Source organism: Neolamprologus brichardi, chromosome 17 (assembly GCF_056152115.1).
Source record: "Neolamprologus brichardi isolate AB-2024 chromosome 17, ASM5615211v1, whole genome shotgun sequence".
NCBI classification, from domain to species: Eukaryota; Metazoa; Chordata; class Actinopteri; order Cichliformes; family Cichlidae; genus Neolamprologus; species Neolamprologus brichardi.
This window is the reverse complement of record NC_142120.1, coordinates 17,465,746-17,715,512: the sequence shown is the minus strand read 5'-3', so window position 1 is coordinate 17,715,512 and position 249,767 is coordinate 17,465,746. Positions and strand designations below refer to the sequence as shown.

At 41.1% G+C, this 249,767-nt stretch overlaps 13 protein-coding genes across 18 annotated transcripts; 3 read left to right on the top strand and 10 right to left on the bottom strand.

The window, feature by feature from the left end:
• Positions 1-8,278: 8,278 nt before the first annotated feature.
• Positions 8,279-44,938, bottom strand: creb3l2 (cAMP responsive element binding protein 3-like 2). The gene is made up of 12 exons (XM_006780905.3): positions 44,377-44,938; positions 19,413-19,656; positions 18,605-18,807; positions 18,421-18,499; positions 18,004-18,209; positions 17,539-17,685; positions 17,282-17,340; positions 16,907-16,975; positions 13,174-13,273; positions 12,831-12,960; positions 11,546-11,780; positions 8,279-10,328 (listed from the first exon to the last, which is right to left on the bottom strand). Exons 1-12 carry the CDS (start codon positions 44,473-44,475, stop codon positions 10,253-10,255), a joined length of 1,647 nt encoding a protein of 548 aa, XP_006780968.1. The 5' UTR covers positions 44,476-44,938; the 3' UTR covers positions 8,279-10,252.
• A 2,842-nt stretch (positions 44,939-47,780) lies between these two features.
• Positions 47,781-53,749, bottom strand: ssbp1 (single-stranded DNA binding protein 1). Of its 2 annotated transcripts, none has more exons than XM_035907252.2 (7): positions 53,658-53,749; positions 52,008-52,083; positions 51,762-51,819; positions 51,398-51,541; positions 49,491-49,578; positions 48,606-48,694; positions 47,781-48,288 (listed from the first exon to the last, which is right to left on the bottom strand). In XM_035907252.2, exons 2-7 carry the CDS (start codon positions 52,029-52,031, stop codon positions 48,245-48,247), a joined length of 447 nt encoding a protein of 148 aa, XP_035763145.1. In that variant the 5' UTR covers positions 52,032-52,083; positions 53,658-53,749; the 3' UTR covers positions 47,781-48,244. The 2 variants fall into 2 exon arrangements, with proteins under 2 accessions (XP_035763145.1, XP_006780967.1); XM_006780904.3 differs by having other exon boundaries at positions 51,401-51,541.
• Positions 53,750-54,794: 1,045 nt separating this feature from the next.
• Positions 54,795-86,934, top strand: lamb1b (laminin, beta 1b). Its single transcript, XM_087830328.1, has 33 exons — positions 54,795-54,899; positions 55,251-55,426; positions 59,661-59,793; positions 61,485-61,558; positions 62,501-62,689; positions 62,779-62,842; positions 65,083-65,285; positions 66,861-66,981; positions 67,529-67,717; positions 68,164-68,340; positions 68,980-69,092; positions 69,178-69,257; positions 69,908-70,043; positions 70,116-70,274; positions 71,188-71,321; positions 71,395-71,515; positions 71,751-71,937; positions 72,032-72,175; positions 72,259-72,490; positions 73,779-73,942; positions 74,176-74,400; positions 76,192-76,409; positions 77,255-77,351; positions 82,099-82,468; positions 82,546-82,730; positions 82,879-83,120; positions 83,193-83,396; positions 83,488-83,632; positions 83,735-83,942; positions 84,326-84,467; positions 85,675-85,851; positions 85,931-86,090; positions 86,418-86,934. The coding sequence occupies exons 1-33, from the start codon at positions 54,866-54,868 to the stop codon at positions 86,552-86,554; spliced, it is 5,340 nt and encodes a 1,779-aa protein (XP_087686454.1). The 5' UTR covers positions 54,795-54,865; the 3' UTR covers positions 86,555-86,934.
• An 867-nt stretch (positions 86,935-87,801) lies between these two features.
• Positions 87,802-91,421, bottom strand: eri1 (exoribonuclease 1). Its single transcript, XM_006780903.2, has 7 exons — positions 91,068-91,421; positions 89,947-90,128; positions 89,640-89,856; positions 89,471-89,554; positions 89,288-89,397; positions 89,086-89,200; positions 87,802-88,592 (listed from the first exon to the last, which is right to left on the bottom strand). The coding sequence occupies exons 1-7, from the start codon at positions 91,140-91,142 to the stop codon at positions 88,350-88,352; spliced, it is 1,026 nt and encodes a 341-aa protein (XP_006780966.1). The 5' UTR covers positions 91,143-91,421; the 3' UTR covers positions 87,802-88,349.
• Positions 91,422-92,995: 1,574 nt separating this feature from the next.
• Positions 92,996-167,242, bottom strand: tmcc3 (transmembrane and coiled-coil domain family 3). 2 transcript variants are annotated; one of them, XM_035907263.2, is made up of 5 exons: positions 166,852-167,242; positions 101,009-101,173; positions 99,193-99,974; positions 96,681-96,816; positions 92,996-96,291 (listed from the first exon to the last, which is right to left on the bottom strand). In XM_035907263.2, the coding sequence occupies exons 1-5, from the start codon at positions 166,894-166,896 to the stop codon at positions 95,986-95,988; spliced, it is 1,434 nt and encodes a 477-aa protein (XP_035763156.1). In that variant the 5' UTR covers positions 166,897-167,242; the 3' UTR covers positions 92,996-95,985. The 2 variants fall into 2 exon arrangements, with proteins under 2 accessions (XP_035763156.1, XP_006780965.1); XM_006780902.3 differs by lacking the exon at positions 166,852-167,242 and adding an exon at positions 131,162-131,470.
• On the bottom strand, positions 140,444-142,519 carry LOC148097906 (uncharacterized). The gene has a single exon (XM_087830655.1). The coding sequence runs from the start codon at positions 142,384-142,386 to the stop codon at positions 140,818-140,820; it is 1,569 nt and encodes a 522-aa protein (XP_087686781.1). The 5' UTR covers positions 142,387-142,519; the 3' UTR covers positions 140,444-140,817.
• Positions 144,724-146,918, bottom strand: LOC148097905 (uncharacterized). The gene has a single exon (XM_087830643.1). It carries the CDS (start codon positions 146,688-146,690, stop codon positions 145,122-145,124), a length of 1,569 nt encoding a protein of 522 aa, XP_087686769.1. The 5' UTR covers positions 146,691-146,918; the 3' UTR covers positions 144,724-145,121.
• LOC148097904 (uncharacterized) lies at positions 149,028-151,319 on the bottom strand. Its single transcript, XM_087830602.1, has one exon. The coding sequence runs from the start codon at positions 150,904-150,906 to the stop codon at positions 149,425-149,427; it is 1,482 nt and encodes a 493-aa protein (XP_087686728.1). The 5' UTR covers positions 150,907-151,319; the 3' UTR covers positions 149,028-149,424.
• A 6,635-nt stretch (positions 167,243-173,877) lies between the features above and the next one.
• On the bottom strand, positions 173,878-176,876 carry ndufa12 (NADH:ubiquinone oxidoreductase subunit A12). Its single transcript, XM_006780901.3, has 4 exons — positions 176,747-176,876; positions 176,339-176,424; positions 174,425-174,512; positions 173,878-174,132 (listed from the first exon to the last, which is right to left on the bottom strand). The coding sequence occupies exons 1-4, from the start codon at positions 176,833-176,835 to the stop codon at positions 173,952-173,954; spliced, it is 444 nt and encodes a 147-aa protein (XP_006780964.1). The 5' UTR covers positions 176,836-176,876; the 3' UTR covers positions 173,878-173,951.
• A 2,470-nt stretch (positions 176,877-179,346) lies between these two features.
• On the bottom strand, positions 179,347-209,372 carry fgd6 (FYVE, RhoGEF and PH domain containing 6). Its single transcript, XM_087830688.1, has 21 exons — positions 209,116-209,372; positions 205,378-207,427; positions 196,946-197,057; positions 193,458-193,525; positions 193,349-193,379; positions 188,484-188,635; positions 185,960-186,116; positions 185,648-185,735; positions 185,119-185,169; positions 184,970-185,028; positions 184,813-184,884; positions 184,243-184,311; positions 184,074-184,157; positions 182,636-182,715; positions 182,451-182,553; positions 182,220-182,363; positions 182,031-182,133; positions 181,673-181,767; positions 181,459-181,587; positions 181,230-181,378; positions 179,347-180,700 (listed from the first exon to the last, which is right to left on the bottom strand). Exons 1-21 carry the CDS (start codon positions 209,123-209,125, stop codon positions 180,658-180,660), a joined length of 3,849 nt encoding a protein of 1,282 aa, XP_087686814.1. The 5' UTR covers positions 209,126-209,372; the 3' UTR covers positions 179,347-180,657.
• Positions 209,373-209,651: 279 nt separating this feature from the next.
• Positions 209,652-223,992, top strand: vezt (vezatin, adherens junctions transmembrane protein). Of its 4 annotated transcripts, none has more exons than XM_006780898.2 (12): positions 209,652-209,918; positions 210,911-211,048; positions 215,802-215,885; positions 215,998-216,182; positions 216,991-217,275; positions 218,539-218,685; positions 219,088-219,235; positions 219,710-220,068; positions 220,207-220,400; positions 220,669-220,775; positions 220,939-221,146; positions 221,369-223,992. In XM_006780898.2, the coding sequence occupies exons 1-12, from the start codon at positions 209,883-209,885 to the stop codon at positions 221,929-221,931; spliced, it is 2,454 nt and encodes an 817-aa protein (XP_006780961.2). In that variant the 5' UTR covers positions 209,652-209,882; the 3' UTR covers positions 221,932-223,992. The 4 variants fall into 4 exon arrangements, with proteins under 4 accessions (XP_006780961.2, XP_006780960.2, XP_006780962.2 ...); XM_006780897.2 differs by having other exon boundaries at positions 218,527-218,685; XM_006780899.3 differs by lacking the exon at positions 209,652-209,918 and adding an exon at positions 209,966-210,317 and having other exon boundaries at positions 218,527-218,685.
• Positions 223,993-227,111: 3,119 nt separating this feature from the next.
• LOC102784010 (methionine aminopeptidase 2-like) lies at positions 227,112-233,782 on the top strand. Its single transcript, XM_006780896.3, has 11 exons — positions 227,112-227,293; positions 229,485-229,586; positions 229,694-229,756; positions 229,863-229,965; positions 230,732-230,893; positions 230,995-231,176; positions 231,271-231,365; positions 231,449-231,545; positions 232,443-232,546; positions 232,708-232,823; positions 232,906-233,782. Exons 1-11 carry the CDS (start codon positions 227,137-227,139, stop codon positions 233,156-233,158), a joined length of 1,434 nt encoding a protein of 477 aa, XP_006780959.1. The 5' UTR covers positions 227,112-227,136; the 3' UTR covers positions 233,159-233,782.
• Positions 233,783-234,894: 1,112 nt separating this feature from the next.
• On the bottom strand, positions 234,895-246,477 carry usp44 (ubiquitin specific peptidase 44). Its single transcript, XM_006780895.3, has 6 exons — positions 246,386-246,477; positions 241,273-242,985; positions 239,774-239,972; positions 238,298-238,406; positions 237,845-238,104; positions 234,895-236,995 (listed from the first exon to the last, which is right to left on the bottom strand). Exons 2-6 carry the CDS (start codon positions 242,830-242,832, stop codon positions 236,871-236,873), a joined length of 2,253 nt encoding a protein of 750 aa, XP_006780958.1. The 5' UTR covers positions 242,833-242,985; positions 246,386-246,477; the 3' UTR covers positions 234,895-236,870.
• Between the last annotated feature and the right edge of the window lie 3,290 nt (positions 246,478-249,767).

Below are 249,767 nucleotides of genomic sequence, written 5' to 3'. Positions count from 1 at the left end.
AGAAAAAAAAATCTGTCACTGTATATAACCCTGATCTCTCCGGTTCATACTGTTATAGTGTTCGCTTAGTGCATGATAGGCTGTCTTTGTCAACCTAAGGAAGAGACAAGAAAATGAAAGATCAATGAACACTACACGAAAACTAATAGCACTATTAACCACAGGTGGCACAGACCAGTAATTGATATGCAAGCCACATGACTGTACAGCTAAACTAATGACTACAGGTAAAAAGCTTCATTAACATTAGTCTAATCATATAAGAGTTACTAATTTTATCTACAATACTGCAGCCATACTGTCCAAAAAGCCTTACAAAAATTAAAAAGAACAAATAACTGCTTAATGGTAACCCAAAAAATAACCAATGATGGGCACAAATGGGCAAACTGAATTATGCTGAAACTTAAACACACTAGTATTAGTTAAGATTTACATAAATCTTGGGGTGATTGTGGTTCAGGGGGTTGGGAGCTTAGCTTGTAACCGGAAGGTTGCCGATTCGATCCCCAGCTCTGTCCGTCTTGGTTGTTGTGTCCTTGGGCAATACACTTCAGAGGGGCCGATGGCTGCGATATGGCAGCCTCGCCTTCTGTCAGTCTGCCCCAGGTGTGGCTACAACTGTAGCTTGCCTCCACCAGTGTGTGAATAAATAGTGGAATTGTAAGTCAATATATAAACTTTGACCTGCCAAATTGCATTTACTAGCTATTTTATATTTTCTTTAAAAAAAACAACACAAACATATAAGCAATTGCTTTTCCCTGAACCCTTTTCTGTCTGAAATATAGCGGGGTTATTTTTTATTTATTTTATTTATCTATTAGTATTTTTCATTGTTTTTGGAAAATACTGCTTGTTTTGCTATGATCAGACAGAAATAAAATTAATGAAATGAATTCACTAGAGAAAATGTCAAAAACAGTTCCACAGACTCTGTCATATTGGATAAAAGGTCTCCTGAACTTTGATACCAAGTACCAAAAGTACCAAGTTTGAGATCAGGTTGAAATCACTTCTAACCATTCACTTTATCAGATGAAACAGCGAGACTTGAGCGCCAGCTATCATGACTCAACCAGCCAGTACTTGTTCAGTTAGTCTTATACCCGGTTTCTGAGGTGGCCAGAAATCTCATTTCATGGAAGAATCTCTGTGTGAGCAGATTTTTTTAAACTTTATAATGTCTACAAAATACCAGAGTGCAGACTAATAACAAAAGAAAATATCCCTCACAAATCCAGTATATATGTGTAAGACTTCTAGTTTTAAATACTCATATCGAGACCTTTGAGCGGTGTTCTCAGTACCTCCAGCTTTTTGGCTGGAGATATGTCTTTCAAACAAAGCCCTCAGTTGATAAATGAGAAACTACAAAAGTGGCTTGTTTACCGATCGAGTTCAGTCAGCAGTGAGTCTGCTTCTCTGGACTGTGTCTGTCTGATTTCCAAGAAAATCCTTAGAAATGAATGCTGCTGTGTGAAACACATAAATCAGTGCTGCACTAAACTTTAAAGAAAACAGAAGAAGCTAAATCCAGCCAGGACGGTCAGGTTTGTGGGGTGTCTCATTTTCAGCAACAGAAACTGTCAGTCTGCAGTTCTAGAGCCGGAAATTGCCTCCATCAAAACTATATCACAACATGAGTCAGCATATTCACATACTTTTACTATTTTAACATGCATGACATCACTGTGATTCAGTAACTGTACATTTTGACCTGTGCACAAGCACCAATTACTGCATCTCCTCAAATGAGGCTCTCCTAAAGTGAGTCAATCCCCAATCTCCTCCATAAAAACAGTTCAGTGGGTGAGTTTGATTGGCATGTGTCATGGGCAGCTGTAGCATAATGGTGGTGTTGGTGCTTGTTACTAAGCAACAATTATTATGTAGGTCTGTCGGTGTTGCGCTCTGAAAGTAGTTATAAAACTTACATTTTCTGAATTGTTGGGAAAATCTTTAAAGACTATTCTTATTTAATTGTGTTTTATTTTTGGACACATTTCTAGTTAATTTTTGTAGTTTACTGGCTCCAGGAGGTCAGAGTTCAGATGTGTGATGTCATCAGTAAGCGCAGGAAAAAAAAACAGTGTCTGAGACGTGAGGAAGCGATGTTTTGCTGATGATACGCTATGCTGCCTGTAAACTCCAAACTGAACTGAGGAGAATAAAGTTGCAAGAAAAAGGAGAATGGAGTCATGTCTCTCTGAGGGTGCAACATCTGCCTGTTGCAAACATACAGTTTATGAATGAAGCTTGCTAACAAAGTTTGCAGAATTTAGCCAATAACTTAGCATTCCATGCTCTCCACCTTGAGTTCAAAATATTTACACTGGAACTAATAAAGTGCTAGTTTCAAATTCAATGAGTGATGTCACAGTAGCTATTTCCATTTTTTGCATACAGAGATTGAAAATGTGACGTCATTCAAGGGTAAAACCGCAAAGAATTCTGGGAACTCGTGGCAAGAGGTACTATCGCACGCAGGCTTTCAATTGAAATCAGTTACACAGCGATAAAAAGAAACACAAAAAACTGTCAAGAAGCGGTTGTATTATTAACTGCAATAGCCGGTCGCATGACAGCCACGGGAAGCCGACGGGTAAAGAGATCGTTTTTTTATCGGATTACGTCGTTGAAGAGAAATTATTCGAGCCATGTTTCTGAAGTAAAAAGAGGCGACGAATGGCCTGGATTGCAGCCATTCAAAGACCAAATATAACGTCCCAGAACACTCCAGCTCACATGTCTGTGTCTGCTCCAAACATTTCCACAAAGGTCAGTGTTTTGTAGTAGTTAATATGTCATTTTTCATAACATTATTGGTGATATAGGTTACAAGCAAGTCTGGCGCTGAACAGAAATTGTCACGCTATGCTCCTTTGTTTATTGTGCATAAATAGTGAATTGTCCTGACACAATATTGCGTTTCGCTTCATTTATTACCATGGTACATTGACAAAAACGTATACTTTTATTCACAGGATAAAACAGTTTTTTTTGTATCACTAATTGCCCAGTACGATTACAGGATACAATATTATTGTCACTGCTACATTTCTGTAATGCCTACCAGAAATGATTTCCACTACTAATTAATTACCGTTGAGCTCAAAGGTCCTATTAATAAACGGTTAACGAATGTGTATTTATGAAGACGATTTGTGAGACTGGTAAACTTATGATACGTACGATGGTCTTTCGTTCTACACGGTGCATTTCATGGTCCTGTACCCATCCGTCGGTAAAATGTACTTGGGCTTGTTGCAGTGACCTGAAGTTACTAAACTTCATGAGTGTATGCACTCACTCCAAGAACCGTATAATTATAAATATGAGCATGGTGAAAGTTGGGCAGCACTCTAACGTATTTTGTCCACTCTGTGTGCTTGTAAGGGTGTAAACCTTTCACTCCTTTGATTTTTTCTATCTTTTCTTTGACTTTTCATCAAGTCTGTCTTTGTACGGTCTGGCATTGTTCTCCTTCGTTTTGTACATAACTTTTTTGGGGGGCAAAGAAAAAGCAAGAAGGTATTGGAACCGGAGAATGAACGTTTTGCGGTGCTGCAAATGCTTGCATTTGATGTGGTACCTGGATTGTTTTGCCACGAGTTACCGGCATGCAATGCGCGAAAGTCACGTGGTCTGTCAATCAGTTGATTCTGTGAGCGTCATTCATCTAGTTACACAAACTTCATACATGACTCTGGTGCGTGGATGCATAATGGAAAAGCCTGGGACTGATCCACCAACGTTCCCATACCTGTACCTCGTGAAACCATGCTGCTTAAAATGAATGGCCTGATCAGACAGGTGATGACAATAACAAACAAAACCTCCATCCATCCATTTTCGTCCGCTTATCCGGGGGCCAGGTCGCGGGGGCAGCAGCACAAGCAGAGAAGCCCAGACCTCCCTCTCCCCAGCCACCTCCTCCAACTTATCTGAGGGAACACCAAGGCGTTCCCAGGCCAGCCGAAAGATATAATCTCTCCAGTGTGTCCTGGGTCTGCCCTGGGGCCTCCTCCCGGTGGGACATGCCCGGAAAACCTCACCCAGGAGGCGCCCAGGAGGCACCCTTATCAGATGCCACCTCAGCTGGCTCCTTTCGATGTGGAGGAGCAGCGGCTCTACTCTGAGCCCCTCCCAAATGGCTGAACTTCTCACCCTATCTCTAAGGGAGAGGCCAGCCACCCTTCGGAGGAAACCCATTTCTGCCGCTTGTATCTGCAATCTTGTTCTTTCGGTCACTACCCACAGCTCATGACCATAGGTAAGGGTAGGGGCGTAGATCAACCGGTAAATTGAGAGCTTCGCTTTTACGCTCAGCTCTCTCTTCACCACAACAGACCGGTACAGTGTCCGCATCACTGCAGCCGCTGCACCAATCCGTCTGTCGATCTCCCGCTCCTTTCTCCCATCACTTGTGAACAAGACCCCGAGATACTTAAACTCCTCCACTTGGGGCAGCGTCTCGTCCCTGACCCAGAATGGGCACTCCACCCTTTTCCGGCTGAGGACCATGGCCTCACATTTGGAGGTACTGATTCTCATTCCCACCGTCGGGCACAGCCCGAAAAAGGGACATGGGCCCATCTTCCTGCAGGCCCAGCACCTGCAGGAGGCACCGTAGGGGTCGGGTGCATCGTGAGTCGGGTGCCAGCCAGGTCTGCCAGGAGCGGAGGTCCTGGCAGGCCGATTCCCGGCTACCAAGACAAGACAAAAAAACCCCTTCAAAGTCAAATGAGAATTAACCGAGGGAGTCGTGATACAGATGTATATGTTCCTAATACCTCACAGGAAGTAAGAAACAGTAAATGGTCTAGCACCTTTCTACTTCAAGTTTCATTTCCACGCAGTGCTTTTATCCATGCTTGAGTGGTTTCTAACAGTCATACAGATTCATCACCTAGCAGAAGGATGTCTCAGTACATGGGCTGAGGAGTCAAGAATCGAGTCAGGAACCTTCTAATTTGTTGATGATAACTCTACCACCTGAGCCACAGCCACTTGTGAGACAAGGAGATAAGTATGAGACGAGTAAAGATGAGAGAGGGGGAAACACTGAAGGAACTAAACACACAAGAAATAAACTCAAATAGAAACTGAAGTTAAATAAAGGTCAAAGAAACAAGCATTAGAATAGAAAACCATCCAAACAGGCTCCAAACTCCATAAATGTAATAATAAAAAGCAGAGCTTAAAGAAACATGACCAAATGTATCAATAAATGCTGATTTACATAGTATCTGATAATTAAGACTCAGAGTTTTGACATACTAATCTGCATATTAAAAGAACCTGCCTATTATTGTGAAGGCCTGGACATGGAAATCCGGGCGTGTCTTGAGGCACAGTAACAACAGATCCTTTGGTTCAGACGGGTCGTGGAGTTTGTTCCACTGCATCCTGTAAATGCTCAGTTGGATTGGTATCTGGGGAGTTTGAGTCGAGATGAATGCCCTGAGAGGTTTTGGGGTTTAGTGCACTGTCCTCCTGGGGGAATGCCGCTGCTATGTATAGGTGTGCTTTGTGTGCAACAATGCCAAGGTGGGTGGGTACGTATCAAATTAACCTCAGCATTAATGTCAGGGCCTAAGGTATCCCAACAGATGACCGGTGTTACTGAGAGCTGCTATCATTGTCAGTGGTCAGTGGTTGTAATGTTGATCACTTGTTTGGGGGGTTTTCCCCGCCGTGCAGGGTTTGGCTTTCACGCAACGCTCCAGGAGTGAAATTCACTCTTAAACTTGATGAGCATTCTCCCATCAGGACTTGAAGGCGAAAACAATGCAGCAGCTTTCTCTGTGAGCCCTGATGAAAGGATTTTTCATCCATAATTAACGAGTAGAGCGGCTGGAAACTTCTGCAATACTGAATCAAAGTGTGAAATCAGACCGCAGCTCCTTGTAGTTTGCACTAACTCTCTGCCACTAGCGTTTCATCAGATACCGTATTTCTGAGTCTGCTCTGATGTTTATATTGGTTTTATGGTAGCATGATTCACCGTTGGTGGAGTGTTTAGTGGGATTCATTGTGGCTGCGTTGCTGTGAGACTAGAATGGAATGAGGCTGTGGGACTGCGTATTGTCTTGGGACTGTCAGAGCAATTCGCACTACTCATTATGAGACACTGCCGCTAATCTATTTCAGGATCTTTGTCATGATGGAGAAGATAAAATCTCCCCTATTGGCCAGCGTGTTAACCACGAGGCTCATTTGTGTCCTAATAGAGTTTGTGTCTAACGTAAATCAAAACACACTTTGAAGCTTTGACATTAGCAAGAAATTATGGTCACCAGCTTAGTTTTAATGTCTTTAATGTACTTATTGATATTACATAACCTACAGTTTATGCTGTTTGTTTAAAATACAAACAAATGACCGCAAAAGATTAATGGAAACAAACAAACAAAACAACAAAAGCTCATTTGTGCAGTCATAGCTGTGACAGTTTGGGTTTTATTAGCACTGCATCTTTACTGAGAAAATAATTCACAGGAATTACCAAACATAAAAATTAAAATTTAAAAATTAAAGGCTGTTTTAAGCTTTAGCATTAAATGAATGTCTTTTCCCGCAGACCTTCATGGATCTGTGTTGATCAAGTTTATTTTAAACGAATGACCTTTACTTAATAGAGTAAAGCCCTTGATTTTATGCATTTAAAATTCTGGATTTATACTTTTTAAAAATATTTGTGGGGGGGTTTCCAGACAGTGCCAAACTGATATAGACTTTTTGAGACTTTTTGAGAGTGAAATATCCATATTGGTACATAAGCCAGAATTCTTCATGTAGTTGGCTACAGAGGTTTTAGGACAAGGCTAAATTGACCTGCAGACAAGCTGCTGCTTGTTTGTGGGCCTTCAGCCTTCAGTTTTATCTTCACTAACTGAAAAGCTGCTCTGCTGGTTTGAGGTCAGGTCACTAATTTGTCAGTTGAAGAATATCTCATTTCTTTGCCCCGAGAAACTCTTGGGTTGTTTTTGCAGTTTGCTTCAGGTCATTGTCCATTTGCACTGTGAAACTGCAGCCAATCGGTTTGCAGGGTTTGACTGAATTTGAGCAGCGAGTACAGCCCTGTACACCCCACAGTTCAAGATGTTGCTGCTATCAGCTATCGCATCATCAATAAACTCTAACAACCTATCTTCACTGGCATCCATACACACTTCGCCATGTTTGACAGATGATGTGCTTCAGATCATGAGCTTTTCTCCACCCATCATTCTGGTACACGTTCATCTTAGCTTCATCTGTTCAAAGGATGTTTTTATTGGGTTTTTTCCAGCTCTTGTAGATGGTTTCTTTTAAAGTCTGACCTTCTTGTTCTTGAGTCTAACCAGTGGTTTGCACCTTGTTGTAAACGCTCACACCTACCTCCTTGAGCGTGTTTCTGACTTGGTTATATTGATTTGTAAAGTTAGTTTCCTTAACCATAAATATTTCTTGCATCGTGCACTCTAGTTTTCTTCTGTTGTCTTTTGCTGTTGCTGAGATGCCCAGTTGTTTTTTAAGAATAAACCAGATTGCTGCTTGATTGTTTGGCTACACCTTCAGCCTCCTTCATGTGCACTGACATCTTGTTGGACCTCATGTTTAAAACATAACAATCAAAAGCCATAAAATGCAAATGCAACACTTTGAAATAGCTTCAGATGGAACAAATCTTTCATTTGTCATGAAATAACAGGGGGACAGGCCTCACCTGGTCATGAAACTGCTTGACAGTCAACTGTTCAATGATTTTTCAGCGTTTGATATGACTATGTATAAAAATGATTGTCATTCCTAAATGTCTGCACTTTATTCAAATCTTGATTATTTAATTGAAAATTCCTGGTGGTGGACAGAAAAAACTTACTAAAACTGTATCTTTGTGCAACTTACTATGGACCTAAATAAGCGATGATACCTTTTCTTAATTACCCCATCCATTCATTACGTTGTGTTTTATAAGTCAACTCCATTAAATCAGTAAATATTGTACAGCATACAGTAAATACTGAGTAAGTTACTGGCAATAGCCCAGAATTAGCATCAGCATCAGTCAACCAATATGTTAGTCTGGTTCTAGATTCGGTAATACGGCTGTGATCAAACTGGTCGAGGTGGTACAGAATATTTATACCATGCAAACACTTATCACAGCACACTTTCTGCAAGAGAGGTAAAACACAATGACTCTTGACTTAAAGGAATGACACCGTCGACATCAGAGACTGAAAAAGAACGAACAAATGAACACACAAACTCGTGAATATTATGCTTTTACTAAGGAAAATACTTTATTTGTTTGAAAGCATAAAGACAGAAAGGCTGGTTTTACACAGAAGCAGAGAGGAAATTCAATTTTATTTGGAAAAAAGTTTTCTGGCGTAACAAAAGGGCAGCGTGCTCATCTCGAGTCTCTGATGATCTTTCTGTTCTGGCAGTGAGAAATGTAAAGCTCGTCATTGAAAGCTGACAAATCCATTTCTTGATATTGACAAAGCTTCAAATACATATTTTGGCTTTACAGTCTGTAGATTTGGTCAAAAACTGTTGTTTTTAATCCTGAGCTGTAAATTACCACGGGTTCTGGGGTTAACTTTAATTTAAAAAGCTTCTGTTACTGATTGGTATCATACAGCTGACGGCAGCAAAGCTCAGACATTTAAAACCTATGTGTAACACACTTGAGGTGGACAGTTAAGACATTTTAAAGTCACTGTGATCTGGAATTAAGCTAAACAGAAAGTCAGGACAAAGCCTGCGGCTAAGACGTCTTACGTTCATAATTTATCAACAGCACAGAGCCCAAAATAGAGTCAGAATGAATAATGGATTGGTTCACAAACTACAGATCCCAGACACATTTAGACGTTCTCATTTATTAACAACTCATATTTACAAAAATAGAAACTTTTTTTCTCATTTCTCGAAAGAAATATTTTTGGCAAATGCTGTAAAATAGCTGTAAAAGACTCCTGGAGCTGACAGCTGAAGTGTGCAAGGCAAAAGTGTTGCAGGATTTAAGATAAAAACAAAAAAACACGATACAGAAACTGAATCCGTGGTTTCAACATACTTTTAAATGTCCAATCACATGCTGTTGTTTTTTTCTATTCCAATCTGATTTTACACCAAGAGTCTGATGAGATCGATACCATTCATAGCCACTTTCAGATGAGCTAAACTTTTCAAAGTATGCTAAAACCTCACTAGACAATGCTCAGCGCCAGAATGAGGCCAGCAGTGTCTAAACAGTAAATAAGAAGCAGTTAGCTTAGCTCAAGCTCAATATTAATCATGCAGGTATAACAGTGGTATCAATCATCTCAGTTAGCTCTTTGCATTTTGTGGTCAAATGGGCAAACATGACCTATAAAGGAACAAAAATAAAATAATTTTGCAGGAAACCACGTCTCAAATATCAGCTTCTGACTGGCACACGGTGACTGTCGTACAAAAAGAACCGAAGACCAGCTAACGGGGTCCCCACGTGCCAAATATGAACGAGAATAACCCACTTCAGGTTGGGTTTGAACATTTCAGTCAGTATTTCCTTGAGGAAATAGAAAGATGTGAGTGCAGATTGAATATATTGTTTTAACCCAGTTAAAAATGTTACACGAGTGCAGGAACCCCAAGCTAGGCCCTCGAAAAGAAAAAAAAAAAGAATATATAAAAAGAGTACAATAAAAATAAAAAGACAAAACACAGTATGAACACAAACAAGTATAAAAATGGGCTGTACGCATTACTGGAATGAAATAAAAACATTTAATAGCAATAAAGAGCAATACATTTTGAAAAAAAAAAAACATCAACAAAAGTGTCTATAAATATAAACGGTTCTCATCAGTGTCCTGTAAAAAGCCTCACATGTCATATTTTAATATAATTACGCCTCGAATAAATGCCACACTCTCTTTGAAATTCTCTAAGTGTGATTTTTAAACACAGTGTCTCGAGCCGGATCAATTAAAACAACTACAACTGGTAAGTTGACTCGTGAAAAACTATTCAGTGCAACTTTAGTTCAGAAATTAAGGCAACCAGTGCCCCTCTACTCTTTTATTATTCCTACCATTACAGTGTATCTGATTAAGCAGAGATGGCATTAAAAAGAATGACCTTAAAATATCAGCAGTGGAAGCTTCTATATGAGGTTTGCTCCAGGACACTGAACCATGCTCCAGAGAGGGGTCAAAGGTCATCGTGGGGAGTAAAGGAGGATTTTTTTTTGGCGTGAATTTAAATCTCAGGAAGTCTCGTTGACTGTTCTCTCCAGCTCTATCACTTTACTTCTGCTCTCGTTCGTCCTCTGCTCCAGAGACCTGAGAGACACAGCACAACTGGATGAGATTCAGTTCACTACAATAAAGTCTTCTCTGTGTCAGGCTCAAAGGAAGCCAACATATAAGACGCCAAAACTCTGCTGCACCTCAGCAAACGCTTAACCATCCAAATATACAAAGATGGACTATAACTAAGCCGCAACAACAAACAAAAATGTCAATTTTAACTTATATAGCACATTTCATTATACTAAACTCAATGTGCTTAACAGAAAATACAAACACAAAAACCTGTGTAGGTTTTCAATGCCTTAAAGCAGTGAAAGCAGCACAATAATACATGAAAACACACACACAGGTATTGAGCAGAAAGGCTCTGAGTCTGTTTTTGAATGTCAGCACAGATGTAATTGATCTCAGGTCAGCAGGCAGCTTGTTCCAAAGAACAGGACCACAGTCACTGAAGGCCCGCTCAGCACATTTGGGTCTGATTCTAGGAACGCTGAAAAGATCTGCACCTGATGACCTGAGGTGTCTGACTGGGTTATAAACAGCGCGGAGACGAAGGCCACACAACACAACCACACCGCTGGATTCAGACTTCTCCACTAAACTAAGATTAGTAAACAAAATAATAACATTTAATGAACCAAAACTGGGTTAGCAGCTGAGGACTAATGACCTGGCTTTATGTCAGACTGTTGAATAATGGTGGGCGGATCGATGTTTGGCTGCGGAGTGCTAACCTGCCTGGATAAAGAGGCTGATGTCAATTTTAACTTATATAGCACTTTCATTCTACCTAAGCTCAATGTGCTTAGGGCAGGGATAGCTCAGTAGGTAGAGTGGTTGCCCCATGATCGGAAGGTTGGGGGTTCAACTCCACTGAACAGCTACCCTGAGGTACTCCTGAGCAAGGTACCGTCCCTACACACTGCTCCTCGGGCGCTGTATTAGTGGCTGCCCACTGCTTCACTGGGTGAATGGGTTAAATGCAGAGGAGTAAGATTTGTGATTAAAACAAGACTCCCAGTGTACTCAGAGGAGGTAGTGTTAGTTATTACAGGTCATGGTTATCTGCGTTTACACAAGCATCATAATTAAAATTGTATCTATGGTAAATCTGTGAGAAAAGTGAGGTTTTAATCTTATCAAGAAAGTTAAAGTGGGTGAACTCTTTCTTTTGATCGAGTTCAGGTATTCTGTTTACTCCCATCGTCATCATCCGAGTACTCCTCATCGTGCTGTGTGTTTACCTGTGCAGGTCAAGGAGCAGGTTTTTTGACGTCTGTGTGTCGTTGCTTTTATTCCTGAAAGGTGGGTGTGTTTCCATCCTGGTGGGCTCAACCCCGAGTTTCTGCTGCTCTGAGCGACGCCACGCTGCCATCACGACGGCTGGCGTGTCCTCCCATTGGTCGGGATATTCACCACCCAGGCCGAGGAGGTGCGGCTGTTCGTCTTCGAAAGTCGATAACAGACTCCTCGACTTAACTAAAAGTTGGGGATAAGTGCTTATTAGTGCCTAATTTTTGTGAGGAGAAAGTATGACTGTGTGGTGTCAGGAAAATCATTTTTAGTTCCACACTCACTCACACACCAGCCCACACACACTTTATAACTGTGTAGCACCACATGTTATTGTCTGCCTGGTGAAAAGACTGTGCAGCCTGTGGGTTTGTTTGTGTGTGTGAGTGTGTGTGTGTGTGTGTGTGTGCGTGTGGGCAGGATGGGAGAGGAAACTGAAATTGATTGTTAAGAAAATTATATCTGGTTTCTCTTACAAAAGAAAAAGTGCGTGCATGTGGGAGGAAGCAGAGAGGATGCAGTGAAAGGTCAACGCCACTAATCAGTCTCTGTGGCTGTAGGAGGCATCTGATTAGCAGCAATGTTATAATGGACCACCAAAGTTTAATAGCTGGGAACTAATGATTCATTACAATGGAAACAGCAGGGCAGGTCACTTAAGCTGAAATCTCCAGGAACGGTGACTCGAACTGTGGGTGTGTGTCCACTCGTCTCAGCTCCACACGCATGAATATACGGCTTCATATGGAAAATATAAAGATTTCTGTGTAATCAAAGTATCAGTGTAACCATGGTAATAGTCTCTAATTGAGAGGCGTTGGACAAATGTACAATTGTATGTTTTTGATGGAAGCAGGAAAAAGTCGGGAACACAAAATGCCATCAACTTTTCTAAAGTTCATCTAAGTTCATCTCTCTGCCCTGCCAGCAAAAAGCTGTTTAGCAAACATCTTTGAAAAACATCTGGGGTATTTATTTGTGTTCATATTTTGCTGTTTTGTTCAGTTTTATTTTGTTTTCATGGAGAAAACCCGACTATGTCAAGTACAATATATTCATACTTTCCTCTCTTATTTACATTAATATTTAACCGTCCCAGCAATACTATATTTTTGCATTTACTTTAGGCATGATTAAAGCAAAGCTGTTCATCTGTTTTGCTAAATCACGCTGTAACTACGCTGAGTAAGGTGTATTAAACATGTGTATAGAGTGCGGGTTGGTGAGTGTGACTACCTGTAGCTGTGTAGGACTCTTTGACATCCAGCTGTTTGGAAGCGAGGCCCGTTTCAGTGATGGTTGAGCGTGGTGTAAAGCTGCTGGGATAAAAACTCCCCAAAAACAGCGTGAAACACAACACAACCACCTACAGAGAGACAAACACAAAGAGAAGAAGAAGGAGAAGGGTGGAGAGAGGGGAGGGAGGGAGAGGCAAATAAATTATGAATCACACATAATGCTGCGCTGCTAATGAATGATGGGAGCAGATGTTTCTAATTCAATATTTTAATCAATGTTTCATCAGCACAATCTCTGTTAATACACAAACACACACACACACACACAAACACACACGTACCATTAAGCATGATGATGTCTGGGTGCCAACCATCCTGCAGGACTTGGAAACTTTTCCTGCCACGGCTGCCTGGAGAGACTGCAGCTGCTGCAGGAGAGACCTGAGGAGAAATACACACACACACACACACACACAGGTTACACACACACACCTGAGTGCATCGTGTATGCTTTTTTCACCATATAGACAATCTGCATTTAACGTATCGTGTAAAGAGAGTGCAAACCATTACAGCTTAGCACAATAAAACACCTGCCTCACTTTACATTTCCTCCGACTCATTTTTGAACTCGGTGACCACAAAACACACCGACTCCTGGCTTAGAGTTGTTTGTGGGTCTGTGTGTCAACGCTGAAGACTACCTCGAACATTTTCTCAGTTTTGTCAAAGTGCTGGAAACGGCGTTCGCACCACGGGACACCAAAGTATGAGCCCAGTTTCTAAAGCCTCTCTTTACAAAGTGCTAAGAGGGTTAGCCATACAAAAAAAAACAACTACACAATGTGTCTAAGCTAGAACTCGTGACCAGAAACCAACAATAGAGCTAAAAACACACAACATAATACCTGACACGGCTAACCCAGTTAACCTCGATCCTTTAAATCTGTTGGTTTTCTATGATTATTTTTAAATTTCCTACCTTGATGTTTTTTGTCAGCTGTTTCTGTCTCTACACTCAGTGTAAGTGTAACTGAATGTAAGTGTGAAATGAAAGCAAACAGCTTAGAACGCACTGACATGACACGATCCATGAGATATTTTTAAAAGAAAGCTTAAAATTTTATTTCTCAGGGGAGAAAGGATCAGCTTATCATTTCAGACATACAATGTCTATTCATTGAACAACCTCTCCATATTTTTTTTTACTTTTGTTTCTTTATTAATTTTTTAACATGCAAAGACATTGTTAGTTGTTATGTGTGTGCTGATTTGTTCTGTTTTGTTTAGAAAAACAAAAAAACATTGTTGTAATATGTACTGCCATCTCCAGGACTGAAAAATTAAGCCACTGTGGAAGCATCAGAAAGCTGCAGTTCCTCATCTGGCCACTTGAGGCCGACTTCCTAAGTGAGTCAGATCCCATAGACTTCCACGTTAAAATGTAAATTTTTACAGTAGTAATAAGCATGTTTTACACTTTGGGGTTTGATTGACAGTCTCCCACCCCCACCCCCATTCCCATTCATTACCCCCACCATAAGTGCATGGTGGGGTTTTTATTTTATAAATATTATTTATCCAGATATTGGCTGCTGTGATTGACAGATGGGGGAGCTGTAGTTGTGTACCGGGTAGTGATGGGTCGTTCGCAAACGAGATGGCTCTTAGAGCCGGTTCTTCGACGTGAACGACGCGAGCCGGCTCCTTATCGCGAGCCGTCACGTGTTTTTTTTGTTGTTTTATTTTCTTTCTCTCAGCCTCTCTCTCGCACTTTTTTTCTGCTTCACTCAGCACGCGAGCCTTGTGCTTTACGCTGGGCAGAGGGGGGAGGGGCGGTAGTTACACTCAGTAGCACAGGAACAGAGCCAGAAGGAGAGAAAGAGAGGCAGGGACAACAACATCACATTAGAAAGGTATAGTAATCATCCACAACTATTTTCAGTTGCGGATGATAAAGGATTCAGAAAGTTTATTCATGCAGGTCCATATGACAGAGAATATGCATGTTCTTTTTGTTTTCATATTATAATTTATATTTAATTGTGTTGTGGTTTGCAGTGGTTTGTGTTGTTTCACTTTAAATTTGTAAAAGGAAAAAGCTGAAAATTTAAATAGTTAAAAGTTGAAATGTGAATAGTTGATTTTTGTATTATATGATTTAGTTATTACATTTTATGTGGAGTGAATAAATAAAAGTATATTTACGGTGGCCCCTACAGACAAAGCACATACAAACTTCAAATCACGTACGAACTCTGAAGCACGTACAAACCCTGAAGCACGTACAAACTCCAAAACACGTAAAAACACATAAAAACACGTACAAACTCCAAAACACGTACAAAAGACAACAGAAGTGCTCCAGGATGCTAGGTGTTTGGATTTGGTGTGGTGTAGTAACAGGTAAATGAACATTGTTTTTAAATTATTTGAATATATATGAGTGTCTGTGTATAATAATAATATAATTTTGTCTCTAGGGGCCACCGCATATATTTATATATAAACATATATAAATAAAACCACTTTTTTTACGTTAGTAATTCCTTTTGTGCATAATTTTATATTATTGTTAATAATAAATTAATTAAAGCAACAAAACAACCTGAAGAGCCGGTTCGGAGCCGAAAGAGCCGGCTCTTTTTAGTGAGCCGAACCGAAAGAGCCGGTTCTCTAAAAAGAGCCGGAAATCCCATCACTAGTACCGGGCCTTGTATTTGCTAATCGGAGTTGCTTAACTGTACCATTCTTCTTTGTTTGTGTTGTTTGAGCTTTTTTGAAGGAATTGCCTTAATGGCACTAAAAACAACAAGGTGGCAAGCTTCAAAATAGAGTACAAACCCACTGGGTGACTTCATGGTGGCTTCCATCTTTTATATACAGTCTATAAAAGTTATGCAAACTGATTGAATTGTGCGTCCACACATTCTGCATGTTAATGTGAATGATATCGCAGTAAATTACATCAGCATCCTTATTATAAAATCCAGAATTTGCACTTTAGTGAAGAATCTGCTGTTTATTTTTGCACAAGTCAAACATTTTTCTGAAATTTTGCTTTCTCGTTTGCTTCATTAAATAAGGAACTAAGCTTAACGACAACATAAGCTGGCTGTCCAGGTGTCCCAGAATAAAAAACACACACTCACACCACGCATGCAACTGGTTCATTAAGTTTTTGACACTGACAGCAAAGCCCACTTTAACCACTGAGTGCAAAACAAGCCCCAGAACAGCTGTGTTCCAGGCAGCTATACTTAACACAGTGCACTCAGTGGGTGCACGCACGGTTCATCCATGCATAACGAGAGCAAACAGCGCTGTCTATCCGATGCAGGGTGAGCTTTTCACATTAAAATAGCCTCATGATTATGCATGGATGCAAAATTGCAGCTGAACACATCCACGGGGAGCTTTTGATTCAGCTCTATTTGCAAATAATAAAAGCGAGTCAGTGTTTCCCCACTCATTCTCTGTGCTTTTCTCAGCTGCACTGCGTGAAATAAAAACAGATGCCTTTAGAGATTCACAAAGACAGAGGGAGAGGGAAAAAAAGCCAAATCCCCAAGGATGTGTTAAATCCAGCACGCGCCCAGGGAGGGACATTTTTAGGTGTGAACCCGTCCTCCCTCGTGACTTTCCTGGTGTTTTGATTGTCACCATCCCAGAGTCTTTATGACACACTTGTCATCGCCCCTGTCGCTCACTCATCTGTGTCGCCACTGACAAGCTGAATCTATAAAGAGCCCAAATAACTGGACTACCACCTCATTTATCCTTTTGTTTTTGTGCTCGCGTTCTCTAATTCAGAAAAATTCCTCGTTGGAACTGCTGGAAGTGCTTCTGAAGACAGTTTACTTACCTACCTTAGGCCAAAAGAGGAGGGAGAATTTGATGTTTGACCAATAGGGGCAATTTAAAAGCATCTTGCAGGAAATAATTAACTTCTATGTGGTAATTTTATATTTTTATGTAGTTTCAGAAGTTAAGGGTCTAAAATGGGTCCGTTACTGTGCAATAAATCAATCCTATACGAGGTTAAGACTGTGAGTCCGTGTGTGCTGCTCTTACTTGTTTGTACACTCCAGAGTCTCCACTTTCCTGCGCAGCTCGCTGTTTTCGTTGGAGCAGGTCTCCACCCTGTGGTCAGACAGCAGTACTGCAGGGTCAGTGACTGAACGCCGTTCATTCATCAGCACCACTTTCTCCCTGTTCTGACTCTAGCATGATTTATTTGTAGTTTAAGAACAGCTGCTTTCACTCTGCACACCTCGGTAATGCCGAGATTCACCCTGATGATGTTTGAATGTGGATACTTTAGATGACCTAACATTTTTTCTAAAAGGGGACACTAAAGTTTATGCAGCATTAATAGCTGTTTGTTATTTGTAGTGATCCTGACATTGTTTTTCACATGATAAGAAGAAAGAGGAAAAAAGGACTTACTTCTTCTCCAGAGCATCCATGTACTCCTTCTTCTTCCTGCGACTCTCTTGAGCTGAAATCTGAGAGATGGTGAAGGAAACAGAATCAGAAAAAGTAGAAAAATCTGAAATTCGCCTGACATGACAAATATTTTCTTGTTTTTTTTTAAACTATTTTGTTCTAACTTGCACTAAACATATTCCTAGTCTTTTAGACTCTTGTGATCATGGACGCTTGCTCAGATCATCCAAAACACAAACTGTGCTCTACATCGGCACCTTGTTCTTGATCTTCCTGCGGATCTTCTTAAGTGCCTTCTCCTCAGCTTTGGTGAGCGGGAGTTTGGTGGGAACAGGGTAACCTTCAGCCACCAGCGTGCGGCGCTCTTCCTCGGTCAGGATCAGTGGCCCAGAACCCTGCAGTTTCTACAGGAAACAACAGATAATCAATATTAACATTGTTTACAACTTTGTAAAGAGGGAGGATGTCTAAAAATATGCTTGTAAATTTTACACTATAACTTCTTTTTTGGCACGAGAGTCTGTACGTATACATTAGGTTGTAGAAGGGATATGAAAGGAGTGGAAAAGGTGGAACGTCCAGTAATATTCATGGATTGCAGAGCAAAAACAGCAGGAAAATTATGCAAAAAAACCCCAGTTATTTTAATTACATCAGCTGGAAACACGTTACTCTGCTATTCTGCTCTCTTTGAGGTTTGATGGGCTTTTCTTTAATCTTACATGAGGAGCAGTGAGCAGAGGCGAGTTGGAGAGGGAGGACGAAGCACCTCGTGGTGACACCTTCAGGCCAGCCTGGGATGGAGGGGGGCTGGTGGGGGATGTGGGGCAGGAGAGGCCAGGCGGGGCGTGAACGGGGCTTTGGCTGCCCTCTGAGTCACTGCTGTGGGAACTCGGGGGAGTGGGAGGCATCTGCAGAGACTCCAGATCTAAAACACAGCGGCTGGATTGTTAGCTATGCATTAAGTCTCAGAGAAAACAGAGAAAAATTATAAAAGTTAAAATCTAGAAAGCATTTTTGATGCTCAGGGGTTTTCAAACTCAGATGTGAGGTATTTAAACAAATCACCAGCAGGGGTCCTCGTAGCACACCATTACAGAAGTGCAACAGGTGGAAAGAGAGGAGAGGAAAGAACTGACCTTTTGGTGAGAGATTGAGGAACTGGTCCACTTCATGAGGCTCCAGTTTAATTTTAGGGCTGATTTTCTCCTCCTTTATCTTCAAACAGAGGAAAAGAGAAACAGGAGGTGTTAAAATGTTACAAACACTAAAAAAAAGAAGAAGAAAAGAGCACAAATATCTGATTTAACCATCGTTTCTCACCTTGATGGCTTTGCTCTGGTTCACTGTGACCTGAACCGAGGTGGCAGCAGGGGCCAGGGCCGAACCCTCTGAGGTTTGGGGCCCCTCACCGGTGGCCAGAGAGAGGGAGAGCGTGGGGAGCAGGGAGGGAGTCTCACACAGGAGGCTCTCAATGGCTTCCTCCTGCTCCATAGGCCACTCGGCTGAATCGCCATCGGACTCAGCTGCAGAGGAGGCAAAGCGTGCTCCTGTTAGTGCTCTTTACCAATGAGATTAGATTAGATTAAGGTTTATCTACCACTGCACACAATAATACCAACACTTACCAACAACAGTAGTAGAGCAGCTCCATAAATATTACAGTAACGGGTAACAAATACTGGTTTATAGAGCATTAATGCTTCATTAGCAATCTTAACTTTTGAGTTTTAACTTTTGTTTAAAGTCCTTTCACAATAAAAGCTATAAAAGCCTTGATAAAGCAGATTTAGTGGTAAGATGCTGTTTGACTGTTTTCTGTCTTTTATTCTTTCTTCTTCTGATTCTGGTCTGATTCTCAGTGTGATGACGTGAGAATCAAAGCAGGGATTTTACATCACGAGCCACATATTTTGAGTTTAAGTGGGCCAGACCAGTGAGACTCCACTTTCTCCCAGTGAAGTTCATTTTAACTACACTTTTAATCCCAGCGATATGATTTGTATCAAAAAATAAAAAGTCTTTAAAACCAACAGCTGTGATTAATAATCACTGTGAGCTTGAGGACAAGCACCCCGGTGCTTTTGATTGGTTGTCCTTTAAAGCCACAATCTTTGTGTTGGCATCTCACCTGCTTCGCTGCCGTGCTCTCCGGTCAGGTGTGACAGGGGTGACTGGGGTCGGCTGTCGCCGCACAGCGAGTAGCTGTGCTCAGCGGTGATGTGGGGCGGAAGAGGGGAAGACGGGGACAGGTCGGCGTCATCGTCTCCCTCCATGGACTCCACCGAGTCTCTCCCCCCGGACAGGAAGGGGTCGCTGAGCAGCTGACCCAGCAAAGCATCCTGCGAGAGGTCGTCCAGCAGCTCGGAGAAGTGCTGCAGGGAGGAGAAATAAAGCACTATGAATTTTCAGAGGATGTTTAATTTGAACTCCTGTCACAGACATGCAGGAGGAATCAGACAGATAATTACATAAAGCCACATCGTCGGGAGCCTACGGCCGTCAGTCTGTAATTACAGACTATTAAACTCTTTATTGGCACCTTGCCTTGAGGTTTCCCTCAGCTCTCCCTCAGAGAAGACTAAAGCAGCCAATCAAATACTCAAACCTCTCCCCCACTAATCACAGCTTCTCTTTAAGTGTGTGTTTGATTCTCAGTGTGGTGACACATTTACCAAACACATACAGAAGTTTGCAGACAAGCCCTCTTCCTCCCAGCCTTTGATCCCCCATCATCACATTCCTTATCTCCTAGGCAGGTGAGCATGTGTAGATCTCCCCCCTGTGATTGGCTGTTATGACTTTAATAAACAAAAGGCAGCCAAAGCAAAGTATGCTGGAGATTAGGCCTTCCTCTGCTCCTCTCAGCATGCAGAAAACATGCAGACTAGACCACCAAGTTTTGGTCCCCAAGACAAAGGAAAACAGAACATTGATGTCTTATCCTATCAGATAAACCCAAACAAACTCAGTTTAAAGCAATAAACAGTGGATAAAACCATGAAGTCCTCACTTCGCAGTCGCTATTATACAACAAATGTTGTATAATGTTTCTAGAAAAACCACCAGCCAGTTTATATCCGGTCTGTCCAGAAACACTACATGTACATGTATGAAGGGATAATTGAAGCAATTTAACAGAAATGGAAGTGTACACGGGTTCAAATATGGACGTCGATGCCAAGAAGCCACAAACTTTAAAAGGTGGATATCAAACATTAGTGTCACCGATTCAAAAGTGAAATAGAATCACAATGTTCTGTTCTGAAGTTATTATACCATGTAGTTAAAGTGTTTTTGCAGAACATTTGCAGAACGTTATGACATCGTTCGTTTCTGAGTCGGTGCCAGGATTCAGAAAACATCATTCCTCCTGCTACAGCAGTCGCCGGCATGGAGGCAGTTATCGTTTCAGCCAAACTAAACTGTGAAATAAGATAAAACTGCATTACTTTCATTCAATATAAAATAAAGTAACTGGTAATAAAGTTACTGTAAGTCTGTTTGAATATAGTCTACCCTTGGTGCCTCTGTTTTGTTCCGCACTGAGCTCGGCTGGAAAAGCTCCCTCCTCCCCTCAGTTCTGCAGCACACTTACAGTGATAGTCATCCACGCTCTACCCTTACTCACTCACTCATAAATAAAAGCTATTTAAAGCAGTTTAATCTGGAAATAATCTTGTGTTTTTAAGGTCTCCCATCCCCTGTCACAGTTATCGAGCTGGGCTATGAAAGTAGGCAGGCCTGATTTATATATGTTAGCAAAACACTTATTCAATGCATAAAAATTGCTAAGAGGAAATTAAGATTACAAAGATTATGAAAAAATACAGGCCATTACTTTTATCATGTGTGCAGTTTTTCGTCCTTTTTAGATTTATTTATTAACTCGTCATATTCAGTTTGGGGAAAAAACTGGCAAAAAACACAAGTACCCGAGTAGGTGGGTAACTCTTTTCCTCTTGTGTTGCCTCCCGTGGGTAACGCTTGTTTCTCTTTTCTTTTCTGGAATTGGCACTAGGAGTACACCGGCATGTACAAACATGTGATTTATTTTGACAAACACGCCTTTTTCTTACTTTTAAATCCTAAATCTTCTGCAGTTTTGTCACTGATGAACTTCCGTACATTGTTTATCTCCTTTTGGTGTTACTGTCTGCTACGCTTTCTATTTGAGATGTTTTATCGCGCTTATATATTATCATATCATTCTTTTAAGAAACAGAAATGATGTACAGTTACCCTGAGGGATCGCATACATTTCAAACTCAAAGCTAAACTTTTCCAGCCCTGTCCTCACTTGAACTCGCTGCTTCAAAAACATTTGTGATGCAACTTCAAGTTCTGCTGGGACACAAAATAAGAAGCAGGTTTCCAATTGCAGTTTCAGCTACATGGGACTCGGCCAGTGTGAGAGAAGAAAACCATTTAAATTAGAGACACGTGAAGAGCAAGACGAGGAAAACAACCTATAACGACACCGATGGTTTGGACAAACTGTTATAAAACAACAACAAAACAGACAACAAAAAAAGATGTGTGCATGAATGAGAAGAGGGATAAAGAGAGAGTGAAATCAAAATGCAGGAAACGAGGAAAGAGGAGGAAGGTGGACGACCAAATGCCAAGCATGCGGCTTCGATTACAGTCTGAGAAAGAGAGAGCTTAACTTGTGTGTGTGTGTGTGTGTGTGTGTGTGTGTGTGTGTGTAATGCAAACAGCGACAGCACACCGTGAATCTATTCAAGAGGGAAGACAAATATTTACACATTTTTACACCCGTGGGTTCTATTTTAACCTCCAGAACAGCGCATATAAGTGGAAACAACCCATTATATTAACATATATTACTGTGTATGTGTATGTGTGTGTGTGTGTGTGTGTGTGTGTGTGTGTGTGTGTGAGTGAGTGTGAGAGAGAGAGAGAGAGAGAGAACGTGAACAACCAAGCACACTGTAGACAAACATTTACAGCTTTACCCTCATTCCAGCATCTCCTGGCAGCAGCAGCATTACCGAGAGGCATCTTATTACTTTAAACCATTTTAAACAAGTAAACACATAAAACACTGACAGATCTGGGTGTTAATTACAGTAATAATAATCATTTTAAATATAAATAATAATGATAACGCTACAGTTCAAAGACTATCCTCATTTCTATTTACAGCGATTTATATTTGGCGGTATGACTTTGTTCTGGGACCTCCCTGTCCTTGTATACCACGAGCAAAAAAGCAGGCATCGCTGACGATGACTTTGATAGAGTCAGAAAAAACATGAAAAGAAAGATCTGGGGTTGAAGGTGGGTTGAAAAGTGACTTGCAGATGCACAGCAACTGTAGTGAGGCTATATCTGCTGAACCAAGATTCCTAAAACATAGAAATTAGACTGTATTTTTGTACTTTCACACAAATTTTAGATTTGTATAGATTTTAGGATTATCATACTAAGAATTTCGACGATACGAGGTTCATTACCTTAAACATAACCACATCTAACATAGTAGCTTAAGCCATGTGACTGCGTTTATTTAAGCATAATGTTAGCATATTGCTTCCGGGGGGGGGACGACGACGACAAAGCATTAAAATCACAATAAGGCCGGAAAAAAACAAAACCTAAAAAAACAGTGGGTGTGTTTTTTTAGCTTTCAGGGAGGAGGAGTAATTACATACGGTGCAAATCCATGTTTACAAGAGAAGGTCTGGTTTATGGGACATCTGAAACCACCCCAGTGTCACAATGACACTGAAACAAACTAAAAAAAAAAAAAAAAAATAATCAGCTTTTATTACCTTAACTTTAGTTTAAAAAATGTCAATAAACAAACATGGAGGCTCAGAAACAAATATATCCTCCTCTTTCTGGAGAACAGGAAATGGGAGAGGTCCAACTCCGCCTGCTTGAAAACAGAACCACACCAAAGGCACACAGTGAGGCTTTATGAGCTCCCTGTCATTTCTGCTGTGGGAGTTTGTGGTGATGGTTGTGTGTGAGACTGGGCTGCAGCATAGGTCACTGGCCGGGTGTAGCTCATCACGCACAACAGAAACCTCTTTGTCCCCTGCATCCCAACAGAGAGGTGTAATTTAGGGCTGGCTGTAACCCGACGCTCTCCAGCTGGGAAAAAACCACGAGAGCTGAAGCCAAAATGGGAAAATTGGGAGATTACACTAGAACTAGAGCAAGAATCAGCAGGTTACTGACTCATCTGAGGGAGCAGGGGTGATAATAAAGAGGCTGCCCTCATATTTTTCATAATAATGTTTTTAATGTAACACACAGAAACAAGCAGAGGACTCAGCTGACGGCGCAGATCGCAATCTTTTAATTGAAGTCGCGATGAAATCTGTCAGTGGAGGCGGAAATGAAGACAGATAATGTCTCGAGCTGTGATGAGACATCCGTGCCGTCCGCAGAAATCCCCTGTCATCCAAAGAGAGAGACAACACAGCCAGCAGCCGAACAATATTTTTCATATATCAGGATCACATCAAAGGAAACGGGATGAAGACAAAGCACCAAACTGGGACACACGAGCTAGATAAACACTTTGGAGTTTGAGCTGTTTCAAATTGACCGTGACTGTGTTAGATTAATGCCAACAAGCTAAAGAGTTTCTTCACTTTACACCAGAAGTGGCACACAGACAGCACCGTGGAGACAGACCATAACACTAATATCTTTACAGCTGTTTACTTCACATATGGCTAGAGACCAGTCAGCAAACCCTCTGGCAACCACCTGTTGCTAAGGGAAAATGTGTACTTCTCTACCAGTTGGCAACATGTTGGTAGAATTTGCGGATATTGCTAGTTTGCTTGGAGGATGGCGACTTGTCTGCAAATGGTCACCAACTGCTTACAGAATGAAACTGAGAAAAGTTTACCTTCAAAATAAAAGTTGTGCCTTACCGCTGCAACCAGAATCTTTCAAAGGGCGCAACTTTTACTTTGAAGGCAGAGATTCTGCGTCTTGAGTTGCACTTTTTCAAGATTTGGCAAATAGCTGGCAAGTGTTTACAGAAATCTGCATCTTCAGCGCAAACTACAGGAGATTGTAGCTTGTTGGTGACTATAACAATCACAAGGAAGTTTTTGACCCAGCTCCATCTTTGTCAGCAACCATTTTCCAACCATCAGGGGAAAGCACATTTCCCCTGATGTACTAAATATGTACTAAATAGGCATTCACTCATACGAAATTTGGCTCAGTTATGTGCTTTTGGTTTGAGTTACCTCAGTAGCAACTGCTAGCATGAGTAGCAACTGCTAGCATGAGTAGCAACTGCTAGCATGAGAGCTAACAGAGCACAAAGAAAGCTAAACAGCAAAGCAGTTTGGCTTTTTAGAAACGTAAGAAAGTTTAAATCAAGCCTAAAACAATAATCCCAGCATCTTCATCACAATGAGGAATATATCTTATTAATTTAATACTGAGTACCAGTAATGGCTGATACATGACTCCACGACCAACTGAAAATGAGCCACAGCAACCCTACATCTAAATGCTAGAAAATAAAATAAAACCAGTGGGATTTAAGAAATATCCAGTCCACTGCACACTAGCCAGTTGCCAGGCAGAACAGCGAGTGGTAAGCCTCGACATCTGTGTTGATCACCGGTTAGCAGCTAATTTAACAGAGGGAGGAGAGGAATGTCCTTCCAGGTCTGTAATTCTTCTGTAAAGTACGATGTGCATCTGTTTTAACCCTTAATGAGCAGATCCTAAAGCTCGAGGAAAGTTTGATGATGTCCCCTCCTCCCCTTAAAGCCCAAACCAGATGCCTACAAACTATAAATTACACTAAAACCACACAGGCCCCACCGTCCCCCTCCTCTAGTGTGTGTCCAGCTGACTGAGTGTGTGTGTGTGTGTGTGTGTGTGTGTGTGTGTGTGTGTGTGTGTGTGTGTGTGTGTGTGTGTGTTTGTGTGTGTACCTTGCCCTGGACTCAGCTGTGTGTACTTTTGCTGATGACAGCCTAATAAAGTACACGCGTCTGTGTATCAGCACCAACTGAATGACTCAATAGTTTGATGTGGATCCCGATTATCTGTCCCAGTCGCTTTACTGTCACTAATAACCAACACGTGTCCAATTATCAACCGATAACCAGTGCAAAAGGTTGAATGAAGACCTGAACTTTCATCTACAGGAATCTTCTATCTGACTAACGCATCATTTTGTTATCGTGTCCTGCTATGCAGTCATTAAGAGATAGAGAAGCGAGGCTTTCTCCTCTAACTTCACTTTCCCCACTTGCTCTCAAATTCTCTTAAAATCTGGTTCCCCCACCCTCTAGTTTGATCCTCCTAATGTGGGCCCTCTGGTGAAATTCCCAAAACACTTTGAATATTTGGATATTTGGTCCTCAGCCGCTGTGGTAACTGCACTTTAGCAATGAGTGAAACTCCCCCCTGGAATGATAACAATGCGTACAAGCAGTTTTAACACTTAGCTAAAGTGTGCACACGTGCACAGCATTTATCAGCCAAAGAACAGAGATTGCTCTCCACTAAGTACAACCTTTAAACACTCATCGATGACCTCAGAGGCAGTCTGTCACACATGACACCGATAATGATGTGAATAATATTTGTGCACGTCTGCCATTTTTAATCTAAAAAAAATCCAACTGTCCCCTACAAATTTTTTTATTTTTTACATTATTTTATAAAAGAAAACGTTGTTTTTGGCTTAAAAGGCTTATTATGTTTTAAAGTTTACACTTGTAATCTGTCTTTCATGCACACGTTTGACCAAAGACAAATGTAGAAAGTGTTCAAGCTCTGATGAGTATGAACTATGTGCTTTATTGTGTTTCATTTCTCTTACGATGTCCAGTGAGTAAAGCATGGTAACCACTGTTAACCCTCGTTCATCACCCAAAAAAACTGAGCTTATAAACCTTTCTCCAACCCCAGTTCCAAAAAAGGTGGGAAACTTCCTAAAACTAGAAAATAGAAAAAAATAGAATGAAATCATCTTCTGTCCTAGTAAACCCAAATATTATTCACTGTTAAACACAGAAAACATTAAACTGGGAAAAATTTATAATTTCAAGAGACATGTGTCAAAAAAAAGCTGAGACTTGGGAACAAAAGGCCAGAAATGTAAAAAGTACTATAAAGAGCAGACGTGCACCAATCTGCAAAAACTGTGTCTACAAACTGTGGAACAATTTCAAAATAATGCTCCTCAATTATTTCATTATCTACATTACACAATATCATCAAAGGATTCAGAGAATCTGGAGAGCTGGAGGTTTCTTCCTGTTAACAGGGAGTTTTTTCTTTATGCTTGCTATGGTAACTGAAACGCACATAAGATCACCTGGAAGTGTTGCATAAAGACAAAACAACAGCATTATTATCAAGGTACCTTACATTCTCCTTCTGGAGAGATTACGGTAAATAGTTGTGGCTAGTCCTCTTAGTTTATCATGAATCTTTCAGAGCTAATCAGCTCAAATTTGTTTGGTTAAGGTAGTTTAATCTGCAGTGAAATAAACTATTAACAACTGAAAATGTGAATCACAGCAGTCACACCTGACTAGCCTGGGAAGATCTCATTTAAAAAAAGGGAATGAGACAGGGAATGATTCTCTGCAGTTACATTTTAGTGAGTCACCAAACACAACTAGATGTCTGAAGACTGAGATAAATCCCTGCATGCTATTATAAAACCAAAAAACAAACTGCACTGGATCAGGCCAACACAAATGTCTTTCAGAACAGATAAATTAGTTTAATTAGATACACGTGATGGTTAGCAGGATCATAAATCAGTCTGGAACCACTTTAAACCTGTCTCTGCAGCACTGGGCTTGATCCTGGTATGCTGTCCGCGCTGTGGCATTGATACTCTCTGTGTTAGCACAACAGGACAAATCACAGACCTTGGAGAGGTTCGGCTATCTGGATCTTATCTGAGGGGGGAGGTGGCAGTAGGAGGTGAGCCCAGCACTGAGTCCACATGTCCAGACAGCCGGGAGGACTCACAGGATGCAGCTTCCATCACTTTTAACAAACTGTTTGACGTAAAACAAGCGATACAGTTCACAGAGATCCACCTGTTTAAGCTTCATCCGCAGGCACACAAACACACAGCCGTCTCACCACAGCCACGAGGGAATTTGAAGAGATGTGAAGCTCGGCCAGAAACGACCTTGTTTGACAAAAACCTCTTCATTCCAAGAGAAACACAATCCGGTTCTCACACCGATAAGGACATAGAGACACTCCCTGGCCCAGATTCCCGACATCGATCCCACCTTGATTCGCTAACCCCCCCTTTTTGGTAATCAAAGGTGCAGCGAGTGCACCAGGGGATAAGAGAGGATAATAACAGAGGAAGGCAGAAAACCAGCAGCTGTCAAGGATGCCTGGATGATTAGAAGCACAAATAATGACTATTTTCATTCAAATTCAAACTTTTTCAGCTTTTCTAAGCAGTCATGGGTACTTAGAACTGAAAAAAATGTTACAGGATGCCAAAACCTCTAACACATTAAATTTATTATCATTTAAAACAAAGAATTAGATGTTATCATTTTTAAAACTTTATCAATTTAATCCTCCCTCAAACACAAAACCTTTTGGTTCATTTGGGGTTTTTGGCCTCTAACCTCACAGTTTCCATGCTTACTGCTCTAATCAGCTTATTTCCATTCACAGGGGGCTGTTATCAATTACAAAGCTTTTAAAATCTGACGAACTGCCCAGCACTGAGCAGCACAGCCTTTTTTATAGTTCTTCTGACTGCTGAAAGAAGCACTTTTTGTATGTCTGCACTGCAGGAACTGCCACTTAAAGCTTTTGGGCCTTTTTTGCTTCCAGCCTCGGGTTAGGGCCTGAGCCTCTGAAGCAGGACTGTCCCAAACATGATGGTAATTTATAGGATAGCACAAGTTTTTAAAAGCCTCTGTAAACACTGGATTTTTTAAGCATGTAAACAAAAGCTTTTAACCATTCTCCCCACAAAAACAACATCTGACAACCTCAACTCTACCCTTAATGACACGTTTTGACACCTCAGTATGAATCAATAACGACATGGTTTGTCGACCATTAGAATAGTTTCCGGGTTTTTACGAGGGTAGGAGGGGGCAGAGATCCCCCTGGCTAACTGATCCAAACCCACTCACTCTGTCTTGGAAGCAGGCTGGAAATATGAGCTTCAGGGATTACTCCTCGTAGGCTTTCAAGAGGTAAAGAGTTAACATTAGCCTTGCAGAATGTGAAACAAAGCACTAAGAGGTGGACTAACAGTGAAATCCCTTATTGAGACTATATAAAACAGATTAAAAAACAACCAGTCGGCAGTGAGGACAGAAAAAAAATATCAGCCAATCACATGAGAGCAACTCAGTGACTTTGAATGTTTTGGAATTGTTGTCAGGCAGGCTGGTCTGGAGGGTCTAGTGGGGTTTTCCCACATGAACATCGCTAGGGATTCCTGAAAATGGTCAAAAAAGTAGAAAATATCCAGTGAGCGGAAGTTCTCTGTGTGAAAACGCCAGAGGTCAGAGGAGAATGACCAGATTGGTCCTTCCCTTTATGACAGTGCATCGATCTTCCAGTGGCTGCTTCCAGCAAGGTAACACAACACGAACCACAGACCATCTCAAACTGGCTTCTCGAACACTAAGTTCTTTGAAGTCAAATGGCCTCCACAGTCACCAGATCTCAGAGCACTTTTGGGATGTGGCGGAACGGGAGATTCACATCATGGATGTGCAGCTACTGTGTGATGCTCTCATGTCAACATGGACCAAAATCTCTGAGGATTGTCTCCAGCACATTGTTGAATCCCTGCCACAAATAATTAAAGCAGCTCTGAAGGTAAAAGGGGTCTGACTTGGTACTACAAAGGTGTAGTAAGGGGTAAATGCTCATTCAATTCTTCTGATCAAATAATTGTTTAAACCTAAAAATAACTAACAGCTTCTGAAAAGAGAGGATTTACTCTACTTTTTATTCTATTTTTGTGTGTGATGAGCACTTTTAACATTTTACAGGCTACATAACCAAACAATTGGTTTACGATATAGTTGACTGAGTAATTTATGGTAAAAAGATTTATTAAATGCAGCTTTTGAGCAATCCTAAAGCAGATTTTATGCTCTGCACTTGCTCAGAGGTCACAAAGACTAATCAGATACTGTGGGTGAATCTGAAGGAAGACTCTGTGCCCTAAATTAGAGAAACTGTTCCAGCACACAAAACATTCTGCATTAGCATCAGCAGTGATATTATCACATATCAGACTTTGTTCTTTTTACACATAATGGTAGGGCGGAGAGACGGTTAACGGATGTAAACAGCAGGATGTGAGAGAGAATAACAGCAGGCATGAAGTCCAGAAAGGCTGTTTACCCTCCACCCACGTATGAACAAACACAAAGACAAAAAACATCTGAACTTTGCAAAAGTTGCAGCGGATCCATTTCAAAATAAAGGTTTCCAGAGGTTAACATCCATTTCCTGTCTAACACAGCGGCCTCAGACCTCATTAATGTTTCAGGCTGAATTATTTAAAAAAAAAAAAAAAAAAGCCTTAATGTCAGCAGTTAAATGGAGACGCGACAGGAAATGTGTTCAAAATGGGAATCTCTGAGGTCCCGGAATGGAAAACATCCCGAGTCAAAGTTCAGAGCTGTGAGTCAGCTGCTCTCTGAAGCATGCAGTGATGGTACTGGAAATGCGTGTGTGCAGCACGGAGGCGGCACAAACAGACCCACAAGAAGACAAATGGAAAAACCGTTTCAGGGTCTCCTGACGAGTAAAACCCAACCCATCCCCTCCCCCCGCCAACCCCTCTGCCTGTCTCTAACAGCTTCCCAAAAAGTTCCAACTTCAACCCCCACAAACACAGACTGACACACACTTTCCACTCTTTCCCTGTCATACTGACCTATCATCTGTGCAACCCCCACTCTTCCCCCACCGACCGTCCAGATGTTACACAATGACTTCAGCGGAGAGCAGGCAATGATATCAGCCTGTATTTATTTAGCCTGTTTTTACAGTGGAACCTATGAGAACAACAAATGTCATAAACAGACCAAGAGTGAACCGATTCTGCCTGATAATCTGCATCTTATTCTTCTCTCATGAAGCTCTGCTGTTGCCCAAAACCCTGTCTTTGCTGAAGCAAACACTAGGTATTAATCCACAGCTGAAAACAGTCCCCGACAAATGCTTTATATCTTCCACACAGACTATTTTTTACTAAAAGCTTCTTATTAATAATAAAAAATATACTGCTTTTCAAGAAAACAGCAACAAACTGCAGTAAAAATACAAGACTTTTTGTTTTTGTGAAAACAGTTAATACTGTAAAGCTCCGATGCTTTTGAGGAAAAACCTATTAGCAGCAAGCTGTACTTTACATTTTTAAACCATAATACAGCATAATAATAACAACTTTGGACTCATGAGATAGTCAGAGTTTAAACGTTAAAGTAATGGACCAAAAATTGTGACTTTCACTGTTGTGGTTACGCCTCAGAGCGGTGTTTAGGTTTAGCTAGCAAAAGTACATTATAACGAAAAGTCTTAGTGATCAATCGCATGCTGTCATTGTTCGCTTCCACGTTAGTTATAAAAAATTTGCAAAAATTAAAAACTCAGCAAAACAACAAGTGGCTCAGTGTTCCAACATTTGGAAGAAGGGACTGCTCTCACAGCTTGTCCCCCTGACCAGGACAACAGGTCAGGGGGGAGATATCATCACCCCCACCCGACATTGGGTACCAAGCCCCAAGAAAAAAAAAATATATATATATATATATATTTTTTTTTTCCACAGGTCAAAATATTGGTACGATAATAAAATCATTGTGTGGTCTGTCTGTAGTCAGACGCAGCAGGGAGGCAGTGTTTCTGTTAAACACAAGCACAGCTGGCCCTCATCTTGTGTGCATTTCCTTCTTAAAAACTGGGTCAGCACGCTCCTAACTTTTTCCATCTCTGCACTGCTAACACTGACCATTACACTCACACCTCTCCATCTGAACTCCTTCACCCTTACTCACACATACTTTGAGTTCTTCCAGCTCTCTCTCGAGCCTCTGATTTTCTCCCAACAACACAAACTTCTTCAACACTGTGTTGATGTGCGAAGATTTAGGGATTCATTTGAAGATAATCTCTCCTAAAGCTCTATTTATCCGGTTTGTTGCTGGATTCGGGGTAAAATCTGGGCCGGCGCTGGTCTTGCTGTGCACCCTATAGTGAACCGTCCTGGGCGCGTTGCTGATCTTGATTCCCCTGTTAGCAAAGTTTTCCTGGGGTGGATGCTTTCCAAGCAGACGCATGCTTCAGTGAAAAGTCATGCAGGCTGACGCACACTTGCACACATGTGGTGAACTCTGCATGGATGACTGGGCCTGTTAGCGTCTCGTGTGATTGAAAGATTCAGGTTATAAAAGGGTGTGCTCTGTCAGAAGAGCAGAACATCTGGTTTAAAAAGGATGCTAAAATCTAATATTTGGGTAATGAAAACACAACAAGGATGAAATTTTCTCAATGTCATACATAAACGGAGTCTGTGGATCCCGACAGATATACGGATCTTCAGTAGTTTTTGATACTTTCTCCTCAGTCTCTCCACACTTGCACTGAGTAATGTGCTAAAACTAAAAATGGACTAAATATTTAGCTTATGTTCCACTTTCAAAACGAGCACAAACCGGGCTGCTTGGTGCAGTTTGCACACACCCTAAAGTGAAGCCACATCTGGCGTCCTCACACTCACATGCAGTAACTTTCTGTGTCGCTAACATCTGCTGCAGCTCACCAAGAATGACTGAAGTAAAACAAAAACAATTGTGTGTTTAAGGCCTAAAGACAACACGGGGATGGATGCAAGGGCAAAGTGTGTGGCAAGTGTTGCTAGAGTGAAACTGGTTACAAAGACGTACAGGATGCTGCTTAAAACCTTCTTGCGATTGCTTTGGTTACTAGCAAGATGCTGCGATCACAAGCAGTTTGCATGAAAAATGCCAACTTGTCTGCAAACACTCGCCAACCCTTTGTCGAGCTGTAGTGAAAGCAAAAAGAGTGCAACACAAATCAGAAACAGAGAACTTTGGGCCTTCAAAGCAAAGGTTTTATCTTCTGAAACACGCTGGTAAGTAAAAGTACCACAACTTTTACTTTGAAGGTGAAAGCTCTCCCTTTCCAGTTTGAGACAACTGTTTTCAAGTTTCAGTGCAGCTCGACAAGCAGTTAGCAAGTGTTTATGTGGGTGACTTTAATGTAAACTACAGCATCGTGCTAGCATCCAAAGTGATCACAATGAGAATTTTGGTGCTGCACCCTCAACAGCTTCAGCTCCCCGGTAACCGGTCATTGAATACTCCATTTTTCCCAAGTGACCAGGAGGTCGTAGGGGGTACCCAAGCAGTCCTCATTAGTAGTTTACATTATGGCTGGGAGTCAATGAGTGGGAATGCCAAAAAATGTGGGAAATATGGGATAAAACATCAGATCCAGCAATGTAGAATATATTCAATTTGAAAGAATTAGGGATTCGAAATGATTACAACAGAAAATACAAACTGATTTCAGAGGTGGAAAAAGCTAAAATGCATTTGAATTTGTCTTTTTGCTTTTGCAGACTCATGTTGTATAACCGACAACTGTTCGTTTGGTAATACTTTATAATGTCTAAAAGAAAACCTCAACGATTTGGCATGTTGCAGAGTGCTTTTCTGTGGAAATTTTGCAGAAGTTTGTGTTGAACGCTTCGTTCAACACAAACGTTCTGCAGAAAAAGAATCTGCATCTTGAGTCAGATTACAGCGATACTGCTAAACATAATAGTCCATTTAGAGGGGATTCATGAAAAATTATGAGAAAACGCATTAATATGTGAAAGAATGAAAGGTTAGGAAACAAATCAGACTGATTAAGTCACTTTACATACAGAAAGACGAGTCAGGAACAGCTGCAGAGATGTTTCTGGCATTTCCAACAGGAGCTGACTCGTCTAGCAGGAGTGACGGGGGGAGGAGGAGGAAGGTGGTGGATAATGGGTAGAAAGAGGAGTGAAATGCTAACTCGACAGCAGATGGACAGATTAGCATCTTAAACAGGTCTGGATTGGACTTTTGTTGAGTCACAAGGCAGGTTACCAGCTACTAAAAAAACAAAAACATCAAAGCTGAGCGTTTCTTGGTGCTCACACTGTTTAATACCCAGTTTACAGGCTTTACAGGCTTTGATGTTTAATACATGAAATAGTGGAGCTCATGCAAAAACCCCAAAGTCTCACTACAAGCTGCTAAAGCCACTGAAGTTCTGTTTATTCAGCGAATTTAAAGTTTCTAACATGGACAAAATCCTGTAGAGCAGCTCTGGAAACTCGCCTGAAACTCTTACGTTTAAAGAATTTAAAAAAAAAAAACAAACATGCTTCTAAAGAGTAAAGAACCAGAGGTCAGTTATCTGTATTTCACCAACAGCGGCTTTGACATAAAACCGCCTCAAGGCTCATTTAAGGGCTGGGTGTATAAAGTACTCAGAGGGACATTGAACCCACACCCTGCTAACCACACACTGCCATTTAAAACATTTTATGGTGCCTAAAGCTGAGGGGAGAGGGGGCAGAGAGATAGAGGATGGAGCGAGAAAAAAGAGAGAGAAAGGTAGAAGGAGACAGAAATACAGACAGAGGGATAAATTTAGCTTTGCCTCAAAGAACGAAGGCTCCTGTGGATTTTCCATAATGATCCCTCCCCACGCTGATTACTACCTTCGCTTTGCTCTCAAATGGCTGCACGCCTGCAGCAAGCTCAAGTCTGAGTCCACTTTCAAAGTCAAAAGAAAAGTTGCATCAGATTTGACAAAGGAAAAAAAATTTTTTTGCTCATCCTCTGTGTGTGTGCACCATCTGCAGACCACTGACACTTTTAAAGGCCAAAACAGTGACATGATTAACGAGATGCAGGAGAGAGAAAAGTCAGAGAGTTTATTCTCAGTGTAGAAGCATTCAAACCTAAAAGTTCAGTTGGATTCTTTAAAAACTTTTCAGTGAGTGCAGTCCAGCTTCGGCATGAAATAAATGTGCATTTAAATATTTTAAAGCAGGAAACTTTGAATCACTCTGCAGCCATGCTTGTCTGTCAGTTCGGGGTGACAAACATACGGTCTAGGGACAAGAATCGGCCCACCAGGGTTCAATCCTACTCCCTGGATGGATTTGAAAAATGCAAAGAAGGAACAAATAAACTTTGGATTTTTCAACCATCCTACTCACAAAAGGCTGCCGTGGTCACCTTTAGCTGGTACGGAAGATGCTGACTTGTCTCTCCTGTTTTTACAGCAGGTCCACAGTAACAAGGCCAGTTTACTTAGTAAGTTAAGACTGAGTTTAGATTTGGATTTAAACCTGAAGAGCTGCACTGACTGGCCTAACTGACTTACCACAAAAGCATTTCTTTATAATTGCATTGCTGAAATTGCGCATACTTTGTCTTTGTCTCGTTCCTGTTTCTATCATTTAAGAAACATATCTAAACTACGACATATGGTTTCCTCAGCTGAATTGGAAAAACTCATTCATGCTTTTGTGTCATCACGCTAAGACTACTGTAATTCCCTGTTTACTAGCTTGGATAAATCATCTCTTTCTCGCCTCCAAGCTATACAAAACGCAGCAGCCAGACTACTAACTCGCTCTACCAAGCGTGTTCACATTACTCCCATCTTATATTCTTTACATTGGCTCCCAATAGAGTTTAGAATTCACTTTAAAATTCTTGTTTTAACATACAGAGCACTAAATGGCCAGGCTCCAGATTACTTATCCAAGCTTCTTATAAAATACACTGCTGCTCGTCATCTCCGCTCACAGACTCAGAGTCTCTTAGTTGTTCCCCGTACACGACTGAAGACAAAAGGGGACAGAGCCTTTCAGTCTGTTGCACCAAGGCTGTGGAACAGTTTACCACTACAATTACGTTTGCTTGACTCTGTGGATTCTTTTAAAAAACAGTTAAAAACTCTTCTGTTCAAACAAGCCTTTTGTTGATCTACATATTTTATATTTTTACATTATTTACATTTGATCTTTTACATTGTTTATAATGTTTATTGATTTTACTGTTTATTTTAATATTTGTGTACAGCGCTTTGTGATTGTCTGTCTGTGAAAAGCGCTTAATAAATAAAGTTTACTTACTTACTTACTTTATTACAGAGATCTCAGGCTGCTTGTCATCAGTCGTATAAATATGATAGGTTGGTGGGTTGAGTCATGAACTAACGTGGGTTTGGTCTGTATACTTTTGGTGCGATTGTTCCGCTTGACTTGTGGTGCTCAAACAACCAATAAAAAAGGTCCTTTTCATGAATTTTGACCTGGTTGCTTAGAAAATACTTCCTTAATGAAAATGCTTACATCGAGGTCTGTGGCTTCTCTTTTTTTCTCCCTCTACTGTCTCCCAAAGCAGCTCTTCAGCAGGTCAGCTGAAGAGGGATACTATATGTAAATAAATATATGCATCCTATCAGACAGTCCTGAGCCTTAGATGTATTTCAGTAGCAGGAGAACAGATCCAAAAAGAAACTGAGGCTATGTGGCGTTAACAGGGTCATGACCTTTGAGAAGGCAACCATCTCCAAAACTGGGACACTTACAGTAAAACTACACAGCTGGATAAGCAGCAGCGTGGGCCAGAAAACTCTAAAGAGTTGATTTTTCAGATGAACTCACTCGCTAAAGTAAAATGTTCTTTATTCAGACAGTTGTCTTCTAATCACTGAGTGAAATCTGACTGTGGTAACTTATCATGTTATTGTGGAGATTCAGGAAGTGCGACAGACTCAAAACAAAGTCAAAGGAAGCAATAAAACCCACATTCAGCCTTCCAAATACACATTTACAGAAATCCATATCAAACACATCCATTTCATCCCCGTTTACCTGCTAGTATTAGTCCTACTTGTCTCAACCTGTGGCTCAGTGGTACTCGAAGTCATTGGCCAGTTTAGCTATTCAGAGTCAAAGTCAGGCTCAGACTAAGAGTAAACACAGAATTTGGCCCCTTCAATCTGCTATTTTATTTAATTGTCGGGATTTACCTGACTCTGAGGAAGCGTGTGGGTTTAAGTTTAGGCAGGAACCAGAATTCAGGACCAGACGGTAAAAACTGAACCCGAGAGAGGATTGCAGAGGTTCTGTACAGCTGCTGCTATGTCACTTACCAGTTTTCTTAAATATTAGCGAAACCCAGGCCCAAAAGTTCAAGTAACTCCTAATTTATCAGAGCTGCAGTCATTTTCTTTTTAGAAATGATGAATTGTTTTAATCATTTTAAGTAACAGTGAAAATGTTGCTCCAGTTTCAGCTTCTCTGATGTGACGATGTGCTGTTTTCCTTTTCCTTAAATGACAGTAAACTGAATATGTTCAGGTTTTTAAAACTAGGGTCATGTCTGGTTCCTTTGATAAGAAATTAATTGATTATTAAAAACCTGTGCAGATTAACTATTAACAAAAAGATTTTACAAACTTTCTCCGCTGTCAAGCATCTACAGTTTAAATTTATTGCACTCGTTTGCATATTTATCTAAACTTACGACTTCCATTCATAATCCGGAACCGGATTGTCAAACACGCTTCATTGCCCGGGTCTGAGTTTGTAAATAAATCAGACTGCGTCACTGGATCTTTGCGTCATCATTTTGTTCCTGTGCGAAAGTCACAGTCGCCTCTGCGAACAACCTGAAGATCCGGCACCACGCCTGCGCTAATAACAGCTTCTTTGAGCTTTGTTCTCACACTCAGGTATGCTCCTTCAGCACAGACTTGAGTTACAGGTGAACAAATCTGAAGAGGTGTGCCTGGTTGTGACACGCAACGTGAACAATTCGAGCTTAAATCTGAATCCTTGTATTGTAAAGTTACCCTTCGGTGATTCTAAGAATAAAATACTGCTGTGAATGTGTGTGTGTGTGTGTGTGTGTGCGCACTTTTGTTTGTGCATTTGTGTGTGTCCCTATGCCCTGAATGAGCATCTCTCTCCGCGCTCTGACACTCATGTTACAGCACACACTCGGACCATTCAGAGAGAGACGGAGCGAGGCCACCGGCGAGCAGGATGCCCTGCCCTGACGGAGAACAGGCTCTGCAGTGTGAGCACACGGGTCAAGCTGTTCCCCCTCTGCTGGAATAAAACACCTCTGTCCCAAAAGTGTGCCGAGCCGCCACCAGCCCATCACATGTGTTCATAAAAGTGCTGGGTTACAGCTGGAGTTACGCTCATGGATAGCGCCCAGAGATTATCTGTAGGTATGTTGAGTGTTATGTAAGGAAAGCTGTAGCGCGTGTGTGGAGCAAACGCACACTTTCCCCCTGCATGTCAGTCTCTTGTGCTCACTGCAAGGGCAGCGAGTTCAGCATGTGCTCGGCTTCCTGCCAGACTCTGAAATTCTTCCTGACTCCTTTTCCTGAAGCCTCTGACAAAAATATGATCTTACCGTCACTTTCTGTCTCTTCTCCACTTGCTGCAGGTCTTAGCTACAGGTGTATGTGTGAAGAGTGATTTGTTTTTCCTTCTTTGTTTAAGAGGGTCTAACGTGTTTTTCCTTATTTTCTGTCGTATTTGTACTGTTGTTTTGGCTTCAAACCACTCTAAACACCTTCTTTTGTCCACTCTTGACTCTAGCACGATATCAGTGAGAGTGCATATCCCTGATATGACCTCGGCAGTCGATCAGAAGAAAACTGGCTTAAATGGATGTGTGACGGTGGCGGCACTAAGATAAATGCTTATTCGTGAACATGAATCAAGCAAAAATACTCAAGTACACAAAATACAGAACTGAAAATAAAAGAACAGACCCCATCACTCCTGCACACAAGCAGCACTCACAGGCAAACAGACACACAAAGTGAGTCTTTGGATCCATTTTTCTGTTTCTCTTTGCTGTCTTGGGTTTTTTTTGTGTGTGTTTGCAGTGGTTTTCTATCTCTTGGTGGTTGTTCCATCTGACTACTGTGGTCAGTGTGCATTTCTTTCTGCTTTCCTCCCATGAGTTTCTGACTCTGTGAACATGCTGATGCTCTACAAATACTTTGCATTATTTTGTAGCTGCTTTCACATCAAACTCTGGACAATGTCCCTAAACTCACAAGACTGTTACCTGCTCTTTTTAAACATCAGCTTAATCAGATGTTTCAGGATCTTTGTATTAGAGAGCTGGCAGGTCAAAGGGCATTTAACGTCTGACCAGATACGCAAACTCTAGTCCAGGCCACCCTGACACTTGGGCCTGTGCCCAGCAGTCCCAGTGTGTGATTCATTCATGTCTCCACATGCAAAAACATCTGGTATTTCACAAGAAAAAGGAGCAGAGATAAGATAAAAATGAGACAGAAAACAAGTCTAACACAAGTAATGATCCCACAACACTCAGAGTCATTAAATGATCATTAAGGAGGTTAGAGCAGGACAGATTAGCGTCACTAACGTCTCTTTCTGGTGTAAATCTACTGAATATTCTGTGAAATATTCTGTGAAATGACTCCAAACTATATGTTTTAGCTAGATCTTACTCAAGCACGCAAACACTTCCAACTTCTTTTATCATAAGGTTTTGTCATTCATGTGTCGCTTTGAGTCTCTTTCAACAACAAATAAATACGTAAATGAAAACCCACAATTTCCCTTAATACCAAGGAGACAGACAAAGACACAAGTTCAGACAGAATTTAGCAACTAACCAGAAACATTTGGTAGTGACCAAAAATTGAGCTAAAAAAGGACGATTATTGGACTATTTGAAGACTAAGGTGAAGCAAAACTGGATCTCTTTTCCACACCTGGCAGTAAAAGGCGTCAAGTGGATTGTCATGACGAAAAAATGGTACCACAGGTACAAAAGTCACCCGTCTCTTCAAAAACTAAATTTTTAAAGAGTAAAAATATGAATACACAAGATTTTAAAATGTTTCAATAACTAAATAATTTACACTGGTTTAAATTCTTTCAGAAAACTGCACAAGACTTGAATGACGTCTTGAAACAGACAGACAGACAAGCCTAAAATATGTATTGTTACTCTACTACAGTGTCACTAAAGGAATTTCACGGGTGAGTGGAAATAAAAGGCTAAAAAGAAAGAGGGAAAAAAAAATAGCGCCTCCACCTTTAAACCAAGCAGGTGTTATCGTTCAAAAACCTGAGAAACCTGAACACGATAAAAGCTTTCAAACAGCGACGGGATGACATGGGAGGAAACGACACGTGCTACCGACGGAGAAGCTTTACACTGTCGAGAGGAATTCTAGCGAATGGCAAAAAACCTCCCTCCCCAGGGGTGGAGGGGGGAGAAAGTGCGAGAGAGACCCGACCCACGACCTGAAGAGAGGAACAAAGACTCCAGTCTGCTTCTCAAGCTGCCGGAGATTCAAACACTGCAGGCTTGTTGGTTTCTGCAATCATGCATCCCCCACTGCCACACACACACATGCTATTCATGCCTTACTAAATATAGTGTCCAGTGACCTAACAGGAGCACCTTGCCTCTTAACACAACCTGGGCTGTGTGTGTGTGTGTTGGTGAAGTTTCATCACAAAGAAACTAAAGTGAAAAGTGTGTTTAGTTTAAAGATTAAGCGATTTGTAAGGCTGATTCTGCTAAAAGTCACAAAACATAAAAAATTAGTTCTTTTAATTTTTATTCTAGATTTTAGAAACAGGTTTAAGGAGATTTGGAGGGAGCACATTTTGCTGATTTGTTGTCTGAATGAACATCAAAAAGGTTTCAGACTTTTGCTCAGCTGTCTTCAGTCTGAGAAGTTCAACCAACTTTAGCCACAAAGTGGGAGATTACAAAGTTTCTGCCAATCAGCAGGCGGTGGTGCAAAAAAAAGGGGGCTGCACGAGTATATCACCATGCAGTGGCTGGTTTATGTACTTGTTGCTGTAGCAAAACAAAGTATAATTAGCCACACCTTATAATCTGTGAATTCAGGTGTGTTCAGTCCCATCGGAACAGGTACGACATCAAAATTAAGCAACAAGTCAGTTTGGGAGGTTCCTCGATATTCCACGATCAACTCCAGGTGTTTTTATTACAAAGGTTTCAGGAATACCAGCAACTCCAGCGCGAAGCGTCAGACCACGTAAAGTCACAGAGTGCGGTCGTCACCAACGCTCTGCTGACTCAGTAACTGCAGGGCTCCAAACCTCCTCTGACGTTAACATCAGCACAGAAGCTGAAGGCTGGGAGCTTCACGGCCTCCATGGCTGAGCAGCTCCTGGAGGTGTAACGTGGAGGTGTCCCAGTACTTCTATATATAGTTTAGGTAAGCGCAATGTGACCTATGGCCAGCAGGGGGCAATGCCGTAGGTTGGAAAAAAGAAAAAGATTTCTTTAACAGCTAGCTAGGTGATGTCATGTTAGCAAAATACTTATTTTACACCACCTGTGGAGGGCACTCTGAAATGAGCTGTGTAGAAGAAGTATGAACCTTATTAACAAACTTTTAAAGCACTTTATAATCAGATCTAACTGATTATGTACATGAAGTTTGAATAAATTTCCATGCGGCTGCAGAAATAACTGCCCAGGCATGTTGCCAAGATGGCTGTCAAGTGGCAAGACTTGCCTCTGGAACAAATTGCCTGCATTTTCCAGTGATCTGCAGTATATAAATCAGTAGATATAACATATGCAAAATAGAAATACATCAGAAATGCTTACATGCAAATGGAATGGAACCAATATTTCCATTAAGTTGGAAATGATATGCATCTCTCTCTAAAGATTTAGCTCATACGCAAAGCCGCTAACGGCGGGAAAAAGCTGCAAGCGCATCGTGAAGTGGTGGTGGTGAATGATTCAGCAAAACAATGGCTGTTTTTACACATCCAGTGGTGGGTTGTTACCAACGCTGACTTTCACTTAACTTTTGCTCCATTTTTGGCCTCCCTCTGACCGGCTGCTTCTTTTGGTAAATGTTTTTGCTCACAGAAATGCAAATGGCTGCATTATTTACTGCATTTTTCTGTATTTTCATTTTTCAAAGATCACAGCTACAGCTCTCGGGTCTGCAGGTATATGAGAGGAACTGTAGCCTCGGGTCGTGTTTAAAGGCCCTTCATTCACAGCATGAATGCTCTCTGAAGCTTTAACACAAGTCTTTACCTGTCTGCGGGAGGCTGTCTGCGTTTGTGTGAGCCTGCTTTACTCACTCAAATCTCATCACACAGCCACAACATAGAGCAGGAACACCACTTCTTTCACTTTTGGGGGGGAGGGGGGCGGGCAAGTCAGCATGACGCTTAAAGTTGGGGGGAAAAGGGCTCAGAGAAGTTAATATTAAGTCAATGCAATGTCCTCAGAAAGGATGGAAACAAAAGTCAGGCTCATTAGGCGCCTGTGGTGTCTGATTCCCGTCCTGTAAGTGAGCTGGATTTCTCCCTGCAAATGCAGACGCTCCCCCCTTCCTTCTCCACACACACACACATATATGCAGATTTGACAGACAAACACCTTTCAGTCTCGCTTTCTCCATCTCACTCGCTCGCCTCTTGGCCCACAGTGTTCCCCGAGAAGTCACACAGCTGGGAGACACCCTTCAAGTTACATAACTGCAGGCCTCATCTTACTGAGGCCAGACGCAGCACTCATGTTTCTCTCTTTTTTCTACTTTAGTCTGCTGCTCTTTTCTCTGCACTGCAACGCCGTTGTTTGTGACTAACACCTTCTGTGGGCACATAAAAGCAGAAGCTTGTGTTTAAGCAAATAACGTGGTAGAACTGAAGCCGATGTAATGTTGACTGCGCGTGAATAAATTCTTTAAATATCCCCACTTTGCATGGATGTCTTTTGTAAATCAGATACCTGACCAATATAATAACAGCAGCTATAACGAGTTCATGGTCCGACTCCAGGTTTTGTCATCTACAGGACATGAAGCAGCAGCTCACTTTAACACACTTTATAAATATTTAAAGCAGTAGCGGTTTTAGATACGGGCGACACGGGCGGTTGCCCGGGGCGGCATCGTGGTGGGGGGCGGCATCACCGGCATCGGCAAAAAAAAAATGCTCGTACTCATGCTGCCCCGACGTCAGCCAGCGCATATTGGGAATATCGGTCTTCTATCGCCCATTTGCTGGGAGTAAGGGCGCCCTTCGTTTGCTAGGTGCGCCTGCAGCACAGGGAGGAGAGGGCGGGGCGGCGGGGGATTTTCTGACCGGCTGGAGCAGCGTCTAATAACCAACTCGCAAAGTAAAACAAAATAAAAACAAACCAACAAACACGAAAACACGAAAACACCAGACATTACATTAATACAGACGTATAATTTGCACCGATGTTTTTTTCGAAATTCTGTACACGAAAAGTGAGCATGAGAGCCCTCGGTGCGCCTGCTCGCTGCTGAAGTCAAAGTAAACTTTATTGTCATCTCCGCTACAGTCCAGTATATAGAGAGACGAGACAACGAGGCTCCAGTTACAGCAGTGCAAGTAAACAAATAATACATATAAAAAGAGTAAGAAAATAAATATACACTTTAGGACTCGGGGTAAAGGGATCAATAACAATTTAAAATTTACAGTTTGATGATTTAAAGTTTCACACACAACCCGTCGAAAGGGGAGGGGGCCGACTGCTTCCAAATAGAGCACATTTCATTCATAATATTGTAAATCCAAGCCCATTATATATTCATGATTTGAATCCTGGGTTGTGTGAAATCTCAGAAATAAACCCTAGACAAAGTGAATCTGTGAACTAAGGTGTTGGTCTATTAGATCATGTTGTGGTGATCCTCGGGTTGAGGGATGGGTGTTCATACTGGAGTGCAAAATTAAAACCAATGTAAGATGGACAAGAAAAGTTCAAAGCCATCAGGTCCTCAGTTTAGAAAAAAAGAGAAAAGAAGAGGAGGAGAAACGAGCAAAAGATGCAGGTAAGCAGGTGTGTGATTGGATAATGGCAGGTCATCCTGAACCAATCAGAATCAGAATACTTTATTAATCCCTAAGGAAATTATGTGGGTTACAGTTGCTCCAAGAAGAAATGGTAAAAATAGCAACAGTAACAGACTAAACTCCAAACAATACATTATGTTACAGATTTTAATATTAATTAGTCATTGTTAATTGTTGATTTGTCCCGTTCTCATAGTATGACGAATTATGATGGCTGTTTGGTAGCCGTTTGCATACTATGCATATTCTCTCTCTCTTCATATGTGTGTGTACAACAGTTTTATGTTAATGTACAATCCTTAATATGTTTTGTGTGTGTGTGTGTGGGGGGGGGGGGGGGGGGGGGGGGCGCCAGAGGGAGTGTTCGCCCAGGGCACCAAACAGGCTAGGACCGCCACTGATTTAAAGGATACTGTTAGGTAGAGAGCCAGCTCCAAAAAAATCCAGCATTAGTAAAGCACTAAAACTAAAGTTATTACTCATTTAAATCTACTTGTTGCAGGGATGGTGGCTTGATGCTCGGCGTCTCCAGATGCTGAAGGATTCTTGACAATAGCACGGGTAGCTCCAAAGCCACTGGTGTACGAATGTGGTTGTCTGAATGAGAAAAGTACTAAAAATATCTGCGTGCGCATCTATACTAAAGAAAGAAATACTACATAAATAAGGACCTGGAAGTATATATATATTTTTAAAAGCAATTGCTTTGATTTGATTGGAAAAATAATGATTTTCAGGAAAGCAGCTTATAAATAAAACCACCAGATACCTGTAATGAGGTCTACGTTATTAATCTCTGAAGTATGAACGAGTAGAAGCACACAGTAGTGTAAATATACTTGTGTAGAGTGCTTTAAATTGTGCGTCTTAGTGAGTCATCTGAGTAAAACCTTGCAGACTGATTTGTTTGAAAAATGTAAAAATGAGTCAGAGGAGCATCCTGGACCCCAAGGCTCAACATCTGAACGGAGAGCAGGGTACACACACACACACACACACACACCCTCCCCCCTCCTCTCTACTAATACCTCATCTAAGTGAGATAAGGGTGATCATCCCCCGCTGAGCAGCTGCAGAGCCTATCACCAGACCCCTGATCGATCATTTACACCCCAGCTAATCGATCACTTACTGTGGTGTTGAGCACACAGTCGATTTCTCCGGCCTCGGACAGCTCGCTGAGGTTCCTGTCCCAGTGAAGAAACGACTCACTGCTGTCCAGGATCTCCATGATTTCCTCCACACAGACTCTCTGTGGCCTTGTTGTTTTTTCCCCTCCTCCTCCAGCAGCAGCAACAGCAGCACAAACACAGCGGGGCTCTGTTGCAGTGCAGACAGTCAGGCTGGAAACCTCAAACTCCACCGGAAAGTTCTCCACAACTTTTTGGAGTGAAGGCAAAGAAATAAAAACACAGTCGAAACGCGTCCAGTCGGTTCAGATACAGAGAGATAAATGTGAGAGAGGGCTGAAGCAGACGCATTCAAGCTGAGAGCTGTTGTTGTTGTTGTTGTTTATCATCTCTCCTCTCTGGATCAGGGTCCACAGAGTGTTTCCACCAGGCTCCCCTTCCTTTTCTTACCTCCTCCTCTCAGACACAGGAATGTGTGGGAGGAGTCACACACAGTGAGACGGAGGAGCAATAGAGAAAAAACAAAAACAAAAAACAAACTCAAGTCTTAATCTCAGCCTTTAGTACGACTGATAACACAGCATTAAACATCACAACATATTAAAAAACAGAACATGTAAAAGCTCCGTCATTAATTTTTGACACTAGTTTGAAAATACTCAGGTTAACTAAGCGGAGCTTCCGGTCTCTAATTTCAAAATAAAAAACCTAATAGTGATTGCAGAGCTTTTTTTTCTTGTTGTTGGCAAAGAAAAAATGTCAGTAATTTAACAACAACGACAGCAACAATATTGTTTTAATAATGATGATAATAATGATAACACATGCAAAGATATTGATTGCATACAAAATATTTGCTTTTGTTAGTTGTGATGTAAAAAAAATACTACTACTAGTACCATGTTGTAACAATAATAATAATAAATTAATAATAATAATAATAATAATAATAGTCAAGTTTAGACATTTGTATAATTATTATCTAAAGCTTATTTAGAGTTTCTTTAAAAAACAAAAAAACGTATTATTATAGCATCAAAGCCTTTACATTGTATAATCAACTTATCCAGCCACCACCACAACAACAAAAAAGGTTAAGTCTTCAGCTTAGATTTAAAGATTGCATGGTTACCTCAGCAATTTGCCTACATTTAAATATAAAACCAACAACGTCTTGTCAAAGGGCTTTCGGGGTTTTGGAAAAACTTTAGTTAAATTCTGTTTCCCAAAAGTTGTTTCTGTTCATCAGGCCGTAGCGTTTTCAGTGGGAGAAACGTTCTCTCCTGAGAACATTTTGGAGATTTACTTACCTGGATAATTGAGCATGCATCAAGAAATTTTTTGCACACATACATTTCATTGGAACATTTTCAAAGATTATATGTATGTATCTGAAACTACTGCTGTACAATTGTTGCTGTTACAATTGTGAAGGGTGTCTCCTCTAATCCAGTATATTTCTTAGACATTGTACAAACTATTAACTCTGAATGTTTTTTATGTAGTGTGGCCATTCCAGCATGCAAATATTACCCAGTGTTTAGATGATTGTAAATTTAAACGCAAATTAATTTATCCCTAGGCTATCTCTTAAAAATGTAACAAAAATAAAATAAAAAATGTTTTAATTATAATATTATAAATAATTAGAGTAGTGTGATTGCTTTAAAGATTGGTGTTGCTTGAGATCTAATGGTTAAGTATGATGCATTTTTTTTCTAACTTCTTGCATGAAAATGAATATTATAGTGTTTTTCTTATTAAAAGAAAAAATATAAATTGTATATTTCTAGTCCGTGAGTTATGAAGGAAAATGAAACTAAGCAAAGTTACAAACTAAAGTCAATCTTGTCTTTCAAAAAATCTTTTATTTTTTTAAATAACCCGAAGCTACTTCCGGTATCACTGTGGGTGATTGGCCTTGAATCCACAGGGTTCTCCCGTAACTCAACCGCCCGCCCACATTCGTCTGCCTGACCAATCAGAGCTCTTTTGTATTTAAAGCTCCTCAGAGCCTTTCACTGACAACCTGCGCAGCCAATCAGGAACTTCAAAAACTCGTGCGACCAATTACTTTAGGCCAAGACTACCTTCTCGTTTTAATCCCACCCCGGCTGCTACTGAAACAGCCAATCGCATTATTCTGGTTAAAACAAAAACAAAAACACGGGTTTAAAGAGTTCATTTTAAAACAATATTTGAAAAAAAAATATACCTTAACTATAAAAATTACATTTTCAGCTTATTTCAAACGTTTTCTCTCATTTTTTTTGTATATTTACCCAAGATAAAGTAATTTTTAAGTGCATTTAATAAATATTTTAAACATAAATTTTGTTTATTGTATCTTTAGGAACATATATGTATTAAAAAAAACAAACAAACAAACATCTAGTATGTCCTTTCTGAACAGTTCAGTCACCGTGCAGGAAGGAAATGAAGATAAACAGATAAGTACAACTGACAAAAGAGTGACAGAGCAGAAAATGTCAAATTCCCCACATAGTAATGTGGCTATAGCTATAGATGACTCATGCAGTTAATAATGAAAACAGCAGAAATTAAAACCAGTCTTAAGGTGTCGAAATTTGCGAGACGTGAACCTTGACCTCCAGTGAAACCGCTTTTATTTAGGAGCAGAGCTGGAAGAAAAATGGTGAAAATACTTTATATTTTGAGAGGCCATTAGTATTTATAAATAAATACTAATAAATACTAATAATTTTTTCTTTAAAGTAAGAAAAAAAAGTTAACATGGGGTCAAATGGGACAAAACTGTTACCACATCAGAGATGTATCTTCTTTTGCAGAAGCGTCCACTCCTGAGGCTGATCGTGTAGCAAGACAAAAATGTGCAAACTGCACGCAGATTGCAACACTTGAGATGACTTTGCTTCCAACACAGCAGCTTTCTGCTTGAAGAAGAGACAGGAAGCAGTTTAATCAAACTCTGAGAAAAAAGACCTCCCTTTGAAGCCGTTTAGTTTCAGAGACAGGCACAGAGATTCGATTACCTGCCATAAATCTGATTTTAAGACCATCTGCAACACATCAACATTTCACGCGCATGGAGAAACAAACCTGTTTTCAGCTTTGTGGTGATGCATTTTACACATAATCCAGTGACTTTCTGAAAGCTTTACTTAATTTAAGAAGCGGGAGATCACGTTAGGCCATAAAAGACGACCTAACCTGTGAGTTAACCTCGGCAGCAGCTACATGAAATGGAGATTATTGTTTCATCTTTTCTAGAAAACTCAACGATTTCAAGCATAAAGCGTGACGGAGATGCGATGAGGGAAAATAACTTGCAGGCAGAATTTAATTTAAATTTCGAAACAGGTTTGTGGGCGTCCCTGTGAAACTGGCTCACAGGGTAAATTTGTCTTACTCACCATGAAACAACTTCAGCTTATAAAGACAGTATGTCTTTACTGGCACAAGGAAACAAAATCTATAACATTACAAGTCACAGTAAGTGAGAGCAGAGTGAGAGCTGCTCTTAACAGAGCTACTACCTTTCAAAGAGTCCCCAAACTCAGAGTTATGATTCAGGAGAAGCGTTTAGAGCAACTTGGATGGATTAAACAACATTAAAGTTATCTGTAACGTCTAAGTCATAATCAGTAGGTGTACATTTACTACAGCTGAGCTGTTTCTGCTCCTCCTGAAGCCTCTAAGACTTCATGTGCACCAGCAGGTGGTGCCGCAACCAAAGATGGTCATAGCTTATCCTGTCCGTCCTCCCGGCTTCTTGTGAAAACAGTTCCTTTACTTCACATCCTTGAGTCTTATTTTGGTATAAAGAAGAAAATACAAAAAGAAGTCGCCTTGGTGTTTGGTGGAGACGAAGACGGAGAGGAAGGTCCTTCAGGTTCTGTCTCGCACGTTATCGCTCAGGAAAATGATGTTGTCTGCAGAGAATCAAAAAGAATCAGAGAGGAGAACATCAGGGTGACATGTTGACAGAGTAGATGTGCGTCACTGGATTTAGGCTTCAGCTGGAAATCTACGCTTTAACTGAAAAAACAAACAAACAAACAAAACCCCTGAATCCTGTGCAAAAGTCCCAGCATTTTATGTCTTTCTATTGGCTGCTACTGCATATGAAACACAGAGACACCACCACACAGTAATAAACAAGTAATAAATGCCGGCAGTGCCGACGCAAAGAGTATCCAGTGAAGTGTAAATCAGGCCCGAGTGTGTTTGTGTGGGTGTTTGACCTGACCTGCGATGATGGTGGTGGCCTGACGTCTGACTTGGTTCTTGTCCACGTATTCGCCGTAGTCCAGCTTCCCCTCTACTAGAATCCTCGACCTGAAAATGACAATGGCTCATTCGCACAATGTTCTTTTATTCTGAAACTCCTAATGTGATGAACAGATTCTAGAGCTTTAAAAGACCATAAAAGCATATTTTTATATCTGAAAACAGAAGTCATAGGAGTTACTGAGTGTAGAACTCTTACTCAAAATACCAAAGAGCATCCCCCCCCCAAACCGAGGAGTGTTTTTACTCTGCAATACTAATAAAATGCTGCATGTCTTTATAAGGTAAAGAAGCACTACAACTGATTTTACATCAGGTTGTGTTTACTTGTCACAGAGGCTGTGAGAACAACCTGTTCCTGCCTGGCAGCTCCAACGTCAGCATCTTTGACTTGATATAGCTACTCTCCCTCCTCTGCACATGTCGAAACCATCTCAGCCTCGCCTCCATCTCTAACTCTGTCATATGTACACTGTCACAAAGGTGGATGCTGATTCTTACAGTAACTACTGCAAGCTCTAAATCTACAATGCCAGACAAGTCACTGGGAGTGGGTATTCTTCATATGGCCACCTCACATAATTCCCAGTCACATACCGGTCAAACCTTCTGTTTATGAGGGGCAGCCAATCAGAAGAAAGCCAGCTCATGTCTGACAGTGGATAAACACAGATAGGATTACTCTGATTACTCTGTGATTGGCTTGGGTTTGGGAACATTTAGAGAGCTGGTAAAAATAGTCATGCAGCTTTATTCCCCTTTTCCCATCCACAGCAGAGCAGTAAATCTACACACATATTCACAGCTAAGTCTTCTGCCTGTACAGGAAACATGCAGGTCCTACCCTTTTTTGACGTACTGGTACGCCACGTCTCTCAGACCAGGTTTGAATATAGACACACGATGCCACGTCGTCTTCTGGCTGATGTCACCTGGAATTAGAAAACAGCAGCAGGCGAATCAGATTAATTGGTATTCAGACTCTCCAAAGAAACAAGAGCGCTTGAAATACCTTTAAAAAACCAAGCTAAGCCCAAGAGAACATGAGAAAAACAGTCAATCTTCTTATTTGGAGTGTTATTCATTCTAATATTTAAACACTTTAAAGGCTGCCTGCACGGCTTTTCTATCACAGTGAGCTATGAAACACGTCTCATCAGTTGTATTTATAATTTCTAATGACGATCATGAATGAACCATAAAGGCTGGAGTGTCTGATGATGACTGAGCCCAGTGCAGAGGCACATGAAGAGCAGCTGTCTAGACTCAAAACCTTGAAATCCAGCAGTAGTGATGAATAACAATCTGTTAACGTTCGCCGACGCCCTCTAGTGGCAAATGCAAGCAGTTGCATTCAACTTTGACTGATAAAACAGTGATGTCACAACAACATGAATATCCCACCTTCAATAGAAGCTCCACAGTTAATCGTTTATTTTGTTAAAGTCTATTAGTTTCCTAAATAATTTCCTCCTTGTTACTGAAACATCATCCAGATAGTTTATTATATCTCCTTTATTTGCACCCTCTCATCAGCTCACTCAGCTTTATCAGTGCATTTTTAACATATTTATTTTAGCATTTAAACTTTTAAAAGAACACTTGACCTTTTATTTCATTCTACCTTCAAAATTTAAGCTAGAATGCAGAGAATGCGTCTGCTACTCAGTGACTAACACAGAAACACTGAAATGCTCGTGTTTAATTCAGGGATGCAGGCAAAGAAAAATGAGACCTTGAAGTGCAAGCAGCCCTCACCCTGCAGAAAATGCATGATATGAAAAACATCTAGCAGCAAAAACAGCAGGTAATATCAGTTCATGTTGATCTGCAGATACGGATCAAAATCATGCAGTGCGGTAGGTAAATATGACTGAGCAACAGCAAAATGAAACAAAGCTGACCAAATCATCACAAACCCTGTTGAATGTTGGTGCTTTCAATGTGTAAAACCAGACTGAACCAAATCAGAATAAAAAGAGGGGTGTTGGTTACTTTAGTAAATCTGAGCTGAAAGATCAAGAAATGTCACATTTCAGAGGAGGATGTTTCAGTTTATTCACAATTAAAATACAATAATATATCCCAAGATTACCCTAAAGATCCTAACATATAAACAGCACTAATCCAACACATCGACATCAAGGATGTCAAAGTCATATTACAATGTGGGACACAAACAGCCCACTTTGATCTTAAGTGAAAATGCCCTTCTCTCTCAAATTTAACTATTTAATCCATGAGATATATTAATATAAGATAAATAGGTCAGTGTCAACAGTATGTTCTAGTTTTTCTACATGATAAAGAAATGCTGCTGTAGTAACTGATGAAAAAAAATCTGCCCACATGGGTTTTTGGAAGTAAATCGTAAGAAACAAATGTGTAAAATTAGAGAAAAATTTCTGGTAGATCACTGCTCAGACTGAAAGTTTCTGTTAATTTATAGGAATTTTTTAGTGGATCACTTTGTTTTTTATCTATTGCTTAGTTACTTTGGTGTAGGATGAATGGCAGTTAATGCAGGACAAGCTGTGAAAGGTCTCAAAACGCAGTAAAAAACCTAAACTTTTGCCCTGGTTCACATTTCCTTAAGATGTGCAGTGGGTCTGATTGGAGTCTTTCTTGGGCCAATTCTGGCCTCCTGGCCTTAATTTTTACACATGAGAATAACAGTATGAACATCAGTTGGAGGTGTATTGTAAGTTTTTAGTAGATCTTTTGTTGGGTCTAAAGACTACATTACACTGCTACCTGATGAGCTCATTTCTCCCTCTCCAGAGCGCCACATCTCATTGGTCGCTAATGAGAAGATGGTAACCGGGTTTCGGCCCTCCACCTGTCTCATCACCGGGTCCTGGCCGACCCGACCTAACAGCTGCACCCGGTTTATCGCTGAAACAGATACAGACAGCATATTTATTACAGTTAGCCCAGCGTTTATGAAAATCCCCTTTGAATTAATGTGTAATAACTAGACACAGCCCCGGTCCTCCATGATGAGAAAACACTGCAGCAACCTGATGTTCTGATGTCAACCCATCTGAACATCTGTAAAAAGATTCGAAACCCCTCAAAGCAGAGAGAAGAGAAGCTGGAGAAGAAATTCACTTACATCTCTCCAGGATGAGGCTGGCGTCTGTACTCCTGTACCTCACCGCCTGCCGGATGATCTGAGAAGGAACAGCCAAATAGTTAAAATACTTCAAAATGTTGGCAACAAGATTTTTTAAAAAAAAAATATATTTACAATTTCTACTTTTCCCCCCATTCCATCTGTTATTAATTACAATACCAATATCTAATACTGATTTTATCTGGTACGGTTTTTATGGTCCAGCGATGACCATTTCCTCCTCACCTGTGCTGATGCACTTCTAAGCATCTTTCTTCTGACTGAAGACAAACACAGCAGCTGAGACTGATACAGTGCAGATCTGAAAAACACAATAGAAATAATGTGCTGACTGCAAATATCTTCCTTAAGCTTGAAAGAAAAAAAAAGATTATAGTTAACATAAATATGTTATCATTGCACTAAAATATCTCCCAAAGTAGCATTTCCTTCCATCCATCCATCTTCTGCTGCTTATCCATGTCTGGGTCGAGAGGGCAGCGATCTAAGCAGAAGCTCAGACATTCCTCTTCATTTCTTCTGGTGCGACACTGAGGCGTTCCCAAAGCAGCCAACTGGACCACCTGGACTTGTCCGAAACACCTCAGCTGGTTCATCTTGATGTGGAGGAGCAACAGCTCTACTCTGAGCCCACACACCTTCAGACGAAGCTCATTTCATCCATTTGTACATCTAACTTCCGCTATCATAATATCAAAACATATTATACACCGAAGTCATGGCAATATGTGAATATGAGAAAAACTACTGTGTTTCTCCAATTTTCTCTGGCTCAATGGACATGTTTATTGAGACTCTGGAAGTCTACAAGACTGTGAGTCATAACTAAAAAGACTAAAACTAATACTGATACTAAAAGCTAAAATGAAGTGAGAAAATCAACTCTAGTAACCAGCAAAATAAACAGAATTAAAAACAAAAAGCCAAAAGGAAATAAAAATAAAAAATAATTAGAAAACAAAAAACTATAATACCTCTGAAGTGAGCCAGACCAGTGAAACACTGAAAAATCTGTAAGATTAGCAACAACTAAAAAAGTCCTGGTAGTTCCAGACTGTCCTGTAATTGTAGAACATAAAAATTTTTGTTACCTCATATCGTCTGTTTATTTTTATTTATTTTTTTATTAACACTGTGTACTCGGTATATTACACAAATACAGTTTGTAGCTTTCACTTAATTACTTTAATGTAGTACCACTGGCCAAGTCTTTAAAAGTAGAATAACAGCTAAACTTACATACAGTTAATAGTCTAAAATGTTTACCCGGATTGTGTTTGCCGGGCCGATTTTAGACACCATGCCTTATGTTTTACACCTTTGCTTTGTAGTAACTCCTCAACGTGACCTGGTGCATTTCAAGATAGCTATAGGCTTGCTTTTACAAGGCTCGAAGTCAAAAATGTAAAAAAAAAAAACTAAATAAATAAAAAAAATAATTAAAAAGATTTATTCAGAAGCAAACTGCTATTACTTTATTTTGAAGAAACAAATATATAAGTAATTTTATAACAACCCACATCCCTTTAATGCTAGTTTATTAATAATGCTACTTTGTTTCGATGGTTTAGAGAGAGTTTTACTAGTAAGTTCATATTTTATGTGCAACAATGAGAGTTCAGAGTTAAGCTAGCAGAGAAATTAGCCCAGTTTATGTAGCACCGACCACCAAAGTCAGAGCTCCAGGTTCTCAGAGGAGCATCGAGGCTTGAGAGCTCTCCCGCCATAGGATGCAGACTCGAAACAAACCCCCAGTAATCAACGATTTTCTCCCTAAGACCGGATTTACAGCGGGGGGCACCTGGAGAGGAACCCGTGTCACAAAACTGTAAAAAAGCACCTCAGTGGCCACTAAAGAGCCGCTTATAAACTTACCAGGTGCAACACTTCACAAGAATCTTCTGTAACCTCACGCTACTTCCGGTCCGTCTCCAACAAGAGTCCGACGTTCCACGTGTCGTTAAGCGTGCCGCTTTAAGGGCCTTCTTTATTTTTCGGCTGCTCCCTGTAGGGGTTGCCACTGCCTCCATCTCACTCGCTCTCCTTTCTGAATCTTCCTCTTTTCCTCTTCATCTTCATCCTTTGTCCCTATTCATGTTGGTCACTCCCTATAAAAAATGTTATCCAGAAAATAATTACTAACAATTCAAACACAAATTACTTTTTACAAACACATAGTGACAAATATTCATCTTATTGAGCTCTGGGTTATGGAAGCTTGTTTCCACCTCTGAAAAAATATTAACTTGGAGTTAAACTATGTGTTTATGCCATAGTTCTAAATACAATGAACTATTTTCTGATATTTTAGTCTTTAAGAAGAAATACATAATGCTTTTTATTCCTCTTGGTTCTTGAAACCTGTAAGCTGGGGATAGGGTGAGTCAAAAACAAAACATGGTGAATCTAGCTGCCCTGCAGTGTAGCAGTGTATAAACCAGAATTATCCCAGCTGATTTCCAAATTTGCATTAATAATAATTCAACATAAATAGGAGATGATCTTGATAAAGGCCAGTCTGCAAATATACCATTCTGGTATGTTTTTAAACTTAAGTAGTTGTTTTTGGTCTTGTGACGCTCACATGATGCTTTATTTTTACCCCAAACATTGAATATTTCCACTGACACTGAATTTATTTAAAAATTAGTTTTGAAATGGTCAGTGATCGAGTTGATAAAGTACAAGGAAATTTAGAAATAAGCTTTACTAGTTTCCAAAACGAAAACCAAAACAAATTTACAAAAATTCAAACAATAGTTCTGGCACTTAAAGAGGACAATTAAACAGAATTAAATCGAGCTTTTATAATGAAGTAATAAACTATGAGCAGAGAACTGCGAATATTAACGTGTAGAAAAATTCTTTAGGCCTTCCAGCAGAGGGTGCGCTTGTTTTCCAGATCTCTCGGTGGCGCGCAGCTGACAGCGGGGTGGAGTTGTTGTTTGGTGGGATGCGGACTTTCTACAAGACAACACCCTCGCCTCTGACTTCACACTTCACACACACACACACATCAGCACACACTCTCTGCGGTAGGACCGTGAACATCACGATAAGCTGTCAGTGCACGGGTCCGGGCCATGTTGCTCATAATCCACCTTTTAACCACTTTGGGTGAGTTGAAGTTTTAATTTGAACAACTTTATTTGGCTAAAATTGATCTGCTGGGACATGTTCGCTCCCATCACATGTAATGAGAGGCATCTGTAAACGATTATCCACCGTTTTCCTGTTCCAAAACAAATGCTGGAGGAGAGTTTAAGAGCTAAATAAAACTTTCAGTAGAGCACTTTCCCACAGCTGCGCATTTAATTCTCATCTGAAGAGTGAATTCATGTGATTCTAATTGAAATAAACTGATCGCAAGCCTGCTCTGTTTCTGGCTTTTATCATTAAAACCAAAAGAAGAACGAGGGCAGTGCTTTGTGCTGACATCTCACTGACACCAGTCTCTCCTCCCTGCAGCCCTGTGGGCTCCTGTCAGGGCACAGCAGGTTCCGCAGTTCCCAGATATTTGCACCGAGGGCAGCTGCTACCCAGCCACAGGTGACCTGCTGATCGGCAGGGCGCACAAACTCACCGCCTCCTCCACCTGCGGACTGAATGAGGCCGAGCGCTTTTGCATCGTGGGACACCTGGAGGTAAGAAAGGATCTTTTTTAGAGCACAGGTAGCAGAGAAGGCTCAATGGAAGGCTTCCTGTTTTGTGTTTAACATCTGCTTTACAAAGTGCCAAAAGAAGATAGCCTTTTATATAGACTTTTTAAGCCTCACTTGACCACTCTGTTTTTATAATTAAATGAGCCTTTGTTTTTTCTAATGGCTCATTTTCTTTTTCCTATATTCATGACTAATATTCCTTTGCTTTTTTGTTTTGTTCTGTTTTTCTCCATTATCTACAGTTACAAAAATAAGAAAAGAAAAGAAAAAACAACCCACAGAACAAAATATTGGGGCAATGATAAATATTTTCTGAGATCAGTAAGGAAATAGGGTTATCTCTAATCTTTACATAAAGTCAATTTATTCCGATTTTGGTCAAAGATACTTGCCTTAAACTTTAGATGATAACTCCAGTGTGTTTTAATGTCATTAATTATGATATTAAATACTTTTATTCAGAAGAATGTAGGGTTAGCGTCAGGGCTTCTGCAGCAGTAAATCTAGCTACGTTATGTTTTTTGGCCATGTTTTACTCCAGAACGTCACAGTGAGTAAGAGCGAGTCCTGTGACAGCTACAGTCTCAATTTCCGCTGCATTGTTTGGATGGCAGGGTTGTTGATGGCAACAACATGAGCGCATGGATCCATCCTGCCTTATATCACCAGCTCAGGCGGGTGGTGTTTGTGCTGAAAAGCTGTGGGGGATATTTTCTTGGCACACTTTTGCTCCTTTAGTGGACAGGTGGATTACTGCATTTTTAACTACTGCACATCTGTTTATTGGATCATAATTACAGTCATATGCATGCAAAAATATACATAGTAAGGTTTAAAAACGTACTATGCTTCATCTCACCACTTGTGAATACTTATCCTCGATTGTTCTCTCATCCAGTGGTTAGACTCGAGTAGTTTTTCTTTCTCTTTGATTTGAAACCACGGTTTGTAAAAACAAAGCGTAAACTCAAAGCTGTGATTGCCTGCAGAGCAGATTTTTCCCATTGGGATGATTCTGAATATAATCAGAAAGAAAATATATTGACTGTAATTATATGTGACAGTTCATATATGTCATACGTCATTTAAGTGCAACATTTAAAGGATGTCAGTAGAAAAAGCAAACATCACTGATATATAAGAGTGCCATTCACAACATGAGCAGTTTCCTTACAGCACAACACTCATGAACTCAGGCCCACAGTTCAACCATGTGAAGCAATTCTAAGTCTCAGTGGACTTCGTGAACCGTCTCTGTAAACAGAGTTGTGGAAAGAGACGTTTAGCCAACTGAATTATTCCATCTTGGTGTTTCCTGCCACTACGGTATTTCTGTAACAGATGGCTCAAAGGCCTGTTGGATTATTGGATTTCTGTAGCTGACATCAATTTTCAGAGCTTTATTTCTGAAATTTTGAATATTTCTAGCTTCATATTTTTCTAGATGCTGCTAGGGAAGCTTTGCATTATTAATAGTCTATTTATTATTTGTATTTTACTTATACCTTGGCCTCAGTGTAGCTCCTCTGACTGAAATAGCTGGAAAGCTTGCCTCCACCAGTGTGTGAATGTGAGAGTGAATGAATAGTGGAATTGTAAAGCGCTTTGAGGGTCTCGAAAAGCGCTATATAAATGCAATCCATTATCATTAAAGCTGTTTTAGCTTCTCACAAACATAAGGTTTTAACAGCTAGTGGGTCGGTCTTCTAGGCTCACAGTTAGATCTGTGTGCCTAGAAGACCATATTTTCACAGGCACACAGAATGGCATCATACAGAGCCAAAAGCAGAAAAAACTGCCAGAAACAGAGCGTCTGAAGATTGAGGTTTTGTCTTGGTCACACACAGATCTCACTATTTGAAACTTTGGCCATGTTTAATTCACCAATGTAACAAATATCTATATCTATATCTATATATATCTATATATAGATATATATAGATATATATATAACCGGAAAAGTATTAAAGGTTCACTTTAACTTTGTAGAATTGTATTTGAAAAACTGACCATACTAACACGGGGAGTTTTACATTTTAAATGATTTCACCCTAAATAAAGTTGTTAAACACTTTACTTAAATATTTTTCTTTCCTTATTGCCTCCCTGGCCGGCGATCATTTCTGCGTCATTGTCCAACATGAAACACAACTTTCAACAATCACAGCATGCCACTTCTGAACACATTTGTGTGTCAGCTTAACTCACTTTAACAAGCTAATGCAGTTCTCCTGCTCCCCTCAAAAGCACTTTCATATCTTCACGACTTTGATAAATTTGATTAGATGATTACGTTTTTGAGAAGTCCCTCGTAGCTGCAGACAAAGTCCCTGCAAATGGTAGAAAGTGGGTCAGGTGTAAATTGAAGATTTCTATGACTTATCGCTTTTGAATTCTTTCAACATACATTGGTGATATCAGTCCTTTTGAGACAGCGCAGCTACTGAATGAATGAAACCTTAGTAAATGTAGTGATGAAGAGGCCCTTCAGTGAATATAACCCATGTTACTCTAGCTACAATTTACAGATGAATCATTGCAGGCTATCATTAAGTGACTGTTTTGGAAAAGGGGCAGTTATGAGGTTATATTCACTGAATATGTGTGTGTGATGTTCAAAACCTGACTGTGCAATTGTGGGATACAGCGTCTTTATAAACTACTCTTCCAAAACAACATGGCCAAATTAAAATTAAACAAAAATCTTCTAGCTGCTTTTGTCAGAAGCAGTTTTTGACCATCAAAACTGGTTAGAAGTTTATTTTAAGCCTTGGTTTTAGGATTAAATTTAGAATTAAGCTTAGCTTAGGGTCTGCTTAGTTTTGATGGTTAACTTGAGGGGTAACTTGGGATTGTATAAATGTACTCCCAAACAAGCATGTTTGCCCCTCACCCTAAGCACAGAGTGGTGCAAGCAACAGTTACTGTAGGTAATATTTCAGCATCAAATAAGAGAACGGGTGATCCAAATGACCTCAAACTTAGCATCACATCAAATTGTTACCCAAGCAACACACATGCCAAGTTTGAAGCAGATCACGTGTACAGTTGTAGAGATAAGAGAAGAGCAAATAGACGTGGAGATTTCTCCAACTGTTCTCAAACATGTGATGGTGTTCAGCACACAGCAACTTTATTTTACTCTGTTTCTCTGATTATGATTATGATTGTGTGTGTGTGTGCGTGTGTGTGAGGATGCGCATGTACATAATGTCGAGTGGGAGTTCAGACATTCCCCTCCACAATAAAAGCGCTGTGCGCCTCACAAAGCCTTCCCTGTGTGGATGCGGGCCGGGGGCGACGAAGGGGATACTCTGTCTTTATCAAACAGCCTTTAGCGAGTCCTGTGTGTGAATGGTGTTTTTTATGAAAGCACAGGCTCGCTGTGAGGCCATCTGAGATTTCTGAGGATGAGCACAATCCTAAAATATGAGCTGCAGATGAAGTGGAGGGAAAGAAGTCTGACTCAAGCAGCTGACTTTCTTTTCCTTTTTTCCTACTAAGTGGAGCCTCTTATTCAGAATCTACTCCCATTTCAGCGCAGACATAGTTGGCTCAGAGCTTGGTGAAATTGAGAAACTCATTTTGTTTATTCACACGCGGAAATATTGTGACATTTAAGTGTGTGTGTGTGTGTTTAGCTTGCGTACATGCCAAACCATCTGGCGTGCAGATCCCAGAGGCAGTGGAGGGGATTATTAAACAGACACGGCACAGAGAAGTGCAGCAGCAGTATCATATACACTGTACATCATTACTGACTTCATCTCTTCCAGCTCATCAGTTAAACCACTGCATGGCTAAAAGTATGTGGACACTTCAATCTCCATTACCTCCATAGATCATTGTTGAATAGTTCATTCTAAAACTGTGGATGCTTTTTGTAAAGTCTGCTCCCCTCTGTGGGAATATACAACACTCCCATTTAGGTACACTGTAAAACTAGCACTCACATTAAAACACTCACATTATAGCAGCTGGATTGCATTAAAAAACATATTTACTGTCGCATAAAATATAAAAACAAAAAAAACAGTATTTAAAATTTGCCTAAACGTTGCACGACATTTGAACCACATTCTATGCAAGAAACAGTCCCTAAGAAAACTGTCCGATGTCCTTTAATGTTAACGAATCAGCTGCTATTTCTGTTTGGTGTCTGCGTGGCACATCAAGAGTATGGCGAACTGACGCTTTCGCACTTCCTGTCCATCAGGAGGCAAAATGTTTTGTGTGCGACTCCAGGGAGATGTACGACGAGGAGAGCAACGACATCAGCCACACCATCGAGAACGTGGTCACCACCTTCGCCCCAAACCGCCTCAAGACCTGGTGGCAGTCGGAGAACGGTGAGAGACACAAACACACTAGAGAAACAAGATGAGGGGTGTTTCCTGTTTACTTTGGAGGGAGAATAGCGTGTGAGCTCTCACAGAGGCCGATCTCATGAGTACTGAGGTCAGTAATGAGTAGACAGGAGATCACAGAGCCTCTCATAGCAGCAGTCCTTATGGGCGGGGCTTACAGGTGTGCTGAGAAGAACAGGTGTGCAGGTAAGAAACAGATGTGTGTCAACACTTGACTTTAAAGTGGAAAAAATGGGAAGTGTGACATGAGACAGGAGAGCTTTAAGAGCTTCACGGAGAGACAGTTTATAACTGAGAGGCTTTCTAACCTGTAATCACCTGTTTCATTGTTATCCACTGGTACAGGGAGGAGCTTCACAGTGAAGCTTAAAACGACCAAATCCTTCCCAAATGTGAGGATTGTGGTTGTAATTTTTACGATTCCACTCATGACAAACCCAGATTCATTAATATGAGACTTTTCTATGAAACCTTATTAATATCACCCAGTTGTGCAAATGTTGTGCATCATTTAAACAAATTTTACTTATTTGGTATGTTTGGTTAATTTTATTGGTAATTGGGCAAATTGGTCAATTATTGCAGTTTGAAATAAAGTTTGATGGATTTGAACAACTCAAGTTTTTGGGGTTACATGGGAAATGTATTCAGTGCACACAAAACGTCTTCCTGCACCTAAAGCTTTATTTAAAGTTTGTGTGGATAAAATAAGTTCCCATAGGAGGAAGAAAGTAAGCACAGGTCAAATTTTGATGAATTTAATTCTGATATAATCTAAAATATACACATCGCATACAATAACACGAGAACAAACATATCGTATAATAAGTCATTAAAGTTTTCTATTTTATGTTCTTAAATTTTCTTAAATTTGACATTTTTGTTTGACTTTCGTTTGGTTTTATGAATTCATTTTGCTCTCATGGCAGCTCTAGTTTTACCATGAAAGTTTTCTGTGACTTTTCTCAAGAGATGCTTGTGTGAAAACTGGCGAGCCAAGTTCAACATCACTTGTTTGACTCATTCCTCAGTCAGCAACTTACATCACTTCTGGAAGTCATGAATCCTAACCTGTGTCTCAACCACAGAAACAAACGTCTTCTCCAACATACACAAACATCAGTGCACCTGATACGCTGCAGTCAGGTTGTTTAAATATACCAACTTGTGTGTAGTTTGGTTTATTCCAAACAAGCTGGAGAACAGTTATATGCAATTCTCTGTGAAATTAAGTCCATGAATCCGCATCATAAAACCTTTAGCTGGATCCTTCATGGTGATCCCAGTGCAGCTGGTTCCCATGCAGTTGTTCCTGCAGAGTGGTGGGAATCTGTCAGAGGTGTGAGTCGCGGCAGATCGGCGGCCAGCAGTGCAGATGGTTCTCAAACAGCAGGAAGCTGCAGGAGCCACTTGGGATTTCCTAATTCCCCCACAGGAATCTTCTAAGTCCTCCGAGCTGCTGTTTTTAAATTCAAACTGTGCTTTGAATGTTTTTACATATAAAGTTTTGCATGCAAGTAAATTTATGATGTTACTGTTGGCTGAGTAACTGCAGCGTAAGAAAGCGAGCTGACTGTGTTAGCGTAAAAGAGTCGAACGCATGTTAATGCATGTGAAGGAATCAGTCTGTGAAAAACTTGAAATGTGTATTTCCTGTTTCCTGTCTGCTGCAGGTGTGGAGAACGTGATCATCCAGCTTGACCTGGAGGCGGAGTTTCATTTCACACACCTTATCATGACCTTCAAGGTGCCTGGTTTCCCTCACACACACACACACACACACACACACACACACACACACACACACACACACACACACACACACACACACACATCATACAACTGCTGCCATACCCAGGGCAGGCAGAAAAACACAGTGTTGAACAGCTGTGGTGGGGAAACACTGAAAATCAGTCTGGTCTCCTGAGAACGGTGGGAAGAGGAGGAGGAGGAGGAAGAGGAGGGAGAGGGCAAGTAAAAGAATGCAGCTCGCCTCTCGTGGCTGCTCGGCTTTGATGGTGGCCAGCTGGAGCTGCCTCTCATCAACTCAGCAGCTCTACGTCAGAGTCCAAACACTCTCAGAGACACAATGCACATCCGGCCCATCCAAGACAGGGAAGATCAGCTAATTTAGTTTATTTTAGCTTATTATGTATAAATTATAATTTATTTAAACAGAGAACTATTACAGAAAATGTGCATGTAGGCTATATTTTATTAAAATATTGGTTAAATGCCACTATGGTGTCAAAATCTTACGAAAAAATATTCCACATAATATGAAATAAGGTGGGTATCTGTTTTTCACCGTCACATGCATCATATAAAAAAAGTTTTAGAGTGACATTTTTATATTAAACATAAGGCACACAAACATGTCACTATAAATACCAGATTAAGTAAAGATGCTTAAAAAATATGGAGATTAACACATCCTATCTGTCCTCTGAAGAATCACTCTTACGTGTTAAATTGTTTTTATTTCAACCTTTTTATGTAATAAAAACCAAACGCTAGAAAAAATGTTCCCTTATTATGGCTTAATGTAGACGTCAGTAGATTTCGGCCCAGTCTTCAGGCAGAATATTATTTTATTTATTTTTCATATGTGAGTGCTGCAGTGGCCATAAAAGAAACAGTCGTATCAGTTACAGTAATAAGATGCCTGTTGGTCTTTATCTGCCTGCAGACGTTTCGGCCGGCTGCCATGATGATCGAGCGCTCCATGGACAATGGAAAATCGTGGCAGGTTTATCGTTACTTTGCCTACGACTGCAATTCGGCCTTCCCTGGCATTTCCACCGGGCCCATGGTCAGAGTGGACGACATCATCTGCGACTCCCGCTACTCTGACATCGAACCATCCTCTGAGGGAGAGGCTAGTTTGTGTTTGCATTTTTTCCCTCCCTCTGAAAACAAACTTTTCCATATTTTTAGTTCTTACCTATCCCCCCTCGTGTCTCTTAGGTGATTTTTCGGGTGCTGGACCCCGCGTTTGACATTGACGACCCCTACAGCACAAGGATACAGAGTGAGCTGCTTCTGGATTTAGAAACTCAAACATTTAATCTTGTGACCCTTTAAGATAAAGCTTTCTCTTTTAAAATCTGAAATGGATTTATATGAGTAAATAGATGATTCATGCCAAGTTTGAGGGGAAAAAATCAAATCAATGCAGGTAATTTTACCATTCAGAAGGTTAAAAAAAACCTGGCAGAAACCAGGCTGTAAATATGCTTACACTGACATCATGACTATTGAGAGGTGAAGTGATCATCTCTTCATCACAGCACCTGTTAGCAGGTGGGATAAATTAGGGGCAAGTGAACATTTTGCCCTCAAAGTCAATGTTTTAGAAGCAGGAAATGTGGGAAAGTGTAAGGATTTGAGCGAGTTTGACAAGTGATGGCTAGATGATTGTGTCACAGCATCTCTGACTAATAAAACTGGTTAATCCGAAATTACTTAATTGAATGCAGCCACTCTTTTATATCAAATTAGTACCAGATTACAGGAAACTTATATAAAACCAATATGAAACTGATGAAAGATTTAACCTGAGTGAGACTCTGAACGTACCACAGAAGGATACCAGAATGATTTCTTTTAGTCAGCAGTTGTTGAGCTACCTGTAGCAGATCTGCAGGCGTCAGAGATCAGACAGGACCAGCACTGGAAAGAATTTCTCATGTGGAAGCAACTTGGACTTTGTAACCTCACACAGTGCCTCTGTTCCTTGATCGCACACACATGCAGTTGGCTCATGTTAAGTACATGGTAACCGCTGTGGGTGTGTAAGGAACTGCGGCGGTATCCTCACGCTCAGAAACTCTGAAATCAGTGAGAAGAAATAAAACCAAAATACTGACTCCTTCATGGACTCTGGCACAGTTTCAGCAGGTCCTCTATTAGTACTTTAAGCTGATGGAATCAGCATTTTTTTTTAATTAAAAATAAATAAAAAAAAAAATATTACTGTTAATTTTGAGTAAAAGAAAAGTAGAAATGTGGAGATTAAAACAGTTTCGAGTCAAACAACTGCTGCGGTCTGGGACCATTTAGTTTGCATTTTCACTTTCTTCATGGCTGTGAAACTTGAGCATTTTATCTGTAAATCTTTCCGCCTCCTGTCTTATGGAGGGAAGGGAAAAAGTGGAAATATTTCTGTCCAACTTTCAGAATTGAGCATAACTTCAATTAAATAACTAAAGCACATTCAATTTGTCCCCTGAAACCTTGTGTTTAATGTCACAGTGATATAAACTGTACTGTGTTGTCAAGGAGACTTGTGTGTGTATTAAGGGCTCAAAATGCCCTTGTGCACTTAACACAGCAGGACATCACTGAGCCTTTATGGACAGGAATGAGACTCACAGTTTGAGATTTTAAGGGTTGTGATGAAGAATCTCTTCTGAGTATGTTGCAGGCAAGACAGTCAGCATTAACCTAACACAGTGGGGGAAACTGGAGCTCTTGGAGTAAATTCATGCAGGAGAAGAGTCAAACTCCAAGAGAAGGGTCAGTCCTAGTTCAGACTCTCTTGGTGGGAGGCTGGAGCGCTATACTTGGGGCCAATGTGTCATAGTTTGCAGGAATTTGGACTCACAAGCAAGACTCTACAGGGAGACGGGTTAAACAGAAAGCGCACCTTTAATGGTGGAAAAAAACAACCATTCAAAAATCCAAGAAAGAAATCCAGAATTTTAGAACACATATTGAAAAACAACAGGGAAGTAAACTGAGGAATGTCAAAATAAAACAGGAAATCACCTACTGATACTGATACTACAACCTGAAAACACAAAGACTTTAAATAATAAACAAAAATTCCCACAAAGTTTAAAACTGTGGCGCTCAAGGGCCAGTTCTGTTTGTGCATCCCATTAGTAACCTTACGTTGGGTGCACCAACTGGCTAGCTTTAGCCAGTCTGCAGTTTCTGCTGCCTCTGCAAGCCTTTTGCAACCCACTTAAAATATAGTTGCTCTTTTTCTTATTGTTTCTGTGTTCATTTTTATCCCACATAATACTGTTCAATGCAGATGCAATAATGCTAATAATAATAAGAAGAATAATAATAAGAATAATAATAATAGTAATATTCTCAATGTGATGAAAGTGATCCTGACTGAAACATAGATGCTTTGGATTTAATGAAACACTTTCACAGATGTCTGCGGGCGAGATACTAAAGTGAATTTCCCAGTGTGTGTGTGTGTGTGTGTGTGTGTGTGTGTAACCATTTTAATAATACATTCCTGTGTGTACACAGACATGCTGAAGATCACGAACCTCAGGGTGAAGTTCATGAAGCTCCACACTCTGGGTGACAACCTGCTCGACTCCAGCGACGAGGTGAAGGATAAGTACTACTACGCCCTCTATGACATGGTCGTCCGGGGAAATTGCTTCTGCTATGGGCACGCCTCCGAGTGTGCCCCAATTGATGGAGCGCCGACAAGTGCAGAGGGCATGGTACGTCACACAGGCATATAAAGAAAAGGCGAGAAACACCATTTTTGCCATTTTTAAATCTAATTTAAACTTATTCTGCTGAGGCAGACCATGACACAAAGTAATAACCTAAAATAATTGGGTCTGGTTTGTAATTTAATGATGAAACAAGCATGCAATAAGTCTAATAAATTGGATCTCATGGTGTTTATCAGTGAGTTACGGAAGAGGATTAGGGCCACGGGAAAATAAAAAAGTGGGCATGTCTTTTTTTCTTGCTTTCCAGAATTCTGAGAAAAAAGTCAGAATTCTGAGATTAAAGTCAGAAACGGTGGAATCAGAATTCTGACTTTTTTGGCAGAATTCTGTGGGAAAAGTCAGAATTCTTTTTTTGTCAGAATTCTGACTTTTTTGTCAGAATTCTAACTTTAATATTAGAATTCTGACTTTTTCTCAGAATTCTGACTTTAATCTCAGAATTCTGACAAAAATAAGAATTCTATTTTCTCAGAATTCTGACTTTATTCTGAGAATTCTGAGATTAAAGTCAGAATTCCTGACAAAAAGAATTCTGAGAAAAAAGTCAGACTTCTAAGATTAAATTCAGAATTCTGAGAAAAAGTCGGAATTCTGAGATTACATTCAGAATTCTGAGATTAAAGTCAGAATTCTGAGAAAAAAGACAGAATTCTTAAAAAACAATTCTGAGAAAAAAAGTCAGAATTCTAAGATTGAAGTCAGAATTCTGACAAAAAAGTCAGAATTCTGACAAAAAAAGAATTCCGACTTTTTTCTCAGAATTCCAACTTTTTCTCAGAATTCTTGTTTGTCAGAATTCTTCAGCAGAATTCAGAGAAAAAAGTCAGAATTTGAGGAAAAAATGAATTAATTTTTTTCGTCAGAATTCCAACTTTTTTCTCAGAATTCCGACTTTAATCTCAGAATTCTGAATGTAATTTCAGAATTCTGACTTTTTCTTAGAATTATTTTTTGTCAGAATTCCGACTTTTTCTCATAATTCTGAGATTAAAGTCAGAATTTTGAGATTAAAGTCAGAATTCTGACTTTAACCTCAGATTTCTTTTTCCTCAGAATTCTGAAAATGAATTTTTTTTCTGTGGCCCTAATCCTCTTCTATAGTGAGTGGAGCTATGGAAGAAGCAGAAAGTTGTCATGTTTGACCGTAGATTAAAAAAACTGACTTACCACTGGGGATGAGATAATGCGAGGAAGGTGTGTGAATTCAATTCAGTTCTTTTAAGCACAACAACAGGCACTTTATATTGTGTGCTAAAGACCATACAATAAGGCTTGGAAAACAGAGTAAACCCGAGCAATTAGATGAGCCCCTACAAGCAAGTGCTTTGACAACAGTGGGAAAGAAAAACTCCCTTTTAGGAGGAAGAAACCTCCAGTAGAACCAGGCTATAATAATTTTGTCAAGCCTGAAATGTTAAAAAAGCACTTCAGTGCTGAAGAAACCTGATTCAGCTTCATATATTTTAATAAAGTGATATCAACAAATATATTTGGCTATCAGACATTTGTGGTGGTTAAAGTGGTTGCATGTGTGTGTGTGTGCGTGTGTGTGTGTAGGTCCATGGCCGGTGCATGTGCAATCACAACACTGAGGGACTGAACTGCGAGCGCTGCCAAGACTTTTATCATGATTTGCCTTGGAGGCCTGCTGAGGGACGAAACACCCACGCCTGCAAGAGTAAGAACACAAACATGGAAAAGTCTGTCTACAACTCTCAGCTCTTTAAACTCAGAGGAAGATCTCCACAAACATGATAACAGTACTGACAGCAAACAGGGAGACTGACAGTCAAAGAACGCTTAATTGATATGTGTAATGTTTTAACCACAAAGGAAGCAGTGAAACTTTCAGGGGTAAAAAATGGTTTGCGTATTTTAATTGAATGTAAACTTTTTAATTAAATTAATAATAAAAGCCTTTTGAAAGTGCAAAAGTTGGTGACCATTAAAATTTGTGTCAACAGAAGCCTCAAAGTAACCATATTTTATTCACTGGTCTGACATATCATAGACCAGTAAATAAAATATACTAACATTTTTTAACATTTCATACTGTGAACTGTGTGCACATTAAAAGCAAATAAGTGATGATGATGATGATGATGATGATGATAATTACACGCTGGTAGTAAAGTTATGAAAACACTGAAAATGTGAACAGGAAATGTGCTCTTCTGTTTTCAAAGGAAACTCAAAGTCTACATTTCACTTTCCTTCTTTCTCAGAGTGTGAGTGTAACCAGCACTCCACGTCGTGCCACTTTGACCTGGCTGTGTACGTGGCGTCCGGCAACGTGAGCGGAGGCGTGTGTGACGACTGTCAGCACAACACGCTGGGCCGACAGTGCGAGCAGTGCGCGGCGTTCTTCTACCAGCACCCCAGCAGAAACCTGAGGGACCCAAACGTCTGTGAACGTAGGTCACTGCTACGCAACTGTAGTTCAGTCTATTAATTAGACTGCGTGCTAAATGCATGCAGGTGTCCTTAGTAGAGCTGAAGCCTTTGTGGTGGAGAAGCAGAAAGTAGCTCTTGCAGCAGGATTTTACCTGCTAAGGTCATGATCATATTTTTCAAGTGAATAAACTCTATTATGATCATGAGAGAAAACATGAAAACATCTGTTATAATATCAGAGTAAAGAATTTGTAAGTTTGGAATAAGCTGCAAAAAATCTACTAAATTGTCCTTAGTGATATCAGAAGTGATGCTACAAACTACATCCTGCTACATATGATATATTTTTGATATCTTTGGCATATTGAGCCTTATACTGTGTATTAAGGCGCTGAATGTTTTCCTGGTGCACTAACTGGTGTCCATTCCTTTTTTAATCTCTTTAATGTCTTTTTCTTCTCTCTAGCCTGTAACTGTGAGCCTGCCGGTTCTCTGGAGGGCGGCCTGTGTGACCCGAGGACAGATGTGATTGCCGGGCTGATCTCAGGTCAGTGTCGGTGCAAAGCCAATGTGGAAGGAGAGCGCTGCGACCACTGCAGACAAGGACACTACGGGCTGGGACAAGGGCCACATGGCTGCCTGCGTAAGTCAGATTATACTGAACTCACGATGTATTCTTCTATTTGTTAATATTAAAATACGCTTTCTTATGAAATCTTATTAAAGCAAAGGTTAACACAAGGAGATGGAAACAAAATGCTACAAAATAAAGTAAGTTAATTCGTAATTAAACGCTGAAAAACCGAGCAAACCTGGTTAAGGTTAAGGTTGTTGGTATGTTGGTGAAAACTCTAAATATGTCGATGGTCCCAGATCCAGATGAATGGGAGGTTAGATCAGGAAGGGCATCCTGTGCAAAATCAGCCAAATCACACATGTGAATCCATCCTCTGTGGCGACCACTCAGCAAATAATAATGCAGCACAAAGTTCTTACTTCCTGTATAATCTATAGAGAAGTCCCTCTACATTTTAAAATTCAAATAGATCATAGTATATTAAATATACCCTAATTTCGGCATGTTAATAAGTACATTTGTGGAATTTTAGGGTAAAAAAATCGAAGTGATTTGGTTCGACAATAATAATAAAATATCATAATAATACCACAGAACTTCAAATGAAAATAGACACAAACATACTCAGTATAGATAAACATACAGTAACTACAGTCAGACAGGCTGATGCAGTTTATCTTGTTGCTTCGTTTTGTGTTTTGGCAGCTTGTACCTGTAATCCGCTGGGAATGCTGCCAGGAGGAAACCCGTGTGATTCAGACACAGGACGCTGCTTCTGCAAACGCCTCGTCGAAGGACACAACTGTGATCAGTGTCGGGTACGGATCCACGCTCACTCTGGATACCTTCCTCTCTGCCTTATTGCGCTTATTACTCATAAACATCTGCTTTCTGCTTTTACAGCCACAGCATTGGGGTCTGTCCAATGACATGGATGGCTGCAGACCATGTGACTGTGACCAGGGCGGGGCTGTCAACAATGAGTAGGTGTAATTAATGATTTTAAAAACATCTGCATTTAGCTTTAGTAATATGACAGGTGGGTCATTTCATTCCAGCTGACCAAATGTTTCCTTCATCGCAAAAATGTTTTGAGCATAAAATGACCCTTAATTTTTGGAAAAATGTCCAATAAAGCAGTTTTCATATAAGTCTGCAAACAGGCTTTTTCACTGCTGCAAATTAAAGCGTTTTAACATTTGTGTCTTTAGGGATTGGCTTGTTTTTTAAGACAGCCTCAAGTGGCCAGGTTAGGAACTGCAGTTTATGGTTGCATATTTTCACCTCCAGAAGTTTCTGTTTGCATGTGACTCAGGCCACTTCTTAACCAAAGTAAAGGTCTATGCTAGACAGATGCATGTTTCTATATTAGTTTTTTTTATTTTTTATTAAAATACATTTTACAATTGTACATGGAGGCAAGAAGAGACCATTGACCATTAAATAGAACAGCTCCTGCAGAAAGATGTGCAGCTGTTTTGCCTCTAAAGAAGAAAGATGTCTAACAGGAAGCAATAAAATTAATGGAAGATCTCACCATTTTCATTAAATTATAAACAAGGGAAAAAATAGTTTATGCATGTTGATGTGTAAAACTTTGTCTTTCTTTTTCCGACCTGCCATCTCTCCACAGCTGCGATCCTCACACAGGACAGTGTGTGTGCAGGGAGCACATGTTCGGGCGCCGCTGCGATCAGGTCGAGTCCGGCTACTACTTCATGGCTCTGGATCACTACACATACGAGGCAGAGGACGCCAAGCACGGCCCTGTGAGTGTGTTCACATCGGCTTGTGGTGCTTTTTTTCCCCTCCAGATTTGTGAACGTTTGTTTCCCCATCAGGGCGTGACGCTGGTACCTCGGCCCTATCCTGAAGGTCGGAGTCCTACGTGGACTGGTATGGGCTTCGTTAATGTGCCAGAAGGAACCTATCTAGAGTTCAGCATCGACAATATCCCCGAGTCCATGGACTATGACATCCTTATACGCTATGAGCCACAGGTAACACAAATGATTTGCATATTTCAGAGTCAGTTATTGCTCCATGGCATTTTGAAAGAACCTTTGTCACTAACTTTTTATGGTTTCTTTCTTTACTGAACATTTTCCTAAAGTTTGGTCGAATATTTTTGCGTAATCTTTTGAGCAGGCAGACAAACAGGCAGAAAACTCGTGCAAACGTCAATGAGATCTCCTGTCCTTTCAGTCATTAATTAAATGAAAATATTCTCTACATAAACCCTGAGTTATATAGTTCATCAATAAGTGGTGATAAATATGAAGTATGCCACAGCTGTTTGCCAACTGGAATACCATTGTTTAGAGAAATATCTAATCAGCCAATCACATGGCAGCAACTCAGTGCATTCAGGCTTGTGCTCGAGATGACCTGCTGAAGCTCAAATTTAAGTTACTTTCAACATGACATGATTGTTGGTGCCAGACGAGCTTCTTAGAGTATTTCACAAACTGCCGATCTACTGAGATCAGCAGTACACCGCACAGCCATCTCTAGAGTTTACAGAGAACGGTCCGAGTAAGAGGAAACATCCAGTGAGCGGCAGTTCTCAGAGGAGCATTGCCAGACTGTTTCAAGTCGAAGGCAACAGTAACTTAAAAAAAAAATCGTTACAACCAAAGTATGCAGAAGAGCATGTCTGAATACTCCAGCAGCAGAAGACCACACTGGGTACCTCTCCTGTTAGCTAAGAACAAGAAACTAGGGCAATAATTCATTCACCAAAGTTGGACAGAAGATTGGGATAAACTTTGCCTGAATGCCAACTATCTCTTTTTCATGAAACATGTGACACGGGGTTGCCTATGGACAGTTTATTTGAATAAATACACTCAAACAGAAACAAAGATGGAGAAACGATGAAGGAATACCACATGTATGTTTGTTTGTCGACAGCTACCGGAGCAATGGGAGGAGGTGAACATCCAAGTGCAGCGCCCCGTCTTCAACTCTCCAAACTACTCCAGTCACTGCAGTAACTCCTTCCAGAGCAGAGACCAGCAGTCGATCTCTTTTCCACCTGGATCCAGGTAAAACATTCATTTACTGTACACTGAACATGCTCACACAGACACATAAACTAACTCTGTGTGTGTGTTTCAGACATGTGTTGCTGGTGAGGCCGGTGTGTTTTGAGAAAGGGCTGAACTACACGATCCAACTCAATCTGCCTCTCTACTCGTCAGTCAGCACCGTCCAGAACCCATACACACTCATCGATTCGGTATGTGGCTTTGCACACAAACACACCTGTTCAGACAGGTCCTGCATGTACTCCAGGACCTGTCCTGCTCAGATCGTACGACTCTCTTGAAATGTAAAAACTTAAGACAACGGACACTCATTTTCTAAAGCAGTTGCTTTAGGAACATTTCATGTCCTTCCAAGCCAGTCAAAACTCCAACTGTTGGTCCATAGTGGCCCTCAGTAGCTCCTTACGCTCTTCTCTGTTTTTAAAGTTGGTGCTGATGCCCCGTGTCAGAGAGCTAGAAATGTTCCACGGAGACGTGGGAGAGCAAGCATGGGATACGTTCCAGCGCTATCGATGTCTGGAGAACAGCCAGAGCATCATAAAGAGCCCCATGACCGACATCTGTAAACAGTACATCTTCAGTGCCTCTGCCTTGCTGCACAAAGGAGCTATGGGTGTGTAGTTCATCTTCATCTTCAGTCTGAAGATGTTAAAAATTGTTCCTGCTTCCACTCTCATCACCTTTCCCCCCCCAATCTCATCCCTCAGCTTGCCAGTGTGACCCTCAGGGTTCACTCAGCTCCCTGTGTGACCCTAGTGGCGGTCAGTGCCAGTGCCGACACAACATCGCAGGCAGGAACTGCGACCGTTGCGCCCCGGCTACCTTCCTGTTCGGCCCCGCCGGCTGCAGACGTGAGTGCAGCTGAAGTTCAATGCCAACGTGTTCATCTTCAGTTTAAATGATTTCTTTAATCCTAATCCCTTCACCCCCACAGCTTGTAACTGTGACCCTCTGGGCTCTGTCAGCCCCTTGTGCCACGAGGCCACCGGCCACTGCGAGTGTGTCCCAGGGGCCACGGGTCGCCAGTGTTCACACTGCCTGCCAGGCTTCTGGGGCTTCCCTCATTGCCGACCGTGCCAGTGTAACGGCCACAGCGAGTACTGCCACCCTCAGACTGGAGAGTGTCAGGGCTGCAGAGACTTCACCACCGGACACCACTGCGAGAGGTGAGGATGTGAATGTAGATGCAGTGGTGGTAGCTTAAATCTGCTAATACTAGTGAGGTAGAGACAGATATTATAGAGATTCAACATAAAAGAATTAGTATAATAGCTTTTCAAGGGCCTCAAAGCTCATTTCCTTGGTCAAGGAAAAAAGGAGATTTAACCACTAAACCCCAATGTGTGGAAAAGAGTGTAGATGTCTAAAAAAAAAGGCGGCAACATATAGGGACAGCAGAAGATAGCATTTCTTAGCCCACAGTATTTGTCAAATTTGAATTAAAGATGAGAACAATAAGCACAAGCATCAGTTACAAAAAGAACAGGACAAAAAACCTGACTTCCTCAGTTAATTCAGTTTTATGTCATTTATCCCTGTAAACCCTGAACCATTAAAGAATTACTAGAAAATTCAATTTGACAGTGTTTATGGGTTATAAACACTGTTATTAGTGAGTGTTTATCGAACCTTCTTACAGAGACTTTTTTATAGAAATTAAATTTATATATTCTTTTTCTATATAGTGCAGTTTCATTGCTTAGAAAAGTTATTTGAGCATATTATTCAGGTTTTTATTAGGGAAAAAACACTCCAATCATGCAGAAATCTTAAAAAACTCTTAAAATCTTATGTATCAAATATGACACACTTGGCATTACAGGGTTGAAAATAAAAGAATAAACGTTTCATTTGTTTTTTTTTCTTGCGTAACACTGCTAGCGATGAAGACACTTCAAATAAAACTTTCATTTCCTTTTTTGCCATTCATAATTTAAAATTTCAGGTTGTTATCTCAAGAATTTGGCCTATTAACTCAAACTTCTGAGAAAATAACCTGAAAATAAAGAAATCCTGAAATTTCTAGTTAATAAATCAAAATTTTCAGTCATGGATGGCAACATTTTTGTTTTATGTTATTTATTTAGTTTTTTGCAGTGGAAAGAGGCTTATAAAGATTATTATTATTATTATTATTATTATTATTATTATTATAGTTATATATTAATTATATAGCAGAAGTTGTCTGAGGAAAACTGCACAGTTCTGGAGTTGTGGATCTGCAAGCCGCTTTGCAACCCATCCAAACCCAGCTCCTTCTCTCCTGTGTTGAACTGAGTCTACCCGATGTAATTTTAAGGCAAAATTATATGAATGCAGCTATATGGGACGTTGCAGTTTGGGCAGACATTTCTTCAGTACTCAGGTGTCTCTCAGAAACCGCTGATTTTTACTAACCTTTTCCTTCCAGATCTAAACTGAAGGATCCATTAACACCTTTTCTTCTGCTACCAGGTGTTTGAGCGGTTACCATGGTGACCCAGAGCTGGGTTCAGGCGGATACTGTCGCCCTTGTATGTGTCCTGATGGGCCAAGCAGCAGACGCCAGTTTGCGGACAGCTGTTACCTTCTGCCTAATACCAATCAGCTGGTGTGTGTGTGCAGCCCTGGATACAAAGGCATGTAAACACAACATTTCACAGATTTGTTTTTATGTAAGCGGGGCTCAGGTGCAGTTTTTGTCAACATGTCTTCACGTCACACGCTCATCACAAGTACAAACACACTTCAGTAGTCTGTAATTAGCGTGCCAGACCTCAATCTTTAGATTCAAGAGGAAAAGAAAAGCAACAAACTTGAGGTCTCATGTACGATACCATACCAGCTGACTTGTCTCCTGCATCCCTTCCAGGTGTCAGGTGTGACGAGTGTGCCCCGGGTTACTTTGGGAATCCTCTGGTGCCCGGTGGGCGCTGCATGCCCTGCCAGTGCAATAACAACATCGACATGCACGACCTGGACTCCTGCGATGCTCGCACCGGCGCCTGTCTCAAATGTCTGCACCACACCCAGGGCGACGGGTGCCAGCGCTGCAAACTGGGTTACTATGGCAATGCTGCCACACAGAGCTGCAGGAGTGAGTACAGCTGAACATGATTTATCATATTTATTGTTATCCAAAAATATATTTGTTAGTGGATCCTGTGTGTAATGTCGGTTTCACTTTCCTGCTAAATAATTGTAGCCACAGCCAGAAGGAGGCCAGTACACATCCTCCCAGTCTTGGTGCATGTGATTACAGTGACCTCTGACTTTTGTAGTAGTTTGTATCAGTAAATTGGCAAGATGTCGTCCTAATTTGGGTACCATATGGCCATTAGCTTTTACTTTATCTAAGTCAGTCTGACCATTTGGGACAAAAAAATGTTGTCCCCCACTTCATGTAAGCTCAGCGCAAGCTATAGACCAGGGGTGTCGAACTCCAGGCCTCAAAGACTGGTGCCCTGCAGGTTTTAGATATCACCCTGGGTCAGCACACCTGAATCAAATGATTAGTTCATGACCAGGCTTCTGGAGAACTTCGAGACATGTTGAGGAGGTAATTTAGCCATTTAAATCAGCTGTGTTGGATCAAGGACACATCTAAAACCGGCAGGACACCGGCCCTTGAGGCTTGGAGTTTGACACCTGTGCTATAGACTGTATTTAAAAGATAGACACAGTCAAAGTAGTGTCTGTCATTGGATTGTGGACAACCTTTTTTCTGAGTTTAGCATTTGGATTGTTGCCATCTTGTTTTTGTGTATCCAAAAGTGATCTTCATGAATACATTTGGACCTAATGGTAGAGTGGTTAACATATTTACTTGGTAACGAGAAGGTTGCTGATTTGATTCTAGCCAGAACCTCAAATCCCCTTTGTGGTTGGGTCAGGTAGCAACCCCCTGTGACAAGGGAGCAGTCAAAAGCAGCTAAACTGGACCCAGACTGTTGGAATAGTTAAATCCGCAGAAGTTCAATTTACCAGTGAATTTATGTCAAAATGTAAAGGTGGACGTTTTAAAATTGGAGTCTGTTGTGGTTTCTTGTGTGACATATTGCGAGCATTGCTTGAGAATTCGTCATATCCAAAATAGCGAATTGGATATTGGATATGATACAACCACCTGTTGCAAGGTAACCATGTGTATTTCGTGAGTAGTTGCTGGAGGTTGCTAACTGTTGCTAGGTTAAGTCAGTCACAAAGAAGGTGCTGCACCAAATCCTCCTCATGATTGCTTTGGTCACTTGTAATTTTAAAGTTGGCAACTTGACTGCAAACACTTGCTGATTTCTTGCCGTAAAAGCAGCTAGTAAAGCTGAAGCGTGATGCAAACCAGAAATGGAGAACATTTGGCTATAAAATAAAGGTTGTACCTCACAGTCAACTTGTTTGAAAAAGCTGGCACAACTTTTACTTTGAAGGCAAACAGTCTGTACTGTCAGCTGTTTGTACACAAGTCTGTGTATTCTATGCAAACTATGGGAAACTGTGCCAATCTGCTCGCAACCCAAACAATGAGATTTTTGCCAACCAGTTGGGGGACATCCTTTTTTCCAGGGTGACTAGTGGTCATCAAGGGGTTTGCTGACCGCTCTTTAGGCTGCGTGATTGGAACTTTAGAAGTCAAATTCTAAGGGAGTTGTTGGTGTCATTTTTAGTTGTGGCTGCTGCTGGATTTGTGGATATTCATCATTGCATTAAGGCAATTAATGTAAAGTCTGCATTTAAATTAGTGGTGTATAGTGTGGAAGTGGTTATGATCACACAGTCTGAATAGAATCTGTCTATGTTAACAAACATAGACAGATCTCAAATATCCATCTAGCCAGTAAATTTCCCATAATTCTGCGGTGCATCTTTCTTGTTACATGTCTTCACTCCGCAGAGTGCACGTGTTATTCAGTAGGGACGATTCCTTATGCCTGTTCGTCCCCCGATGACTGTCAGTGTGACCCGCGCAGTGGCCAGTGTCCCTGCCAGCCCAACGTGGTCGGTCAGCACTGCGACCGCTGCGCTCCAGATACGTGGAACCTCGCCAGCAGGACGGGCTGCCAGCGCTGCGACTGCGATCCTGTCCACTCGTTCAAATCCTCCTGCAATGAGGTGAGGCAGACTGTGTTTATAACCATATTTTGTCCTTTAACACTATCATGCAGTAATTTTTGGGTAAGCCTTTTAACTTTTAGAGACATTTTAGGTGATGAAATCTAAAACTTGTGCTCAGTTGCTTGGTGTGAGCCACCTGGAGCACAAATACCACCAATTATCCATACCAAGCAGGCTAATGCCAGATGAATGGTTTCCCTGCTCAGATTTTTCCTGTATCTGCCAGGCTGGATGTATGTATAAAGATATAGGAATGGGTATTTATAGTAACAGTTGGGAAAAGAACCGGAGCAAACAGTGTGGACGGAAACATGTGGATATGTATCCAAGGACAGTATTGACATTTCAGGAGAACAAGAAATCTAAACTCCAGTTAATTAAGTAATGAAACCCCCGCACCATCGTCTCAGCAGCTGCTCCAGTTAACTCTCTCTGAACACGATCTGAAATAAACCACAAAATCCTGTCAATCTATGAGCTGCTGTTTCCAAACTTTCTCTTACATAGTGTTGGGGATTGGTTTTCCCAAACCCCCACACTGTAGGGTGTGACCATCCCAACAACTTCAAGTAGTTTTTGATATATGGACTCCAGCTGTTTAGGACCTGCTTCTCTCCTCTCACATGTAAAGAACTGATGACACGAAACATTCAGCTTTTCTGTGTTTACTGGCTTCACTCCATCGGAGGAAGGAAGTCTCGGAATGACACAGGAATTTTCTTTTCTGGGGGGAACAAATCCTGCCAAACTACAAAGCTTTATTGTGTCTGCATCGGAGAGAAGAGCTTTGAAGTTTATTGAACGCTCTGACCTGATCGCTGTGTTTTTTGCGCTGCCTGCAGGTTACAGGACAATGCATGTGCAAGCCCGGTTTTGGTGGCCGGACGTGCCGGGAGTGCAAAGAGCTCTTCTGGGGGAATCCAGAGGTGAAATGTTATGGTAAGATATCACCACTACCCAAATGCAGGACCAGAGAGTCAAACATTTGAAGGTCAGCCAGTCTGCCAGGGAGTATACAAGAAAGAACTTGGTGAACTACTTTAAACATGACAGAAAAATGCAAACAAGAAACCATCAGGAACTCTGGGAAATGCCTGGAAAGTTTCATGTCAGTGAGAACAAGACTATCTGGCAGCTGGCTGTGGGAAACAGGGGGGTGGATGCATATAGCAAGAATACCAACAGGGTAACAGGTGAGACAAACTGAGCACAGGAGAAATTAATTACTACTAAAATAATCCCAGTTACTTAGTGAGTCTGACCCACCAACATATTTCTTTACTCAGAATTTTATACAAACATAAAGAGCCCATTGTAAAATGTAAAAGGATATTTCAGTAAATTACAGGGAAAATGTAGAAAATATGTCTCGTTTTTTAAAAGAAAAACTTGACTGTATTAACTAAAATTTAGTGTAAAAGTCTTTTGACTGCTGGTGGACACTGACATGTTCAAAGTAATGCTCAGGTGTTGAGTAGCTTGCTGGTGGTTGGTTTTTAGTTGTTTAAGATGGACAGCGACACTATTAGAAATATGATCAGGAACAATAAAGACACATTTTATCAGTTGTAAGAAATTGGAAGTCCTCTTGTTTTTAATGGCAACGTGGGAAGAATGGAGAGGCTCTGTTTTTATGTGCTTTTCTGAAGGAGACATTTAACAGGCATAATATCAACTAACAACAGATAGAAACTAAACAAGTCCAAGAACCGAGCCCTGTGGGACTCCACATCTTATTAGATCAGCTGATGAAATAAAATTGACCGCAGTGACTCTGAATACTCTATAGGTGAAGTAGAAGTAGGATGAGACCCATTTGAGTGCCTTTCTACTTTGGTTAGCCTCATTCCTAAGTCTCTTGAGGGAAATGCTACGTTCAACTATCAAATGCTGTAGTCAGGCCTAGTAAAAGCTTTATCCTCCTGTTTCTCCTCCTCCTTACTTTAGAGGTCACCATGGTGGATCACCTTCCTCCATCTCACCCTGTTTCTACCATCTCCTTCTGTCACACCAACCTTTACCACATTCATGAATCTCCTCTGAGGCTCATTTTCTCCTCCCTGGCAGCACCAATATGTCCACTATCCCTCCTCTGCACATGTCCGAACCATGTCAGTCTTTCCTCTCTGACTTCACCAGTTAAAATAAGAACAGTAAGATTACCTGAAATTGAAGCCAAAGTAAAGCGGTTTCTGTACTGCCAGAGAGGTTGTTGTCTTTCATTACCTCTACGAGCTGCTTTATAACCACTTTCTCAAGAATTCTTGGAAGTGGGGGTAATTTGGAGACAGGATTGTAGATATGGGGCTGTGTTGGTTGGGTAAAATAGCCTGGGACATGGACAGATCAAAGGACTCCAACTTCAAAAACCTGCCTGTGCAACTTGTGTCAAAAACGTTTGTTTCTAAAGCCCATTAAAAAGAAAAACACCCTCAGTGGACCAAAGTGCTGTAGGGATTATACAAAATATATATATCATATACATAACAGTCACTAAATCAACAATGAATATACGTTAAGATCAAATAAAAACAAAGTGAGTAAGATAAACGGCAGGCTACCCTGCTCAATTGGACGTGAAAGCAAGCGGGAAAAATCATTTTTTAAAAGTGGTTTAATGTGTTAAGACTGAGCTCAAGACTGAGCTGTGAAAAAACAGATTCTTCCAAAGATTCTGGAGCTTGTTTCAAGTAAACCTGTGTGGGACACAAAGACAAAGTCGAAGTGCAGTAAAAAACTACCCAATGAACGCAATGAAGTATTTCACGGTGAAGCAGACAAATATTCGGAGGTTAGCGGCGCCCTGAAGCAGCGTCTAGTCTAGAAACTACTCCGAAATTCATCATATCAGCTTGTTTTTGCCGCCCCCGGGTGGTACGTACGGTCTAATGGTACGGTACTTATTTTTCCTTTGTCTTTTGTGAAGTTTTTGTTGCTCTAAAACATCTCACAAGCTTATATAACTTTCTAGCAGCTTTTTTGCCTTCTGCGCCACAGAAAGGGAAACTTAACGAGGCTCCAGCCCCTCTGAGACCCTGAATAGGGAAGGAGTTAAGAAGGACATGCCACTGTGGCCTTGTTTTTATTTTTATCAGTATTGTCTTCACACTGCAGACCTTCAGTCTTACGCTGAGCACCAACAATACCCTCACTTCTATTTCAGCATGTTGGAGCTAAACCATCACTATTCTAATACTTCCTGATGTGTCCTTGTGGTTGGATCTTAGTATTCATGTTCTCACAGGATGTTATTCTTGTGACTCAGTGGGAGACCAACAGCGATAGCTTTGAAATGGTTTCCAGATGATTCGTCTTACTCCGACAGCAGTTACGTGTCGGCAGCACTCAGTCAGCCGGGTTGGCGCTCAGCTTTGTTTTTGGATCCTGAAAAGTTTTATTGTCTGCGAAACAAACTGCTGAAGAGTCCATCTGCAATAAAGTGTCCCACAGTAGCTGGCTCACCCTCAGAGAAAGAGAGAGCAGCAGGGGCAGCTGGATCTGGGAATGACCTCTTCTCATGAGAAACAGATGTTCTCCAGAATTCCCAGGCTTCCCATTTTCGTCACGGACAAACACACAGAGGAAACAGGAATATGAAATATTCCCACTGAATTCTCTGATGGTCTTTTAAGCCTTGGAACCAGCTGGACTTCACCTCCTTTCTGCACAGATGATGAAATAATGCACCAATTTACAGGAACGCTGTGGCCTCCTCAGTGAGGAGTGTGTGGGAGCGTATATGTTGTATGCAGATAAAAAAACCGCCTCAGATTTACACTTGTCAGCGGTTAAAATGTCTTTTTAATATAATAGTAATGTAGCTTTTCTCAGTTAGTAACCAATAATCACCATTTACATTCATCCATGACTGTGTTTCTGCAGAAAGATGTAACAATTCAACCTCATTAAACCAGAGCCTCACCTTCTGTTGCATAAATCACACAAATATAACCCCAAAAAGTTTGGACGCTCACTGCATAAAATGAAAATAAAAACAGAATGCAGTGATTTGCAAATCTCATGTTATACACAGTAGAATATTGAAAAACATACCACATGTTTAAACTGAAAAAATGCACAATTTCAAAGCATCCCCTCTTCTTTTTACAACCGTCCACAAACATCTGGGAACTGAGCAAACCAGCAGTTCTTATGTGAGGGAGGATTCCAGCTGCTCAGCAGTCCTCAATCTTCTTCTTAGTTTTTTTTTTCTTGATTACAAATTCCAGATTTCAAACTGAGCATTGATAACAAGCTGTATGATCCCTCTCCTCTTTAGTCTAGAGGATGCGGGGTCCATGTTTTCCAAGAAAGAATTTCAAATTTCAGTTCGTCTGACCTCAGCTTTCCAGTTTTACTCAGAGAAGACAGCGGTGTTTCTAGATCATGCTCACATGTGGCTTCTTCTTTGCATCACAGAGGTTGGGCACATGGCACAGAGAACTGTGCTCATGCAGGGATCTCAGTAATGACAGAATCATGTCTGTTTTTTAATGCAGTGCTGTCTGAGGGCCTGAACACCACAAATCCAGTGATTTTTGGTCTTGTCTCTTGCGCACAGAGATTTCTCCAGATTTTCTGAATCTTCGGATGTTGTTATGACATATACTGTAGATGACAAGATATTCAAAGTCGTCATGATTTTACCTTGAGGAATGTTATTGTAAAATTGTTGGACAATTTGTAGACAGTTTTTTTGCAGATTGGTGAACCTCTGTCTGTCTCTAGGATGTTCTTTTTTCTCAGCGTTAATCTCATTAAAATTATGTTAACGCCATAACCGCATTAACGCGGCAAATCTCTGTTAGCAAGTTAGCGCGGATCGCCTCGTGCGTGGGGCTGCACGGCAAGATTAAGGAGATTAACGCTGACAGCACTAGTTCTTTTTAAAGTGAATTGGTTGCAAAAATGCTCCTCAAGCATTTTTTTGCCCCCTTTTTCTCTGAGACATCCTGCCATCAAATGTTTCATGAAATAGTCAAATGTCTCAGTTTAGACATTTGATATAAGTACAGGAACACTGATGGTGAAAATCTATCAGACTTTCCTTCTTTCTGACTCCATTTTTTTCCCCATGGAGCGACCGAAACCTGACCTTCAAGGTCATATTCATGTCCAAGTTTATTTACTGAAAGCATTTGAGGTTAAATAAACTTTAAGTGACTTACTTCCCAGGGAGACAAAAACTTGAAGATGTTTTTTTTGGATTATGAGGGCTGCGCGTAACTTACATGTTTATTGTTCTGACATTATAAAACTTGAAGTTGAAGGTTAGTTCTGAACACTCATCAAGAAGGTCCTGGGAAGGTCGCGTCCTCCTCGTGTCTGCATGGGTTTCTCTATGTAAGGTTAACTGTCATTGGTTAACCGCAACAGATTGGTGACATGATTGGAGTCTGCCCTGCCTCTCGCCCTTTAACAGCAGCAGGAACAGTGCAGAAAGAAACACTGCTATGTTTTTACCTTTATTTAAGTCCCTATCGCATTAAATCTGCTTCAGTACTGCATTAAAACTACAACAAATACAGAATATAAAACTTGATATACAAACACAGACAACAAAAAACTGTTATTAATTAAAAAATTTGGGTTGTTTCACCCTTAGTACATGGTATTTCTTCTGTAGCAATATTCCTGGGAGTCGTTTTTTTAGTTGGCATCTCCACCTTCCTGTGTGTGTCTCTAGCTTGTGACTGCGACCACCGGGGGATCTCCAGTGAGCAGTGTCATCGTGCCACAGGGCAGTGTACCTGTGTGGAGGGCGCGGCTGGCCCCCGGTGCAACGAGTGTGCTAGGGGTTACCACGGTGAGTTCCCTGACTGCAAACCCTGCCACAAGTGCTTTGCGGCTTGGGACACCGTGGTCGAGGAGCTGACCAACCAAACTCGCCGGCTGGAGGCCAAAGTGAACGAGCTGCAGACTGTCGGAGTGACGGCGCCGTACAAAGAGTTGATTAGAAGTCTCGAGAGAAACTCCAAGGCTGTCAGAGACATCTTGGAGAGCAACCCCGCCACGGTGAAGCTGGAGCAGATACAGGAGCTGATGCATCAGATAACGTATGCACACCACCAAACAGAGGCTTACTCGGGGTTGTAGTAAGCAACTGGTGTTTATTGTTTCACTGTGCTCTTAGTGGTGTGATGTCCTATCTCAATGGAAAGCTCAACACAACCGAGGAAGCCTTGGAACTTCTTCAGAGTGATGCAAATGCCACCGACGCAGACTTAGACGTGCTGTCTGTTGAGGCAAACCAGTTGGAGATGAGCGTCCAGAGGCTGAGACAGCAGGTGGACGACGCCAAGAACGCCAACATACATGGTGAGAAATCAAGTGCTTCAGCCTAAAGCTTCACTCTTAGACCTTTACAGCTAAGCCAAGACAGAAAGTCGGCACGTTTTAATCGGTACATCAGTACTACATTTCCGTCCAGCCCTGTTTCACTGTTCCCTAACTTTACTGTTTCCAGGTGCCCTGGAGACTATTACTGCTGCGCACATACAGTCTAGGATGGCAGAGCAGCGCACCAATGCCTCTACGAGCGACCCTGGCAATACAGTCAAGCAGTCAGTTGCAGTACGGGAAGCCACGGAGGACAAACTGAGCAGCAGGAAGAAGGAATTTGACCGAAAACAACTGAGAAACATGCAGAAGCTGGACAAGCTGTCCAAAGAGCTCGATAAATTTAACCTGTCTTCACTAAGTGACAAGGTGAGAACACTGGAAGATCGCATCTGTCTATCACACGTTCACCTCTGTTGGTAATTCCGTCTTTCTCTGTAGATTTGTGGTGGAGCCTCTGAAGGTGATGATGGCTGCTCCACCTGTGGCGGGCTGGACTGCACCAACGAGGATGGAGCGCCCCGCTGTGGAGGAGAAGAGTGTGGAGGTGCTGTCACAACCGCTCAGACGTCTCTCAATTCAGCCAATGAGCTGGAACAGGCGATCCTAGAAGCTATGCAGGAGGTAGACAAGCTCTCCAGGATGGTAAGTGAACATGGTCGTCGTGTTATGATGTGGAACACCTGCAGGTGGATGTGAGACAGGTAACCTGGACCTGTGTGGACACTCTGCTCAGGTGTGGGAAGCGAACAGCCGAGCAAACGAAGCCAAAGCGAACGCTCTGGAGGTGCTGATCAAATCCAACCAGAGCAAAGAGAGAGTGGAGCAGAGCAACGAGCAGCTCCGCAACCTCATCAGGGAGATTCGAGATCTTCTCATGAGTGAGTTTCTCCTGTACACGTCTAGTCTTCACAATGTGTAAAAATTTATGCACGTTTCTTAAAATAAAATGGTTCATTTATGTTTGGTCTGCGTTTATCCAGATGAGAAAGCAGACGCGTCCGTTATTGAGGCCTTGGCAAACGAGGTTTTGGCTCTGGAGATGCCGACGTCGGCCGAGAAGCTTCAGGAGCTGACGGACGAGATCAGGGAGAAGGTCACCACTCTGACCAGCGTGGAGACGATCCTCAGTCAGAGCGCGGAGGATGTCATTGTGGCCGAGTCGCTGCTGAAGGAGGCTAAGGCTGCAAGGTAACACATGACGACTGACAGGATGGAAAACAGGAGGAACGGGGTAAAAAAATTCAACATGAAAAAACTTTTTTGCAGTATTTTTGCAATATTTTTGTTTTCTTCTGTAATTGTTGTAAACATTTTCTTGGACTACGAGCCAAATGCAGGACATCAGAGGCAGGTGATTGGTCAAAATCTAAATCCTTGTTACCAGTTTGAGCTCAAACACAGGAGGTCAGTCAGTGAAGCGGGTAGCGAGCAGACGAGAAGCCAACTGCAAATTTAAAATGTGAAAAACAAGCTGTTTTAGCTCCTCCCCCTTTGAACTGACATTCTTCTGATTGGCTGCCTCTGACAGAAATGTGTAAATAAACCCATCTTTCTTTCTCCCTGTCCGTCAGCGAGAAGGCGTCAAACATGAAGGACACCGCAGAAGTAGTTAAGGCTGCCCTGGACGAGACCGACCGCGCTCAGAGCATCGCCATGGACGCCATTGAATTGGCCCAGAACAACACCAAGGGCACCATGGACCTGCTGAACGCTGTACGGCTGACCTCAGTGATGATGTGGTTTGATTCAGTGACTCCATTTACTGTTTTGGGATGACAAAAACAGCACAAAGTTCAAAAAATGGAGTCGTACGTTGTTGCCATTTTAGAAAGGTCTGCCTTGTTTTCAGTAACAACTGACTTTAAAAACAATATTGCAGTCAGGAAACGCTCAGCTTTGATTTAGTTTAATCACAGTGATATAAAAATGTTTTATTGCTGTCGGGTGTTCGGACGTAATATTTTTATTTTAAAAAGCATTTTTAGTCTATTACAAATAAACGTGAAAAAAATAACTGAAATGAAATTAGAAACTTTGAAAAAATAAAAATAATATAACAAACAAAAGCTGAATGTACGTAAAGGAAACTGACTTGCTAATGCCTGACAACGCCACCCACAAAATAATTTATAAAGACACAAGTTTTCAAGTTTAACTAAAATTAAACTAAACTTGAAAGATTGAATGAGCTCCAAAAACTTCCTGAAACTAAACTGGATTCAGAAAAAATATTTACAACTAAAATAACCCAGTTTGGGTCCTTTTAAGACAGAAAAACAAAACATTCTTTCTCACAGTTTTACAATTTGAGCAATAGATAGTTCTTCAACCGTACTTTCACTGACTCCTTTGTCTTACCTTTGATGAGACGACTCAAAGGTAGCCGTGTCTTCGCTTTCATATGAAAGAAATTCCGGGATAATCAACAGATTTTGGCTTATCTGGGTTACTTCAGGGTTTTGGTACTATAAATATCAAATCTCTGGAAAATAGCCTCACAGGTCCTGGACCATCCCTCAGACCTGTGGATCACAGGAGGGTCCAAAGATTTTTAATAGCATCTGAAGTCTTTAGCTTTCCCCGATGATCATCAGTAATAAATATATATGTTTAAAGATAACTTATTATTCTATATGAGTTCTGTGACCTTATATCTTATGTCAATGCTATAGTTGGGTTTCCTTCCTGGCATTGAACAGGCTAAACTTTAGCCTGTTTTTTTAGCTGTGGTTGGTCAGAAGCTGCCAGCACCGCTCCTTTCATGTGAACACACAGGAGTAACTCTGGCTTAATAGGGATGAGATGCAGGTGAAATTAATGATGGTGGGATTAGCAGAAAGAGTATGAGGCAAACCCTGAACAGTTAAAAAGAAGAAGTGAAAAAGAAAGGACAAGATAAATCTGTGCATTTGTGCGTCAGGTGGAGTCGGAGACGGCCAAGTCGGAGCTGAAGCTCAGTAACACCACGGGCCGCCTGCTGCAGCTGGAGAGGGAGGTCGGCCTGCTGAGGCAGAACAACCTGGAGATGAAGGAGATAATGGTGTCGACCGAGCAGACGACGCAGCAGGCCAAACAGGACGCCGACGAGGCAGAGCAGGTCTCACAAACGCGCGCATCCGTGTTGGTTTGCATGTGAATCCACTCCTGCTGCAGTGCGGTTTTTTTTGTGTGTGCAGGAGTTCAATGAGAGGCTGAAGGATAAATTCGCTGAGGTGGAGGACCAGATGGAGGTTAAAGGGGAGTCAGTGCAGCAGGCGAAGAGGAGGGCAGACGAACTGCAGCAGGAGGCCATAGAGCTGCTCAATCAGAGCAGCAGAAAGCTGGAGAGACTCAAAGGTGAACACTGTTCAGATAAATTTATAATAACTCTGTAGTTTTGTCTTCTGTTCTTTTAAATTAATGCATTTCTAACAAACAAGAAGGGAGTTTGCTCTCTTCCTGTTTGTTTAGATCGGTTTCTTTTTACATGATTGGATCCTCTCCTGTTAAAAAATACACAGAAGCACATAAAATAATCTGCTACGAACCAGCCGACCGATCTCGAGTCAGTTTCTGAAGTACGATCAGATATATAAAAATTAAGAAAAAAATATTCCACTTGTGCAAGAAATTTAATTTAAACCGTTAAAAAAAGACAGTTTTGTTTTTGTCTGCCGTTTTCAGAGTTAGAGGTCTCCTACGTGGACAACCAGCGCATCCTGGAGGTCAAAGCTAAAGAGCTGGCCGAGCTGGAGCAAGCCGCCCGCAACATGCTGGAGGAGATGAGCCGCAAAGTAGCGCTGTACAGCACCTGTTTGTGATGAAACCATCACCGCCTTTGACCTTATTGACAGTGCCAAAGTGTCTGACGTACTGCTCCTACATGCCTGCTCCTTTTACGGCTGTTAAATAAACAGTAATATATTTGACGTTGCCAAAGAATGTTTTAACGACAGAAAAAAAAAGCTTTAAAGCTGCCAAAGACCGTTAGATTATTAAAGTAAGGAGTCCAGAAGGAAAGAAGCCATCATGACCTCGAAGCCAATATACCTGTATACGTTACTACAATCTGTGTTTAATTGTAACTAAATGTCTATATTAAAAGGATTAACATTTCACATGTACTTAATAATCCAAAGATATCACTTGGACATGGTGCCTTAACAACCAGCCAATAATAAACCTGACTACAAGAAAAACACATGTCAGCTGGTCTTGTTTAATCTTTTGTGTTCTGGTAAAAAAAACAACTTTTTTTCCTATTATAAATAAATAAAGACCAGAGAAATGTGCTGCACAGCCAAAAAGCCTGGAAGACTTGATGATAGAAGGAGCTGAATTACAAAGAAATCTTGAGGGAAAGCTGTGTCTGCACTTCTTTTGATGATCATAGTACAGACAGTTGGGTCTGCAAACATACACATAAGTGTTAGATTAAAACTAGTGTGTTCAGTTTACACCCAGGTTTCCAAAGTATCACTACTGGAAGCATGAGGTGATACCAGGACCCTACAGAGGTCACACAGTTAGTTCATATATATGTTCAGATGTCAGAAGGTTTGCTGCATCTCGCAGCACAGTCTTAAGAGCAGGGAGGAAATTCCAGGAGACATTCAGGCACTCTAGAGTTACTCTACAGCCTTCCAAGAGGCCGCAGAAAGCCCCAAACCTGTCAGCAAGCCCGTTATCTGCTCCTTTGTGCAAAGAGGAACAGGATGAGCACAGCCAGAGCTACAAAATGACCTCCAGCAGGACAGTGGTGTGAAAGTCTCTGATCAGCGAGTCGGAAACAGGCTTCATGATGGTGCCATAAAAGTGTGACGCCCTCTAGTGGGCCCTGCGCTTGCTGCCCAGCACTGTGGAGCCTGATTAATATTTGCCATAGAATACCACCCCTGATGCCCTGAGAGCAGGTTTAGCCTGTCAACGCTTGCCTGCTGTAAGGCACCTGTGCAGAGCTTCTAAAGTGACTCGACTGCTTCTCTTGTCCCTTCAAAATTTGCTGAATCTAAAGCATGCATCACACAGAGTGAAGAAGATGAAAAACTGCAAACAAAAAGACATTTAATATGCATTACTTATCAGATCTCCAGAGACATTTCAGTTGAAACAAATCCTCATTAATGAAATAAACATTAAATCAAGACATCTGTACACGTGACGACAGTACAACACAGGCTGAACTCCTTAATTACAGCTTTTCTTTAAGAGGTCCATTTATGGAGCTGTCCGAGTCCACGGGACCACCAACCCTCGACTCTCTGCGAGGAAAGCGGTGAGCAGTGTCATCGTGCAGCACCTTAAACAGCACAGCAGCATTTATGTGTTTTATTAGCACAGTAGTTTAAATTGTTGATATGTGTGTTCATGTGAAGCTGCAGATTAGGCTTTATTATGCTGTCAAGGGTAAAAACTGAATTCTCTCCACCACAAGACAACTGAAAGATATTTCTGTGATACTGTTGAGAAACAGCAGCGCGGTAAGGCGTGGCGAGGCAGACTTTTCCAGCCAGAAAATGAAGGAATGATCCACTTTTAAAGATCTGGTGTAAAAGGAGACTTTGAGCTCCAGTATAAGTATTTTCAGTGGTAAAGAGTCACCCGGAGGTCATGACTCTAGTCCCTGCTGCGGGGGTTGTGTGGAGGCGGAGCTCCTTCCACAGGCGCCGAGCTGGGAACTGAGAGCAGCTGACCACCGTGCATGCGCTCGTTGACGCGCAGCTGGCAGCCATCCTGCAGCATGCGGACAGCTATCCTCGCTATGTTGCGTGAGTCGTCGAGCCCGGAGTGAGGACGACCTTCGTACGTCAGGCCGAGTTTCTCCAGCATGGTGCTCAGCTTCGTCTGAGTACGCGGCACCTGGAGGAAGAAGAAGAAAATATGGCTGGTTAGCAGTGGAGACCTTTTATCATAGAAGACATTAGGACATGTGAGAAATAGCCAAATCTGTGAGGAGGTTCATGGACGTGACATAGGAAGGCATGCAGAGGGTTTAATGACTAAAATGAGCTGGAACAGTACGAATACAGTGCTGTGAAACAGTATTTGTTCCCTTTTTGCTTTTTTTTTTGGTTTCTTTGGGCTTTGATGTGTTGCTATTTGAGATATTTTAGCCTGCTTCACTTTGCCAGACAGGTTCTATTTGTGATTTCTTGATTCAACAGGTCTTGCAGTAATTAGAGCTGGGTGTGATTAATGAAATAAGGGTGCAGTTACTTTTTTTTACACAGAGCCAGGTAGCTTTGGATAACTTTTTTCCCCTAAATAAATGAAATCATCTTTGACTAATATTAAAATTAGTTTTAAAAATCTAAAACATGTAAGCGTGTCTGTACAAAGCTGTAAAATGTACCTTGTAGAAGTTTCCGTATGACTTTCTTATGTTTATCCACTTCTTTGCAAACGGAGGATATTTGATTCGGCTGACCCGACACTGGATGTTGAGGAACTTGCTCATATCCCACGACCTGTGGACGATGTTAAAGAAACAGCGCTGTAAACCAAGTGAGGAGAAGAAAGTAAACATCCTGCAGAAGCTTTGACGTGAAACCCACCCGTCCGTCAGGATGGCGTATTTGTATTTTGTTCCGAGTTCCCTTTCCTGAAGCCACGACACAACTCGCTGCAGGACTACTGGGAACGGGTCTGCTTCTTCGACCATTTTCTACCAACACAACACAGAAAAATGAGTAAATGACCCACACGTGTAATGTGACAGTGATGTGAACTCAACCGACCTGCGTTATTCCCGTCAGCTTCACACAGAAGTCTGAGAGCTGTGGGTTAAGCTCGGGCTTCACGTACTCCTGAAAGGTGTCCACCTGTGCAGAACGTTAGAGGAACATCATTATTAACAACGACAACAACAAAAGACAACTCCTGATTTAAGTCACAATCTTTACTAACAATCTCCAAGGTGTGCGTGTTGATGAGAACCATAGGGAACTCAATGATTTCGTGGAGGAAGTCTGAAGGATTGTCCTCTTCACATGTGGCTTCAAAGTCCACCACACAGATGTAGTCATAGTACGTGTCGGTGGGGCCTCCCTCTGCCGCCGTCTGCATCAGCTTCTGTTTCTTATAGTGGCTCTTCAATCTCTTCTTCATCACATCCTTCACTCCTCTGCACACACCAAGAGAAAAACTGTTTGGTAGAACACTTCTAAGAGACAAGCACGAGTGTTTGGTCCTCAAATATTTATTAAAAACTCACCGTGTGTCGAGCTTTAACTCCGCTAACTTGATCCGAAGCTCCTCCTTTGTCATGCGGTTGATGTGGCCATTGGCCAAAGCAATCTCTTTGTACACCGGATGGCTGAAGTCACCCTTCGACTGAGACGGGGACACCTGAGGAGCAGATTCTCCCGCAGGACACAACCTGCTGCTAGGCTTCTCCTGAGGAGGAGACGTGTGGGTCGTTATGTGTCAGAAAATGATGTAACTCTACAAATTTGGCCATCAAAAACACAGAGAGCATGGATCAATGGTTTGTTTGGAGGAACAGGTCATTTTAGAGTGAAGTCCAACAACACATCAGATAAGATTATCTGCAAAAGAAAGTAGATAGCAGTTTCTGAAATACTCAGACCTATCTACTGGGATTTTCCCAAAAAACTATCTCTAGGAGGTAAAAGGAAAATAGGCAGACTGTTCAAACTTAATGCAACCATGCAGAAGAGTAGGAAGGTGAACTGTACAGAAGAGCTTGAAGCAGGAGACGACCACACTGGGTGCCTCTGCTGTCCTCTAACAGGAAACTAGTTCCTTGACCATGACAGTGAGTTCACCGACCTCACATGGCCTGCACAGTCACCAGATCTCAATCCAACAGAGCTCCTTTAGGAGGTGGTGGAGCAGAAGAGTCACATCATGGATGAGCACCCACTGTGCGATGCTATCCTGACAACTAGGAGCAAACTTCTTGTTGAATATGTGCCTTTAAGAAGTAACACTGAAGGAAAACGGGGTCTAACCCGAGAATAGCGATCTCTTTAGCTTAAAACAAGAATAGCTCAGTCAATTAAAATACAACACGACAAGATGAAGTACACAGAGCAAAAGAGAATCGGGGTCGATTTGCAGGGCTCACATTAACAAAACACTGATGTAGCTCCCGTCTACTTCAAATATTTTAGCATTAATTACTCCAATACAAGAGTAACTAAAAGTAACGCGGTTTCTAGTCATTTTCATCAAGTCGGCGCCTTACCAAAGAACCCAACGGGACATATCTCTCACCGGCCTGTCTTTGGTGTCAATGAACGCACCAGCCAGTCAGTTTACTTCAACGCAAACAGCGTTTACACGGAGCAGTGATTCTGCTAGCTCACCCACCTTCTCCTGCTCCTTTACGCTGGACGTCTTCACATTGTCTTCCTGGCCGTGAATGTTCTCCTTGTGTTCGTCCATTTAAAGCTGAGGTTAGTCCAAAAGTTGCTCAGATCATTTAAAAACAACATAAATTCAAGGCTAAATCAGGTGCTGCTGCTCCCGCTAGCCTCAACACATTAATGGCTGAAGCAGCTACCGCTAACCAGCGCTGACACGTTCAGTTAACGTCAGATATTTCACATAAATCAACCACGGGAGGTTTTTTTCAGAAAGTAAATAATAAGGTGCCTTTGCTAAACCCACATAACAGCACTGAACTTTTCTTTTTCATGAGGGGGACAGTTATGACAGCTTCCGCTTTGCGCCAAAACAGCAGCAACAGCGCTCACTATCGCCACCTGCTGCTGCGGATGAATGCAGCAACAGGTGTTTTTTGTTTTTGTTTTTTTCACCCAGGGCAGGTGAACTTAACTTTAATGTCAGAATTTCTGAGAATAAATTTAAGAGAAATACTAGGATTTGAAAATCATAAATTTGCACATTTTAATCTTTAATTTTTGTAGCTTGAATTGAAGTCCTTTTCATGTTTTCAGCACTCGGTTAGTAAAAAAGGTAATTTACTCTATTGGGAATACAGTGTAGCTAGATTTGTAAATAGATGCAGTAACTTTATGTACTAATAATGTAGCTGTTATCTATTACAAATCACCTGTGAACCTACATCGCTAGTATTATAAAAATGTGTGCAATTATTTAGCCAGACCTAACCAGCTGCACATTTTGTTTGTATTCCACTAGAGCAGCTTTGCATGATTCAGACTTCTAAATAATCCTTATTTATGTTTATTGCAGCCCAACACTTCATCCTCTGTCCAAAACAAGCTCCCTTAGTACCGTTTAAGCAAACTTTCCTCTGATTGCATGTTAAACAGATTGTTTAAAAGTGGTTGGGGATATATGCCAAATATGACCATATTAGGAATATCCACTTTATTTCACATCATGCAGAGCCAAGAAAAAAAAAACTGACACCAGACATTTGAAGCGGTCTGAAGCCTGAGCTGCTGGCTCACAGGGATTACTGATGTATACACTGACCTCATTATCAGACCTGCTTATTATGAGCATCCATCACTGGAACAGTGCAAATAAAGTGCTATGAAAAATAATTATGTCCCTTCCTTAGTTTTTTGCGTATTTATCAGAATTCATGGTTCCAGCAGTAAGAAAGGCAGGGTACTATCTAACTGAATAGTAAATTTCTAATTATTTTAATATAGTTGCCGTATATAATTAAAAAAAATATTTGAAGCAGATATATGTAATAAAACTAATTAGAGATATTTGGAGGCAGTGCTCCTGTTTGGCCGCTAGTTGTCACTCTATCTCTATTTAAAGCCACAAACCATTGATGTTTTCACTGTACACATCTATACAGTATGAACCCTTTGTAAGCCTTTGTAAGGGGAAAACACTTCACCAAATATCATCGCCAGAGGTCAGCAAAACCAGAAAACTGGAAATTCTGGCGCTGTGCAGCTAATGATAACTGTAAATCCTGGGTGGGGCTGCTGCTGCTTTGATTTGATGTTCATCTCTCAGAGACAACAGAATGAAAATGTCTGTCTTAATGAAAAGCAATAAAGGACACCTGGCGTTCAATTTAAGATCCATCTGTGCCTGCAAATCCTAAATTACTTCCCTTTGTTCGCCTGCACTTGAGTTTTGCAGAAGATTCTAATGGATTTTTAAGCATCCATGAATTTAAACTGAAGGCAGCAGTGAAATTGAATGCAGTTAAATCAATGTCGTTTCTAAAAGCTTATCCAGCTGCTTTAAGTCGAAGTGATTTACACCCTGGTTTATGCATGTATTCCTTATGAAGCTTGAGGGGCAGTATGATCTTCACAGTTGGATTACATCTTCCATAATCAATAAGAAGCTCAGAATTTATTTATTATTATTATTTTTTTTAAAAAGGCACCTTGATAGAAAAACAATGATTTATTTTATCATCTGAAAATATAATAATAATAATAATACAGTTATAGAAAACCCATAACCAGAAACTAATGCACAGAAATTAGAAAAGAAAAAGACAAAGAAAACACACACACACACACACACCATGAACTCAGAGCTTTGGAGAGGAGGTGCACGTCTCTCCTAACAGAGATAGTGTTTGAACCAGTTTGCAAAAAACATCAAAGATGAGCTTAGGTTTCAAAAAAAACCTCCATATTTGGCTTTTTTCTTCTTCTTAGAATAGAGAAAAACAGAAAAAGGACACACAGAAGAAGAAAAAACAGGCTGCACTGAAAAGGCATCAGTCCTATTTTTTAACCCCCTCATCATCATCTTCATCACAGTGAAATGGGGTCGGGGAGCTACATTTTTCACTTCCCTCTGTCCAGTCTGCGATGCTGCATTCAAGTCACGTGCGGGAAAGCGGCTATCGCTGCTGGGAAACATGCTGCTTTAATGTTTGAACAGACGCTTATTTCAAGTAAAAAGAGAAAAATCTTCAGCCTCTCAAATCTTCTAAATCTCAGAACAGAGCGTCTGAATGCTGCCATGTTTTTTTCCCCTGGACATGAACGCAGCACAGCATCAAAGGCTTCACACACACATACATTGTAATTTGTTCTGATCACCTCTCCAGAAAAGGCCATCTAATGTGATCACGTGTCAACTTTAAACAATTTCAAATTGGCATAATTTCACCTTATTTCCCTCCACGTGCACCAAACTGCATCACGCGTCAGTGTTCTCTCTACATGTGTCGTGTGAGAAAACAGGCTCTGCTTCTCAGCTATCTCCTGATGTTAGTACAAGGTTTCCCTTCTCACTGTTAGAGGCTTTAAAAAGCTTTCAGAAGCAACGGTTACCTGAAAACACAAACATCATAACAAAATAACCACAAAAACACCAAATTAACAAGAGATGAGGCAGTTAAGCAGCTTTCACTTCAAAACAGGCAGCCTGACATTTTGGGAAATAGTCACTTTTTTTTTTGTTTTTTTGTTTTGGTCTATTCAGTGTGAAGTTAGAGCCAGAGGACGGAGATGTTGGCCAACTATAAGACAAGTAACCAGTCCCTGGTGTTTTTGAACACATCAATCAAATCAGACGTGGTGACCAGTAGGGGAGTGCGACAAACAGGTAAAAGAAACTTGGCGGTAACCAGCAGGGAGGTAAACCGGCTTGTTTCAGACAGAATGAAGCAATGCAGAGACGCTGTCTATCTCTATGTCCCGCCCCCGGCTTTAACCGTTTCCATCTTGGATGCCTGTTAGGAGTAACTCTTGATTCTTTTACCTGAACTGAGGAGTTTCTGTCATATTTCAGGCTACTTCAGACTAAAATGACTGTGTATCTATCAGAAGTTAATGAAGTGGTCTCTGGCTGCACAGGAACGTATTGTCTAACAGCCTCTTTATTGATTACAGATGTGTCAAAACTTGTCATTAGAGGAAATGTGGAGATCGTTGAATGTCATCTTAATGGGGAAAGAGTTAGAGAGGCCATCATTTTGTTGCCCAGTAAATGACAGGTGTATCTGATCATTATCTTGGTAAAGATGAAGCTGTGTGCACATTTTAAACAATTTTTCTTGTTTTACTGCATTTGTAACAAGAACTGTGAGGAAATCCATTCAGTGCTCTGGCAGGAAACGCTGATTGGGCAGGGTCGGAGCTCTGGACCAAAACACCAATAAAAACATAACTTGCAGGAATGTGAGCATTTTAAGCTCATTTTGGACAAAACTCGACTGGTAGGTTTAAAGAAGGGCTTTGAAATAACTGCATGAAGTCGTTTCCTGAGCAGCAGCTGCTGCTTCTCGAAGCACCGTGACCAAGGGGCCGCATCGAGGATCGACTTTGAGATAAATAAGGATTATTGTGAGGATTCAAAGATACACCAGAAGACAATAATAATTATGGATCAGGGAAAAAAAAAGATCAAGCAGTTGAGGTGAGCAGAATCATGAAGCTAATTCATTAAATTAACGCATAATTAGGAGTATTTTTTCAAATTTATAATCATTTAGTTACTGTGAGTCACTGTGAGAGGTCAGATTTGGAGGGCGATAAAAGCAGGTTTGGGCATCACTTTTCACTGCAGCTGTAGCTTAAAGGTTTTAATTTCTTACAGCAGATTTCTTTCACAGCATGTCCATTAATGATCTCTCCCGGCTCTAGCTGCACATCTACCATCCAGACCTGAGCCTATTTTCCAAAATGTTTAACTGTTCCTTGAAGAAACACAGTACAGAAACACACGAGTAAGTGCACAACGCACACGAATACACAGATTTACACACTGATAGAAAACAGCTTAAAACAATGTGCAATCCCAGACTTCAAACTGTCGCTTTGAAGAAGATGCTGAAATTAAAAAAACCTCACATAAATACAGAACAGCAGCGAGAGAGAGAGAGGCGCGGTGCGAATGAACCTTCAGGTGGATGTGTGTTTGTGTTTGTCACAGCGAGCTTGGTGTGCACATTCAAATCAGGTCCACTGGACTCATAACTGACAGTTTGTGTGGAGGTGGTGCTCTAACAGCAACACATCCCTTTAAAGGACAGGAAAAAAATAACGTGTTATTCCATGCCCTGATGTAATCCCGCTCATTTATATTTAGACTTCAGTGTGTGTGTGATGCCGGTGCCACCAGAGTGTCCTGGTGACCAGATGAAAGCAGCTGAGACGATTTATCTTTTGTTGGCCCTGCAGATCTGCAGCAGAGCAGCCACGTTTTCATGTGTGCACCTTCAGAGAGTTCCGGTTCAGCTCTTGAGCATTTATGTCCGTTTACGTGTTCTTGGTGAGGCTCAGAGCCTTAAACCGAGTCACCGTGGAGCCCAGAATCATCGGCTCGTGTAAGGCTACATGTTGATTTCCTCCCCACACCGGTCTCAGTGCGGGAGGAGCAATCGTTCCAAAGCGCACTGCAAATGTTCCCAGTTCTTCCACAGCAGCGCTAGCAGGGACACGCCCACGCAGGTGAGCGCCAAGTGGAGGCGACTGCGCAGCAGCGGTGCGGTGAACTTGGCCGCAGTGGACACGCACACCAGGATGACGGTGACGATGGCCAGCATGATGTTGATGCACTTGCCCAGCAGCACTTTGGCGTCCGTGTTTTCCAGCTGGATGGTTTGCTGCTGCTGCTGCTGCTGGAGCTCAAGCTTCGACACGCGAGTCTGGCACGACTCCAGTACCTCCTACGACACATGCGCACGCACACACACACACACACACAGAAAAATGGTTAGAGATCAGGGAAACTCTGGAGAGCAGTGAGTCACAGCGAAAGGGCAGCAAAACTGGATCATGTATGAACTTCAGCTGCATTAGAAACAAGCGCAAGAATGCCCGATTAGAAATAGGAAGCAATGGAGGGACTGCTGTGGCTTCAGTGTGACCTTTCCCACTAAGGGGTCAAACTTGTCTAAACTGAACACTGTAAATAAGGCAATAATACATTAGGCCTTTCAATTAAACTTACAATTTGAGTAAGACATTGGTTACTCAAAGGGTTAATCCTAAACTCTAATCTTAATCAGCCGTGTGCTGTGGCAGTGGTGGGGGTTTATGCCCAAACATAAGTCACCTGTATGTCCCTGGCCCTCTCATAGGCCTGGTAGGCCACCTTCTCCTCAATGCTGGCCAGCTCCTGCTTCAGATTGCTGGTCTCGTGCTGGTGCAGCTCCGTCAGGTCATTCAGCTGGTCCTCCAACCGCTCATACCTGACAGACAGAAACACCCACAAACATGCAGAGTAGGTGGAGGCGGAGAGAGCCAAGGAGAGAGAAACAATGCATTATTGAGAGTGTGTGGGCACGTAACAGTACAGCAGTGTATCTGCTGCAGCCGAGCTGCTCAGAGCATTTGCCCTTGGTTGGGGGGTTTACGTGTAAGCTCTGCCGGCTATTTTTAGGCTTTTAATGATGGACTCCTAAACTGTCAAAAGCTCTCTAAAGTTCAACAGCTCATGTAATGACAACGTTAGCTCTGTTAGGAGAGAAATGCTACCATTACTGAGGCACCGAAGTGTAAAAACATCTTCATCCAACAATTATTCCACAATTTTACTTGATACAGATCAGTGATCCTCAAACCTTTTGCCTTCTGAGCAAAAAACCTCTGCTAGCATCCCCCGGTTAGCTTCAAAGCAATGTGCAAACCGCTTTTTATTTTGTATTTCGTGTTTATAGTCGTACAAATCGTTGTGCAAATATTCTTGTGACATGACTGCAGCACACATATTCTGACAGTAAAGGATATAAGGGAAAAAGACCCTTCCACAAAACAAAAACAGCATAATTTGTTGAGCAGAAATATTTTACACAGTATAATATTTCTCTTATCTTTCTCAGTTCGGTGTTTTATTGGATTTTCTGATTTAATTCAGAACTCAATAATACAAACAAGTGATTTTACAAGTCATAGTTAATATAGTGGTGATAGCTTCGCAGAGACTCCAAAGACAGCAGTTAAACATTTTAATGTCAGCTCCAGAGATAAATTTATGATTTGTAATATTAGGCTACATAAAATTAACATTTTTATGTTGGCTCTGTGAAGTTTTGTCCAGCCTGAAAAATGCGTCGTAGTCAGGGATTCATTAAGTGAAGGGGAGGATTCACAGTTTGTGTAAGTGAGGCAGGAAACTGCATATTTCATCCTCTACTGATTAAATTTCAATTGTGATTTGTTCCCCCTCTATCTCTCCAATTTATGGTGTTGAAATAAATTTTAGATATTAAGAATTGAAATGGGTTTTTAATTACTTGTTTCAGGGGCGTTTAAGGTGTTAACACTGAACTGTTGCTCACTCAAAGCCCGAGGGGCTGACTTTATACTAATGGGTATATTTAAGAAAGAAACATGTGAGTCTGTGCCCTATTACCTGTAAAATGTTCATGGAAGAGTATTTAACCATCATGTGTGGGTAACAATATTCTCCTCTCCCAGAACTACACAAAATATTCTGTTTTGATCTGTGACGCAAAAAAGAAACACTAAAAAAAAAAGCAACACACTCAGACAAAAACTGGTTCACCCGAAAGACAAAACGCCAAAACACAGACTTAACAATGTGGTGTATGCCGTACAGTGCAGCGAGGAATGCCCAGACCTCTACATTGGAGAGACCAAACAGCCACTTCACAAGCGCATGGCACAACACAGAAGAGCGACCTCCACAGGACAAGACTCAGCAGTCCATCTGCATCTTAAGGATAAAGGACACTCTTTCGAGGATGCCAATGTTCACATTTTGGACAGAGAGGACAGATGGTTTGAAAGAGGAGTGAAAGAAGCCATCTATGTCCACTGTGAGCGACCATCTTTGAACAGAGGCGGTGGTTTACGACACCAACTCTCTGCCATCTATAATCCAGTTTTGAGATCCCTTCCCAGACGCCTTAACGCCCACTCACACCCTGGGCCACCTGACCTCAGGAAGTCGCATGATAAGGTGGGGCCAGGTTTCACAATGAACTCACCCGAAACTCTGGCTGATTGGGACCCACACCCAGTTCCACACCTTGGCTCAGGCGATTAGAGGATCATCAGGGGGTCCTTTTGTCCCTCTGTGGGGGGACACTCCCACTAGGGTTATATCTGGGACTCCCCACCATTTGACCTTAGAACTGAAGAAGCCTCTCGGATGAGAGGTGAAACGTCTTCAAGTAACTTAAAGAAGTCCAGACGCTTTTCTTTGCAAGCTCCTTTGACTACGATGACCTGGATGACTGAGAACCTTCACAGACACTAAAAAAAAATCTTTCCACAGTGAGAAACAATCTGTCCTCAGTACCAGGGAAGAAAAACAAAAAACAAATCCTCTAAAGCTCCTTATAAGCAACCAAATGTCATTTTATTTTTCTTGCACCTTAGTTTAGGAGATTTTTCTTTTCTTCAAATACTATATTTTTGGCATTTCTCATTTTAATGCTGGTGTCAGTGGAGATGTGAAGCATTTAAAAATAGTACTGGAGCACACAAGCTTTCCCCCCTAAAACCTCCCTAGAAATCACGAAAAAAAGAGCAGAAAACAGAAAAAAGATTTTTTTTTTCTGGGAGAAAAGCTTTCCTTAGACTCGTGATGCTGTGCTCACCTGTATCGCTCCTCCTGCATCACCTGCGTGAAGTAGTTGTAGTCTCGTTTAAACTGTGTGTTCAGAGTCTCCATGTCCTCTGCCAGCTGCGCTTGAGCATCCCTGATGTCCCGCACCATGTCCAGCACCTCCACTAGGCGCCCGCTGGAGTCTGACCTCCCTGGCCCCCCTGACCCCGCCCCCGATCCTCCTGCCGGGTTCCCGTTGGAGTCAGCGGATGCAGACGTCCCGGTGGAACACTCATCGTCGCTCTGGTACTTGGTCGCCTTGGCTACTGTGGTAGCGCTGCCACTCAGACCCCTCGCGCCACCCTCCACCTGCAGCCCTGACCCTGTTTCCATAGAGCTTTTCAGGTGAGCGATGTTGTCAGCGCTGCCAAACTTGTTCCTGATGAGGTTAGCGAACTCCCGCGGTTTACTGAAGAAAAATGGAGGTGAGAGCGACACGCCGGGCCCGATCGTCTTCACCTTATCCAGTGCCTGGTGGCGCCCGGTGGTGCTGACGTCCCGCAGACTGCCCTCCTTGCTGTGAGTCCCGGACTCCTTGCTGCCGCTGTCTTTCTGGTTGTGCTTCCCATTGGTCTCGCTGTCCTTCATGCGGCGGTGGTACTGCTCCAGCTTCCTCTGCAGCCGACCGATGGTCTGCGCAGACTTCTGGTTCTTCTTTTCAAACACCTGCCGTATCCGCGACACCTGCTGCTTGTCAGCATTGTTCATAAGCTTCAGGTACTCGGCCACGTTCTGGTCCCGAGCCGTCTGCTCCACCTTAATCTGCTCCGTCACCTGAAGGCAGAGCCAAAGGACAGATGTGAAAACAGCTGCTGAAGATTTAAAATCATTTAAGCATGCATGATACCAGCGCTTCTGATTCTTACCGACACCCCGATTTGTTCTATGAGTTTGCTCATCTTTCACACGGGTATGTTAGAATAACATAATGCTGCATGAATACTGACAGCAGCCCTGTTTGTCTTTGAGCTCACTGATACTAATTTAATTTTGCCCCCCACTTCTGATCGCTAATGATAATTATCCACGAGAGGAGACGTTAACACCTGCTTTTCTTTGTTTGCTTGTAAAGAAGTTATCCTGTGTAAACAGAGCTGGTCTTAAAGGCATCTCTAAACCTCCTCACACGGGCGTTTCCTCAGAACAAAACAAAGTTCCTCCAAGATTTTTTAGCCTCCTGTTGCTAAACGGTAGCAGTCAATGTGCCCCTCAGTCATGTGATCGAGTTTATTCCAACCATGGAAAGTTTAAAAATTACCATCTGATACTGATGCTACAGATCAAACTGTTTTCTCTGGTCTGCTTTCATTCACTGTATTTGTTTCTTTGTGTATATTCCTGACTGTGAGCAGCAGTTCATCACATTGTAATAATAATTTCACTGTTAGGTTATTGTTGAAGTCTCAAAATACTTTTGCTTGGATAAACCAGTGAATATACAGCACACAGCACGAGTTCAGCTTAGTCTCTACAGTTGTAAAAAGTTGATATTAAAGTGCAGGATAAGCCTCTACTGTGAAAAACACAGACAGGACTGAGACGAACCTGAGTCGATTTTTTCTTTCCCCGTCATATCAGAACTGACATTTAAAAGACATTTAGTCCATTGCTGGATAAAAACAGCTGCTTCTGTTGCTTCATGTGTCACCAAACAGAGCTAAGGAGATATTTTAGTTTGTCTTTTACTCAAGTGTGGTGCTTGAGTTCTGAGTGCCAACGTGTCACATGTGTACCCACAGCTTTTCAAATTAAACACGATAAATTTACAGACACACACTGAAGCAGGTGTGCGATGTTTTCCTTCTTACCTTGAGGATCTTCTGCTGCAGGCTGTCAATTCCCAGCGCTCCTTTGGTGAAATCCAGACCCACGCCATCGTGCCCAACACCGTCAACCACGTCTAGGTTGGACTCTGAGCCACCGCGGCGAATGGGCACCGGGATGCTGAGGACATCGCAGCCGCTGCGCTCCGCCTGCAGACATAATGATCTGATGAGTGTATATGTTTTTATTTTTTGTGTTGGTCTGTACAATATAAACACAATAACGTGTCAAAAACCACTGTGCTAATTTGTCTTTCATATGACCGACTGGGCCATTCATGGCTTGAAACCCAGAGGCAGACAACAAACTGCCATTACTGATGCCACAAATACTCCCACTGTTGATAATATCCGACTGAGACCAACATTTACTGAGAGTTGGATAATGCTGCATTCAGACAGCATTTCTCAAGTGGAAGTGATGTTAAAAGAAGCTGATGAGACACAGATCTTTACATATTTTATACCCAATACTCATACTGAGCAGGTATATTAATCTCCATGGTTACCACCTTAGTTTGTAATGATATCTGTGGGACTGCAGTAAACCAAAAAATCGAAATTTTGACCGTCACAACTAGAACAGAGAACTCAAACTCGGCTTCGTTAGGAGCAAACATGCCAAGATTGTTGAGGTATAGAAAATGAAATGGTTCAGTTTAACAGAAAAAGAAATGTTCTTGTTGCATTGCACATAAACTGTTTCACAAAAAGCTCTGAAAATGGCAACAAAAAACAAAAGTGCAAAAACTACTAGCAAAAATTTGGCTAAAAAAATAAAAAGATCTTAGCCCGTGTAGGCCCATACAACCCATCCTCCTAGCATGAAATTGGCTGCACATAAAAACCTAAAATTGCAAATTAACTAAATTGCACTCAGTGACCACCTTGATTTAGCCATTTCCTCAACTATCATTAAACTCGCCTCTGCTGCTCCATTACATTGAAATTTAGCTTGAAGGAACCTATTCTGATCTAGCTGCACGCCTCTTTTTCTGGGGCTTTAACTCCTCTGTGGCTCCATCTCTCTGCTGGTGTGTGATATCAAAATGAGGCAAATTCTATTATCTGAAACACACACTCTTTACACATTGTAAAGCAGTACTCAGAATACAGGCTGACCTGTAATTGCCTGCCCTCAGCATCAGCTTTCCTTTTTATATGCCATTTCCTGCTAACTAGCTTGTATGCTTGCAGCTGCAAAGGAGGTTCGCCAGTTTGGCCACAATTTATTAAGAAACCGAAATGTGCATATCTGCGGGCTTGATTAAAATGAGTGGCCTGCGGGTCTTGAGTTTAACACATGAGTACACTTGAGTGACCAAAGTTATTTAATTAAATCACAAGTTAACTGGTTCAAAATCTCTGTACAACTAAATGTGTAACAGGTAACCCGCTTACAATCCCCATCATCCTCGAATTGAATCGCCTCATTATGTGATTACAAGCACACACATGTTAAGAGTTCACCAGTTACTATTCTCCAACAAGATGCTTGAATTCTACCTGGTGTGTGTGTGTGTGTGTGTGTGTGTAAGAGTGATTATATGAACATCGTTTTGTGCCTGATGAAGGTCAGTTGAACTGAAACGTTGCGATCCAGTAAAGCACTATTCACAGCTGAGAGACACTCTTTCCGGCTTGTCCTGAGTCTGCCTCCATGTCTCCTCCCAGTTCGACATGCCTGAAACACCTCGCCTTGGAGCCCCAAACCACCTCAGCTGGCTCCTTTTGATGCAGAAGAATAGCGGCTCTACTATGAGCTCCTCGTTCTTTCTCCAAGGCTGAGCCCACACACCATTCAGAGGAAGCTCATTTCCTCTAAATTCTTTCGGTCTCTACCCACAGCTCGTGACCATGGGTGAGGGAAAGCATGTAGATCAATGGTTAAATCGACAACTTTGCCTTTGCATTTGGCTCGCTCTTTACACCAACAAACCAGCACAGTCTGCATCACTGCAGATGCTGCGTGATGACCTCGAGAGACACTGGAACTTGTGCCGAACCCAAAGCAGCAATCCAGCTTTTTCCTCCAAGTCCGAATCCACCTAATTAACCCTGGGAGGTCCAGCCAGAACAGGCCGAATGGGTCGATGCTACTGTGAGGCCACAGCGTGGAAGTCAAAAGTGGAGACTTTGGTGGTCCTATACAGGGTACTCAAGTTGACTCATCTCAGCAGTTGAGATATTTCAGTGTGAACAAAAGTGGTGGGTTAAATGACCAACAAATTGACAGCATGCCCCGCAGAGCTGGTGCGCCGGCGTGCCTAAAATTGCTGTTGAAAAGTACAAAATTGCCTCATTCAAGAGACCAAATGAAAACTCTCATAAGGCACAAATGCACTCTGGAGAAAACGGCAGACATTGTTCAGACCCTGCAGACAACTCAGGCTTTGAGGCAAAACTCTGCAATAAAAAAAGAAAGAAAACCCGCCGACTGTCGTACACCACTGATTTAAAATGGCAGGTGGACTTATACGATCTCAAGAAAGAAAGAAAACAGATTCCTTTCATATTCTGTCTGCCTTGTGTTTAGTGAGCACATCCTACCATGTTGGCAAAATAAGAAGATCCTTATAGAGGTGCGTACTCAGTATGTAAGAGGCTTTGTGTAGTCAGACTGGAGGGCAGGAAGGCAGGTGATGGGACATTAAAGCACTCGTAAGACCTCACAGTGGTCAGTTATGGGAGCAGCGAGAGCTCCAAACAAGCAGCCCCCGGTGCCTGAAAATCTACTCTCTGCATTGACAAAAGCAGACGATTATGTAAGGCAACCTAAAATATTAGTATGTGGTAACTCTAGTTGCCACGGCAGCAAAGCGCACACACTGTCAGACTTGGCTCTGAAGCACACACACACAAACTGCTGACATACCCCGAGGGCGGGTTTTGTGCCTTTATTCCTGTTGTCTTTGTGTTACGCATGCACAAGCAGAAGACATGACACTGTAATTGTGTCCTGTGGCCTGTAGCCGTGCGGCCAAGTCAGCAATCATTAGCCCGAGCAGTGAAAAACAGTCCTACGGTATGAAACAGCAACGATTACCATCATTCATGTTATTGAATCGATCTTAATGAAGCTATTCTTTGTGCTACTCCTGAGTACAGATGGCAAACGCCCTCAGAACATCACACATCCAATCAGAGGGGAAAAAATACAGCCAGAACAAAGTTGTGTTGTAAATAAACTGATTTAATTGACACAGAATAAAGAAAAAAGTGCCACTAGTAACCACAGCCTTTGTGAAGAGGGGCATTCTAACACCGGCAGGGGGTAACTCCCGTGGTTGCAAAAAGAAGCCTGGATGTATAGCAGTCTACGAGTTAACTACCTTTGATCTGTGACCTCACTAAAAAATTTCCTGGAGCCAGATTCAATAAGGCGGATTTCCATAGACTTCCATGATGTTTTTAACCTGGTCTCCTCTGTTTTTTAGGGAAATTTAGTGCTTTATTGAATGGAAACTAGGGAGAGAGCAAGAGGGAATAACATGACAATGAAATGGTCTGGGGCAGAGTCGAACTGATATTTTAAGACCAAAACAGCACCTTCCTGTTTACTAATCTCTCGGGTACGGTCGGAAGAAGCTGCCTTGAGATGAGCGTGCAGGAATAGACTAGTCCAGCACTTGTAAAGTTGAGTTTCTACCAAAATAATAATAATAATTTCACACACCGCTGGTCTCCTGCTGGTTAGAGGAACTTTGTTTTTTAAAAAAAGGTTGTGATTGCTTTGGTTGCCATATTCACCTGTAGTTTGCATAGAAGAGGCCGACTTGTCCGCAAACACCAGCTACTTGCTGAGAGGTAGTAAAACTTTGTCAAGTGCAACACAAACGTTCACCTTCAAAGCAAAAGTTGTGCGTCATCAGTGTAGCCAAAAGGAGAAAAATGGTCTCTGTTTTCAGTCTCACTTTTGACAGTTTCACTAATACCCGCTGAGCAGTGAGTGTCTGAAAAGAAAAAAACGATATCGTCTGCGAAAACTACTGACAACCAAAGCAATCACATGGAGGTTTTTGGGGCCATTCATCTCTTTGCAACCAATTTCACAGCAATTATCATCAACCTCCAACGACCACTTGCCAACCAGTAGGAGAGTACACATTTTTCCGTAGCAACCTATTGTTACTGGGGTTGTGTCACTGACTGTGATTGGATATTTAGTAACCAGTTTCACAGTAACTTCAATCAAACTCCAGCAACAACTCACCAACCAGGTAATGGCCATGGCTGCCAACTGGTTTCTAGGTCGGTGTGACTGGGGCCTTATGGGGTAAACAGCAGAAAAAAACATTTAAAGTTTCTAACAGTGGATTTGAAAAGTTAATGACTCAGATTTATTTACCCAGGATTTACTGATGTGACTTACAAAAAGGCTACCAGCAACCATTGGACAACTTCCAACAAAGGTTCACTGAGGTAAATTCAGAAAGTTTCTTCTTATCTTTGGATGTTTTGGTCAATCAATTTGACTAGTCGATGTCCAAACCTAAGACTGGTCTAACTCTACCGAAAACACTAAAGCTGCAGACACACTGGAAGAGTTTAGCAGCGACATGGCGACCAGAGACAACGGACAGCGAATGAGATTTCACAACTTCAATTTATGGATTTTTCCAACTTTCAGATGAAGTGACTACCAATCAGAGTGGAAAATTCAGTTTATTGACATGTGACCTGTAAATACATTAGTGGGTTACCTAGGCAACCTGAAATCTCCACGAGTGACAAGCCATTAGCTTCAAAGCAACGAGCAACAAGTAAATCAATTCCAGCTTCAGAATCTTTATAAAACCAGCCCCTGATGAGCTTCTAGGCTTAGGCTTTAGATTCAAGTCTTATTAAATACAACATGCTGTTCATTTTCTATATCATGGCCACCATAAATTAAAAAACTATGGCAATACAGGATATAATAATAATAATAATAATAATAATAATAATAATAATAATGTATACTTTATTGATCCCCGTGGGGAAATTCCTCTCTGCATTTAACCCATTCCCTCAGTGAAGCAGTGGGGAGCCATTGGGCGCCCGGGGAGCAGTGTACCTACCTACCTACTGAGCTATCCCTGCCCCTAATATATACTTCAGGGTGGTGAGTCTCAAACATACAAGTGTGCAGCATCATTCAGTTTCCCAGTCAGATCAACCACTCGCTAATCATATCTAGTATCAAAGATGAAGCAAGATGGCTACGGTGAAAATGATCAGCTCAAGGCTTTACTAACTTATGTTACGCTGCCCTAAATCATGACAAAATCAAAGTACCACAGGGTTGAAAAGTGAGTAGTTGAGCTGCATTGTGTAAATGTAGGCGGAAGATTTTGTAAGGAAACAAGAAAACAACAATTATCTGCAGCAAACTGCAGCCAAAAACATCAGAGAGCATCTAATGATCAGTACATGTAGAAGGAACAAGATAAAGGGCAACATGTTTTTGTAGATTTTCTTCCCTGCTTCAGTGCAACACACACACACACGCACACGCACACGCACACGCACGCACACACTTACAAACCCTGCTCATATATCAGCTGGGACGCAGTAGATTCGAGTGTGTAAATCTGCCTGAGCCTCCCGCTCAGCAGTCAACACACGTATCGGACTTCCACTGGAAAAGTAGGTCTGAAGGCGAGAGCTGAGAATTATTAACATGTGAACACACACAAACACACAGAGGGACAGAGAGGGAGGCCATGTGTCTGTTTTACAGAGCCGATGTCTGGTCACTGCTCGCCTCGTGACCCGGGTCTGCACTCGGGCCATTTAGATTATTATACAGATGGGTGAACTCAGAGCCAAAACACAGACAGCACATCAGGGTGTTTGTCCACGGGGAAATAAAAGGAGGATATCCACATATTGACTTGCCCAAACTAGGCAGTTCAATTTGTATCCGAGTAATAAAAAATAAACGGATGAATGTGAATGCAGAGATAATGAGTCTCCCATCGTTCTCCCTGAAGAGAACCACAATTTCAAAAAAAGCTAAAAATCAGATGTTGTGAAGAAGCAAAACAAAAACGTACTAATTTACATAAAATCTGTAGCTTCCTGCGGTGAAGACTGTAAGTCTCCAAGCTTTGAATTAGACAAACAACTATCTGTACGCACAGAAGCCCCAAAAAACACATCTTTTAGTTTACAGCTTAAAGCGGAGACGATGAGTGACGGCCTGGGTAACTGTTTAATTCAGGGCTGTCAATAAAATCCACTGCTGTTCCTGGTGTGGCTCAAGTCTTACTGTGCAGGATCAGAAAAAGACTGACGAGTTGCTTGAAATATCCCATACATGGAGGTTTTGTGTCTTTATAGATCCGCTGTGATCTGCAAGTTCTCCTTAATGTGAAACTGTAAAAGTTTTTAATCATTTGCTTTGTAAAGGCCTGACTCACTGAAAATAAATGTTTGCAGATGCACTTCTTTATACTAAAACAAAGGAAAATGATGCTTATTTTGAAAGATTACTGTGTACTGCTCTGTATGTGGCCTGTGAACTCAAATTAGTTTAAAAGCCCTCATTTAAATCTATCATTATGGACCAATCAGCATCTCAAATGTTCAATTCCATCTTTTTCATCACTGTAAAATGAATAACATACAAAAAAACCTGCTAATTACAATTAAGCAGAAAAGAACAGATTAGGGTTGTGTGATTGGACAAATGAATCAGCCATCGACTACTGAGATGTTATTGTTTATTTTGCTTCCTTGCTCATTTCTAAAAATTGAACTTAGGCGTTCTGTCTTGCACCTGTAAAGTTGTACAGTGCAGATCATGGATCATTTTTGGGGCATTATTTCCCGAGTGGGTGCGCTTCTCTGCAGACAATCATCGGCTGTTAAACTGATGGGAATGTCAGTTTCATGACTAACTGGTCCAAAACGAAATTACTCAACAAATCAAGAGCCGGGTGACATGAAATATTAATGAAATTGAAAGTGGAATAAAAGCTTTTCTGACAAGTGTTGGACTGAGTATAACAAGAGAGAGGGAGCAGGAGTGAAAAGACTATTTACTCCCTTGATGTTGCTTAAAAAGTCTGGACCAAAGCATAGTGCTGACAGACTGAGCCGTGAATTTTTTAAATGCACAAAACTGATCAAATACCCAATTATATCCACAGATTCAAAGTCAGCAATGACTTTATTTATTACAATTCATCCACAGCATGCAACAATACACCAGCCACACATCAGCTGTACAGGCAGCCGGTGGCTTAGCTGCAAACACCAAACTCACAGATGTCGGCAGGAGACATTAATCTGCTGCTTCCACTGGATGAATGTTCACAAACAGTATTTAAAGATTTTAAAATCATTCAATTATCTTTTTCAGTGAAGATTTCTTCATTTCCTTGGCAACACAGGACAACAAAAATAAGCAAAGAGAAAGAAAATTGTAGCAGCTATTAACCCAACTGTTATTTTGAACATCTGTATGGGCCCAAATATTACATTTCATGGTGATGATTTAATCTGCTGGACTCGTCCATTGAGCACTGTGACAGTATGCTCTGAATTTCATGCCAATCCATCCATTAGTTGTTGATTCAAGTTTAAAACGCTGAAATAAGGCTAATTTGTCATCGGATTAGAGAGGACTGTTTTCATCCAACACATGTTTGACAGAAATCAGACTACAAATGTATACCTGCATATGCGTCTTCATGTGCAGGTATCATTTACAGAGATAAGTAGAAGGCTAACTATAAAAAACTCAACGCCTGTGTGTGAACTCAGGTAATCAAAATGAAAGATTAGGAACTAGAGTCAAAGCTCGTAGTGTGCACTTTATATAAAAAAAGGAGAGAGAGCGGGGCGGCAAGTGCTTCTCCACCACCCACAGCTCATCTGATGGAGGGACCTTGCCATGGGGAGACGGCAGCCTGGCACAAACACAGGAAATTGCCAAGGGAAACCTTTTCTTCTGCTGCTCCCTCTGCAGAGTAACAAGTTATTTATTTCATGCCTCCGATCCATCAATTTATTTTCCACTAACATGAGCCAGAGGTAGTCCAAAACGAGTGAACTATAAACACTCTGTCCCCCGTGAACGATGAAATCCTCCCCTCAGCTCGTCAGTGTGACAACTGAAGTGCAGAGGTAAGACTCATCATTTTGTCAAAAACCAATCAGCGGCCGCAGATCGATCCAGCGCTAATCAATCAACTCAAGGCTGTTTGCAGGAAATGTGAAAGCCCCTTTAACCAGTAAAGATAAGCACTGCACATACATGTTATTAGTCAATGTCAGCAGGGACACAGGAAGCCACTGAGCAATAATGACATCTCACCCTGACAATAAAGATTAATGAGCTGATAACACGTTCTGCTCATACAGTAAATGTTTGGAAACTGAGCCGTGGAATCGAGTTGAATTAATCAACAAATTGAAACAGCAACCATTCTGGTTCAGAATCAGAATAAAGTATGATCAAGCATGAGTTTGGCGATCTGCTCCACAGTGTGATCCGTTTGGCTTTAACATTCACACAATTAAGGTAGCACTATCCTGTGAGGCAAAGTGTCTCAAACCCACCAACACTAATGAGCAGTCTGTATTTTCACATGAATATACCTGTAAAGGTTCTAAGTGAAACCAGCTGTGCTCATAGCTTGAATGTGATGTTTTTAGCCGATCCCACAGAAAGACCTAAATAAAAGCTGTCTGCATGCAAATAAACTGCTTGTTTAATTTGCCACATACTATCAGCAGCTATCCCCTGCCCTTTCTTTTTCTAGCAGCAATACCTACAGCATGCCTTGAGATAATATTAAAAGTTGTAAGATCTCTGAGATTACGGTGCTGGGCATAACCCTAATCAAGATAAACTCAGTGTGGTGGTCCCAAAACTGACTGTGGGAAATGATTAAGAAAAGAAAAAGATTTTCTGGGATTCTTTTAAGCAAAATATAAAAAGTAATCACATTAATAAATGACAATAGCTGTTAGCTGCAGTCCCAATGTTCAGCTAACACAGACATTCCCAAAGTGTGGGGCCCGCCCCCTAGGGGGGGCACAGAACCATTGCAGGGGGGGCGTGGCATGAAAAGGGAAAAAAACAACAAAAAAAACCAACGCCTGGACACTGCTAGCACGGGGCGCCTCCACAAACGCAAAGCAGGAGATGAAGCATCGCTGAATATGTTTCCAAACCAACTTCATTCTAAGCTAAAGACTAGAAAATATGGTGAAGCATATCTTCCCTTTGGTTTCACCTGCACAAGTGCCGAGGTAGGTTTCCCCTGCAGAATTGGTCTTTCCTTTTTCGGGAGCATGGACTGGGCTCTTCAAATCACAGACAAACAATATCCCACATTCTTGATTTTTAGTTCAAAAACACTTGTTGTAATGACTAAACTACTCCTGACATTTTGGAGATGTTAGCTCTTTATACAGTAACGTTACAGTGGGATACAAATAATATCAGGCTGATCCTGCCACGAGTTGTTCCCCCTGTCTAAATCACGGACAAACAGTATCCCACAGTTGTTTATGTTTTTAAACCCATTTTGCACAGAGAGGCATTTTTTTTTTTAAATTTATTGATAGCAATGTTGAATATTATTACACAGGAAAAAAACAACTACATGTAAAAGAATTAAACCGTGACGCCTCTGCCTTTCTAAATAGGGGGACAGTAACTGCGTGTTTATATGTAAGAGTGTAAAACCTGAAGATAGAGACAAAATACTGTTTATCTGCCATTCTGCAATTCCTCTCCTGTAAGCAATAACGTGGCGCACAGCTGACGTGAAAAAAGGCACATACCTTTGACGTTGTGATTAACTCTGTATTCCTCGTCCACACTTAAACACAAAAAAATGAGTTTTAAAAAATCTCAGTTTTCGGTGATTCGAAACGCCGTTTACGTGTGGACGACACAGCTGCGTTTTCAAAAATACCCGTGTAGGTGTGGACGCAGCATAAAAGAGTTAGTAGTTTATTTTATTACTACCTGCAGATTACTTGTATTTGCTTAATTGTTTACTGAGGTGTGAAATAAACCGCAATTGAGCAAAATATGTGTGTGTGTGGTTGGAGGATGTGTGCGCGAGGGAGGGCACGAACATTTTTCTGTAAAACAAAGGGGGGCCCAGCGAAAAAAGTTTGGGAACCACTGAGCTAACGCATAGCGACTCAAAGATATACTGGCTTCATTGGACTTAAGCATACCTGTTGTTTTTCGCTTACCAGAAAACATCTGGTGAGCAAATTTAACAGACAAGGCTAAATACTGTGAAACAGTTAATCACCAATTAATATACTGAATGAAAGTACATCCTGAAGGAAACTATTTAATTAGTATCTTGTTTGTTCTCAGAAGAGGATTGTGAGAAGGCCAACACAAATAATTATTTTGGCACTTGTGACTCTCCTTAATAAATCAGTGCTAACAGCAGTGAAGGGTAACACATTATGGCACATTAGTCATCTATTACTCGGCTCCAACCCAGCATGGGGCCGCACAGTGTCTGAACCCGAACACCAGATTAATGTTGGCGTTGAACTGGTAAGAGTTTGAGTGCTGGGAAGGAAATAATTGGATTGTGAGAATCCGGATAAAGAGATTTAGTGGAGGGAGGCGTTTAAAACAGGTTTCTAAAGACAACCGCAGGGAGGTACAACACATTAACCTCACAATAAAGCAAAATTATCAAATCATCAATACAGCGATGACAGAAAAACTCAGAAAATCTTCCATCCATCCATTTCCTCACCTCTTATCCAGATCACATTCACAGCTACAGCAAATTTGGAATCTGAGTACCCAGAAAAGCCAATCAAGTACAGGGAGAGCATGCAAACTGAACAAAGAACGCCCCCAGCCTGTGGGTTCAAACCCAGTACCTCCTTGCTGTGAAGCCACAAAGCTAACCACTGCACCACTGCCAAATCTCAGCAAATCTTGCTTTGAACCACACAGTTTTCACCTACCACACAAAGAAGCCACGACTGCAGCCCTAACATGTACATTAGTGGAACCATAACCTCACTGTTAGGTATGATAGCATGTCAAAGGGAATATTCTGCTTATTTCCACTTCCATTTTGCTTTTATTGGACTTGACTAAAGTAGCTTTCTATGTTATTTATTCAATACTGGGCTTTGGTGCAGCTCCTCAACCATGAAATGTGCCCTCCACTTCCCTTTAAGCAAGCTTTCTTCTGATTCCCTGCCCCTCATGGACGAAAGGTTTGAGCAGCAGGTCCATTGGTACATTTCTTAATAAGTTGGAAGTCAAAATTTTTTTGTTTAGTCCCTGATGAACTTAGAAGGTCAGAGTAGACCACCATGCCCTGAGTTAACAATCCAAGAAGGTGGCTGAATGTAGTAAAAATTTAACTTTTAATCTGTACTGCCAGCGTCACCAGATACATGCCACCACATCACCGAACTCTTTGTTAGGGGGTAAATACCCATGTTCCATTCCATTGAGAAAACGAGATAATTATATTTTGGACACTCTGGTGTTGCCGTAGATGGAAGTCTAACAGGAATTTTTAGATTTTAATCTGTCTGGTAACTGTTGAAAAAAAGTGAGTCTATCCAGCCAACAGACTAACTGTGCTATCCATATTTACTCACGGTCAGCTTAACCAAACAGATGATGACAACTTTTGCATAAAGTCTGTTTTCTGTCTTTGGTATTTGGCCATGACGTAAGCGTGACACTCTAAAATAACCCTCAAAAATCAAGAACCGGGATCTGTCCATTACACTGACCTACACCTACACTCAGCACAGCACAGAAAGAAAATCAGCAGCTATTTCGATAAACATGGAGATGATGTCAGAAAAAAAACCCTGTCACTCTGTTACAACAGGCTTGAGAACAACACTGATGAGCTTTCCTGGTTATTTATGACTCCACTTCCTGAGGGCTTCCAGAAAAGCTCGCACACCAGGCCCTAATGCATCATGCTGCCACAGGATGAGGCACAGCTTACACAAACCAGTGCACCTGTGATTGAATTCAAATCCATTCAGCTCTGAAACGCTAAAAAGCAAGGGGAGCTTTTGTGCTGACGAATGACTAAAATCCAATTCGGTACAAATCAAACAGAAATGGGCACAAAGTATTGTTTGCTCTGTATGAATAATAAATTAAACATTCTCACACTGAGTTTCTGCCACTGCTGTGCATCATTTCCATTACCTGGAGGGCTTTTAGAACACTGTATTGTACTTTATAATTTTCACATCATTCTCATGTTTTTAGAAAAACAGCACTCCAACTCCAACTTTCATTTAATTATGCTAATTTGCATAATTAATCAGAGGAAGTCACTATATTGAAGTAAGGAACCAAAGGAACATTGTTTTTAATCTGTAAAATTATCACAGCAATATAATGATGAACTTTATTGCCACAAAGCTTTTTGTGCATTAGTTTTGGTAACTGAACATCCTCTGGGTGTGCTAACTCAGCTACTGCCATTTAAACTGCATTCAGACCACGTAGGGCAGGGGTGTCAAACTCAAATACACAGTGGGCCAAAATTCAAAACTGGAACAAAGTCGCGGGCTAACGTTAATATTTATTGAAAAAAAAATCTTCCTCCAGATATAAGAATGAATCTTTTCTCATGGACTCAAATATGTTTTGCTGAAAAACTGAATATGGAACAAGCAAAGCTTAATACTAAACAATATATATATTAGCTGTATAATACCATTAGGCCAGCTCTAATAATAATTTAGTATTGGCTTCGCGGGCCAAATGTAGTTAGGCTGCGGGCCAAATTTGGCCCACGGGCCAGAGTTTGACACCTATGACGTAGGGCAATGGAAAAGAAGTTCACCTATGACAAGAAAAAGAGGACAGTTTTAGGCGAAATGAGACCGGGTTGAATATGAATGGGACCGCTGAGCCTTCTGTCTGGAGGGGCTCACCCGTGACTCTGTGACAAGAGAGAGGAGCCTCCTGTGGGGAAGAGGAGCTGGCAGACAGACACACCTCCCCGTGGGGGTCCAGAGATTCAACAGAGAATCACCCTGGGATTAAATGAAGAGCACAACAGTCAGAGACCGGATGAGAAAATGAGAAGTGGGGCTGAATACAAACCCAGGGAAGTGATGGAAACAGGGAAACTTAACCTCTCAGGTAAAAACCTTTTAGGAAAACTAAAATACAAATAAAAGTGACTTTTAAGTCAAAAATTATGATTCAAAACAATAAATCTGCATTTCACGTCTATTTTATCATCTGTGGTGTGATGTGAGTTTTGCATATGTTTGTCACACTGTGACCAGAAACTGGAGATTTCCAGCTCCATATTTTTAGTAGCTTTCAATTATTATCTTACTTCCCTGATATTGAGCCTCAGCACAGCTGGTTTAACTCCTTTCCATTAAAGACAACTTTGTCTTTATCGCCTGTGGCGAGATTTGGGGGCATTTTCACACCTACAGTTCGTTTCCTCTGGTCAGAAACAGCTTCAAGATATTTCTGTAGTTGGTTGGTTGGTTTCTTTCTGCACATATAAAACTCAAAGAAATCCAAAATCACTACAAACCCACATGAGAAAATTTAGTCTGGTCATCTGACTGACCAGATGTTCTCAGGCTAAATCCCAGAATGCAAAGCATTCAGCTCAAACTGGCTGCATACACATGATAACTTGGTCGGATCGAGGTCAGATCACCGCGAAACGAACCATGAACTGGAGTTCGTTTGGAACCGGACTGAGACAGCTTTCTCTAAAGGATCCTGGCAGTTTGTTTTGGTCTGCATCTAATTGTGATTATAATATCCACATGTGCACAAAGGAACCACACCGACAGGAAAAACGATCCAGAGTTCGATTTATACTAAACGGCATATGTGTGTGAAAACATCCTGAGAAGCAGGTGGATGGGAATGACAATAAAACTTTTATATTTTTACCTAAATATATATTATTAATTTTACAGTTTGTGCATTTATTTTACACACTACTGCAACACTGATACTGCTACTAATGCACTTGTACCCTTTTATCACAGTGATACTTCAGTAGTTAATATTTTATCCTTTTAGAGCCATTGCCTTCTGTTTCAAATGTCTTGCACCATCTTTTCAACAATGAGAAAGGTGTGTACGAACAGCCGGAGCTGTGCGCCTCAGATGATCATATTAGGCATATCTGCTGTCAATGACATCACACAGGGCTGAGAGTAGAAAAAACATGAAAACAGTGTTTAGAGCTGTGTGAAGCCTGAGCTTTTGGTAGAATAATCCTCTAGACAGGCAAAGCTGAGATGATTTGGACGTGTGCAGAGGAGGCATAGTGGATGCTCTTCCTGTGAAAAAGACCTCAGAGAGGATTCATGGATGTAGTGAAGGAGGAGATGCAGAGGGCTGGTGTGACAGAGGAGGATCCTGGGATAGGGTGAGATGGAAGTAGATGATCTGCTGTGTTAATCCTAGAGGGAGCAGCCAGAAGGACTACAGAAGAAGACTACAGCTTCTTTCTGTAGTCTGAATTTTTTTTATTTTCTATTTTTTTATTTATAAAATATCACAAAGTAGAGAAAATGTTGCCCTTAATCTTATAAAACCCACCCAGCAGAAATCCATATAGATTTGTTTTATAACTGATCTAATATTCACGTTTGAGATAACTTTATACTAATTTCCACCACACTGCAGAAAAACTTGGTATATTGGAGCTGTAATTGGGCCTGCTGCTCTGAAACTGCAAAAGTTCATCATGTTCCCTCGTTTGCGCGTGACCTCCTCTGAATCAAGAGTGTGTGAATATATAAAGTGCATGAATGTACATATGCTTAGATAAGTAAGATTTATTAGTTATTAGTAAAGTTTTATTATCAGCGATGTGTAATATACATAAACGTTTTACTTTCTGTTTAATGTGTCGGTGACTCAGACTGAAACAGAGGTCCAACCTTTGCTCTCCACTTTGTTCCAACCTTCAGGTAATCACGCGCGCACACACACACACGTATTTAGGTCAGACTTAAGGTGGGGCTGAGGGCAAGTAAACAGTTTGCCTCAATAAAACGCAGCAGTAACTGAAGCCTGACTTCAAGTCCTAACAGGCTACTCTCTGCATCACCAACAAACGCACGGCGCTCGTGGCAGGCAGAACAGGACACGTCCAGGTTACATTAGCTCCACGGTATTTGAGAAATATGAAACATCCATAACATGTTATCACATTATACCATCGCCTTGACTGATCACTTCCTGAACCATCTTCCTCACTTCATTTGTGATTGACTACAATTGCTCATTTCTCTTACAGCTTTTATATCAAACTTAATTCTGCTTTTTTGATTCAACAGCACTTTAATGGAGTGCTGTGCCATCCCCGTCTCAACCTCTTTTGAACGGAAAATCCATGCACTTGAAAGAAATCAGTGAGACTGTGATGAAGGGAATCAGTGGAAAGCACCCTCACCCACTTGTGGTAGCAGTGCAATTGATTTTTGAGTACACGTATCAGGATGAATGCACGTGTGATGGATGGATGTGACATCTGATTGACACACTGAGAGAAGGGCAACGGCAATCAAAAACAAGCACTGACTGAAAGATTATTTGGCCTCTGTTTTGTTTTATATTCCCTCTAAAGCTAGTGCTTGCAGCTTATGGCAGATAATTTTCTTATGTAATCTAGATAAACATGCGACAACAGTGGGTGTGAGTCCTGACTGACCAGAGGTCTGACAGTAACAAAAAGATTTCTAAAGTTAACTTTAGTTCACAGCTCTCTGAATACTTCTGCTGCAAGTTAAAGCAAGCTGGCTCCTAACAGAGCAGTTTCTCAGACTTGGATGTCCATACAGTGCCACGGCCCTGCAATAGCCTCAAGAGACTAATTAAGAAATCACAGATGGGGGGGACAGAGCACAGAGGGCACATCTGAATGAGTCAGAGTGGCCGAGACGTCCTGCTCTCATCCTCTCCTTATTTATTCCCCTTTACGCTCTGCGCAAATTTAAACCATGATCATCTGAGATGATCCCAAGGGAAAGGTTGCTGTAGATAGGTTTGACTGCATGTAGTAAGCCTATTTAAGCAATGGAAAGCAGTTCTTCAGGGGTCATATGCTCAGGATAAACAACAATAAATACGACTAAGAGAACGGAGCAAGCCCATGAAGCCTAATGCTTTACTTTCATTTTCAATTAGAAACTGAGCAGTGAAGCCACAAGATTTTAGTCAACTAGCTAATAACACCCTGCTTTTGAGCTCTACTTCTCTAACAGTCTGTTTCAGTGTTTTAAAATCAGCCAATAGAAGCGCTACAACACCTTCACCTGCTGACACATCAGTATTTTAAACATACACGAATGCATCAGATTTTTATCTGATGTTACAGAATCAGGATTTCAGAGCTGAGTGCAAAGCGATGCGTTTATTTTGATACATTTATCTTCTAATCAGTCTTTGAGCTGTTTTTCTAGAAATTCTGTTGACATGCCAAAAGTCTGTGTTTAACCTCTAAACATCTGTGAGATCACAGCTGCCAGGGTTAGGTAAGTGAAAATACCTCCCTGACTCTCCCAGTTTCAGTCAACTGACCTGAAACTGTTTCAAGGTGAGAGTCAGCACATGTCACTGGGCCTGAAAGGACAGAAAACAGAAGATCCAGATGAAACTTGAGTAGAGATCCACTCCAGGTTCTGTAAGTTAAAGTCAGAGCGCTCCCAGGATACTAGAGGGACACATAACCTCCAGAAAGATCGGTCCAGCATCCACACAAACTGCTGATCCGTCTGGGACCTGCTCTAATTTTCCTCACACTTGTTAACGACAAACAACCCTAACACTAAAACTCCTCCACTTACTGATCCCCGACCTGCACAGAACACTTCACCCATCCCAGCAGAAAACCATGACATACCATTAATAGAAATGGGAATCACCAGACACTGACAATACAGTATTATCACAATACTTGACTCACAATACCATATTATTGCGATTTTTAACATTCTGCAGTACAATATATTGCAATTTATCCCCGTTCTTCAACTGCAAACGATGACAAGTCAAACTATATCCATTACGATAATGTTTTCTCACTTCGTTTTTTTCTGCAAAATGAGATTGTAAAGCATATTAACACTGTCACTGCAATCACACTGCAATCAGTCTGTTATTAAATGAGGTCAAGTTGTTAATTGTGCCGTTTGTCTCTAAAAAAGCAGCAATTACCTGTGATATATTGTCAAAAATTACGTATCTTTTGCTATCTACATAGACATAAATTTACATTTAACTATTACATTTGTGCTCAGCAGCCTTCCTGTTCTATAGGAATATGATCAGAATACAACCAGCCTGTATCGTGCCTTTCAAATTGATTTTGAATCATTGAACAATAAACAGGATGCTACAGATGGTGTGTGCATTGTCTTTGGTTCACATTTCCCACATTCCAGTCCTCAGGCAAGGTGGGGTGACCTGCCGAGTTAGCCTTTCTCACACTACCCTTAAATCCAGAGAGGTGATCTGGTCACTGCTACGGGATGTTGATAGGTAGGAGGCTAAGCATTCTCATAAACTCCAGACACAAAGCAGAGCCAAGTCTAAAGGAATAAGCTTTGCTGATGTTGATACTGGATGATCACGTGCCTGATCATGGCACTAAAGCAAAGATTATCCTCTTGACAATCTGCCGAATTATCGAGGAGAATTCTAAAAACTCAAAAATCTCACCTGCTTGTAGCATTAGATGTCAGGCTGATCACCATTAAAAATAAAGAATTCATGAATAAATTGTGAAAAATGTCACGCTGACTGAGCGACCGACCTCGCCCTCACTGCAGAAGCTGAACCACTCACATGTCTAAAAAACATGTTCCACTTTCCGTTCCGGTATGTGCTTTTAAACATTCAGGCCACATTCTGCAAAAACCTTTTTGCCTCCACATGCTAAGAGGATGCTTCTACTTGTCTGCAGCCTGAGATGGATAAGAGCCCACGGCAGCCTTTCATAACACAATCTGTGCATTTTAGAGCATGAAGATGAAAATGTCTCAGCAGAAGAGCACACATGGCTTACTCTGAAGTCACACTGGATAGTGGGACTCTTTTCAGCAATTTGGTGTTAAGTGTTTGAAGCAATTACACTAATGTCTGTGCTAATGATATGTGATGATGATGTGCTATATTTAGGGAGGCACACTGAAGTTCACTTTACTTTATTTGCATTTCATTTGGATCATTTCCCACAATTCAAGGGAACATTAAGCCTCAGCTGGCAGTTCACTGTCGTTCAAGCTGTGATAAACTTCTGAGAGGTGATGATGTGTTCCCTCTGAGAGGATGTAGTCCAACACTGATCTGCTAAAAAGCTAAGGAAATAAAGTGAATCAATAAATCACACCCGCAGATTGAAAATGAGAGTAACTGGATGGATTTTTGAGCTACAAATCAATAAACAGTTGGCAACTTGTTTACTATCACGGGGGCTCGGCATTCGCTAATGATTCGGTAACACTACATTTATAGCAACAACCCACATAAGTAAATCTTCATCTTAGAACAAAAAATGACCTACTGTATCTGAGAAAACTGGTTTATGGGTGAGTGGGAAAGCCTCAGCACAGCCTGATCCATGTATATGTTTGTATACAACCTGCTCTACCCATCCACTTGAGACTCAATGGGTGGAAAAAGAGGTGAAAAAAGAACTTGTAATCCCCCCTCCTGTTCTCTCTCCTGTCCTCTTGTAATCTGAGATTTTAATCTGCTTTCCATAGTAAAGATTATCCAGCAGCTCCCGTTTAGACGGCGGCCTCACACGCTCCGCAGAAAACAGAGCTGGGTGAGGACACAGATGTGCAAGGCTATAATCCTGAGAAAAAGACAAAAATAGTTTGTTTCTTTTTTTTGAAAAAAGGACAGATTTAAAGGGCGAGGAAGAGGAAGTGATGAAGACAGAAAGTGGCAGACGAGGAATCAGTGAGAAGGAGAGAGAAACCCTTTCTGCCGAAACAAGCTGAGGTCAGTGTTTGAACTCCACAGGTGGACCATCGGAATCAGATTAGGGCTTCAAAAGAGTACTCACAAGTTAAGGTCAGAGTATATCATGCGGCCTTTAAGGGAACATCGGCCCATTTTTAAATTTTAATCGCACTGCACAGGTTGCAAAGGTGACCTGTACTCACAAAATGATCAGCCACAGCAGCCGAGTTAACCATAACCAGGCTTGGTCAAATTCAGACCCTTCATGAATAAATCATATAAATAGTGCACGGCTTGTCCTGCATGGAGACATTTTAGTAACACACTGTAATAAAATAAAACATTTAAACCAGTCTTCTTAACAGCTTTAATTTGATAGAGTCAGAAATAACAGAGTTATAGAAAGCTTGTGCCTTAAATGTATGAGAATCAAACAAAAGACAAAGTATGAATTCAACCTTTCCATCATATTTTTATCCTTCTCAATAATAAGGCAGGAAAATACCCAGAAACTGCAAAAACATGGGTGAAAATGTATTCCATTTAAAGATCAGATTCTAACCGATTATGGAGTTTTAAGGTTATTCATGTCTAGTAGATGAAAGGAAAAGGTAATGTTGGTAATAAATTGCCACACCGAGGATCCTCAGTCATTCTTTCTGAAGGCATCAGAGCAGCTAACACATTTCTAACATACTGAAAATCCAACCACCAAACTAAAACAGAAGCCAGGTGTTTTCTTCCAAGGCAAAAAGTTATGGATTATGGATTAGCAGGGTCCGGGCTCATAAGTCTGGTTCTTTCAGGCTTTATGTTATGGTCAAGAAGCAAACATCTTATTTCGTTATTTTCCTCTCAAGCTTTCCTGTCCAGCAGGCCATCCACCACCTAGCTGAAACGGCAAATTTCCTCCTTCACATATTGCAATTAAGTTGCACAATCACGGCACATACCGCCAACTACAGCTGTTAAAAGCCACATTACTAAAAGAACAAGACAGGCCAGTTTAAAACTGTACATGTGGGTTTGTAGATCCAGATGAACTCCTTAACTGTTCCTTTTCTCAGGCTTCCTCCTCCCAGTTTTCTCTGCAGGAGAATCTCCAAATCTCACATGAGTGACGTTTATATCACACTCATTAAAACTAGTTTGTCATCTTTGGTGCTTTGAAACTCTGTGGCATCTTTCCAGTTATTTTAAAAGGGCAAATAATAGAAAGACCAGGACCTCAAAGTTGTACCAAGTTCAATCAGTTTAATGTCAAAGTGCTCAAAGACTTTCTTAGTTTTAACTTAATGAGTAAATATGGGAATGTCAGTGTGCAGCAGACTAAAAACAGCCATTTATACTCTGACGCTGCCCGTTTCAGTCAGTGACGCACACAGTGCCAGTTTGGCTGATTATTTTTTCATGACACTCTACAGCTCACCTCAGACAGTGTATGTTAAGAACAGCTTAAAGTCTGCTTTAGCATCTAAAAACGAGAGAAAGAACAATGTTTTTGCACTGCAGCCAGACAGCAGCATTGCCACTAGCTGTGATGATGAAGCTCATCGTTAATGCCAACAAGAACAAGTGCTGCTGTGAGACGTCACTTAAATCTGTTAAGCTTTGTTGGGCCAAGTATAAATTCAAACCAAAGGGCGACTGGAGAAAGTCTTTATCTGGAAAATAATAGAAGCAAAACCCAGAAAAGAACAGGAAATCAATATCTTTATTTATTTATAATCCACTAGGGTTAAAAAAAAAATGAATCCAGTGCTGAAGTACCAAAACCAACAGATGCTATCCCGGCTCCAAACTATACAAATTATTGTGTATTCAAATACCAACCATATCAAGGAAAGAGTTCAGTTACAGTCCACTCATCCAAAGGCCAATGCTCCATTTCTGGATGCCTCATTAAGAATGCTCTTCTGCATTTTAAACTCACATGCAGCAAAGTCTCTAACATACTTAAAAGAGCCGAGTACACCAAGATGTTGGCAGCAGTTCAAACCAGAGCCGTGGTGATACAACTCATCCTGCATAGTAGCCTTCAAAGGTGTCCACGCATCCTGAATGTGTTGGCACACAACAACATGCAAACACCCCCCGCCCGTAAATTACATAAGAACTGGCAGGTGAGTGGGGCAGAGACTCCACTGAAATAACTATGACTTTATTTACACACTGCGGAGCGTGTTTCACCAAGGCAGCAGGTGACACTTTGTTTTCATTGTGGCTTGTTCCAAATGCAATCAGCATTTTAACGCTAAAAACAATAGCATTTATACTTATTCATCTGAATCAACTAATCCATTTTTTAAAAATAATATATTTTCAAGTTGATGTTGTTAAATAAACTTTGATGTGATCAGATTTCCTCAGTGCAGCATTTCAGGAGACTATAGCTTGCAGAATTATTAATCGTCACTTACTGGTTACCACAGAGAACAGGGCAGCCACACATCTTTACAACTTGCAAGACCACCTGAATTCTGATGTAAACCACCCCCTGTGAGCGTTTCTATACTTCAGACCAATATTCTGTTCATTTCTTCATACAGACTAGATACTTTCAAATCATTTGCGTACAGCTCAGCTTACTGACCATCACGTGACTCTAGACACAAGCAAATATAATAAAAACAAATGCCAGAGGCAGACTTTGAGGCCACTTATGTTGCAGAGCTAGGTTGGATTCTTTCAGCACCTTTGCAATAGAAATTGAGACACCTTACATAACCATCACAACAACACCAACATGAACAGATGTAGATGATGTCTTCAAATTGCTTGGATTGTCAGTCCAAAATGAAAAAAATAATGAAATTGGAATAATCTATAAGAAAAATAACCCATAAACCTGGAAGCTTTGCCTAAATAAATACTGATTTTTTCTCTTGTATATATGACAGTGTGGCAGAGTGCTGAACAAATACTCCACAACTTCTGAGCAGAAACCAGGCCACACAGGACCACATTAATGCAAGACTACACCAAATAATGATTTTTATTATCAATGAATCTGCTGATTAATTGGTGATGTTCAACTCACCTCAGAACAGTAACAATTTTCTGCCAAGAAAAAACATTGTATCACGCTAGTGGAAAATGAAGTTATATTTCAAATGTAGATGGAGAGCTGAAATTGTTATTCAAAAATATCAGCAGAATCCAACAACAGCAATCATCACAATGTGCACAATTATTTCTTCACAGTAGAAACATATAGCTACGCCATGTAGTGTTACATTACTGCAGGACTACAACGGGCACAAAGGCAAACAGCTACTTTGATTCATCTCTTAATAATCACACAATTGACCAGAACCCGTGAAGCTGCAAGTGTTCCTGACCACATGCAGTTTTTAGAAAATGGCACAGCTGTTGTAATTTTCCCTCTGTACACCAACACAGTGGGTTTTAAATCAAACAATCCAGAAGTGATTGAAGTGCCGACTGTCAGCTTTAATTTAAGAGGAATGTTACGATAATAGTTTACAAATTACATTTAGGTTTTTTCAGAGTAACTGGAATCATTTTAAACATCAGGATAGTTTTTAAGTGTTGCATGGAAATCATTTTAATTTTGACGTTTTATTGATAATTCAGATATTTAAAAATAACAGGAACATTGTGGGGAAAGAAAAATCACACTTTTTTTTTTTTGCTTTTTTACAGTGTAGGACCAGTGAACATGTACTCACTGTCCACATATTTATGGATCTCACTCTATTTCGGACTGAGCTATCACCACAGCCCACTGTAATGAGGCAGGCAGCATGCTGTCCTCACTTGAAGAGATTGAAAACTAAAATGTTGGACAGGCTGAGCCAAATTTAAGTAGACAGCTAAATGCATGTTCTAACAGAGTGGAAAACCTGGCAGTGAATCGGCTTCATGTGATATGATTAATGAGGGAAAAGCTGTGTGCGTGTGTGTGAAACCAACACAGGACCTCTTTGATGGGTGCTGCATTTGTGTGTTAGCTAATCCACACCGTGTTACTCACACACCCGGCATCACTGCTGGTGTGTGTGTGTCTATTCACTGTCGGCTTAGCCCACTCAATCCCTAATCCAGCAGCACAGAGAGGGAGAGACGAAGGCAGGGAGATAGATCTGTGTACCTACATGTGAAAAGTCTTGATAATTTTCTCTCTTCTTATCAACTTTAAGCGCCATTTATTCATTCATACAGCAAAAAGACGGAAGCAGATTCCACCAGTTGCCCTGACAACAGACGCAACCGATTATAGCCGGCCTCGCACCTCGCCAGTGAAGCGAGTCAAAGGCGAAAACCATCATTCAGCTCTCATTCAGCAACACTCACCCCTCCCATTTTCTTCTCTATCGCTCTCAATGGCCAAACAATGGCCTGGGCTCAGCACGGATCATCAATGCAATTTATGGTGCTAACGGGGCACTTTGTGTGTCTGCTGGTCATAAAAGCAGGCTTTCAGAAAAAATCCCCCCCCCCCCAAAAAAAAAACACAGGTCTCCGAGCTAGAGCAACAAAAATACAAGGTCTGGTCAGAGCTTTTGCATTAAATCAGGTGCTATGACGAGCAGGGAAAAATCCATAAACACTCAAGAACAACAACTCATACCCTCTATTTTCTATTTCAGAGAATAAGATTACATCTGTCGCAGTAGTTGAAGCAGGAACAATCTTGCAGACAAAGAAAAGGTGCCACCATATTACAGGATCACCTAAGCATGTGGGATAAACAAACGTTATAACATCTGCTGCTTTTCCTGGTAAAGGATGGAAATAAAATCCCTGTTGTTTATCTCTCTCTCTAGATACCCGCTGTGTATGCAGAGATGTACCTGGGCCAACACACCTCTGCTATTCCCTCAGTGCAATTAATGTTACAGCAGACCGAGAGACCACTGTGCTGAAACTGGAGAAGGAGCTAAATATCTTTGACGACACCTGTAACTGCTACCAGATCAGACACGTCAGCGTGAAAGTATGAATAAAAGTAAAAGGAGGAAAAAAAATTGCAGTGAGCGCTCAACACTACAGAGATGGCTCACATTTTTTATTATTAAAGCGGGGGCAACAGTCTGTCACACACTCAGGGAGTTCTTTTTATGGTTTAATAAAGAGAAACAAGTGAGAAGACAATAATAATGTATGGATTCAATCACTCAGGCTGGAGAATAAATATAATATAATATAATATATATTTTGTTCTGTTATGTGTCAGCCAGCAGATATTGAGCTAAATCCCCAGAGATGGATTTAACGAATGCCACGCTCGTTACAGCTGACTGATTTATGGAATCTTTTTCTATTAATCAATTTTTAAAAAAATGCAGAAGGCTGCTGCTACAGGTTGGTGTAGAATCAGCAGTAATGTGGCTACTTGACCAGACTGTTGAGGTGAAAGCATTCGATTTAAAGGTTCATCTACATTCCAGGCCTCTCCTACGGTTATGAGCTGTGGGCAGTGACCGAAAGAATGAGATTGCTTGGCTCTGTGATAAGGTGAAGAGTTTAGTCATCCACAGGGAGCTTGGACTGGAGCCATTGCTCCCTAGCATCAGAATAAATCAGCTGAGGTGCTTCGGCCATCTGATCAGGATGCCCCCAGAGTGATTTCCTTTGGAGGTTTCTGAGGCACATCCACCTGGGAGAAGACCCCAGAGCAGACCCAGAACTGGGACAAGGGTTAATATATCTTACTCAGGAAGAACTGGGAAAATTAATATCCTGCCTATGCTGATTTAACCATGATCCCACTGCGATAAGTGGAAGATGAATGGATGTAGTCCTAAAGCCAAAGATAGTATAGCCAAGTAAAAAAAGAAAATGCTTGCTAGGTGTCTGTGATAAACGACGCAACCATTAGCTGATTAATTGGTTAGTTGGTCCCTGGAGAATAAATTTTGATTAAACTGATTAAATAAAAGTTACTTTTTTATTAAAATGGCCCATTTCAGTCACTAAATAATCATATTTTCCTCATTCCTTCAACTATTAGAAAATATGATTGACTTATTGTATTCTATAAACCATTTCCTGCTATCTTTTTTAGGTCAAACCAACAAATTATAGGCTACAATAGTAAATATTAAACGTAAACATTGGTTGCCCCCTTCAACTCATTTCTGTCCATCAGATTTAAGGCTTAAACAAAGGTTGAAATAAAAAAAACAACCCTGTACTCCAAGGAATATGTACAAGTCTTGAGAATGACTGGAAACATTTAAATGAAGAAAAAACTGCATGTTAAAAAGGATATATTTATCATTAAATCTGGCGTAAACTATCTTTTCTTTGGTGTGCAGTCATCCAGCACTCAAGGGAAAGGTCTACACATGACGCCTTTCCAAACCAAAATAAACCAAATGCATGAACAAACTTGATTTAACTGTTGGCAGACCTGTCATATTTTTAGCAATGGTAAATAAATACCTGCTGTGCCTGTGCCAAAAAATGTGGCGTTAAACCTTGCGGAAGACAATCCCCTTCTCTTTGCAGACACGAGAAAAAGAAGACTTGTAAACAAACGCTGCCTACAGGGAATACTGTCAGGAGCTCAGAGAAGGAAACACACCTTATCCCCTTCCTCTGGATCAAAGACACAAACATCCAACCTGAAGAGGAAGAAATATCTCCCTTTGAAAGTGATCTTGTGAGGAAAAGCTACTTGATGCAATAATCATAAACCTCTGTGCTTTTTCTTCTTGCTGTATTACAGTTAGATGTGAACCTGTGAAAAGATAAATCCAAAAATTTAAGTCAAGTGACCAAAGAATAAAGAAATATTTAAATCTAAAAAACAAAAAGTTGAAAAGACAAAATTATCTGTGCAAATACTAGTGACGCAGGCGGGGAAAGAAAGGTGTTACTGAGGGAAATGGTGCAGGCTTCAGTGTTCAGACACTATACTCTTCAGCTACTAAGTGGAAAAATGTGCTTGAGGAAAGTGAATGAATATAACCTGTTAAGGAGCCTTAGGAAAAGGCTGTAAACTATGTCTGCGCCAGGCTGGATGTGAGGCATCGCTGGAAAGATGCTCAGTCGACCACAAGTATCCCCTGAGTGTTGTCAAATATAGGATAACAAGCGAGGATGTGGCGGTTTGCCTCCAGTCACTGAACAGCTCACGAAAGGTGTCATGGGCTGAAAAATGCCTCGGTGTACCTGTGTACCACAGAGACGAGCTCCACAGTTGTGTATATGGGTGTCAGCTGGCCCCCAAAAAAGAAAAAAAAATGGTGTTACCATTTTTTAGCTCTTTAACCAATCAAATTAAACCAAACTGAATAAGAAAACGGTGTCGCCTCTACACCTGTGAAAGTCATGGCTGTATAAAAGGCGAAGAAACTCTTTTTATGTTAACAAGTGGCAACTTTGTGGGGCCGAAAAACAAAGCAAGGCAATCACCAAACACTCAGATTTTACAATGTTTAACTTTAGAGCAGGACAAAACATGTTTACAGCCCTCTACAAAAAAATTTAGCTTTAAACTGTATGCATTGAGCCCTCCTTCATAACTACTCTACTGTGAGTGAATTTTTTTAATCCATTCTCATCCATTTGGATACTAGCAAGGTTGTATCAGCAGAGCAAGCCATAGCCAACCAGCATCTGCAGGAGAGTGATCTCACAAAAAACTCTTCTGTGAGGTACAAGTCACCAAGAAGCCTGAGCTTCAGTTTTGGTGAGTACTCAGTCATCTTGTTAGACTGTCTACCAAAAATACTCACTACACAAATTCTACTCACACTACATTTAAATTAAACCCATCTGCCACATTCGAGCAGACCTGCAAGGTGTATTTACTTTCTGCACAGACAACCAGACCAGTTAAATGCTCGGCAAATGATCTTGCTCTCTTAGCTGTTGTTCAGTCGAGCCATTTGTGCCGCTTCTTCAATGTGTATGGAAATCATTTGGCAAAGTTGGAAAAATATTTATAAATCTGATCTTCCCAAATCCTAACTCATAAGCAAAACATCTTAAAACAAACCCTTCTTTCAGACTGTGCTAAACCCAAACACAAGCTATGAAATGGTACGAAGGTATTCGGTTGCATTCAAACCACACATCTAAATATTGTTAATAACATGGCGGCAACCAAGACAATGACTTTGAGGCTTCAAATGCAGGGTGGGTGTAGTCATTGTGGCCACAACCAGCTTTCACATACAATCTATGGCTGTCACACAGATCTTAACATACATGTCAGCTTGATGTTTTTGTAAAGGACTTCACAAACTGAATCATGGAGGAATGTTTTTTCATGTCATAACATGTAGTCACAGGTTAAGGATTAGGAGGATTAGCACTGCAATCAAGTCAGCGCGGCATGTAGATAGCACTGTATGGTCATTCTACCCTCCCTCTGACAGGATGCCCCTGTCATTGAGGAATTTAAATGCACTTCCGAACAACAATAATTTCCATTTAGGTTCTTATCTACACCACGAGATTTGTATATAATGGCAACATGTAATGACTTTACCTGAAATCAGTAAAACTGCAGACAGACCTGACAAACCTGCTCCACCACTAACTTCGTCTGGGCATGTATACTCTATCCTATTCCTTTAAAAACTGTCAACATTATGTGTCCAGATAATAAAACAATGCTGAAAGGATTTAAAACAGGGGTGTCGAACCCACAGTTTGGAGGCTAGAATTGAGCTGCCGAAGGGTTCGTGCAGCCACTTTAATATTTAAAGAAAAATGCACTAATTTCCTGCAAAAGGATGGAAAATTAAAAGTATTTTTACATCTCAGACAAGCTGCTTGAATAATAAAGATTTAAAATACTATAAGTGAAGATTCTGTGACTTTTTACTGTGCACTAATAATTGCCACGACCATGTAATTACAGCCGACTCAATGAATGCATATTAGTGAGAGAGATTGATGACATCTCAGGTAGTTCTACCCAAGGCTTGCTCATTTCCTTTAATAGGGAATATTACCTTCTGTTGCTCCGACTTTGCTGCTAGTCCAATTTTAATTTCAGTAAGGTTTCCAGTAACTATTGAAACAAGACTAGCCTGATTAAAAACAGTTACAGTTCAATCATTCTCTCACTTTTGCCTTTCGGCCTCCAGGTTGCGGAAAACAGAAATCAACCTAACTGAACAGATACGTTTCTTCTTCTTTTCCAAAGTTTGTGAGTAATCATGTTAAATAATCAAGATCTCACTATTGACCAAAATAACTGACGATTGATGTGAAGAACATGTGAACATATTTTATTTAACAGCGATAATCCCAAATTCCCCTCTAAGCTAAAGAAGGATACTTCTTTTTATCCCAATAACCTTTAAAGTGACTGATTTCAGATCAGATGCTGTTTTGAGTTTTAATCACCTGCCTTTCCTGTCTCTTTAGGGGCTACAGCAGGGGTGTCAAACTCAAATACACAGTGGGCCAAAATTCAAATCTGGAACAAAGTCGTGGGCTAACATTAATATTTATTGAAAAAAAAAATCTTCCTCCAGATATGAGAATGAATCTTTTCTTATGGATTCAAACAAGTTTTGCTTAAAAAACTGAATATGGAACAAGCAAAGCTTAACACTAAACAATATATATTAGCTGTATAATACCAGTAGGTCAGCTCTGATAGTAATTTGGTATGGCTTCGCGGGCCAAATGTGATTAGGTTGCGGGCCAAATTTGGCCCGCGGGCCAGAGTTTGACACCTATGGGCTACAGGCTTCATATCAGACTCATAAATAATGGAGAAGAACATGAAAAAAAGGCTCAGAGAATCTCCTTTCTTCCATATTCACACACTTATTATGAGTCTACATTGAAGCTGTACTTACTTTCATCATATTCCACAAAAATCTACCGTGTGACTCTCTAGTGACTGAGTTTTCCAGCCGGGCCAGATTTTTTAGAAAGGTTTTACAGTTTTGGCTTTTGGATAGGGTAGATAACATTAAGGGTAAAGACTCAGGGAGTATTACATCGCATGAGATGTTTCAGGCTATAATGCAGAGAAAAGAAAGCATGTGGATTAGATCATATTTCTGCTTAACTGCTTTCCTTTTTGTTTTTCCAGCAGTTTGGCGCACGCCTCATTGCCAGATTGTGATGATTATTAAAGGTAAAAGCAGGCAGTCTTGATAATTATAGGCCTATAGCTTCACCCAGCAGACTTCAAGACGGTTGTGTGTAGCTACAAGAGTTAAAACTTTAAAAGCAACATGAAGAAATCCAATGCATGCTGAACGCTTCTGAAAATAAATCTTTGTGGGTTTATTGAGTATGATTTAGAATCCCATGCTACCAGTTCCAGCTGAGGAAACGCTGGTACAGATGTGTTTCAATTTAAATTCATAAGTTTGGATTCATAAGAGGCCATCAAAACAATGGATAAAATAAATAAAAACTTCAGCTTCCAATTTAGCGGATCTCTCTATAAGACATATACAGATATTTTGACAGTAGTTTCTTTAGATCCTGGTGATAGTTTAAATCAAAAACAAAAAAAGGAATGTATCTTTTTTACACAAGTTATTATGTAGGGCTTTAACTAGTATGGACCTATTTGAGTACAAATTGAACTGTATGTGAGTTTGACACCCCTACCATAAACGAAAGGTTTCATCTACTCAAGCATAAAATACATTTGTGTTTATCAAATAGCCATAAACAACGGAAAATTGACAGACTAGTTTTCCCACTGGTATGCATCATGTCTGGATCAATAAAAACATCCTGTAGTGGAGTCAAAATTGCTTTAAAATTTTATTACAATAAGCGCCGTTCATCTGAACCAAACTCCATTAAGAAATCTGTCAATTTAACGCTCCTTAACATATCGTCAACATGATCAATAATAATTTTTTTACAAAGGTAAACATTTCGGAAAATAATCGATTAAAGTATAAGACTAGTGCCGAATTCAAGAAAAGCTCCAAATGTTAAATAATGAGTGTGTAAATATTTTGTTTATGTACAGGAGACACAAATTCCAACAAGCAGGGGAAAAACGGGATTTTCTAAATGAAGTGTGACAAGGCACGTGAACACAATATGTGACGGGACTAGTCGGCGAAAAGCTGACTGACAGCTGTTGGAAAGAGAAGGAACGCCACTTCATCCCAGTGACAGAAACTCGACGGTTATAAATAACTTACAAACTCTGGGGTGGAGATTTAGGCGGTCAGACAGCAAATCCGACAGTTTCACAGACGTTAGCTCGCTAACAGAAAGGACATATTTACCATTTTACCGCCGCTGATTTTAGCGTATCCCTACTTCCAAACTTTTCTCCCCAGCAGCAGAGCCAGCTCCGGACATAATCTTCGGGCTCACACTGGCTCCCCTGTGCCGTTTCTCTCCGTGTGAAAATTAACCGTTAACACCGTCTGTGAACCACATGCCATCGGAGTTCCCTCGTCCACTTGATGCTGCTGCTGGAAGCCGACCAACGGCTACAAGCAACGGTGTGGTCCCCTCTCCTAACCAGCCCGCCGCGATAATCTTCCTAAAACCAGCGAGCAGTGGACACACAGCGTGTAACTACGCCCCGCCCACCTTTTTACACAGAGGGAGGGGCTGGGAGGCATATCGAATACTCTCACTCTTATTAATTTATAATCCGAAAAAGTGGGCCTCCTTGGTCTACCAGTGAGATCTGCTGGCTCTTTTTTTACTCTCAACAATATCTTTATCAATATTTAGTCATAATTAATATCAAGCATAACACAGTCCCAAAAGGAAATAAAGAAATGTTTTCCTCTTATTCTGGGCTCTTTTATCTAATGGAAATTATGGCCCAGGAAAACTAGGCCATGGGTCATCAAGTTACTAACAGGCTGCAGGGCACAAATGTTTGATGAAGCCTTTTTAAAACATAAATAGTTAAAATCCTTCAGACTTTCCCTTATTCTTTGGAGATGGTCCTAGATGTTGTCCACCGGCTATTGAGCATGTGAGTGGTCACATGACTCAAAATGTGTTATCAGGACTTCCTCCTAATCATCCAACCACATCCAGTAGATTAGTGTCCTTCCCTGAGCCTGCTTCTGTTGGAGATCTCTTCCCGTTACAAAGGTGTTCTTGCTCCCCAATGTCACCAAGTGCTTTCTCATGCCAAATCAGGTAATTCGAGGGATTTTGTCCCTTTTGAAGTCGTACTCACAGTCACAGCAACTTGAGAACCCATTTCGGTGTCACATTAAATGATAAAGATTTTTTTTCCTTAAAATGTATCATTTTTATGATATCAACATAGTGTTTTTTGATTATTTATATGTCTATGTGACAAATATGCTTGTAAACAAATTTTATGGTGAGCTCAGATAAACTTTCCTCCTCCATAATTTTGACAGGACGATAAGGGGGCTTTATTCTAAATATAAGCATAACAACAATATACCGATGCAGTTTAATGCACAATATGCAGCAGATCTGCCACATATTCATCAGTCAATATTCATCATGAATCTTCATAGGAAGATTACAATGTGAGTTCTGTATATATACTGTATACAGTATATAATCCAGACCAGCACCACAGCGGCACTAACTTCAATAATTAATGCACTGTATATTCAAATGATTAACCCTATAAAGGTAGAAATTAGGGTTGAGCTGTTAGATTGATGGGATTAATCTTTTCTTTTTCTTGCCAGTAAAATTGACTTCAGAATGAATAAGAGTACATTATTCAAAAAAATCCAGAAGCGCGATCCTCTCCAGACCCATTTGAAAATATAGAAAACTCCTCTGCTGTGACTAATAGCATGTGTCTGATTTAGTGTTTTACATAAAATGGTTGAAATAACCCATCTGAGCCTCCGTTCCGTATGGAAACCTTCCAAATCTATGCAAATATTCTTCAAATGATCAAACACTCTTCATTAATGGTGCATGTGAAGCGTATTTGAGTTATCGCTGGTAATGTACTTGTAGAATACATTACATTGTGAGAGACTGATTGCAGTGTGTAAAATTATCAGAAAAAATATGTTTCTATGCTGCTCGGTCCTTTCACACTAATAGAAGTTTCCAGTGCAGGATATTCTTACCCTTTGTGAATTTGCCACCTTTAACATGACCTGTGTTTTGCCAGAGTTCTTGTTTACACCTAGTGGAAACAGTCACATGGATAAATGACACCGGTTAGATGAATTTCTCCTCAAAGGTCTTGGGATTGATTCATGAATGATTTAAAGGCACAGCAGCTCCAGTCTGGCCCCACTGATAAAGAAACCAATTAGGATGATCTGTGGCCTTGTCATGTGATCTGAGCCCACTGATAGTTTTCTGTCAAAGCGGACATTAAGAATTAATCCCCGCAATGTAAGTCCTCTGGCTGGCACTCGACCTCGCCCTGGACCTCCAATCTGGTGAAAAACACACCAGTATCCTTGCGGCGTCCCACTTTTCTGTCATTCTTTATTACTTTCTTCTCCCTTATGTGCACATGGACCTGAAGCCTAGTTTATGAGGATGCTGGGTGAGTCAGTGGGCTGTTAATCACCGTGACAAGTGTGTGTGCTGACAGGTTGGACGCCGTGAGGTTCGGTGAGTCAGCCTACAGGGGAGAACACAGCACCTGGCACTGAGGCAGCCCGCAGGCCACGAGCCCCCGTACTGAGGTTCAATGTGTTCCAAACGAATCACATCGCCTTATTTCCACGAGCGTGCACGTGCATCTTGGGGTCGTCATTGTATAGCTTCAGGATGAATCAATCCTGATGCACTTCCACTCCATTTCCCCTGAGTATTGACATACAAAATCCATTTGTGTGAAAAAGAGATAGCAGGCAGAGTTAATTGTGACATTTAATTAGGCACAGATTGGTGGCCTGTTTGTACTTTCGAATTCATTTGATTCAGGGCAAGCTTTATCTGCAAGCTCACAAGCCTTTAAATACCATTAAGAGCAGACCTAATGGATATGTCCAAACTTGTGACACTTGCAAGACTGTAACAGAAAAACAGGTTAAGGAAGTGTTTTGATTTACTGCAGGAAAACCTCAAATGTATCCACATGGACACACGCATGCACTCCGTCTTTTTTTAAATATCTCCTTTGACTTTTAATAAGTGAGTAATAGAGCTACAAATCCAGTTATGTTTCCAAACCAGAGTCAGGTTATATCATTTTTTAAAACTCCAGCATGTAAACCCCAGAGTTTCATATCATAAAATGATGCAAAACTTATTTTTGTGTCAAGGAAGCAAATGTTTACATAATTTCTGCTGTTAATCACAAGATGCCATTGTTCTCTTCCCCCTCGAGCACTGGTCTTCCTGCTTCACTTCCTGCCTCCATCTCAGCTGGGGTATAACTTTAACCTCTGATGTACCAGAAAACTCCGGTACACTGATAACAGTCTGCGCTGTTTACTGGAGGTGAGTCTTTGGATTGCTTGGGTGAAGCAGGTTCCAGTGAGGCTTTTCAGGAACTGACTGAGGTCAGAAAATGATGCAGCCGCTCTGGAATGCTTAGCCGATGTGGTCGTAATGTTCTAGTATTCCGCTGGTAGTTGTGGAATGTTTAAATTATGGTCGGATCAGCCTGTTCACATGAGATTAGGCTGTTCTCAAGAATGAGTAAAAACTGGGCTCAGAGTATTCTTTTGAAACCATTGACTGTAGAAACCATGCGCAATCTGACAGCTCGCCCAAAATGTCTATCGCCCCCTGGTGACTGGCTGCAGTAAAGGTCAAAACCCTGCCCCTTTTAAAGATGCCTACTGCCATTTAAATCAGTCATCACATTGATTTGGGTCATTTTTCCTCTCATTTTGTTTTTAATTAGTAACTTGGTGCTCTAAAATTGGGGTATAGCTTCATGATGAGTGGCAGCTGCAGTAATGGAAAAACTTGCACATTTTTATTCAGCATTTCCAGACAGAGTAGGGTCACTGAAGGAGATCACAGCTGTCTGTTTCAAACTGAGAGTGTGAGTTGTTCTCTAGCAAACTGGACTAACCAGTACAAGGGCCTGATGTACTGCTGCACTTTTTTGTTAAGTTAAATATGGGATTTCTAAGCTAATCAATAAATTAACATCTTTAGCTAGCTAGCTAAGGCAGTCATTGGCTGAAACCCTGAAGGGATCAGAAGTGAAACGTGAGAGGAATTAAAGAAGATAGGGTCATAATTTTCACATTTGAAGCATCACTACATAGCTTGTGCGGAAAGTGGAAACAGGGGCCTCTGTGGCCACAGTTGGTAATTACAGGATTCTGGAGAAGTAATTTCCTGTGCAATCCTACCATTACATATTACAGCTATGTCAGATGCCTTTTGAGGTTTTCCCTAATGTTTTCTGGTAGTTAAATGTGATCAGATTTGAATCTGTGATCAGTGATCAGATTTAAAGTCCACATTAGGAGGTAGGATAAGTCCTGGGTGTATCAGGTAAAGGAACCTGGTTTACATTGCCTTTGGACTTTTGGATTTAATACTCATTTTTTTATTTTTCCTTCTCACCTTTTTGGTTCGGATGGCCATTCAGAAGAACAGCCATCCGGACTGCAACAGAGGCAGCAGAGAGATACATTCCAGAGCATTCATCCGATGTATCTTTCATCATCGGTTAGGAAAAGATGGTGGATTGGCTTAAGATATGCCTAAATGGCAAAACTACACTACTAAGAAAGGGTACAATGCTTTTAACTGCAACAAACATAGAATGATCATTTCAGCTCAAACCAGAAATATAAGGCTGCTTTCAACTTATTGCATATTGTAGTTAGTCAGGATCCATTGGCATCACATTTTATTTCACTGGGCAGTGCTTCAGTGCAACTCTTTAACATAAGGGTCTTCACATCTAAAACAGATTACATTACAGTTAAATCCCTTCTTGCTTTATAACTATTGTAACTGTAGTAAAGACTAAGTAAAGATGAAAAAGTTGCAGCAGAAGGTGAAAGTTTACCATGTATTTTGTGTATTTTGAACCAAACCATATCATTTAATATACCTAACCACATAGTTTTGGTCCCTAACCACACAGGAACTCAGAAAGTTGAAATATTGTTGTGCTAGACAGGTCAGAAACTCCTGTCCTTTGGGCGGAAGTCCTGTGATCATTGTCACCGTCATACTTTCTTACGGAGACTTTGAATTTGCTTTTTAATACTTGTGGAGAACCACCCTACATGTAAAAATAATAAAATGTGTGATGCCAAGAGAATCTGACCCATCTACAGTACGTGATAAACTGAGAATAAGAATGTGTCCCTATTCTACTTTCCACAGCAACAGTCAGCTCAGTGTTACGTGTGCTTCAGCTGAATGATACTCATTAGTTTACGCACTGTTAGTACTTATTCACCCCCAATAACTCAAGGGCATTTAATCACCGTCACAAGAAGCAATATAAGAAAGATGCAACTCCCACTGAAAACTGCCACGTCAACACAATACAAGAAAATCAACACCATCATGAAAACGAAGGTCTACCACAACATCTTACTGCAACATGAAATCCCTTGTGCCCTGAACCTGTCACAGCGCGGTGAGCTTGTGTGTTAGTTAGAGCAGGGCCCAAGAGCAGACATAGGCAAGGAGACGTGACATGACTTAACAAAAGGCGAGCCTTTATTATGGCTGATGACAGAAGGCAAAAACAAAAGCTAAGACGAGTGCAGGCAAGACAACTAAACTGGAAAACAGACTAAGAAAAACCTATGAAACTGAGATAAAGCTATGAAACTTCAAGAACTAATTCTATGACTGTGAAAATGAGAACTGTGACTATGAGAACTGTGACAATGAGAACTGTGACGACTATGACGAGGCACAACTGGGAAGGTTACACAGACGACGCAACACAGACTGAATGAAACACAGAGATTAAATACACTTAAGGGATGATCAAGGGAAGTGGCCACACATGGGAGCACAGCTGACACACATGAACATAAACCCTGACAGGACAGGGGAAATGAAACTAAATACAATAAACAAAGAACAGAGGACTCTTTCAAAATAAAACAGGAAACATGATGAGACAGACCAAACAACATGGGATGACAACATGAGACATGGAACACAAAGGGCAAATGAGACTAAGATCCAGGGGAAGGAGAAATGAGGAGATCCAATAAACAGAACTAAGGCTGAACAACTTAGGGGTTTAAGAGAGCTAGATGAGCTTAACCCAAACAATAAATGACAAAACACAAAGACTCAAGTTCTAACTGACAATGCAAAAGCAACTTAACATTTTCCCATACTAAAAACAGAAATACACAATATATAATGAACTCAAAATGCTGGGTCACAGACCCAGCCATGACAGAACCCAATTGGTTTTGGGTTCATTTACCAACAAGACAATGACCCAATCATACAAGCCTTTGGGAACAGCTAGAAAGTATCTAGAGTTTAATATCAAAATAGAAACTAATGGTTAATGTGTGTTACTAAGAATTATTTAGCTTTTCTGGTATAGCAATTCTGGTATGCTCTACCAGAGAAGAGCAGCACATCCTGATAGTCTTGTCATTGTTTTGAAATTTGGTTTTCAACCCTGTACCACACTGGTGACTTGATTGACGTTAATGCTAGCACAGTATGTCACTTGATCCCTGTATAAATGCCTCCAGCGTTAATGCCCATTACTTCAATGCCAGTAAAATTGACGTCAGAGCTAATATCAGTTCCCATACCTCACTGTCATGTAACCTCCGTCATACAATGAGCGTATGAGAATGTGACAGACAGAGGGAGAAAGCGAGAGAGGAAACTGGGAGTTAAGTGACACACAGCTGTCCTGATTCGGCCGGATTATTGCTGCGTCTCTGAGTCAAACAGGAAGGGAAACTTTCCGCAGAGGAGACTGAGAGCTCTCAGACGTGACTCTGTGACAAGAAACGTCTATTTGCTTCTCCATTTCCTTTGTTCCTCAAAAGATATCGCTGACATACAGAGACACACACTTTTATATACTCTCAAATCACATAGTGTTTCAAAAAATGTATTTTTCAACACCAAGAAATGAAGCATGTGAGTATCATGACAACTAACTGATAACATATCTCCCAGAGCTCCAGGAATAAAGACATTAAGTGGAGAGGATTTCATTAAGATCTTGAATAATTCACAGCTATGATTACCATCTAATGTCTGGTAGCTGTTACGTAGAACAGCTAATGTGTTCATAACTGTCAGATGGGAATGTGGCTACATCCAGACGAGCAGAGGCAGGAAGCTGCTGGCCACTGCTGTGTGCATCACTTATCTTTCCTCCAAGGTTTCAGGAGGAAAAAGCGGAGAGCGAAGACAGTTTAATTGAGCGCTGATTAAAGTTTAATTGATTCATTTCAGTCTGAATCTATTAAGTAGGATGGAGATGCACACAGATTTCTCTTGAGTAGCTGGAGCAATGAAGTTGGACACATTTTCCTTTACAGTGATTGATATGCAGCATTTATATGGCTGCTTGTGCACAGATGGGTGACAAATTAAAGGCATTTTAAAAAAGCAGTGTTTGACCCCTGCAGCGGGGAGATATGCTGTCCCTGTCACGCTCTGAGAGACATCCTAGTTTAGGTCTTTTATGTTAGAGGGAAGCCAATCCTTTTTATACTGATAAGAGTGATCTCTTCCAGGATAACATTCATCAGGAATAAATGGTAACAGAAAGGCTTGATGAGGATGATGTGATTTGTGTGCTCTAACCAAATTTCGACCCTACTGCAAACACATGGGAGATTTTGGACTGATCCGTTATTGAGCTCAGTGCACAACAGGTGGGTGAAATGAACAAATATGTGAGTCTTTATTTGGCTTTTAATTAAAAACCAATAACACAAAGTCCAAGGGATTGAAGAACTAAATAGGAATTCACAGAAGGAAGAATAGATAGAGGAGGCAAGTGAATGCTTCACATCACTCACAATATTGTCTGCTTTACTCCACACACGGTCCCTATAAATGCTTTGCCTTGGGAATGCAATTCCCAACAACTTTCTTTTTCTGTGCCTCAGAAGCATTTCCAAACTCAACCTTCTGAGTAAATAACAAAATCATGAAATAACACACCAAACCAAAAAGACGTGTGGCTGGCAGAAATGCTTTTTTTCCCATGTGGCGGCAACAAGCTTGCATAAGGTGTGGGAAATAAGCTTAAAACAATCTTACAAATCACAGGGGGAAAGATGGGGCTGTATATACGTCAGGCTGTTTAGACACGGGTCAAACCAATTGGGCAAGGTACAAAACGACATACAAGGAAAAAGCATTTTATCAAAATAAAACGAGAAGTAGAAATAAGGTAGACAAGGGAGCTATCAGAGAGGAGACAAAGAAAAAAACACTGGGAAAATATGGACACGAGAATGAAGATCTATGAAGCGAAACCAAAATATAAATAGATTAAAAGAAACCAGGACCATGAAAGTTGGACCCCACTTATCATGAGAAACACACAGTTAGGAACTAACTTTTGATCGACTTTTATGCATTTAGAAAAGCGAGAACACTTGTTGTGAGTCTTTAATTGGCACAAAGTCTTCAGATCTTACTTAAGAGCACCATTTCATCCTGGATTAGAAATCGGACCAGGATGTAGATTAGAAAGTGCAGAACTGTCCATTACAGAGAGTAATTCTCCAAGTATACCAAGGCAGAAGAGGAAAAAACACAAACACAGTCATCTATGTTTTGTTTTAAATTCAGTTTCATCGCTGAATCTAAGAAACAACAGACTGCAGAGGGAGACTTTAATAGAGGTTTACTAACTCTTACTATCATATCCAATGTGGAAAAATCTGTCTTTATTTAGCATAATATATTTGTAATAAGCACTAAATATGTTTTATGATTAACTGATGAACACTAATGTACCAAGCTGAAAATTCTGCTCACCAGTCAGCAGCTTATATTCACAAAAAACTGATAAATCTGCGATCCATGCAACTCTAACCAGCCAACAAAAACATGTGTTCATAATACAAAACAAGTTTATTTTGTGAAATGTTAAAAGGTACAAAAAATAAAACAATAAAATAAAACAATATGTTTTCAAGACTTTTTCACAAGTTCCTATATCTCACTGAAATGTTACTCATTCTAAGAAAATGACCAGCTTCAAGTGTCCCCAGTGTAGGACACATACAGGATGTCATGCGGAAATGTAAAGCACTTACAATAGAAGCTACTAGAAACAAATTATTCCAGCTTAATTGATGACATTTATGGCATTTGTTTTCTGTGCTGACTGATATGCTGCTCAGTGCTTTGCTGCCTGCTTTTAAATCATATGTCACTCTGAACATAAACACAAGCTACATGTGATGTCTCTGATGTGCATCTGTTTCTACCCGTGCTGATGCTAGCATGACTAAAGCTAGCCAAGCAGCATTAAATATGTGACGCAAGGCAGAAGGATATACTCATGAAATAAACAGGATCATAAGAATATAAGACCACGAGCACTACAAATGTAACAGAAATATGTTGACATAAAATGGCATGTTATTTGAAATCTACATGAAACAATGACACAACTACTTTTTTTTTAATTTTTCTAATTTATTTTTTTTTTTTACCAATTGTCCAAATGAGTCTGTGATTGGCCTTAGTGTGACAGAAATCATATTTATATACAACTAAATATGACTCAGCAAACATGGTTTAAATGGATGATTCCTCACTTGATGACGAATGATCCATTTCCATATTTGCTGAGTCTTAAATTTGATGTCAGTGAACTTATCGATGGTTGGTGTTAAAACAAGCCCCCAAATCCCCTATGAGCAAGCACTTGGCGACAGTGGAGAGGAAAAACTCCCTCTTAATGGGGAGAAACCTCTGACAGACCGGGCTCAGGAAGGGGTGGCCTTCTGTCTCGACCGAGAGGGGTTCAAATGTTCACTGACAATTTAGTTGTATATAAATATGATTTTTAGGACTTGATGTTGAGACCAATTAGGTGAAATTGGGGACGCTCACAGTTCCGCTTCTTCTTGTTCTTCTTCTTACTTGGCGGAATCTCTGGCAGGCTCTTAACTTCAGTCTCGAGTTCAGCCACCTTGACATTGAGCATTTTCTGTTTGTCTCGTGGACTTTGCAAAGATTCCTGTACAGAGAATGCAGCTGACTCTTCTTTTTCTATCTTCTGTTGTTCTGTGGTGTCTTTTTCTTTCTGAGGCTCCTGCAGAGACATTGCTGTGGATGGCAGTGAGTCCTCTTTTTCCATCTTCTCCTGTTCTCCAGTCTCGTTTTCTTTCAGAGGCTCACATTTGTGCATTTCATTTGCAGCAGTGGAATTTTGTTCTTTGTGCTGCTGTGGGATTTTAAGTGAGGAAGCTTTGGGCTCTTTCAGCTCTCGCTCAAGAGACTCTACCTTCAAATCATGAAGGGCCTTGTTGGGGCAGAGCTGGGATTTCAGGTCACTGATTTCCAGGTTGAGTGTCTCCTGCTCCTGCCTATGTTTAACGGCCTGCTCTTCAAGCTGATTTTGAGCTGCTAGGAGCTGTTTCTGGAGCATCTCAATCTGCTCTTGCTGAATCCTACATTTGAGCTCAAATTCAGCCTCCTTAGAGGACTTCAGTCCTACAGAGGCAGTGTGTGAAGCCTCTGTGGTTGGAGTGGCAGACTCCACACACTGCTCTGTGGTAGGTTGGCTGATTTGGTCCTGCAGGGTAACCATCACCTCATCCAATATGGCAATAGCTTCATTGTCATTTGCGAGAGTGTCTGTCTCACTGATGTCATTGAGCTTATTACTAGAAGCCTCTTCCAGCTGCTCTATGAGGTCTTTAATCGTTTCCTCATGATTTCGCTTGTTCTCGTGAATTTGTTCATGAAGTTTGTTCACCTGAAACTGGTGATAAGATGCCCTCTTGTTTGCACCTACCATTTTCCAGTAAAGGTTGTTCTGATGGTATTGGGAGGCTTCCAGTTGGTGTCTGAGAGCAGCAATCTCGTGCCAGGGATTAAACGGGGGTCTAAGAATGGGATAGGGTATATATTGCCAATTCGATCCATTAGGCACAGGGTTTGGTCTGCTGGGGTTCTTTCCATTTCCCTCTCTCTCCATGTCCTCCTTTGAATTTGAAATGGGGAGGGATTCAGCCTTTTCTTTTTCAGAAGTGGCTTCAGTGTTTTTTTGCATTTCTTCATTTTTCGGGTTTGCTCCATCACCCGTGCTGTTTTGAGCTTCAAGAAGAGCCCGGGAATATGCCCGAGTAATTGGTCTTCTTGGTTCTTCAGCCACTCTTTTCTGCTTTTGCTTTTTTTGTTTCTTTGGTTTCACAACCATTTCCTTTGGTGGTTGTGCCACAGGAGACTTTTCAGTATTTGGTTGTGCGGCTTTATCAACCTCAGGTTTTGGTCTGTCTAAGATTTCTGGTGTGATGACCATTTCTATTTTTGCTTCTGCCATTGTAGATGTGTCAGCGTTTGCGTCTGCGTTTCTCTGCGTCTGCCTTGTCTTTGTTTTAACAACCAGGTTGCTTTGTGTTTCTGCCATCCGAGATCCACTAAAGTTGGTTGAATGTCTCCCCTATTTGAGGGTTTTTCCAGTAGAATGTGCACCGTGATGTCACAAGCTGTTCCTTTGATGTGCTGTTCCTTTGATGTGCCATGATTGGAACAATTCAAAATAAAATGCCCACAAACCTAATGTAAAGGAAAGGCTTTTATTTTGTAGCACATACTGAATTAACATTATAAAAGCTACTCTACAGGAATTGCAATAAAAAATAAAACAAAAGCAAAATATGTTTTTTAAATGCTTGTTAAAAAAACTAACCAAAGTAGAAGACAACTGTTTAGTGGAAAGTATTCGACATTCTAGAAATTCTCAGGCATAATAACTTCTTTCATAATTTAAACAAGGACAGTTAGAAAACGTTCATATTTAGTGAAAGATATTTATTAACATTATCCAATGAGAGTTACTGAATGTCTGTAGGCAGTGAGATCTTGGTGGTTGCCGAGGCGACAGAATGTCTTGTTTTAAATTCAGTTTCATTGCTGAATCTAAGAAACAACAAACTGCAGAGGGAGACTTTAATAGAGCTTTACTAACTCTTACTATCATATCCATTGTGGAAAAATCTGTCTTTATTTAGCATAATATATTTGTTATAAGCACTAAATATGTTTTATGATTAACTGATGAACACTAACGTACCAAGCTGAAAATTCTGCTCACCAGCAGTGTTGGTCAAGTTACTTGAAAAAAGTAATCAGTAACTAATTACTGATTACTTCCCCAACAAAAGTAATCCCGTTACTTTACTGATTACTTATTTTCAAAAGTTAATAATTATTTAGTTACTTAGTTACTTTTTAAAAACACGATTTACAACCTGAATAGGTGATAAAGCGATAGATCTTTCAGCCCAATTCTACTTTTTCTACATAATTCATCATACAAAATGTAATCAAATGAAAAAGTCTCTTTTTAAAACTTGTTTTATTAGTTTTAATCTTTTAACTTTATGCATCAAGCAAAAACTTAATTAAATGCAACATTCTCTGATGGGAAGACATTTGTTTAACATTTAAACCTATTTTCTGCACATACATTTTTTTGTGTGTGTGTTTACACTCACTCTTTCAAATAGATGCAAGTAAAACACAGCAGAAAATAAATAAAGTCAAAGACTAGCGGTCCTTTTGCTCTATTTTCACCTGTAAAGCAGGAGTGGCATACGCGGAGGTTTGCCCTGGTGCAGGTGTGCCGCAGCGGTCAGTTGAAGAATCCGCGAGTTTCTCTGTGAATTTCCCATTATGTCGTAGCACACTCGGTGCTTACTTGAAAGTTTAGGGGGTTTTTTTCGCTGTAAAAAGAAGTTTTCTTCCCACGCACAACGGATGCTAATGTTTTTGTCACTTTTTATGGAATCAAACTTAAAGTAAGGTCAGTACTTCCACGCTTTAAACGCTGCATGCTCATACTCTCTCCCGCACTCGATATATTATCCATTGTTGATCTGCACACAGCTGTTGTCACGAACGTCGCACTCGCTTACGTCACTGTCATGAGACATTCTCGCAAAAAAATCACGGTTTTAGTAACGCAGTAACGCAGCGTTCCTACGGGAAAGTAACGGTAATCTAATTACCGTTTTTGCAATAGTAATCCCCTACTTTACTCGTTACTTGAAAAAAGTAATCGGATTACAGTAACGCGTTACTGCCCATCTCTGCTCACCAGTCAGCAGCTTATATTCACAAAAAACTGATAAATCTGCGATCCATGCAACTCTAACCAGCCAACAAAAACATGTGTTCATAATACAAAACAAGTTTACTTTGTGAAATGTTAAAAGGTACAAAAAATAAAACAATAAAATAAAACAATATGTTTTCAAGACTTTTTCACAAGTTCCTATATCTCACTGAAATGTTACTCATTCTAAGAAAATGACCAGCTTCAAGTGTCCCCAGTGTAGGACACATACAGGATGTCATGCGGAAATGTAAAGCACTTACAATAGAAGCTACTAGAAACAAATTATTCCAGCTTAATTGATGACATTTATGGCATTTGTTTTCTGTGCTGACTGATATGCTGCTCAGTGCTTTGCTGCCTGCTTTTAAATCATATGTCACTCTGAACATAAACACAAGCTACATGTGATGTCTCTGATGTGTATCTGTTTCTACCCGTGCTGATGCTAGCATGACTAAAGCTAGCCAAGCAGCAGTAAATATGTGAAGCAAGGCAGAAGGATATACTCATCAAATAAACAGGATCATAAGAATATAAGACCACGAGCACTACAAATGTAACAGAAATATGTTGACATAAAATGGCATGTTATTTGAAATCTACATGAAACAATGACACAACTACTTTTTTTTTAATTTTTCTAATTTATTTATTTATTTTTTACCAATTGTCCAAATGAGTCTGTGATTGGCCTTAGTGTGACAGAAATCATATTTATATACAACTAAATATGACTCAGCAAACATGGTTTAAATGGATGATTCCTCACTTGATGACGAATGATCCATTTCCAGATTTGCTGATTCTTAAATTTGATGTCAGTGAACTTATCGATGGTTGGTGTTAAAAAAAAGCCCCCAAATCCCCTATGAGCAAGCACTTGGCGACAGTGGAGAGGAAAAACTCCCTCTTAATGGGGAGAAACCTCTGACAGAACCGGGCTCAGGAAGGGGTGGCCTTCTGTCTCGACCGAGAGGGGTTCAAATGTTCACTGACAATTTAGTTGTATATAAATATGATTTTTAGGACTTGATGTTGAGACCAATTAGGTGAAATTGGGGACGCTCACAGTTCCGCTTCTTCTTGTTCTTCTTCTTACTTGGCGGAATCTCTGGCAGGCTCTTAACTTCAGTCTCGAGTTCAGCCACCTTGACATTGAGCATTTTCTGTTTGTCTCGTGGACTTTGCAAAGATTCCTGTACAGAGAATGCAGCTGACTCTTCTTTTTCTATCTTCTGTTGTTCTGTGGTGTCTTTTTCTTTCTGAGGCTCCTGCAGAGACATTGCTGTGGATGGCAGTGAGTCCTCTTTTTCCATCTTCTCCTGTTCTCCAGTCTCGTTTTCTTTCAGAGGCTCACATTTGTGCATTTCATTTGCAGCAGTGGAATTTTGTTCTTTGTGCTGCTGTGGGATTTTAAGTGAGGAAGCTTTGGGCTCTTTCAGCTCTCGCTCAAGAGACTCTACCTTCAAATCATGAAGGGCCTTGTTGGGGCAGAGCTGGGATTTCAGGTCACTGATTTCCAGGTTGAGTGTCTCCTGCTCCTGCCTATGTTTAACGGCCTGCTCTTCAAGCTGATTTTGAGCTGCTAGGAGCTGTTTCTGGAGCATCTCAATCTGCTCTTGCTGAATCCTACATTTGAGCTCAAATTCAGCCTCCTTAGAGGACTTCAGTCCTACAGAGGCAGTGTGTGAAGCCTCTGTGGTTGGAGTGGCAGACTCCACACACTGCTCTGTGGTAGGTTGGCTGATTTGGTCCTGCAGGGTAACCATCACCTCATCCAATATGGCAATAGCTTCATTGTCATTTGCGAGAGTGTCTGTCTCACTGATGTCATTGAGCTTATTACTAGAAGCCTCTTCCAGCTGCTCTATGAGGTCTTTAATCGTTTCCTCATGATTTCGCTTGTTCTCGTGAATTTGTTCATGAAGTTTGTTCACCTGAAACTGGTGATAAGATGCCCTCTTGTTTGCACCTACCATTTTCCAGTAAAGGTTGTTCTGATGGTATTGGGAGGCTTCCAGTTGGTGTCTGAGAGCAGCAATCTCGTGCCAGGGATTAAACGGGGGTCTAAGAATGGGATAGGGTATATATTGCCAATTCCATCCATTAGGCACAGGGTTTGGTCTGCTGGGGTTCTTTCCATTTCCCTCTCTCTCCATGTCCTCCTTTGCATTTGAAATGGGGAGGGATTCAGCCTTTTCTTTTTCAGAAGTGGCTTCAGTGTTTTTTTGCATTTCTTCATTTTTCGGGTTTGCTCCATCACCCATGCTGTTTTGAGCTTCAAGAAGAGCCCGGGCATATGCCCGAGTAATTGGTCTTCTTGGTTCTTCAGCCACTCTTTTCTGCTTTTGCTTTTTTTGTTTCTTTGGTTTCACAACCATTTCCTTTGGCGGTTGTGCCACAGGAGACTTTTCAGTATTTGGTTGTACGGCTTTATCAACCTCAGGTTTTGGTCTTTCTAAGATTTCTGGTGTGATGACCATTTCTATTTTTGCTTCTGCCATTGTAGATGTGTCAGCGTTTGCGTCTGCGTTTCTCTGCGTCTGCCTTGTATTTGTTTTAACAACCAGGTTGCTTTGTGTTTCTGCCATCCGAGATCCACTAAAGTTGGTTGAATGTCTCCCCTATTTGAGGGTTTTTCCAGTAGAATGTGCACCGTGATGTCACAGGCTGTTCCTTTGATGTGCTGTTCCTTTGAAGTGCCATGATTGGAACAATTCAAAATAAAATACCCACAAACCTAATGTAAAGGAAAGGCTTTTATTTTGTAGCACATACTGAATTAACATTATAAAAGCTACTCTACAGGAATTGCAATAAAAAATAAAACAAAAGCAAAATATGTTTTTTAAATGCTTGTTAAAAAAACTAACCAAAGTAGAAGACAACTGTTTAGTGGAAAGTATTCGACATTCTAGAAATTCTCAGGCATAATAACTTCTTTCATAATTTAAACAAGGACAGTTAGAAAACGTTCATATTTAGTGAAAGATATTTATTAACATTATCCAATGAGAGTTACTGAATGTCTGTAGGCAGTGAGATCTTGGTGGTTGCCGAGGCGACAGAATGTCTTGTTTTAAATTCAGTTTCATTGCTGAATCTAAGAAACAACAGACTGCAGAGGGAGACTTTAATAGAGCTTTACTAACTCTTACTATCATATCCATTGTGGAAAAATCTGTCTTTATTTAGCATAATATATTTGTTATAAGCACTAAATATGTTTTATGATTAACTGATGAACACTAACGTACCAAGCTGAAAATTCTGCTCACCAGCCGTGTTGGTCAAGTTACTTGAAAAAAGTAATCAGTAACTAATTACTGATTACTTCCCCAACAAAAGTAATCCCGTTACTTTACTGATTACTTATTTTCAAAAGTTAATAATTATTTAGTTACTTAGTTACTTTTTAAAAACACGATTTACAACCTGAATAGGTGATAAAGCGATAGATCTTTCAGCCCAATTTTACTTTTTCTACATAATTCATCATACAAAATGTAATCAAATGAAAAAGTCTCTTTTTAAAACTTGTTTTATTAGTTTTAATCTTTTAACTTTATGCATCAAGCAAAAACTTAATTAAATGCAACATTCTCTGACGGGAAGACATTTGTTTAACATTTAAACCTATTTTCTGCACATACATTTTTTTGTGTGTGTGTTTACACTCACTCTTTCAAATAGATGCAAGTAAAACACAGCAGAAAATAAATAAAGTCAAAGACTAGCGGTCCTTTTGCTCTATTTTCACCTGTAAAGCAGGAGTGGCATAGGCGGAGGTTTGCCCTGATGCAGGTGTGCCGCAGCGGTCAGTTGAAGAATCCGCGAGTTTCTCTGTGAATTTCCCATTATGTCGTAGCACACTCGGTGCTTACTTGAAAGTTTAGGGGGTTTTTTTCGCTGTAAAAAGAAGTTTTCTTCCCACGCACAACGGATGCTAATGTTTTTGTCACTTTTTATGGAATCAAACTTAAAGTAAGGTCAGTACTTCCACGCTTTGAACGCTGCACGCTCATACTCTCTCCCGCACTCGATATATTATCCATTGTTGATCTGCACACAGCTGTTGTCACGAACGTCGCACTCGCTTACGTCACTGTCATGAGACATTCTCGCAAAAAAATCACGGTTTTAGTAACGCAGTAACGCAGCGTTCCTATGGGAAAGTAACGGTAATCTAATTACCGTTTTTGCAATAGTAATCCCCTACTTTACTCGTTACTTGAAAAAAGTAATCGGATTACAGTAACGCGTTAATGCCCATCTCTGCTCACCAGTCAGCAGCTTATATTCACAAAAAACTGATAAATCTGCGATCCATGCAACTCTAACCAGCCAACAAAAACATGTGTTCATAATACAAAACAAGTTTACTTTGTGAAATGTTAAAAGGTACAAAAAATAAAACAATAAAATAAAACAATATGTTTTCAAGACTTTTTCACAAGTTCCTATATCTCACTGAAATGTTACTCATTCTAAGAAAATGACCAGCTTCAAGTGTCCCCAGTGTAGGACACATACAGGATGTCATGCGGAAATGTAAAGCACTTACAATAGAAGCCACTAGAAACAAATTATTCCAGCCTAATTGATGACATTTATGGCATTTGTTTTCTGTGCTGACTGATATGCTGCTCAGTGCTTTGCTGCCTGCTTTTAAATCATATGTCACTCTGAACATAAACACAAGCTACATGCAATGTCTCTGATGTGTATCTGTTTCTACCCGTGCTGATGCTAGCATGACTAAAGCTAGCCAAGCAGCAGTAAATATGTGAAGCAAGGCAGAAGGATATACTCATCAAATAAACAGGATCATAAGAATATAAGACCACGAGCACTACAAATGTAACAGAAATATGTTGACATAAAATGGCATGTTATTTGAAATCTACATGAAACAATGACACAACTACTTTTTTTTTAATTTTTCTAATTTATTTATTTATTTTTTACCAATTGTCCAAATGAGTCTGTAATTGGCCTTAGTGTGACAGAAATCATATTTATATACAACTAAATATGACTCAGCAAACATGGTTTAAATGGATGATTCCTCACTTGATGACGAATGATCCATTTCCATATTTGCTGAGTCTTAAATTTGATGTCAGTGAACTTATCGATGGTTGGTGTTAAAACAAGCCCCCAAATCCCCTATGAGCAAGCACTTGGCGACAGTGGAGAGGAAAAACTCCCTCTTAATGGGGAGAAACCTCTGACAGAACCGGGCTCAGGAAGGGGTGGCCTTCTGTCTCGACCGAGAGGGGTTCAAATGTTCACTGACAATTTAGTTGTATATAAATATGATTTTTAGGACTTGATGTTGAGACCAATTAGGTGAAATTGGGGACGCTCACAGTTCCGCTTCTTCTTGTTCTTCTTCTTACTTGGCGGAATCTCTGGCAGGCTCTTAACTTCAGTCTCGAGTTCAGCCACCTTGACATTGAGCATTTTCTGTTTGTCTCGTAGACTTTGCAAAGATTCCTGTACAGAGAATGCAGCTGACTCTTCTTTTTCTATCTTCTGTTGTTCTGTGGTGTCTTTTTCTTTCTGAGGCTCCTGCAGAGACATTGCTGTGGATGGCAGTGAGTCCTCTTTTTCCATCTTCTCCTGTTCTCCAGTCTCGTTTTCTTTCAGAGGCTCACATTTGTGCATTTCATTTGCAGCAGTGGAATTTTGTTCTTTGTGCTGCTGTGGGATTTTAAGTGAGGAAGCTTTGGGCTCTTTCAGCTCTCGCTCAAGAGACTCTACCTTCAAATCATGAAGGGCCTTGTTGGGGCAGAGCTGGGATTTCAGGTCACTGATTTCCAGGTTGAGTGTCTCCTGCTCCTGCCTATGTTTAACGGCCTGCTCTTCAAGCTGATTTTGAGCTGCTAGGAGCTGTTTCTGGAGCATCTCAATCTGCGCTTGCTGAATCCTACATTTGAGCTCAAATTCAGCCTCCTTAGAGGACTTCAGTCCTACAGAGGCAGTCTGTGAAGCCTCTGTGGTTGGAGTGGCAGACTCCACACACTGCTCTGTGGTAGGTTGGCTGATTTGGTCCTGCAGGGTAACCATCACCTCATCCAATATGGCAATAGCTTCATTGTCATTTGCGAGAGTGTCTGTCTCACTGATGTCATTGAGCTTATTACTAGAAGCCTCTTCCAGCTGCTCTATGAGGTCTTTAATCGTTTCCTCATGATTTCGCTTGTTCTCGTGAATTTGTTCATGAAGTTTGTTCACCTGAAACTGGTGATAAGAGGCCCTCTTGTTTGCACCTACCATTTTCCAGTAAAGGTTGTTCTGATGGTATTGGGAGGCTTCCAGTTGGTGTCTGAGAGCAGCAATCTTGTGCCAGGGATTAAACGGGGGTCTAAATGTGGGATAGGGTTGATATTGCCAAGTCCCTCCATTAGGCACAGGGTGTGGTCTGCTGGGGTTCTTTCCATTTCCCTCTCTCTCCATGTCCTCCTTTGAATTTGAAATGGGGAGGGATTCAGCCTTTTCTTTTTCAGAAGTGGCTTCAGTGTTTTTTTGCATTTCTTCATTTTTCGGGTTTGCTCCATCACCCGTGCTGTTTTGAGCTTCAAGAAGAGCCCGGGCATATGCCCGAGTAATTGGTCTTCTTGGTTCTTCAGCCACTCTTTTCTGCTTTTGCTTTTTTTGTTTCTTTGGTTTCACAACCATTTCCTTTGGCGGTTGTGCCACAGGAGACTTTTCAGTATTTGGTTGTGCGGCTTTATCAACCTCAGGTTTTGGTCTTTCTAAGATTTCTGGTGTGATGACCATTTCTATTTTTGCTTCTGCCATTGTAGATGCGTCAGCGTTTGCGTCTGCGTTTCTCTGCGTCTGCCTTGTCTTTGTTTTAACAACCAGGTATATTCCAGTAGAATGTGCACCGTGACATCACAGGCTGTTCCTTTGATGTGCTGTTCCTTTGATGTGCCATGATTGGAACAATTCAAAATAAAATGCCCACAAACCTAATGTAAAGGAAAGGCTTTTATTTTGTAGCACATACTGAATTAACACTATAAAAGCTACTCTACAGGAATTGCAATAAAAAAATAAAACAAAAGCAAAATATGTTTTTTAAATGCTTGTTAAAAAAACTAACCAAAGTAGAAGACGACTGTTTAGTGGAAAGTATTCGACATTCTAGAGATTCTCAGGCATAATAACTTCTTTCATAATTTAAACAAGGACAGTTAGAAAACGTTCATATTTAGTGAAAGATATTTATTAACATTATCCAATGAGAGTGAGTCTTGGTGGTTGCCGAAGCGACAGAATGTCATCTATGTTTTGTTTTAAATTCAGTTTCATTGCTGAATCTAAGAAACAACAGACTGCAGAGGGAGACTTTAATAGAGCTTTACTAACTCTTACTATCATATCCATTGTGGAAAAATCTGTCTTTATTTAGCATAATATATTTGTTATAAGCACTAAATATGTTTCATGATTAACTGATGAACACTAACGTACCAAGCTGAAAATTCTGCTCACCAGTCAGCAGCTTATATTCACAAAAAACTGATAAATCTGCGATCCATGCAACTGCAACCCAACAAAAACATGTGTTCATAATACAAAACAAGTTTACTTTGTGAAATGTTAAAAGGTACAAAAAATAAAACAATAAAGTAAAACAAGATGTTTTCAAGACTTTTTCACAAGTTCATATCTCACTGAAATGTTGCTCTGTAGCTGATTTCTCGTATTTTAAGTGTGATTAGAAATTTTGACTAGAAATAAGACAAACATACTTGATAAGATTTTGAGTTTTTGCAGTGTACAGCAGCAGAGGTTTTATGACTTCATGGAAGTAGTATTCAGACTTTGAGTACAATTACCAAATGTTTCCTGACTTAGGGACAGCCGACAGTACTTCACAATTAGCCTTCAAGTCAAGCCTTTGTTTTTAGCATTTTATACCACTAAAGAAAGGAAATGCAGGGGATATATTAATGGAATATATAGAACAGATGCATCTCTCCTGATAAAAGCATAAAAGAAGCAGAGGATTCTCATTCTGTTCAAATGAGTCTTTTTCCCCAACATAATACACCACAAATATGATTTATGAGTTCATAAAAACCCTGAATCTTCCTTGGAAAACAGCATTATTCTCTCTCTCTCTCTCTCTCTCTCTCTCACACACACACACACACACACACACACACACACACACACACACACAGAAACGCACACTGCTGTGATTTTAGTCAGTATCTGCACAGCACTCCTTCCTCTCTTGTGGCGCCACATGGTCAGGTAGATATGAAACAGCCAGAGGGAACAATTGAAGGAGGAGAAGGAGGTCTGATGTTTCCTCTCCAAACAACTTTTATTAAAGTAAGCCGTGAGCCACCAGTTTGAACAAGTCTGTAAACGATTTTCTTTTTAGGTATTTTAGCTTAAATAACATAATTAAAGATGTCCAAAGTTCTTATAAATTGTCTAAAACACACACACATTTTTTTTGTTTTTGTGTTTATTTTTACATATATTTGCCATCAATTCATGCTAAATTTGTGCGTTATATTCCTCCATGATGCAGGAAATGAAGTGTCTCGGAGTAAAGCAAACATTTTCAGCCGTAAACACCTTCATTTTCACTCTCCTTTCGTTGCTTTTCCTGACACTCAAACATGTCTCAGGCACAGAAAATTTCCTCGCTTTTAAGCCCTGCCTGTGCCCCGCCGAGCCAAAAACACTCCTTCTTTCATCTCCCTCTGCTTCCCTGTCCTCACATTCACCCTCTCTTCCCATTAAAGCTGCCACCCTCCTGCTCACTTTCATTACAAATCTGAGCCAACAATTATATTTTCCAACATTTTTATGCTTCTCCCCTTTGGAAGAGAACTTCCTTGCCTGTCTGTCACCTCTAGGCTTTTATCTTCTGCACGATCTTCCTCTCTGTCAGTTATTCATGTACTTGCAGAACTTGGCACTGCACGTTTAATCCCTTTCAACCCTGCAGTTCTGCAAAAACTAAAACTGGGTGCAATCCCTCTATATTTAGTCCACAAGACTAGATTCAACTATGTAGATGTTCTTCCATGTTTTTCTGTTGATAGGGATGAGCCCCATTAGGCCCAGCAGTGACTAAGTAAGGATCCTTAGACTTTCATACAAGCAGAGTAGGACGGAGGCTGCTGCGGCTAAAGCTTGGCAGTGCGGACAGTGACTAATCAGTCTGGGCATCTACATGTATCATCAGGCAGAAGTAATCAGTCTGACATGGTATTATCAAACACTCCAGCAGCGGGTCAGCCATGAAGCCAAGCCTGCTGAAATGTAGATTTAACAGTGCGAGGTGCACGACTCTTTTATAAATCCGTCACTAAGTCCTTCTCGGCTAGACCTGAAATAAATCTTTTGCCACGAGGCGGGAAACAGAAATACGCTGATACTGTGAACTTCCCAGCAAACAGCTGCTTAATCTGCAGCAGATGAGACCTATTCACGTACATATGGAGTTTCTGGCTACGTCTCTTCGTCTGCAGATTGGTGAACAGGGACTGCAGGGCGCACAGGGTCAGAGCAGATCTGTAGTGCCAAGTTTAAAACTGTGCCACTCCTTCATCTGTCTGTCTGATCATCTTCATCAGTCACATCTCCGTGCTCTCCCCATAGCTGTTGTCCTCTCCCTCTCCATGTTTTTTCCCTGTATGATGCTTGCTGTCTCTCCCTCACTTCCTCCCTGGTGTGTGAGAATTAGTAAGCAATTTTCAGAGGGTGAATATCAAAGCCGTGGATAATCTCTTCTGCCATTTTTCTTCAAATAACGTACGTTTGGAAATGAAGGCTTTCATTTTAATTATGAAGGAAATGTTGAGTTTGTGTGAATATTGCAATAATGCAGTACATTTAACAGAGGCAGCAGATCAAAAGAAGCTTATTATTATGCAACCAGTTATGTGCACAGACCATTTTCTTCTAAGTCCTGTCATGTTTCCTGGGTCGTACCCGGTGATTTACATTCTAGTTCTATATTGTGTTCCATCCTTTGACTACAGTATTATTTCCCAGCACTTCTGAGTTGTGTTATCTAAGTTTCTAGTTCTCAGTTCCTTGGTTGTTGTTGGTTCCCTTTTGTTTCCAGTCTGCCCTGGTGTCGTCTTGGTTTGATCTCTGAATGAGGTCAGCCTTGTCTCTGCGTGTTTCCCTTTCTGTCTTTGTGTCGAGTCTGCATTTCTGTTCCCGCATTCCTGACGTATTCTGATAGTCTCTTCCAGCTGTGTATCTTAGTTTCGGATCCTTGTTAAAGAGTATAAGCAAGCCCATCCTTTGTAAACGGAGCTTGCGCCACAGTCAGTGCATATCTTGTTATCCTAACCCAGCTATCTTTATTTGGCAATTTAGTGTGATATTATAACTTGGAGTGTGTCAGTTATTTAATTTAAAAATCTTCATAGTTTAAATCTTTGTTTAAAAACATTTTTAACATTTCAAACCAAGTTTGAGGTCAGAAGTGTTAAATAAATTACATTTTCTTGTAGGTTAGCTTCGTAAGCTCAGGATGAGCCAGGCAGCAGGTACATCTAGTAAAACCATGAACAGTGTGCTCTAATCTTCAGTTCTCCGAGACATCTGAACCTGTGTGCACATTTTTTTAAGCCTTTAATTCAATTTCTTCATTTTATTTATTGCCTTCCCTCCTTTTTGTATCTCTGCCTCAGAAGCAACTCTGTTTCTTTCAAGCAAATGAACTGAAGAAGACTCTCTCCTCCTCCTTCTCCTCCTCTTCCTCACGCTCCCTAAGCGCTTTTCACCCTCTATAATAGCATTTCTTCAGGGAAGGCTAAAGTTCCCCGCTATCCAGCCATGCCTTTTCTTTCCATGCCTAAATTAATGGGACTCTTGAATGGGTGCGCTGGGGGTGGGTAAAGGCTGAGAGGGTTTAAGGAGATGTGGCGGTAAATTTAAGCTGACTGCAGCAGACTGCTGTACTGTCGAGGCTGGTCACACAGCCACAGCTTTATAAACCCTGATGCAGCTTTATTGTATGCACTATGTGCGTAAATGGCCTAATCGATGCCGTTAGACACACAAATACAGTGGAGCACAAACATGCAACATATGCAACAGATGGTCCGCTGAATGGGCACAACAGAGATGGGTTTTTGTTTGCCTGGAGGTGAAAATAACTGGGTTATAAATTTGTCAAACCAACAGGGAAAACATAAGTGAGGTATATCAGCTGATATTGTTTTCAACCAATTCAAAGCACTACAATACCCAGAAATATAAACGAAAACCTTGAGATGGCACTGAGATACACTCACGGGCATTACTAGATACAGACTCTGGCTACAAATGAGTTCACAAAGGACTGTTCTCTGTATTTTCTAGGAATTTTGCTTCTTTAGAAGCAAAATTCAAAGTAAAACAAACAAACAAAAAGTAAAACAAACAAACAAACAAACAAACAAAAAAAATTCCTGTATTTTCTAGGAATTTTGCTTCTTTAGAAGCAAAATTCAAAGTAAAACAAACAAACAAAAAACATTATCAAGAACTGTCCTCTGAAGTTGGTGGAAAAAACAATAGAAATGTTTGGACATTTTTATTACTCCGTACCGTATAAATTTTAACTGTAAAAAAAGAAGCAGTAGCTACGTTTAAACAAAGAATGTGATTTACATTTTACCCTCCAACAAAAGGCTTAAGGACCAAAACAGAGGTGATGACTGTTTTTCACACTACATATAATGCAAATGTATTTCTTGCCAGTCTGTGGAAACAGCTGCTTTATCAGCAACTTGCTTTCAACCACAAGCAGCTGTTGGCTGATTCACTTGACAAATTCAGTTTAAAGTCATGCATGAATGCATGAGGGTGGTGTTTACACATGTAAACGTATATCGTATATTCAAGTTTTATTGTTTTTCTAAACCATGAAAGATACAGCTAACTTACAACCTTTACCAAGGTGAATGGTATATTTCTTAATTTTAAAAAAGATAATCCTAACCCATACCAGCGAGTAATTATTTCGCTCCTCATTTTTTCCCCCTACATACAATAAATATAAGCATCCCTCCCCTTGCCAAAGACAGGTTGACCTTCCCCAGAAGAAAAATCTCCATTTGAATAAAATGTTTTTAAACCAGGGTGGCATAAGTCAGCAAGGGCTTCCCTGTGCTTTTAAGGTTTCCTCTTTCATACTTTAGTATCCTTTAAGTCCAAGAAGCGCATGCTTGATTAACTGATGCTAAAGTGCCGATAGGTGTGACTGATCGTCTCTCTCTCTGTCCAGGATTTACCTTGTCTTTTCCATGAATTGGTAAAGGAAGTGGACAGATGGAATATTTTTAACCAGTTGCTAAAACCAGATACCTGAAGATGGTGGGTTGGCCAATTAACCCAAAAACAAAAGTCAGCAGAGGCGATAGTTTTAACATTGTCAGCTGGCCCCTTATATCCACTTTATGTCTCAAATTAAACGTTTTAAACATAAACTGTTAAATTTATGTTCAGAAGATTAAGCATTTTATAACATCACAGTAAATGTAACAGTTATATTTGTATGTATGTTGTTCTGCTTTTAAGTCTAATGTCATTTACAATTCTGTGTCTAAAGGTTCCTGCAGTTTCTAACGGGGCACCACTAACAGATCAGAATTACCCAAGTTCGTTAAAATAAAATGATTTGCATGGCTGTTCTCCTTTATGTTTCATTAAAGTCTGGTGAAAAAGATTTGTGAGGTTAACCGCAAGTCAGCGACACTATGAGGACAAGAGTGTGATGAATTGTAGCGCTCAGGATCCAAATATGGATACATGGAAATGGGTTAGCCAAACTTAAACTTAAAGCAAGCCTTTAATTTTGTTTGCTGAAAGTCCATAAAGCAAAGTCCAGAAAAACAAACAATTCAAAACTGGCTCAAAAAACAGAAAAGATTTTTAATAGATAGGAATGGCAGGACTACACATGCTAACACGCTGAGGGCTAATGGGAATTAGACACAGCTGGGAGAAAATGAGGTGCTCCAAATTTACACAATCACATGTGACTCAATGCGTCACATCTACAGGAGCCAGTGAAACCTGTGCCATAAAGCTCCCGGCACACAGTTTTTGTGCTGATGTTAATGCCAGAGGAGGTTTAGAGCTCTGCAGTTAGCAGAGAGTTGGTGACTCACACATCACACACAATCCCTGAGCTCAGTGAGTTCTTCATAATGAATATCAAGGAAAGGTGTTTATACACCAGAATCAAAGATTAGGAGGCGTGGCCAGCATTTCGTCAGCATGCTGTAGTTGTTATACTTTGTTCTAATTTATAAAACAAAGACACAAGTCTGCTATGACTATGGATTAAAGAGAGGTAGTAAAAATGTTTACATATTAAAAATAAAAGTGTTTCCAGTTAACAGATTCATCTTTACATCTTTAAAATTGCGATAAAACAGGGAAACCATTGGATCTAATGTGAAACATATTAATTTCTATCGCATGTCCCAGTCCTAGCTGTGTCTAATATGTTTCACATTAGATCCAAAACACGGTTACATGAGCAGATCTATCAGAATGTGTGAGAGCTTTCATAAAGGACAGCACAGCCTCTCTGAGCAAACACCCAGGCATCACAGGATGTTTGAAATAAATATCTAAAGGATCACGCTTTCAAAGCGTGGGGCAGCGGCCACGCTTTCATGTGTCATCCCACCACACGCCTACATCACCGCCTGCCCCACACCGCTAGAGTGTGACATTTAGGCCCCTTTGTCTTCTTCTGAGTGGTTTCAGGTCTCTCTCTGCTCATTTTTCCCTCAGAATCAGTGACAACTGCTGTGATGTGTAGGTGTACCGAGGCAGAGTTAAAGGAACTGGAAATCACAAAGGTGTGACATTAAAGTGAGAGGTCAGCGAGAGATAAGAGGAAGGGGTTCAACAAACCGACACCTCCACTGTTATTTCTTCAAAATATCAAGTGACTCAGCTGCTAAAACCCCGACATTCACATACTGTAGGATGGCCAACTGCTAAAAGTCTCCTTTATAAATAGCTCTATAGATTTATTAGCTTTTTGAGCAACAGAGACTTATATAATCCATTGTTTCTCAATGTTTCCTTTGCTAGCTGTGAGACACATTAAGCGAAAACATGCTAGCTTTCCATCTTTGCTTTATCTTCGAATGAAACCTAAAAGTTAAATAAATTATTGTGGGAACTCTTTGTTGTTTTTAAGTCTAGCTTCTTTACAAATCAAATAGTTACGTTTCAGAGCCAAACCAGCTCCTTTTGTATTTGTCATAAGCTGAACTAGCTGTTAGCTTGCGTACAGCTGATATTAGACTGGCATCAATGTTCTCAAGCAACTTCTTGTAACACATAGAAGAACGTAGGTTACTGCCGCTAAAAATTTGTTATAAAAGTGCAGATTTTTTCTCATGCTCTCTCTTTGTGCTCTCCACTAACCTGTATTTAGGTTTTATCCTTGTTCTGATGTGACCTAAAACGTAACCTATGGATTATAGGGATAAAATATTCAAAACCCAACTCAGCACAAGGTGATACAGTTCAACAGTGGCCTCCGGCATGAGCATAAACCTGTATTAGAACCTTTACAGAGCAACCACAATGGATCATCTCAATGAGGGTAGGGTTGTAAGCAGGAATAGAACTAAAGTGAGGGAATCTAACGCTTCTATTTCCTGCTGACAAAATAAATTATGACAGAAGGAAGACTAAGCCTCTGTTTACACTACAAACTTTTCAGACCAGGCAGCTTGAGGCTAAAGTCAAGGACAAGGTTATATGTTAATGAAGCTGAGCATGCACACAACAGGAAACCGGTTAAAGGATGAATAAATCCTATCATATCAAGCATTCGTGTTCAAGCGTAAGGAGAGGAAGTGCCCCTCAGACTTTAATGACAAACCAAATATACAGACACGCTTGTGTCTTTCATAAATCACAGCAACTGGTGAAAACATAACTTTTTTTTTTAATAACAATTAGGTGATTATTTTTTATAAAATAGGTGGTTGTCTTGTGGTTTAATCCTGGTATAAATGTGCGAATTTTGGTTTGTTATTGTAGAAACTGAGCAGGTGAAATGCCTGTCAAAGTATCCCGTCACTGTAGGAGTGAAGGGTTTTTTTTTTTTTTCCTTTAATTAGTTATAGTGTGTCTGAATGTCTGCTGACGCACAGCTGGCGCCATCAACAGTAAGAGGCTGCTAACAACATTGCTTGTCGCCATGGTGATAAATTGAGCATTGCATTAACAGAAGAGATGAGGCGTAATGGACGGTGACTATGGCATCGCACCTTTCGTTAGTGCGTGCACAAAAATCAGAGGATGCAGAGGAAGTAATTTGAATAAAAGCTTGTCAGTGAAGCTCATTATCATCAGGAGAGTTGAACACAAACAGCTCCGGTCTAATCAGTGTCTGATGAGGCCACGTTCGGTTTGTGTAAGTCTGCTGCCTCCCTCGTCTCCTGGTTTTATTAGTGAGGGAACACAGAGGTGAGACATTCTTCTTTATAACGTCACTTCACTTTGCTGAGGTTTTCATTTACGGCCCGCAGTCTTAAGATCCCACAAGAACATTTCAATCAGGCTGAGTTCTGGACTTTTGCTGGGCTACTGCAACACCTTGATTATTTTCTTTATCAGTAATTCTGTTGCAGATTTGCTGCTGTACTTGGAATCTTTGTCCCATTGCATGACCAAATTTAGGCCAAGCTTTAGCTGTCCTCACATTTGACTCCAGACCACTTTGGTACAGAGGAGGAGTTTGTGATTGACTCAATGTCTGCGAGGTATACACGTCCTGTGGCTTCAAAACAAGCCCAAATCATTACCCCTCCACCACTGTGCTTCACTGTTGGTATGAGGTGTGTGTGCTAACATGCTGTGGATATTGTTCTAGAAGCTTTGTGGTTTGTTGGGATGCCGCTTTGCATGCCTAAGTCTAGCTGGCATGGTCTTTCTAGAGGTACGAGGCTTTCTCTTTGTAGTCGTTCCAAACAAGCAACACTTGTCGAGTCGTTTTTATAGTTTCTTTATGAACTTTAACATTTAACTGAGGCCTGTAGAGTCTGAGGTGTAGCACTTGAGTTTTTCTGTATCTCTGAGTATTGTATGGTCACTGATCTTGGGGTCAATTTACTGGCCTTATAAACTTTCCCCAGACCACAAAACCTAAAGAGGGTGTACTTTCTTTTTACGGGACTGTGGGAAGCTAGACATTTTCTGCAGCAGTTGGTGGGGACCAAAAGTAGAGCTAAAAGTGAGATAATATTGATTTACATTTATCAATGTTAAGTAAACATGAATTTAAATGAAGGACATTACTCCATGTGCTGGATATGAAAATGTAAATTGGTACAGAAACTATAAAAATTCACTGTGTAGCACATGCCTCTTACCAGCATTTGGTAGCTAAAAAGGTCCATCCCTAAAAATACTGTAACTAAAAACTTTATATTACCCACAAGCTTCCATGGACCCTCTTAAACTTCACAACAATATATTAGGCCTTAGGGGACACGAGTACCTGGGCTGGCTAAGCATTCGACCTTGACCTTCATTGTAATTTGACCTTGAAACCATTTTGAGTAATCCCAAACGGTTGATTCTATTCATCTGGACTTGGCGTTTTCAGTGGGAGAAACATTTCGTCACTTATGTGAAATCCCTCAGTCAGAACATGGTATATCATCTTTAGATGGAAACTAGTGAACTAACGCTAACTTTTCATGGATGCCTGGATGTTTAACTTCATTTATTACACCTGATAGAGCAGCCACACTCACCATTTTATTAAAGATGAAATAATGTAGACAGTTTGTAACTCTCAGTGTTGCCACCGTGTTTATTTGACTTTGGGACATGAAGGGAAGTTTAGACCCAGAAACAGCTAACGACATCAGCATTAAAGACTGGATAATAAAAACGTGCTGATGTCAGGATGTTGTAATAAAAACATCATAAAATATCAAAGTATTAGTACAGCCCTCATTCTTAGGGGGATTTACACTCTTTGAATACTCTTCTTCAGTGCTATTTTAAATAATTCTCATTATTTATGCTCCTGCTCCTTTTATTGGTACACTCTTACACCTTCCTTTTGGCCTCTTGCATCAGCTTAGTCTAGCTTGTTATCGCTTTCTGTTTTGCACTACGGTGCTTTTGAGGCTAATGGGAATCTTGCAAGTTTAGCCATTTAAATTTTTTTTTTAAATTGTTAGTTGTAGCCACTAACAGTGTAGCAGGCAAAGACAAAGACACACATGCATAAACGCACACACAACTCTTTGTACGGAAACCCTCACAGACACTTAACCTCAGCTGATTCACCTCGAGGATATGCATTTTATGTCTTTAATGAATTCAGTTCCTGATCTTGTACTGGCTTCTAACCAGCTGCTGGCAAGTCAACACAGTAAGCGCTACGTGGAGCAACAAGCATTCTCAGAAATTTATATCATGAGGACTGACAGTTTTCAGGCAGATGTGAGATTGTGAGTAATGGTGAAGATGTGGGCTTTTGTTCACTACATGCTAGACACGCTGCACAAACCCTATAAAATTGTCTGGGTGCAAAAATAAAATGTAATTAGCGTGAGAGGAAAAAGTGAGTCATAATGAGACTAGAAGCAAATGGAAACATTAAATATCAAAAAAGAACAGAAGTTTTTTTTGTTCTACAGCCCTTTAGTGCGACTAGTCCTGTTAATAATTATTTATCTCATTACAACCTCTTTTAGATTATTTAAATGTTATTTTTTAATCTTTAAAAGACAGCAGAAGTAAAAGTGCATTTCGTTGCATTGTACTTGTGACGTGCAATGACAATAAAGTTGAATTCTATTCTATTCTATTCTAAAAGTTGTTTCAGTCCATGTGTTCGCTTGGTTTTAATGGCATCATAACCTCGATGTAAGTATAAATTACAGTACAGACGTGCAGGAGATGCAGTATAGTCATGGCTGTGTGGACCCTGTAACCCCAGTCCCAGCGAGACACCATCGTCCATTTATGAGTCCTTCATAAAGATCGTAATCATAAGAATCAGACTTTGACCCTTCACCTGGAACCACTTTGCCCTGGGAGGCCCTACTGGGGCAAATAGGCCTCAGGGGCATACATAAACCTCTCCATCTTTTTAAGGTGCCTATTCATGGACGATTCATGACGAGGGTTCCTCCTTGTCACCATAAGCTCACTTGGTTGAGCTTATGGTGCTCCAAATACCAAAGGTTGGAGTAGTTGCATGTATTCAAGTCTTCCCCCGCAATAGCCCCACTTTCTCCTTGCTTTCTTGTCTACTCTCTGCACCGTACTGCCAAATAAAGACTATAAATAGAATTAAACAAAAGGAAATCATCCCACGACACTGAAATTCAGAACAGAAACTGTAACACTTTGATAGGAGATGACTGTACTGGAATTGTTTGGATGTTATCTGAGGAGAAAGCAAAACTAAATTATGCCAAAGGCCTTCAGCTTGTCCTTCACAACAAACCGAATTTGTTCCAGGTGGCATGTGCCAGAAACATCATTATGGTGAGAGTATAATGAATTAAAACAGTCAAGGTGTGAGGACACCAAAGCATTCATCCATCCTTCAACTCCTTTGTCTTGTTTTTGCAAATTCAAATCATCAAATTGTAAATGTGATATCAAGAGGCATCTTTGTGCTTCATGACTTGTGGCTCGATTTGACCCCATACATTAAGGAACTTCAGGAAGGAAACTATTTTCACATATTGATGATGATGATTTTGCTCACTTTTTCAAAACTTTCTCTTTGTGAATTTGAATCATACAGCTTCGACTGCCCATAATTGGCAACCATAAGCTTGATTGTTGATGAATCAGGAGAACAACGGCAGAATAATTGCACAGACATATTTAAAGTCCAGTGGCCCCTGTGATTAACCTGCATGTTGGCTTTTCTGTCTGGAGGTTGGCATCAGTGTGGATTGGATAGATCTTGTTCAAAGTCCAAATCTGATATAGAAGGGGTCAATCAACCTGCAGGTCTGTTTGTGTTTTTGATATTAAAACAACAATAAAGCAATCTCATGAAGGTGCCGTCATTAAACACCTCAAAGAACCACCTGAAGCTCAAAGGTCAACTTGCCATCAAGCACAGCGTGACAGCATTTGTACTACTGCTTAAACTCCACAGCCGAGAAAATCATATCTACGAGCATCTCTCCAAGAAGCAGCACTACACCACTCTGAAACCTCTGCAGGGTCTTTATTGCTCAGCAGAAACACAATTACTGAGTCATCTGTACACTTAGAAGTATGGTGCCTCATGAATTGGGCACCTGTTAGTGTACAACACAAATAAAACACACCCCTGAAACCATCAGGTGGGTTTACTTCATTATATCAAACACGTAGAGGTTTGGGCCTGCAGGTGTAGGGTGTTTTTGGGCACCTCCTGGCATTTTCTCCTCTCTTTGACATAAACTCTGACATAAACGTTTATGTGAGTCTGTGACTGTGTGCATGCGGTATATACACAATTATATATACACAGATATACAACATACAGCTGTAATGGTTGGTTAAATGCATGTATTTCTGGAGGCAGATGGGTCTGCCTATCGTACACTAAATCAAAAATGTATATTTTATCTTGTGCTGATAAAAAAATAGCAATGCTATTACACAATAATGTTATTTTTTAATTCAATTTCTGCAGTTCTTCCTGGTCGTTCTGGAAGTCTGGACTCCCAAATATAACTAAATATTTATAATTCTTCTTGTTTTAATATTTTAAAAATGTTATTTATTTAGAAACAATTTCTGATGGCAGCAAATTTGGAAAGATGGTCAGGAAACATGAAAAGCTGCCTGTGGAGTCCGGTCAGAGGGAGTTATACTGACAGCTGCAGACGGCTGAATAGTAATTTGGCTCAAAGTCTTTTCTCCTCGGTGCTGCCGTGCCCATGCCTGCCTGTCTGACTGACTGACTTCATATTTGTGGAAACAACACACTAAACAGCTTTATCTGAAAAACACTGCAGTCCTGCCTGCTTTTGTACTTACTTGGTAATGTATGAAATGTTACTGCCATGCGTAAAAGTTTTAGACGTGCGCTCCTTTACATTAATCTGAGAACATATTACATATTGGCATCTATTGGGCAGCAATACAGAAAAACATCTGGCATCCAGCAGTTTTCAGTCTTCACCAAGACTGTGATAAAAATTCTTAGTCATTTATACACCTCACTGCATTTAATTATTTGCTATTTTTAATGTATGTCTCTCATCCACTCACCCCCAACCGGTCGACCCTCCCTGAGCCTGGTTCTGATGGAGGTTTCTTCCCGTAAAAGGGAGTTTTTCTTTCCCACTGTTGCCAAAGCGATTCCATAGGGAGTCATATGATTGTTTGGGGTTTTTCCTGTTTTCTTTGTATCATTGTAGGGTCTTTCCCTTACAACATAAAGTGCCTTGAGGCAACTGTTGTTGTGATTTGGGGCTGTATAAATAAAACTGAATTAGATTTTTATGTGGAGTTCAATTTACTAAGGCACTGAATAAAAATTACATTTTAGTCAAATAAATTGACTAAAAATGGCTAGATTGCTTTGTTGTACTTATGTTCATAGATTAAGATCGGTCATAATTAGGTCATTCTGCAGAACAAATGATCACAAGCACAGCAGTAAATCTAACGTCAGATCTCGACCTAATTGAAACACTGTGGTTGGACCTTAAGAGTGCTGTACATAAATAAAAACCTACAAACCTCAATGAACTGAATCAACACTCGTCCACAACAATGTGAGACTGATAAGATCACACAGAAAACGATTACTTCAAGTTACTTCGAGTTATTCCTGCTAAAGGTGGTTCTACAAGCTCCTGAATCGCAGGCTGTAGTTATTCATTCGTTACTTTGACATTTTGGTTTAATTTTAGTTAAAACTGACTGGCACCATGTAATACGTCTTGTGTTTTTGTTCCTTTCAGGTTGCGTTTGACAAATTTTGAGACCTGATATAGACCAAATACATTTTTTTTAAATATATCATGACAAATAAAACCTTAGAACTGACAGATAGTGTACTACTTTTTATCATGACTGTAAGATGATTGGCAGGGTTATGGGATTTTAGAGATGACATACTTGGTTGATTACAGCCCTCAAGGAATGGTAACTAAAACAGATGGTTCAAGTCAAACCACATGAGAGAAGCAGTTAGTTGGTGGTTGAAGGTGGTGTGATCAGGAGGCTGCTGCTAGATATTTTTGGTTGCAGCTCATTTCACACCCATGAAGTGATGTCCTTAAAACTTAAAGAAAGGTATTCTACTACAGCTAAAGTTATCTCTACTACAAAAACCTTTAAATATCCAAAATACGGAACCCCATATATTGCTTCAATTCCTACTTTTAAAAATTAATCAGAAGAAGAAAAAAAACAAATTTATAATTTTAGATTACAGGTCTGTTCCCTATTTATTCTGGACTATAACGCAAGCATTCATGTAATTACCGCATTTAGCCACAGAGTGCTGTAGCCCCCACACAACAAAAGCTACATAGTGTTGCTTTAAGTGCACGTAAGGATGAAGGTTAAAAAGACATTTCTTCCTTTGAGACTTTCCCTCTGTTATGGGGTTAAAACACAGCGAGAGAGCAGGAGGAAGACAAGGCGAAGCACTGAGATAAGGTCTTGAATGCTTTAGACACTGCTGGTTACCATGGTAAATGGATGGAAGTGTCTACATTTCTCAGGCTTCGCACACATACTGCACACAGGGTTTGACAACATATCACGCATGCATAAGTTGTGAAAACACAGGCGACAGCTGATTATAGACTTGTTGCTGAAGGTTTTTGCAGCGCTGAGACCTCGAGGAGAATGACAGATAAAAACTACCAGCTTCTTCCCTCTAATGTTTCCTTGTTGGTCATCTGATGGAGGCTGTTAGCCTGACAGGACAGGAAGAGGCTCATTGTGGTGGAAGTGGTTACATAAGATCTTTTTTTTTTTAATGCATTTGTGTTGTGCATATACTGGCACAATGAGGCACATAATGCATGTGCACACATAAAACACACAGTGTCAGCACAATAAAAGCAGCCAAAAGCACAGCGCCCTTCCAGGGATACGCTCTGGGACGCTTTTCTCACAGCCACAGAGTTCAGCAACCGGACATTTTGATAGAGCAGCTGAGATTGTGATGGACAGATAGAGACAGGAGGAACAGAAACAGAAAACTTCACGGTTGACTTCTTTTAGAACAATCATGAAAGAAAGAAAGCGAAAATAAAAACAGCCCAGGCAGTTTTAATAAGTGTGCATAGCCTGTGTTTTGGTGTAGGCATTCCTCAGATGTTATTCAAGCTCCAAAGGCCAATCACACGTCGACACTCAGAGAGAAACGTGGTGAAACTTGTCTCACTCGACCTCCGACTTGGTTATGTTTAGTGGCAAATGCCAATGTAATCACAACACAGCATAAGATTAAAAAAAAAAACTTCTTTGTAGTCCTGTTTTACCAATGTATTATCTAACCAGAGCAAAATGTCTTCCCCTGCCTACAGGAATATCAAGTTCTTACTATACATCAGAGCACATTTCATTCATAAATTAATGCTTTTATCTTTGTGTGACTGAGCTGCTGTGAATATCAAGTGATTGCAGGTGACTTCGCGTAAACAAAATAAGAAGCGACTTTTTCATCTCTCATCAAGCCGACAACAAGATAATCAACATTCAGTCAGACTTTAGAGTGAAATAAAGTTCAAAAGCTACCTCTGTCACATAGATGAGTGGAATATCGCTGTAGTTCTTCCTCATGTCTCCTCTTCCTCACACCCTGAGGTCAAAGTGCATTCCAGCGTGGTTTTCAGGAGACCTCTGAAATCACCACAGAGCTCTGTCTGGCTCTTTGAAGTTTTACGACTCCCCTCTAAGAGGAGGCAGTAGTGTGTGTGCCTGTCTGTCGACTTCTGTGTGCAATGCAACCGTCTTATTGTGAAATCTAGTGCTTCCTGTCTCAGCAGAGCTGTCAGAGCTCCACTGGCATTGCACTCACTCCTCCTGAGCTGCCCTGTTCTTTTACTCTCCTCACACACTTGTGCCTTTCAGGCGGAAAGGCCACCTTAAAAGGCATGAGGGAGCCTGAGTAGGAATTGTCCTGATCCTTATCGGCCACCCTCCACCGGCCGGGACACACTTTGCACACAGTAACAATAACAACAGCAATTCTCCACTGCCAGTCAAGAGGGAAGAAGCAGAGGATTATGAGATGAGGAGGGACTGAGATAGGGACAGCCTTGGAGAGAGGGAGGGAGGTTTAAGGGAATGACAGAGTGTGGGAATGCTGAGTTAATGCAGGAATCTCCTGCTCCCTGAGGGTGAACGCACTCTACAGGACAGAGACTCTGACAGCACTGCTAATCTGCAGCGTCAGATAACAGCCTCTGTGTGTGTGTGTTTGTGTGTGCTGGACTTTGCACCCGCTCCCACTCAAACTACACACATAGAGGATAATAAACAGGGCTTATTTATTATCTCTTTATTGTTATTATTAACAATTCCACTGAAGAGTGAGGAATTTTAGTAATATCTGTTTGCTAATGTCTCAGGGCTGTAATCCTCATATCCTTCTGAATACCTTTAAACGATGACGCTGGTGACACTCCTCAGTGTAAACCAACAATGATTTAATGCAGTCAGTATTACATCTAGAGCATAAATTGTTTATAAAAGAGGAGAGTAATCGCCCTGACGTTACGCACTAGCTGATTGGCTCAACCATGAGCCAATAAAAGAGAGCCAATTTACTTCCCTATTTGTACAGATATTGGAGCAATTCAGTTGAGGGTGCAGTAGGGAGCACTTGCAAAATAGCACGAGTAATAAATATATAAAATATGCATTTGCATACTTGCTGATTGGTTCAGTAAAGATTTACCACCATAGACAATGTAAAAGATGAAGGCAGCTACAATGATGTCATCCAGTGCATTTAAAAGGCTAAAAGTCTGAATTTTGATGCTTTTTTGGAGGCAGGTAATTTTGTATATGATGAAGGAGCTAACTCTTGCAAGAATGAAAACATCACTCCATCACTGTTCCTTCAGTTGTTCTGGCTGCTGACCTTTTTATATATTATGTTTATTTCTCCTGTGTAGAGACTTGCTTCTGGAGTAAGCCTCAAGTGGCCACTGAAGGAACTGCAGATTTGGGCACTTTTGCATTGCCTTATTTTTTCTTGGTCTGAGGTTGCAGCTTATTGCTTGCTTTATGATCAATTGGGTCGTTTTGAATCTGTGCAAAGGGGCATGAGGGCCGGGCTGCACAAATATGCTTGTGTGCAGTTCACCAAGGAGACCAAGCAGCCCACACACCTGTTTTTTGTCACACTGCCCCCAGGTGACGGTAAACAGCTAAAACATTAAAGCTGCTCAAAGGCTGTGCATAGAAGCAACGCAGAACAATTTCCCACATAACCCAGAGACTTTATTACACTGTGTCTGTGAAGCTCTGCTGCTATTATTATGAACCAGGCTTCACTGAAGGGCATGCTGCTTCATTACTATGGAAAATACACAGTAGTTTTTACTAAAACTGCTCACTAGATCACAAAATGTTCATTAAAACAACTCCCCAACATTGCAATATCTATTTAAGTGACATTTATTACAATTATTAAGCCAAATATTTGATCAGCAGTTATATTTGATTTTGGTACCATCTGGAACAAAATGTCCTTCTGCAAATATGAACCTTTTTATTTATTTGAAAAAATCTGGACATGCGGTTTTACGTCTCAGAAACTAGAAATTGAGGTCATGACACACAAGTACCAAACACTGGCAGAAGGAAATACTTTCCAAGTTGTGTGCTCCTAACATAACCTTTACAGGAGTCCTATTATTCTGTACCTCGTTTTCTCTCATACATGCGCTGCCAGGTTGTGGCTGTGGTTCAGGAGCTGCACAGGGTCATCTACCATCTACTGAGTGGGAGATCAGAAGTTTGATCCCTTGTATCCCTGGGCGAAATACTGGTAAATGGCCTGTATTTGTATAGCACTTTTACTAGTCCCGCTTAGGGGACCCCAAAGCGCTTTACACACCCAGTCATCCACCCATTCACTCTCACATTCACACACTGGTGGAGGCAGCTACAGTTGTAGCCACAGCTGCCCTGGGGCAGACTGACAGAAGCGAGGCTGCCATATTGCGCCATCGGCCCTTCTGGCCAACACCAGTAGGTGGTAGGCGTCTTGCCCAAGGACACAACGACCGAGACTGTCCGAGCCGGGGCTCGAACCGGCAACCTTCCGATTACAAGGCGAACTCCCAACTCTTGAGCCACGATCGCCCCCCGAACCCCACATTGGCCATGATGCATCCGTCTGTCACCTCTGCTAAAGCAGACGGCATGGAGATGAGGGAGTGAGGACCCAAATGCAGACAACGGAGATGGAGGTGGATATTAACAGAACGTGAGCCTTAATTTTACATGAACAGAACAATAAAAGCAAAGACTGACTAACACAGAGCTAACAAAACCTATACTGGGGAAAACTAAACACTAAATGAAACCTTAACAACAAACAAGAAACCTAAAAAGCTGGAAACACAAGGAGAACAAAAGAAGAGGAAATGCAAAAAAAATGATTACAGAGAGAAGACAGAGGACTAAATACACAAGAGGGTAACAGAGGAACACTCTGGCACTAATCTCACACACACACACACACACACACAAGCACAAGACAGGGAGGAAGCAAAACAGAATGCACGAACACAGGACTGTCAAAGTAAAACAGGAAACCAGAAAAAACTAGATGCAACACAGAGCACACAAGGGAGGCATAGAAACAAAACCTAAACACTAGAAATCCCCAAAATTCAAATACGAATAATCAAAAACATAAACATTGGATCACTAGACACAGGACCATGACACCATCAGAGTGCTCATGGGTAATGAGAGGACTCAAGAACAAATGTTTCAAATAATGAGTTCAGTTTAAAGTTCAGATTTAAGACTTTCTACTCTTGACTCTGTGTGGTGTCATAAGAGTGGTCATATCAACTAGAGACAGGTATGCATGTTTAGTGTACTGACCTCCTTTCTTATGTCTCCATGTTCATATTTTGCTAGTGTCTACAGAGTCCCTCCGTCTTATCATTGTCTTCATCGTTTCTACTTCCTGTTTTACTTTGGTAACTGCTTTTCTTCAACCTCCCCTTTGCCCATCCATCCATTTTCTCCTTATCAAAGTCAGGGTCAGGAAGCCTATCCCATCTGCCTCTGGCCAAAAGGGGGAGTCTTTTCTGGATAATTAGAATGTAGTATTTCCTCTTCTCTTGCCTTCCCTAACTCTCTGCTCTAGTCTCCTGTCTAATTTTCCTGCTCCCTCTTGTTTTGGAGTTTTGTTATTTTCCTGATGGTGTACATTTGGAGTATTCTGTAGAGCCTCCTCATTTTTTTCTGTTACTTTTTCAAAAGTTAACATTTACTCTGATGCCTTTACCCCTAAGTGAAGTCCTGCATTTGGGTTTGCTAAGGAACTTTAGTTAAAACCTAGCAGGTATCCTCAATGAAAACTCTTTCAGCCTCTCCTTCAGGTGCATTTCAGGAACTGCAGCACTTATAAATTATGGCAAAAAGTCTTGATATATTGAAAAACAATAGTAGACCTACAGCATTAACAGACCTGTGCTTTTCCAAAGCAAACACAAATGATGAACAAAGAGAAAAGGGGTTGTGATCTCGCTATAGAAAACCAAGGGAGGGGATGCCAGTGACTGACAGGGGATCTCTTCAAGGCTGCGGGGGGAGAAGCTTTGAATTTCTCAGTCAAGCTTTGAATTTCTCCTTCATGTGTGCAGTATCATTCGTGGGAAGTGGGCAGAACTGGGACATTTTAAAAGCCAAAGGAGAGGGGAGGTCTATAAAAAAAAAATCAAAGGCCTGAGGCAATGACTATGACCCACTAAGCTGAGCTAACATTTAAAGAATTAAAGATTTTTTAAAAAAAAAAAAAAAGTGGAAAAAAAGAAAAAGGGAGCTCCTCTAGGAGTCAAACCTCGCTCCCTTGTGGGAGAAAGTCGGTTATGAATGATGAAAAAGGAGAGGACGGGGAGGGAGAGAAGGGCAAAAGTGAAGGACGGTAAAGGGAACCGATAAAGAGGAGGCATGAAGCTGTGGACACTTAAGAGTTATGATAGCTGGCAAGACAGGTGGTGAAGAGAAAGGAGGGTGTCTTGGCGTTAGGATGACCCTCTTTAGATTCCCTGGTGCTGTTTTTACCAGCTGCCACTTCAGCGTAGCGCTGCATCAGCAAACACAAAAGCAGAGATGGGATTATCTGCTCCATTTGCAGAAGATGAATCAGACAATAGCTATCAGCTGACGTGAGATGTAGGCAGAACAGATGAGCAACAAATGAACCATTCACTGAATAGAAATGTAGAAATCAGCCTGAAGAGCGCACTAAATGCCACTCAAGCCTCTGTGTTATCACATCAAAGCACTTCTGGCTCTTTGTTCTTAATTAATTTGAAGATTTAGATGAAAAGTCGCCTTTCTTAGTGGACTGTTGTTTGCTGAAATGCTGAGTCAAGGGGATATAAAAAGCCCCCTGAGCACGATCTGGTTTGAGAGAGCAATATGGCAACACAAGGGGAACAACTCCACCTGTTGGCCACTAAACTGTATTACAGATAAATTGAAGCGTACACTTACACTGCACGGACCTTCTTCTAAATGTTCCCCTTGAACAAAAAGTGATGAAGCAGTGAACCTCCTCATTTAACAGCTGCAGATTGCTGAAAAAATACAAAAATATATAAAAACAAAGTCTTAACTACTGAACAAGATCATTTAAACATGATCTGCTGGCTTTAAATACTCTCCCATAAACACCAGAATTTTAATTCTCTGTCTTTCAGTCATGTTGGAAAAAACATATATTTTGCGTATTATTTTTGTGGTTTCGTGGTTATGCCCAGCTGGGTGCCCCATTAGAGGAGACCCCAGTTGGGCACCTTCTGCCAGTTGTTTGGCCTGGGAATTTCCAGTATCCCCCTGGAGACACTGGAAATTGTGGCTGACCAGAAGGATGCCTAGAATACAGTCTTTAGCCTACTGCCACCCTAAACTGACTTTGGACAAGTGGAATATAATGAATTGAGGGATGCTTTCACCAGTAGGGGGCTCAGCTCAGATTTTTGCTACTGTTTAATTTATGATTCTTGTTTTAGTTACCCCTATGTTTTTCTAAGTGTTGCTTTTTGCCATATACCTCCCCTGGTGAAATACAGGTTTTGTTCAATCCCTGTGCCCCCTTGTGGTACAAATTAGTATTAAACAAAGGTACAGACTGGCGCTAGTTTAGGTTCAGGTTGAAATCTCTTCAACAAACCATAGAAGTTTTGGACATGATCTCATAGATGTTATTTCTTCTCATTCTGATCATTTTACTTAATTTTTGGAAGGTTTTAAACTACTTTAGAATAAAGGAAATTACCCCCCAAAAAGTATATTTTAAAGGGTTTAAAAAACAAAACAAAAACAGAACCGTTGCTGCCACATTTCCTTGTTCAACAATGAACATTTTTCTTCTTTTCACAGCATAACAAACAGCTGTCAGATCATTATGACATTTTTGGTATGATTAGACGAGAAAAAATATATTTTTTTAAATCATGTTTTTTTGTATAAATATACAAAGAGGTGCTAAAAAAAACTGAGTTTTCCAAACTAGTTATATTTTTAATAAATGATGCAAACAGACTGTCAAATGCTGCACATCATTTTTGCAAAGTGGACACCAATAAAAAGGTGCAACCTATGTTGGAATAAAAAGGTATGTGTGGAAATGCTCAGATAGTCAGACTGTGCAAATAATAAAAGACAGACGTACTTGTCAGTGTGCAGCCCTGCAGAGAGCTCTGGGCTGGTCTCGACTTTCACAGGGAGTGTGGCACTGTGTTACCATCAGTGCGGCTTTTAGTCGGGCACTTGAGAGGATCTCTGCATATCTCAGTGTGAAGTGCTGCAACTTTCCTCCAGCTCAGCCTAATCCTGCACTAATTAACATGCACACACAACAGACGCACAGTGCAACCAGTTTATTAATGCAGTCCTGGTCTTGACTTCCTGTCCAGTGTTTGTTTTAGTCTGTTTGAATTTTTTTTAAAGAAATTCTCTCTCTCTCTTTCTGTCACGCCTCTGTGAATGAGAGTTTCTGCAATGCAGAGCCAATTTAGTGGAATTACAAAAATATCTGAGCATCCATGAAAAGCTTAAAATAAGTAAAGAGGTGTTTCCACCTAATGTGCACTGATAAAAAAAAAAGAAAAGAAAAGAAAAGAAAAGAAAAAGGAAAAATTCAAAGGAAAAGCTGGTAGGAAGCAAAAAGTAACTAAAAAAAAAATCTCTTATTACCAAAATATGCAGAAGAGCATCTGAAACCTTAAAGAAGATGGGCTACAAGCAGAATCGTCATCAGGAATGAAGAGAAATTTTAATGCTGCTGCAACATAGGGTCAGAATTTTGTGTAAATATTAAAGCATGAATCCTGTATTGTACCAACAGTACAGGGCTGGTAGCATTGTGTAGCATGGTGTAGCAGTGTGTGTGGTTTTAAAAGCTTAAAACATCAATAAACTCCAAGGTTCTCCAGAAAATCACCAAAGCCATTATTCTACATACATGATGTTTTTGATTTAAAAATAATTTAGAGGTGTCTGATGTCCAAGCTCTCAAGAAAAAAGTGAAAACCCTTTCACGTAAGGACTCGCACCACAATCACAGGTATAGAGGTTTTATTTACGACAGGGATACAGGAAAGGAACCATAATTTACAATGTGGATGATGACGAGCTCACTGAGCTCCAGCTTTGGGGGGAACCCACTCGTGGATCTTCTTGCGGGTGGTGGAATAGGGCACATACTGCTGCGGGGTGCCGCTCACGTTGAACTGGTGAATCTCAGCCAGGAACTTCTTGGGCTCCGGAGGATGTGTGGTAGGGGGGTTGTCGGTCATGCAGTGCAGCCATAAATGCCTGAAGAGTGCACAGAGGGAGGCTTAAACAACACCAGCTTTTAAATGATCAAACTCTAAGTCTTAAAAAAAGATTCCTCTTTCACCATCTCATACTAGTTCTTTCTTTTGCACAAAACATTATTCTTTACAGTAAATACTAAACATAATTTGGATTACTGGAAAATTATATACACACAATTATATATTATGGACACTTTCTAACATTAAAAATGTACATTACTGGTTTTCTACATTTCTTATTCTTTTTAACTGATTCCAGATCCTATTTGAATCCATTATAAAAGCCGCACCATTCAGCTGGCACCATGCTGCCGTCCACCTCCCACAGGGTCCTCTTCCCGTTCATTTCTGTGGTGTAGATCACCCAGCGGTGACGTCCTGATCGCACAAAGACAAAACACAAACTAAGACTAGGGATTTTCTTTGAAGAAGCATTTAAATTCATTCTAAATTACACTTAACCTCCTAACATCCAACAGGTTGCTGGAGACCCATCAAAGACCTGAAGTTTAATTCACTTTGGCTTTACTATTTTTTTTCCTGTCAAAGGCAGTTGACTTAAACTGAACTCAAATCCTTCCTCTAACCATAGACAGGTCACCATTGACATAATGTCTGTGCTATGGAGCAAGATTAGGGAATTGCCAAGGTGAATTTTCAGTGTTGCCAAGATGGTTCACTTCTCTTCCTCTTCATCACCATGGTAACTGATGCAGCAGCCCTAACCTGCTCAATGACTTTGGACCGATTCTCAGTTCTCTGTAAATCAGCATAGCTATTTCTGGAAGATCTCTCGGACATCAGTGCCTCTGAACCAGGCTTGAAGTACACTGGTTCCTAATGCCTGAGGCATGATCTTTGCTCCTGCCGGAATTAAAGCTGGCATTTTTTTTTTTTTTTTTTTTTTAAACACAACAGAGCCCCTCACATCTAACCATTCATTTACTGGAATATACATTAATCTGAGTTGTGATACTGATAAAAACCATAGTCACACAGTCTGCTGGCCAGCATTCCTTCCTGGCATCAAACAAATTTAATCATCATAAATGTACTGTTTGTGTCATGGGGCAGCAGTCTAAGAACAGACACACAGACCTTCCTCTCCCCAAGGCGATTCCCAAAGAGCTATCAGCTGAAAGCTTGGCATATCTCACCATGATGTGCAGTGTGTCCTTAAAAGGTTTGAGGAAACTGGACAAGTGCGTGACAAAAAAAAAGAAAAAAAAAAAAAAAAAAAAAAAAAGTGACAGGCCTAAAAACTATCTACACCAGATAAACAGTATCTGAAGGCCATGTTCTTAAGAATTATAAGTCATGACAAGAACTGAGAGATGCATCTGGTGCTTCAGCTGATCATCTAAAAACCTCACTGAATCACAGAGACCTCACCAGTAATGGTCTCAGTGGAAAAGTGGCTGTCAAGAAGCCATTCTTAAGGAATGGCGGGAGAAAAGGCTGGGGTATGCCAAATTACATGAGAACTAGACTGAAAATCAGTGGAACTGATTCTGATGGAATAAGGTTAGGAGAGGAAGACAAACGTGAGCATGTACAACCATCTGTAAAACATGGTAGAGGCTCTGTCATGGTTTGCGGCCATGACCACCATGCAATATCATCTGAAAGAAATCTGACTGACAGGAGCTTCGTGTTCCTGCATGACATTGATCCAAGCACGCTGCCAATGCAGTTAAAGCGTACGCGGATAGAAAGACACACAATGGAGCACTATCAGACATGGACTGGCCTCCCTAGAGCTCATACTTTAACATTATTGAAGCAGTGTGGGACCATCTAAAGGCAGCAAACATCCAAACAAGAGCTTTGAGTGTCCTTCAAGAAGCTGAAGAGCTATTCCTGAAGACTACTTAAAAACATTACAAGAAATCTCACATGAGAGAGTTCAGGATGTGTTAAAGAAAAATGGTGGTCACATTAAACATTAGAATTTTATATAAGACAAAGCAGAGAAAGTACATTTTCATGTATGTTTGCACATGTTGCAATGAATCGCTGCACCTAATTTTCCATTTTCCTTGTAAATAAATGTGAAAAGATCACGACTGATTTATCGAGTTGATACCCACCTTAAACTACCCTGACTGCAAACATTAGGATGAGTGAAACCAGATAACAGGAAGATCTGTAGATATTGAGACGTGAAACAGTCACTATAGAGCTCTGAAATTAATTTGACTCACCGAAGAAGTAATGCTTCTTGTCCTCATAGTATTTATTTCCATATTTATCCACACCGACCAGTGTGCCCGTTTTTATATCATTCACTCTGCCAATAAAATAGGAAGACAGACGTTAGTTTCCCCAAAACTTGCAGGTCATAAACACAACATCATGTAGCATTTACATAACCTTATTTTGAAAACGAATCACCTTTAAAGTCCTAAAGTTTTGATAGTTTTCACACATTTTCTCAAGCCCTTTAATGGACTTTACACCATTTTCTTAATGTCTAGCTAATCAGGAGTCCTTTACAGCATGCTAACTTCAGCTAGCTCTCCAAATCCCCGCTTCTTTTCTGCCGCATTTAACCCTTATCTTTCACCTCCAGCGGATAAACGCAGACGGCACACACGTCTTATTAAACTCACCTGAACAGCTGGAGCAAAAAACCCCGGACTCCTCCATGACCTCCTATCTGCCCGAAAGCCCTTCGGACAAGGTTTCCATACCCCGCCATCTTAAGACGGAAAGATTACTAGGACGGACCGTTCGGTCGGGGGAAACAAGGCCCAGAACTTTAGTTCCATCTTCTTTCTCTCTCTCGCTCCGCAGGATTACGTCACATAACTTGGTCTTTAACCTCCTAAGACCCGAACTCTTCCATGGCATGAATTTTTAATTTCTCTTTGATATTTGGGCATATTAGGACCCGATGAATGTAAAAACAAAGAATCACCAGATTTATTTATTTATTTTACCTGATTTTTGTTTCTAAGAAAAATGAGAGCCACATATGAGGATCCATCCATCCATCCATCCATTCGCTTCCGCTTATCCTTTTTCAGGGTCGCGGGGGGCGCTGGAGCCTATCCCAGCTGTCATATGGCGAGAGGCGGGGTACACCCTGGACAGGTCGCCAGTCTGTCGCAGGGCCAACACACAGGGACAGACAACCATTCACACTCACATTCATTCGCACATATGAGGATATTCGTTTTAAATTGAGATAAAACAGAGGCAGTATATTGTCCTCGTAAGTGGACATCAGGCCCTTGTAGAGCAAAATTTAGTATTTTGGTCTAAATAACCCAAAATGTGATGTCCACATATGTGGACGCCAGGTCCTAGGGGGTTAAGCAATGTCCACCTATGTCCACTACAAGAGGGAGAGACGATTTGAAAAAAGCTTTGCTGATGTTTTTATTCTTTCCTTATGGGACACAGATGTATTAACTTAGAAACCACATTAATTTGAGCAGACTCGTGCTTTGGTCTTTGTTAAATGTGAATGTGTGTGTACGAATAAGTTGATTTTAACGCCATTTTAAAAAAATGAACACCAAACTTAATGTTGATCAACTGTTTAATAAATTAACCCGGGCAGAGCACCTTAACCTTATCCAGAAACCCCCGGAGAACATAATGACAAGTGCTGAAATTGAGACTTTTTCCCGCTACCATGCTTCTTTTAAGATCTTGAAGCATTTAATAATTTAATCAAAAACAATCTAATTGGCCTTTAGAAGTATACTTCATCTTCTCTCCCTATATTCTCTTTTCATCACCCCCAACCGGTCGCAACAGATGGCCACCCCTTCTTGAGCCTGGTTCTGCTGGAGGTTTCTTCCTAAAGGGAGTTTTTCCTCCCCACTGTTGCCTACTGCTTGCTCAAAGGGGGATCATTTGATTGTTGGGTTTTTTTTCTGGCTAATACTGTAGTGTTTTCACCTTACAGTATAAAGCACCTTGAGGAGACCATTTTACCATGACGCTATATAATCTTAAATATAACTGAATTTTAAAAACATCTTTTATAGCATCAAAGTAAAACAAAACAACTAAAGTATACGTCATTCAAATTAATCAAAATGTCTAACCTGACAAAAAAAAGTATTCACCCAAAAATCCAAATCACAAACACATTCTGATTTTTTGTTGTGTTTTATTGTGTTGTAAAGTATGAAATTTGTGCATTCTGGTCATCAGTACTGGTTTTGTATTAGAGCAGAATTTAAAGTAGTATTGGATAAAAGTGGTTGGGTGCAAGATGAACACAATTCATGAAACCATGAAATGTTGCTATTACAGGCAGTAAATGAATATCTGTGGTGAGTTTAACAGTTTTCAGGGATTTAAGCACATTTCTGCACATAGAATGATCCAAAATGAAAAGTCAAGCAAGTAAAGCAAAAAACCTGAGTAAGATGGACATTCTCATCATGGTCTCCTAGTTCTCCTTTTTTCTTTCCCTCTCCTCCTTACTGCTCTTTCCTGAGCTCTTCTCCTGGGTCCTCACCCTCCAACTCCACGGACCTGGAGGTTAATGAAGAACGTCAGTTGATGCCGGATCATTGAAATAACTGCATTTGTGAAGCTGCCTCTCTTTGCTTGTATGTTTGCTTTGTTTTACTCTGTTTAACTTACCCCTATTCAATTCTGTGCAGAAGCAATCTGACAGAGAATTGGGAATCTAGACCAGGGGTAGGCAACTCCAGGCCTCGAGTGCCGATGTCCTGCAGGTTTTAGATCACACCCTGGATTAACACACCTGAATCAAATGATTAGTTCATTACCAGGCCTCTGGAGAACTTCAGAAATGCTGAGGAGTCATTTAGCCCTTTAAATCAGCTGTGATGGATCATGGACACATCTAAAACCTGCAGGACACCAGCACTCAAGGCCTGGAGTTGCCTACCCCTGATCTAGACAAATGATGCATGACTGAATGTCAGAGCAGAGCAGTAAGTTCTCAGGACCTCCCTGGTCTGTTGCAGGTCTAACTTAGACAGGCAGCCATTCACCTTTACATTCACACAATTTAGAAATCACCATTTAACTTAATATGCATGTCTTTGGACTGTGGAAGGAAGGCAGAGGACCCAAAGAACCTAACCAGTAGGTGGATTCAGACTCTTCTTGCTGTGAGGTGACAGTGCTAATGAAATGGCCACTGCTTTTAATCACAGAAATGAAGACAAGAGGATAAGTTTTATATTCATATATATTTTATTAAAAACTGTTTCCTGACAGTTTAGAAATGCTGTTTATAAGAGACTCTAACGCGTATAGAGTGGATGTTTACAAATGTTATTGTATAAGCTCTGATGACACTCTCCCCCTTTTTATTACTTTACTAAAAAAAAAAAGTTTCTGTTTCTGGGTTTGTTCAAATGTGACATCAACACACAGAGACTGCGTGCAACAAACAAACAGACTGCAACAAAATGCAGTTTTTTTAAACATGTTGAAAGGCTGAGAACCCAAGTGGGACAGTGCGCCATGCATGTCCTACACTGCAAGGAATTTCAATCTGTGCTGCTGCAGTCTATCTCAAACAGGAGGATATAGAAGGCACAAAGTCTGCTAAATGCAAGAATGAATATTTCCTTAGAAATATATAGTTCATGTGTATTGCCTACAGTGTTTTCTCATTAAAAAAAAGCCCCATGTATTAAAAATAAAATTATTTTGAAGGGTATGAAGGTCTCTGATAACAAACCCTGACTCCCAAAATTAAATGCAGCCTGCGCTTTTTAAACAATAAATCTTCCTATTTTATAAATATTAGCTCTCGGCTTTAAAAAAACAACAATAACAACAACAGCAAAAAAAAAAACAAAACAAGGTCAGCGTTGTTCTTTAATGTACACAGTTTTACCCTTTGTCCACTTCCTATGTGGCTCAACAGGCCAAAAACCCTATATACAATAATCTTCATGACACTTCCAGTTGTCTCCAGGATGTTTGTTATTAAAGAATCTCTTGACCAGAGAGATGCATTTAAAGAATGTCCACTTCCTGTTTCTGTTAAAGCCTGATTTTCACATTAAAAGCCCATGCTGTTACACGTATGAACTCTCCTCAGACATTAGTGCCAATCACACATGATTGGTATTTTATGTTATTTGTGTACAGCCAGTATGAAGTTTGTTTCACACGGATTCCTTCGCCCAACAGCGTTTGAAAAATCATCCCCAGACTTCCGACTTCCAAGGATTTCCGAGGGACTTTAAAAAGCCCTGTCAACTGTTTGGTCTCACTTCCACACACGTGCTTCTGGACTTGACCTTTGACCCGCAGCTGCTACTCGCTTTTTGCACCGCTGAGCATCAGAAGCTGAAAATAAGTTCAGAAAAAACAGTTCTTGGAGAGCTAAAGGAGTCTGGCTTCCAAGCAGAGTTTGTGACGCTCTGCAGCAGGCTTCAGTTTAAAGTAGACAGTCCACCTGGAGTCCTTCCTGAGCTGGTAACCTCTGACCTGTGATCAATCAGGGGTCGTAAGTTGTCTTTCAACTGGCTCCGGGGCTGTCACACAACTTCACTACTGAAAAAAGGGGGGATTACTGCTCGAGAATCATTGCCTCCTGGAAGGCTTCGATCCATCTGAAAGTAAGAATGCCAAAAACAGAAAATAAGCTGAATTACTATTGAGTTTTAATGCACTCGGATCAACTTTTTGATCTTATTCACAGCAAGATCTGTTTAAGCAATAGTTATTTATGTTATTTTCTGACATCAAAATGTAGGGAAAGAAACCGCCTAACCCACATGGTGATGTGGATGTTTACCTAAGTGTCACTTTCTGAAGATCAGAACAGATCAAACATCCCGAGTATCAACGATTGTTTCTGACTGTCAGTGAAACTGAAATTGTGATATATCCCATAATACTGAAGCTATACTGAACAGAGACTAGATTTCAGCTTCAGATTAGGACAAACGGAGTGTTTTAAAATGTGTTTGTTAGCTGTGAAAATGCAACATGAAATCAGCTCATTGCCTGCTGCCTGGATATTAACAGTATTAACAATCACACTGGAATCAAACACCTGTTTCATGTAGTTACCACAAATGTTAGAGAGCAAACAAAAATCTCTAATATTACCACATTACTGGACTGTTTGTCAGATACCTCTGTGCCGTGGGGATGTCGTCAGCTTTGAAGATGTAGAACAGTGTGTTTTTGTGATACAGCTTGAACTGCAGCTTCTGAGCGGGTCCGTTCTTCTCCTCTCTCAGGAAGAAACCCAGCAAAGGTTGGCTCTCCAACGCTGCCACATCCTACACGGAAAAAATACGCGTTTAAAGTCTGAAAAAATGCACAGCTTACAGAAAAACATGAGATCACTTAGCTACAGTACCTCGCTGGCAGCGTAGGTGTACAGGACTTTATTCTTAATGACAAACCACAGCCTCTTCCACTGCTTCTTGTTGCCTTTTGACCTGTTTAGGTAGCCACTCATGGAGGAATTCTCAGTGTTGGCAGACACCTGGTAAACATGCAAAAAATGAATCCTTGCAATGCCAAAGATGCAAAATAACATCACACATTTGACATAAATTTAGCCTGTTTACCTCTTTCAGTGCAGCAGGAATCTTCTTCTGTTTCCTGGTGAAGGAGAAAGCTCCAGATTTGATGGGAGAAATTGATGTTGAAGCACAGCGGTCACCTAAAATATGATAACATGTTACTAAATAGGACAGAAGACAGGAGTTATACCAAAAAGTAAATAACCTACAGTGTAGAAAATTTAGTTTTATCCTTAATTGATTAAGACTTCAGGCTGTGAAATTGTCCATAAGTGTACGTATCAAATTATAAAACCATCAGATTTCAGTCCTTTGGCGCTTTTTGCCTTTTCACATCCTTCCAAACACTTAAACTGAGACATCCTGCTGCTGGTTATCCAGCGCAACCTTCCTCTGTACTCACTGTTCTCCTGTAGCTTTGCAAAGCAGTGATCACACACACGAGCTGGTTGGTTCTTTAAGTACTCCAGGTAGTATTTGTTGGCAGAGCACGCCTGGCACACCACCTGTTGGACGCACACAGAGCCGCCATGAGAAGAGGGTCATGTAATAGAAAATGTGACGGAGTGGCCGTTGTTATAGCGATACAGACCTTTCCACAGGCGCGACAATGGTGCCTCCTCCAAGTGAGGGTGAACTCGCAGGTGCAGATCATACACATGGTGGCCCTCAGGTCTGGGATCCAGATGGGAGCCTTTGAGCCTAACGGGGCACCGCTATCAACGACCCCCTCGGACTGCGGCGAGAGAGGCTTCGGGTTAATATGGATGCACACCAGGTGAAATTATCACACTGTCCACCCACACAGACGTCATGTTCTTACCTCCTCCTGACTTCGGCTCGATATGAAGGTGATTTTCTTCTTTGTGTAGTCGTCTATGGCCTTGGCGATGGCCTCCAGCCACTCATCTTTCTCGGTAGCTGAGCTGTGAACACAAGCAGCACTCGTGAGTTTACAGCCCACGATGGGTGCACAAAATCTGATGCAGTACTCGCCCGAGTGCTTACCTCGCTGACAGGATGAAAGAGCGTTCAACGCTCTCGATGTTCAGCTCGTTCTGATAGGCCTCCTGGCTGGGCTTACTCACCTGCAAAAATTCAAAAGCAAACTGAAGCTGCTGCTGCACACACAACAGGCAGTATTTCAGTGTAGATGCAACACGAGTAAATGTGTAGTAGAGGGTTTAAAAACAAAACCCCCAGCAGATCCCCCGACTGCAGCTTTTAGGACTACAATTTTATTTGCTTTCAGTTTTGTTGCTGAAACGACAGTTTCATAAACTTTATATAATCGTTCACTGAAGATTTTACTCAGACTTTGACTTTTTAAAAAATCAGACTCAGATTTTGCTCAGGCTGTTGTTAGCTCATGAACACTGAAGGGAGAGCTCCATGGAATGGGTTTCAACGGCCGAGCGGCCTCATTCAAGTCATACATCACCAAGAATAATGCAAAGAGTCAGATGCAGTGGTGTAAAGCACACCGCCACTGGATTCTAGAGCAGTGGAGACGTGTGCTCGGGAGTGATAAATGATCTGATGGATGAGTCTTGGCAGTCGGCAGGAGAATGATACTTTTCTGACTGCATTTTGCCAAGTGTTAAGTTTGGTGGATGGGGGATTATGATGTGGGTTGTGGGTATGATGTTGTTTTTTAGGAGTTTGGCTCGGCCCCTTAGTTCCAGTGAAAGGAACTTGTAATGCATCAGCATACCAATCCAATCCAATCCAACTTTATTTACAAAGCACTTTAAAGCCAACACAGGACCAAAGTGCTTACAGTAAGTTAGTTAAGAACAATAGATAAAACGAAACGGCAAAAAGTAAAAACTAATAAAATAAAAATCAAATAATAATTCATAATTAAAATGAATACCAAGACAATTCTTGCTCCCAACTTTGTGGGAACAGTTTGGGGATGGCCCCTTCCTGTTCCAACATGACTGCGCACCCTTGCACAAAGCAGGTCCATAAAGACATGGATGAGTGAGTTTGGTGTAGAAGTAGTTGACTGGCTTGCACAGAGACCGTTCCTAAACCCAACAGAACACCTTTGGGATGAAATAAAACGGATAATGCGAGCCAAACTTTCTCATCCAACATCAACGTCTGATCTCAGAACTCACAAACACTCCTAAAGCTTCTGAAAAACCTTCCCAGAAGAGTTGAAGCTGTTATAGACGCATCATATTACATCCTATTGCAAGTGCCTTGAATAAAAAGCAAAGACCTTATATTTAAATTGTGACAAATTCAAAACCTGCAAGTCCCACCACACCTCTTATGCTCAATTGGCCCGCACATCACTTCCAGTTCACAATAATGTTTGATTGGCCTAGGTGTAAACATGGTTTTCAGCTGGTCTTGGATCTGCTGGTGGATCTCTAAGTAATAAAGTCAGCAATGAGAAAGTTAAGAAAGACAAGAAACCACCACCGTCTCTAACCTTCATCCCAGCCAGAGAAAGGACACTGTTGAGTTTATACTGGGCAGACTGGACTGGAGTGGTGTACATGAGCGCATCATTAAACTGAAAAAACAATCAGAAACAATAAAATGAGGCAGGCAGTGTGAGTGTAATGGTGAAGATTGTGTTGAATTCACTGGCTGCTCACCAGGAAGAACATCCGTGGCTGCATGACTTTCCTGGACAGCTTCATCAGCGTGCCCTCCTTCAGAAACACCTGCAAACACGGATACATTATAAGGTCACACATAATCCACAGCGGTGTAATTATCTCTGCACACATACAGCATTTATGACAACCTAACCACAGTTTACCCTCACTGAGAACATGCAGTGTAATAGTCAAGCATACATGATTTCAGCTGCAAGTTAGCGTGGAGACATGATGCTCTAATTTTTACGGAAGAGGATAAGGGGTGGGCACATCTTTTTTTTTCTTCTTTTTCAGAATTCTGAGTAAAAAGTCAGATTTCTGAGATTAAATTCAGAATTCTGACTTTTTTCTCAGAATTCTGACTTTAATCTCAGAATTCTAGAAAAGAAGAAAAAAAATGTGCCCACTTTTTTTTTTCCCCCAGTGGCCCTAATCCTCCATAAATTTTGCTTACTGCGCACTGTTTGTGTTACTTATTTGTGTTGCTGTTGCTTAAACAATCTCCCACTGTCAGACCACTCTTTTAAGGCTGTTGGCAAAAAAATAACATTTTGAGTGACATACCCTGCCCGGCTGAACGATCTCATGGTGCCCAGTGAGGCTGTACTGAATCTGCATCAGCTTCTGAAAGTTATCCTGCAAAAACAAACCACCAAACACCTCAAGTGGCTTTCCATCACTGCAAAAACGTTGAAAGGCTTTAAAGGGAATCAGGTGTTACCCCTTGCTTCATGATGTCATTCGCATGGTTGGCCACCTCCTTCACGATACTGAGGGCGGCTGCGTGGACATCAAAGATAAAGCATCAATGTTAAAGTGCCCAGCACAAAGGTGGAAACAGGAAGCAGTGAGGGATGTCCTTTATCTAACCTTGTGTGTCTTTGTAATCTTCAGAGTCCTCTGGAAGGTTCTTCAGGTAATCTAGGGAATAAAAACAGGGGGTCAGATTACAGACCTTCAGCTCATCAAAGATATACAACCATAGCTTTATTTTGTTGTGAAGAACTTTTCTTCTTCTTTTTTCTAGACTCTAGCTTCATTTTTGGTTTAGTTTAGACTTAAAGTCCCAGAACATCCATGAAAGAAAAAAAGTTTTGTACTTTTTGTCTGAAACATTTTTTTCCCTCTTTGATATCAGAAGGATTTAGCTCAGTGTGCTGACAGCTTCTTATTTTCCTCAAAGTAATAAAGTAAATAATTGTAACTTTGTTCTGCAGAGAACAGGCTCTCCTTCGATCATCGTATTTGTCCACTGGGTGGCAGTGCACTCCCAAAACACCAGGACAGTTAAAACCTGACTTTACTCCAGCTTTCGTTCTCGTGCTGCCAATAAAAAGATTCAATAAAGTTTTGACCTGCAGCGTGTTGGAGCAGTGAATACGCCTCTCTGAGTTTGTACCTGTGAGCAACAGCTGGTACTGAGGGATCCTCTGCACTGGTTTCAGCAGGTAGTGTTTCAGAGCCAAGCTGGCACACCTTGGGCTCATCTGAGACAAAACAAGAGCCGAGTCACTCTAAATGCTGCTGCAAAACCCAAACAGATGCACAGACACAGCAAATCCCAATTATCCCACAGATATGAGAGGTTTTAGATATTATCTGAAGACCTTTATTATTATGGCTATGATGGTGCAGAGGCTTCTGATAATGTTTTTCTTTTCATTTAAATTCTTCACTGAAGTCCTGGCTGGAAAAAAGTTTGGATCTCTACCTCAAACTCTCGGACAACGGCTGCAAACGCGGGGTTCTTCCTGCACTGCTCGTCCAGCAGAGCCACGTTGTTGTCAAACTGGCGGATGTAGGTGGAGTACATCTTCAGGTAAGGACCTTTCTGTACGAAAATGTCTGACAGCCTCTGATGGTCGCTCCTGTAACCAGATGGACATAAAGTTTCCTGAAGTCAATGAAACAGCTCTCATATATTAAAGCAGAAAAAAAAAAACTTCAGTTGGAAATCATCATGGGGAAAAACATCCAACTACAGAGAAGCAATCGTGTTGCATTTAATTTAACGTGTCCAAGTACTTTACTCGGCAGGAGTAAAATCAAGGGGCACTTCACTGACTCTCATGTTTAACAGTTTTTATGACACATGAATTGTGATAAATATAAAAAACTGTAACTCTAAATAAGCAACTAAAAGTCAGGATGTGTCAGCCTCTGTTGTTACTAGTCTAACTTGCCTGGAAGTTCAGTGTTAAATTCCTGGAATATTCATATTATAACAGTTTAATTCAATTTTGGCCATTCTGGTTATCTTTCCTACATGTTCAGAGCGCTGTCTTAAGATGTAGAAACACAAAGATACAACAGAAACCTTCAGGACTTAATCTAACGTCTGAATTTTAACCATACAGAGTGCAGCTGCTGGACCAAAACTAGGAAAGTAGAGTATCACGTGTCATTATGAGTATTTCTGCACTATATTTATTTTAGGATAAGTTTTAAAATGCTCATATTTTGAGTCTATAGCTGTTGTCAAACAGGCACAGCAGCCCTGAACTTTTCTCAGTGGATGTTTCCGGAGCAAGCTGCATGTGAGAAGGCCAGTGTCTGACTCAGCAGGACTGGACATTAAACAGTCTCATAGCGCCCGAGAACAAAGAGTGTGTGAGGCAACACTGCCTAATCCAGTGTGCTGACTTTAGTGTGTCTAAAGAACGCTTTCCTTTTGTGAGAAAGGGCAGCTGTTGACAATAACCTTACTTAATTCTTCAAAGATTGTCCCAACTTCATGTGTAAAAAGATCAGAGAGGATCAGCTCTTTGCTGTTAGGGTGACTCAGCTCCAGAAAAACCTCCCTGAGGAGCTCTGACTCAACAAATCACCTCTAAAAACTCCTGTCAAGTCACCCTTTACTTTATGATACATTATGAACATATAATAAGATGAATCTCACTAGTTTTTTTTCTAAGTAATAGTTCTGATGAGAAATGTATTTATTGGTGCTTTATCTGTCACAGTTCCACATTTAAAGTTTCAAATTGACCTCCAATAAAATTTATTGAGCATCTAAATCATAATGATGGTTCAGCATGCTGGGAGTAGCTACTGGTTTCGAGATATAAGACTAGAGAGTCGAGGAAGTATTGCTTACAAACTCCACAGGACTTTAAACAACATTCTCAAAACGAGGGACTGGTGTTTCACTTCAGTTTATGGTATAATAATAAAGTGAAACTATGACAAAAAATAAAGGATCAATGAGCATGTTCTCCTCTGAGCTCATCGTTTTTTCCCCATTACTGTTATAAAGGCTTTTTTGATATAACTTATTTTAATACTGTATTAATGCAGTAGGTGTCTGATTAAGGCATAACTTTGCTTCTTTACCAACTAATAAAGAGCATGTTGTTTGTGTTTTTTTCTTAGTTTAGTCTAATTTGATTTAAAATAAGGCTTGTTATGCCTTTGTAGTTTACAATATAATAAAGAAGGAGCACAGGCTGTATACAAAAGATGGGCATCGCTAATCTGCATTCTTTTTAATGGCCACCAGGTGGTGACTCCTGTGGTAGTATTTATGATTATGATCTGTTAGCTATGTTTATGGACTCAATCGCTACAGTTTCTTACTGACTAAAACATAATCACTTTTTTATGACCCACTCGAGTAAAAAAAGGACAATAAAGTAAGGTGTGCTCTCATGAGCCAATGAGAGTGCAGCGTTCTTTGGTTTCTCAGATGCAGATGCGTCAGATGCACTCATGACATCAGGTTTCAGAAAGCTAAAGCGATGACGACTAAATAAAGCTCGAGACTTGACAAACTAAAGCTTTATTTCAACGTTTGTGTTGAATCTAGTAAAGCCCACCGCTTAGCTGATGCAAGTGTACAACACCGTTACTTTTCATGATGTCATTGACTCTTGCTTGTGATGTCCCTGCGTTGGTGTGCAATTTAGCACACCAAAACATTTGATTTGAAAAATGATGCCAGAAGAAGATGAAGAAGAAGAAGTGGCAGGAAATGAAATGGAGGTAACTACAGCTCTGAACAGGCCAATCACAGTCATTGTGGACTGCATTAATGTGACAAGTAGTTACAGTTACATTTAGTGTATGTCAGGATGGATTTGTGGATACAATGTAACTGCTGCTTTCATCTTCCATCTTTTCCATCTCCATAAAAGGAACCTTATGTTCCACTTTTAAAGCCTTATAAGGTGTAGTTCAGCTACAAAGATGCTTTCTGTGCTGTGATAGTGAGAAAGAAAACTGTGTGTTTGTGTTACCAGTGTGCCACTCTCTCCTCCAGCTCTCTCAGCAGGTCTTTGTTGAGCTGGTACAGCTGAGGCAGGTAGTACAGGATCTGACAGAGGATCCGCTCATCTACCACCGGCTTCCCATTCTGACGGGTTGCCTTGGCAACGGCATCCCGAAAATCCTGGAGAGAGACGCATGGGTTAATTCTGACAAAGCTTTGCACACACACAGACACAGCTGGGCAGGCTGGAAGTGACACATGACGACAAACTTTACTACAACTGATCAGGAGCACCTCATAAACTGCCCGCTCCTCCACCCTACCCGTCCACACCTCTGCACATATTTTATGACACACACACATCCACCCCCACCCACACACATGGAGCTGAGTCAGCACTTTGACTTTGTCCAGCATGCCAACACACACATCCACCTGGAAGGAAGTAGGGAGGTGACAAGGAATCCCGATGTCCTGGATAACTCACGCTCTCTCACTCACAAATATATCCACTGCTTGGCATTACAGACGATAAGCAAAGTTTGTACAACAATTAGCAAAACACAATATTACAATCGTAGCTGTCATATGTTTGTTTAGCTCGTGGCCCATTTATCTTATTGCCTTTGTAAAACCATATATCCCTCTTTATCTGGGACTGAATGGCATTTTCATTCCTTGTCCCACACCTCGACTCCTTATTTGGGAAAGCGCTTTTTTTAAAGTCTCATTTTTACCCAAAATATATAAAGGGAAGGCTTTTTATTCTTGACAGAAGAAGGTTAGCCAGTCTAATGCCATACTCATCAGCGAGAGTTGCTAAAAAAAAATCATAAGCTCTTCATATTTTGTTGAATATAACAAAAACAACCACAAAGAAATGAAGCAGCAGTATATTCTGAGAAATACGTCTGTTTAGCTGCACCACAGCGTCACCTTTAAGAGAAATACATTATGACTGTCCAGATGCTCGGAAAGATAAACTCACCACGCAACACACAATAAAATATAATCTCAGAACAACTATAACGCACACGTATTTGCTGTTATCTGCCACAACTACAGATAAACAAAATGTTCACCACCTCAAACATGCATTTATTTGTTAGATATTTATGTATTAAGCTTCTATTTGTATTATATTTATATCTTGTGCTGTTTTGTTTGGTGTTTTTACCTTAATGGGTCATTTTGTTCTTCCATATTGTATTGATTTTATTGCGCTATTCTGCTTTATTTATGTTGCGTTTAATGTGACAAATAAAGCTTATCTTAGCTCCATCCATCTATTTTATTCTGCTTATCCAATTCACGTTTGCATGGAGGGTAGAGCCTATCTCACCTGTCACAGGGAAAAAGGTCAATTATAGTCTATTTAGCATCACCAATGAACCTGACCTCATCTGTGCTTTTGGACTCTAGCAGGAAGCCGGAGCACCCGGAGAGAACTCCTTGCTGTGAGGCAACAGTGCTAACCACTTAACCTCCGTGCCGCCCCCTGTCTTAGCTCATCTTAACTAATTAGCATGTGTACCCAGAATGAACATTGTGTGGATATACAGCCAATTTACAACCAAATAATCACATGAAAATTAATTAGTGGCTTTAATCTCTATCGTAGCCTCTCCTTTTACTCTTCAACTAAATTCAGATGTGAAGGGAGAGTTTTCTTTTAAAAGCCATGACTGGCTGACCAGATGTATCCCAGAAAACAACAGCCATGAGACTTTAGTGCTTTCATGCATTCATTTTGAAACTTTTAATAAGTGATCCCTTCATTTTGGTGTTTAGGTGATAATTAAGGAGAGCAGAATCGAACATTAAATCAACCATGACCCCTAAATCCCTAAAAATATGAGCGCGGTATTTCATTACAGGACAATATAAAGCGCCTCAAACATTCAGGCCTGTAACATTTCTTTAGTTGGCCTGCTCTCGCCAACACTCCAAAATATTGTCAGCGATGACTCAGTTGACTTGAACGTCACTTTGTGCCCACACGTCTCTGTAAAGCAGCACCTCTGTGGGCTTTGACCCACTGAACTCTCGGATGAGCATTCATCTTTTCTAATGAAGGTTTTTGCACTGAAGCCCTGTTATAACCTCCTTTCTTTGACTGTTTTATGCCGAAACAGTCTGATCACTTGACCTCACTGATATTCCAAGTCAACGTTTTAAAAGGTGTAACTTTTCTTTTAACTTTACGCCCATCAACCACACTCTTCCAGCCTTTTAGGACCCCTAAAACAATTCATCCTTCTTTCCCACTGTCCTTCCTCAGGTGAAGGATAATGCTCTGATCACCGTTTTCATTTACTGTTCCAGCAGTTTGGTAGAAACTCACAATCTAAAACAAAACAAAAAAAAAACTTGAATGTGCAGCTCTTTTGACACAATAACATAATTGACAGAATCAATCTTTCAGCACATCTCAAAGCATGGCTGGATGTTAAATGCTTCATTGTTCTGTGTCTCTTTCTGGAAGTCTCTGCATCTGCTGTTTCTCAACACATTATTCAGGTTTTCCTTTTAATTTGTCTCACCTGTTATTCAAAAAAAGGGTTTGTATATGATCTCCATTATGTTACTCGCTAATGTTTTACCTAATGTACAGATTAGACAGAGAATGAACCTCTCTGAACCTAACTCAAAAAGCTAGAAAGAGTTTAAACACTTAAACTAAAGCCTTATTATTGCACACATAAAACACCTACATATGTTGTTATTGTATATTTTAAAGCGGTTCCTAGCAGGACATGAGGATCTAAGAAATGGGGAATGAAAATCTCTGGTCCTACAGGTAAATTGACAACCTGCAGTTAAAACAAAGACAGAGGTCGACTGTGGAGAAACAAAAAAGAAAAGAATTAAAAAATTAAACAACTGGATGAACATACCACAAATATGCAGTACACTCATGAGCCCACGCACCTACCTGCACACACACACACACACACACTGAGGATTATCTGAGGCATGTGCGTGTCTGGAGGTCGCCTCTGTGGCCTGAGGAAGCAGCTGCTGCGCGCCCAGCCTGGCCGCGGAGAGGGAAGAATGCGATCTGACCTCCTTTCTTGGACAGAGGTCTGCACCTCGCCCTCCCCCGTCAGCCACAGGGCAGCGTTTTCTACTAATCCCACGGCAGTTTCACTAAAGCCACGTCTGAGGCGGAAAGACAGGTGGGCCCTCGGCGTGGGTCATCTGAACCCGCTCACCTGGGATTCCCCCTGGGAACAATGCCTGCTGCAGTCCGTCCTTGGACTAAACTTAAACAAAGGCACAGCTTTTCTGTCTAAACGTCTGAGCTGAAAGTCGAACAATCGATAAATCAGCTGACAGAAAATTAATCAGCAACACTTAATGAGCCAAACTAAGGTCAAACACAGTAATAAATCATTTTATTACTGCCCTCATGAGTGCCTATGAGTGGACTGGTGTGAGGTGAGTGGGTAAATCTGTATTAAGTCATAACATCTGCCTGGTTCTTCACTCTCTTTTTTAACAGGGTTGTAATACACTGGCAACAACACCAGGAAGAGGGCAGAGTCGCAGGCAGCCAGCTCTGGTGAGCAAAGCAAATATTGTGTTGGTGTGGCTGCTAGTTTTCCATGAGCTGTGCACTGGTGCACAGTGATAAGCACCACAGTTGAGGTTATTTGCGCCTGATGTTGTCCCTCAGAAGCCCCCAGAGGTTGCAGTACGATGGCTGCACTACTGGGCTGAATCACCATCTTCAGTACAGTACAGTAAGGACTAACCCAGGTTGTAGCTAGAAACCGAATTCCGGATTTCACTGCTGTTTTGAAGTTTTGATTCTTGTAGTTTGTGTTTTTGGATTCTGTTTGGATTTTTTTAAATGTCACTCTCCTCTTTGTTTTCCTTCTCATCGGTTCCTGATTGTCTCCATTTTCACTCAGTATTTGTTTTTTTGGTTGATTGTTCTCTTCCTGTTTTACTTAGGTAGTTGGTTTTCTTTCAAGTCTTGTTTTTGCTTTTACTTCCTCTTTTGTGACCATCTGTTGCGCCCTCATTGGTTAATTACTTTCACCTGCCTCTCACTCCCTTCCTGTTAGTATAAATAATCCCGCCTTCCTTTTGTTGAAACGCCTTTTTGTCTCATCTTCTTTGGATTTTGTTGGACTTTTGTGTTTCATTTTGAACTTTTCATCAGCCACAAAAAAAGGCTCGTCTTTTGTTGAATATTCAGCTTGAGGTTTCCATCCTTTTCTTCCTCTCCACATCAAATCTGACACTCATCACGTGTGATGATCCTCCTCCACATGAAAGATTTCTCTTTCTATCGATACTTTATAGTTCAAATCAGTAATGGTCAGCAGATTTGTTAGCAGCATAACTGCAGTTAATTGCAAAATTTAAAAAAAAAAAATCACTGGGCCATCACACACAAATGTCTGCAGGCCAACTCTCCAAAATATGTCAAACAGACTAAATGAGCCACCAGGCAAACTCCACAGCCCACAGCTCATTCTTTTTCTTGTGCCTACACTCTTCTCTCAGTGCATCTCTGTAATGGATCTGATCAAAGCACCTCCTCCCCCACCTTGTGGCCATGCATTTATCTGCCCACCACGGCCCCCCAGAAAACCAGAAACACTCCGTTGCAGCAACTTTAAAAGCCTCAGCTGTAGATTGTAACTGCATTAATCAACTCAGCCAGGGCACTCGAGCAAGACAACTGCAGTCAAGGGCCCATTAATTCAAATCCATCCTAGGGAAAAGGCTTTGATCACCACTCAAGACAGTTACAGCACAGTGCCAGCACCAAAATATACAGTGCTGCTTATTATGCTGGGCACTCTCTTTGCTCTGGCTGCTAAATTAAGTCATGGAAATCCTCCTTTAATAAAAGTTTTGACTGAACAAGACACTTACTATGTGCAGAAGCTTCAGGACATCCACAAACCTGATAAAAAAGAGAAACACGTCCGTTAGACAGCCACGGATTACAGTACAGATGCTACCTCATGACTGAAGCACTTACACTTTCTCCGAGCTCATGATCTCCTGGGCAATGTGCACCACCTTCTTCCTCTTCATCTCGTCCTCTTGCTAAAGTTTCACAAAAAAAGACAAAACACAGACGGTCAGGACGGTGCCAGGGAGACGCCGGCGCCAAAACAGTTTAAAGTTAACTCACAGGTTCGCTGCAAATCACCATGATCACCGGTGCTGGTGTTTAAAGACCATTAAGGTTCTTTCAAACAACATAAAGCAGGTACCTTTCCCTCCTCTCTGCCTGTCTCCTCTCCCCATCTCTCTCCAACAGTGTGCTGTTGAATGGGAAAGGGGGAGGGTGGATTCTCTTTGACTTAATTTGGACGCTGGCCTTGGCCCCTGCTTGACTGAAATGGCCGACCGGTCCTATCGGAGCCTGTATTTGTGATACCCGGGCGCTCTGAGAGCCATCAGACACAGGTGCTGACAGTATTGACTCTTTCAGCCATTGAGGGAGCTATTCCTGAACCTGTAGCCCTTCTGTGTTTGCTCAACATCCCCCACTTTCAACACACAAACACACCCACTTCTTTTTAAAGGAAGCTTTTAAAGGCAACAAACACACTCGGCAGGATGCATGTGAGCACATAGCCTCCAGCTGCTGCGGTGACAGTTGAGTCACCGGGAGAGATACGAGTCGTCCGTTGTGACCTGTAAATGATCTGCCAGCTTCACATGCTGACATCATATTTTAAGAGCGCTTGGAGATGTTTTTCCATAGATGTTTCCCTGGAAATATGCTCACTTCAGCCCTTGTAATAATTCTGTAGCACTTTCCACTAAGTGTGAATAAAAACAGCCACTTTAAGACTATGGTTTCCAATTAGTGTGGTTGGGAATGAGACTAACAATAACATTTCTCTGTTTTTCTTGTTTTAACCTCTTCAAGTGTCTAAAAACTACAAATAGTGGAGTCTTAGTAATCTTGCTATGGGTGATAGTCCCCATTAATGTGACTATTGTGGCTCGGACCACAGACTGTATATAAAAGAGGGATGGAGCCTCTAGGTCTAAAGAGGAATTAGTAGAAGTAGCTTTTGAATGAGCATGTCCCCTCTGAGACTCACCCCTGACTCGTGATGTTGGGCGAACACCAAATCGTTCAAGTGGACATGAAGCACTACATGTATAAAGGCTAATTTTCACCATGGAGCCTTGCTCTAAATTACTGTTTATAGCTTATAGTTTATGCTAGCTAACTAATAACAGAACTGGTAACACAGTAGAAAACCACAACAATAAAGCTAAAAAGCAGTCTGAGGCGGCCACTTTTTTGCTGCCATAAAATTAACATAAAAGTCATTTTATGCAACAATGACTTTTATGGTAATAAGAAGCATATACTGTCCACTGCCACTCTCTGTCTTTTTAGCAATAAGGGTTTTTTTTTTTGGCTAGCTGCACTGAAACAGAAAAATCCACCTGTTACTCTTAATGTTCACTTTTGTAAAGCACTTTATGAATGAGGACTCTGTCCTGTCTTTCTCCCCTCACTCCCAACTGGTTTTGGCAGATGCCAGCCCCTGCCTGAGCCTGGTTCTGCTGGAGGTTTCCTACTGTTAAAAGAGAGTTTTTCCTTCCTACTGTTGCCAGGTGTTTGCTCATAGAGGGAAGGGGGGGGGGGTCGTCTGATTGACCAAAGCAACAAGCTGAAGTCAAGACTGTGGACCTCTGTGGACAGACCAAGCGGTGCGATCAGCAGATGTCCACGGAAGAGATCAGCATTATTTTATGCATAAAATGGTCTATCTCCTCCAAAGCACATCCAAACAGTTTACAACCTAACAGTTTACAACATGCGCATCACAGAGCAAACAGTTACTTAGCGAAGCACGATCGGGAATCTTGATATCCATCATGATGTCCACAGGGAAAACAGACTGATGTATTCAACGTAGGAACCCCCCCCCCCCCCCCCCCCCAAAAAAAAGAACAACAAAAAAACAAAAAACAAAAAACCAAACCCTCCGAGGAAGAGATGCCACACTTGTTGGAAACATTATCTCACTGAGTAGATAAAGTCCTAATAGAATTGAGGAAAAATGAGGCCCAACTGTAAGTGAAGGAGAAAATAATCTCCAAGTTACAGTGCAGATTGTGGATTGTATTTTTTTTGTAACGTGAAGATGTTTTTTTTGTTTCTCAATACATATAGTGACTCATGTCCACTTTAAAGTACTAATAGGTGATTTTGTGCAGTCACATCTTTTATATATAGTCTATAAGTCACGGTAGCTTCACCCTCTCCTTGAATAACAAGGAGTCACATGTCAATGTTTGATTGAAAGTAAACAAGGAAATCATCCACTTGAATCAGACATTTTTCTAACTGCATTAGGACTGCATTCATTATATTTCATTATACACATGGTCAGCTAGAGACCACCAGCCGAGTAATGATTCCTGTTATACTTCCCTGAAAATCTACTCCAAGTCCTCCTCCTGGGGTGCAGTCATAGCTGGTGCACTGTAATGTAAGTTCTCCAGACGAGTCTACGTGGTCATGAAAACAAGCAGGCACACAGACGCTCACCCTCTAATGATGACATTTATGTTACTCGGAGGCGAAAGTATAAACGAGGCTTTAACCTATACTTAACTCCTGAGTGGACCATTGTGTTTTCCTATCACATTCATATTCGTTTATTCATTTGGGTCAAAAGATTAAAAAAATGATTAATCTTTGAGTTAATGATTAATCCTGATCTCAATATTATGATTTCGACATAACCAAGCTATAGTTTGAAGACATTAAAATGGGACCTCTTACACTACTTTCAAACTCCATATTTCTTTCTTGGATTTCGTTGGAGATTTCAACACAGAAATTATTATATATTATTATAATATAAAGAATATATATTATTCTTTATAGTTTTTTAAAGGTGAACTTTATGTTAACATTAATTTATGTATTATATTTATTACTATATTTCATTTCCTGGAATCTACTACAGTAGCTTTGCATGACTAATATTTTAAAATCATCCTCCTTTCTCTATTACTGAGCTGTGACACAGTTCTTAAGTTCTGAAACAAGCTTTTCAGCCCCTCCCCCTTTACCCCACATTTCTTCTGATTGGCTACCCCTCATAAATATGACCAGATTAGGCATATCCACTCTCTTTAACGTCATACAGAAGCAAGAGAAAGAAAAAAAATGGCTGAAAATAAGTGTTTAGAGCCTTTCGTAGCTGCAAAGACACTCTGCTGGAAGAATTTGAGAACCAAGATGTTTGACTGGATGTTCATTATAATAATTACACTCGTGAAACCATGAGGCATGAGTAAGTAAGTAAATATAATAAATGTTTATGGATTGTGGTATCAGAGTAACATGCATGGAAATGATCAGTCATCAGGTACTGGGAGAAGTTTCAGTTTAAATTCAACCCTAATTACTTTATTGCTCACATTGAGTCATTTTATTGGCTGAATTCCCCTGATGTTACAGACGGAGTTTCATTATAGTACCTGTCTGTCTGCCTCGTCCAAGTGCTCCTTGCTAGAGGTGGAGCTGTTGTCCTCGTCATCTGAGCTGTGGATCTCCTCCTCCTCAGAGTGGACGTCCTGGATGAGGCAGCCGCTGTTCGCCCAAACACAGACAGACAGAGATTAATTTAGCCTTTCTTAACAGGGAATGTTTAAATCTGTGAAAGGGAAGCAGGGCAGGGCTATAGAGTGGTGTGTGAGTTCAGAAAAACCCTCCTTGGATAAATAAAGATTAAGGAAGCCTTGTGCAATAAGGGGGCCTAGACAAATTTAACACACATATTTACTCATAGAAGTATGTGAGTCAAGAACGACACTTCTTCAGAGGTTTGGTATAACTTAAAATATTGATGAATACAATTAGGCAATATTTTGGGTAGTCATGCAGACAGTAGTTAGGTAGGAATTGAAAATCCCCGGAGCTCAATGAGGGGACACCAAAAAAAAAAAAGAATAAAACAACCAACTACTAGGTCTGGAGGTCTGCTCCAGGTCAAAGAACTTCACAGACACACTAATACACCACAATAAACCCCACTGCACTTTGATCATTTTAATACTGTTAATTTATTTTATTTACAGATCACTTAATATAAGACAACAACTGCATAATTTTTCCATATTTGCATATTAACAGATTATGGTATAAAAATGCATCAGTAGTTTTAACAATCATCAGTGCCACTTGTTTGCTATGTTGGTTGTTTGGATGCACAAATATTCAGCATCATAAAGAAAGGCCCAGTGTATCCTCTGATAAGGAGGTAATAAAGGAAGCACTGAAGCTCCTTTCCTTATATCCAGTGAAAGAGCTGGTTGAGTTCTTCCTTTAGAGAACTCAACAGCTCTTGGAAAACTGCACAAATCTGCCTCCATGTGTTGTAAGATGTGGCTGCACTGGCGCATAAGATTTGGTAACAAGGATAACAGAGCTAATGAAATATTGTCTCATTACAACAAGTGTGATATTACTGTATGGGAGAAGTAAATAAGACAGCCACACACATGGGCAATGGACCAAACCACTGGGAGCTATGTGAGTGACTAGTGTTTTTTTAACTGATTATTTACCAAAAATATGCATTGCTGGTAAAAATTGGAGGCTTTTTCAGTTGACTTTCTTAGACTTTAAATGTAATTCAAATGAAAAAAAAAGGTGGAGCAGGTGGTGGGAGACACATGGTCATATAGTAAGGGGTTTTACGCCCCTTACTAGGAATTTTTTTATGCAAATCCAATCTTGCACAGGCAAACGCTCGTCTGCAAGCAACAGAGAAACAAAGCTGACAGCCAACTGTTGCACAATCCCAAAATCAGACTAGTTCATAGTCGATACAGCATAGTATTGTGATATTTTATCGATACATGGACACCAAATCTGAATATTTTATTAAAAAATGAAAATCCTCTGGGAATACTATGAACATAGAGCCAATCTCCTGCACCACCATCCTGAGATAACCCTGAGCCACAAAAACATACATAACTGGAAACACTTTTTGAGAAAGCCACCTCCTGAATCAGAGCAAACATAAATTGGACAGCAACCTCCTCGCATCTACAAAAAAAACAGTGGCTACCTGGTGATTGTAGTGAATTTTTTTACATTCTGCAACTGATTGCAACCTGTAGTGATTAAATGGTTGCCCAGAGCTTTGACCGTGTTGCACACTCACAATTGTACAGGTCACCTGATTAGAGGGAACCCTTCTGCAAACAGTTGCAAAATGACTTCAAACGACTACAATTAGCCTATTGAACAAGAAGGTTACTGAGTATAAATGTAATAGTTAAATGTGAATTTCTGGCTATGTACACAGCAAGAAATGTGTGATTTTTAATGGTTTATCACAATTAATTGCTGTATTATCAGAAAAAGATTGCATGTAATTACCAACTTGACCATATTCAATTGCAGACTGACTCCTTCATATAGCAGGTTTTAGTGACAGTATTGGTATAATTGACAAACTCACAGAATCTTTATCTTATTGGATAAAACAGATAGTGACCAAGTTTGAGGACATAACTTTCAGTTAGAAAAAGGTGATAAATCACAAGATACATTATTGGAATACTCCACTCTGCAAAATGTTGAAGATTGAAATAATATTATTATGAGTGAGGTACTCTGATAATATTGTATCGTGGAGAATCTGGTGATTCCCTGAGCAGTCCTCTGATAAAAAGAACTGAGTAATACTTGTTCCATGATTTCAACTACAAAACCTTGAGATTTTACTTTATCTTAAGACTCCCTTTTAGTCATTTTGGCCAAAACTAGAGCTGATTAATTGCCCGGACCTACCTCTATAACACCCAGCTGTACATAATGTGCATTTGAAAAGTGATTATACTTTTGAGACCTGTCTTTCTCCTCATTGCACTTTTATCAGCCCTACGGCCATCAATGAAACAACATGCTGGCTCGGGTCTTCCCACAAACAGCGCTGTGTGCCAGGCACAAGCAGCAACATGTGTTTGTGCTGCTAATGTTTTGATCTGGCTCTCGCAGTCTCTTCTGTAGAATTAACCTGTCTGAGACTTCAGAACAGAAGGATTTAAAGCGCCCTGATTTTGTCTCATCCTCTGTGTCCTGCTGTCAGTTCCTATCCTAATCTTTGTGCAGAGTCTTGTGGACGTTGGGGTGAGGGGTATGGAAATAAATGGGTATCTCCCTTCACTCCCACCACGAATAGCCCACTCTGCCCACTTCCTTGCTTTTCCTATGTGTCTCTGTTACCTAAATTTCAATTCCCACTGACTCTACCTCCTTCTTTGTCTGCTTTTCTCTCCCTTATGCTTTCTCTGTAGTCGAGCGCTCCAGAATACTGGGTCAGGCACAGAGCGCCACTTGTTTACAGCCCGGGGCTACTTACATAAACTTAACAGGCTCGGATGCCTGGGAAACACTACAGATTCACTTGCTCCCTCTTTTTTCCTCTCTGACACACAAACACCCGGCAGACTGCTCTGCATACCAGACAGAATTAAGACGCAGAGCACATCTTAATTGTTTAGAAGACCACTTTCACAACAGTTTACCTCAGCGTTAGCTAAGGTGTCCTGACATGATCACCTGTATGAACAGAGGAAACAGGCACAAGGCCTGGATAAAGGGCTTAGATAAAAGGCTCATTGCCTCTGTTGGAGACTCTAATTACTTTGTCCTGTGGTGTCCCACAGGGCTCAATTCTGGGACCCCTGTTTTATGTTTTTTTTTTTTAAATATATGTCTAGCTAGATTGTTGAGCATTTTACCAATTAGCACAATTTATTCACAGATCACAATCAGCTCATCCTGATTTTTCCTTCCTGGGAAAATTTAACCTTGCATCATTCAAAATGCAGCGCAACCCCACAGGAATGCACTGCACAGCTGCTTTCATAGACAATGAATGGGAAACACTGGTTTTCATGTTCATCTTTTATGTTATGAGTGTTATGTTAATGACGTTAACTTAACAAGCCCAAGGCCTATCAACTTCTTGTTAGTGATCATGACAGACTACAACTGGTAGTTTCTCTTTGTGGCACTCGTTGGATTGACCAGTGAGCTCATTGAAAGTCCAAAGAAATCAGTGAAAACATAAGAAGAACTAGATTTACACAAGCTAGAAAAGTCTCTTCGAGCCATTTCTAAGCAACTGCAGATTTTGAGATCGTCAGTTTAAACAACAGTATTTAAGTACAAGTTCAATTTAATTCAATTTTATTTATACAGTGCCAAATCGCAACAACAGTCGCCTCAAGGCGGTTTATATTTTAAGGTAGACCCTACAGTAAAACATACAGAGAAAAACCTAACGATCACACGTCCCTCTATGAGCAAGCACTTTGGCGACAGTGGGAAGGAAAAACTACTTTTTAACAGGAAGAAACCTCCAGCAGAACCAGGCTCAGGGATGGTTGGGGAAAGAGAAGGAAGACAGGATGAAAGACATGCTGTGAAAGAGAGCCAGAGATTAATAACAAGTATGATTGAATGCAGAGAGGTTTCTTAACACATAATGACTAAGAAAGGTGACTGAAGAAGAAACACTCAATGCATCATTGGAATCCCCCAGCAGCCTATGACTTTTGCAGCATAAGGGAGGATTCAGGGTCACCTGATCCAGCCCTAACTATATGCTTTAGCAAAAAGGAAACTTAAGCCTAATCTTGAAAGTCGAGATTGTGTCTGTCTCTCGAATCCAAACTGGAAGCTGGTTACATAGAAGTGCGGCCTGAAAACTGAAGACTCTCCCTCCCATTTTACTTTTAAATACTCTAGGAACAACAAGTAAGCCTGCAGAGTGGGAGCGAAGTGCTCTAATGGGGTGATATGGTACTACAAGGTCATTAAGATAAGATGGGCCTGATTATTTAGTCAGTACTCTTGCTGCAGCAAGCAGCAGTTTGAGCTAACTGAAGGCTTTTCAGGGAGTTTTTAGGACATCCTGATAATAATGAATTACAGTAGTCCAGCCTAGAAGTAATAAATGCATGAACTAGTTTTTCAGCATCACTCTGAGACAGGAGAAGAAAGCAGTCTTACATATTTGTTTAATATGTCCATTGAAGGACATATCCTGGTCAAAAATGACTCCAGTGTTCCTCACAGTGTTACTGGAGGCCAAGGTAATGCTATTCAGAGTAAGAATCTGGTTAGATACCATATTTCTAAGTACAATAACCTCAGTTTTATCTGAATTTAAAAGCAGAAAATTAGAGGCCATCCTTATGTCTTTAAGACATTCCTGCAGTTTAACTAATTGGTGTGTGTTATCTGGCTTCATGGATAGATAGAGTTGGGTGTCATCTGCATAGCAGTGAAAATGTATGCTATGCCTTCTGATGATACAGCCTAAGGGAAGCATGTATAATGTAAACAGAACTGGTCCTAGCACTGAACCCTGTGGAACTCCATAATTAACCTTAGTGTGTGAAGAAGACTCTCCATTTACATGAACAAATTGTAGTCTATTAGATAGCTATGATACAAACCACTGCAGCGCAGTACCTGTAATACCTACAGCATGCTCTAATTGTTCTAATAGAATAAGTTGACAAGTCATTCAGATGTGTCCACACTTTGCTGAGGTCTGGAAGAAGACCCAAACTGTCATCCTCAGATGAGAAGCAATTCATTGGGATGTTCAGAAACAACCCAGGAACCATCTTCTAGCCTACCGTAAACTGATATCTAATAGAACACGAGAGTCACTGTCACAGTGAAGCCAGTTTTACATGGACTAAGAGGGTAAAGACTGGGAAAAAAGCTCCTGCTCCAAAATCGACAACGTCAGCTTGACTAAAATGTGAAACTGCCCACAGAGACAAGCCAAGTGCCTTCTGGAAAAAGTTTTATGGTTAGACGTGACAAGGATTAAGCTAATTGGCCACAATGCCAAAAAGTATGGATGAGTTAAGGTGAGTGTTTCAAACCTAAGAACACTTTACCAGCTGTCAAGCATGGTGGCGGCGTTTTGCTGTCAGTGGTACTGACAGCAAAACACCACTGGATGGAATTATGGAGAAGGAGGACTACTTCCAAATTATTTAAGTTCACAACAGCCAGACAATGGAAACCTGGACACCAATCCCACAAACAAAGGAACTGGTTTCAGAATGGATAAAGCAAGCTGACATTACGCTTCTGTAATGGCTTTCCCAAAGCCTTAACCTCAACACTACTGAAAATGTTTTGCATATCTTTAAAAGCCAGGTTTGTGCCAAGAAACCAACCATCTTAAACAAACTCTACCAAATTTACCAAGACGAGTGGCGAAATATCCAACCAGAATTATGCCAAAAGCTGATTAGAGAAAATCGAAATTAAATTCAAACTTGTGCACCTAATTTTTGTTTTTTAAATTCATTAAAGATGCTTACTGTACAAACATTCCACTGTGGTAAAAGAATAGTTCAAATAAATAACTAAAAGCCCAAATTACCATGACATTTACACCCATGCTGAGTGCATGTAAAGTTTTGTCCAAACTGCAAACTTGCTCGAGGGCATTTTGTCATAATTTAGTCCCTAGCTGTTAATCTTCCCACAATAAATCATGTCCCATATTTGTCTACCTTTTTCATTTTTTTATACTTCTTATTACATAAATACTTCTCTTTAAAACATCTCTTATGTGGCTCTTTTTGCAAACTCTGCTTTTCCACGAGTGTGAAATTATTTAGCATGTACTCAGCATGAGAACAATCTCAGCCAAGCAAAGGAGAAAAATGGAGTGATGAGGTTAAGAAGAGGCTAAACATGGTGCGAGGGCGGGCAGGCAGAGGAGGAGAAAGGAGGCTGGTGGTTGCTAGAGGTTTATTTTCCCTGTTCTAGAGAGCTGTGTGGCGTTTCTGCGATTCTCAGACATTTCCTGCCCTGGCCACTGAAAATAACCCACAGGAAAACAGCCTGACCTGCTGCACATCAATGCTCTATTCAAATTCAATGTCTGACTGCCTCAAAGGCTGACTTTCACATGCTCTTGAACACAAATCGCTCATTTCACCTGTCCAACCTGTTGCACACTGGCGGTTCATGCAATGAAGCCGTGGCTCACCTGGTATACCAGGACAGTAATAAAAGCTCGGCCTGCATCAATTTGCAGGTCCTTTTTTCCCACATGGACAAAGAAAAGCATGTCATTGTTCCTGGTATAAAGATGCCCTTCTTATCTCACACTATAAAACATCTTTTCTCTGCAGTATCACTTCAGAAAGATGATGAAAGAGAGGAAAAAAGAGCTAACAGACAAAAAGAGGATTAAAAAATTATTTTAATCAATAGAGATAAATACTTAGAACTTTCTGCTTTTCTATTGAATGTGATTATGAACCTAATATTTCACAGTTAAACAAAAACTAATAAGAATTTTAGTCTGAGACCACATACTTCTGCATGTGATGAGCTGCATGGCGCTAACGCGTTGCCGCGTTAACGCACGGGGCGATCCACGTTAACTCGCTAATGGAGATTTGCCGCGTTAATGCGGTTATGGCGTTAATGTCATTTTAACGAGATTAACACTGACAGCACCGATATTTTCCAATTAAATATTGATATCCCATCAATAATGTACATTTGATCTTATATAACCGTGTAACCATTTTTTGTACGCTTTTTGTACAATTACAACTAAATCATTTTCCAAACATGATAAGACTTGATAAAGTTTTTATAAAGCTGTAAATAGATTTATACATTTTTTAGGTTCATGACCTAAAACACGTGGGCATGTCCTTGGGGAGGTCCTGAAAGTGAATGAAACTTTTCACAAGCATCATCACACACACACAGCGATTATTAGCATCTCTACGGTTTTAAAAAAAGATTTATATTAAATCCCAATTCTTCTGATTTTCCTCTATGTTATGTTAATTTCACTATCCTAGTACGAATGAGATGTTATGTTCTCTGGTTGCATTTATTTCACATGTCATGTATGTAACTTCACCAAAATCTGTATCCACAACATGATTTTTGTACAAGTCACCGCTAAATACAGGATGAAGAATTAGGAGTAAAGAAATGTCACAGTCATAAAGCATAACAGAGCTGCTACATTTTATGGAAAATTCTGTTTTTTAAAAAATGTTTTGTGGGTGTTGTTAACCATTCCTGTATTGAGTAAAAATACAAATAGATAGTTTTTAAAAATATAAACAAAATACTGTGATGGCAGCACTCTGAGTTTAAATGTGTCAAAGTGCTGCCGTCAGCCTGCAGGTAAATTTAAATTGAAAGCAAAGATATGAATCCAGGAGTACACAGTTTGTATTACAATTGGAGACCTTACATTACTGACCAAAGAAATCAATACATGTACTGATTTCATTGGTTAATAATTAACTTAACCCTAACCCTATATGTATGTATATATCATTCTGTTGTTAATCATTTATAAACAACCACGTTTTTGTCATCTGAATATATACAGCGAAGATATTAGGAATAACAAGATAAATTAGTAGCTTTTCTTCCTCCGTGTTTTAGGATCTTAACCAGCCCTCCTGAGGGCTAGAAGAGCTAAACTGCTGAGGATGAGCCTACTATAATCCTTCTAAAATAAATCCCCCAAATGACCAGAATCAGAAATAAACGGTCATGAGGCTCACTTGTTAGAGTGTGTACTGAGTCCGAGTCCTCTGCAGTGGCTTGGGTTTGATCCCTAAACTCCAGTCAACCAGGAAAATCTGATTCTTGAGATTTAAAATATCTTTTGAAAGAGCATGCAGACTGAGATTGGCAGCAGTGATTGGCTATCAACAAAATCAGTATACAAGAGATAAAGAGTTAAACAGAAAAACAACTGTGTCACCACCCCGACTCCTTCTCCCTCCACCTTTTTGACTCTCTCTTAAACTGCTTCTATCAACTGGAACGTCAAATAGCTGAGAAAAATTTGATTAATAAAGCAGCATACCTCTCATACTCATGTTCCTGACATCTGTGGTATGGATCCTGCACCTCGTAGATGTCTGCATCAGCTGCATCTGGGTCATGAGGCCAGCCCAGCCTGGCACTGTGAAACGGCAGATTCATGTATTCCGGGATTTCCTCATAGAGCGGGACGTTCTCATACTCCACCGAGCCTTCTATGCCTTCTCCGCAAATATCAGCCTCCCCTCCGCAGCTACTGGGCCTCTCCAGGCTCCTCTTCCCCCGGTTTGACTCGACGCTGGTGCAGTCCAGGGACTGCCCTCCCTTGGCAAGCAGCTTTGGCAGCATCTTCACTGACAGCCGGAGTTCCAGCAGCTTCCGGAAAGAGAGGCTCCTCTTTGGAGAGTTGGCCCGGGTTGCCAGGTCAGCTGCAGAGAAAGACTGCGCCCTCTGCTTGCCCCCCAGCACCGGGGCTCGACTCTTAGGCGGCACGCTGCTCCTGGTGGGGATCTGTCGGCTGAAGAAGGTCACGTAGGGTCGCGAGAAGCGCCAGCTTGTTTTCTCCTGAGGAGGAGCGGGCAGCTCCCTCATTGGGGTGTTAGCATGTGGAGGTGCAGGAGGGCAGATGGAGGGTGGAGGAGGTGCGGGCAGGCTGTGTCTCTGCGGTTTTCTTGGTGGTGCCCTCGGCGACTGTTCCTCCTCAGCGGAGAAGGCTTTCCTGTCGTTCGCCAGAGGAGGGTGACAGCTGAGTTTGATCTGTTTAGGGAGGCTATGACTGATGGGGTACCGCTCAAAGTCGCCGTACCCATCCTCCTCATCTTCCTCGGCCCGGCGCGCCTCGCCCTCTTTACTGTGGCTCACAGAGTCGGGCTGTGAGAGAAGGTCTAAGGAGTGGGAGTTGTTTTTGTTAAGATTGGGGTTTATGCGGACTGACCTGTGGAGATGAGGTGACAGAGAGGTTTGCCGAGGAGGCGGGACAGGCGCGTCAGCCTCATCGTCTCCTAAACCTGAGTCTTTTGGGGGTGAACTGTCATCACACGCGTCCGGTTTGAGCTCCTCGCTCTCTGTACTGAGAGACAGAGCAGCTAGTTTCCCCTCAGCTTCCTTCATCTCAGTCCTTTGTTTCTGCTCCTCCACAAACTGCTCCTGAGCACCACCCTCCAGACCATCCTGCCTCACCAAGACCGGCTTTTTAAGTTTACGAGGCTGAGGGACTGGGAGAGGCTTGCTAGGAGCAGCGGGGACCTGCAGATCAGGGTGTGACCGGGTAGGAGACACTCTGCTGACAGTGTTGCTGCTTTCAGAGTACTCTGTAGGCGATTCAAGAGGAGAGATGCTTGAGAAGACAATGATGCCACCTATGACATCACAGGCTGACTTCAAGTGTGTGTTTTGGGCCTCCGTCGATACTTTAGAGACATCGAGCTCAGCAGCAGGGCTTTCCTGATTTTTTAAAGTTACTTCCTGCTCCTTAGTCCTCTGTACCTCCTTGCTTACCGGTCCCCTATCAAGGTGTTTCTGTCTCTGAGGTTTACCCCTGGGCTTTTTGCTAATCTGCACACTTTCACCCTTATCTTCCTCTTGATTTTCTCCACCCTTTCGTGGCTTTGACCCCACGAACCCCTCTTTGGAAACGCCATTTTCTAACAGCTCTTTGTGTGAATGTCCCCCAGCCTCAGATGTGCTCCCATTTTCCAGGGGCTGACACTGTGCACAGTCCCGGAGCCCACAGGAGCAGGTGGGAATGATGTAATCCGATTCACGTCTGGTAGCCTCAGATAATATCCCGTTTTTGGAGTTGAGAAGATTGAGGCCATCATCAAAAGCCTCCTGCTGTTCCTGAGATGGAATAAGCAGTTCAGCAGGCTTGGGTGGCGGCGGGGGTGAAACCGGGGGAGAAGAGGCAACAGAGTATTTGGGGATGCATGGTTTGGGGGCAACAGCCGGTTTTGCCCTCTTCAGAGTGGAAGGGGAGGGCTGGGAGGCCGCCAAAGGCTGACAAATGAGTCCCGGTTTGGGAGCGACGGGTGGGGGTGAAGGTTTGGTAGTGACGGGGAGTTTAGGTTTGGGAGCTAATGGAGGCTTCTTTACACCTGTGTGTTAGAAAGAGAGGGAGTGTCAGACACAAAAGCCATGCCTCCTCTAATGTAAGCACAGGCAAGCTCAGGTCACAAGGTCACTGACAGGGCGAAGATAGTAAATGAGTAATTTTCAACTATTTTTGCACCATCTTCCCCGTTATAACTCGTATTTACTCATGAATGTGAACTGATGTATCTAATGTTTGAAGGTGGCAGCAAATCTAGATTATTTGATTCAAACATGCTTCATTTCTGACACACTTGGTATGGCTGGACCAGATTTCTTTTCATAGTTTGCATTTTCTGATAATTCTGAAATCTTTTATTTATTTCTCTATCAGTTCAGTTTATATTTCTGTTTGAAAATGTTCAGTGTTGTTGTTTAATGTTGTATCAGTTCTCTATAATAACCTTGGCGTTTACTGCATTATCTCTTCTTGGTCCAATTTGTCCTTAAATAAGTCACAGCTTATTCTTATTTGTCGATAGACCTGTGTACTCAAGAGCATTTCCTACTCTTCTTCCTGACAGTTTGTATTCCTGAAAAAAAAAATCCTTGCTTAGCATTCCTAATCCTATTAGGAAATAATCTGATTAAATAAAGGTTAAAATAGAAAAAAAAGAGTATATTCGTTAATTTAAAAAAACAACAACTCTGGTTTAGGATTGTAGGCTATATTTTCCACTCTATTGGTTCAAACTGTTGGCTGGCCGACACCACGAGAAGTCGAGTCATCGAGCGGATGTTTCGGAAAAGGCCAACGATCGAAAACCGCTCTCCGGTTGCAGCTGAAAGCCTGACTCCAACCAAATTCCCTTCAAAAACATTGCAAAACAGTAATTCGCTGTGACTGTAACCAGTAATAACTAGTAATAAATAGTGATTGAATTTTTTTCTTTTCACCGAGAATCACCATTCAATTCGGCGCACACTTCATGTTAGTAAGCGTACACTTTGCGAAATGCTTCACCCAAACTTAAGAAAAACCCCACGATGGAGGACGGCGTTGGTGAGAAGAGTGTGGATACACAACTTTTAATTTTATTGTTTCTTTCTGTTTTATCTATGAGCCGAATCTGTCAGCGTATGCAACAACACCATGGAAAGTCATAAACTACACTCTGGAAGACACACAACCATATTTATTAAAGAAGCAACTTTAAATTCGCATGTTTTAAAACGGAATCTGGTGTTATGTTTAGTTCTATAAGACAACGCCGGGCATATTTATTAAAACGTTTAAAAAGGATGACCCCCTAATAAAATGAAAAGACTTTCATCCAGAGACATGTTTGCTGGTTTTCGTGAAAGGTTTGGGCTGCAGCTTGATATTAAGTCCGACATGTTTCAGGAACAGCAGGACAGATGTTTTGAGACAAAGGATTTAACCCCCTCCAGCTGCAACAGAGGTTTAGATAACAAAAAGAAACTGCTGTTTTTCACTGAGTTTTTACAAAGCACTCAAACTGAGGTCGGAACAGTTCACTTTTATGTCTTTTTGGAAGCTGTTATTAAGAAAAACTGTAATTAACTCTGGCTGGATAAAAATAGAGTGGTGCTACCGACAGCTACAGCGTGGAAATTGACCATTTCTTTCTGAAAAAGTATCCCGAATAAAACTAAAGGACGTTACATATACTTTTATTGCCACAAAATACGCTTGCAAAGCAGATTTTTTCAGCTCCCCCACGACACAAACCTGTGCTCATGACTCCTGACTTGCTCCTCTCTCCATGAGTAAAGTTACTTTCAATGGAATTGCGAGGAAATCTGCGTTTTTTCCTCCTTCGACATTATTGTCAGCGTGAAATCCGCTCCGTGGGTGAAACATGCAGATACATCTCTGTGGTTCCTTATCTCGCCAGCGGATGCGCGGATAAAGTCTTAACGCCTGCTACTTTCCCCATTTTTCCAAGTTTTCAGCCACGGTGCTTTTCCTCCAACTGTGTAAATCTAAAATTGGACATAGCAAACAACAGATTTCCGGTCCTAGTTTACAAAATACATTACATTTCAAAGAAGACGTATAGAAAATTAAATTGTGAAGTAAAGCGTGTATGTTATAACATTGTCTTCAAACATACGAGTTCATTAAAATATATCGCAATTACAGTTGTTTTACTTAAAATCTTAGCACTCTACAGTGTTAAAAACATGAAGCATTTTATTTTGAAGATAACTTCCGTTTTTTTGCGCGCTAATTTTCGAAAACGTCACTCTCCTGTGCCCCCCTTGCATTAACGGATGGGAAACCACACTACCGCTCGTGACCACCTGAGGCTCTCTAAAGCGTATCGAGCCGAACGTTCGTTTTCGGCGTTTGGAAGACACAGAGGCATTATGGAAGTTGTAGGCGAGCTTTAGCAACCGGCTAACAACTAACTTCTCAGCCGCTGCTCCTACCCTGATTACTGTTGCCTACAACTTCAGAATGCTAAACGGGCTGCGTGTTGATGGCGGAGAGCAATGACTGAGGAGTTTGATGAAGATGTGGTGTTTGAGGTACGTATTACCACCCCTGTTTGTTAGCAAAACTTGCAACCGATGCTTTGTCATACCGCTCGAGTTCTGGACTAAATATAGGAGCTACGAGCCCAGTTCATTAGCTAGCCGAGCTAGCTTTCAGTCCTGCCGTTTGCCCCGTTGCCATGCACTGCCAATCCTAAGCATTTCCACATATTTGGCTGGCTGCTTAACCGTGTTCCTGCCAAGGAGCTTTGGTGGTCACGAGAAGGGGCTGAGCAGGGCTAGTTGTGCGCATTGTTTGTTGGTGTTTCATCACTACTAAGAGGTGGGGTGGGGATGACCACGTCCAATGCGTCGGTTCTGAAAAATGACACACACACACCTCTGCATCCAGGATGATGACAACGTGAGCTGCGACTTCGTGTGACCATGCATGTGAGTGGCAGTTAATATTTGTTTAACCGTCTGCCCAGGCTGGTGCTTTATGCGTTTTTATGTTGGCTTATCAGAGCTGCAGCAGAGGAGCAGCTGGGGAGGAGAACTGGGTCAGACATCGTTTGGGCAAATTTTAGCAGGGGGATATTTTTCTGCTTTCTGCATGGCTGATTTGCTTCTGAGCTTTCTTAAAGCAGGCAGCAATACCTCTGTTTATACCTCTCTGACAGGAAAGGATTATAACATGACACCTTGTGCTTAGACTTGAGGAGAGAAGAACTAGGTGCCTGCTGACATCTGTGTGAGTGTGAGATGATTTCCAGATTCACATCCTCCCAGAGTAGAGAAGTAAGGTGCATGGGAGAGAGGGTGGCGACTCAGCTGAGGGAAAGTCTCTGCCTTTCCCTCGTCTTTTTATTCACGGCAAGACAAACTGGGACAAAAATCGGGATGAATGTCAGCTCACCCTGAATCCAGTTGATTAATCTAATCATCACATTTCCTCTTCTTCTCCCAGTCTTCATCCGTCCGGCTCTGTTTTATGCAATTTCCCCCCTCCTTCTTAACCGGTCTCTTTCTTTCTCTCTTTGCAGAATTCTCCTCTTTTCCAGTATCTGCAGGATCTAGGGCACACAGACTTTGAGGCATGTCCGACGGCATCACAGGAGGAGGAATATGGCGAGCAAGAGGGAGACCTCACCTCTCCCGGTGAAGACCCACAGAAAACCTCAGTGAGTTCCCCACATCCTCTCCCAGAAACAACACACTACCAACCACTTGATCTAAATCAAACCTCTAACACATTGCTCCCAAGTGACACACAAACCAGACAGAGACATGATCTTAAAATACAATAAAAGGCTTTGTAGATAGAAGTTGTTATCAAAACACTATCCATGAGTGACAAAGAACATAAAAGCAGTTATTCGTTCTTCAAAAAGGGTGGGAAAAACCACAGGGATCTTTGAAGCAATGTGCTTGTTAGCTGAAGAACATAATTAGTTTGTTTAAAATGTATTAAAAAAAACAGTTTTGCGTCATTCCTCTGTGGAAAAAATCTTACAAAGTCAGACTAAAATCCAATGTTAAGTTAGTTTTAAAATAGGATATTGGAGTTTAGGAATAATTCTTAATTTCTTTTTTGTTGATTATTTACCTGGTTGATTGGTCTATAAAATGTCTGAAAATGAAATAAATGCACAAATTAACAGTAGTCTGTGCTTTTGTAATCTCACTTCTGGCCATTTGTTAAACAAAAATGTGTTACACGGTTGAGTGAATGGAACACAGATTCAGCTTAAAATAAATTTATAAACAAGAGACTGCTTGACATCCAGCTCCGACCTTACAGTCAGTTAGTCTTTATTGCATAATCATGATCCATAGAAGGAAAATACAAGAAATTACATATATATTAAATATGTGACATAAATTAGCAACAAAAATAATATTTCTTGTTTTATTTTTGGATCATTTCATTTATTCATTGGTCTATAAAGTGTCTGAAAATAGTGAAAAATTAGAAAAAAGTTAAGATCTTTAAGGTATTAAAAGTCTAAAGTCCAAAAAAGGTTAATTTTTTTATTAGATATAAACTGTTCAGATGGTGGAACCTGTCCTTTTATTTGCCTGTAATTACTGAAAAAATAGCAATAGCAATAACATTTAACAATGTTCTTATTAACATTAATAACAATGGAGCCGAAAAAGAAATACTGAGAAAAATCTGTTTGCCCCTTCAGAACATATTACGAGCCAAACACTGCAGCGTGCTTTACGTGGATCAGTTTCTGACACCAGCTCTCTGTTAGAGCTCAGATAGGCTGCACATTAAGTTTTAGGTCATATAAAACATCTTCTTCATTGTCAAACAAGCCCTCATCAGGTTAGGTTGTTTCTCTAACCATGTTTTCTGCAGCCTTGAGCAGGCAGCATGTGTGCACGTTTGTGCAGTCAGGCAGAAAGTAATTGATCTGGATATTGACTCCTCGCACATATTGACACGCAGTCGTCCACAGACAGCGGCTGCGTGAGTTGTGTTTATATGTTTCACTTTGGACAGACATTGAGAGCAGTGCTTCCTGCACACTGATTCAGGTATATTTTTCTCTCCCTGCTGCTGCTCTGATTCTCAGAAGAGAACGCCTGAATACGATTACCGACATACTGCTTTCTGCCTGACGTAATTCCTGCCTCTGTGAGCGTCCGTTTACAGCCTGTGTGTGTGTGCTGATGCTCACATGTGTGCTACATGCTTTTTTCCCCCTGCAATTAAAAGATTTAAACTCCTGAATTTTTAATGGTACTTTCATCATGCTAACCGTAAACGTCTGCGGTTTGAAGCGGCCTGTGATTCAGTCTGAGGATGGGAAGCTCAGGACAACATGACTCGGCCTCCCCTCCTCCTGAAATGGGAAATGGTGTTCAGGAACTTTCCGTATGTGTCATGCTTCCTCCCTGCAGTGCACTGTTGTTCTAAGGAGTTAAGGAGGATGAGGGACTCAGATCAGGCAGGAAAGCTTTTTGGTTGTTCCTCCGTGATCCGTTTCCTGGAGTCCAGATAAAACATAGACAGATCTCATTACAGAAAAATCCTGACCCTAACACGGGGTAAATGCACAGCGTGTTTAAAGATTCTGAAAAATAAGCTGTTTGTTTATTCTGTTTTTGAGGTGGCATTATTCCCGAAGTTACACTACTGATGAATGAATAATGCTTCCCTCTCAGCTACTTCTTTACTGTGCTTCCTTACTTTAAATATAGATCCAAATACAACCCCAGTTCCAAAAAAGTTGGGTGCTGTAAAATCTCATAAAGCCTTTTTTTATTCACAGTAGAACATAGATAGCACATCAAATGTTTAAACCTCGAAAATTGACCATTTTAGGAAAAATAAAGTAATTTAAAATTTTGATGACAGCGACATGTGTCAAAATGTTGAGATGGGGGCAACAAAAGGCTAGAAAAGGAAGTTGTACTAAAAAGAAACAGCTTGAGGAACATTTTGCAAATAATTCAGTTCATTGGCAAGAGGTCAGTGACATGGCTGGGAATAAGAAAGAGCATCTGAGTAAAGCAGAGTTTCTTATTAAAGAAGTTCACCAAGTTCCAGTCTGTTTCATGGAAGGCCTTTCATATTTCAGCAAGACAGTGCTGAGCCACATACTGCAGCTGTTACAACGCTATGGCGTCATAGTAGAAGCGTCACAGTGCTGAACTAGTCTGCTTGTAATCCAGATCTTCTGGAGCATCGTGAAGGGAAAAATACCCAGAAGAAGACCCAGGATTGTTGAGCAGCTAGAATCATCTATCAGACAAGACCAGGACAACATTCCTCTCCCAAAAGTCCAGCAGCTGCTCTCTTTAGTTCCCAGATGTTTACAGACTGTTTTTAAAAGAAGGGGGAATGCTGCACAGTGGTAAACACAGCTCTGCCCCAACTTCTTAGAGACATTTTCTCAGTTTAAATGGTTGATCTATTTCTGTGTTTCCAGAGTTGTTATAATTTTGCATTTTCAAGTGAGCTTTTCTTTTAGTTTCATTTTGAGGCTTGCTTTGAGTTTACCTTCAGTTAGTTTGGTCATTTCAGCTTTGTTCTTATATTGTTGGAAATCTTTAGTTTTGGTTTTGCTTTTACTATATTCAGAATTTGTTTTGTGTTTTTAATGGAGGTTGCTTGTCTGGAGAATATTTAAGAAGTTGCAAACGCAGCACGTTTGGAGGCAGCTGACTCACAGCCACGGAGACAGTCAACAATGCATTTATGCTTCTGTGTTAAATCTGCATCACAGGTACATCGTAGCTGAAAACCCTGCACTGTAACCTGAGAACTACATGTTGCTGTTAATGCAGAAGCCACAGGTATTTCAGGTGTTCATTATACTTTCCACACCAGAGTGAACAGAGTTGTGGTCCATACTGGCAGCACACATGGTGATGGGTTAGACTCACTCTCTGATCAGTAATCAATACGACCGCGGCCTTTAGACTAATAATACTTTGGATTTTTTTCTTTTCATCCCCAGAGAAAAAGGGTCAGAGTGGCCTGGCTGCCCATGTCGGATCAATAACCCCCCGCTTCTGCTGTAAACTGGAGCACATGCAGACTTCAGATAATGTTATCACGCTATTCTCCAGGCTGGCCTTCATTTTTTTGTAACATTAGCAGAACAAGAACCAAAGCCTCCAGGCCGAAAACATCTTTCAAAACGAGTCCTGTTTTTTTTAACAAAGCAATTCACTGATACCACTAAGTAACACTAAGCAGATTAGTGAAAAGAAAATCCCATTCATGACTAGTACACGGGTTGGATTTGTTTTTTTAGCCGCACATGAAAAAATACGTTACAACATACCAAAAAGCCAGAGGCTCGCCGTCTCAGTTAATCGTATATTTTACTGTGCTAGGAATCCAGGCTCCTAGGAAGCGAGAAATAAAACAGAAGGGTGTCTGCATTGTGTCGAATGAAGGGCGTACAAACTTTTCATATTTCTGGAATCAAAGGAGCCCGTCCTTTTCCTCTGTACGGCCTGTATTTTGAAGGGATAAAAGGTAGTCTTGTTGAGGCAGAAAGTGTAAACGGTAAACTAGAAATTCATCAAAGTGAAGCGGTTGTGTGGCTTTCGTACTCGATGCTGATATAAAAGACTCATGGGTGTTTCACAAACACACATTGCACTTATTGTGGTTGCCTGAAAGGCTTTGTCTCCTGGGATACTCTTTTTTTCCCCCCCTTTTTAAAAAAAAAAAAAAAAAAATCATCAGTGTGTTTGAACACTCGTTCTGGGACTTGAAGCAAACCAAAACAGTATGAAGACATGTGGGTGCAGAGCAGTGATCCAGCAGGTCAATGGTTTCCAGTGCATCTCAGTCACTGAACTGAATGACACACTTAAATTTGAAATTTTTGAAGGGAAGTATTTGGATCGGAGAGTAGAGAATGGTTGTTTATCGTTTATTGATGTTTTTCTTGTGTTTTTTAAATTAATATAGCCTTTTTTCATTATGATAGCTGTGTACTTTGTTGTCCTGATTGAGGTTTTCTACCAGTTGTTTGTTCTTTTGTTTGTTTTGTGTTAAAAATGTAATAAATATGTTGGTAAATGTCTTGATGCATTCTCAATCATCCAGGAAAATAAATCTCCAAAAGTTGATTCTGTTCATCTGGACGCAGCGTTTTCTGGGAGAAACGTTTCGTCACTCATCCAAGTGACTTCTTCAGTCTCAGCTGACTGTTTACAGCTGAGACTGAAGAAGTCACTTGGATGAGTGACGAAACGTTTCTCCCAGAAAACGCTGCGTCCAGATGAACAGAATCAACTTTTGGAGATATGTTGGTAAATTAAAAGTCATACAGGTGATTCATAGTGGGATATTTCACTTTTATTCTTTTGTTTACTATTGGCGGGATAAAATATTGCATGAAGCTGGAATGGAATCCTGACCTAAATGATCCAAACTTTTCCCTTGTGTGTAATCTGCAGGGCTTGTGGAGACTGGCTGAGGCCTTATGGAGATGGAGCCCGTTTCACCAGGCGGCAGCATCTCGCAAGCTGGACCAGAAGCTGGTAGGTGCAGGAAGACTGGCACTGAAACCAGCGCCTACAGTTCGTGTTTTTTTTGTTTTTGTTTTGTTTTTTAAAATAAACTTTTTTCTTTTTTTCTTTTTGCCCTCTGCAGGACTGCATGTTCGGCCAGTACTCGGTCAGGTGCATTCTGGACCAGGACGTGCTGCTGCAGGAGGACGTGGAGCTGATCGAGCTCTTAGACCCGAGTCTGCTCACCCTCGGCTCCTCGCCCTCTGGCTCGCCTCGCAGAGCGAACACCTTACCTAGACCGAGCCTCATCGCCAAGCCCTCCCTATGGTACGCCACTTTGAAACAGACAGTCGAGAACTCCCTTTCACAAATATTGAATGACTTTTTTGCATCCAAGGTATTGGATATCTTCTACAAAACTAAATGTCAAATTTTTTGACCAAAATTCTTATTATATGAAACTTAGCTATTCTGTGGGGTTTCATTGGCACAGAAGCACCACCGTCAATCATAGGAAAACTAGCTTAAATGGCAGGTGGCCTTTAAGAGGAGTGTTGTTTCAAGTGGTCGATGAAGTGAGGGGCCGCACTAAAATTTGACAGAAAATAAATAAGGATTATTGTCTTTATAAAGCTGGTTGCATTTAAAGTCTCTATTATTAAGTTTTACAGGTGAATGGTCTTAGTTTGTCAATGAAGCTCTTACAGTTCAAAGTTCTTTTGGCTAAAATTGATGTTTCATAAAGCTTTTAAGTGAAAAGGTCTCTCTGAGGTCAAGAATGAACCTCTGTTCATTATTTTTAATGATTCATGAAAAATCAGCATCTTAGTGGGAGGTTTACATCAAAGAGCTTCAAAAACAGGAATTTTTAACAATGTTTGATGAATGCTGATGCTGGAGAAAATCCAGCGCAGATATAAATTGCATCACACACAGGATGATGTGGTGCATGATCGTTATAGCTTTAATTAATGTGACTCCAGAACCACAGAAGACATTACACAGCCGTTTACTCCCACGTACTCCCCAACTCTAATAATCTAACACTGACATGTAAAATTGTTGCCCTTTTATCCGGGCTCAGTACATATAAATGTTGACAGGGTCATGATTCCTCCCTGTGCTCGTCTCTCAGGGACATGGCCGGGCTGGTCGGCCTGGCCTCAGTGCTACTGGGGCTGTGCTCTGTGTCTGGGGGCCTGTGGTCGCTGGCTGCAGCTCCGTGGGGCTTGGCCCTGCTGGGCTGGGTGGGACTGAGGATGGTCACGTTGTGGAGACAGGGCCGTATGCAGAGAGCCGTCCACAACAGGGCCACCCAGCTCCAGACTCTGGTTCACAATGGCAAGACCCTGACAGGGCTGTCCCGAAAAGCCCTGCGTCTGGTGCAGGAGACTGAAGTCATCTCCAGAGGTTTCACCCTGTAAGTGTGCTTGTTTTACATCCATCCACACATCAACCGATCAGTGTAGTTAAGGCGGGCATTTACAGAATGTTGTGTCCCATATTTGACTGTTTATGCTAAACTAATTCTGTGTCCTAACCATTAGTTATCCTCTGTGTTTATCTTGGTTAATCGTTGATTTTTTAGCCTACTATGATCTCTGTCTGTCTGTAGGCATGATGCACTGTATGTCACAGTCAATAAACAAGGGGAAAACAATCAGCATCACAATATAAAACAAAATGCCTTTTGCCAAAAATTCATAGTTCACTGTGCCTGGTGGTTATTTAGCTGCTAGAAGCTAATAATCATAGATATAAGCACTCTTTTAATATAAAAGGGCATCTTTGTGTATATATATATCTATGGCTGATTTGACAAATGTGCTCACAGGCTACATGCAAATATTGTAATGTTACTCACAGCTTTTCGAACAGTCTACATTTTACTGTAAAACAAGTTGTAAACTATCAGCACCTGACATTTGGTTGACTTATCAGTGATGCTTCCTGCTGATAGCACCCTTTTTCAGGTCTTTTATTCTGAACGGCTCCGTTTTTCTGCTTGGAAGTTGAAAGAACAGTGTGGAGCTCCTAGTAGTGCATCCCATCACACACAGTCATTTCAGAGGATTAAAAGGGCGCACCTATATGCACAGCCTTGAGTTGTTTTCCTCTGATGTCTCTGTGTACTCCTCTGTGTCCACATTTTACTGGAGTCAGTGATGTTTTCTTTTTTTAACCCCTAAGTGACCAAGTGGAGTCATTTTTGAACCCATCCATAAGTGAAATGTTTATCAAATTGTTGTTTCCCTGAAGTTGTCCGTCGGCTTCTAGAACTTTGTTTAAAATATGTAAAATATTCTAATTTTCATCTTCTAATCACTATATTGTAGTGTTTTGCAATAAACCAGGACTAACAGACCTGCAGAGGTCCTCTTTCGCCTCCACCTTTTTTACACAAAAGCTGCTGGAGGATGGATTTGGTTACCTTTGGACAGCTATTTACATGCTGCTAGCTTGGATTAATACTCAAGTATTGATTTGTTTAAGAAAAGATGATGTGTTGAGTTACGCAGCTGTTCACACCTGCTTGTTTCTGACACTTCAGTGTTTCTAACCCGTCTCAGTGTCTTTGTCTCGTCTTCTGTGATGTGTTGTTCAGTGTTGTGTGTTGCCCCCCTGCCTCTTTGGGACGTCTCCACAGTTGTATCACATTTCACTTGTCAAGTTTGCTCGACAGGGTGAGTGCGGCCAGCTCCTTTAGCAGGGCGGGGCCGGGGGCGGGGCCACGTGGCCAGCAGCTCATCGGACTGAGGAAGGCCTTGTACCGGGCGCTGCGTTCGGCCTTCAGGGCATCGCGCAGGGCCACCTGTCACATGCTCAAGGCATATCCTTTACTTGAGATAACTGGGAGTGGATGCTGTTGTCAGTGAATTCTTTATTTTCATGATTTTTAAGCTTTTAGGAGCTTGAATTTAGACAGTTTCTTCTCTTCTTTCTCCTGTTTTCAGCATTTGAATGTGCTTTACTGCACTCATAATTGAATTTATTGTTGTCATCAAAGCGTGGTCACATATCTGAGGGAAATGTGATTGTCTTTGAAGGTCGAGGCTTTGATGGTGTGGGTGGAAATCCCAAAGCTTCCTTTGATGACAGTCAAGGCTACCTCTTTAAACTATTCAAAAAGATCTGCACAGATCTATATAAAAGGAGAAATTTATAAACTTCTATGTATTTATGCAAAAGAAACTTTCCACACTTCTATCACTTGTCCTTAACGCCCATCAACGTTCCCTCTGAACTCTGAGATTGATAATGTGACCAACTATGTGTCCGCGGTGCCTCTGAAGGAGCTGGGGCTTGGCCTGGGTATCGAACACCTGGGAGACGAGCAGGCCCAGGAGCTTACAGACGACTACAGCCTGCCTGCCTTGAAGGTAAAGCCCAAGGGTCAAAGGCAGTTAATCAAATTCTCATTGCGTTTACAATTTTGGCTTCCACTCATTATTAAAAGACAAAAATCAGGAAAAGCACAGTTTTTTTTCCCCTAAAGACGTCTGTTTCTTTTTCTAAAATTCAACATCTCTGCTCCCCCTGTTAAATAATCCTGATTTCAGTTAGCCAAAACAGTCGTTATTATGAATTTTGCCATACACTTTCTGTTTCCTGTTTATTTTCAGACACATTTTCGGACACTTTTAGCCAAATTGCTTATTTTCTTCGACCTTTTAGAGCTGGATAAATAACTAGGATACAAGAAAGTCTATTCATGCTCTGACTTCACTTTGGCTTCTGATTTTCAAAAGCCTGAAGCAGTGCTGAAGAAAGAGAGGAAGTGTGTTGGTTATATCGAAGCAAGAACGCCTGAAAGAAGCTATTTATCTCAGGTTTATTGGCTTGTCTTAATGCAGATGCTGTTCCAGCTGTGGGTCGGTCAAAGCTCCGAATGTTTCCGTCGGCTGGCCCTTCTCCTCTCTCCGAGCCGAGTAGAGGAGTCTGAGGAAATGAGACCCACAGAAGACGCCTCCTCTCCTCTTCCTCCTCCGCTTTACCGGTCCATCTCCGCCGTGACCGAGCCCCTCCATCACGCTCTGGCGAGCTGTCTCGGCGAAGTGCAGCGCAGCTTCGACTTTCACAGACACTTTGAGACCCAGCCGAGGACCACGGGCTGCGACAGGACAGGGCGAGCCAGAGAGAAATGCCGAGAGCTCAACACCCTCCACACCTCCATCCGAAGCCTGCAGCTGCACCTGAAAGCACTGCTCAGCGAGTGAGAAAACCTTGAATAATCTCATTCTAAATAAAAGGAGACCGTGTACCATTCAGAGATAGCAGGTCACCATAGCAACAAAGCCGAACATATAGAAGAAAATTGTGTATAAAGAACCTCCTTCTTTGTCATCATCAGGATGATCATCCTGGAGGACGACCTGGAAAAGCTGATGGTGTCCAAGGAACTGACGGAGTTGACGCTCGAGGGCTACCAGGACCTGAGCGACCGGCTCCACCAGCTGCAGCCACACATGCAGGCTAGCACTGGCTGCTGGGAGGACACCATCAGTCAGGTGGAGCGCATGCTGAGACGAGCCAACGCCTGTACAGGTGAGGCGGGTCAAACGCATAATGTCAGGTTCAACCTGTGAAGGCATCGCAGTGACTTCCACGTTATCAGCTCAGTGGTTTCACGTAACTTCAGGCCTATTTTTATCCCTCCTTCCTTTACCATGACTCAAGACTGTTGCCGGTCATGAAGGAAGTTGCTTAAACACATTGTAGGACAAGAAATAGACCAATCATAGCACAGCTGTCTGCACAGTGACCAAACTGTTGCTTTCCCACAATAATGTTAGTCTGAAATCTTTCTGTTTAGCCAGTGCTGAGGGTCTGGAGCAGTGCAGTCCTCCTCCACCTGAGGTTCCCGATCCTCCTCCATCCTACCCGCTGATCCTGGACAGAGACCCTGTGCCGGAGGAGCTGGTAAGATCAGCTGTCGACTGTTTAACATTAAATCTGAAGCTATTTTTAGCACGATTGTTGAGTATTTTTTGTCAGGACAGGAAACCATGTGTATAACTCGTGCCCCTTCCCCTGATGAGTTATTGCCCTGCTGTCAGCCTCTCCCACTCTTTTATTCGACCAGGAGTGGGAGGCCTACGTGTCTGACTCGGACTCTGATGGCGAAGGCAGAGGGTCATGGTCTGACATGTTGTCACCGGAGGAGCGGGAGCGGCAACGGCGGGAGAGGGAGGAGTCCCGTCGCGTCCTGTCTGAGCTGAAAGCTGTCCTGGGCTTCCGTGCGTCAGAGGGGGAGAGGATGAAGAGGAAGCAGCTGCTCTTCAGCGACCAAGGTCTGCACTGATCCTCAGGATGACAGTTCATAAAATCTGCGTGTATATTTTTAAATGCATGCAGGCAAAACGAATAATTATTACTCAAATTTTGAGTTAATGTTCCTTATTAATGTTATGTTACAGTTAGCAGCAGAGCCTAATAAATAATTATTATTCCTACAAGTTTCCCCACCAGCAGGTGTGACTGAAATCATCCAGGTCTTTCTTTCTTTCTCGCAGCCGCCGTGGGGCTTTCGGTTCACACAGAGGGTTCAGATCCTTCCACACAGCCGCCAGACGATCCGACATCTGTGGGCAAAGGAGAACCTGCCATCGACAGAGGAAACAACCTATCAGAGCGCTCTGCAGGAAATGAAGGGAAGGAGCAGGAAGGAAGACACGATGGGGTGAGGCCTAACCCCTCCACCGACCCCGTGACAGAGTTCAGCTGCGGTGTGGAGCAATCAGAGATGGGAGGAACGTCTGTCTGCTGCAGAGGAGGAGGAGGTGCGTCAGAGCTGCACCAGTATGATGGCGTCCTGGAGGAGGGGGAGGGGCAGAACGGCCTGGACTGCTTCCTGAAGCCTAAAGTCTCCGCCGTCTCTGTGATGGACAGACTGACGGAGATCCACGGCTCTGAGGCGCTCAGCTTCAGCTCCGCACTCGCAGCTCAGGTGGCTGCTCGCTCACACTCTCTCATCAGCATGGAGGAGCAGACGTTCAGAGATGATGATGACGATGACGAGGAGAAAGAGGGGGACGACGAAGAGGGCAGAGACAGACAAAACCCAGAGAAGGACTAGAGATGAAACCGCTTTAACCGAGCACTAAGCAGAGACAGTGTTTATGTCTATGTTACATCGGAGAAAATCCATCCCACGACACTCTCTGTCACCCATCCGTCCACATTACTGTACATTACCCACAATTCTTACTGCTCTGTTTGCTGTTAAAACTCAGGTACCAGAACCACTAAAACAACATGAGGACCTTACAGTGTTGAGGTCAGCAGACCCCGGTGTCATCCACACTCTGAAACGTGATCACAGTTGCTCTGTAAATGTGGAAAAAACTTCTGATTGTATGAGAAGAAAAACGGTTTTAGTTGCACATTTTTTAACTTTAAATCAGAGCTGCGCTGTGTGTTCAGGCAGAAACCCCCCCACAGTTATCTGATTTTATTCATTTATAATAATAACACAAAAAATGTTAGAAAATTGGATAAAATTTGAAACAATTGATTAATAATATAAAGAATAACAAGCGACCTGCAGGCTGAAAGGCTGCAGATGGCTTCCTTTAGTTCTCTTCCTCCTTTCCTGTCTCCTCTCACCTGTTCTCATCCAATAAAAGTTTAGAACTCCCTAAAAATTGCAAAGTTTGGACCCAAATACAGGACGCTGGAGACAGATAAGTATCTAAAAACACTGGGAGGCATAACAGCAGCTGAACACACTTAACAGGCGAGAATAGTCAGGGAATCGGGTAAAGGACACAAAGCTAACCTTCAGTAAAGCAGGAAGTAACCCAAAACGAACCAAGCACAGAGATGAGAATGCTGGCATTAAACATGAAGACAGAGGGGCAAGCTGCCAACAAAGCTCAGTATAACCAGGCTTTCTCTGCTTTAGGTGGCTTAAAATTAACATTTGTTTTACAGCTCTGCGTGAGGCTGTTTATTTCGACAGCTGCACACGAGAGCTTCAAAACGCTGCAGACATTTAAATATTAAAAGGTGACTCGGTGTGTTCAGGTCTGACGCTCTCTGACGAAGGAATCACTTTAGTTCAAACTAAGTCATTTACTTTTTATATTCTGAATTCAGTGGGTTTCCTACAGAAGATTGTTCTCGCCATTGGAAAAAAAATAAATACATCTTGCCATGAGACGACTTAAAAATGTAAACATCTGAGATAATAATCTTTTTTCTTTTTTTTTCCGTGGCGTTAAAAAGCTTTCACAGATTTTAAACAAAACTCTGAACATAACCTGGTCCAGCATAGGTTGCCATGGTGATTCAGCCTGGTGAAAAGAGGCTTTAAGCCTGCTCTGTAGTACACCATTCTGGGCCTGAGACACAAACAGAAAGACAAAACTGAGAGAGGAACAGATGAAACGCCAGGGGAACTGTACTCACAGGAAGTAAACTCAAACCAGGTATTCAACCAACTTAAATAAAACAATAAAAAAGTGTACTGCAGGTTCTAAATGCTTAGCCAGTTTATAAATATGAATCCAAAAGTTTTTAAAACACATCAGGAAATCTGAGCCTTAATGTTTCAGGGGGTAAAATACACAGTGAAATCTGTCCAGGAGTGATTTTCTGTCTGAACACACACACACACTGAGGAGCTGAAGGTCAAATCAGCAGATTTCTTACGGATCCGTGTGAGAGGCAGCTCTGCGGGAAAAGGAAGTGAAGCTATTTTTACAATCAGCGCTTTTATTTTTGTCCTCGTGGGGGCTTCTGCGCCCCTGATGGGACTCGGAGGAGGTGACATGTAGCTGAACGTGCGTCCACAATCCTGTTTCCAGTGACGTTTTCTGAACTGCTTCGATTCCCTTTCTCTGCGTCGGTGTTTACAGGGCCACGCTCAGTGGAAGGGTCGGGCTCAAACGTGTGAGTTTAATGATCTGCTGTGAGTTTACGTTCGCCTCTACGGGTAGGGAATTAAAAGAAACAAAGGTATATTTCTCTCATTTGTCTGACAGGCCTGGTGCTGGCCCCGCCTCCAACCCAACCAGCCCTCTCTCCTGTCACCGTGTCTGCCTTGTCCTCCTGACCCCCCTCCTGCATTTTTCAGTGTGAAATAAAAAACCATCCTGAAAGTCTGTCCTCACGCTCGTGTGTCACAGCGGGGTTAAAGAACAGGTTGGGTCGGTTATTTGATCTGTTTGGTGTGGGATTTTGTTCTTGCCTGACTTACAACAGCTGCAGCTGCTGCTGTGCCTTTTTTGGGTCCCTCCTGGCTTTGGAGGCAAACACTTAGATCTGCAGTGGGCAGAGGTAGCTGCTAAAGTTACTTTTAGTTAACTAAACTAAAACTAAACCCTAACTCTTTCCTCTGTGACTGCCAAATAGAGCTGACACTTGTTTTGGTCACATTTCAAGCCTGGCTATGCATTAAGAAGTCAATGAGGGGTATCTCTGCCCTTCTAATGGTCATCAAATCTCATCTTTAATGATGTATACTGAGGTGTTAAAACACTTTAATTAGGGTACATGGAAGGTCTTCATGGTGGAAAGAGTTAATGTAGGTGTGAGTAAGGCACTTCACCAAAAACCAAGAACAGACATATGCTCAAAGAGATCTTAAAAACAGCCTGAATCAGTTACAATTATTCATCTTGTATCTGTTCAGCTGACCTTACTAGTGCCGAATTGGACCTCTTTTTGTCTTCTAAACTGCAATAATTCTACATGGCACAGATTCAATAAGGTGCTGGTAACATTTCTCTGAGATGGCTTCCAGTAGAGCATCCTAAAGGTGCTCCGTTGGACTGTGGAGGGCGTTTGAGTACAGAGTACATCAGAAGATATGCACACTGTGGCCGTTAAGGGATGGCAACAATCAAAGAATATATGCAGGTAGGCCGTGGAGTTTAAACAATACTCACTAAGGGGGTAAAAGTGTGCATGCCGTGCACACAAGCAGCAGCAACCTGAACTATGGATACAAGGAAGGATGGATCCATGCTTCCATGATTTTTACATTAAATTCTAACCCTGAATGTCACAGCAAGAGTCAAGACTCAGGCAACATTTTTCCATCTTCTGTGGTCTTATTTTGGTGAGCCTATTTTAACTGGAGCCTCAGTTTCCTGTTCTTAGCGGACAGGATGCATGCTCAATCATCCAGACAAGTAAATCCAAAAAGTTGATTCTGTTCATCTGGCCGTAGTGTTTTCAGTGGGAGAAACGTTTCAGTCCAGACTGAAGAAGTCGCTTGGATGAGTGACAAAACGTTTCTCCCACTAAAAACGCTATGTCCAGATGAACAGAATTAACTTTTACGGATTAGCTGACAGGAGCAGCAGCCGGTGTGGTCTTCTGCTGCTGTAGCCCATCTGCTTCAAGATTTGACGTACTGCGCGTTCAGAGATTCTCTTCCTCGTAACTGGGTTATAAAGGGGTTATTTAAGTTACTGTTGCCTCCCTGTCAGCTCAAAGGCCGTCCAGCACCAACAACCAAATCACATTTATAGTCACTAAAATCTGATGCTCAGTTTGAACTTCAGCAGGTTGTCTCATTCGTGTCTACATGCCTAAATGCGCTGAGCTGCGGATGATTGGACATTTGCATTAACTAACAGTTGAACATTTGTGCCTAACAAAGTGTGTGGTGAGTTTTTATAAACCATACCAAATTAGGTAGGAGAGACATTAAAATAAACTTTGTTTATCCCAGAAGTGGGAAGTTAATTTCTTGCGGCAGCTTAAAAAACACTCCCAAAAACAAGTTAAACACAAACTATAATAAACCTCATGACACAACCAGGAGCAGAACCTCCTCACTCTGTAACTGCAAGATATTTACCTGAGAAATCTACAATTCTGACTTAATGAGACATCTTAAAATCTCCAAAGAGACTGCACTGACAAAGTGGAAGCAATACTGAGCTCTTTGTTCAGTATAATACAGTTTTGTTATGGTTTAGGTTTGAATCATTAAGAGATAAAGGCTTCTTTGTCTCTCGACTTGCCCCATAGCCAGCCTGAATCTGATCTGTTCAAGTGATCCTGGAGAAACACTTCAAACTGCTAAGGTACCAGCAGAAAATAACAAATAACACCATCTATGCTACTCAGAGACAGTATCTCCAAATGAGTTGTACCAAAATAAAACTTTTAAACTAAATAAGGGAGAAAATTAGTTGAGATTAACTTTATTTATCACACGACTTGCTATTGAAAATAGGAAGTTAAAATTTGCTGTATAGGTGCACATCAAATGCACTAATAGGTAGTAAGGAGGGGTAAACTGATCACTTTTTGTGTAAAAACACAACAAAAATGTAAAAGCTTTAACAGTTAAATTTAACTGCTTAAACATTCAATAACAGTCACTATCGTCGGCCTCTAGCATTTAGGCCACCCACATGCTGCAAACATGTGTACAACTGTAGTGTTTACATTGTTTTATAAAGGTTGTTTACTGCCTCCTAGTGGCGGATTCTGGAACTTCCCCGGTCCTTATATTAGGATTAACCTTGTAAAAAAAATAAAAATAAAGAAATAGTATTTTATATTTTTGTGGTAAAAGAAAGAAAAACTCTTCTTCTTTAGTGTGATAAGCTCGTTTGTTATCATTTTAATTATTCGTATATCACATGTGTTGGTTCCTCAGGTGTTAAAGCTCCTCTTCAGCTGATTCGGCATGTTTTACTATGTGATGCCTTCAGGGGCTGCGTATAAAGCTCCGGTTTCTGACTAAACGTCTTTAAACTCCACGCATTATAAAAATATTTCAAATCATACCTTCGTTCATCTGGCAGACAAGTTAACTGTTAAACAAATGCTAAAGACCAAATATGGCAGTCAGTGTGTGGTGCATTAAGGGTGTGGTCATTTAATAATTTATTTTAAGCATTCAAACATGTGCCACCACACTGAAAGTACTATTTAAAATGAAATTGCAGGGAGATTAAACCTATTCCTGGTTTTTAGAGTGCCCGTGGGTCAACATATAATAAAAACCTTTATTATTTCCATTTGTATCGTGTTTACTAAATAAATGTTTCTAAATTTATTAAAGACTCACAACTATTGAGTAATTATATATGATTAGTCACTAGGTGTGAGTATATTTAATTATATTATAATTAAATATTTTGAGATAATATGTGTATTTGTTTTAGTAAAACATAGTCCCTCTGTACTTACAAATAAAATATTAATGCAATTAGTTTTACTGACAAGAAAAAAAATCCCGGGTGTCCATGAAGGCAACACATACTGAGGACTCCCACAACCCCTTGTGCTTCCTCTTCCAGCAGCGCCTGCGATCATGGCGGACGTAATAGCGGAGCGGGTAGCAGAGCAGAAAGCGGTCCTGAACCGGGAGCTGAACGGAGAAGCGGAGGACCGAGAGGAGGCCGACCCAGCGGAGGAAACCTCGAAAAAGAAGAGAAAAAAGAAGAAGAAGAACAAGTCTGCGGCGACAGGTGAGCCACGACTGGTGAAGTCTCGTGCTAACGGGCTAATGTTAGTTAAACGGACGAGTTAGCCGCGACGAAACCGGAAATATATGCATACGGCTTCAAAATAAAAGCGACTGTTAAAGTTTTAATTATAAATGTAATATTTAAATTGCATCAACGTGTATTGTTTCAAAGCTAAATTAAGTAATTGTGATTTGTTTTTGCTAGGCAAAATTTTATTGAAGTTGTGATGCTGATTTTCATGATAAAGTATGTGAGATAATGTGTTGTGACATATAGGAAGAGATCTTGAGGCATGCATTACAAGAGCTGTAATGCGTCAGTTATGTGAGATTTAGGAATAAGACTGGAAGAATTAACTATATTATTTAGACAGTGTTAGTTTACATCTCTTGGTTTCCATAATAGAGGCATTGTGACAGAAACCGCGGTCATTGCAAGCTTTATTCTGAAATTTACACCGGAAGCAGTGCAATTGACTGGTTTTAGCTTCTCAACGTCCTACTCGTTGGACATGCGGGCGCAGTACAGTGCAGATTGGGCTACCGCTGTGCCTCTTGGGCCTCAGCGAGCACACCGGGCTTTAAGCGGAGCTCCCCACGGGAAACGTGCCCTCTGTCGTGGAAGGGCAGCTTTAGGGTGGAAGATAGTCCTTCCAGGAGCTGTCCTCTCTGTTGCTGCCGCCCTCCCCCCGCCGAGCTTCAGCCAAGCTCTCCTGTTTCGTAATTCTCCCTTTGCCAGACTTATTATGTAAGAAAAGAACAGAGGAAGGTTTATTTTGAAAATTAGCCGCAGTTAAAAATATTTTTCTTACTTATTAGATAGTTAATAACATTCAGGACATTACAAAAATAAAATACAGCTTTTATACACTGTGTAATTTAAGACATTCATTTAAAAGCCATATTTTAAGTTTATGGGAAATGGGAATGGGCAGTGGTGTCAGTTTTGTGTCTGATCTGTTTTTCTTATTTAAGAGAAAAAAGAAATGAAACAAAAACACACTGCCTTCAAGTAGGACAATAACACAACAGTACTTATCTCTTCTTCATCTGGTTATCTTTAACTGTGTGGGTAGAGCTGACTGAGCCCCACCCACACAGAAGGTCCAGCACAGACTCAGCTGAGGAGGTAATGAAGCAAAATAAGCCTTGTTTTATTTGAATACCAGCAGACCCGTCTCCTCTCTGAGGCCATCTCTGCTCTTGTATCTGTCTTCACTAACTCTGAATGCAGCATGTAGCCCCTCCCATCTGCAAATTTACGCAGTTGCCTTGGAAGCCAAGAAATATTTATGCTAACCAACAAGACCAGCAGTAGCCAAACTGATAGCAAGACTCTGTTCACTCAATATCTGAGCTCTGTAACACTGATCCATACACCTCTGCCTACCATCTGGCGTCATTAAGCTCTTCCTCCTTTTCTAATTGGCCGTGGTGTCATGGAGAATCCTGGCTGATGGGTTATTTGTGGCATAGTGTCAATGAAAAGTCGCTGGCTCCTGTACCAGCGAGTGATGCGCCCTCAGTGCTGCTGGTGTAAATGGTGCAGAGCTGTGGTGAGCACAAACAGACCTTCACGCTGTCATTACCCAGCATGCCCTTCAGCAGTTTAATATTGCCTTCGTTTTTTTGTGTGTATGCCATGATCTTTGCCCAGGTGAAAAGAGAGGCACAGGTCCTGTCAGAACATTTAACAATTCTATTAATAAAAGCCAGTTTTGTAGAGGTTCATCAGACAGGGAAAACTGTGTTAAAGCAGGATTAATCATCCATCCATCAAAAACTGCAGGAAAATGTTCAGATTATCTATTCTTATTTAATTCACTTAATGTACAGAATTCTCCTGCTTGCTGCATACAGTGCTACTACTGCACATTCGCCTAATGTATATAATATATAATGTTCTTCCTCTCTCCCCCCTTTTGCACAAGTCGAGGAGCGTGTCAGGTTACATTTCACTTCGTGTCATACTTGTATAACTATCCATGTGACGAATAAAGAATCTTGAATCTCTTGAAGGATGTTCCTCATTTGTGGATTATAGTGTTGAGATTTCAGGAGAGCATGGATCAGACCTTCACATCTTATTTTGTTTTAACCCTGATATTGCTTCCCTATCAGGCCATTAAAGATGTATATTTTAACAGTAGTGAGTAATGATTCATTTCTGGACCACTGGCATCTGTTTACAGGCACTGAGGCAGAGGTGGAGGCGGACGGAGTGGCTGAGGTGACCAAACAGCTGGAGAAGCAGGCGATAGAGGACAAAGAGAAGGAAGAGGAGGGCGAGGAAGGTGACTGAAGTCAAACATCAACACTTTAACCTGTGGTGGTGTGGACAGGTCAAATGTAAACATTGGATTTAGTAGCTAGTTTTTAAAAAAAGTCTTAACTTACACAGACGGAGACGATGGAGAGAACTCTGCAGGAAAGAAGAAGAAGAAGAAAAAGAAGAAGAAAGGAAGTGAGTTAATGATATTTTAGTGGAAAAGCAGACTCGGTGTGTTTTATACCGGAGCCAGGTGTTTCTGTAAGACATCTGTTAGTGAGTCTTTGTTGTGTTTTTACAGCCAAATGTCAGACTGATCCTCCATCTGTGCCCATCTGTGAGCTCTACCCAAGCGGAGTTTTCCCCATTGGACAGGAATGTGAATACCCTGTCGTTCAGGATGGGTAAGACGAGCACACACACACCTACACCTGCAACTTAAGTTCTACTTCTTTTAAATCTCTTTAGCTTTTAAAATGCCAGGTGGGTTTTTTCAAAATAATATTTTGACTTTATTCTAAAACTTCTGAGTTAATTTTGGAAATTGAACTTACTCTTGGAATAGACATGTGGATTTCCCTGCAATGCATATTTTCGACTTTATTCCTGAAATTGCAAAATTATTCTCAAAATTCTAACTACATTTCTGGAATAATATTTCAAAATCACTCTAACTTATTCTCTTTTTGTTAGTATCACTCAGAGTGGTACTAACAGTAACAATAGTTAGCATGGAAGGACTTCTTTAGTGATTTCCTCTGAGTGTATGCCTGAGGTGTGCAGGTTTCATTCAATCTAACTTTACTTCCATTGTCTTGCCTTCTTGTTCCCGTGTTTTCTGGCTGAATTACATCAGAGGTTTTACATGTGAGGCTCCTGCAGCAAGTTGTGGACCACACTGTGCAGTGTTTATATCACAGTCTTTATTTCCTCTTTCTGGGAAACACTTTTTATCTTGCAATCTGAAAAATTACTCATCTCTGTCTTTAACAGAGGAGAGAATCTCTGTATTTTCCAGTAAAGACAAAAACATACAACTAAGTAGTTTCAGCAGGTGCATATTCATGAAGAATGTGGTCTCCAGATGTTTTTGTTAGCTTTAGAAACTGTAACTGAATCCAAATTTGATGCTTGAACGTGCTGCGCTGCTGTTTTTGTTTCGCCTCCCAGTCGCAGCGCCGTGTCACGCATGACCAACGAGGAGAAGCGGGTCCTGGATAAAGCTAACGAGGAGATGTGGAACGACTTCAGGCAGGCGGCCGAGGCGCACAGGCAGGTCCGGAAGCATGTCCGCAGCTTCCTGAAACCTGGCATGACCATGATCGAAATCTGGTGAGGCTGCTTTTATCTTCTGTCGCTCGTAGAGGCGGCTGTTTTGGAATTAGATCGGAAGATTTGGATTTCCTGCTTATGCCCTTCTCTGTTTTGATTAGCGAGCGGTTGGAGGACTGCTCTCGTAAGCTGATAAAGGAAAACGGGCTGAACGCCGGCCTGGCCTTCCCCACCGGCTGCTCCCTGAACCACTGTGCTGCTCACTACACTCCCAACGCTGGAGACACCACTGTCCTCCAGTACGACGATGTCTGCAAGATCGACTTTGGCACTCACATCAACGGTACGCTGACTGAACCTTTCTGCTTCTTTTACTGCTGTTTAAAAATACATCAGCCACTGGATGCTGACCGGTGTGCTTCTTTCTCCGCCCGCAGGGCGAATCATTGACTGTGCCTTCACCGTCACGTTTAACCCAAAGTACGACAAGCTTTTGGAGGCCGTGAAAGACGCCACCAATACCGGAATCAAGGTAAGACCTGAATGGACGCCTCGTTTTTAGTTGGTGTGTGTTTGTGGATCCTGCAGCTGAAACATGTTTGTTCTCCTCTGAAGAACGCCGGCATCGATGTGCGCCTGTGTGATGTCGGAGAGGCAATCCAAGAGGTGATGGAGTCCTACGAGGTCGAGCTTGATGGCAAAACATACCAGGGTGAGATCACACTGTCGTACGTGCACCATGACTCGTGTGGTAATGTTCACAGACTCGTGCATTTCTGTTTCATCTCAATTATTATTTTTTGTTTGGTTTTTTTTTTAAGCAAAAAAATATAGAAAAGAGCAAAAATCTGCAACATGTAAATGATCTGAGGTCGTTCTCGCATGACAGAGCTTCACGTGTTTTTCCCTCTGTGATCCTTTTACTCTAAATGCAGCAAAATCAGAGCTCAGACATTATTTTAAACTCAGCGTAGCTCCTGTAAAAAAAACTGACATGAAGAGCTTCAAATATTTCCCAGTGCTTACTAAAGACGTGTGCAACTAGTCAGCAAGCGAGTTAAACAAATTACTCCTATTTTATTAAAACAACAACTGGCGTGTCCACAAGGCGTGCTCAAAAGGATCTACAAGCCGGTAGTGAGACCTTCTGTGTATACTTCTATACTTGAATTTCATGTTTTATCCCAAACTGTAGATCCTGCTTCAGTTTCATGATGAGAATCACTAGTGAAAATTTCAGGCTTCTATCTCTGAGAGTTTGTGGGATATTTATGTTCGGAGTGGAAAAATGCCAGTCCACCGTTTACTACAAAGCTTCAGTTATTTTGCAGATTTGGGGTATTCTTCTTTCAGTGGATCATCTGCCTCTGTTTCACCCAATCCCAGCATCCCCCTAAACCCATTTAGGGTTGCATCAAAAAGGACATTGAACCAAAAATTTTGAATATACTGATCATGAAAAATTAGATTCAGGGCATTATTCTAAGATATAAATCTACAACGGAGTCTCTCCTCTGCTGATTTTTGTGTGTGGGTGTGTACACAAACTGAATATTTTCACTTTAAAACTGGGAAAAACTTACATTTTGTTTTTTTTCCTGCGTTGCAGTGAAGCCCATCCGAAACCTGAACGGTCATTCTATCGGTCAATACAGGATACACGCTGGAAAGACGGTGCCCATCGTTAAAGGAGGAGAAGCGACGAGAATGGAGGCGAGTACTTCCTGGTTTCCTCACATTTTGATCAGCTTACTCACTGCACGTGATTCTAACGCAATATCAGAATTTCTAAAAAGTAAAAAAAACTAAACGCTGTAAAAAGAAGCTGAACTTCTGACTATTTTATTTTCGTTGACTCGGGTGTCGCTCTGCAGGAGGGCGAGGTGTACGCCATCGAGACGTTCGGCAGCACGGGTAAAGGTGTGGTCCACGACGACATGGAGTGCTCGCACTACATGAAAAACTTTGACGTCGGCCACGTCCCTATCAGGTGAGAGCCTGTGTTTATTTAGCTCGCCTGGACAGGGAGCGTATTAGTTAGCAGTAACTCACTAAGCCCTTTTCTTCTCCAGGCTGCCGCGAGCGAAGCACCTGCTGAACGTGATCAACGAGAACTTCGGCACGTTGGCGTTCTGCCGGCGCTGGCTGGACCGCCTAGGCGAGAGCAAGTACCTGATGGCCCTGAAGAACCTGTGCGACCTCGGCATCGTGGACCCCTACCCCCCACTCTGCGACACCAAGGGCTGCTACACCGCTCAGTTCGAGCACACCATCCTGCTCAGGCCCACCTGCAAGGAGGTGGTGAGCCGGGGGGACGACTACTGACACCCCTACCTTTCAGCACCACCAGACCCCGCCCCCTCACTACCACACAGCACCTGTTGGAGAACTCGGGGATGAAGTGAAGGATGCCAGACGCTGACAGTGCACAGCTTTCAGGGAAGGAGAAGCAGCTGTCTGAGCGCTCCGCCATCAACCACAACTAAAGAAACAAGCCCACACTTTTCTCTTGGATAGAGCTTTTTGTTTTTTCCAGTTTCCATCAGGACTATCATATTGCAAAATATTACATTTAAGCTGCTGCTGAATTTAGTGCAACCCCAGTTTTCAAAGAGTTTCTCTCCACTTTGAGCCTCCGGTGCTTTGGTGCTCTGTTAAAATGAAGCACCAAGGCCACTGACGGCTTAAAGAAGTGGTCAGGCCTGCATGCTGGCATGGCCCAAAGTCTTTGCAGACTGTTCCTAACATTTAAAAGCTTGGGGAAGAGGTGGTCTTGTAGTTAGATATTCATACAGACACCGGTCACCTGCAGCTCTATGTTTGGCTTCTGTTGCAACAGGAGGGAACTCTGCACTATGGCCCTCCGCTTATCGGTTCTTTGGTATTTGTAAAGTATCTTTGAAATGGCTGCTGCCACTCTGTTCCAGATTAAAATGCTTCATTTTCAAACTCTCCCTGATAATGCTTTTATAAGAAAAAAAATTAATTAAATAATTCTGCTCATTTGTGGGCTCCCTACTGATGACTTGGTGCAAGAAACCTAAACGGTGTATTTTCTTAATTTTGTTACTACAACAGAGGAAGCCCCCAAAAGTTCTGCAAACCCAAATCTTTATTTTGCCTCAGACAAGATGGGGAAACATAACTTCATGGGATGTTGGGGTGTCCTTAGGAGTAACTGGTAGTAGCGTTACTCTATCACACGGTGGTTAACATTAAAAAAAAAAAAAAAAAAAATCAGGTGAAGTTAGGCTACCTTCTCATCCATGCTTATTTTAAACTCAGACTTGGTTTAGTGAAATTAGGTATTTAACCTTATTGATTAATCAGCTGTTAATTTTATAAAAATGGTAAATGGTTTTATACCTGTAAGTAGGATGCTACCACTTAGAAAGGTTAACATGGCTTGTTTAAGCTTAGCATGAAGATTGGAGACTGTTACTAACAAGCAGTTGCATTATCAAAGAGAACCAAGAATGAAGTTACCCCATCTCATCTAGCTAATTCTTTATTAAAACAATTACATTTTACTGAATGTTATGCTTCACTGGACACAGCTAACCAGTTAGGCAGGGTGGTTTGATCTGATAATCGAATAATCTTTGCTATGATAATCAGCTATGTTTTCTAAACATTAAACCATTAAAAGAAATGCTTTTTCTGTTTAGCCTAGCTATTTCTCCTTGCTTATTCTAATCATAGCAGCTGTTAGCTATGTTATACTACTATAGCTGCTTTTGTCTTATTTAAAAAGTAATTTTTCTAAATTTGTAACTTAATCAAAATAAATGCCGGAAGGTGGATTTTATATTGGTCAGGGTATAATCACTTTAGTGTGCTTGTTTTTGCTGCTAATCTTCCTAAGCTAACTAGCTGCTAATGTTAGATATATATTCAGACAATTAATAGATCTTATCTTAGCTATTCATGTACATGACAAACCTCTCTCTAATATGTATGAAACATTTCATACACAGGATTTTTTTCAATAAGGGGAGTTTTCATGCATTGTAGATTGAAGGTAAATAACGAAGCACAGATGGCCATCTTTTGTAGAAAAATGAAAAAATATTCTCATTTATTGAGGTAATTTTTTTTTCTAGAAAAAACAAAAAAATTGAGGTAATAATTTGCATAGTATAACTTCCATCAATTTACACACGGCGCATCCATGGAGCAGTAACCAAAATGCCAACAAATAACAGAACTGCGGACAGTGGAAAAAAAACAAACAAAAAAACACACAAAGTGTGCTTCGACTCCCCTCTGCTCAGAGGGAAGATAATTGAACAGTGAAATCTGTTAACTGCTGGTGGTTTTCAACAATCGGAACAAAGTGGTTGTATAAAACGTTTAAAACAGTCGATGGCCTCCTTTGTAAAATCTCTGAGAAGAATTGTATAAAAAGTACATTCATAATCTAAATGCTGGTCTGTGTGGGACTCCCACTTTGCTGAATTGATATGAACTATAAAAATAGATTATTTTGTTAAAGGGCACTTTTCAAGTACAGCAGTTATCTGCCTAGTCAGGGATGGTTTACGGTTATGCAGTTACATTCTTAGGCAGACAGGGGGCAGCACTGAGCCAAATAAAAAAATATTAAACCAAAAACCACATTAAATAAGAAAATATAGATTTACAACTTAGCATGGTGAAAATAAAGCTGGGATTTTAGGAATAAAGTCAAAACCTTGAAATACACTCTCCAGTCTGCAGAGTAGTGACAGTTAAAAATTCATTAACAGCAACATCAGCCCGAGCTCTCGAGTAGAACACAGCTGTAGGCCTCATTCAATTTTACTTGTATTTTTTTCCCCTGAAAAGATAGTCCTCACCTTTAATATCACAAAACTTGTGTACTAAAAGAGAAATGCTTTCTTTTGTAGTCTCAGTAATACTGTTTTAACTTTATTCTCATAATTTGGACTAATTTCCTCAAAATTTTGACTTCCTTTCAAAAGAATACAGACTTTATTCTCAGATTGGTATTTAATTTTTTTTAAGTTACTTTAATCGTATTCTGACATTCTCAAATCCAACTTTATTCTTGCAACTATTCCAATATTTTTCAAAATTTAGACTTTATTCTCAAATGTTTTTGTATTGCAAAATTATTCTCAAAATTCTAACTATAGAATAATATTTCAACATTACTCCAAATTATTTTCTAAATCTAACCTTCTTCTTAATGTGGCCCTGTCACACTCATTCGTAGCTGTCATTAAAAGCAGGAATAAAAACAGAAAAACTCCATAAAATACTGAACCGTTTAGGAGAAGCAGGGTTTTCCAAATACTTCCCGCAAATACTTTGGCTTGAGGTCTGCCTCAGAGTGAAAAACATTGCTCGTGTACAGATTTTTAAACCACCAACACTAAAAACCTGTACTATACACATTAGTGCATTTTTGGCAAGGAATTGGGATGAACGCCTGTGAAAATGTTTACCTGTCTCAGACACACGGAGGCCATTTCTAATGAGTGAATGACAGTTTATAACCCTACATCCAGTTCTGTGTTGACTATCTAAAGTGACTGAGAAACATTTCAGCTGATTTATAAAACAAAACAAACAAACAAAACCCCCAAAACACAGCATTTACAAACAACAAGCCTCGCACACAGGTAAGCAGACATACCTGTAGAGTATGCAGTCATGCCTGACCAAAGTCTACTGGCTGCTTGACACAGACACCTTGGCTGACGCTCTCTTCTTTATAAAATACAACTGTACATGAATCACAAACATCATAATCTTTAAAAAAAAAAAAAAAACCTACATATAAACACAATATACAACAAGTTCACAAAGCAGAACCCAACTTTACAAACGAGTCCTTTCTCTCTCACCTCCTTTTTGTTTTGTTTTGTTTTTTTAATAGAAAAATAGACTAAAAAGACCCAACCTCCCAGATACAAAATGCCCAAAGAAAGAGGGAAGAGAAAGACCGATAGGTGGGGCTGTGCTGATGTCACCTCGCTGAGTAGTCGGGCTGCTGGGGAGGTGGCAACGGGGTTCACAGAGGGGTGTAGTCCTATAGCGGCCGGTCTCTGTCCTGAGATACTCGCTGCGTGTAGAAGAGGATGTAGGCCTGAGCGCGGCAGACCTCATCCACCGAGCACACGTTCAGCTTAGAGTCATTACAGTGAACCCAGAAGCCTGGAGGAAGAGGAGGGACGAGTTACCCAGATGAGCAGATGTGTTTGGAACAACACGTTTGTTTACTGGGGTTGGTTTTTGAGATCCCGCTCCCACAGAGCCACATACTTGGACACTGGCTAAACAACTGGAAAAGCACTCAAATTCTACTTTTAACCCCATGGAGCACATATTTGTTTTTTACTCTGTAGAACTGGTATCAAAATCACATCCTGAATACTCAAGATGACAAGATGTTGGGAAAATTAAGATCAACACAACCTGGTAATATCTTAAAAACTTAAAATCTAATTTTAAGTTTAATAAAATAAAATACCTCAAGCTTAATTAAGCAAAAAGCCTTGTGCCAGTTACTGAAAACAAAGATTAACTTAGCCTAACCATAATCTCAGGTTACACAGAAGTTCATGTATATAAATATCAGCAGGAAAGAAACTAAACTACATTTAACCTTGTTCACATGCAGCAGTGAGTGAATCAGGTGGTAAAATTGGAACGTTTATCCTGAAAGCTTCCTCGTGTCCTATTAATAACCTGCAAATACAGCTGAGAGGGCCGAGAAGGGAACGTTATCATTTCTGCAGGAATATGAGGCGTTAGTTTGATTCTTTCGGCGACGATGACGCCGCGTTTCGTTCTGACAAGATAAATTCATCCTGAGCATGGATCTCATGAGAATCCTTTCAGTGGCATTTCACTGTGGCAGAGGAACCTCTGGACTTTAATGTGGACATTTTGAGAGGATGAAGGGAACAGTTCCCACAGCATTAATCCCCCTGTGACCGGGGCTTTCACTGCTGTGTACACTTCTTAAACCCAAACACAGAAAGAAGTAAAGAAATGACTTACCTCCTTCTGTGTTGTAGCAGTAGGCAGTGTAGTGGCCGGAGCCAAAGCCCTTCCCATGATGCATCACCACGGCCGAGAGCTCGTAAAGGAAGTGCTTCGAGCGGGGCGAGCCGGTGGCGCTGGGGCTGCTGGGACTGCTGGGACTGGAGTAGGGCATGGCTTTGGGTGAGGGCTCTCGGCAGCAGTAGGGCTCCATGTTGAGGAGCTGATCGAAGCTGACGTGGACTCCAATCTTTTCCCGGTGGTTCCTCCCAGACCACCTGAGGACCAATCAGAAGGCAGAGAAAAAGCTGAGGGGTGATCTTCTAAGAACAGCTGAAGGTTATTAGTGTTCTTACTAGAGTCTCGTCTCTAGAAGTCACATCCATGTATAATAAAGTGAAAATTTGAGTTCACACTTAAGACACGGTTATATTAATCCAATCAACTCCACAGGCGTTAACGTCTCCTCACCTGAAGCGTTTGAGGTGCAGCCTTAGGACCTGAGGCAGTTTATGGACCATCAGCTGCTTCTGTGCTTCGGTCAGGATGACTGGCTTTGACGAGGCCCGTCTTCTGGCAGCTGCACACACGTGGAGAGAGGAAAGAGCTGAGACACAGCACAAAGATCACTTTTTGTGAGCGTCGACGCAGCTTTAAAGCGGTCACGTGACCCCGTGATTATGTAAACTGCTGCAGAGCAATAAAGGCACCATTTTACATGAACATTTTAGAGTAGATCTGAGAAGCAGTGCAGATATTTGTGTTAGTTTAGTCCTGAAGGAACCACACTTCTAAATGCTTTCATTTAGAAGTGTGAAAACATGTCCTTGATTTCCTGGATACCGTTGTTGGGTATGTTTATTTTTTATTAGCTGCTGCCTACAAACCGGAATGTCCCCACCATGTCCAGTTTTGTTTTCACGACAGGCACTTACAGGCTTTCAACATTTGAGTCAGTCAAGACTGTGGCCAATCATTTTACCCATCTTACCCTCACTGTGATAGTAGGGAATTGGAAGTTTGCTTGGATTTCAGTCAAGCGGTGTGAGTGCTGCACAGCAACGAAAAGCACGGCATCAACGTAATGAAACGCTGGTAACATGTTTTATAGTCACCAAAATGCTTCCATTTGTTGTTTCAGTGTCACAGATGTGACTAAAAGGTGCAATTTGGTTGCTATCGGTGGTTGTTGGACTTTTTTAATTTTAGAAGGGAGCATATCACATGGGAGGAAAAAGGAAGTGGGAACAATAAAAAAAAATTTGAAAAATAATACTTTTACAGCACAATAAACACACACTGTGTTAACAGGGACCACTTTCAGTAGTTTTAAATGTTCAGGCTCTCATAGAAATTAAGGTTGTGACCCAAGTTTTTGCTTTACATCTGGTCCATAGATTATTATTAGGCACCTGGGCATGGAGTGCCTTTCTTCTACTTATCCAGCCACCGATCTGTCCTTTTAGCCTTGTTTTTTTTTTTTTTTTTGGTTTAAACATAGAACAGTCAAAGCTCGCTTTGAATCATGCCACTTCAGGTATCAGTCCCAAAAACATCACTCTGGGGTTTGTTATCTCCAAGGACCCAAGTATTTCAGAACTCTATCCCACAATAGTCATTAGACATTTTAATTACTACATTTAATTCTGGTGAATTTCTCTCTCTTTAGGCTGATCAAATGTCCAAAAACATCTTCCCTCTGTGAGTTTGGACACAGCTGTTTTTCATCCGTCTCGTCTGTCTCTCCACGTCTAAACTTGTGAGTCCGAGAGGGATCATTCGTTCATTAGTTCTACCATAAAGCCCGTTTTAGTTACTGAGTGATACTTTTACAGACTTAGTTATCGTTTAGTTTGTATCCCCTCTTCTTTTCAGCATGTTTTATAGGTGAAAATTGTAAATATCTTGAGATTAAAGTAAAAAAACTGTGCGGCTCGTCTCACTCACAGTTACACTGGTCACAGGCGTAGATGTTTCCCTCCAGAGCTTCGGTCTCTGTAAACTTGGCCAGCATTTCCGTCAAATGGCACGAAGCCTGAGCGGCCGACTCCCGGCTATTACTGTGATATCGCTCCGGGAACTCCAGCGACAGATCCCAGAAAGGCTCCACAGTGTTGGAGCGATGGTTGCAGGCCAGGCACGTCACCTGCATGGAAAGGCGAAAAAGAGTAAGAAATAAGCAAACAACAGAGGAGAGGTCAGAAGGAATATCTCTATTTCCACATGTGACTGGGAATACATAGAAATTAAATACAAATGTGGGGCTTTTCACAACATCCACTGACCCACTTTGAGTAGAGCGAGTACTTCCTTTGTGAGTGGAGGGGTGGAAGCCAGTCTGAGTTTGTTATATGGCCAAGACATTTGATTGCAAAGACAGAGTGATCTATTCAGCAGCAGCAGCAGCAGCAGGTGTCACTGTGTGTGCTCAGCCTCTACAAGCAGAGACTAATCTCTTGTCCTCAAACCAACTCTCTCCATTTCCTACATCCTCATCCACCTTTAAGGGGTCTAGCTGTTTAGCATCATGTCGACAAGTCAGAATATTTTCCTATATTCCTTCCCTCCCTTTTATTGAAGGTGAGGCAACGAAAAGTTATAAGACACAGATTTAGGACCACCTGGTATAAGCAATAATTAATTAATTACCATTAATTAACTAACTTGATAACTTACATAGGTAGATGGATATCAGCTTAACAGATAAAATTTAAATAGTGTGCTTGGCTCTTCCTTTTATAGCAGTTTTTTAATGTTACCAGAATCCGCAGAAATATAGTAGTTAACAGTTGAAGCTTTTGTCTGTAAAATTAATAAATAACTCAAGAAGAATTCCCGGTGCATTGGCCAGGTGGGGGCGCTGTACTATACTGGTGTGTAAACAGTTGATCATTTTTACCTAAATAATTCTAAGTGAGAATTAGTTTAGACATGAATTGAAATCAGACCTATTAAAATAAATCCAAATTATAAAAATAAATACTCCCTGCTTACAGTTTAACCACCTCTCTTTAGTTTGAACTGTTTATTCTGATTATTAGGAATACAGGATGAATCAAAGCCAGTGATGACTGATGAATTCAAATCAATGCAAACTCAGTATGAGACCAATCGGAGATTTTCATGCCTTTATATGCTCCTCTGAAAGTCACAGCCTCTGATTAGCACAATAATAGACTTAACGATATGTGGACAAACTGTGCTAACATGTTCAGCCAACCCCAAACACTAATTTTAAACCAGGAAAGACTGTCTTAATAAATAAAAATGTCTATTTAGTAACATTAATTTATACTTTTTGAAAAACTACTAAATAGTCAGTGATTTTCCTTTTGTCCTGGCTGAAACATCTTTAGTGGAACTATAGACCAGCACATGTGCACACATCATGAAGCTTGTCATCTAAGCCGGTTGTTTTGGTGAAGTGTGTGTGTGTGTGTGTGTACCTGGCTGAGGAGCTGGCCGTGAAAGATGGTGTTGACCACGCTGAGCACCTGCTTGATGAGCCGCTTCTGCGTCTGTGGGACCCCAGCACTGGTTGTGTGCTTGCCCGTGCTCTCCAGCTCATGCTGCACTTTATCCAGCAGCTCGCACAAGAACTCCTGAGCGTCCTGCTGAGCGTAACCCCTGAACGCCGGGATCAGCTGCCACACTGAGTGCAGCATGGCAAAAGGCGATACCAGCGCCCACTTGCCAGACCACATGACCTGGAACAAGGTGTGCAACTCATGGCACAGTGAGATGTGCTTCGAGCTGGGCTCTTTGGGTTGTATCAACTCCATGCTGCGGCCTCGTGACGCCCCGCCGCTCAGCCCCACCCCAGAGCCCGAGCTGGTCTGGAGTCCCTTCCTTTGGATCAGGGGGGGCTGCGATGAGGCCTTCCCCACCAGTTGGCCATGGACGGCAGATGCCAGTAACTCCAGCGCCTGTGTTAAATCCAGACGCAGGAAGCACTCCCTGAAAACATGCAGGTGACTCAGCACTTGCAGGATGGAGTTCATATAACAAGTGTTTCCCAAATTTCTTAATCCCGTCACTCCAGGAGTGACGGTAGGACGCCGCTTGAAGGGCGAGCCGTCCTGTTTGGTGCCTTGCTTGCGGCAGACAGGGGTTTGGGCAGTATGCAGGGTTGCTGAAGCGGCTTTGGGCTTAGATTTGGTAGTTGAAGAACGGCTGCGGGCTTTGGGGGTTGCTTGGACCTTTTTTTTTTGTCCAGCTTTCTTGGGGGTTACAGTGGCGGGGCTTCGGGTCCGTTGCCTGTGTTTCAGGGATGGGGGCACTGGAGTTTTCGTCTTGTTGCGTGCCCTGCGAGAAGTCAGCATTGTGGTCGTCAGATCCCCAACTCTCTGGCTTTTCTGACGCAGGCGACGACTCTTCCTGAGAGGAGCGTTCTCCAGCTCCTCCTGTAGCTGCCTCTTGAGAGCTCGCCTCCTCTCCCTGGCCTCCCTTCTTTGCTCCTCCTCCTCCTCCCTCCTCCTCTCTTCCTCCGCTCTCCTTTTTCCACATTCAGTCAGGCCAAACCAAAGGCGAAAGATGCGTCCCATAAGTGCTCTGCGGCGGTGCCAAAGAGCGGTAAACATTCGGTCCTCGTCCCTCAACTGCAACTCACGAACACCAGATGGCATGAGGGCATCCACGCTCGCGCTAGCGGAGCGCAGGGTGCGCCCGCTGCGGGTGGTGACCTCATAACGCTGGCTCTGGATGGCGCTGAGTGTACTGCGAAGCAACTTGAGGTCTCCGGTGGCGTTATCATTCAGAACATAGTCGTCACACAAATAACAAAAAACGTAAAGTTCGTTAACCTCCATCGCCAGTGGGTGACCCTGCTGCTGGAAGTGCTGCAGAGCATGCTCCTCGATGTAGCGGCCGCACGCCACATGGGCACAGCCGAGGCAGCCCCATATGGACTCGGTGGTGTTGCAGTCAACACAGTGCCACTTCTGGGGGTTAAGAATGGAGTGGTCTGGGGCCAGCCGCAGCCGCCCCACATGCTTACACCTGTCCATTACACAAGCCTGCCCGCCAAGTTGGCTGTGTCAGTCAAACTGACCCTTTGGCGTGCAAGTCTTTGTTTTTCAGCGCTTCACGCCGGCTTCATATCACCATGGTAACCATGGCGAACTGAGAAAGGAGACCCTCCCAGGGCATGGTGGTGTTGTCTAGAGAGGGAAGAGAAAAGGTTAGGTGAGAATTTTAATAAGTTTACCTGTGTACAGGCCACAGGTGTTCATGTTAGAGCATTATTGTTTAACACCATTATTCCTTTATTTAAAAACACATCCTTTTAGACGGGATTTTTAAACATAATACAGATAAAAAAGAGGCTAACAACAAACAATATACTGTTCATTCTTTTTTGATAAAACTGAACGCTTAACCAGACTGCAGTTTAAAACAAAAAACAACAACTTATGATGACTGATGACTCTGGAGTTTAATAACTTCTATGGTTTAATTGCAGTCCCATTTTAGGTTTGTTGACTAGTTGAGCTTTCCCCTTCAACCTGACAGCAACAGCAGGATTACATCGCTCACTATTGGGGGAAAAAAACAAACTGCTCCAACTGCTTCATGCCTGGACCTTTCATTCCCGTGCACAATTTATGCATCAGAACATCAACATTTTTGTCCCTTTTCACCCAATATCACTATTGTTGTGATAGGATGTATGGTTTTGACACAAAACCACAGACTGGAGTGCGCCCACCACAATGCCTCAAATCAAAGGACTTAGATAACTTAAAAGGGTCTAATTCCTTCTCAAACCATAGATTCTTATCTTGGTGATATAAGTGTTCAGAAAATGAAGCAACAAAAAATAACCGTTTCCAAATGTCTCCTCTGCAAGTCTTCTATTTGTAAATACTTTTTGACAAATCAATAACCAAGCAGAACAATCAGCTGGTTGCAGATGAACACTAATTCCAACATCTTGCACAGCAACTGACAACAGTAGTTCTTCTTTAGCTCTGTACAGCATAGGGACACAGGAACAAGCTGTCTACCTGGTCCCAACTACCAACTGCAGCTGCAGTCCAAAATGGGGGAGTTGAACTATCAACTCCAGCTGCAATGAAGTTGAAACCTGTTGCTCAGCCAAGAGAAGGGAGACACTGCAGATAGCTAGTTAGCAGCAGCTGGGCTTTAAGAAAATTTTAACCTGAAAGATGTTAAAATTAGTTTCAGATTGGCACCAACTGTTCACAAGACATCCTGGTTCTGCCAGAGGTTTCCTCCTGTTGACTGTTGTGGTTTGTGGTTTTCTCCCATAAACTGAAGGGTCTCCATCTTAAATGATAAAGCGCCTTGAGGTGACTGTAGCATAAAGAAACTTGAATTGAAATTGAATTGTTTATATAGCTGAGCAACCAGTATGCGTGGGAAGCTCTAGGTTCAGCTAAAAACATACCAATCACTCTTCACAGAACCTCTTCTGGCTTCTTTTCAAATCCCACAGAGCTGCTAAGAATTTGGGGATCCTTGAGTGGGCTTACCCCCCCGGTGTCAAGGGAACAAGATCATTGCAAGTGGGGGTCTGAGCTTGCAAAGTGGTGCCCTATGGGCACACTGTATGGGTACAGGGCAGTGTACTATAGAGCAAGTTCAACATGCCCAGGGAATGATTCTGTTATCAGTTTCCACTGTTTTCAGGGCTGGCAGCTGTGGCTCAGAAGATAAAATGGCCACTTACTAATCAGAACATCAATGTATCAATTCCCAGCTACTCTAGTCTATATGTAGACATCTATATGCAACAACAAGACACTAAACCCTGAATTGTTCAAGTACTTGAGTTTAAGAGACAGTTTTAGTTTTTATTCTCTCAGCTGCAGCCTTAGTGGTGTTCAACAGTCTGAGAGTAAATACAAAGACAGAATACAAACATAGGCGTAGTTGACATCCAAATTAGATATAAGGTCAACAAGTACAAATGGATGTCCTGTTTTAGCAACATATATTAATGCTTATAGAAAAATAACATTTTTGTAATTTATTTATCTGCAATCAACTGGGAAAAAAAATATTACAAGAATCTGATCTAATCTGCTATCCACACACACACACCTCATTCATATGTAAGGAGATGCATCAAACAGCAACTCAGGATTAGCATTTTGCAGCCAGGGATCAAACCTGCTAATTAGGAGATGACCTGCTCTAACTCCTGAGCCACAGCCACCCAGTCTGTTGGCAGAAGGAATAGTTACGTTTGCAGCATAAGTTAGCATGGAAATATATCCAGGTAGGAAAGTGAACTGCCTCGGTCATTTTTAAAACCCAGGGTTAAGCCTAAAGTTATCAGGATAAGCTTAAATTCCACTTCCATAGTACAGGCCTTAAGACTACTTCTGCAAGGGTTGTTTCCATGCTAAAAATGTCTGCAGAGGACAGGATAGCGGAGAAATCGGTTCTAACTCGGTTAATGTCAAAGAAGCCTTCGTTGTTGCCTTCGTTGTTACCTTCTTTGATGTTATAGTTTAGTTAGTCATAAACCACCAATTTAACAAAGCAAAACAAGCATGGCTCAACGCACTCAGTCCCCCTGTTTACCAGTGCAGGAGGGGGCGTGTGTGTTCAATACGTGTTCATCAGATTGCTGCCATGGATGATATAAATACAGCTGCCGGGGCACATATCCTGTCTGGTCTCCAGACATGTTGAAATGCTTTCGCGCCGAGCCTTTGACTGGCATCGGGACGAGCCACAAACATCCAGAATAACGTGGCACTTCGCTGTCAGAGCCAGAAGCTGGTTAAGCATAATCCACATTAAAGTAATCACCGCGGAGATTTAGCAGCAACGCTCCTGGCTCAGCATTAAGAAATCAGTGGCTTCTAATTGAGCAAATAAACCGATGACTACAGGGGGGTTGTCCCAGAGTTTCTAATGTCACTGAAGTTTTACCAGCAAGTTAGCGCGCTTTGCTTTGCTTGGTTTGTCCTTGTGGCTGTGCGTGGTCTTACCGACACACAGCCTCACACTAACTCTGAGTAAAACAGCCATAACACAACACAACCAGCCAGAGTGACATTTCAATAAACTGCACGAGCGCAGCACGCGTTAGTGTTCAGCCCGAGGAGCCCAACTTCACAGAGGGTTTCTCCCAAAAAGCTAAAGTTAGCCAGCTATCACTAGCATGTAATTGATAGCTGTAAGAAGTTGCGATTACAAAATACTGAATTGTGTAAAACTAACTCGAAAGCGCTTTCAAAGTCTCACAAATAAACGTCCCAAATGAATGAAAATAAAATTACAACACACGCGAACACATTTTGTTTGAACTAAGAGTCTAATTTTATTGTATTTATTCAAGATTAGTGAGCCCTAGCTGCCCTTGCCGCTAACGTTAGCCTAGCATGCTAGGTAGTATTAGCTTGACAAGCTAGCGGCGACAATCCTGAAACAAGTTCACGCGTTCAGCCGGAGATCGGCTCGCCGGCATCGGACTGGGCTTCATAACCGACCTGCCAACTGTGCCTCGGCCAGAATTCACACATCGTCGGGCGCACGGTCACAAACATGTTCAGAATTAGTTGCTACTGAAAGGAAACAGCATACCAAGCCTCTCCTTCACCGCAGTAACTCCTCTGTTTCTGAAATGATCGCCATCTTGTCAGTCACTGTCGCGTGGTGTTGGCTCGAGCGCGTCCGCGAGACGTGACGTTGTTGTTGTTGTTATTGTTATTGTTCTTCATGATGATGATGATGTACGTATATTAAAAGTGAAGCTTTATTGTTGTGAAACTGTGAGGTAAGTTTTTAGTATTTTAATACAAATGTGCATATTTAGTTGTTTTAGTTTGATTTGATTCCTTTTTTCCATCAGGGATCATGCACCAAACATTCATCTAAAAAATGCCTTGTGTCAGATTTACAGTACTGTGCAAAAGTCTTGAGCTGCTCAGATCTTTGTATTTTGCCAAGCAGCCAGTAATTTTTAATTTGTTAAAGTGGTCTTGAGGAACAGTTCTCCATGCTCCCTGAAGGTATTTTCTTTGCAAATTGGCTGCTTTTCACTGATTTTCAGTCCATTTCTTGTGCTTGACCATTTTGTTTTTGAATAATTAGCCAAAAACCTATATCATCATGTTTTACAGGTGTTTTACAGCATACACTCATTGCCATACTTGTCTTTTGATCTCCTTTATATATGATGACAATTTGAACCATCCACAAATCCACCTGTTGCCACTGATTTTCAATCCAGTTTTCTGCAATTAGTCACCCCTTTCTCCCTGCTTCTCTCCCTTAAGAATGACTTCTTGACAACAATTTTTCCACTGAGACCATTTCTGTTAAGGCTTCAGTGAACAGTAGATGGGTCAACTGAATGGCACCATGTATCTCTCAAGTCCTGCACCAGGTCTTTGCTGGATTTTTATTTCCTGTTTCTTAAAGACATGACTTTCAGGCCTTGCAACCAAGGTGCTACAATTGCTCGGTGAAAGTCAAAACCTCACCCTGACTAAAGTGCTGTAGTAGCACCTTATAAGAGCACTGTACCTAAAGAAATACCTGAAATACTCAACAAACTGAAACAACATTGTAAAGAAAAGTGGGCCATAATCCCACCACAACAATATGAGAGACTGATAAAGTCTTGCAGAAAATGATTATTATTGCTGGTAAAGGTGGTTCTAATTCTTGTTGTTCAGTGTCAGACTGGAGGATAGGAGGCTGGAATAAAACTCATCCATCAAGTTGGGGTCTTTTTTACTTGCAGCAGGCATTCATAAACATCGACATACACCAAAAGCATCTGGCTTCCTTTTATACTCTGCCTGCCCGAGATGGGTACCTGGAATAACCCAAGTCTGGGGTAGCAAAACCAAATTAAAAAGTAAATATGACATAAACAAACACCCCAAAAAAGCACACAAACCCTCTCTGGCCATCAAACCTTTATTGTATTTTCAGCCTCTTGGCTGTGTCAGCATGGGAATAATCACTGTTATATGTGGGCAATGGTGATTGAGATCTGTAAATGTGAAAAATGTTACCAATCTAAAAGAGATGCTTCATAAATCAAAAGACTTTTCTTCCACAGGAAATTATCCCTATGACACCTACAACTGAAAGGTTATCAAATGGTGATTAAAAATCTATAAAGAACTGAGAAAGTATAACAGCAAAATGCAACACTGTTGTAAAAGGACAAGAGATGAACGCTAATCATGAATATGGTGATGTAGTGCACAGAGTGATGAAAAAACATTTTAATTTCAGTGTGTGATACAAAGGGGACGACTTTACATTAGAGCTCTGAAACTTTCAACTGTCGTTAAAATGTATTAATCAAAATTAATATTAATCAAAATTAATCAGACAGTTTTACTTTGATTGTTTTTATGTCTGACAAACACAAGTAATACATCATATGATATAATATGATTATGATATTGAGGGGAGGTTATTTTTTCTCTCTGCTCTCCACTATAGATTTCCTTCCTGGCATTGAGGAGGTTGGAGGAAGATAATTTAGAAAGGGAAGAATGTGGAACAAATGAGTTGGATGCATTCGCAGACATTCACTCAGTGAATTGATAACAAACGCAAATCCAGATAATGGATTGATAACCTGGAAAGGTTGAACGAGCTTCGTTGTGTACGGCCTTGGATTTCCTTCAGCGCTAACCAATCAGCAGATGTCGCTATTTCAAAAGGAAAATCCCGTGGTCAGGTTTTGAAGTGTAGACCATTTGTGTTGATGTATAATTTTACTAACTAAAATAAGTCACATACACTTTATCCTCGTTAGCTGCTACACCTCCACCAACAAAATAAACAATGATTTTCTTTTTCAGGACATCTAAACAACATTTTGTGAATTCTAATTACTAACTTTAGTCTTGAAGCTCAATTAGTAAGCAGCCCTTTGCCACTTTTCTCCTTTTCTTGTCTGTCCAATCACACCTGCAGCTGAAAACATTTAATGATCAAAGCATGAATTAGAGGATATCTCTTTCTCTTTATCTAAATTCTGACTGGATGCCCATAATAATATTAAAGCTTTACCTTTGAGTCTGTGAGCTAACAATACTTGAACCCACCTCAACATATACTTAATGACAATCCTTAATTAAATGTAATAATTTAGATTTCACTAGTAAGGCATGGGTAGGACTGCCCTGCCCCACTGTAGTGGGGCAGGTTTTGTACCACTAGAGGGCAGTGCTGCACCATTTACATACAGATATTGTCCTAGTGAGCCTCACCAAAAAAATCACTGCCAAACCACAACAGTACAATATTTATTCTCTCTCTTTCTCGTCTTTTTTTTTCTTTTCTTTTGAGACACCGCTATAACATGAGTGGCATTATTTCCATCTTTTGAGGGTGGAGTATCACAAACGGCCCAATGTCCCTGAGCCATGAAAAAGAAAGTATGATGGGTAAGCTGAGGCTAGTTGCTGGCCCATTTGTGGGAACAGAGATGAACCAAGTGGTGTTTTGTTAAAGTCAGGATTTTCACATTAAAACAGGAAAAAAAGGCTTTATCAAACTACGTGTAGGCACAGTGAAGAGAAACCAATATTTATATATATAGGATGTGAATTAAATTCATATGTTTAGCTTACCAAGTAGTTGTAAAACCCCTTTAATTAATGCTGAATGTTGGTGCTTCAGTCACATCTTGTTTGACTTGAATCTGTGATGGTGTACAGAACTGTTAAGAAGGGTGACATTTACTTAAAATGTACTTACTTAAATATTATATTTACTTAAAATATCAAAATACTTATTTCACCGCTTTGCGAAACAGTTATCAAATACAAAACAATGTTTTATTAGAATATGGTATGTGGATGATATGTTGCATGATCCATGACATCATCCATCTTTTCCAGTTCTGGCCCAGTTTAAAAGAAAAGAATGGTGGGAGTGCCGTGGATATTATGTTTGTGCATGAGTGCAGCAAAAACCTGCTAAACTATGTGCC

Bases quoted from the DNA above. Each gene is read 5' to 3' on its own strand.
- usp44 (XM_006780895.3), bottom strand. From the start codon at position 242,832: ATGGACAGGTGTAAGCATGTGGGGCGGCTGCGGCTGGCCCCAGACCAC. The intron at 238,407-239,773 runs GTGAGTGAGACG...ACGTGTGTGCAG, and splicing joins CGCCTGTGACCAGTGTAACT to CTGCCAGAAGACGGGCCTCG. The intron at 236,996-237,844 runs GTAAGTCATTTC...CTCTTCCTCCAG, and splicing joins CTGCTACAACACAGAAGGAG to GCTTCTGGGTTCACTGTAAT.
- LOC148097904 (XM_087830602.1), bottom strand. From the start codon at position 150,906: ATGGCAGAAGCAAAAATAGAAATGGTCATCACACCAGAAATCTTAGAA.
- tmcc3 (XM_035907263.2), bottom strand. From the start codon at position 166,896: ATGAGGAAGAACTACAGCGATATTCCACTCATCTATGTGACAGAG. The intron at 101,174-166,851 runs GTAGCTTTTGAA...TTATGTCTGCAG, and splicing joins CACTCATCTATGTGACAGAG to GCGGAGCGCAGCGGCTGCGA. The intron at 96,817-99,192 runs GTGAGCACAGCA...TCTGTCTGTCAG, and splicing joins ATGCAGGAGGAGCGATACAG to GTATGAGCGGTTGGAGGACC.
- creb3l2 (XM_006780905.3), bottom strand. From the start codon at position 44,475: ATGGAGATCCTGGACAGCAGTGAGTCGTTTCTTCACTGGGACAGGAAC. The intron at 16,976-17,281 runs GTAAGTCCTTTT...GTCTGACCACAG, and splicing joins ATGGATGCTCTGGAGAAGAA to GGTGGAGACCTGCTCCAACG. The intron at 11,781-12,830 runs GTAGTCACACTC...CCCAACTTTTAG, and splicing joins AGAGTCCTACACAGCTACAG to TTAAGTCGAGGAGTCTGTTA.
- LOC102784010 (XM_006780896.3), top strand. From the start codon at position 227,137: ATGGCGGACGTAATAGCGGAGCGGGTAGCAGAGCAGAAAGCGGTCCTG. The intron at 229,587-229,693 runs GTGACTGAAGTC...TAACTTACACAG, and splicing joins GGAAGAGGAGGGCGAGGAAG to ACGGAGACGATGGAGAGAAC. The intron at 231,546-232,442 runs GTGAGATCACAC...CCTGCGTTGCAG, and splicing joins TGATGGCAAAACATACCAGG to TGAAGCCCATCCGAAACCTG.
- ndufa12 (XM_006780901.3), bottom strand. From the start codon at position 176,835: ATGGCGGGGTATGGAAACCTTGTCCGAAGGGCTTTCGGGCAGATAGGA. The intron at 176,425-176,746 runs GTGAGTTTAATA...TTTTATTGGCAG, and splicing joins TTTTTGCTCCAGCTGTTCAG to AGTGAATGATATAAAAACGG. The intron at 174,133-174,424 runs GTGCGGCTTTTA...TGCACTCTTCAG, and splicing joins AGCATGGTGCCAGCTGAATG to GCATTTATGGCTGCACTGCA.
- vezt (XM_006780897.2), top strand. From the start codon at position 209,883: ATGACTGAGGAGTTTGATGAAGATGTGGTGTTTGAG. The intron at 209,919-210,910 runs GTACGTATTACC...CTCTCTTTGCAG, and splicing joins ATGAAGATGTGGTGTTTGAG to AATTCTCCTCTTTTCCAGTA. The intron at 218,686-219,087 runs ATATCCTTTACT...ACGCCCATCAAC, and splicing joins ACCTGTCACATGCTCAAGGC to GTTCCCTCTGAACTCTGAGA.
- LOC148097905 (XM_087830643.1), bottom strand. From the start codon at position 146,690: ATGGCAGAAACACAAAGCAACCTGGTTGTTAAAACAAATACAAGGCAG.
- lamb1b (XM_087830328.1), top strand. From the start codon at position 54,866: ATGTTGCTCATAATCCACCTTTTAACCACTTTGG. The intron at 69,258-69,907 runs GTAGGTGTAATT...ATCTCTCCACAG, and splicing joins GGCGGGGCTGTCAACAATGA to CTGCGATCCTCACACAGGAC. The intron at 82,469-82,545 runs GTATGCACACCA...CTGTGCTCTTAG, and splicing joins GAGCTGATGCATCAGATAAC to TGGTGTGATGTCCTATCTCA.
- LOC148097906 (XM_087830655.1), bottom strand. From the start codon at position 142,386: ATGGCAGAAACACAAAGCAACCTGGTTGTTAAAACAAAGACAAGGCAG.
- eri1 (XM_006780903.2), bottom strand. From the start codon at position 91,142: ATGGACGAACACAAGGAGAACATTCACGGCCAGGAAGACAATGTGAAG. The intron at 89,555-89,639 runs GTTAGTAAAGAT...CGTTCTGCACAG, and splicing joins ACACGCACACCTTGGAGATT to GTGGACACCTTTCAGGAGTA. The intron at 89,398-89,470 runs GTCGGTTGAGTT...TTGTGTTGGTAG, and splicing joins AGCTGACGGGAATAACGCAG to AAAATGGTCGAAGAAGCAGA.
- fgd6 (XM_087830688.1), bottom strand. The intron at 185,029-185,118 runs GTTAGATAAAGG...ATGTCCACGCAG, and splicing joins AGATTACAAAGACACACAAG to CCGCCCTCAGTATCGTGAAG. The intron at 181,588-181,672 runs GTAAACAGGCTA...CATGTTTACCAG, and splicing joins TTCCTGCTGCACTGAAAGAG to GTGTCTGCCAACACTGAGAA.
- ssbp1 (XM_035907252.2), bottom strand. From the start codon at position 52,031: ATGCTTAGAAGTGCATCAGCACAG. The intron at 51,542-51,761 runs GTAAGTGAATTT...TATCTGTTTCAG, and splicing joins CAGCCTCATCCTGGAGAGAT to CGATAAACCGGGTGCAGCTG. The intron at 48,289-48,605 runs GTCAGGTCAAAC...GATTCTCTGCAG, and splicing joins GGCCACCACCATCATCGCAG to ACAACATCATTTTCCTGAGC.